This window comes from Gigantopelta aegis, chromosome 8, assembly GCF_016097555.1.
Source record: "Gigantopelta aegis isolate Gae_Host chromosome 8, Gae_host_genome, whole genome shotgun sequence".
Lineage (NCBI taxonomy): Eukaryota > Metazoa > Mollusca > Gastropoda > Neomphalida > Peltospiridae > Gigantopelta > Gigantopelta aegis.
In genome coordinates this window covers 70,634,733-70,923,090 of record NC_054706.1, presented here as the reverse complement: position 1 = coordinate 70,923,090, position 288,358 = coordinate 70,634,733, and the positions used below count along the sequence as shown (strand labels likewise).

The window sequence follows — 288,358 nt, the reverse complement described above, 5'->3', positions numbered from 1 at the left end:
AATGCAAATAATCCTATACATACATTTTTGTATACTATACACAATTTTTGTTATTTTTAATGTAAATAATCCTATACATATACTTACCTTTGTTTGACACCCAATAGCTGATGTGTAGTTTTGTGCTGGGGTGTCATTAAACATTCATTCATTTATTCATTCATTCATTCATTCATTCATTCTTTTTTTTCTTTCTTTTTTTTTCTTTTTTTTCATTCATTCATTCTTAACCAGATGTTATACACCAAATCATTTTTGTTTATAATGAAATATGTTGAGGTGTCATTAAAAAGCCATCATCCATTTCACACACCATGAGTGATACCGTTTATCAAAGGCCGTGGTATGTGCTATCCTGTCTGTGGAATGGTACATATAAAAGATTCCTTGCTACTAATAGAAAATGTAGCTGGTTTTCTCTGATGACTAGTAGTCAGAATTACCAAATGTTTGACATCCAATTGCTAATGATTAAAAAAATATCAATGTGCTCTAATGGTGTTGTTAAAAAAAAAACCACTTTAACTTTCATCCCATTTCACATTCAGTTTATCTATCTTGTGTAAAAGTACTATTATATCTTTATCATACATATCTAATTCAACAGTATGGAGATTTACTAGGCCTGTCCAGAATTGAACAAGTGTCCCATGACTGATATATCAAAAACCATGACGTGCTGTCCTGTTTGTGAGGAAGTGCATATAAAAGATCCCATTGAGCGAGTAGTTATATAAAATGTAAATTAAAACTTGTTTTAATGCCTTTTATACAGGTACGATTTTGTTACAATTTAATAATTTGGCCAGAATGGAACTATTTCCACAAAAGAATGTTCCTAGTTATTGTACAAAAGGACATGGGGTTGTGAGGTGAAAAGGCCCTGAGGCGCATTAATCCCACTGGTACCATTCTGTGGAAAAGCCAAGCTACACGAGATACATGGTTGTTCTGAACCCCACCTAAGACCATTCTTTACTCATCACAAAGATTGGAGTATAAACATACGTTTTGTATACTCTGTGTTACATACTGACATGTTATGTAACTAACTCTGTCATTTTGAATCAAAGGCCTTTTCATTTACAATCCGCCTGTCTCCTCTTTTGTTTATCATTGGTGGTCATACAAGCTTGCTCTCTTTAGGATCCTGTATAAATATTCTCATTAGTTTTCTTTTTCTATGGGTTGTCATGCCACGACCAGAGGCGGTCAGACCCTTTTTAAGGGCTCTAGGGCCAACCTAGGGAGACACCACAGCATCATAGAGGTCTAATTAACGAGCTACTCTCGATTCACTTATGTCAAAACCTATATTAGCTCCAGAACTTTCTTTTTGACCAACTGTTCAAAATTGCACCCAAATTCCTCAATCAAACTTGTGCACCTTTTCTCTTTTGGCATAATTCTTGCTCCATTAAAAATTCCATAGCACCATACCCCACCCCCCACCCCCCACCCCCCCCACCCCCCGTGCCTGCTACCGGCCACGGTCAGGCTGCTGGTGCTCACTTGCACCTGCCTGTGCAGGCGGTCCCTCCCCCCCCACCTTTCCTGTCCTGGACAGAGGAGCCGGAGCTCTTGTGCCCAAGACAGGCGTGCACTATAACAGCTTGCTCTGAATGTGCACATAAAGCCCTATGAAATGACATGACATGACATTCTTTTTCTCAAAGACAAATTAAGTGTTTTGTGTTTTTCAGATTTTTTGATTGGACCTACCTTTGTTACTCATATCGTTATGAAAACTGTTTAACGTTTTCTATGGAGAAAGCTTCTCGCATCTCAGAATATTCACGATCAATCGGGTGTTTGGCTAATGAAACTGGTAAGACAAGACAACACAACAATTTGTTATTGACAGCTTGAGAAACAAACTTTGCTTTAAATGTTATACTAAAATTATTAACTGTAACTAAAGTTTTGGTTACAATGGCCAAATGTTGTTAAAAAAAAAATGGATTTAAATAAAATTGAATGCATTTTGTACGTTAAATATTATTTCAAAGCGATGTTAGTGTTTTACGAAATCATTAAATCATCGTAAGCTATAACATCACTATGGCATGTACTATAGTGACGTCATATCTTAAGATGGTTTTACGATTTCATAGTGCTAATATGGCTTCAAAAATATGGACCCTGTTTATATTCATTATATTCAATTCACTTTAAAATCTCTAGGCTTGATCATTCCAATGTCATTTACTGTATGGACGTCACATCTTATATGTTTTAATATATTTGTTTTCACTTCCAGATGTATGTCTGTCAAAATCCTGTCCACATCAGTGTCAATTGGTTCTTGACTCAGAATACCTCTGCACTTGTCCTCCTGGCTACTATGGTGATGGCACAAACTGCACTGACATTGATGAATGTATGAACCCGTTCGAATACTACTGTGACATAGAGACATGTCAGAACTTTGTCGGTGGATACAACTGTACCCAGTGCATGTCAGGGTTTGAATTGGACATCCAGGAAGCCAGATGTAAAGACAAAGACGAATGTGCCCTTCAGGACAACATCTGTCCGCAGAACTGCTCCAATGAGATAGGGACATTCTCCTGTTTGTGTTTTGCTGGTTACCGTGGCACCGGGGATGTCTGTACTGACATCGATGAATGTGCTCTACCTAGCAATCTCTCTCCCTGTCCGCTGCAGAACTGTGTCAACACTCCAGGCAGCTATACCTGCAGCAGCTGCTGGCCAGGCTATCAACACAATGCTAGTTCCATGCTGTGTGAAGTGGCCAATGAATGCCAGACACAACAGCAACACAAGTGCCCCCATGTCTGTGAAAGCACGGATGGTGGATACGTCTGTCGGTGTCCTAAAGGCTTTATCGGTGATGGTTTTGAGTGTGTAGATGTTGATGAATGCCGCAATGAGACGCAGTACCACTGTCCACTGGAGGACTGCATTAACACCAATGGATCCTACATCTGCAGTAGGTGCAGCAGTGGTTACAAATGGACAGGTATTTGTGAAGATATCAATGAATGCTTACAGAATATCTGCCCATATCATTGTGAGAATTTTGATGCTGGCTTTCACTGCATATGCCCAGTGGGGTTTGATGGGGATGGATTCAATTGCACAGATACCAATGAATGCTTGCACGAAGATGAGTTTCATTGTCCATTTGACAACTGTAAAAACATGCAGGCTACATTTTCTTGTATTGATTGCGAAACTGGATACCATTTTGCTAATAAATGGCATGGCTTTGGTTCCTGTTTTGACAATGATGAATGTAGTAACAGTAGCACTAATAAATGTGCACAAGAATGTGTGAATGTTCCAGGTGCATACAATTGCAGTTGTTCCCATGGTTACACAGGAGATGGGTTTTCATGTCTTGACATTGATGAATGTTTGGATGCTAAACTTAACAATTGCTCTCAAGAATGTACTAATTTTCCAGGTAATTTTTCTTGTAATTGTTACCTTGGTTACACAGGAGATGGGTATTCATGCATTGACATTGATGAATGTTCAGATTCTGAACTTAATCACTGTGATCAGGAATGTATTAATTTTCCCGGGAATTTTTCTTGTAAATGTTACAATGGTTACACAGGAAATGGGTTTGAATGCCTTGATATTGATGAATGTTTGGATACCAAACTTAATAATTGCTCTCAGAAATGTAGTAATTTTCCAGGAAACTTTTCTTGTAGTTGTAGCCATGGTTACACAGGAGATGGGATTACATGTGTTGACATTGATGAATGCTTAGATCCTGAATTTAATCAGTGTGCTCAGGAATGCAGAAATTTTCCAGGGCAATATTCCTGTAACTGTTACCATGGTTACACAGGAGAGGGATCTTCATGCTCTGACATTGATGAATGTTTAGATGACAAATTGAATAATTGTTCACAGGAATGTGTCAACTTTCCAGGCAACTTTTCTTGTAGTTGTTACCATGGTTACACAGGAGATGGGTTTACATGTGTTGACATTGATGAGTGCTTTGATTCTGAACTTAATAATTGCTCTCAGAAATGTAGTAATTTTCCAGGAAACTTTTCTTGTAGTTGTCACAGTGGTTATGCAGGAGATGGGATTACATGTGTTGACATTGATGAATGCTTAGATCCTGAATTTAATCACTGTGCTCAGGAATGCAGAAATTTTCCAGGGCAATATTCTTGTAACTGTTACCCTGGTTACACAGGAGAAGGATCTTCATGTTCTGACATTGATGAATGTCTGGATACTAAACTTAATAATTGCTCTCAGGAATGTAATAACTTCCCAGGAAACTTTTCTTGTAATTGTTACCATGGTTACACAGGAGATGGGATTACATGTGTTGACATTGATGAATGCTTAGATCCTGAATTTAATCACTGTGTTCAGGAATGCAGAAATTTTCCAGGGCAATATTCCTGTAACTGTTACCATGGTTACACAGGAGAGGGATCTTCATGTTCTGACATTGATGAATGTTTAGATGACAAATTGAATAATTGTTCACAGGAATGTGTCAACTTTCCAGGCAACTTTTCTTGTAGTTGTTACCATGGTTACACAGGAGATGGGTTTACATGTGTTGACATTGATGAGTGTTTTGATTCTGAACTTAATAATTGTGGCCAGCAATGTAGTAATTTTCCAGGAAACTTTTCTTGTAGTTGTCACAGTGGTTATGCAGGAGATGGGATTACATGTGTTGATATTGATGAATGCTTAGATCCTGAATTTAATCACTGTGCTCAGGAATGCAGAAATTTTCCAGGGCAATATTCTTGTAACTGTTACCATGGTTACACAGGAGAGGGATCTTCATGTTCTGACATTGATGAATGTCTGGATACTAAACTTAATAATTGCTCTCAAGAATGTAATAACTTCCCAGGCAACTTTTCTTGTAATTGTTACCATGGTTACACAGGAGATGGGATTACATGTGTTGACATTGATGAATGCTTAGATCCTGAATTTAATCACTGTGCTCAGGAATGCAGAAATTTTCCAGGGCAATATTCTTGTAACTGTTACCCTGGTTACACAGGAGAAGGATCTTCATGTTCTGACATTGATGAATGTCTGGATACTAAACTTAATAATTGCTCTCAGGAATGTAATAACTTCCCAGGCAACTTTTCTTGTAATTGTTACCATGGTTACACAGGAGATGGGATTACATGTGTTGACATTGATGAATGCTTAGATCCTGAATTTAATCACTGTGCTCAGGAATGCAGAAATTTTCCAGGGCAATATTCTTGTAACTGTTACCCTGGTTACACAGGAGAAGGATCTTCATGTTCTGACATCGATGAATGTTTGGATACTAAACTTAATAATTGCTCTCAGAAATGTAGTAATTTTCCAGGAAACTTTTCTTGTAGTTGTCGCCATGGTTACACAGGAGATGGGATTACATGTGTTGACATTGATGAATGCTTAGATCCTGAATTTAATCACTGTGCTCAGGAATGCAGAAATTTTCCAGGGCAATATTCTTGTAACTGTTACCATGGTTACACAGGAGAGGGATCTTCATGTTCTGACATTGATGAATGTTTAGATGACAAATTGAATAATTGTTCACAGGAATGTGTCAACTTTCCAGGCAACTTTTCTTGTAGTTGTTACCATGGTTACACAGGAGATGGGTTTACATGTGTTGACATTGATGAGTGTTTTGATTCTGAACTTAATAATTGTGTCCAGCAATGTAGTAATTTTCCAGGAAACTTTTCTTGTAGTTGTCACAGTGGTTATGCAGGAGATGGGATTACATGTGTTGACATTGATGAATGCTTAGATCCTGAATTTAATCACTGTGCTCAGGAATGCAGAAATTTTCCAGGGCAATATTCTTGTAACTGTTACCATGGTTACACAGGAGAGGGATCTTCATGTTCTGACATTGATGAATGTCTGGATACTAAACTTAATAATTGCTCTCAGGAATGTATAACTTCCCAGGCAACTTTTCTTGTAATTGTTACCATGGTTACACAGGAGATGGGATTACATGTGTTGACATTGATGAATGCTTAGATCCTGAATTTAATCACTGTGCTCAGGAATGCAGAAATTTTCCAGGGCAATATTCTTGTCTGTTACCCTGTAGGATCTTCATGTTCTGACATTGATGAATGTCTGGATACTAAACTTAATAACAGGAATGTAATAACTTCCCAGGCAACTTTTCTTGTAATTGTTACCATGGTTACACAGGAGATGGGATTACATGTGTTGACATTGATGAATGCTTAGATCCTGAATTTAATCACTGTGCTCAGGAATGCAGAAATTTTCCAGGGCAATATTCTTGTAACTGTTACCCTGGTTACACAGGAGAAGGATCTTCATGTTCTGACATCGATGAATGTTTGGATACTAAACTTAATAATTGCTCTCAGAAATGTAGTAATTTTCCAGGAAACTTTTCGTGTACATTGATGGGATTAATGTGTTGTTTATGATGATCCTGAATTTAATCACTGTGCTCAGGAATGCAGAAATTTTGCAATATTCTTGTAACTGTTACCATGGTTACACAGGAGAGGGATCTTCATGTTCTGACATTGATGAATGTTTAGATGACAAATTGAATAATTGTTCACAGGAATGTGTCAACTTTCCAGGCAACGTTTCTTGTAGTTGTTACCATGGTTACACAGGAGATGGGTTTACATGTGTTGACATTGATGAGTGTTTTGATTCTGAACTTAATAATTGTGGCCAGCAATGTAGTAATTTTCCAGGAAACTTTTCTTGTAGTTGTCACAGTGGTTATGCAGGAGATGGGATTACATGTGTTGACATTGATGAATGCTTAGATCCTGAATTTAATCACTGTGCTCAGGAATGCAGAAATTTTCCAGGGCAATATTCTTGTAACTGTTACCATGGTTACACAGGAGAGGGATCTTCATGTTCTGACATTGATGAATGTCTGGATACTAAACTTAATAATTGCTCTCAGGAATGTAATAACTTCCCAGGCAACTTTTCTTGTAATTGTTACCATGGTTACACAGGAGATGGGATTACATGTGTTGACATTGATGAATGCTTAGATCCTGAATTTAATCACTGTGCTCAGGAATGCAGAAATTTTCCAGGGCAATATTCTTGTAACTGTTACCCTGGTTACACAGGAGAAGGATCTTCATGTTCTGACATTGATGAATGTCTGGATACTAAACTTAATAATTGCTCTCAGGAATGTAATAACTTCCCAGGCAACTTTTCTTGTAATTGTTACCATGGTTACACAGGAGATGGGATTACATGTGTTGACATTGATGAATGCTTAGATCCTGAATTTAATCACTGTGCTCAGGAATGCAGAAATTTTCCAGGGCAATATTCTTGTAACTGTTACCATGGTTACACAGGAGAGGGATCTTCATGTTCTGACATTGATGAATGTTTAGATGACAAATTGAATAATTGTTCACAGGAATGTGTCAACTTTCCAGGCAACGTTTCTTGTAGTTGTTACCATGGTTACACAGGAGATGGGTTTACATGTGTTGACATTGATGAGTGTTTTGATTCTGAACTTAATAATTGTGTCCAGCAATGTAGTAATTTTCCAGGAAACTTTTCTTGTAGTTGTCACAGTGGTTATGCAGGAGATGGGATTACATGTGTTGACATTGATGAATGCTTAGATCCTGAATTTAATCACTGTGCTCAGGAATGCAGAAATTTTCCAGGGCAATATTCTTGTAACTGTTACCATGGTTACACAGGAGAGGGATCTTCATGTTCTGACATTGATGAATGTCTGGATACTAAACTTAATAATTGCTCTCAGGAATGTAATAACTTCCCAGGCAACTTTTCTTGTAATTGTTACCATGGTTACACAGGAGATGGGATTACATGTGTTGACATTGATGAATGCTTAGATCCTGAATTTAATCACTGTGCTCAGGAATGCAGAAATTTTCCAGGGCAATATTCTTGTAACTGTTACCCTGGTTACACAGGAGAAGGATCTTCATGTTCTGACATTGATGAATGTCTGGATACTAAACTTAATAATTGCTCTCAGGAATGTAATAACTTCCCAGGCAACTTTTCTTGTAATTGTTACCATGGTTACACAGGAGATGGGATTACATGTGTTGACATTGATGAATGCTTAGATCCTGAATTTAATCACTGTGCTCAGGAATGCAGAAATTTTCCAGGGCAATATTCTTGTAACTGTTACCATGGTTACACAGGAGAGGGATCTTCATGTTCTGACATTGATGAATGTTTAGATGACAAATTGAATAATTGTTCACAGGAATGTGTCAACTTTCCAGGCAACTTTTCTTGTAGTTGTTACCATGGTTACACAGGAGATGGGTTTACATGTGTTGACATTGATGAGTGTTTTGATTCTGAACTTAATAATTGTGGCCAGCAATGTAGTAATTTTCCAGGAAACTTTTCTTGTAGTTGTCACAGTGGTTATGCAGGAGATGGGATTACATGTGTTGACATTGATGAATGCTTAGATCCTGAATTTAATCACTGTGCTCAGGAATGCAGAAATTTTCCAGGGCAATATTCTTGTAACTGTTACCCTGGTTACACAGGAGAGGGATCTTCATGTTCTGATATTGATGAATGTTTGGATACTAAACTTAATAATTGCTCTCAGGAATGTAATAACTTCCCAGAAAACTTTTCTTGTAATTGTTACCATGGTTACACAGGAGATGGGATTACATGTGTTGACATTGATGAATGCTTAGATCCTGAATTTAATCACTGTCCTCAGGAATGCAGAAATTTTCCAGGGCAATATTCTTGTAACTGTTACCATGGTTACACAGGAGAGGGATCTTCATGTTCTGACATTGATGAATGTTTAGATGACAAACTGAATAATTGTTCACAGGAATGTGTCAACTTTCCAGGCAACGTTTCTTGTAGTTGTTACCATGGTTACACAGGAGATGGGTTTACATGTGTTGACATTGATGAGTGTTTTGATTCTGAACTTAATAATTGTGGCCAGCAATGTAGTAATTTTCCAGGAAACTTTTCTTGTAGTTGTCACAGTGGTTATGCAGGAGATGGGATTACATGTGTTGACATTGATGAATGCTTAGATCCTGAATTTAATCACTGTGCTCAGGAATGCAGAAATTTTCCAGGGCAATATTCTTGTAACTGTTACCCTGGTTACATAGGAGAAGGATCTTCATGTTCTGATATTGATGAATGTTTGGATACTAAACTTAATAATTGCTCTCAGAAATGTAGTAATTTTCCAGGAAACTTTTCTTGTAGTTGTAGCCATGGTTACACAGGAGATGGGATTACATGTGTTGACATTGATGAATGCTTAGATCCTGAATTTAATCAGTGTGCTCAGGAATGCAGAAATTTTCCAGGGCAATATTCCTGTAACTGTTACCATGGTTACACAGGAGAGGGATCTTCATGCTCTGACATTGATGAATGTTTAGATGACAAATTGAATAATTGTTCACAGGAATGTGTCAACTTTCCAGGCAACTTTTCTTGTAGTTGTTACCATGGTTACACAGGAGATGGGTTTACATGTGTTGACATTGATGAGTGCTTTGATTCTGAACTTAATAATTGCTCTCAGAAATGTAGTAATTTTCCAGGAAACTTTTCTTGTAGTTGTCACAGTGGTTATGCAGGAGATGGGATTACATGTGTTGACATTGATGAATGCTTAGATCCTGAATTTAATCACTGTGCTCAGGAATGCAGAAATTTTCCAGGGCAATATTCTTGTAACTGTTACCCTGGTTACACAGGAGAAGGATCTTCATGTTCTGACATTGATGAATGTTTGGATACCAGACTTAATAATTGCTCTCAGAAATGTAGTAATTTTCCAGGAAACTTTTCTTGTAGTTGTCGCCATGGTTACACAGGAGATGGGATTACATGTGTTGACATTGATGAATGCTTAGATCCTGAATTTAATCACTGTGTTCAGGAATGCAGAAATTTTCCAGGGCAATATTCTTGTAACTGTTACCCTGGTTACACTGGAGAAGGATCTTCATGTTCTGACATTGATGAATGTATGGATACTAAACTTAATAATTGTTCACAGGAATGTACCAACTTTCCAGGCAACTTTTCTTGCAGTTGTTTTCATGGTTACACAGGAGATGGATTTTCATGTGCTGATATTGATGAGTGTTCTGCCCAAGAACTTAATAATTGTTCACGCGACTGCGAAATATGTCCTGATACATGCGTTAACACTGTAGGTGCGTTTATTTGCGAATGCTCAAAAGGTTTTGCTTTGGACAATGGGACTTGTGCTGACGTTGATGAATGCCGTGATAAGTTTTCAAATGTCTGCCCCCATCTTTGTGACAATCAGTATGGCTCCTACGACTGCCAGTGCCACACTGGTTTTACTGGTGACGGAATTAGCTGTGTGGACATAGATGAGTGTGAGGACTTGAGCACCTGTCATCAGTCCTGTCTCAACACCGAAGGCAGCTATTTTTGCGAATGTTATCATGGTTTCGTGATGGCTGACTCGCACTGTATCGATATCGATGAATGCAGCATTCCTGAAACCAGAGTCTGTGAACAGACTTGCATCAACTCGGTGGGCAGCTATTCCTGTGAGTGTGGACCTGGCTACAGACTGGAGGGACAAGGAGCGTGTGTTGATGTTCCCGAGTGCGAGTCGCCCCATCTTAACAACTGCAGCCAGAGCTGTGTGGACGTGCCATCTGGCTTCATGTGTTCATGCTGGAACGGCTACACTGGCGATGGGGTCAACTGTATGGACATTGATGAGTGCCAGGAGAACACTAATTCTGGATGCATGCACAATTGTACTAACACTCCTGGAAGCTTTCGCTGCACCTGTCTTGATGGGTTCATCATCCAGGGCTTCCAGTGCTTGGATGTTGATGAATGCAATGATTCTGCCATCCACCAGTGCAGCCAAGAGTGTGTAAATACACCAGGTAATCATTTCTTTTATATATATATTTTTTTTTCATTTCAACTTATTATCATGCTTATATTCAATTAAGGTTCAAGCACGCTGTTCTGGGCCGACACCTCAGCTAACTGGACTGTCTGTCCAGGACAGTGAGTTAATTGTTAATGGTTTGTGGTTATTGAGAGAGAAGGTGTAGTCTTCTCTGGGTGGGAGCCAGTACCGAGCTGTGAACCCTGTACCTACCAGCCTTATGTCCGATGGCTTAACCACACCACCACCGAGGCCGGTACAAGAGTGGGATATAGCTCAGTGGTAGAGTGCTTGTTTAGGTTGTCATCATAATTCACTTTCTTATGTCTTTCAGTACATTTCCTATGTCCGAATATATTCTGTGAAAAAATTGTACAATATCCAAAGGCTCACATTGTTGCTTTCATTAGGTAGTACAATCTCTTGGTAACTGGTGTGTACAACATCAATGTACCGGTAGGCTGACCTTGAATGTTTTGAGTTATTCACCTTTATGTCAGAGCACAACCTCATTTTCCTGTTAATTCAGTAAGTGGCAGCATACAAAATGTACAGTTGTTATCATTTAGTAATCAAAATAACAATAAGTAACCATAAACCAATGGATTATTTAAGTACTACAGAGGTCGCTGTACATGTAATCGTCAACAAAAAATTTGAAAAGACATTTCAGTATTTCACATAATTAAAAAAAATATTTAAAATGTAGCCGTTTCCTAAACCAGACTAAGCTGCTACACAACATAACAACACGAGGATTTGCTCAACTTTATCCCTCCCAAATCAATCAAACTATTTCTTAATTGGTACAACAAAGACCTAAACAATTTAAAAGACATACTTTCCCCAAACAGGGAAATTCTAAATTTTATGTCGCTACAAAGAAAATTTAATTTAAATGGTAATTATTTGCTTTATTTCAGATTAATTAACTACATTCCAAACACCTGTTACATAGAATAAGAGGACAGAAAATAAAATTTGATACCCAAGTAATAAGACTGCAAAAACAAAAAAGAGTATAAAGTGATATATAATTTATATGTGAATAAAATTCAGTGATCCATGTCTAACATGAGCTGCAAATGGTCACAACAACTTAATAATAACATTACTGAAACTTTTCTGTCTCAATGTTTTGAAATGGCACGAACAACCACAATAGATATTAAAACTCGGAATTTCCAGTTCAAACTTATGCATCGCATTCTGACAACGAATACTTACCTACAGAAATGTGTTATACAGAGTGACAATTTATGTACTTTTTGTAGAACATTTATTTTTTCATTGCTCTCTTTCTCAAACGTTTTGGCAAGATTTCAAAATGTGGTTTAAAGATAAAACAGATTTGATTGTAAATCTTAATATAATCGACATATTACTTGGGAATCCTTTACAGAGTATCTTAGTAAACCACATCGTTGTCTTATGTAAAAAAAAAAAAAATATATATAGTTGTAAATATGCCAATCGAAATCCTAAATTTTCTGAAGCTATAAGTATAATAAAACATAATAGAAATATTGAAAAGTATATTTATGCAAATAATGACCATTTCACAAACAAGTGGGATATATTGGCCATATAGATAGTTATTACTTTCAATGTTTCAAAAATATGGTGCTATATTATGATAAAACCAACCAAATACATAGGTGAATGTAAAGTACACTGTTGAGAAACTGTTGAGAAACCTATCAGCTGACAACAACGCTAGGGATTATTTATTTATTTATTATTTATTTGCATTATCATATTTTGTTTTTTCATTTATTCGGGATTTTTTATTATTAATTTTATATTAATATTTCCTAGTGGTATATATATTTTAATTAACAACAAACAAGTTTGGTTTTGGGGACAAGTATACCATAGAATTTTATTTATTAATACATGTTAGTTACATGTAGAGGTGACGAGGATGCCTATTACATAATACCTCGATATACTACTATGGTACTCCATAACTAAACTAAACTATTATACTAACTACTTAAGTAAACATGGTGTGTGGTGGGTGGGTATAAAAATTTCTCAGCAGAGAGATACGTTTAACAGTGAGCTAGCCAATTCAAAAAGTGATTGGAATTGCGCGCAACTAGGACGTGTGTGCACCACACTGCAACATGGTTGGTGCGTTCAAAAAACGAGTGAGGAATTAACCAATGGCGAAAGAGGGTGCCAAACAAGTGCTGTGGAAAATTTCGTACATTGTGCGATTGGTTAGTTTCGAAAGGTTCTTCGGAGACTGCCCCAATCAGCAGTGGGTATCATCCGGAAATGTTTCCCCAGATTGGAATGGTTAGCACAAACTAGACGAAAATAGAAAATATTGTATGCCGTCGTGCAGGACCAACTAAGCGATAACCAATTAAAATTATTTTTTCCTATGCGTAAGCTGCTTCACCCACTACACATTAATAACATATTAACACATTAATAATAACATTATTATTTTTGTTTTATTATTATTACTTTTTTTTTCTATTTGTTTATCTTACTTCCTTCTATTATTTCTCCTTTCCTTTTTGTGGTAACATTTATTAATACATGTATCATAACAGATTATTTGTATTATCATATAATGTGTATCCTATAACATTAATGTACGGTAATGATACCAGGGCCCCAACCTTGGCATTACCGTATTTCTTTTCTGGGGACAATAAAGTTATTATAAAAAAAAAAGGAGGATTTGCCGTGTCGTGTTTTAAGGTGCATTGTGGCAAATGATCATTTTCCTTTTGAGAATCCATTGTTTTTTGTCCTTTCAACTGGTTTTCAAAGGATCTCTAGCTACTGTTCAGTAGGAATAGCAGCATTTGTGTCAGAAGTAGGTTTCCTCAACAGATCAAATGTCAAAATACCACATATATATTAGACAAAACAGACAGCTGTGATTTATAGTTCTGAGAAGCCATAATTTTATACTGTTTTGAGGAAGGAAGGAAATGTTTTATACTGTTCTGATGAACCATAATTTATACTGTTCTCAGGAGCCATAATTTATACTGTTCTCAGGACTTGTAATTTATTCTGTTCTGAGAAGTCATAATTTATACTGCTCTGAGGAGCCATAATTCATACTGTTCTCAGTAGTCATAATTGATACTGTTCTCAGGAGTCATAATTGATACTGTTCTCAGGAGCCATAATTTATACTGTTCTCAGTAGTCATAATTCATACTGTTCTCAGTAGTCATAATTCATACTGTTCTCAGGAGCCATAATTTATACTGTTCTCAGTAGTCATAATTCATACTGTTCTCAGTAGTCATAATTCATACTGTTCTCAGTAGTCATAATTCATACTGTTCTCAGGAGTCATAATTTATACTGTTCTCAGGAGCCATAATTCATACTGTTCTCAGTAGTCATAATTCATACTGTTCTCAGTAGTCATAATTCATACTGTTCTCAATAGTCATAATTTATACTGTTCTCTAGAGCCATAATTTTTCTTTATAATATGCTGCTATTTTGCAGGCAGTTTCACCTGTCAGTGTCGAGAAGGTTATATGCTATCTAATGCCAGTGTGACAAGTGGACAGTGCGTTGACATTGATGAGTGCTCCAACCCCAGCTGGAACAACTGTAGTCAAGTCTGTAATAATACTGATGGCAGTTTTCTTTGTCACTGCTTTCCTCACTTTATTCAGATGCCCACTGGAGAATGTCAGAGTGAGTTCTGTACACATTTTGTAGTTCATCAAATTCAGGTATGATCTGTAATATCATATACTCATCCTTACATGGCTTCTGTTGAGAGAGAGAGAGAGAGAGAGAGAGAGAGAGAGGGAGAGAGGGAGAGAGGGAGGGAGGGAGGGAGGGAGGGAGGGAGGGAGAGAGAGAGAGAGAGAGAGAGAGAGAGAGAGAGAGAGAGAGAGAGAGAGAGAGAGAGAGAGAGAGAGAGAGAGAGAGAGAGAGAGAGAGAGAGAGAGAGTGTTTGTGTTTGTGTTTGTGTTTGTGTTTGTGTTTGTGTTTGTGTGTGTGGGTGACATAGTTGAGGAGGGTATTTTTTAGAGAAATGGAAAAGCTCAAGAGCTAATCCAAGGGGAACCTGTCACTGTGGTCTAGTGGTGGTGTTAAATGGAACAAACATTTAACTTTTCCTCTGAAGATTACCGTACATGTCATAATTTTAAAATGTTTCAGGTCCAATTAACAGCCAATAATTAATCAGTGTGCTGCTCCAGTTATGTTGTTAAACAAATAAACCTTTTTGTTGTTTGTTTAGCTGAAGTGATGAGTCATGTGATTGCAACCTTCTTCCTGATGGGTCTTCAGTGGAATGATGCTCTTTCAAATCTGAATTCTTCACAATATCGTGAGACTACAACTTATATCGCCAAACAGGTAAGACTCCTCAATACCTTGGACTGGTTCATCAGTATTAAAGGGACATACCTGAATTTTTAAACACTAATGCATACATTTTTACTATTATAACCATTTTTGCTTTACTTAGATTTTATTGTTTAGATTATCAATTTCTGTACATTTGAAGTGCATTTCTCATATTTTTAAAAACAATTATGGAGTCGAGTTTGTCTATTTTTAGAGGGTATTTAACCATTTCAAAATCACAGACTCATGTTTCACTCAATTGTAACTTTATCCAAATTGTAGATTAACTAAACTGAGTGTTAATTTTCACGGGTTGAAACAAGGGTATGTCCTATAAATCTGAAATACTTCTGTACAGGCCTGTGGAGAAAATATTTTGAAGTTAGATCAATAATTACGAGTCACTGGGAACATGATGTCCTTGTAGATTTTGGAATCCTGGATGATTCTAGGTTCCTTTTAGGAAATTGGAGGCCAACATTATGAAGTCTGCTTTCCTTGAACATGGGTGTCTGTAAATGTTTGTAAGATAAAAGCAGATGTTGTAAATTCAGCCTTATAAGTTAACATTAGTCTCATTTTCAACAGTTGTAAACATTCTTGTATTAGCATTAAAAACATTTCTCATGCGTTTGAGAAAGAGAGAGAGAGACAGACAGAGAGAGAGTGACAGAGACTGAGAGAGACTGAGAGAGAATTTACAGAAGTGTTAATGTTTTCTTTTTACTTGTTACAGCTATTTTCAGCAATGTCATCAATAAAATGGAAATAAAAAATATATATCATTTGATTACAATCTGTTTGCATCAATAGGGACTGTAGTTAATAATATAAATCAGAAAAGTGTAATTTACATTAATTTACAAGACTATAAAGCACTTAGTTGCATCTGTGATTTAAAAGCTCACTAATTTTTCAAGTGACACACCCCTTGTATTCAACTTTTAAAATTTATATGTATGTTCCCTTGGCCCCACTCAAGTCATCAGTTCTCTCCATTGGACCTATATTTGATTCACATATACACCATATATTGCTTTCTAATGACTTTTCATAGCAGATCTTGCTTTTCAAAAGTGTTTGTGATCATCATTTTAGTAATGTTTGTCTGAAGTGCTCCTACTGCAGTAAGCTGTACCAGTAATCCCCCTATTCTAACTCAGTACAGCTCAATTTGTGACAGTAAAACCAGCATTAACTTCCACAAATGGTCAAATACAAGATAGTTGTCCCCTAATTATAATATAGTTGATTTAGCAGAACTGGACTCAGAGCGCCGGTAGTAGGGGTGTATAGTAGGTGGTTACAAGTGCATCTTAACAATGCCAGAAATAACTACTGGACACTCCGCAAAGTGATCAGACTAAGCCCACATCTAAAAGCTGATGGGGAATGGCAGGTGTGTGGCATGGATAGCCACAAGAGACAAGCACCTGTCGCAGTTGGAGAGACCAGGACTGAGATGTGGAGGTGGACAGCGAAAGAAGTTGAAAGAGTGGAGGAGTTGCCAGATCGGGAAGATATGAGACGGAATTCAAAGGAGAGAAAGAAAAGGAAGCAGTGAGATAAACAAAAATAGTAATAATAAAAAACCCAAAAAAACAACTGGACTCATAGTGTATGTGGTTTGAATTCAATAAGATGAGGAAGATTTATTTGTTACTTACAGTTAACAATACTACTTGAAATCTGTATTTACATATTTTCAAAATGTACTTGCAGGTAAAATCGGAATTAATTATGTGGCCAGGTGTGAAGTCAGTTGATATTTTTTATCTTCAGTTACGGTTAGTATGATTTGTATAAGGTAGCCTAGGGTTACACAGATTCTGTATTGGCATAGTCAGGATTTTATATTGGGGCTTTGTAGAAGGAGGGGGCACCTACACTGTCCATGAATCATGTTTGTGTGTGATACATGTATTATGACTTTCTACTTTGGGGAGTCTGAAAAGAGAAACATCTCTCATTAAACGTTAGTATATAGTCTGTTCTAGATGCAAAAATCAACCCAGTTTTTATACCGTAATTATGAGAGTTGCACACACAGGAAGGAAGAAAATGTTTTATTTAACAACGCATTCAACACATTTTATTTATGGTTATATGGCGTCTGACATATGGTTAAAGACCACAGATATTGAGTGAAGAAACACACTGTCACCACTTCATGGGCTACTCTTTTTGATTAGCAACAAGGGATCTTTTATATGCACCATAGACAGGATGGTACATAACAACGGCCTTTGATGTGCCAGTCATGGTGTACTGGCTGGAGCGAGAAATAGCCCAATGGGCCCACTGATGGGGATCGATCCCAAACCGGCCACACATCAAGCGAGTGCTGTACGTCAAATGATTTCTAATTCCAGCAATATAATAAGGAAAGGGGCATTATTTTCAGTTAAATTAAATTCTGATTGGCTGTATACAGTAATTGGTTAAGTACTTGTTATTAATTTTTTACTTACTGGGGTCATCTTTGCAAACATTTAAAAAAACTATGGCTTACCATCTTAACCATCGGTTGGTAGTTGAAAAAAATATTAAATATTTTGTAAACAAAGGTGTGTGGCTGGGAAAAAAAGGTGTCAATAATTTTCAGAAATCAACTTTTTATTTTCAACTTCATGGGTTCAATAAAGGAGTGAATAAATATACATATATGTATATTTTTAAATCATGTTTTTCAATATTGAACAAGCAATAATATAATATCACCTGACATGATTGGTTTTTATATAATTGTTTTCAGAAATTAACTTTTTTATTTTCAACTTAATGGGTTCAGTTTATAAAGGAGTAAATAAATATACATATAATATAATATGTACACTTTTAATCATGTTTTTTTATATTTGACTGTGATAACTTAATATCAGCTAACATGGTTGGTTTCTTCATATTTCTATAGTGACAGCACTGTGGTAGCCGACATGACGATTATGATGAACCAGCTTACAAACGAAGAAACTGTTTATTCCAGTCTGTTGAGTAAGATCAGTGAAGGCAAGATTGGAGACCTCAGTATCAACTCTAAAAGATCTGTAATCACGCAGAATGGTAAGTCTGTTTAAAAGAAGAAACTGTTTATTTAAATTTTTTGAGTAAGGTCAATGAAGAAAATACCACTGGATGCCCTGGACTGTGATGATAATCAACTGGTTAAGATGTTTTTTGTGGACTAGTAGTGCCTATGACATTAAATTAACAAACATACAGAAATATGTTAACATACAGAAATTTATTGTTAAACAATATATAATATATTATGTAATATAAACTATACAATATATACAAATATACAAAGCAAATGTGTTTATATGCTAAAAGATTTCTCTCATTTGTGGAGTGCATGCCATAGTTAGATTGTATTTTACTAAAAAATATTTGGTAGATATGGAGGAGTAATGCCATTAAGAGATTTGTAAACAAGAATAGCTTTTTGGTATTCAACCTTTTTGTCCATTGTTAGCCATTTTAACTCATTGTAATGATTTTTTCCTGGCTTCAATTTGCAAGTTAAAAAAACTACCTTTTCATTAACATGTTAGCAATGAACTAATTTGTAGACCAGGTTACAAAAACAAATATTTGTTATAATATTTTCTTTTTTCTCTCATTTTTGCAGATCACAAAATTGATCATCTGTCTCTATCACCTGAAGTTGTGTCTGTTTTGGAAAGAGACCCAGTTGAGTTTACCTGCACTTTGAATGGTATGTTTCCCATCCCTGATGCCAATCTCAGAGTGACATGGAGCCTTAATAATTACAAGATCAAATCTCTGGAACACTCCAGGCTTCAGACGTCCGTCTCAAAACATTTACACCAGTGGCAGAGTACACTACACTTCAGGCTAACTCGACTGAAGGATACTGGTTAGTTGTATTAGTCCCCTGCCATAGGTGTCATCCCCATCTTTCATTCTTTCTTTCTGTCTCTCTGTTTGTCTGTCTGTCTCACATATTGTTTTCTGAATGATTTTTATATGCCCGTCTATGATGTGTCATATTATGGTATGGCGTTGTCTGTCTGTCCATTTGTCTGTACATACGTACGTATACATACATACGTACGTACGTCTGTTAACCTTTTCTTATCTGGACCATATCTTACATACAGATGCATACAGGATCATTAAACCTCACATGTAGGAACATGGAATGGCGGTGTGTCACATACTATTACTAGGTCACTGTGACCTATTTTTTATGGTCTACTGCACATAACAGTAAATCCTTGCATGGACCATATCTTGCATATTGATGCATACAGGGCCATTAAACCTCACATGTAGGAACAACTTAGGATGGTGGTGTGTTGCATTCTATTACTAGGTAAGTGTGACCTACGTTTCATGGTCTACTGCACATAATGGTAAATCCGTGTCAAGACCATATCTTGCATACAGATTCATACAGGACCAACAAACCTCACATGTAAGAACAATTTGAGATGGCGGTATATTGTACTATTACTAGGTCACTGTGGCCTACTTTTCACAGTCTACTGCACATAACATTAAATATTTGTCCAGATCATACCTTGCATACAGATGCATACAGGACCATCAAACCATATGTAGGAACAACTTGGGATGATGGTTGGTCCAAAACAAACTGTTATCCATCTAATTGCAAAACATTTCATATAATTAGAATTGAATCATACCCATAACATATTCGTTAATATAAATATGGTTTTTCATCAAACTCCTGAAGGGCATATGATGTACCTCACTGATACTCTTATTGAGATAGTTATGGCCCATGAACTTAGGAGATAGAGAAAACTTGTTTTCTGGACGTTGTAATTCAATGTCTCAAGATCTAACTGAGGTCTGTTGAAGCCAACTTAGAATATTTTAAATATTTTTGACAGTCGCATGGATTGAGGGTAGTTTCTCCTTGCATTGGCTGTATTTTTCATGCTGGGGTGTTGTTAAACATTCATTCATTCATTCATTCATTCATTCATTCATTCATTCATTCATTCATTCATTCATTCATTCAATCATCATTCATTCATTCATTCAATCATTCATTCATTCATTCATTCCTTGCATCAGTAAGTAAAGTATTAAAGTTTGAAAATTGGTTAAAAATGTAATACTAGTCTCAACAGAATTTCTCCATTTTATTGGTGGATCACTGGGGTCCAGTGACCCTCCCCCTACCTCTAGCCCATTTGAAGTGCCCTTTTTAATGATTTAAAAAAAAATCATCATGCATCCACAATATACCGGCCTTGGTGGCGTCATGGTTAGGCCATCGGTCTACAGGCTGGTAGGTATTGGGTTCAGATCCCAGTTGAGGCATGGGATTTTTAACCCAGATACCAATTCCAAACCCTGAGTGAGTGCTCCGCAAGGCTCAATGGGTAGGTGTAAACCACTTGCACCGACCAGTGATCCATAAGTGGTTCAACAAAGGCCATGGTTTGTGCTATCCTGCCTGTGGGAAGCACAAATAAAAGATCCCTTGTTGCCTGTCATAAAAGAGTAGCCTATGTGGTGACAGCGGATTTCCTCTAAAAATGATTTCAAGTTAAAAATGTTTGATGATACAATTAAAAATCAATGTGCTCTAGTGGCATCCTAAAATAAAACAAACTTTACTTTTGCATCCACAATACACACCACTAAGCTGCTCTGAGAAACTGTCTCTGACAATCTTTATTTCAAAATGTCCTGGGGAGCATGCCTCCAAACCACCCTACAGAAACTCACTCTCTTTAGGAGCTTTTGTCATTTGCATTGGACAAACTCAAATTACACTTTTTAGAATTTTGTGACTTCACTTTACATCTGGATCTGTCACTGCCATTTAATAAGAATACTGTTGTGGGGTTGGGGTTTTTTCAGGAATGGTTAAGTGTGCTGTTGAGTCTGGTGGCGAGGTGTTCAGTGCCACTGGTCACCTGCGTGTGTTGGTTAAACCAACAGTCTTACTAGTTCCTGCGATGCTGGTGGTGAAGAAATACGAAGATGGCGTCCTCTCCTGTCACATCTACAACATTCCAGAACACATTCGGGTCGAGGTCACATGGTGCAAGGATGGCATAATTTTCTCACCATTTTCAGGTTCACTCCTTTTATAAAGAATGTTGTTAGTATACTATAAATAGACTGTCCTTTGTTTGCTGTAATAGTCCTGGACGGAGGAGCCGGCCGAGGCCAGCACCGGCCAGCACCTGTGCCCAGGACAGGCGTGTGCTATTACAGCTTGCGCTGAATGTGCACGTTAAACACTCTGGTCTTGGTCTTGCTGTAATATAACCAGCCTCAGTGATGTTGTGGTTAAGCCTTCAGACATAAGGCTGGTAGGTACTGGGTTCTCAGCCCAGTACTGGCTCCCACCCAAAGCGAGTTTTGACGACTCAGTGGGTAGGTGTGAGACTACTACACTGACTTCTCTCTCACTAACTGCTAACCACTAACCACTGTCCTGGACAGACAGTCCAGATAGCTGAGGTGTGTGCCCAGGACAGCATTCTTGAACCTTAATAAGCACAATGATTTCCTGCTATTGTTAAGAAATTTCCAAATAACCACTGTATGGGAGCGACACCGGATATTGGTACTAAGCGAAGCGATAGAAATGTGTGAGAAGGCTACACGTGAGGTAAGATTTCTGAGTAAGTATTTATTTATTTATTTATTGATATTTATAAGTAACACACATGAACCAGATTTTACACATTCATTTATAACAATTTCTGCCATCAACCAAACCTAAAAGTATACTGATTCAGTTGGATATTTTTGATAAAGCTCATTAAACATGTCATCTAATACCGACAAAATTTTGCGTCTGTCAACTTCATGTGCAGTAAAAACAGTTTCTAATGACTTAGATTCATACTTATTATTTCATTTCTGTTTGATTAGTTTCTACTATTAACGTAAATGTGCATTTATTTTAGTTTAATTTTCAATGAACGTCAAAATCGCAAAGAAGAATATTTCAAAGGTGTACGGCGGCTTGAATGTAGAGTGTGCGGCTGATTGGTTTTACTCCGTATGGAAGGTGTACGGCTTCTTGAAAACAACATTTTTCTTAAATGCCATATTTTAAAAATATTAAGCATTATATCGTGTATATAACAAATACATTTTATCAAAACCAATATGTACATAAACGTTTGAGGCAATGGAAGTGATAAAAATGAAAAGTTCCTATAAAAATGGATTAAGGTAATTAAGTGATGTGATACGATGTAATTGAACAATTATATTATGCAAACAATTATTTTTCTATTTCCAGGATGTTAAGGTATAACTGTCCATATTGCCGAAGCATGTGTTCCACTTTCACAGACATTATATCTCATTTAACAACTGAACATAGAGACAAGTACCTGAAATTTACACGTCACAATGGAACGTCATCAAAACTGTGCAGTTTTAAAATCATTTCAGAGTTGTGTAAAGAGCAAGGGAGAACAATTATCATTAAAACAGGCGATGAAAAGATACATCTATCTCGACCTAATATCGCTCTAAAAGACAGTCCATGTTCAAAACTTTTCAAACTCTCTGAGAATAGCAACATAGATTTCAACACTACTACAGAACTTGAAGACAGTCGGTGTCAAGACATTGTAGATGAAAGCTACATTGTTTATAAAGAGATTATTTCACTTCTTCCATCAGTGATAGAAGAACTGAAACGCATAGGAAAAATCGAAGAATTCTTTAATAAAAATCTTTTGTATGTTTATTTTTGACATGTAAATTATAGCCAAAGCGACTTTTGTAGATCTTCCCACACATGTCACAAGTGTACGTATGAGGGTCTGATGACGATTTTATTGGAGTACTTGTCATTGGTTGTGGATGCATCCTCTTTACATGTTTATTCAAGTTGCTTTTGTTCTTTGTTGTGTATCCACACACTTGATGAGGACATCTTCTAACACTTTCGGGCTCAATGTCTATCTCAGCTGAAATACCCAGTGATGCATTGGATACATCCATGTTCTGAAATATTACAGCATTATTTTTATTTATGAAAATGTTGTCAAAAAGCACTACCACTTGATGAATAAATAGGTACAAAGTTAAAATCTGTTAATAGACGTAGGATGCTAAATAGAGATTAACTACATCATACTGCTGTTTTGTTCATCTAGGACTCTTCAGAGGTAAAAATCCCGAAATATTCAGAAAGCACGCTACTACTGTTTACAACTATGTAGATTTCACTTGTATGTACTGGTGACATGTATTGGTTCCGAGAAGTGTGTTTTATCTTTACATGTAGGTAGTTTGAGGCCGTGAAAATAATTCATGTCCTAAATGGCTGGATCCAACCAGAATTGAATTTGTATTATGTAAATACAAATTAATCACATACACTTTGGGATAAAAACAATTTTATATTTGGTACACCCACTGCCTATGACTAGTGGGTGGGGGTGGGGTTACACTACTTTGTATCAATAACTGAGAACCTATACATTGTCTATGTGGTATTGTAATCATGTTTTAGCGGTCTGTCTTTGTCAGTATGCCGTACACTACCATACCAATATGCCGTACACATATTTTTTAATAATATACACCTTTGAAATATTTTTCTTTGCGATTTTGACATTCATTTAAAATAAAACTAAAATAAATGCACATTTACCTTAATAGTAGAAACTGATGGCGGAAATTGTTATAAATGAATGTGTAAAATCTGGTTCATGTGTGTTACTTATAAATGTAGTAATTTTCAGAAATCTTACCTCACGTGTAGCCTTCTCACACATTTCTATCGCTTCGCTTAGTACCAATATCCGGTGTCGCTCCCATACGGTGATAACAGAGCCTTTTTAATTATTAATATTGCATATTAAATTTTGTTTTCTTGTTTAGAATATCAGTGTCTGTATATTCATCAGGTTTCTGGTCATACTAATGATTGTAGTGGCTCACACTTCTTTTATGGAAAAAAAAAGAAGTAAAAACAAATCCCATGGTATTGCATTATGTAACAGTATTCTTTTTTATAAGGGTGAGACGTAGCCCAGTGGTACAACGCTCGCTCGACACGTGGTCAGTGTGGGATCAATATCCGTTGGTGGGCCCATTGGGTTATTTCTCGTTCCAGCCATTGCACCATGACTGGTATATCAAAAGCCGTGGTATGTACTACCCTCTCTGTGGGATGGTGCATATAAAAGATCCCTTGCTGCTCGTCGAAAAGAGTAGCCCATGAAGTGGGTTTCCTCTCTCAATATCTGTGTGGTCTGACACCATATGTCCGACACCATATAACCGACACCATATAACCGTAAATATAATGTGTTGAGTGCGTCGTTAAATAAAACATTTCTTTCTTCTTCTTTTTCCTTTTTAATAATTGCAGATGCAGAACAAGTAAGACGTTTTCCTGACCATGAAGAACTTCATCTGACTTCTTTAACCAGCAATCACGTTTATTCGTGTGGCCTTCACAGGTTCACAGACCCATGTGCAACCACTTCCATGGTGAGGGTAACTGAAAGAGGTAATGACCATCATATCATCATCTTTATGTCCTAGGTGAAAGAGATAATGACTACCATATTATCATCATCATGGTGACAGAAGTAATGGCAATCAATATGTTGTCCTGGGTAAAAGATGTAAAGACCATCATATCTTCAATATGTCCTGGGTTAAAGAGGTAAAGACCATCATTCCATCGTCATCATCATTATATCATCATCATCATGTCCTAGATGAAAGAGATTAAAGACCATCATACCATCATTATGTCCTAGATGAAAGAGATTAAAGACCATCATATCATCATTATGTCCTAGATGAAAGTGATTAAAGATCATCATACCATCATTATGTCCTAGATGAAAGTGATTAAAGATCATCATACCATCATACCATCATTATGTCCTAGATAAGAGATTAAAGATCATCATACCATCATTATGTCATAGATAAGATTAAAGATCGTCATACCATTATTATGTCCTAGATAAGAGATTAAAGATCATCATACCATCATTATGTCATAGATAAGATTAAAGATCGTCATACCATCATTATGTCATAGATGAGATTAAAGATCGTCATACCATCATTATGTCATAGATAAGAGATTAAAGACCATCATACCATCATTATGTCCTAGATAAGAGATTAAAGATCATCATACCATCATTATGTCATAGATAAGATTAAAGATCGTCATACCATCATTATGTCATAGATAAGAGATTCAAGACCATCATACCATCATTATGTCCTAGATAGAGATTAAAGATCATCATACCATCATTATGTCATAGATAAGAGATTAAAGACCATCATACCATTTATGTTAAGTCATAGATTGATGACCATCATTGTGTTCTAGATGAAAGAGATTAAAGACCATCATACCATCATTATGTCCAAGATGAAAGTGATTAAAGACCATCATATCATCATTATGTCCTACATGAAAGATATTAAAGACCATCATACCATCATTATGTCTTAGATGAAAGTGATTAAAGACCATCATATCATCATTATGTCTTAGATGAAAGTGATTAAAGACCATCATACCATCATTATGTCCAAGATGAAAGTGATTAAAGACCATCATACCATCATTGTGTCTTAGATGAAAGTGATTAAAGACCATCATACCATCATTGTGTTCTAGATGAAAGTGATTAAAGACCATCATACCATCATTGTGTCCAAGATGAAAGTGATTAAAGACCATCATACCATCATTGTGTCCAAGATGAAAGTGATTAAAGACCATCATACCATCATTGTGTTCTAGATGAAAGTGATTAAAGACCATCATACCATCATTATGTCCAAGATGAAAGTGATTAAAGACCATCATACCATCATTGTGTCCTAGATGAAAGATATTAAAGACCATGATGCCATCATTATGTCCTAGATAAAAGAGAATAAAGACCATCATACCATCATTATGTCCTAGATGAAAGTGATTAAAGACCATCATACCATCATTATGTTCTAGATGAAAGAGATTAAAGACCATCATATCATCATTATGTCTAGATTAAAGTGATTAAAGACCATCATACCATCATTATGTCCTAGACAAGTGATTAAAGACCATCATATCATCATTATGTCCTAGATGAAAGTGATTAAAGACCATCGTATCATCATACCATCATTATGTCCTAGATGAAAGTGATTAAAGACCATCATACCATCATTATGTCCTAGATGAAAGTGATTAAAGACCATCATGCCATCATTATGTCCTAGATGAAAGTGATTAAAGACCATGATGCCATCATTATGTCCTAGATGAAAGTGATTAAAGACCATCATGCCATCATTATGTCCTAGATGAAAGTGATTAAAGACCATCATACCATCATTATGTCCTAGATGAAAGTGATTAAAGACCATCATACCATCATTATGTCTTAGATGAAAGTGATTAAAGACCATCATACCATCATTATGTCCAAGATGAAAGTGATTAAAGACCATCATACCATCATTATGTCTTAGATGAAAGTGATTAAAGACCATCATACCATCATTGTGTCTTAGATGAAAGTGATTAAAGACCATCATACCATCATTGTGTTCTAGATGAAAGAGATTAAAGACCATCATACCATCATTATGTCCAAGATGAAAGTGATTAAAGACCATCATACCATCATTATGTCTTAGATGAAAGTGATTAAAGACCATCATACCATCATTGTGTCTTAGATGAAAGTGATTAAAGACCATCATACCATCATTATGTCTTAGATGAAAGTGATTAAAGACCATCATACCATCATTATGTCTTAGATGAAAGTGATTAAAGACCATCATACCATCATTATGTCCTAGATGAAAGTGATTAAAGACCATCATACCATCATTATGTCTTAGATGAAAGTGATTAAAGACCATCATACCATCATTATGTCTTAGATGAAAGTGATTAAAGACCATCATACCATCATTATGTCCTAGATGAAAGTGATTAAAGACCATCATACCATCATTATGTCCTAGATGAAAGTGATTAAAGACCATCATACCATCATTATGTCCTAGATGAAAGTGATTAAAGACCATCATACCATCATTATGTCTTAGATGAAAGTGATTAAAGACCATCATACCATCATTATGTCCTAGATGAAAGTGATTAAAGACCATCATACCATCATTATGTCTTAGATGAAAGTGATTAAAGACCATCATACCATCATTGTGTCTTAGATGAAAGTGATTAAAGACCATCATACCATCATTGTGTCCTAGATGAAAGTGATTAAAGACCATCATACCATCATTATGTCTTAGATGAAAGTGATTAAAGACCATCATACCATCATTATGTCTTAGATGAAAGTGATTAAAGACCATCATACCATCATTGTGTCTTAGATGAAAGTGATTAAAGACCATCATACCATCATTGTGTCTTAGATGAAAGTGATTAAAGACCATCATACCATCATTGTGTTCTAGATGAAAGAGATTAAAGACCATCATACCATCATTATGTCCAAGATGAAAGTGATTAAAGACCATCATACCATCATTATGTCTTAGATGAAAGTGATTAAAGACCATCATACCATTATTATGTCTTAGATGAAAGTGATTAAAGACCATCATACCATCATTATGTCCAAGATGAAAGTGATTAAAGACCATCATACCATCATTATGTCTTAGATGAAAGTGATTAAAGACCATCATACCATCATTATGTCTTAGATGAAAGTGATTAAAGACCATCATACCATCATTGTGTCTTAGATGAAAGTGATTAAAGACCATCATACCATCATTATGTCCTAGATGAAAGTGATTAAAGACCATCATACCATCATTATGTCCTAGATGAAAGTGATTAAAGACCATCATACCATCATTATGTCTTAGATGAAAGTGATTAAAGACCATCATACCATCATTATGTCCAAGATGAAAGTGATTAAAGACCATCATACCATCATTATGTCTTAGATGAAAGTGATTAAAGACCATCATACCATCATTGTGTCTAGATGAAAGTGATTAAAGACCATCATACCATCATTATGTCCTAGATGAAAGAGATTAAAGACCATCATACCATCATTATGTCCAAGATGAAAGTGATTAAAGACCATCATACCATCATTATGTCCTAGATGAAAGAGATTAAAGACCATCATACCATCATTATGTCTTAGATGAAAGTGATTAAAGACCATCATACCATCATTGTGTCTTAGATGAAAGTGATTAAAGACCATCATACCATCATTGTGTTCTAGATGAAAGAGATTAAAGACCATCATACCATCATTATGTCCAAGATGAAAGTGATTAAAGACCATCATACCATCATTATGTCCTAGATGAAAGTGATTAAAGACCATCATACCATCATTATGTCTTAGATGAAAGTGATTAAAGACCATCATACCATCATTATGTCCTAGATGAAAGTGATTAAAGACCATCATACCATCATTATGTCCTAGATGAAAGAGATTAAAGACCATCATACCATCATTATGTCCAAGATGAAAGTGATTAAAGACCATCATACCATCATTGTGTCCTAGATGAAAGATATTAAAGACCATCATACCATCATTATGTCCTAGATGAAAGTGATTAAAGACCATCATACCATCATTATGTCCTAGATGAAAGTGATTAAAGACCATCATACCATCATTATGTCCTAGATGAAAGTGATTAAAGACCATCATACCATCATTGTGTCCTAGATGAAAGTGATTAAAGACCATCATGCCATCATTATGTCCTAGATGAAAGAGATTAAAGACCATCATACCATCATTATGTCCTAGATGAAAGTGATTAAAGACCATCATACCATCATTATGTCCTAGATGAAAGAGATTAAAGACCATCATACCATCATTATGTCCTAGATGAAAGTGATTAAAGACCATCATACCATCATTATGTCCTAGATGAAAGATTGATTAAAGACCATCATACCATCATTATGTCCTAGATGAAAGTGATTAAAGACCATCATACCATCATTATGTCCTAGATGAAAGTGATTAAAGACCATCATACCATCATTATGTCCTAGATGAAAGTGATTAAAGACCATCATACCATCATTATGTCCTAGATGAAAGTGATTAAAGACCATCATACCATCATTATGTCCTAGATGAAAGTGATTAAAGACCATCATACCATCATTATGTCCTAGATGAAAGTGATTAAAGACCATCATACCATCATTATGTCCTAGATGAAAGTGATTAAAGACCATCATGCCATCATTATGTCCTAGATGAAAGTGATTAAAGACCATCATACCATCATTATGTCCTAGATGAAAGTGATTAAAGACCATCATACCATCATTATGTCCTAGATGAAAGATAAAGACCATCATACCATCATTATGTCCTAGATGATTAAAGACCATCATACCATCATTATGTCCTAGATGAAAGTGATTAAAGACCATCATACCATCATTATGTCCTAGATGAAAGTGATTAAAGACCATCATACCATCATTATGTCCTAGATGAAAGTGATTAAAGACCATCATACCATCATTATGTCCTAGATGAAAGAGATTAAAGACCATCATACCATCATTATGTCCTAGATGAAAGTGATTAAAGACCATCATACCATCATTATGTCCTAGATGAAAGAGATTAAAGACCATCATACCATCATTATGTCCTAGATGAAAGTGATTAAAGACCATCATACCATCATTATGTCTTAGATGAAAGTGATTAAAGACCATCATACCATCATTATGTCCAAGATGAAAGTGATTAAAGACCATCATACCATCATTATGTCCAAGATAAAGACCATCATGCCATCAAAGTGATTAAAGACCATCATACCATCATTAAAGACCATCATACATCATTATCTATATGTCCTAGATGAAAGAGATTAAAGACCATCATACCATCATTATGTCCAAGATGAAAGTGATTAAAGACCATCATACCATCATTGTGTCCTAGATGAAAGATATTAAAGACCATCATACCATCATTATGTCCTAGATGAAAGTGATTAAAGACCATCATACCATCATTATGTCCTAGATGAAAGAGATTAAAGACCATCATACCATCATTATGTCCTAGATGAAAGTGATTAAAGACCATCATGCCATCATTATGTCCTAGATGAAAGTGATTAAAGACCATCATGCCATCATTATGTCCTAGATGAAAGTGATTAAAGACCATCATACCATCATTATGTCCTAGATGAAAGTGATTAAAGACCATCATACCATCATTATGTCTTAGATGAAAGTGATTAAAGACCATCATACCATCATTATGTCCTAGATGAAAGTGATTAAAGACCATCATACCATCATTATGTCCAAGATGAAAGTGATTAAAGACCATCATGCCATCATTATGTCCTAGATGAAAGTGATTAAAGACCATCATGCCATCATTATGTCCTAGATGAAAGTGATTAAAGACCATAATGCCATCATTATGTCCTAGATGAAAGTGATTAAAGACCATCATACCATCATTATGTCCTAGATGATAGAGATTAAAGACCATCATACCATCATTATGTCCAAGATGAAAGTGATTAAAGACCATCATACCATCATTATGTCCTAGATGAAAGTGATTAAAGACTATCATACCATCATTATGTCCTAGATGAAAGGGAAAATGTAGCTGTTTTCCTCTAATGACTACGAGTCCGAATTACCAAATGTTTGACATTCAGTAGTTGATGAATAATTAATCAATGTGCTCTTGTGGTGTCATTAAAGAAAAACAAACTTTTAACCTTTAGGTCTTCATTCCAAGTTCTTTCTATTTTACACATTGTTATATAAATAGTCTGATTCTCTCTTCTTTTTCTTATTTGCCATCGGTCTACAGGCTGGTAGGTACTGGGTTTGGATCCCAGTCGAGGCATGGGATTGTTAATCCAGATACCAACTCCAAACCCAGAGTGAGTGCTCCGCAAGGCTCAGTGGGTAGGTGTAAACCACTTGCACCGACCAGTGATCAATAACTGGTTCAACAAAGGCCATGGTTTGTGCTATCCTGCCTGTTTGTGCTGTGCCTTGCTGCTAATCGGAAAGAGTAGCCCATGTAGTGGCGACAGCGGGTTTCCTCTCAAAATCTGTGTGGTCCTTAACCATATGTTTGATGCCATATAACCGTAAATAAAATGTGTTGATTGCGTCATTAAATAAAACATTTCTTTCTTTCTTTTTTTTTCTTATTTATTTTTGGATTGTTCTTCATAAATGCTCCAAATGATATAAAATGTTGGCTGAGCGGTCTCCCCACCCCCCAGTCAGTTAACATTTTATTCAGGCTTTCTGTTCATGAAGTGTCATTCCAAATTTACCACAGCATGCAAGAAACAGCTCTTCTCCCTCCCCTTTTCATTGTGTCCACAATGAGCATGTTTGGATCTTAATTAGGTATAAACTTATTAAACCATTTGATTGGTTAGTGGATGGATGGATGGATAGATGTGGATGGATGGATGTGGATGGATGGATGGATGGATGGATGGTTCATTGCATGGTTCTCTTGTATTTGTTTTCAGAACCCGTCCCGTGTAAGCCAGACACTGATGAGAAGGGGATGTTCTGGAACACCACTGCTGTAGGAGACATGGCAGTAGTTCCATGTCCACCAGGAACCATTGGTAATATCAGAAACATTAGATGCCCGGCTTAATTACATCGCAGTATTAAAATATATATCTAGTGACACAGTTTTACTACATCATTATATGGTTTACTATAGCTACATTATTATGACAGATTAGAATAGACTTAATTAAATAATGCCTTGATGCATTATATCTTATGAATTAACATAGTGAATTACTATTGGATTGTTTTGATATAGATTAGTGTAATTAGATGATGCCATGATTTTTTTAATGTTATTTTATGAAATTGTCTCCTATCAGTCTAACCAGAGGGGACTACAGGTTTCGTCACCACCCTTCTGTCTGTCTGTCTGTGTTTTTCCATCTGTCTGTCCAACAAATTTTTCACAATGCCTCAAGACTTTCAAATCAGTTTACCCATTTTTCATAGTAATAGCCTAATAACTTAAGAGATATGAAAAAACTATTATGGGCTTTTTTTTTGGCAATGCAGTCTGGACCGGAGCTTTTAAATGGGGAATTCCCTTTTTCTTTTTACTGCAGTTAGTGCCTTTTATTTACTTACGTCATATATGAAATCATATCATATTTGAAACATTACAAAAGGCTACAGCAGAGTATGATTCTTAATGTTAAATGAATCCATGAAAGGAGTTTTGATCATAGATTTAACAAAGTGTTTTTATGACATTAAATTAAAAACCGTTTTTGTAAAACATAAAAGAAGGTATGTAATAAATACAGCACTTCACATATGTTGTTTTCACTTCCTATTTATTGCACTTGTTTATTTTGCGAAAGAACATACCACTTGACCACTACGCAGTCTTGTGGTATATATTCTTGTGCAAAATAAAGTTGTGCAATAAATAGTAAGCGAAAACAATGTATGTGAAGTTCTGTATATATATGGCACCGGTAAATTACTCCCTTCATTTTGTTGATGGCGAGGTGTGTGTGTTATTTTAGGTATGGTGACAAGGAAATGTCAGGACGGTCCTAGAGGTATTGGGATATGGAAGCCAGCCAGCTACAGACACTGCATGAAGGAAACCTTCTTGAAACTCGCCAGAAAGGTTTGACTAAGTTCACAAACAAAAGTACATTCTGTTTAAATGGCATCTATTTGAATTGGTCACTCACTGGCATTCTTTATTTAGTCAGTATAATGTGGTGATTTTGGGACAGTAGACCAAAAGTTGTAGATCAGGAATAGACCTACAGGCCTTCCACCAAATCAGTTCCCATAGACAATAGCAGTATGTGTATGTGCTTCAAGCTGGTACATGCAACTTTTTAATCAATATATATATATACACCTTAAATATAAATACTACAACCCTTTACCCTTAAAGTAAATCTCAGAAAATTAATTATGTATCTAGTTTTCGATTTAATGGGAAGCATCTTTGACTACTCTAGTTCCAAATTTCAGTGGTTCCCGATATAGTTTAAGCACAACTGTACCTGGGGCACTGATGCTAGTTCAAATCAAATTTCAGAAATTTACTGGTCATATGAAATTCAGAATCTAAAATATAGTTTAGATGTTATTAAACATGATGTTGGATGACAATTCTCCTATAGGTAGTACTAATTACCAAATAACATCTGGCTGGGTCAAAGTTTGAGATGCACCCAACTTTTGACAGAGCAGTTAATACCCCAAATCCTGTCATTGGTGATAAATATGAGTGTTTGTTGTAAAAAAAAAAAATAGTGTTATCTGGGCAAAATATTTTATGAATTTTCATTTCATCTAGTACCACTGTGTCAAGTAGCCTTGTGCTTGAAATGTATTGGGTACTTGCAAAAAAAATTACTAAAGTTTTGTGCAGAACTAGGGTAGTTATAGATGCTATGCGTTACTGTGAAATGAGAAGCTTAACCCCCAATTGTTTCTCATTTACTTAATGTTGATGTGTGGTAGTATTTATATCTGTGGTGTATATGTCGATTGATACACATCAGGTAGGAGTTTTAGCCACATTTGTTACTCATTTACTTAATGTTGATGTGTGGTAGTATTTATATCTGTGGTGTATATGTCGATTGATACACATCAGGTAGGAGTTTTAGCCACATTTGTTACTCATTTACTTAATGTTGATGTGTGGTAGTATTTATATCTGTGGTGTATATGTCGATTGATACACATCAGGTAGGAGTTTTAGCCACATTTGTTACTCATTTACTTAATGTTGATGTGTGGTAGTATTTATATCTGTGGTGTATATGTCGATTGATACACATCAGGTAGGAGTTTTAGCCACATTTGTTTCATTTACTTAATGTTGATGTGTGGTAGTATTTATATCTGTGGTGTATATGTCGATTGATACACATGGTAGGAGTATTTGTTACTCATTTACTTAATGTTGATGTGTGGTAGTATTTATATCTGTGGTGTATATGTCGATTGATACACATCAGGTAGGAGTTTTAGCCACATTTGTTTCTCATTTACTTAATGTTGATGTGTGGTAGTATTTATATCTGTGGTGTATTGATTGATACACATCAGGTAGGAGTTTTAGCCACATTTGTTTCTCATTTACTTAATGTTGATGTGTGGTAGTATTTATATCTGTGGTGTATATGTCGATTGATACACATCAGGTAGGAGTTTTAGCCACATTTGTTACTCATTTACTTAATGTTGATGTGTGGTAGTATTTATATCTGTGGTGTATATGTCGATTGATACACATCAGGTAGGAGTTTTAGCCACATTTGTTACTATTGTCGTCTATGGGATTTGATTAGGTGCTTATACACCCTATAGTATAGACAATGCATCTGATAGTGATTCATGGAAGAAATCACAACTTTACCTAAATGTACCGTTTTGACCCTTAAATGCAGTTATTTTTGTGTTGTCAATTGTTATACAATTCACATGACTCCTTCAAATGTGGACTTCACAATTCATAATGGACTCTGTACATGTGTAGTGGACCCTCAATATTTTTTGTTATGAGTACATGGAGTCTCAGTACTTTTGAATGAGTGAGAACCCTGGTTTAGATGTTGTAAACACTCCATTGTTCTGGGTTCAGATCTATAATTCAAAAAGACAGTTTAGATGTTATAAACATTCCATTGTTCTGGTTTCAGCTCTATAATTCTAAAAGACAATTTAGATGTTATAAACATTCAGGTTGTTTTGTTTTCAGATTCAGGATCTAAAAGATGGTTTGGATGTTGAGAGTGTTACAATGATCCTGGAAGAATTTTCCAATGTAACCGAATCATTGCCAGAGGACTCAAACATGGGAGATATAATGGCGAGCACTCACATGTTGGTTGATATCAGTGATATCACAGCCGAGAGAGCCGATGAGGTCACTGAACGTCAGTCTGAGGTATATATCAACTTGGTGTAATACGGCCTGTAATGTACATCATATAAATGACAAAACTTGATACTCACATGTTGGTTGATATCAGTGATATCACAGATGAGAGAGATGATGAGGTCACTGAACATCAGTCTGAGGTATATATCAACTTGGTGTAATACGGCCTGTAATGTACATCATATAAATGACAAAACTTGATACTCACATGTTGGTTGATATCAGTGATATCACAGCTGAGAGAGATGATGAGGTCAATGAATGTCAGTCTGAGGTATATATCAACTTGGAGTAATACGGCCTGTAATGTACATTATATAAATGACAAAACTTGGTATAGATACTAGTATCAGAAAAATAAATGGAAGTTTTACAACAGGTACTTGAGAGCATCTTGGATTTTGGCTTGGCCAAAGATCATAACTTGTATATTTGAGGTTCAAATAATGAACCATAGTATGTTGTGCCAAAGCATTATTTGTAATGGGTGTTAAGAAATTAAAATACCTAGAAATTATATTTCATTGCACAACTTTCTTCAGAAGTCCAATTCCACCTCTATGTTTTTCACCTTAGCCTGAGAGAACTTGTAGTTTGCCTGGATCTCCTGTCTGCTTATGATACTCTAATAACTCACTGTTAACTGTTTAATCAGGAGGCGAGATGTAGCCCAGTGATAAAGCACTCACCTGATGAGCAACCAGTCTGGGATTGATCCCTGTTGGTGTGCCCATTGAGCTATTTCTTATCCAGCCACGACTGGTAAATCAAAGGCTGTAGTATATGTTATCCTGTGACTGACTGTTGGAAAAATGTAGAGGGTTTCCTCTCTAAGACTGTCAAAATTACCAATGTTTGACATCTAATAGCCAATTATTAATTAATCAATGTGCTCTAGTGGTGTCGTTAAACAAAACAAACTTTAACTTTAACTGTTTTATCAGTTGCTTTGATTCTTCTCATGAACAGTCCTAAAATCACAGAGTGATTTTTGTCATCTACAAATAATGGGTTTTTTTTTTATTTGAGCAATAAAAAACCCCATGATTATTTGTGCAGGTTTTGATGAGTTATGTTCAGTGTGTATTCAGTATAATTTAAACCACTATGAATATATGTAATTCTGTGAACACTAAAAGTGATCATTAATAGCTTAGGTTTGGAAATGGTGATACTTTTTAAATCTGTTTATTTTTGTTTGTTTTCTATCATAGCTGTTTGTTGATGTTGTTAGCAAGATCTTGGATGATGACACCTCTGAAAATTGGAAGCAAATGTATGAGGAGGTTGGTAATTTCTGCACAAGTGTACATGTAAATTACTAGACACCATCAGTGCACTATGTCAGTAAATATGGGAAACAAAACAAATATATTATAAGTGGAATCCTTCAACTATTGTATAAATAAATATTGTGATTAACTGGGATTAGTAAACAGTTGATGATAAATTTAATAAATTAGAACAGTGAAGAGAACTTATTTTATTTTATCTGTTCTCTTCTCTTCTCTTCTGTTCTGTTCTGTTCTGTTCTGTTCTGTTCTATTAAATTGCATTGCAACACATCGCATTGCATCGCATCACACTGCACTGCACCATTACATTAAGGGTGGGATTCAACTCGGTCAGTAGGGTGATCACTAGAGGGGCATGGATCACAGGATCGAACCTCATTGGCAGACCCATTCGATTTGTGGTATGTGCTGTCCTGTCTATTGGAATGTGCATATATTATAAAAGATCCCTTAATTACTAGTAATGGAGGAAATGTAGTGGGCTTCCTATGAAGACATTGGGTCGAATTTACAAAGAATTGTCAATGTATGTAATTACACACATGTAAGACATAAATTAATCATTTTGTTGTTGTGGTGTCATTAAACAAAATTAACTATAAGTTTAAAACCATTGCGTTATACATTAATTTTATTTCAGACAGGAGAGAGTGCCTCAATGGTGATGAGTTCACTTACTACATTCAGCAAAACTATCTCTAGGACTTTACCAGAAAACCAGTCTCTTGTTATAGAGAAAGAAAATCTTGGTAAATTAGTCAGTGTTTGAGAAACAATCGCTAAACATAATTTTAAAGTGATAGACCCTAGTTTTTAAACACTATAGCATATTTTTCACTTTTAGAGCTGTTTTTATATTCCCATCTATGATGGGTCATATTATGGTATGGCATTGTCCGTCCATCCGTACATCTGTCTGTTAACGTTTTCTTGTCCGGACTAGATCTTGCATACAGATGTATACAGGACCATCAAACCTATCATGTAGGAACAACTTGGGATGGTGGTGTGTTGCAGTCTATTACTAGGTCACTGTGACCTACTTTATGGTTATCCTGGTGTGTGTAATGCCACGAAATGTATTTTTTCATAATTCTAAAAACATGTGCATCTAAGAAGTAATGGTTGGGGATATGAGCTCTTTGTGTATTTTTAAGAGCAAATTTCTATGTTTTAATGTTACAGACTTTTTTTTCACTCTATTGCATCTTTATTCTGATGTTTCCACATGTTCAAATAGAGTCTGCGACTTTAAATTCCCTGTAGTTATAAGTTGAAGTAAATTAAGGGATTCATTTGATTATTTCAGGAATATTATTCTTTCAACTCTAATGTAGTAAATGAGTTGTAATAAGCAATACAATACAATACAATACAATACAATACAATAATTATTGCAACCTTTTTATGTATATATTGGTTAAGGGGAAATTTTCCCATTAAAACAAACATAAGAACTAGTTATAATAACACAAAGATTTAACAGACGTATTTGCATTCATATGCCACAATGACACACACAGGTTATAATAACACAAAGATTGAACAGACGTATTTGCATTCATATGCCACAATGACACACACAGGTTATAATAACACAAAGATTTAACAGACGTATTTGCATTCATATGCCACAATGACACACACAGGTGGTTTCAGTGGAAACATATATTTTTATATGTACTTTTTTAATAATGACACACACACACACAGTTACAAATGTGCATGCATGTATAGCAAATCAAACGTCAACACTGTCACTGAGTGTTAGAGAGATGATTTGCTGCCATAGCAAGATATTTCCGACTAATTATATTTTGTAATATATATGAAGGGTCCACGGGAATAACATTGTAATTTAATCACGTGCATAGATAATTTTCAAAAACAAAGTTATCTTTATTCTGGTACAAAATCTATAATGAATTGCATTAAAATGACATTTTGTTATAAATTTAACACCACAAACAGACAGCTGTAAATTAGGCAAACTCTTTAAACTACATGATGTCATTGTGTGTGTTTGGCAAATGATGATGATGTCATATTTAGTACCGACATGGTCATTGGTTTGTAAGTGTCAAATCATCCAATAGTAGTGTTTGTTAGACCAATGTGTGATAATTTTTCAGTGAGAAATTATGATTTTTATTTTCCCTGTTATGAGTGCCTGCTGGGGTACCAGTAATAACGCTAAATTTAAAACATTTATTAAAAGACAAAAGCGGTTGTAAACATATGTATGATATGTTAAATTCACAAACTGTCATTCCAAAAGCACAATTGAAATATGCAAATGAAGGATACATGTATGATACAAAGAAATGGGAAAAGTATTATGTTATTCCTTTTCGATGTGTAAAAGACATGACATTATCATGGTTTCAGTATAGAATAGCACAGAATCTTAACTACTAATACATTTTTATATATGATACATTACGTGGATTCTAATGCTTGCGACTTCTGCAAAGCTTCATGTGAAATGTTACAACATCTTTTCTTTGACTGTAACAAGGTTAACCACATTTGGGAATTAATACGAGAATGGATATTGACTGAAACAGGAATTGACATTATTTTTAGTCAAGATATTGTTATGTTTGGTATGATCAATAACAAAAATAGTAACTTTGTAAATTGGTTGATTATCAACATTAAATATTATATCTACTGTATGAAAGTACAGAAAAAACTATTAAATATCAGTGGAGTTAAAAAAAATTTGCGAAACAAGTTTGAAATAGAAAGATTTATTTTATATAAGAATTGCAATTACGAAATTTTTAATCAACAATGGACTTAATCTCTTTGATTGAAACGTATTTCCTAACAATTCTTTTTCGTTTCATGCTAATATATATTTACACACCCCCCCCCCCATGTATTTTTTTTTTTTTTTTTTTTATTTCTTTATCTATTTATTTGTTTTGTTTTGTTTGTTTGTTTGCTTATTTATTTATTTATCAATTTATTATTATGTGTTTTAACCATTATATCTTCTTTCTTCTTCTCCTATATTGCCCAGTCCTTTCCATTATATGCGTCATAGCAATTTGTTTTGTTTTTTACCAATCTTTAATTTATACAGAAACATTACAAATGCATTTATGTATCAAATTGTTATATATGACTATATAACATTATTATACAACAAATTAGATATGTGTACTTGTATATAAATTATATTACTTTGATGTAAGGCCATGAATTCAAGGCTCCCCATCCTTGACATGGCCAGAATGGACTGGGGAAAATAAATATTAAAAAAACAAAACACAAAAAACAAAACAAAAAACAACAACACTATATATATTTCAGTGATGTTACGTGAAAATAGGTCACACAGGCAAACTTTTAACTTTCGGTCAGGATAATTATTTTACCTCTATATTATGGCAAATGTAATCAATACATAGAAAGCAGTAAATAATGAAATGAAAACAATAAGGACTCATTGTGAACCAGATGTCATATTAACAAAAACATAAAATATACAATAGAATAACTTGTGATGTCCAAACAGATAGTCAGTGTTATAAAGGTTGTGTATGTGAAGGCCACAGTAAAATAATGAAATGAAAATCGCTAACTATGGTAAGCCATTAAGGCTTGTCGGTAAAACATACTTGTTTAGGTATAAATATTTCACAATTGCATTACTACAGAGTTTAAAATTCAGAGTTTAAAATTCAATTATCTTAAAATATCAACAGTGTGATATTGTATATTATCCCCGTGGACCATTCATATGTTTTCATATGTACAAAATTATTGGAAAATCCAATTTTGGCTACTACAAACAGGCTGGCCAGAAACACCTTGAATATACAAACACTAATAATCGACACAAAAAAATATATTTAATATGTAATTGTTGTCTTTAAAACCAACACAATATAATTTTAAAATAATAATGTGTTACAATAGCAGTCAACTCGGTACAGCCAGTTAAAATATTTAATGTCATGTATGTTCATGTACTTGTAACAAATCACTTCATATTAAAAGTAGGTAAAGAATGTTTTGTCAGTACTTGAGTAAAACACTTTGAATTTTCAGTGTTAAAAGTGAGCAAACAACCCGTGGACAATGTTGTGTTCCCAAAACAAGTGACCAAGAACAAGACTAGGAATGTGTCAACCTTTCTATTCATCTCCAAGTTGGCACTGCAGAAAGAATTTGGAGGTTTGGAGTTGTAGATCATAATTAATATATTGTATTTAATGCAGGTATTGACATTCAATAGAAAATGTGCTTATTAGAGCAACCAGAGATTAACAATATTACCTTTAATTGATATAACAAAGGCTAAAGTGCTTATAAAAGATCCCTTGCTATGTTTTAGTACACGGGGTCTAAATGACAGCAGTTGCTCTCTCTCCCTCTTTCCTCTCTCTGTCTTTATCTTTCTCTCTGTGTGTGTGTGTGTGCGTGTGTGTGTGTTTATCTCTTTCACTCTATCTTACTCTTTGTCTCTTTCTCCTCTCTCTCTCTCTCTCTCTCTCTGTCTCTCTGTCTCTCTCTCTCTCTCTCTCTCTCTCTCTCTCTCTCTCTCTCTCTCTCTCTCTCTCTCTCTCTCTCTCTCTCTCTCTCTCTCTCTCTCTTTCCTACATCATTATAACTTTATAAATTTATAATTGCCTCAGTGAATGTTCATTTTAATGCAGTTAATTGATGGTACCATCAGTTTCATTATACCTTTGCTGGTGTAAATAGACTCATAAAATTAACTATGATTAATAAAGGCTTGAATTTAAATATAGAGTTTAATTTTGTGGGTTTTTTATGTTTCCAGATGAGATTGTGGAGATATCAACAGTGTTGTACAAATCACTGGCTAAAATCCTACCAGATGTAGAACTCGATAAAACGTATGTTCAAACAGCAAACATTTATACATTTGTTCCAGCATTAATAAAATTCTTGATAAAAATTCTTGAAACTTATTTATAAAATTGTAGAGATCGTATCTTGTTGCATTAGAATAATGTCTTTTTAAAAAGCAGAAAAGGTTATTTTATGTGATAAATATTGAAAGTGGTATTTAGCTTCTGAAAAGCTCAAAACGAAATTCTATAATTTATTATTTTATTTCTGCCCAATAACTGTTATTGCTCTTGTTCTTAATTTAAATAACCCTGCACAATTTTCAGAAATTAGTGCCCAATGTCATGAATCACAGATATTTATGTATTCATAAGTCTGTTTGTGTGTCTTTGTAGCCAGAATTTTGTTTATGGTGTAAATTATTCCATACACATAGATAATTCATTATAAGCGTTTAATGATTTTTCAGAAATTTTCCATACATATGGATAATTAATTAGATTATAATTTTGTTTACAGAAATGTTGCCACAGAAATCAACACTCAAGTTTTGTCGATAGATTTTCCATCCAAACCAAAGCTATCCCTTGACCCTCCAATAGAGTTTACATTTGAACATATTGCGGTAAGTATCATCTCTTAACAATTTGATTAGTACACCTGGATGTTCCGATCCATACAGAAATATGCATTTATCTCACACAGTGGTATGTATGTTACCTGTTTGATGTATGTTTTTAAAGAAATCTTGTGAAGGGGCCACAATGTTTATCAGAGATAGAGTGCTTGTCTGTGGAACAGTGGGTCAAAGGAATCTTGTGAAGGGGCCACAATGTTTATCAGAGGTAGAGTGCTTGTCTGTGGAGCAGTGGGTCAAAGGAATCTTGTCAAGGGGCCACAATGTTTATCAGAGGTAGAGTGCTTGTCTGTGGAGCAGTGGGTCAAATGAATCTTGTCAAGGGGCCACAATGTTTATCAGAGGTAGAGTGCTTGTCTGTGGAGCAGTGGGTCAAAGGAATCTTGTCAAGGGGCCACAATGTTTATCAGAGGTAGAGTGCTTGTCTGTGGAGCAGTGGGTCAAATGAATCTTGTGAAGGGGCCACAATGTTTATCAGAGGTAGAGTGCTTGTCTGTGGAGCAGTGGGTCAAATGAATCTTGTCAAGGGGCCACAATGTTTATCAGAGGTAGAGTGCTTGTCTGTGGAGCAGTGGGTCAAAGGAATCTTGTCAAGGGGCCACAATGTTTATCAGAGGTAGAGTGCTTGTCTGTGGAGCAGTGGGTCAAAGGATCAATTGCCGATTATAGACTTAGTTTTTGAACTATTGGTTTTCCCAGTACCCTCCAGTGACTCACGACTGGGAAATCAAATCTGATTGACAAAACCGTATTCTGATATGAAAATCGTATCTCTGCACAGGAAAGAGTTGAAAGAATGTTAGGCAAAGTTGTGATTGATTCCATGATCCACCATCAGGTGTTCATCCCTCGGAGGACTGCCACTTCCCTAACATAACACAACAGTATATTTCATCCCTATTGCACTGCCTGTAGGAGGACTACCATTCTCAAAGGCAGTTGCAGTGGTAGGTTTTCTTTTTCTTGACACCAAATTTTAAAATTATTCGAGATTTTGTTAAATATTCCATTCCTTTCATTTTGATATGTAAGTAAGTATAGCCACATTAACCTGTTATCCTGACTGTTTTTGTAATATACAGAGTTTATACTAAATTTCATTTGGTTTTCTTCACAGACCAACTTAACTGATCCAGTATGCAGTTATTGGGTGTTTCAAAGCAAGTAAGTTCAAAAGTGAAACTTTTAGCAGGGGCGTAGCCAGAAAAATTCAGCATTAAGCTCGAGCAGGGTGATTCGGGTCCTCTCACCCCCCATGAAATGTTTTGAAACTCAGGACGCCTGTAGATACATTCTTAGCCTTTTGTGAGACATTTTTTTCTATATTTTTTTCAAGTCAATTTTAAGAGGATATTTTATAGAACAATTACAGACCTCGACCTATTCCCGGATTTTTTTGCATTACGTACATGCGTAATGAGTGCTACGCCTTTGTTTTACTATGATATATTGTAAGGATTTTGTAATGTGTGACATTACCAGTAGTGTATCTTATAAATAATATCTGCATCATTGTTGACGTTCGTATTGGAAGATAATGCACCTTTAATAGAATCAAGCGAGAACGTTTGTTTACATTCTTGTTTACACTTATTTTAATGGGAAGTTGAATTATTCACAATTCATACGACTTATCATTAGATTTGTTTAGCATTAATGGAGGTATTTATTACCGTATGACAGATGGTATCAGTTTCCAAGTGGCAATAAGATCGAAGATTAGCAATAGTAGCTCGTAACATGTATGTTATTTGAAAATGGCACCAGAGCCTCGTTCTGAAATACTTCTCGTCATAAACAGCTGTTTTGCAGACGACATTCACCTTGCAAAGGTAAAGTGCTATTTTTAGCTGATTATGTATTTATGTGTTTTTAAAAGAACAAGAAATGTCTTATAAAAGTTATAAAATATGTAAAATTAAGTATAGTTAGCTAAAATAATATATTTATTATTTTAAAGAGTTAATTTTAGCGTTATTGGCAATTTATCCAATAAAGGGCAGAATAATTCTGCCGTTCCAACCATTGACGGGATCGGCGGAATTGTACGGTGTAAATTCCGCAAGCGGCTGGAAATCCAGCAATAGCAGAATTACGCCAAACATAGAATGTGGCGGGGGTATAAATAGCAATCCAGCCAATGTTTGTTAGTCTGGTCAGTCGCGTCATATAGTGTGGTCATAATCACGTCATAGTATAATCAGTTGGGTTGTTGTCAGTATTTTATCCCATTTCGTGGGTTGGTGTATTAATTGGCAGTACAGATTTAGCAGATGTTTTATTGTAATAAATAAGGACCAGACTCATTTTTAGGCCATGAAAAAAAACTTGTTAAGATATAGAAATAGGTTTTGACTATGCATTAATTAAGTTAGGGAATAGAGTAAGCAATACCCAGCACATAAAGGTGTAGGTCCCGGGTATTGTGGATATTTATGTGACAAGTTCAATTACAAGAATAGAGTGTGCACACGTGAGGTTTGTGCATGTACACTGATTAGGAAAACAATTGGATACTAGTACACTAGCATTTTGACATAAACAATTTGAGATATTGTTTGTAAACTATAGTGTTTTTCTAGTGAAGCGTTGGAGGATTTTTTAGCACAAAATCCATTATCTGTATTTTTTGGACTCAATCTGTTGAGTTCGTAATTAATTGGTTAAAGTATTAGTAGACGATTGAACTCAGTCTTTTAAGATTGTCACCTGACTTGTTAAATAAGTTGAGTAGAATATATTGTTAGTTATTTAGCCCTGGAATAATTTAGTGTTAGTATATAGCTATTATTGATTATTTAATTACTAAAGGAGACATATACATATACATTCAACGAGATGTTAACCTGTTAAAATCTGTTACTTATTAATAAACATTGATGAAGTTCAATATTTGTTGGTGATCTTTTGCGTTCATTAGTAGATTGACCATTTACCAGACACTCAGTTTTCCTGGGTCATCGCAATATTAGACACCAGCTCTCGTGATATAGCATTGCATGATGCCATTATTAGGGGTAGATCCAGGATTTTGTGAATTGTGGGTTGGAAAATGTTTACTGTCAAAGATGGGTGGACATACCTAAATCCAGCAAATATTATTTAAATATACTTGAATGCTTAGCATACAGGCTAAAAGATTTGAGGGTTTGGTTGATAAAACATTGCTATTTCACGTTTGTTTGAATTTTCTTATTATAATTCTATTTTTTATTTATGGTTCATGTTTTTGTACATGGGGGTTTTTTTTTCTTTTTTTTTCTTTTTTCATTTCCAGTTCTTCAAGAGGAGGCTGGTCATCTGAAGGATGTTGGATTACGTTCTACAATGAGACCTACACAGACTGTGCCTGCAACCATCTCACCAATTTTGCTGTTCTTATGAGTCCTGGAATCATGGTACTTAAATACAGATAGCCATACTTTTATACATCCAGATACCAATTATAATATGACATGATAAAAAAAAAAACTGATGTTTATGCAAATGAATTATGACTTGAAAGCATCTAGGAGATAGGGAGGGATGGGAGGGAGGCAGGGGAGGGGAGGGAGGGAGGTAAAGAGAGAGACAGGAAGAGAGATAGAGACTGAGATAGATGGACAGAGACGGAATTGACAAACCAGTGTCACATGGTTAGAGGTATTCTGTGTATATGACAGTGTTGCTATTTGATAGTAGTTTATGTGTTGTCTCATCTCATACACGATCGGTCTAGGATTGATTCCTTTCAGTAGGCCCAATCAGTGTTGTATAACTGGTGTAACAAAGGCTGTAGTGGGTACTATTGTGTCTGTGGGATGGTGAATATAAAAGGTGCCTTGTTGCTAATGCTAATATTCACTAATAACAAAACCTATATTAGCTCGGCCATTTACCTTTCGACCAACCGTTCAAAATTGCACCAAATTCCCTCAATCAAAATTGCGCACCCTTTTCTCTTTGGCATTTAACTGCTCCATTCAAATTCCATAGCACCACCACCAACCCCACCCGCCTGCTACCGATTTGATCGGGCTGCTAGTGCTCCCTTGCACCTGCCAGTGCAGGTGGTCCCTCCTCTCCCCTCCCCCCCACCTTTCCTGTCATGGACAGAGGAGCCGGCCAAGGCCGGCTCTTGTGCCCATGACAGGCGTGCACTACAACAGCTTGTTCTGAATGTGCACATAAAACCCTATGACATGACACATGACATAATGCTAATCACCTTCTTTCATTCTTTCTTTCTCTTTCCTCAAGTGATATGTACAGACTCCCATCCTGCTCCTTCTTGTTTATATTGGCCTATGGTGTTAGCAATTGCCTTGAAATATAATAACATATGACATTGTTTGTTGATTATAGTCTGAACTTGACACCAAAGTGCTTGGAATCATCTCCATCATTGGAATGGCCATCTCACTGCTGTGTACTTTGGCTACCATTGTCTGTTTCTTCCTCTTGTGGAGGTAAGATCAATAAACGTGTTCAATTTATATTGGACTAGGCATAATGATGGAGAATTTCTGCTTCTACAAACCTTGACAGATCTATTGTATAACTGCTCCTCAAAATCTGCTTTTATTTCAAATCTGTTTATTTTTTATTATTTGTTAAAGCAATTTAAGTTATTAATTCAACATAATTCAGTCAGTTGTGTTTGAATCCTATTAGTGTACTGTAGTCGGTATATTCTTGTAATTTTGCATGGGAAACATCTATTTTGAATTCATATCAAAACTTCTCTTGTGAATTCTAGCCAATTGTTTTGTACAGCAACTCAAACAAGATTGAAAAGTTTATTTTGTACTTCTTGTTATTTATGAATTTGGTAGATATATCAAAACCCTCATTTGTAGACAGTTTATTATTCCTTGTCAGTCTAAACGTGCATATATTCCCATTATTAACTATGGTTATTGTTTGTCTATTACAGGCACATAAAGTCAGACAAGAACTGTATTTTGCTGCATCTGTGTATCGCACTCACAATCTCCTATGTCATCTTTCTCATTGGAATTGACCAGACACAGAACAAGGTGACCCAATTTTCATTCCTAACAAAATGGAGTCTAGTGACATTCAGGAATGCAATTAACACTCATGAATAATTTGATGAATTTCCATTGTAATCTATATCCTGTAACCCTCAATAAATAAAGAATTTAATTTCCTACCGGTCTGTCCATCTGTCCCACATATAATTTTCTCAATATTCTTTTCATAATGCCATGAGATAATGAGTTGACATTTTGTGTATAAAGTTTTCATGGCAATTTACCCATTTCTGACAGTTATGGCCCTTGAACTTAGGAGATACAGAAATTTGTTTTCCGGATGTTTTTTTCACAATGCCTTATAGATACTGAGTTGACATTTTATGTATAGCTTTATCATGTTCTGTTACAGATCAAGTTTGACTTTCATATCATTTTATGTATAGCTTTATCATGTTCTGTTACAGATCAAGTTTGACTTTCATATCATTTTATGTATAGCTTTATCATGTTCTGTTACAGATCAAGTTTGACTTTCATATCATTTTATGTATAGCTTTATCATGTTCTGTTACAGATCAAGTTTGACTTTCATATCATTTTAGGGGCGGGACGTAGCCCAGTGGTAAAGTGCTCGCTTGATGCATGTTTGGTTTGGGATCACTCCCCATCGGTTGGCTTATTGGGCTATTTCTCATTCCAGCCAGTGCACCATGACTGGTATATAAAAGTCTGTGGTATGCACTAACCTGTCTGGAATTTTACCTATTTTTCACAGAGTTATGGCCCTTGAATTTAGGAGATATAGAAATATTTGGGGCCTTATAGGTGATATGTATTGCTTTAGTAGTACTTTCAGAATGCTGGTTATTAATATTATTGTCTTGACCTTTACAAATTAAAAAGGCGAGATATAAGTGTTACTTTTTCGATTGTGGTGACGTCATCAACGTTGCATTAAAGTTTTGCATTTAATTTGGTTTCTCACAAACTATAAGTCCTGGGTCCGTGAAACTTGGTTTATAGTTGCACCTATGGATGTTCATCATAGTGCACCAAAAACATTTATGGTAGGTGAGACAATTTATTCTGTGGAATTCTTGTTACATTCTCATTCTCTGGTATATGGGACAGGGCTATCCTATGAAAGAAAGCTATGTAAGAAATTTCTATCTCTCATCCTCGGTTATATAGGACAGAGTGATTCTATGAAAGAAAGCTATGTAAGAAATTTCTATGTCTCATCCTCGGTTATATGGGACAGAACTATTCTATAAAAGAAAGCTATATAATGAAATTTGTATTTCTTATCCTCGGGTATATGGGACAGAGCTATCCTATGGAAGAAAGCTATGTAAGAAATTTTTATCTCACATGGGGTATCATGTGCTTGTAATTAACATGACGTTGATAATATGAGGAAAAAGTTTGTTTTGTTTAAAGACACCACTAGAGCACATTGATTTATTAATCATCGGCTATTGGATGTCAAACATTTGGTAAGTTAGACGTAGTCTTAGAGAGGAAACCCATTTTTCCATTAGTTTATATATATTCACCATCCCACAGACAGGATAGCACATACCACAGCATTTGATACACCATTTGTAGTCCTCTGGCTGGAACGAGAAATAGCCCAATGGGATTGATCCCAAACTGACTGCTCATCAAGTGAGCGCTTTACCACTGGGCTACATCCTGCCCCTTGGTAACATATGATGTCATATTAATCTGAGATGTGAAGTCATTAGACACAGTTTTAAATTAATATTTGAAGAGTTTAGGCGCAAAACGTGATATATCCTTTTTTCATTTTCAGTAAAAGTGACTTTTAATTGGCGTATATCGCGTTTTGATAAAAAAATACGGGATTTACCCAATACAATTTCATAAGGATCAAACGCGTTTTGTAGCAAGCGCACACCAGCGAGTGGCCAGGAGCACCTGTCCTTCAAAAATTACTTCACAACCAAGTCAAGGAAGGAAGGAAATTTTTATTTAACGATGCACTCAACACATTTTATTTATGGTTATTCCTGTGAGATTGCTAGTTCCTAGAATATATATCTGTCACTTGGTGTGGGGGGGGGAGGGGAATCTAGATCAGCTGGTAGAGAGTTGGTCACAAGATTGAAACCCCTCAGAAAACCCACTCTTGGTTCCGGTGTTTCCTGTCCCATCCAGTACTTCACGACTGGTTTATCAAAGGCCATGGTGGGAAAGTGCATATAAAGCATCTGTTGTTGCTAATGGAAAACTGTAGCAAGTTTCCTCTGAAGACTATAAGTCAAAATTACCAAATGTCTGACATCCAATAGTCTATGGTTAATAAATCAATGTCTTTTAGTGGTGTCATTAAACAAAACAAACTTAAACTTTAAATTCATGCGAAAATTGAAATTTAAAAATTTCAGAAACGTATCTAACTTCAGTGTAATTTATTAGGATACACAAATACATTTAGGTTCTTGAATCTAGGTAAAACTCAAGAGAACTAAGGTTTTGAAATATTGCCTCCTGAATCTTATATATTTGAGGTACATATTAATTTTGTTTGCTTCTTTCTTTCTTTTTCAGATTGCTTGCATTTCAGTTGCAGTGATGTTGCATTACTTTTTCTTGGTGGTGTTTTTCCTGATGCTTTCTGAGGCTGTTAGCCTTCTGATTTCTATTGTGTATGTGTTTGCAACCTCATCAAAACTGAAGTATCTCCTGCCTCTTGGATGGGGTATGTATTTTATCAATTCAATGAGTAGTTCTTAGATTTTCATTTTAGAAAGTACAGTGAAACCCCTTTAAACCAGACACCTGCAGGACTATAAGTAAAATGTTCAGTTCTATGGGGATCTGGTTTAGAGAGGTTTGGTTTTGTACTGATCTTTAAAAAGGGACCATGAAAGACATCTGATTTTGAGATAATTCTGATTGAGAGAAGATCCAGTTTTGAGAGGTTTAGCTGTAAAAGGCTGCACCATTCATTTTGGTGCAGGAGTCAACATTTAATTAATACTAGAACATTCATTGAATTAGGTCATATTTTAAATATTTTTTTCAGTATACCGGTATACATTTTAAGTCTGATCTATAAGTGCAAGATAAAGAGATTTTAATATTAATACATTTGATGGAATCTTGGTGTTTAATCTCTTATCATCCACCTTTTACAACAATTTAATTTAAACAGGTTAAAAAGAATGAAAGAAAACGGAACTTAACATTATGTAGATTCAGTATATCTATAACATATGGGGGCAGGACGTAGCCCAGTGGTAAAGCGCTCACTTGATGAGCCGTCGGTTTGGGATTGGTGGGCCCATTGGGCTATTTCTCGCTTCAACTAGTGCACCACGACTGGTACATCAAAGGCTGTGGTATGTGCTATCCTGTCTATGGGATGGTGCATATAAAAGATCCTTTGCTGCTAATCGAAAAGAATAGCCCATGAAGTGGCGACAGCAGGTTTCCTCTCTCAATATCAGTGTGGTCCTTAACCATATGTCCGACGCCATATAACAGTAAATAAAATGTGTTGAGTGCATCGTTAAATAAAACATTTCCTTATTTCTACCTTTTACAACAATTTTGTTTAATTTAAAAAGAAGGAAAGAAAATGGAACTTAACCTTATGTAGATTCAGTGTATCTATAACACATTGTACAAAAGAAAGTCACTATGAATGTTTCTTTGTAACTCATACATCTGTATTTATTTTTATATTATTTCATTATTATTATATTTCCGTGTAATTATTAATCTGCTGTATAGCCAAACCACATGGATTAATAGACTCCATCATATGTAGTCATGTGAGATTAAAAAAAAAGTACACCCGAGATGGTGGAAATTTCTAGTCGGGAGAAGGCTTGCAGAGTCCCAGGGTTGAAATTTCCACCACCGAGAGTGTACTTTTTCTATCTCAGATGACTGCATATGAGTCTTTTTCTCCCATCCATTTGATAAAAAAAACATTATTTTACACAAACAAACAAAGATGGCTGAAAAAGTAACTTCTTTATTTGACCATTTTATTATAAATAAACTACACTATCCTATTTGTCACATCTGTTTCATGTGTTCAATATAATTTTATAATGAAGATTTTAATAACAAAATACTGATGTAAAACTAACCAACTCACATTAAAAGCTCAGTCTCTAGTTTTAACACGTAAAAAAAATAACATTAAGTTTAGTTAATTTACAAACCTGTAACTCATTTGGATAAAGTTACAATAGAGTGAAAGAAGAGTCTGTGACGTTAAAACAGGAAATATCCTTTAAAACAGACAAGAACTTGAATCAATAAACTCCTACTTCTCAGAAGCATGTGCATTTTTTTAAATGTGAAAAATTCTATTTTTGGTACTACAAACACCAGGATGACCAGAAACACTTCGGTTGTACGGAAATGGATAATCTAAAGAATAGAATACAAGTAATGTTTGATTTCAGTGATCATAAACGGCTCTAATAGTGAAACATGCTGTAGTGTTTAAAAACTAGGGTCTGTTCCTTTAATATGACATCATATATTACCAAGGACGTAATACTCCCCATGTTAAATGCAATGACATCATAGACTATACAAGACAGATTTATTCCGTATAGGCTGATGTCATGGAATGGGTCTGTCTTGCATAGCTAAAGATGGGAGAAATATCGTGTAATTTGTAAATGTGGCTATTCATGACATAAATGTTGTTTTTTTTAAATTTAAATGTGTATTTGTTTTTGAATTTTTCAGGTTTACCCCTTGTTATCGTCAGTGTTTCAGGTGGTGTCACAAAACTACATGGATATGGTACTAAGAACCAGTAAGTGCCATAAAACGTTCTAGTCTTCATCATAAACGTTTAATCAGCTTCCAAAATCTAATAAGAGCTAAACAATCTATCTGAGCACTGAAAGTTTTATACAAGTATTAACATTTTAAAATGACTTAACCATATATTGATACATAAAACCAAAATAAATGGTCTGAAAATTATGTTGGTGCTACATTAAACACCCAAAGTGCATTGGTGCACTTGAATACGGTTACTTCCAATTGTTGCTACACAAAATTCGGTTACGAAGTGCTTCGAACCCATTCCAGTTCAGTTCAGTTCTATTTATGACGTCATGTCGTACGAAACTGATACAGGCCATTCACATTTTCCATTTTACAGCTTACTGTTGTACTTTAAAGGTAAAGGAAAACTGGATGACGTCATATGAAAACAAAAACACAGGTAAATTACCTGACGTCATTTGACATGATGTCATATGAAAGCAGCAGAACCCTCCTGTTACATGAGAACCATATTTTGTGTAGCACAGTCCAAAGTGCTTTGATGTGCTTTTGTGACCAGTGTATCAATGGAGTCATTATCAACAACCAGTTCTATTCACTTCCAGTTCTTATCAAATCGATGGGCATTGGCGAAACCGTATTTGGTGTAGCACCAACATTAGTTTGTTGTGAGTGTTGGTAATATATGTCTGATGAAAATAACTGAACCTTGACAAACTTTATACATTTTTTTTAAAATGTATGTTTAGTAGATCTTAAATCATGTTATGGCCACACTCTTGTTGAGTAGATCTTAAATCATGTTACGGCCACACTCTTGTTGAGTAGATCTTAAATCATGTTATGGCCACACGCTTGTTGAGTAGATCTTAAATCATGTTACGGCCACACTCTTGTTGAGTAGATCTTAAATCATGTTATGGCCACACTCTTGTTGAGTAGATCTTAAATCATGTTATGGCCACACTCTTGTTGAGTAGATCTTAAATCATGTTACGGCCACACTCTTGTTGAGTAGATCTTAAATCATGTTACGGCCACACTTTTGTTTAGTAGATCTTAAATCTGTTACGGCCACACTCTTGTTGAGTAGATCTTAAATCTGTTACGGCCACATTCTTGTTGAGTAGATCTTGGTTTACTGCACATAAGAGCTATCAGCCGAGCAAAATGTTACTTGAGACTTTATGCTTGGGTATATAAGCCCATAGTAATTGCACCGCATGTGTCCTGGATGGAGGAGCCGGCCGAGGCCAGCACCTGTGCCCAGGACAGCCGTGCACTACAACAGCTTGCTCTGAATGTGCCCAGGACAGCCGTGCACTACAACAGCTTGCTCTGAATGTGCACGTTAAACACTCTGACCTGCACCGCACATGAGCTAAGTGTTGAGTTTTCTTACGACCATCACTGTGAAGCAGTTTTCATGTTTCCATTGATCAGTTGGTGAATTCAGCTCGGCTGATGGCTCACGTAATCCTCACATGGTGAGATGTTAGCCACGTGTGTCCAAAAATATCAAACACAATAGATATGTTTCTCAAGAACATGCAAGGCGAAAAACTCAGCAAAATTGCCCACACAAGTCTGTAAAGTAACTGTTAGGATCACAGTTTTTGGTTTCCATTATTTCAGCTGCTGGCTGAGTACAGAGGATGGTTTGCTTTATGCGTTTGTTGGACCAGCAATGGGAGTTATTATTGTAAATATTCACACAAACTGCTTTAGTGTAGAACACATTCAACACTTGTTAATCTAATCCACAATTAATTTTATGTTTCTTGGCACAATAACAAGCACATTTATATCGTTTTAATGCTAAGTTGCTGATGTTCAGTTCTGAGGGTGGGTGTGGTGAGCTGCTAGTTTTCAAAATTGTAGTAAGCCTCCTTGATAATTTCAGTCCAGCACAAAAATGGGCAAGCTCATGTTTTATGGTGTCCTACATATCTTCCCATTAAATCATATCCTGTTTGATAAATTTTATAAATGATCACACAAGATGTTCTAAACAGAACACTTAAACAGAACACTTACAGAACATCACTAAAATGCCTTGAAAAGGTTTCTCTAATTGTCTAGGGGTGGAACGTAGGTCAGTGGTACCGCACTCGCCTGATGCGCATTTGACCTAGGATCGATTCCCATTGGTGGGCCCACTGGTGTAACAAAGGCCATGGTATGTACTATCCTGCCTGTGGGATGGTGCATATAAAAGATCTGTTGCTACTAATCGAAAAGAGTAGCATGAAGCAGCAGGTTTCCTCTCTCAATATCTGTGTGATCCTTAACCATATGTCCGATACCATATAACCATAATTAAAATGTGTTAAGAGCATCATTAAATAAAACATTTCCTTCCTTCCTGATCATCTGTGTTTCAAAATTTTCAGCCCTGCCTTTGGGGGTCGATTTGCTTTTCACATACACAAAGTTGTATATTTAAAAAAAATTTAACCCCACATTAAACAAATCCTGGACCTGCCCTTGTTAGTGGACTGCTATCTGAACTTGGTATGGTATTTGAATGTGAAAAAACAATAATAAAGAAATGGTACATTTACCAATGGCCTCGACACATTTTAATTACTGTTACATGGTTGACAATCACAGAACTAACTGGAAAGGAAACCTTCTGCCACCTCTCCCTGTGCACTATTCCACAGACAAGATTGTACACACATCTTTTGCTACACCAGTTGTGAGCACTGGCTGGAAAGAGAAAAAGCTAGTAGTATAAGGGCTCACTGATCAACTTTAGACTCACTGTACATCAGGCGAGTGCTTCCCTAGGATGTAAACCCAACACCTATTAGTCTTAAAACTGATGCTTTAATCACAGAAGCCAATATCTATATATTAGTTTTAAGATCTACATTTGGCATTTACATAACCCTAAAACATGTTATAGCACAAACAAAATGCACATCACTTTTACTTATCATTAGAATGTTCAACTGCACTACTTACCAGCTGTTTGTTTGAATTTATTTTCAAGCTTATATCCATGAAACATCTGAGTTGATGGGGTGAATGTTTTATAATTAGTGAGAAAGAAGTCAATGTAGTGATCATATATCTGTTCAGTCACTGAAACTTACTTTTGGGTGGGAGTTGGTATTGGGATGTTAACCCAAACAGACAGACAGACAGAGAGAGAGAGAGAGAGTGAGAGAGTGAGAGAGTGAGAGAGAGAGAGAGAGAGTGTGAGTGAGAGAGACAGAGTGAGACAGAGTGAGTGAGTGAGAGAGAGAGAGTGAGACAGACTGAGTGAGTGAGACAGAGTGAGTGAGAGAGTGAGAGAGAGAGAGAGACAGACACAGAGAGAGACAGACAGACACAGAGAGAGACAGACAGACACAGAGAGAGACAGACAGACACAGAGAGAGAGAGAGAGAGAGAGAGAGAGAGAGAGAGAAGAGAGAAAATGAACTTTTTAACATACCACTAGGGTTTCAGGCATGTCCATCCCGCGTTTGGTCTCTAGATAGCCAGTGATCTGATCCGGAACAGAAGTTAACCCAGAACCTACAACTTCAAGGCCAATGGTTTATTCACCATGCCACTGATGCCAGTTTGTCAGATAGTTCCTTAGAATTACATACAAATTCGGTTTACAACTCAATAATGGTATTAATATTTTCATTTCAAATAAAGATATATTTAAATAATGCAATGATTAAACCCTCCTGTACATGGCTATTTTTGTCTTGTTTGGCTTTTTTTTAAATAGCAAAATTGTGTAGTTTATTTTTATATGTGGTGGAGTTTTTTTTAGATGTTTTTTTTTTTCAATGGGTATTTTGTTACTTCAAAGAGTAAAATGTTGAAACAAATAATTGTATAGGCTAGTCTTGTTGATACATACAGTTAATGTTTAACTAGTTAATGGCACAGGATATCTGCTTTATGCTGTGAAGGTAAGAAAGGGAAATTTGCTTCATTAACTAGTTGTTATTTTTATCCTGCAGACCATAAAACAATTAATGGGAAAAGCTATTATTTCTATTATTTCAGCTACATTGTACGATTATGACCTAGTGGTCAAATGAGCAATTTTGTCATGTATCTATGCATATGATGTCACATGTGTAACGTCAAAAGTCATAATCTGCTAGTATACGGATATGACTGCTTTAATCGGTCATCATAATTGGCCAATAGAAACGGTGGTTGCAGGATACATTTAATTAAACATATTTTGTTAAATTCCCCAGGCAAACTATGTGGTGGTGGTTCTGGCTCTGAAGGCTTTGTTTTCTACCCATGCTGTCATGTCCAAGAGCAGGCGAGAGAAACTCAGGTGAGTCTGACCTTCATTGTGCATTTAACAAAGAAAAATAATATTTCTAAACTAGGATTGTGACATGATGTTATTTTGACTTTTGTTCTGAATAAACCGTAACGAAATACATCTATAACATAGCCTACTCCTTACAGAAAGTAGCAAGAGACAGGCAGAGGTCCTACAGGCAGAGGTCCTACAGGCAGAGGTCCTACAGAGTGTTTTCTTTTCAACTTAGCTGGTCCACTCAAATAGGGAGAAACACTTAGTGCCGTTTGTTTGAGATCAGGCTAAGTATTCATAAAAGATAAATCGATCCAAGTTTTTTCTACAGTTTGAAAGTAGGATAGCAGCCACTGTCAGTTTGATTGTCTTGAGGATGAAAATACATGTATCTGAGGACCAGAACCTGTTGGAGGGTGGTGTATGTTTATGAATTTCAGGTTATAAAATATAGCATTTTGAGCCTTCTGAATACAGTAACAGAGAAAAGTGGCAGGGATGCCCCTATAGCCACCCCTGAGAGAGTTTTGTATGGGCACTTTTTCATGAGTTACACATCTGACCTACCACCCAACCCCCATGACTTATTCTATGTTCCAACAAGAACTTCATGACTGGTGTATCAAATGCAGAGGTATACATGTATGCTAGGCTCTGTGAAAAACTGCAAATGCGAAACCTCATCCTGCCTACTGGAAGGAGTAACCTCTGAGGCAACAAAGGGTGTTTTCTTTAATTCTCTAGTGTAAACTTTAATAACATGACTGCTTTGCTAATTAAGTGTAAGCTTATATATTTTCATTAAGTGACTGTTGCTAAACATTTGATGTAGACTTCATTATCAGTGTCTGCAGTTACTACAATAATTACTCAGTCTTCTCTTGAGCATATGGCATGTGTCAAAATTACCAAGTATTTAATGTCCAATAGCCAATGATAAATAAATCAATGTGCTCTAGTGGTGTTGTTAAATGAATCAAACTTACTTTGGGGTATCTTTTAGCTTTCATCTTTGTAACATGGTCATGCAGTTGTTGAGAATATTGTCATTAAGGCGACACACCAACATTTGTCGTGTCGTTACTTGTTGTAGCAGCTTAATATAGTCCGGTTTAGGAAATAGTTCCTCATAAAAAACTAAATACTACAATATGATATGTATATGTATACCTAAATGATAATGTTTAATTTTGTATTGTAACTCTTGTCACTTCATCCCTGTGGTTTGGACAGAAAATAAATGTAAACAGGGGTTCTGTGAATAAATATTAAAAAAAAAAAAAAAAAAAAAAAAATACAAAATTCTGTTATGCTTTTTAAAATCTTTCTTTGATGATTACACATTGGTTGACCTCTGTAGTATTTAAATAACCCATTGGTTTAAAGTTACTTGTTATATGTAGTACTAACTCAACAATTGTACAAGTGGTATGGTGCCACTTGTATAAAACCAACACAAGGCTGTTGTCAGGCATAGGGGCCGTTAATTGAAATATTTTGTGGTCGACCTGTGTTGATGTTTTACACAGTACTTGTAAGTTGAGAGCACTCCCTAAAATTAGTAGGTCACATGACCCACTAGATAGTGTTGTATTTTTCACAGAATATATTCTGACATAGAAATTGTCTTGAACTGCATGGAGTAATTAATGGTGGTGTGTAACCTTATACAACTTGTACTGTATGTTGTGTTTAACTCGTGCAGATCGGGGGTTCGGAGTATCAGCACACTGGCTCCCATACTGGGTCTCACGTGGGTGTTTGGAGTGTTTTCTGTCAACCAGGATCTGGTCGTCTTCCAGTACCTGTTCGCCATTTTCAATTCACTTCAGGTAATTTACAGTATTAGCAGTATACTGAGGTTCTCTATTTAAATAGGGGCGGGACGTAGCACAGTGGTAAAATGCTCGCTTGACATGCTGTCAGTATAGTATCTATCCCCATCGGTGGGCCCATTGGGCTATTTCTTGTTCCAGCCAGTGCATCATGACTGGTATATCAAGTCTGTGGTATGTGCTATCCTGTCTGGGATGGTGTATATAAAAGAGCCCTTGCTACTAATGGAAAAATGTAGCGGGTTTCCTCTCTAAGACTGTCAAAATTACCAAATATTTGACATCCAATAGCCGATGATTAATAAATTAATGTCCTCTAGTGGTGTCATTAAACAAAACAAACTTTAAACTCTATTTAAATATTGCACTCCTTTCCAAAACCAAATCCTGCATCCATTCCTACCCTTGTCTTTGTCTTCACTTAACTTGTATCTAACCGGCTAACCAGTCCAGTGGTTCTTAATGGACTAAAGAATATCAAACAGTTTAGTATCTATAGATACTTTAAACAAATATTGAAATGTCAGTGCAGTAATTAAGTATTTTATCATATTTCAACATCTGTTGCTATTATTTGTATGTCTGGAACAGATTTTGAAATGCAGGGCCATAGCTAAAAAGATATAGAAAAAAATATAGAAATTAAAGAAAATTCTCCTTTTAACTGTTTAAGGAGTTTTAGACTATTAACTACTCAGTTGCTCCCCCCACCCCCACCCCCCACCCACCCCAAACAAAAAAATGCTAGCTATGACCCTGAACTGTGTAATAAGAGCAAATGTTTTTGTTTTGTCAATAACCATTAGAGCTAGTAATTATTTCAGTGAGATTGTTATTTTCAGGGTTTCTTCATCTTCCTTTTTCACTGTCTTCTGAATAAATCGGTAAGTATTTCAATTAATTTACAGATTTATTTAAATGCAAATAATGACCGCAAAACATAATGGACTAAATATGATACAGTGTTTGTTGAATGCCAGGTTACAAGGACTATTCCAGTGTTTATGTAAGACTCAAGATTTTAATAAGTGTCTCCACTACAAATATTACGTACGTCAGGAAACTTTTCTGAAGTCTTGCATGTTTTGTAAACATAGGCCCTGATCCAAAATGCGTACTGGTTAGTATCTGAGAAGCTAAGCTTGCGTAGGTTCAAATCTTTACTGACTTGATGAATATCAAAGGCTGGAAAGTTCAGCAACGTGGTCGCCATCGTAGACTGATACTTGACTTTTAACGTTTGTATGGTGGAGTCATTTGAATTATCGGCACAGAAATATGAAAATTGGTGTACAAATTTTTACAGTTTTGAATCGGCATTTTTTATTGTACAATACTGTGTAAAACTTACCATTTCCTTTGCAAGCTTCTAGATCCTCTTCGCCATAATATAATGTTCATCTGTATTTATGTTATGAGCACATTGGAAACAAGATGCTGTCAGTTGTAGATATTTATTAGCCCCATGACTTTCTGTTAACATGGCTTCCTTGCCTCATGTCTGTGCGTCCCTGATGATGTGTTTTACTCCGACGTCATGTATTTTTGCATTACCGTATTTAATGCATAACAAGTACCATACACACTGTAAAGACTACAACCATGAAAGTCAAAGTTTTGTTTAAAAACACCACCAGAGCTCATGGATTAATTTATCATCAACTATTATTTAATCAATGTATTCTAATGGTGTCTTAAATAAAACAATCTTTAAACTTTCTCCTTAAATAATTAATTATTTGTTTTTGTCTGTAAATGCTTATACATGTAGTATGAGTTCTCATCTGTTGAAATATACTTAGTTTTATGGGGCGGGACGTAGCCCACTGGTAAAGCGTTTGCTTGATGCACGGTGGGTCTAGGATCGATCCCCATCAGTTGGCCCATTGGGCTATTTCTCATTCCAGCCAGTGCACACTGACTGGTATATCAAAGGCTATGGTATGTGCTATCCTGTCTGTGGAATGGTGCATATAAAAAATCCCTTACTATTAATGGAAAATTGTAGCAGGTTTCCTCTCTAAATGTCAAAATTACCATGATGATTAATAAATCAATGTGCTCTAGTGGTGTTGTTAAACAAAACAAACATCTACACTTAGTTTTATTCATTCTGATTAGTGTTCCATGTTAATGTTGCAGGTTACTCATGGATTCAGACATAAGTGGCGGGGCTACAAAGCACAGACAGTGTCTACCACTGGAGGAAGCCGGAAACCTGGTGTAAGTCATTCATCTCACTGCTAGTTTATTTGCCACATAACAGGACGCGACATAGCCCGGTGCTAAAATGCTTGCTTGATGCGCAGTTGGGCTAAGATCGATCACCATCTGTGGGCCTATTGGGCTATTTCTTGTTCTAGCCAGTGCATCACGACTGGTATATCAAAGGCTGTGGTATGTGCTATCCTGTCTGTGGGAATTTATTCATGTTTGACAGAGTTATGATCTTTGAACTCAGGAGATTCAAACATTTGTGGGGTTCAGTAGAGGTTTAGCAGTATTCTCAGAATGCTTGTTTAGTTTTTATTTATGATGGATAAATAGGTATTTAGGATGAGATATTTTCAAATTTAGTGTCTGTCCTTCAATACGGAAAATATTTACATGGGATATATCTAACAGGTAGTGCTAACCTTTTGCACAATGACTAATCAAATTTATCCATTTTTGGAACTTATGGGGTTATTGCTTATACTACAACATTCTACAATTGTTACATTTGTCATAATTATGTTATGGCCACCAATTAATTAACAGTGCATACACAGTGCTTTAATGTGGTAAAAATAAACTTTAATCATATCATATTAATATTTGTAAAATCAAAACTGAATATAAAACTATTTGTAAATTCATTCTAAAGTTAAATTGTTTTTTGTTCTTTTTTTTTCAGAAATCAGTTACAGACACTGCAGAATATACAAGAAGTAGGTGATTTGTACATTCCTGTTATTATAAAAAAAAAAGTTCTGTAAAGCTTTTAAGATGAAATAACTATATTCTCAGGCCTGTAGGAATCATGGGGTGGGGTGTGTGTGTGTCGTGTAGAGCCCCACCTGTGACTCGGGGAACACAGAAGTTACTTTTTGTCCTTCAGTAATATACATGTATATAAATAAAAATAACAATATGCTAGGAAATTGTCTGAAGCCATCCAGAGGTAAAAGTCCCTAAAATAACTTTTAACCCCACCCCCCCACCTTCAAATATTTCTGGGCATGTAAAAACAAAGCCTAATATTAAATTGAAATGTTAAAAAATTAAAAATTTAAAAGACCTTTTTTAAATGAACATTACTACAGTAGGTTAGCAATTCATCAAAATAATTTCAACATTTTATTTCACTTCTTGAATAAGGCTATTTTCTGTTTTATTTTAAATACATTAAAACTCCTTCAAACCTGTGACCAAATAAAAACTCTGGTTTTAAGGGGTGTCTATCTGCTTTAGAGAGGTTTTATTCTGTACTGATATTTAAAAAGAGACTTTGAAAAACATGTGGTTTTGAGGAAATTCTGGTTTAAGGTGGGTCCAGTTTTGAGGAAATTCTCTTTTAAAGTTGGTCTAGTTATGAGGAAATTCCAGTTTAAGGTTGGTCTGATTTTGAGGAAATTCCATTTTAAGGTTGGTCTGATTTTGAGGAAATTCCATTTTAAGGTTGGTCTGGTTATGAGGAAATTCCAGTTGAAGGTGGGTTTCACTGTATATCTTTATTTCAGAGGGTTCCAACGCCACTGTTCTCACAGGCTATTCAGGGGCAGATCCAGCAGAGGTGCAGGTTGAGCTATGTCCAGAATCAGACGTCAACATCAGACTATAGATATTGTTTCAGCATATCACTGTCATTTCAAACTGTCAAATTATGCTATCATTTTGAACTGTTTTGTCAGATTATGCTATCATTAGGAACTGTTTTGTTAAATTATGCTATCATTAGGAACTGTTTTGTCGTATTATGCTATCATTAGGAACTGTTTTGTCAAATTATGCTATCATTTGGAGCCGTTTTGTCAAATTATGGTATCTTTTGAACCATTTTCAAAAATTATTCTATCATTTGAAACTGTTTTCAAAAATGTATTAATTAAAGTGTATACATATATTTTCATACACATTGCCCTACATTTCTGAAATTGTAAGCTTGTTACAGACAATTTTACATGTAACATCTCATAACTTCGTTTTAATGTACTAAAAATAGTTACAATCTCCATTTAACATATACAGATGTTTTGTATAAAGCAAAGATGACAAATATAATAAATTAATATTTATACCTAGTAGTTTCTGCTAAATATTATTGTTATTTGATGATACTTGTACTGATGATTGCATTGCTAAATGTGTAATTGCAATCTAATCGGCTCAGTTTTGAAGCATAAATACAAATGTTGATCATCATGAAAATTAGTTTTAAAAGTTATGCTGGAAAACTTGATATGCAAATGTATCTCCACTTTATCGATCACACATAATGCTATGTTCATATACCTGTGATATTAAGTAAATATTTTGAATGAAATGTCTGTGATATATATGTGTAAAGAAATGCAATATAAGGTTGTATATATTTTGTATTTATTATGTAATAGGTACGATGTTGATTCTTGCAACATACAAGAAATCCATTTGTTTTCCTATCCCAATTTGTAGCAAAACTTGTTGTTTCTGTTGAAAATAAATTTTGTTCTGTGATTTGCTTGCTTACAATCAACTCTTTCTAGTTATATAAAAGCTACTGCCAATACATATTTCTATTTATACATAATATGTTTTTTTTTATTTACATATATACACTTCCTAAATAAACTTATTTTCTTTTCACTGTGCAATTTTTGTCTTTTGTATATATGCGTATATGGTTTATTTTATTAGTCCCCTACCATTCCATCTGGAGGAGACGGTTTCTTCTCCATCCTTCTGTTCCACATATAGTATTCAAGGGATTGAGCCAAACATTTTGTGTAGGTTTATCATGTGGAGCCCAGTAGGGGACATGCATGTTTTAGCAGTATACCCAGAATGCTTGTTGCAACTGGAAGGCCTTTCAAAAAACGGACTACTGTGTTTTTACACTATTCTGTTTCTTCCTTTACTTATACAATTTTATGATCATTGCTAGTACGTTTGAGAATTCTTTGGAAAAGAATAGTGTATTTACTTTAGGAGTGACTGCTCGTGAGGATTGTGGTACATGTGATGAACATTGTTTCAATGACCGATCAGTGGCATAGGAAGGTGCCAAAAATGTGGGGGCGGGGCTCACACACACACACACACAGATATATATACATGTGTGTGTGTGTGTATATATATATATATATATATATATATACCATTGCTTCTGTTACTGAATCAAGAAAAGGGTGGGGGGGGGGCACATATCACCTTGATTCCTTCGCCAGTGCTGATTGCTAGTACATGTATAATGCACTTAATTAGTCACAAAATGGACTTCATATTTAGTTTTTATTACAATGGATATGACCTGATATTCATAAATTAATGTACAGATGATTAATTGAAAATGTAATATATATTCTTATAGCTAATACCATAACGGTATACCAGTAGATAAAAATAATTGATTAGATGTCTGATGGTGATGGTGGGTTTTTTTTCACTTGACTCAGATTTGATTTAGCCATACATTAGAGCATCAATTAGCTATATAGTGTCATGAAATACATATTCCTTTCATTTTCTTTGACTGGAAGTCAACACATGTCATATCACATCAAGTAAAATCCACTGAGATTAAAATATGACCTTTGACTTGATCAGTATCAAAGGTTAAGCATCACATACAGTATGCCAGATTGTACTGCTTTTATACCCATGTGCAAGACATTGATTTCATACTTCAAGATTTTGGTATCTGAATATGTTCATTTCAAATCTAGAGCATGGAAAGTACATAACGCAGAACTATTCCATTCAACGATGCATTAATTTTGCAGGAAATTAGTTACGGTGCAAATATATTTTTCTACTCGCCTTTAGAGCATGGAGTAGTTGAAGCTAGAATTTCTACAAAATTTTAAAGGTAACCTAAAAATGTTTCAGGTGTCTTAAAATGTGTCAAAAATAAAACTGAACATACAGTAACTAAAATATAAGGAAGGATGTACATTTGAAATAATAAAGCATACTATAATGAAGGGCCTCCACGAGTACAAAATATTGGACCGGTGTACTCGAGTGCCAAACTTGACCCAGACCTGAGTACCTGACACTTATACTAGATGAGAATAAGACTAAGGAATAAAGTCAAATAGCATAATGTATCTTAATTCCAGTGCTGAACATGGATGCCAAATAATGCCATTGTATTGCATTTTACACATTCGACTTTTGATTTCCCTCTTTGTCTCATAGCCCTATAATATAACCAGCAGCAAGCATATATGGCAAAGTGAAGTGAGAATTATACAATTAAATGATGGTGCTCTTCCTTGCATGGGTACTAGTGTCCTGTAAATGAACTTGAATCTTGCTAGACTCGGACCAAGTACTCACGGAGACCCTACTATAATATATGTATCAGTTTTAGGTATGTATTGAATACTGATAAAGTTGACCCTTACCCCAAGAGCTTTGTTATAACATTCTTTTGACTCTGTCTTAAGAACAGATACGATTTTGAAAATGTTAATAATTTTTGGCATTCAAATTTAGGATGAATAATTTGCATGACTTCATAAATCAACCGCTCATTAAATGAGCTATAGGCAAAGTAGTATTAGTGTATGTCCTGATGCAATAATTCATGTCAGCAGACTCAACATTGTCAAGACATTCTTTTGACTCTGTCTTAAGCAGAGATCTGATTTTCAAAACGTTAATCGTTTTGGCACTCAAATTTCAGTTTCTAACAAAAAGTTTGTTTTATTTAATGACTAGAGCACATTGATTTATTAATCATATTGACTATTGAAAAAAAAGAAAGAAATGTTTTATTTAATGACACATTCAACACATTTTATTTATGGTTATATAGTTATGGATCACACAGATATTGAGAGAGGAAATCTGCTGTCACCACTTCATGGGTTACTCTTTTCGATTAGCAGTAAGGGATCTTTTATATGCACCATCCCACAGACAGTGTAGTACATACCACAGCCTTAATTTGATATATACCAGTTGTGTGTGTGTATATATATATATATATATATATATATATATATATATATATATATATATATATATATGGTGCATATATATTTTGTATATACTATCATGTCTGTAAGATGGTGTTAGAATTACCTCCCGCTGTAGATGACATCATGTATATGGAAATGATGAACCTGTTATGGGTGAAAGGCACTTATTCCATTAAAACGTAAAATTCTATCTTTTTATATATACATCCGATACACTTCATTCTAATAACTTTTATATACACATATATATAAGACTTCTGAACATTCCAGCTATATATATATATATATATATATATATATATATATATATATATATATATATATATATATATATATATATGCACAATCTTACAGACATGATGGTATATACAAAATATATAAGTTCCCTTGATACTAATGGAAAAATGTACAGGGTTTTATCTCTAAGACTATGTCAAAATTACCAAACATTTGATATCCAATAGTCAAGGGGCGGGACATAGCCCAGTGGCAAGTCATGGTGCACTGGCTGAAACAAGAAATAAACCCAATGAGGATCGATCCTTGAGCGACCGCGCATTAGACGAGCGCTTTAACAATGGGCTACGTCACCCCCTCGGTTTCTAACAAGTGCGCATTATGAGGAGGAATATATAACGGAAAAGACGGTATGGCCGAAGAAGATGATCCAGTTGAGCACGAGGTAAACAAAATGTCTATATTAGAAGTGTGCGCTTTTCTTTCACTTGGGTTTATTTGGCATTCTTCATTGCTGAAGGAAATAAACATTATGTAACTTTATGTCATTGACATTACTTTGAAAATAATTATGTTTTTCGCGTTTCAAGTCGTTGCATCACGCCTTAAAAATTTAACTCGTAAAATAGTGTCATACTGATAGTGCATCAAGTTAAAACGAGAGAGATTTTTATATTGGGCAAGACTTCCGAACGTTCCAGCATTCAGGCAAAGGTTTAGGGTTAGTAATAGTACATGTATTAGCATACATGCTGGAAGTTCAGAAGTCTTTCCTTATAAGTTATAGTTATATTGACTACGCAAACGGCCTTTAGTTTAGTAACCTAATCGAATCAGGGGACCGATTATAGAATGTGTCTGCCACAAAAAGGGTGATTTTTTAAATGGGAATTCTTAAATTTTTTAAAAAAAAAATGGAGTATGTTTTGGGTGGGAGTAGGTGAAAAAAGAGAAGAAAAGATTTAATTTGTATTTTTAAAAATCACTTTGGCATTTGAACCCATATAACCAGGCATATGCTTCCGTTCTCTCAATATTCCACTTTTTCTTTCACCCATTATTTTTATTCTCCTGTACCTGTTACTCATCATCGTCATCTGAAATTCATATTACATCAGTACATATGATATAACAATAACATACATGCAATACATGAAATAAAGCATCATTAGTACCATAATTTAACCACTACGCCACAGAGGCACTGAAAGAAGTTATTCAAAACTTTAAGTTAATCAAACTGTAATCTTGTATAACGACCGGTATGTCAAAGGCCGTGGTATGTACTACCCTGTCTGTGGGATGATGCATATAAAAGATCCCTTGCTGCATTTGAAAAGAGTATCCCATAAAGTGACGACAGCGGGTTTCCTCTCATTATCTGTGTGTTGAGTGCATCGTTAAATAAAACATTTCTTTCTTTTTCTTTCACAAGGCTATATTTTTTTTTTTCATTGAATACAAAATTTAAGTGTCATACTGGAATACAAATTTGTCTTTGGTTAAATAAAACTGATGATTCTCTGGATGATTTTGGTTTGAGGAGTATAAAAAGGAAGGCTTTTACCCCCAAGGTTCCTATGTTCGATGAGATTTCCAACAAACTGGTGTTTAAGTTTAAGGTGGTCAGCTATAGAAAGGCGACGAAGAGGAGAAAGATGTTTTATGTACTGTTGGGTGATTGCAACTCCACTCGTGTGAACTGGGTGTCGTTTTGCCTTGAAGTCTGATTAATCAGTTTGACTTGAAAAAGCAAAAAGATGGGTGGGCCTTGAATTGTAGTGGAACTCGGTGCAACTGAAGAAAACATATGCACGCACACACAAAACAAAACATGATTCGGAAACCTTATAATCACTGAAAATATTTACAGATTTTTGAATATGGCAATGGTGATATTTTAATAATCGGCAGGGTAGTTGTAATTATCAAAAATTACAGATTCATCATTTAGTGAATTGTAAATTGTTGTACTAAGGTTGCGGATATATTCTATAACCAATCCAAAGTATCTAAATACAAAACTTTGCACACCCCTAAAACCATTGATTTTATTAAGTTGTTTTGGTTTATTCCTTGAAATTACTGATGTCAAGTCCGCTTGACTCATAGAAATCAAGTTAAAATGGAGGAAGATGTGATGTCACATGACCTCACGCATGCCAAAATCAGCAAGGCCAAATCATTTAATATTTATGATTTACTGCTAGAATTTGTGCCCCTACTGTAGTGAATAGACGGTCCATTCAGAACAATTGTAAATAATTCTGAGTGCATAAATTGTTTTAATTAAGAATCAGTTAATTAGAAAATTGATATTTAACAAACTATTGACATCAAGTGTTGTGTGCGATCATGGGGGTGGGGGTGGTGGTGGGGGGGGAGTGAACTAACTGCTCTTTACAAATTGTCATATGTTTTCAACTTCTGCCATCCACAGTGTAATCAACTTTGTATTGGTATATATGTACATGAATTAAGTTTTATGAAATATAACCAATATCCATTTGAATGTCAATTGGAATAGTGTTATTTGTCGCATTTTCAGTTTTAATTTACAACATTATTCTGTTTCAGATCAATGTCTTTCTGTCCAAGAGTTTGGCAGAGAATCTTTACCTATTGCAGGTGCGTATTGGTCTCAGGCCACATATAGTTCTAACTGGTTGTAAAAAATAACTTTCATTTGTTAATATTTCACACTTTATTAATGTTGACAAAAGACAACCTATTAAGTTGTATCATATATTATAGCTGTAATATAAAAATAAAACAATAACTTTTTTTGTTAAATTTCATATGATAACAGGGTTCGCACGCATTCTGGAAAACCCTGGAAAGTGCTTAATTTTTTTTTTACCCTGGAAAATCCTTAAATGTCCTGGAAAAGTCAGTTTACCAATCGCGTTTGACTTGGGTACCCCTCCCCCAAAAGAAAGAAAGAAAACCCCCCACAAAAACAACACCTAAACGCATCGATGATTATAATGAGGTCGACTGCCATTGGTCAGTTGTTGAGCAGGAAATACTGTGTTGGTTTATTTGGTCTATACATAGACGTAGTGGTGCTCGTTAGAGCACGAGTAGATAATCTTTATTGAGATGGCGACACAATTCTTCAAGCATGGAATCCGGATAAAAAATATATACCAGTATGACATTAAAAAACAGAAAAAGAAAAACGGGTAGATGTGTAAATCACTTCTGCAAAAATGCTTAACGGAAAGTGTACGTTTAATGACAGGTGGCTAAAAAAAATTATTTTTAGGAAAACAAGCACGCATCTGACGTCATATAAGTTGACTACTTGCATGTAAATAATTTTATGGACCTGTTAAATCCTGACAAATTCGAGTAACTGAATAAATCCATTTAGCTCGTAAACGTTAATTAAACAGTGTATAATTAAGTAGGAATTAACACCACACAAAGTGAGCTATCGCTTTAACAATGGCGCACCACTTGGGTCTGAATCCTGTGCGGCGAGTCGTGACCATGATTAATCATTTGACCGGAAAGAAGCCCATATCTTTAAATAAACCCCATCGATGTAACGTGAGATTAAGAATGAATTTAACACCATAGAGATTTGCAACGGTCTCCTTTCAACAATCGTAAAAGTGTATAACATTGTTACACTTGTTTCTTTTGGTGTTTATTATGTTTATTCGATCTACTTGAGCCAAGCCAAAACAAAGGAGATGTATATTTCAGAAGGCGCACATGCAACACGCTTTGATTTAGCAGCTGAGCTTTAGCTGCAAGGATTTAATTGACAACTAATTTACACAAGGAGGCGTGGACAAGACCGGTTTAGATCACACCAATACTTATAAACGTTCTAAGCTGTTTCATATTTGTTTGTGTATATATACTCTTCAAAAAAAGAAACGCAAAAGGGTACAAATGGGATTTTATGTTTCCTACCGGTTCATGCTTTGTGAATATAAGGTCATTGCATGTCCCAAACACATTCCCACGGTTACATTCGATAAAACGCAGCTACTGTAAAATAAAGTTTCAAAATGTGAATATTCGCAAAAACACAGCCACGTGCAAACCATGTCACCACTGCACGTGCGTTGTCTGCACATGCAACATGAACACCGACATTATAAAAGTGCAGGGTGTTCGCTTGCCTGGCCTCTGTATCTGGCCGACAGTTGACAATCCAGGACATGCCACGTCTCAGTGAACCGCAGAGAAACAATGCCATCGGCCGACTAGACGCAGGCGAATCCAGAACGGCCGTTGCCAGGGCATTCCATGTGTCCCCAAGCACCATCTCCAGACTGTGGGACCGTTACCAGCAACATGGATCAACACGTGACCTCCCTAGATCCGGTCGACCACGGGTCACTACCCCCGGGCAGGACCGCTACATCCGGGTACGCCACCTTCGGGAACGATTGACTACTGCCACCTCCACAGCCACAGCAATACCAGGTTTGCGCAGGATATCCGACCAGACCGTACGGAACCACCTACGTGAGGTAGGAATTCGTGCCAGACGTCCAGTTCGAGGTGTCGTCTTAACACCACAACACCGTCGACTCCGACTGCAGTGGTGCCAGATTCATCGACAATGGCCTCAACTGCGATGGAGACAGGTGTGGTTCAGTGACGAGTCCCGATTTCTGCTCCGACGTCATGATGGAAGATGTCGCGTGTATAGGCGTCGTGGTGAACGTTATGCGGCAAACTGCGTGCAGGAAGTGGACAGATTCGGCGGGGGTAGTGTCATGGTGTGGTCAGCCATCTCACACACTGGCAGAACTGACCTGGTCCACGTGCAGGGCAACCTGAATGCACAGGGCTACATTGACCAGATCCTCCGGCCACACATCGTTCCAGTTATGGCCAACGCCAACGCAGTGTTCCAACATGACAACGCCAGGCCTCACACAGCACGTCTCACAACGGCTTTCCTACAGAACAACAACATTAATGTCCTTCCTTGGCCATCGATATCACCGGATTTGAACCCAATTGAGCATCTATGGGACGAGTTGGACCGACAGCGACAACCACAGCCCCAGACCCTGCCCGAGCTGGCAGCAGCCTTGCAGGCCGAGTGGGCCACCATCCCCCGGGACGTCATCCGTACTCTGGTTGCTTCAATGGGCAGGCGGTGCCAGGCAGTTGTCAACACACGCGGAGGCCACACCCGGTATTGACTCCAGATGACCTTGACCTTGGTGGTGTGTCCTATCACTTACTCACAATGGACTAGAGTGAATTGTGAACAATCCTGCAACATTTGGTAATTATCGGACTCACCATTCAATAATTAAATCAATTCTCCAAATGTTACGACAATGTGGTTTTGCGTTTCTTCTTTTGAAGAGTATATATATGTCTGTGTGGGTGGGTGGGTGTGGGTGGGTGCGTGTGTGTGTGTGTGTGTGTGTGTATATATGTATATAGTATATATGTATATATGTATTCTATTTGAGTATTAGATACATGTTTATATCACTATTTTGTACAATGTACAACAAATGTAGTTAATAAAATATTTTATTTCATCAGTTTTAGTTTACAACTTTACAATCCAAAAGTTATATCCAGAGTAGGGTGTGACTACTGTAGACCGTGTGTAACAAGTATTGTATGTTGGAGACATAGCAGCCACTGACTAAACAATCTGCTAGGGTGTTGTTAAACAAAAACTTCTTTCCAAGTCATATATTCAGACCCCTGGAAAAAGGTAAAATAGTCCTGGAAAATTAACGAAAATAGCCCTTAAAAGTCCTGGAAAATGAAACCATTTGAAGTGTATGAACCCTGGATAATAATGGTGTATGTATACTTTTTGACAGTCTGTACAGTTATTAGTTTTTATAAATTTGTGAACAAGCTGTGGTACAAACAATGCGACTGGAAAAGAAGTTGGAAATGTTTTATTTAACAACACACTTGACACATTTTATTTATGGTTATATGGCATTGGACATATGGTTACGGACCACACAGATATTGAGAGAGGAAACCCGCTGTCGCCTCTTGATTAGCAGCAAGGGATCTTTTATATGCACCATCCCACAGACAGGATAACACATACCATGGCCTTTGATATACCAGTCGTGGTGCACTGGCTGGAGTATGACTAATTAGTATTTAAATTACTCAGTATATTCATTTTAAATTATTAGCTGTCCTGTGTGCACACACACCTCAACTATTTGGGTTGTCTGTTCAAGGCAGGGGTTAATGGTTAGCGGTTAATGAGAGAATTTGGTGTACTTGCTGAGCTGTTAGAATCAGGCTCAAATTGGAGCAAATTTTGTTTTAGCCAATTTGTGGATGTAGATTATATTCTTGAAAATTAAAAAGAGATATCTTTATTAAGATAAAATGTTGTAGTCGCTTTGTGTAAATATTAGCACATGGCTAAGTTAGCAATGGACAGGGAAACACCTATAGAACTCACATTGAGTTGGAGTTTGTATTGAGATTCTAACCCAGTACCTACCAGCTTTAAGGCTAATAGCATAACCACAATACCATTGAAGCTGATAGTGTCTCAAAGTCCTGTTAACATATTTTTCTTTTTTAGTATCCTGTTCGTCCTGCCCACATGACTTATGACCATGTCAAGCACCTGTCAGCTCGAGTCAAACCGTCGCAGAGAAAGGTAATTTTCATTTTACAAATTCACTGAACATCTGCATGATCAGCTGATGTACTTGACTGGTTAAGTATATATATCATTGGTTGGGTAGTTATAAACATCAAAAGACTGGCATCCGCCTTGCCTACATTTAAAAAAAAAAGGACCAGCTGACAGTAATATATATGTATGGTCTGTCTGCGAGACCAAAACATTTTAAACTAAAAAGGATACCTTTTGATATTTTTAGAGGAGGCAGCTGTCTTCACCCTCCCCCTCACTAGGTTTGCATTTGAGCATAATTGATACTGTAGAAATATGTGATGCGTTTTCCACTAAGCCTTGCTTGCACGTCTTTTCATTGTGGCATTGGTAGTTTGTTGTTTCAAACTTTGCGTCTTGTAATGCACAAGTGTAGAAACATTCAGTTATTCGTTATTTGTTTAATTTCAGTTTGGATACATTAAGCATTGATTCATAACAATACTTGTAGTTTTGTTTGTTTTAAATTGTTGTTTAAATCATTAATTTGAAGAACATGCCACATTTAAAGTGTTTTAAAGTGATTTTCTTACTATATTTAAAGATAGATATCTACTGGCCTTTAATTAATCCTGTTGAGTATACTTGAGATGTGGTGATGAGCAGAACATGGGTTTAGTTTTAAAATACATAAAACTATTCAATTATGCTATATAACTTATTCTAACCTGGAATCAACTATCACTAAAGTGTCTCTGTGTGTGACAGGTGGAGTTGGAGCTGCACGTGAACACCAGCAGTGCTAACTATGCGCACAGTAAAGGAGAACAGATCGCACTCAACGTGGACGGACCGGCTGCTTCTCGTGGGGCCGATGTCACGTATACCAGGTAATATGGATTCATTACTTCTAGAACATGGATTGTTGGGAGCCAGTTAAGATATTACCATATTGAGCATTGGTTTTTAACTGGTTTGTAGTACTGTTTTAAAAACATTCACATGCTAAGTGCAGCTAAAACTTAATTTCATTTCACATGAGGGGGCGAGACGTAGTCCAGTGATAAAGCGCTCGTATGATGCACGGTCGGTATGGGATTGATCCCTGTCAGTGGGCCCATTGGGCTATTTCTCGTTCCTGCCAGTGCACCACGATATCAAAGGCCGTGGTATGTGCTATCCTGTCTATGGGATGGTGCATATAAAAGATCCCTTGCTGCTAATCGAAAAGAGTAGTGGTGACAGCGGGTTTACTCCCGCAATATTTGTGTGGTCTTTAACCATATGTCTGACGCCAGATAACAGTAAAAAAATTAAAAATTGTTGAGTGTGTCGTTAAATAAAGCATTTCCTTCCTTCCTTTCACATGAGTGATGGGGAATCAGAGTGGTTGCTTCTCTTAATCGACGAGATCTTCACAGTATCTAATAATTAACAAAAATGAAAATCCTTTGGAAGTTTGTGATACCCAAAAGCTGTTTGTGTCCTTGTTACTTAAAAGTTTTTTTATTCAGTTTCATATTCATCTTACATTTTAGATAACACTTTTGTCTTTCTCCTTCTGTAACTTGTTTGTTTCACAGTCGAATATTTGCCTGATAATGCAGCTAATCAATTTTTAACCAAACCAGTCCTTTTTTTCAAATACACTGGTCCCAACAGCCAGTGAGATGGCTAAAATCTTCCAATGCATCATCTGAATGGAACAGGATATACAGGATTCACTGGAAATGTTTTAGACATTTCATGGCTGTTGCAATGTTTGGACCAACAGGGCTAGCTCTGGCTGGGCAAAATATTTTGCCAAATTGTCTATTAAACTTCAAAAATCAGAAATCAACAGTTATTTTCTTAAATATGTTAATTATTACATGAAATTATTTCGCCAAATTAAAATAAAATTTGCAACCAGTCTACTGGAATATGGTGAAATGCCATCAGTTAGAGGTCAAGTTAAGTATTCTTGAAAATGGAAAAAATTAAATATTGTTCCTTGTTTGACACTTGTTATGTTGTTACTTGCAGTGGTCTGATGGACAGACAGGTTCTAACCTCAGTTCCCAGTACTTCCAGAACAGGAAGGTATGCAGTGGGATTACTCAAAGAAGGTATTTTCAGAAATGGGTACTGAGACATTACCTTCCTTTAAATTCACCTGAAGGGCCTTTCTCTGCACCTCCACTTTGTCGATAATATCACAAAATGCCAGAGAATCCTAGAAATTATTACTTGGAATGGGTGAGAAGCTTTTTTTTCCCCCTCCAATACATTCAGGCCATAAACTTAAATTATTTTAGGCCCAATACACACTGGATCTGGTGAATATGGTACCAGTCTAAAATTAAATGCACTGAGTCGAATGTGACAAAACATACCACATTTGTCCTGGCGTAAAATACAGATCACCAGTCTTAACAGACTTGCTCCAATGTTTTTTATGGACGTGTCTTTTTGGACAATAACTTGTGACAATATGTGTTGTTTATTGGCGGTATAGAACAGCTCTCCTTATTTCAAATATGTTGAGAGATCTGGTTTTTGTGAATGGACACAAATATTACTAATTTTAACATTTATTGTGATAAGTTTAAACTCAACCTGTTTGTGGTGAGATAATTTTATTTATTTTGATTCAGGTGAACTGCATTTGACTCCACTGAATGCCGCTGTTCAGATGCGACCGAGCTTCTCGTACCTAGACACGGTAGACACGCGGGTGAAGACAGAGCAAGCAGCAGCTGATGCAGGTTAGTTTTAGTTAACCAGTTTGTTTGTGTTCCGGCCTGAATAACTGAAGCTCATCTTGTGCAGTCATGGCTGTTCAGATACAAAGGGAGATAACTATTGTAATCGTACCTAGATACGGTAGATACACAGGTATTGACAAAACAATCAGCAGCAGATGCAGGTTTGTTTTAGTTAACCAGTTTGTTTCTGTTCTGACCTGAATAACTGAGGCTCATCTTGTGCTTTCGTGGCTGTCGTGTCACAAGGGGAGATAACTGTTGTAATCATAACTAGACACGGGTAGACGGAACAAGCAGCAGCAGATACAGGTGTGTTTTAGTTATCTAGTTTACTTGTGTTGTAGTCTGAATAACTGGGGCTCATCTTATACTTTTGTGTCCGTCATGTCACAAGGGGAGATAACTATTGTAACCATACTTAAGCACGGGTAAAGATGGCAGGAAATACAGGTTTGTTTTAGTTGACCAGTTTGTGATCTGGCCTGAATAACTGAGGCTTATCTGTTGATTTCATGGCTCTCATATCATACGGGGAGATTTATATTGTAATCTGAAGAAAAATGTTTGATGATGCTTCTTATTTTATATTTTAATAATAACCCTAAAAAAACCTTCATTGCTTAATTAGAATGTCCAATTACTGAGCAGCTTATTTCAGAATTAAGCTATAAAATAGATGTGCAAATTGATGTTTAATTGTTTAGATTTCCCCTGATAAATATAAAAATTGCAATATGTACAAAAATGTAATGTTAATATAATTATATAGTAATGCAGTGTGTTATAAACTTGTGGAAAGGAAATCCAGTCAATCTACACTCTTCATTATATGATAATTGTTAGTTTACTAAATACATAGCAGGGCAATCTCTGGGTCAGCCAAATTATCTGTTAAAACTTCTAAAATGGCAAAACAATTTTCTAACAAAATATCAATTATTACATGAAATTATTTTGCCAAATTAAAATAAAATTCGCTAATTGTTTTTGAAATTCGCAGTTGGCAAGTGCCAGAGCTAGCCCTGTGTAGTTTTTAGTGTCAAGATATAGGCGAGTTGTACAGCATATGCTTGATGTGCAGTGGGTCGTAATATCGGTCATCCTCAATGGATTCATTGTTTTTAACCATTACAACCAGTGTCCCATCACTGACCACAAAGGCCATTGTATGTACTGTCACATGCTTCTAGGAAAGTAAAAGTTTGTTTTGTTTAACAACACCACTAGTGCACATTGATTAATTTATCATAGGCTTTTGGATATCAAACATTTGGTAATTGTAACGTAGTCCTTGGAAGAAACCCACCACATTTTTCCATTAGTAGTAAGGGATTTGTTATATGCACTTCCCACAGATAGGACAGCACATACCATGATATTTGATGTACCAGTCATGGGGCATGCTACTGTGGGGCAGCAGTTGGTTTCCTTTCTCTCTGTAGAACACATATCATGTGTTAGAACCCGAACATTTGTACTTTAAAATGTGCTGAAGTGTCATTAAACAAATACTACTTTACTTTTATAAATCTGGGGACAGGATGTATTTCAGTGGTAAAGCACTCGCTTGATGCGTGGTCAGTTTAGGGTCGATCCCCATCGGTGGCCCAATGGTCTATTTCGTGTTCTAGCCAGTGCACCACAACTGGTATATCAATGGCTGTGGTATTTGCTCTCCTATCTGCAGGGTTCGCACATATCCTAGAAAACCCTGGAAAGTGCTTAAATTTTATTTTCATCCTGGAAAGTGCTTAAAACTCCTGGAAAAATTAATTACCCCATTTAATAATAATTATTTGGAAAATATATTTATAAATAATCGCGTTTGACGTTTGATTCCAAACTATATCCTTCACGCAACTGTTAAAATATATACACAGTAAGAAGGACATAAATGAACACAACTTGTGATTGGTTGAACTGTCAGTAGTCGTGTTTCTGACATTTGTGAGTTTCAAACTACTGACCGGCCTCGGTGGCATCGTGGCAGGCCATCGGTCTACAGGCTGGTAGGTACTGGTTTCAGATCCCAGTCGAGGCATGGGATTTTTAATCCAGATACCGACTCCAAACCCTGAGTGAGTGCTCCGCAAGGCTCAATGGGTAGGTGTAAAACACTTGCACCGACCAGTGATCCATAACTGGTTCAACAAAGGCCATGGTTTGTGCTATCCTGCCTGTGGGAAGCGCAAATAAAAGATCCCTTGCTGCTAATCGGAAGAGTAGCCCATGTAGTGGCGACAGCGGGTTTCCTCTCAAAATCTGTGTGGTCCTTAACCATATGTCTGACGCCATATAACCGTAAATAAAATGTGTTGAGTGCGTCGTTAAATAAAACATTTCTTTCTTTCTTTCGAAACTACTGTCAAAGATAAATAATTTAGTAGATAGCTGTAACCAGCGCCCTCCAACAAAACAAATTTTCCTAAGGTTTATGTCTGCCATGCTTCTGTGCAGCGAGACTCGTGCAAAAGTTGAAAACTTGTAGTTGACACATATTCTTTTGATCTCCACTGAAGTCTTAGACGACTCAATACACAGCAAAACGGTATCGACTTGACAAGGCATGTCAACAAAGCGACCAATTAACTAAATAAACAAACATTTTATGGGTTAGTTTTGATTGTATGTAATATAAATTGGTGGTAACAAAGAGTCCACTTCAAGAGATTATTTTTGTGCTATCAATGAATAATGTGGTTGACATTTAGTTACTCACGGAAACGGGTATAATTCCGGTAAATTTCGTATTTGAAACTCGATGTCAGTAATGAGTAAAACATGTTTATATGATTTATGTAATTTTGTCATTAAGTACTTTTTAAAAAACACAAATAATGATTTAAAGTACCTGTACATGTACTCAAAACGTAATATCGTAAATGTATTAATTAATGTTTAGATGTTTTGTGTCTTAAATTTTTTTTTTTAAATTAGCATCTTTTTTCTTTTTTTTTCTTCATAGTTTTGGGTAGAAGAGTGATTTTTTTTTTTTTTATTATTTTTTTTTTTTTTAATCTGGATAATATAAATTAAACAATTTTTTTTTAATAAAAAAAACAAACTTTAATGGATTATTATTCTATCAGGGTTTTAGATCTCATTACTTTGAGCACAACTGGTTTTTTGTCTGTTCTGAGCACTCTTAGACATAACAACCACAGTTTATTGGGGTGTCGTTAAAAAAATCCTTTACAGGTAACATATTCAGACTGCCAGAAAAATGTAAAAAAAAGTCCTGGAAAATGAACCAAAATGGTGCTTAAAAGTCCTGGAAAATGAAAATGTTTTAAGTGTATGAACCCTGTGTCTGTGGGATGGTGCATATAAAAGATCCCTTGCTACTAATGAAAAATATAGTGGATTTCCTCTCTAAGACTATATGTCAAAATTACCAAATGTTTGACATGCAATAGCTGATGATTAATAAATCAATGTGCTCTAGTGGTGTCATTAAACAAAACAAACTTTTAACTTTTGTACATCTGTAATTATGTTCTGTTTCCCCTAACAACAGGAGACTCCTCCCAGGAAGAAGCGGAGGAGGATGCCAAGCCAATCACCGTCAAGTTCTCCCGTCCCGAGAGTGACGAGGCCAAGGCACGGAGGATGGCGTCATACGAGTTCCATCGCCACAAGTATGACGGAGAATCGTGGGTTCCTGTCGAGTATCATGGACTGCAGGTTAGTCTCCCCTGAGACTAGCAATCCCATTAGCATGCAAATTAAACAAAAAAAATTACTACAAAAGGATTAAATATCAATGCTCATTATGGAAATATCTTAAATAGCAATTAATCACTCCACTAAGGATTTTCACGTCAATGTTTGAGTATCATTTGAGTATCGGTTCAACTAGAGGGGACTATACATTTCATCTCCATCCGTCTGGCCAACATAAAAATTTTGAGACATTTTTTTCACAATGCCTCAAGATATTGAGCTGAAATTTTATGTATATCTTTATCATGTTTGAATTTTATGGTGATACCCCCAATTTTGGCAGAGTTATGACATTTGAACTTAGGCAAATAATTTGGGTCTGATAGGAGACATGTATTGCTGTAGCAATACACTCAAAATGTTTGTTATTTTACATTTATGAAAATGTTAACATGTTGATTGCCATTTAAAGAAAATTTTGCCAAATTAAATAAACTTATAAAATAGCAGAAAAGCCGTTATTTTGTAATAAAATATCAATGATTACATGATATTACCTTGCCATGTTAAAATAAAATTTGTCATTTGTTTTAAAAATGTGTAATTGGTAAGTACTAGAGCTAGCCCTGGCAATGCATGAATTAGAGATTTTGTTGATGTGAAGTATGTATATGTTTGTACTGCAGGATGACATGGCTGTGTCTGAACGAATGCTGCTTCAGGCCACACAGGGAGATGACCTGTCGGAGTTTCAGCTGTTTCCCCGTGACTATCTCGCACGACTCGTTCCTCCACACGTCGAGGAAAGAGAGTGAGTACTAGCAACTACATCTAGATTATAGGAGCAGATTTGTTTTCATGGTTGTGGTGCCATGTGGTGTATATAGCATTAGGCTTGTTTATTCCTTGTGTGTAATGGGCCCACTGGGCTATTTCTTGCTCCAACCAAATCACCATGACTGGTATATCAAAGGCCGTGGGATGGTGCATATAAAAGATCCCTTGCTGCTAATTGAAAAGAGTAGCCCATGAACTGGCAACAGCAGGTTTCTTCCCTCAATATCTGTGTTGTCCTTAACCATATGTCCGACGCTATATAACCATAAATAAAAATGTGATAAGTGCATCGTTAAATAAAACATTTCCTTCTTTCTTCCTTGTGGGTAAATTGCAGAGATGTCAAAGTTCAATGAACACATTTCTAGTGTTTTAACAAAATTTCAAGTTTTGGGGTGGGTTTTTTGGAGCTCTTGAAAATTGTAGTGGATTTGCTAGTTCAGTAACACATATGTTATAAATTACAAGATACATTTTGTTACATTTTTATGCATATTCATGAAATCTTTTCTGAAATAATTAATTGAAATATAATTTTTAGTTTAACTGAAAGCATTTAACATGATTATTGGTAGCTGGGTTTTTTTCATATATTATTTGAAAATATGTTTTGAAATGTGGTGTTTGTGTGTGTGTATACCCTTTAACATGATGTTTAACAGTTGGATGTTAGGATAGAGCCATCTTTTCTATTGTAAGAGCAAGGTGTATGCGTACGGTTTAGCCATTTTATTATGTTTCATGATACTTATTCATTTGTTTTGTCTTTATCAGAGAGAAGCCTGCAATGCCAAGTAACATTCTTTCTCTGAGTCAGCTGAGAACCTTACCACTGGCCGACCAGATTAAAGCTCTGCTGACAAATGGTAAGTGAACATCATAAACTGTAGTATTTGTGTCTTGGTTTATACCAAAAAGAGTAGCTCATGAAGTGGGGACATAGGGTTTCCTCTCTATATCTGTGTGGTCCTTAACCATATGTCTGATGCCATATAACTGTAAATAAAATGTGTTGAGTGCGTTGTTAAATAAAACATTTCCTTCATTCTTTCCATTTCCACAGTGCAAAGTAGTATTAGTGTTATAATAGAGTCAGGCCTGATATAGCCAGTATTTGTTGTGTAATTTAGTTGCTGTTGATTGCAGTGATAACATGAATTGCAGATTGCTCACACATCATTTCAGAGAATAGGCCGAGTGCTTAAAAATTCTGACTAAATTCAAGGCTTTGGTATAGTACCACCTGTACAAATGACTATAGTCGGGGAAAATTAGCCAAGCTAAAGACTTGCCCTTATAGCCATCCTCTACATACCAGTCATCACTTGAAAATGGAGAGACCACGCAGTGGATGTATACTAATTTCGGCCATCATAAGGCCCTTAAGATGTGTAATGATTTCGGAATTCCAGTATTTCATCTTAATATAATAGTGTGTTAGGGAGTCTATTGCAAAATCACTAAGTTGAGGACAGCCACTAAAATCTTCTCTTTTTTTAACAAAGAATGTGTTGTTTCAGTGAAAGTGATTCGATTCAGTCAGTTGATGGCACTGTTGCCGCAAGGTACAGACACTGTGTCTGCGCTGAGATCTGTCCAACAGGTGGCTGTGCTCGTCCAGGGATGCTGGGTGGTGAAAAGGTAACAGTCTCTTAGTCTGTCAGAATATTTTATTATGTGACAATTTTGTTTATTGTCATTGACATATTTTTACAAAGTGATATGTCTTAAGATTGGGGATTACAATTATCAAAATATTTTAGTCAGTTATTCAGGGGCTATACTCATTTATAAATCTCCAGTTTCTAATCTTTTTAAAAAATTATGAAAACAAAAGTATTTGTTCATGAATGTCTGCAGTATATGTGAACAAAGTAAAGTTTCTTTTGTTTAACAACACCACTAGAGCACATTGATTTATTAATCATTGGCTATTGGATGTCAAACATGGTAATTTTTGACAGTCATAGAGAGGAAACCCGCTACATTTTTCCATTAGTAGCAAGGGATCTTTTATATGCACTATCCCACAGACAGGATAGCACATACCACAGCCTTTGATATACCAGTCGTGGTGCACTGGCTGTGACAGGAAATAGCCTAATGGGCCTCAAGCAGCATCAAGCAGCGCTTTACCACTGGGCTACGCCCCACCCCTATATGTGAACAAAGGACCGCTGCATTATTCAAATGATTGGTAAATGTTGGCTGTATTCAGCAGTTGCAGCAGGTATGTCATAAATTCTCCAGTGAATAAATTGTTTATGTTGGAGAAAAAGTCTTGAAAAACCTGGTTATTGGATTAAAAAGAAATACTAAGTATGTTGTCAAAGAAGGGCAAAATGGAACTTTTAAAGGGATTTTTCCATAATACCCTCAAGATTTCCTGACTACACAAAATTGTTTCTGTTCTTGTTTTATGATAAAAAATTGATAGGAACCATTTTTTTCTCAAGACCCTTAAGAGGTTTCATGTTTTTGTTGTTAGAATTTTATGGTGGGGTGGGGTTTTTGGTCAAGTGTAATTATTATTTTTGCATATCAAAGTTGTTGTTTTTTCTTGCAGTGATATTCTGTACCCTAAAGAAGTGTGCAGTCCACACAGTGGTGTGTCATCAGAGTACCTGTGTAGAGGAAGAGACTACATGGTAATTCACATACCAGTTCACTGTGCACAGTTTATTTCAGCTGTGTGTAGTATACAGCAAAAATTCAAATGTGACCATTAATTAGAAATATAATAATTCAGTGTTAGCAGAAGCTGCAGAACTGTGTCACAGTGTGTGTAGTGCCAGTGCTTTAGATTGCACCAATGCTAAGGCAATAAATGATGTGCTCAAAATAAGTATACCCAAAATAAGCCAGCCCAAATAAAGTACAAACATGCTGGCTATAAAACATTTCACCGCAAAACCACAGAAAGGTTATATTTGAATTAGAATAAAATAACTTGCAGTATATTTCTGAATATTTACAACTCTTCAGCAATTGTTACAGGGCTTGTAGAATTTTTTATTAGAATCCAGTTGCCATGGGATCAGTCTTTTAAAAAAATTACTAGCCATGATTAAAAATTCACTAGCCCTACTTTAAGTAATACAATTTTATTAATAAGACTAATCAGATATGTCACCTATAGAGGGAGATAGTTTGAAAACTCTTAGAATGGGGGGGGGGGGGGGGGGGGGGGGGCATTACTTAAAGAGGGAGATAGATATTTAAAACCTTTAGTTGTAGGGTGGGCAGGATATTCATATTTAGAAAATAGACTTAAATACAGCATTTTACAACATATTTTTTTCTTTTTTCTTTTTTTAAAAATTTCACTAGCCATTAGGCATGGCAATAGTAGTTACTTATTGACTATCACTAGCCATAATCTAGAAGCCCTGTGTTAGTAACATTGTGTGAAAAAGCGACCTCACTCTACTCGGAACTGATAAAAATAAAAAATCAGATTAGTGATATGTAAAGCCCTTACATACATATTGACTCAGGGATCGAAATACTGCCATCCCGAATGTTTTTTGCCAGTAGCTATCATTACAGGCCAAACGTTTTTTCACCTGTCAGTTGAGCAATTATTTTATGTTTTTATTCAACAATTAGTTTCATTCAGGGTTTTTTTGGGCAGGTTTTGTAGTTTACTGAACCAAATAATCAACCAATTACCACCACTGACTGATGAAAGCATGCCATATCTTATTACTGTGTTGTTTCTGTGGTACAGCATTGAAAAGCATGACAATAGTTTTATAAAATTCAGTAATGATAACATTGTTTTATTTGTATAATTATCATTGGTATCGGTGTATTCTTATATTCATCACTATGTTTCAGATGTGGAAGTTTACACAGTCCAGACATGTCATTAGAAAAGATATTTCTTCCATTGTTAAGGTATGTCAGCACTAAGGTCGACGACAGTCATTCTTCGCACCCTTGTTTTGGCTTCGTATACAATAAATGTATCATATCTAATGGTAATCTTTTGGTATGATATATTTTCCAAAAGGTACTTGCTATTTCTTTGATATTTTTAAACTTAAACTTATTATTTTGTACAAAATTAAGAAAAATAAAAACATGGTCAGAATGGACTGGGGGAAACGAATATTTTTTAAAAAGCTAAAAAAAAAGCAAAACATACTGACCTGTAAACAGCGTTGTCTGCTCGTTGTAGAATTTTGATAGGGTCATGGTTAGTAGACCCATTTTTATTTTAATGTGGCATTGTAACAATACCGATAATTTTGAATTTGAATGACATCAGTATTCCAATGACGTCACTTTACATCTTCTTACAATAACAATAAACTGAGTAAATGATGTTTCCGTTTTCAGAACACTGGAAAAATTCCAATGCAAAATTGCTATTGAAATATTTTTGTTTGAACATTACTAATGTCCCTAAATGTGTTTGAAAAAAATCTTTTAATTTTTTTTTTTTTTACAATTTACGAAATATGGATTTCTAGTAAAACTATGGTGAGGTATGCTATATTTATTGTGTACAAAGCTAAAACAAGTGTGCAAAAAAATTACTGTCTACCTTAGGTCCATAAGAATTTTTATAACTGAGATCTAAAACAATATAATTTTATTGAATGGTATAGCCTCAACATTTTTGTTGCTTATTAAATTTCATGTAATAAATGCTTTCTGACTCTATGTTGATTTGTTTGTAATCTGATTTCCAAATTTGATAAATCCCATCATATGCATCTCAAAACTTGTTCCTGATTGAATAATAATTGTTGATCATATCATGTTATGTTTTCTAGATTGGTTTTTGTGCTACACATTAAACCGAATAACCACTACAGGAACCAATCAAAATATGTTTCAAACATTTAACGATTAAAGGTTGGCTAACATAGGCTAGGCAACAGTAGCCTGTAATTTCAGTGTCGCCTGTTGTTTTTATTCTTAATAACAGTACTGTATCCTGTCTGTATCAGAGTCAAGAGTCCTGCGACAGTCATCATGACTAAATAATGTTTATTTTAATTTTACACAGCTTCCTGCTGAAGATGTCAAGGACATTCTGGAACAGATGTCAAAGGTCAAAGCCAGTAAAGGATGGGAGTTTCTGTTTGATTATGACAAAGAATTCACTGATAAGTAAGCTGAATCTCTGTGCAACATTTTTTTTTTGTATCCATCTGATATAACCATTTTGTTTCTAGTGATATATCTTGTGCACACACCCACACACAATCACGAACAAAATACACACATAGATGGTTGATATATATAGATGGTTGATATATATAGGCTGAGTTCAGCCAGACCAAGCAGAAAAATGTCCTCTAGACTGGTTTATACACTTGATGGTAAACCAAATGGTAACTTCGGGAACAAATCAAATAGTTTGTGACGTTAGCGAAACATTTGATGGCTGAGCTTGGGGCTAGACTGTTAATTTTGTTTTATTTTAATTTTATTTTTTAATCTTCTTCTTTTTGTTCGCTTGTTGACTACACATTGAGGCCAGCAGTGACATTGAACAATACTGTTCTCTGTAGATCACTTCTTGTGCCATACAGCTTCTTCTGGAGGAGATTTTGTTTTTTTTAATTATTATTATTTTTTTAAATTTAATTATCAAGTGTTTTTTATTTTATTTTTCTTCAGATACTGTGAAATTGTTCAGCGGCAAAAGATGTTGTGGGATGCAAAGTATCAGTCGCTGAGCAAACAGTTCAAGATCCCCAAAGAAGCTGAGAAGAAATCCAAAGGTGAGAGGTTCAGCCAATATGTGCTATTATTAAGCGTTTACCAAAGAAATTGGGGGCAAGACGTAGCCCAGTGGTAAAACACTCGCTTCATGCGCGGTCAGTTTGGGATCGATCCCTATCAGTGGATCCATTGGGCTATTTCTCGCTTCAGCCAGTGCACCACGACTGGTACATCAAAGGCCGTGGTATGTGTTATCCTGTCTATGGGATGGTGCATATAAAAGATCCCTTGCTGCTAATCGAAAAGAGTAGCCCATGAAGGTTTCCTCTCTCAGTAAATGTGTGGTCTTTAACCGCATATGTCCGACGCCATATAACCGTAAATAAAATGTGTTGAATGTGTCATTAAATAAAACCATTCCTTCACCAAAGAAATTCTTTTGTTTTGCATAAAAATCTTTAAAATACATCTTATTCTGTTCTATGTCAGTACATACTTTGTTGCAATGTGCGGGGTTCTGATTATGCTGGGCCCAACTGGCACTTTGTAGTCTCTGAACAGCAGTGTTGCTGCCGATCATGCATATTTAATATTGAGTAATACTCTGACAGAAAAGATGAGAAACCTTTTGTTGCTGGGGAAACCGGTGGTGGTTTTATGGTGACAGGAACTACTGTATTTTAGATCGACAAAATGCTCTTGTTGTATTTCAGAAACCATAAGTGGTGCTTCAACCAAATTTCATACATACATGTGCCAGGTTTTCTCTCTCTTTGCAATTGGGATGGTGCATATAAAAGATCCCTTGCTGCTAATCGAAAAGAGTAGCCCATGAAGTGGCGACAGCGGGTTTCCTCTTTCAGTATATGTGGTCCTTAACCATATGTCTGACGCCATCTAACCGTAAATAAAATGTGTTGGGCGCATCCTTAAATAAAACATTTCCTTCCTCTCTTTGCAATTATCAAATGTTTGACAATCAATAGCCAATAATTAATAAATCAATGTGCTCTAGTAGTATCATTAGACAAAATTTATTTTAACTCTTTATCTCTCTCCCTCTGCAGCAGGTGAACAGTCAGTTGGCCATACTGACAAACCAAGACGTCGCCGCACGTCTTCTAAATCATCGCCCAGTAAACGTGAACGCACGCTAAGCGGCCGATCTCTGTCCGACCACAGTGACGTCGAGATGGAGGCGGCCAAGAATGTCGCTGCAGGTCCAGTGAACATCACCGTGGAGCCAATGGAAGTGTGCGATTCCAATCATGTGATAGCTAACGGACCAATCGCTGAATTGACTAACAGTGTGGTAGTAGAAAATGGTGGCAAATGTTCCTCAGACCTGAAGCAGGCTCTTATCGCCTTCAGTAGAGATATTTTGAGGGATAGACTGATATTCCCTCTGCACGAACTCAAGAGGTTGTTTGCCCTCAAGCTGCAGATGTGTTCTCCGGGTCATGTTCTAGGTTGTGGTGTGTCTGACAAACAGCTGGAAGAGTCCTTGATAGAGGCTGGAGGGATACGTCTTAACAATCAGGTGAGGAATGATCACCCTCAGTAAACCCTTTGTCGTGGTACAGTCCGAACTAGGTTATGAACCTGGCTTTGTGTTTTTAAGAGGAGGTGGGGTATAGCCCAGTGGTACAGCGCTCGCTTGATGTACGATCGGTGTTGGATCGATCCCCATCGGTGGGCCCATTGAGCTATTTCTCGTTCAGCCACAACTGGTATATCAAAGGCTGTGGTATGTACCACCCTGTCTGTGGGATGGTGCATATAAAAGATCCCTTGCTGCTAATCAAAAGAGTAGCCCATGAAGTGGCAACAGCTGGTTTCCTCTCACAATATCTGTGTGGTCCTTAACCATATGTCTGACGCCATATAACCGTAAATGAAATGTGTTGAGTGTGTCGTTAAATAAAACATTTCTTTCTTTCATGTTTTTAAAAGTCTAAACACAATACTCAATAGTCTCTGCAGGGGTGTGATTAAACATTCATTCATTCATTCATTCATTCATTTTAATAGAGTGATATGTTAACACCATAGGGGTGGGATCTAGCTGAGTCAGATCATCTGCCTAAGGTTCTCGGGTCGATTGATCGAACCCCCTCGGTTTGACTCATTCTCTAATTGGATTTTCCCATCCCAACCAGTGCCCTACAACTGGTATATCAAAGACTGGTTAGTGCTGTCCTGTCAGTAGAAAAATGTCATAAAAAATTCCTTGTTGCTAAAGGAAAAATGTAGCAGGTTTTCTGTTAATCCTAGATCAGTGAATCTTTGGTCATAATTGCATCTGTGAATGTTCATTTCAACACATGATTGAAAATTAAATGAAAATTAAATATAAAAGTTTTAATCAATAAAAAATTTATTCATTACTTTTACAAAATATTTATAGATTAATCATGGATTTTATATAAGAAAGTTTAAAAAACCCTTCAAATGTTTTATTCACTTTCAGTGGCCACCAAACTCAACAAATGAACCACTGTTTGCTCTACTGAGGAAAGGAGACCAATATGATACAGTACGTATTTGAGAATCCATTAAAAAGAATATGTTATGGGGCATTGTCAATGTGGGAATTCTCCTCGCATCAAGTACCGGCCTCGGTGGCATAGTGGTTAGGCCATCGGTCTACAGGCTGGTAGGTACTGGGTTCGGATCCCAGTCGAGGCATGGGATTTTTAATCCAGATACCGACTCCAAACCCTGAGTGAGTGCTCCGCAAGGCTCATTGGGTAGGTGTAAACCACTTGCACCGACCAGTGATCCATAACTGGTTCAACAAAGGCCATGGTTTGTGCTATCCTGCCTGTGTGAAGCGCAAATAAAAGATCCCTTGCTGCTAATCGGAAAGAGTAGGCCATGTAGTGGCAACAGCGGGTTTCCTCTTAAAAATGTGTGTGGTCCTTAACCATATGTCTGACGCCATATAACTGTAAATAAAATGTGTTGAGTGTGTCGTTAAATAAAACATTTCTTTCTTTCTTTCTCCTCGGATCAACTGTTTTCCTCTCATGGAACATTGCGTTTCCTCGCATTTCAATCGTCCTTTCTTCCAAAATGCATACACAGATTTTAACCTAGGATTTCAAGAATTTCTGGGACACCTCTAGATTTCCTCTCTTTTACAGTTCACCAATTCCCACCCCTGATATCAGCATTTTCAAACTCGTACAAAAGGTACACATGGGGGTGGAGGAGTAAAGGGATAAATTCTAATATACCACTCAAAAGAATTTAAGGGTCAGACGATATTTTCGACATTATTTTCTGAATGTCAATTATATTAGCTAGACCATAATGTCACGCATGGCATTGTTCCATTTTGACGAAAGTGGGTCTAAGCAACCCATAAATGAATTAAAATCCACTGTCATTGACACTGTCGACTAGTTCTAATGGCGAAAACATGCTTACATGTCTGCTAAGTGCCCATAACTTGCTTTTTCACAAAGCGCTTCATTTGCACGCTTTGCATGTGTATTTCATGTTCCCAATGCTGAATTTCCGTATAATTGGAGCTTGCGTTCGTGTACAGTGCACACTCCAAATTCGACAATGGTACGACGTCAACTGACTATCGAAGATCAAGGAAGGGCTATTGCTTGGCTTCAAGATGGCAATACGCAAAGAAATGTTGCTCTGAGACTTGGTGTCAGTCAGAGTGTCGTTAGCCGACTGTGGCAACCGTACCAAGCAACGAATTCTGTTCGAAATCGTCCACGTTCGGGAAGACCCCGAACCACTACAAATAGAGAGGACCGCTACATCACCAATATGGCTCTACGTCAACGCACAACCACTGCACGCCGATTACGTGACAATCTGCGGACTGCGACTGGAACTCGAGTGTCTGATCAAACCATACGCAATCGTCTGAGAGCCAATAATCTACGCTGCCGTCGCCAGGCTGTTCGACCACCACTCCTACCACGTCACAGAACGGCCAGATGTCACTGGTGCACACGTCATCTGCGGTGGCAACGTGTTCAGTGGGGTCGAGTGATGTTCACTGATGAGTCCAGGTTTAGTCTCCAGTTCAACGACGGTCGGGTTCGTGTCTACAGACGTCCTGGGGAGTGCTTCACTGACGTTAACGTTAGACAACGTCACCGGTTCGGTGGTGGCAGCGTCATGGTGTGGTGCGGCATCTCTATCCACCACAGGACCCCCCTCTATGTGGTGGATGGCAATCTGAATGGAATCCGCTATCTGAATGAGATTATCCGGCCGTTGGTTCTCCCAGGCCTTCAGCAGATTGGCGGCGGGGAAGTTCTGCAGGATGACAATGCCAGACCCCACCGCGCCAGGGTGGTAACGGACTTTCTCAGACAACAAGGTATCGCCAGGATGGATTGGCCAGCATATTCGCCTGACTTGGCCCCAATAGAGAACGCCTGGGACGAATTAGGCAGGAGAGTTCGGGATAACCATGCCCCTCCGGCCAACCTTCATGATCTGGGTCAACTTCTTATGGCACAGTGGCAGGCCATTCCCCAAGAGTTCTTCAGACGTCTGATCAACAGCATGAGGCAACTATGTGTCGAGTGTATTCGCGCCAGAGGTGGATTCACACACTATTAAACGAATGTTCTAATGTGTAAAATCCATGTTTGCCAACCTTCAACTTTGACAGCATGTCATGTGACTTTCTTGTATACAGTGACGTTTATTTGTGGGTTTTTTGTAAATATGGAACAATAAATTAAATTTTTGGTGTAGTTTACATCATCAATGTAATACACTCTGAAACTTATTTGGTTATAAATTTTTGACCCTTAAATTCTTTTGAGTAGTATACTTTAAAAAGTTAGAAGAAAGATCCCTTATAAAATCACATCAGTGTTTTGTTTTAGTGAGTAAGGAGGGGATTAGCAACATTGTGAAAAACCCATAATGGTATGGAATATTCCAATATAAAAGCCAGGGAATTTGATAATCTTTTGGTAATATCATCCACCATCCATCCCTCTTTTGTTTAAAAAACCCCAATCCAGCCCTATATAGGCTGTTGTATTATTACACACATTTGTCTTGATTGTCCAGTATTCCTTTTTACTTGTTTCTTTGTTTAGTTTTCACTTCCTATACCTGATATATATTCCAATCTTTCAGATCCGTGGAGTCCTGTTTGACTTGTTTAGATCTTCATATCAAATTAGGAAAGAAGCATTCCGAAAACGAATTGAAGAGAAAACAGGGCAGGAACTGTCAGATGCTGACTGTAAAAAATTAATGAGGGTAAGTGTTTGCTAGTAGTGTATTTTTTAAACAATATATATATATATATATATATATTTTCAATGCCTCAAGATACTGATCTGAAATTTTGAACATAGCTTTATCCTGTAATGTTAAAGGTCAAGTTTGACTTCCATAGAGATTTACCCATTATTGACAGAGTTATGACCCTTGAACTTAAAATATACTACAAAAATAATTCCAGACTTTTTTTTGGCAATGCCATAAAATATTGAGCTAAAATTTTAACTATAGCTTTATCATGTACACTGTTGGAGTTTGACTTTCATGGTGATTTACATATTTTTCACAGAGTTATGGCCCTTGAACAGTATAGGCCTAGTATGGGACATGAATTGCTTTAGCAGTACTCTCATAATGCATGTTAAAAATGAAAATATACGTGACATCATCTCGTGATATTTGACACCAACTTGGCAGCACATTTTTGGTCTGGTTTTAACTTTTCTTCTGTGGGGCAGGACATAGCCCAGTGGTAAAGCATTTGCTTGATGTGTGGTCAGTCTGGGATCGATCCCCATCGGTGGACCCATTGGGCTATTTCTCGTTCCAGCCAGTGCTCCACAACTGGTTAACAAAGGCTGTGGTATGTACTATCCTGTCTGTGGGATGGTGCATGTAAAAGATCCCTTGTTGCTAATCGAAAAGAGAAGTGATGACAGCAGGTTTCTTCTCTCTATATCTGTGTGGTTCTTAACCATATGTCCGACGCATCCTTAACCATATGTCCAACACCATATAACCATAAATAAAATGTGTTGAGTACGTCGTTAAATAAATAATAAAAAACCCACCTTTTGTTTTATTGTATTTCAGGAGTACTGCGTGGTGAAGGCTGGCGGCTGGTGGTATTTAAAAGGGACTGTGTCGGAATCCTGACATAGGGCAGGTCGTAGGAAGCAAAGTCTGTGATTATTTCATCTCCGTGCATTGTCAAGGTCATTTGGGTGGAATGGTGCCATCAGCAGTCTATTTCTGAGTTATTCTACCTCTCAAGAAATTCTTTATCACTTTATCATCTTATCCTAGTCAGCCTTGCTAATAATCGTATCGAGATAGGTAAAACAAACTACAGAGACGTATGATGGATGAAGTTGTTAAATCATCTGTGAATCAATGGATCTCTATATGTCTCCATGCATGATTGAGATGTAAAATACAGTGTCTGTTTTGTTGCAGGACTCATTCCATCAGTAGCAAAATTAACCAAATTAACCAGGGGCCTAATTCACTAAGCTCTCACAACTTTGCGATGTCGCAGTGCAGTGCTAAAAGACTTGCAAAGAGGATGCTTTGTTGTCTAGCAGAGCCTGAGAGAGCTTTGTGAATTAGGCCCCCGATTAGTTTAACTGTATTTGGAGAGTAATCTTCCAGCATACATTTTTTTTAAGATACTGAAATCCTCCAAATTTCTCAAATTGGATCCCCTGACATGGTCGCACCTCATTTTCTTTTTTTCCTCCCCACCACCTTTTATGTTTTCCTGTTGCCTCAAATTGTGTAACAGTGGGAATTAACAGACCATGTGTTCCCTACCCCCAATACAAAATACTGGCTACGCCAATAAATTATGTGAAGGAAAATCATGTTGTTCGAGTCTCGAGTTTAGAGTTCTTTTCAAGACATTAAAATCTGTTTTGTTTATAGTTTTCAACACTTGTTTTGGATTAAGTAAGCAGACTGTAATTTCATTTTTTTCAAGTCATTAGTAGTGAAATATTTGTTTTCATTGTTAGTGAACTGTTTTTTTCTTTTTTCTTTTTCTTTGGGTTTTTTTGGGGGGGAGGGGAATAATCAATGTATAACAGTCACAAATGATATAAACTTACATAGCATGGAGAAGAAATGTTATTCTAAATTTGTAGCTTGTACATCAGTGAAAAGGAAAACTTTTTTTATAAATAGAAACAGTATAAATAATACAGTCCAAAATAAACACAAATTATCTTTTATCCTTACTGTGATTCTTCTTTCATAGTAATAATTTGTTCTGTCAAAAAACATAACATTCTGTTGTCAGCGGTGTAATCCATTCAGAATGCAGATATCAGGTTAATCAAACCGTCGAGTTTCAAAGTTATCTGATCATATGGTGGTTTCGTTTCCACAAAAGGTCATGATTCATTGCATGGCAGGGTATCATAATTTCACCTTTCATCCAAGGTGATTTAGGAGACATGGATATTGTAAAAATACAACGAGCAGTTTGTCAGTTTGCTGGCAGAAAAAAAAAGAAATCAATGCAAGTGCTTTTGTCTTCATCATGTATGGTTGTAATAATAAATATTTATCAATATTTTCATCTCTTTTTGTCTTTTGTAATCAATACTTTTGTAGCTCATGCATCTGGTGTCTTATAGTTAATGGATGTTTTGAGATTATTTTTCTATTCAGAACCATTCTGTTTTAGTATCTATATAGGTAATGGATACTAAGAGATTTGTTTAATGTTTTCAAATAATATTTCTATTCAAAAACCATATTATGTTGTAGATGGAAACTGAAATTGCTATGCTTTTTTTTAAAAACTAATTAATAAAATAATTTTACATATCCTGTTTTTAGTATGTACTGTTAAGCATTCGGTGCAAAGAGTAGTTTGATATGCTAATACCACACGTAATGAAAACAACTTTATGTTCATATCCCACCCATGAAAATACATAACCGATTGATAGAAGTAGTCATATTTTTAAACATAAGGTACAGTCTTTGTGTATGTTACTAAATGGTATGTCAAATGCAATATATAAAGGTGTATTATCAAAATGGAGTCTTCAGTATCACTATGTAGCATAGTGTGACCTAAACTCTGACAGTATCCGTTGCTGACCTGGGACAGGTTGTAGCCCAGTGGTAAAGAGTTCGCTTGATGTGCAGTCAGTCTGGGATCAATCCCCATTGATGGGCCCATTGGGCTATTTTTCGCTCCAGCCAGTACATCACAACTGATATATCAAAAGCTGTGGTATGTGTTATCCTGCCTGTGTGATGGTGCATATAAAAGATGTAGGGGATGGTAGGTTTCCTGTCCTTCTTTCTGTCAGTCTGTCAGGGGCCGGGATGTTGCCCAGCGGTAAAGTGCGCGCTTGATCCACGATAGGTTTGGGATCAATCCCTTTCCATTAGGCTATTTCTCATTCCAGCTTGTGCACCAAGACTGATATACCAAAAGCAGTGGTATGTGCTATCCTGTCCGTGGGATGGTGCACATAAAAGATCCCTTGCTACTAATGAAAATTGTAGCAGGTTTCCTCTAAGACTGTCAAAATTACCAATGTTTTGATATGCAATATCCGTCTGAGCAGTCTGATCTATGAATCTGATTCCGATGATTAATAAACCAATGTGCTCTACTGGTGGTGTTAAACGAAACAAACTTTTTAACTGTCTGTCTTTCCCACATACAGTTTGTATATTTTTTTCACAATACCTTGAGATATTGAGTTGAAATTTTGTGTATTGCTTTATTATGTTTTGTTACATGTCTCTAACGTGTCTCAAATGCAGTCAGGAGAGTGCTCACCTTTTCTGTTTTCTTTTTTTTCTTCTTTTTTGGGAGTTGTAGGATCAAACTTCCTCAATGTATCCATTCTCTGAATTTTTTTTTTTGGGGGGGGGGTCCGCTACGGGTATATGAAAGGGTGTGGTATGTCCTGTTCTGCATGTGGGAGAGTGCATGTAAAAGATGCCTTGCAGCTAATGGAAAGACTATATCACAATTAACAACGAATAGCCGATGTATTTTTCGTGCTGGGGTGTCGTTAAACATTCAGTCATTCATATCACAATTAACAAATGTTTGACAATCCATTAGCCAGTGATTACTAAATGTGCTCTAGTGTTCTCTAATAAAGTTATTTTGCAATTTGTTTAGATAGTGAGAGAGGAAACCTGCTGTGGGCACATGCTATACCTACCAAAATAACAGCAATGGATATTCTATATATACCTTCTCATACCATGGCCTTTGATATACCATTCTTGAGTCACTGTGACAACAAATAAAAAAACCCATTAGAAATGGAATTAATTTACCTTGAAAAGTTGGGTTTTTTATTTTTTTAAACCTTGATAGTGCACTTAATAACTACATGTATATACTAAAGTTATTGATCCTAATTCCCAAGTTAAATATCTTAAATTTTGCATAAAATAAATGTTTAGCTTCTACAAACAACAGGATCATGTTGGGCTTGCCAAAGCAAAAAGTTGTAACTAACTTAATGGTAAAATAACAGGTCAGTGCCTTTAAAGACGAGCACCAAGAACATCGGTCAATATTTCAACATCTGTAAATTAATGTATCTAAAATACTTTTTATTTTGGTTCTGTTTAACTTTGGGTCCATCTTTAAAGTCTGTAATTCTGACAGCTGTGTATGTCATTGATTTTTGTGCTCTGTGTACACAGCACTGTTGATGGTTGGTGGTCGCCCACAGACGTCGTCGTGTTGACAGTCCAACGTGGAATGTTCCTCTAGCATGGGTAAATGCTGCGTCGGGTTTGCTCTGCTCTCGGCCAATGGGATGGCAGATTCCAAGGGCTGAAGGGGAGCTTCACGGCTTGTTGTAAACTACAAAGCTGTTGGTAAATATTTGGTCATGTCCACAGGTCAATGAAAGCCACATCGGAGAATGGAAACACTGGATTCTCGTTTCTGGACGTGGTCATGTAAATTAATACGGTGTAGAGTCACAGAGTGTCCTGCATTGTAAATTTTATTGTCTACATAGGTGGCCATGTCTTTAAATAATTGTCGAATCTCTGTAGATTGATACTAGTTTAACACTTTTTATTATTATTTTATTTTTATTTTTTTATTTATCTATATATACCGGTATATATTTGATTGATTTTTTTATTTTTAACGGGAAATAGAATTAGAATATTAAAGACACATAAACGGTGAATCTGGACAATTTGGGCTTTTTACCTGATTATATTACATGTTAGCTTCATGTTACATGATCTGCTGCTCCTTCCAAACTCGCCATCTTGCTACTTAAAATCACTTTCTCTTTCCCAACTCATCAAGGGGCGAGACATAGCCCAGTGGTAAAGCGCTCGCTTGATGCACGGTCGGTTTGGCCGATTTCTCATTCCTGCCAGTGCACCATGACCGTGCTATGTGCTATCCTGTCTGTGGGATGGTGCATATAAAAGATCCCTTGCTACTAATGGACAAATGTAGCGGGTAGACTCTATGGCTGTCAAAATTACCACATATTTGACATCCAGTAGACGATGATTAATAAATCAGTGTGCTCTAGTGATGTTGTTAAACAAAAACTAACTTTAGAAAGCAGCAAACAGTATGTAAAGCCGGCTGGCTCACACTGAATATGGCATGAGATCTGGCTATTGCATCTATTACGGCTGAGGGCCGGCATTTAGCTCAGTCGGTTGAGTGTTCACTTGAGGTGCTTGCATCGCAGGATTTTTACTTGTTCCAACTAGTGCACCACAACTGGACAAAAGCCATGGTATGTGCTTTTCTGTCTGTGGGAAAGTGCATATAAAAGATCCCTTCCTGCATTAGGAAAAAATGTAGTGAGTTTCCTCTGATGACTACAAGTCAGAATTACCAAATGTTTGACATCCAATAGCTGATGATTAATTAATCAATGTGCTCTAGTGGTGTCATTAAAGAAAACAAACTTTGCTTATTATGGCTGTGTTAGAGAAAAAAGAATGTTTTATTAATGATGCACTCAAAATATTTAATTACAATTATACTGCATCAGACATATCATTAATGACCACACAGATAATGAGAGGGGAAACAGCCAAGATTAGCCACAAGGAATGTTTTATATGCATCAACCCACAGACATGACAGTACATAACATGGCCTTTGATACATTAGCTGTGGAGCACTGGCTAGAACGACCAGTCCCAAACCAGGCAACTGGCCATACCAGAGACCAGGCTTGGGATGGATGTGCCTGAACCTTAAAGAGGATAGGGACACAATAATAAAGTATAGGACCAGACTAGAACAAGAAGGTCCAATGTGGCCCACAGATGGGGATCGATCCTAGACCGAGTGTGCATCAAGCAAGCACTGTACCATTGGTGTAATGTCCTGCCTCACATGTTTGGAGTATTTAAACAGCTGTGTTCCAGTCCAAATTGATACATTCACTGCAGTGCATTTTTAAATTAAACTTATTTAATAGTCGGGGTTCCTGCCAGAAAGAAATTGACTATTTACCATGTGTGTGCTGAATGCAACCAGTGTCAACGGGGTATGGGGGGTGGGGGCTCCCCCAGAAAAAAAATTGATTAGCTTTAGGGTTAGGGTTAAGAAAATCGTACAGTAATGATAAAAGAGTCCTTAATTTTGTCAATGTCCATGTTTTACTCTCTGGCAGAAACCCTGATAGTAGAGCTGTGTTTTGTCAATGTCAGTGTTTTACTCTCTGGCAGAAACCCTGATAGTAGAGCTGTGTTTTGTCAATGTCCATGTTTTACTCTCTGGCAGAAACCCTGATAGTAGAGCTGTGTTTTGTCAATGTCAGTGTTTTACTCTCTGGCAGAAACCCTGATAGTAGAGCTGTGTTTTGTCAATGTCAGTGTTTTACTCTCTGGCAGAAACCCTGATAGTAGAGCTGTGTTTTGTCAATGTCCATGTTTTACTCTCTGGCAGAAACCCTGATAGTAGAGCTGTGTTTTGTCAATGTCAGTGTTTTACTCTCTGGCAGAAACCCTGATAGTAGAGCTGTGTTTTGTCAATGTCAGTGTTTTACTCTCTGGCAGAAACCCTGATAGTAGAGCTGTGTTTTGTCAATGTCAGTGTTTTACTCTCTGGCAGAAACCCTGATAGTAGAGCTGTGTTTTGTCAATGTCAGTGTTTTACTCTCTGTCAGAAACCCTGATAGTAGAGCTGTGTTTTGTCAATGTCAGTGTTTTACTCTCTGGCAGAAACCCTGATAGTAGAGCTGTGTTTTGTCAATGTCAGTGTTTTACTCTCTGGCAGAAACCCTGATAGTAGAGCTGTGTTTTGTCAATGTCAGTGTTTTACTCTCTGTCAGAAACCCTGATAGTAGAGCTGTGTTTTGTCAATGTCAGTGTTTTACTCTCTGGCAGAAACCCTGATAGTAGAGCTGTGTTTTGTCAATGTCAGTGTTTTACTCTCTGGCAGAAACCCTGATAGTAGAGCTGTGTTTTGTCAATGTCAGTGTTTTACTCTCTGGCAGAAACCCTGATAGTAGAGCTGTGTTTTGAACATATTTATGAGTTATGTATTTGTCATGTATATAAAGATATTATTGGTATGAAAAATGTAAAGAGCATGCAGATCATTATTTTGATAAATTGAATATATGATTTGTTATCATGCAGTGAATGAATATCTTACTACACCTTTCAAATAACATATTTTTTTTAAATAAAAAATTATATTTGTTTGTTAAACATGAAATAAATGGTTGCTTGTAACTATTTTTTGTTGAAATAATTAAAAACATTTGTTTAATATTTCACAGAGGCAAGCGGTTGGTTATTTTATGCAGCTGTTTGGAAATATTAAAAACACACATCCAGTGTAAATGCTGCCATTGAAATCAGTGTATTGTAATTTTTGTAGCCACACCATACAAGTCAAATGCATTGTGAATGAACCCTGACGATATTGCCACCAGAATTACAGCCTAACCAGGGCCGTAGCTAGGATTTTTTGTTTGGGGGAGGAGGGAGGGGCAATTGAGTAGTTAATAGTTTAAAACTCCTTAAACGGTTAAGAAGAGAATTTTCTTTTAAGTTTCTATAATGCTTTCTGGATTTTTTTTGTTGTTTTTTTAATTTGGGGGGGGGGGGGGAACTGCATTTTTATAGAGGGGTCTTGATTTTTATAGAGATATTTTTGGTTTATTGAAGAAAAAAATCTACAATAGAGACATATATAGGCTGAATACAGAATAATGAAATGCGATAATGAATATTTGTACTGCTAGGAAATCAATTCCATGTATATATTCTCTATCTATAACTTTGTGTATCTAGTCATTCTGTCAATATGTCTAGTGATTCATTCAGGATAAATGTGCTTTTAGAGCAATAGAATTAATTTATGAGTCTTCAGTTCAAAAAGCCATTGTGTTTATAGCATAGATAATATAACATTTCAGTATGCTTCTATAGCACGATCTGACGTCCAGTAGCCGATGATAAGATAAAAATCAATGTGCTCTAGAGGTGTCGTTAAATAAAACAAACTTTACTATGGCACCACAACTGGTATAACCAATACCATGGTATGTGCTGTCCTGTATAAAGTGCAAATAAAATAGCCCTTGTTAATGTACAAATTTAGCAGATTTTGTCTCCAAGACTATTTGTCACAATTACCAAATGTTTGACATCCAATAGCTGATGCTTAATAAATCATTGTGCTCTATTGATGTCATTAAACAAAACAAACAAACTTTTACTTTTAACTTAAAATACTTTAAAATTATTTAAATGTTTTTTTGTCCTCAAGTCAAAATAAAATGTTGTAATTTTCACATTCAAATTAGGAACCATTCACTTCAGGGGGCGGGATGTAGTCCAGTGGTAAAGTGTTCGCTTGATGCACAGTTGGTCTGGGATCGATACCCGTTGGTGTACCCATTGGGCTATTTCTCGTTCCAGCCAGTGCTCCACAACAGGTGTAACAAAGGCCATGGTATGTAATATCCTGTCTGTGGGATGGTACATATAAAAGATCCTTTGCTGCTAATCGAAAAGAGTAGCCTATGAAGTGGTGACAGCGGGTTTTCTCTCTATATATCTGTGTTGTCCCTAACCATATGTCTGATGCCATATAACCGTAAATAAAATGTGTTGAGTGTGTTGTTAAAATAAAACATTTCCTTCCTTCCATTCACTTCAGAACTGAGACAAAAATTGTCTGTCTCTGGTTTGGGGAATAGTGCCAAATATTGTTGTGTTACAAGATGTATGATAAAAACCATGGGCGTTGACAGCTTTTGTGTAAAATTGTAAACTGTGACTTGAAGACTCAAGTTGATGGCCCAGATTAATTTAGACTGGTGATAACTTGAGCATGCAATCAGATATCCATGTTGATCAAAGTGTATGAACTTTTCAGCAGGTGCTCCATGCAAATGATCTACATGGATTGAGTATAGATTGTGTTTGATCATTTTGATAACTAAATGAAAAGTTAAGTTTAATGTTTTGTTTTGTTTAATAATACCACTATTAATCATAAGCTGTTGGATGTCAAACATTTGGTAATTTTGACGTATATTCTTAGAGAGGAAACTCACGTTTTTTCCCATTAATAGCACATACTAGGGCCTTCAATATATCACTGTGGTGCATTGACTGGATTGAGAAATAGCCTAATGGGCCCATCGATGGGAATCGATCCTAGACCGACTGCACATCAGGTGCATATTTTACCACTGTGCCACCCTCTCTAAATGAAGGTTTGTATTATAATGTTTTGTAGTGGTAGATTAATATTACCTGGTAATATTAGATATATATTTTTGATGTTTTTTAAATTTTTAATTCTTATTCCCACTCTTTTCATAAATGTATTTTGATCATGTTTCATTGTTGAATAATTTATTTTCAATAACTTTAATTGGTGCAATAATTTATTTTAAATAACGTTTGCATTAATTTTTTTTTTTTAATATTAGCATTAATTTATCTTGAAAATGTGTGCATAAATTTATCTAGAAAATGTTTTTTTTTAAATCTGTTTAATGACACTACTTTAGCAAATAGATTTATTAATCATTGGCTATTGGATGTCGGATGATGAAAAACTACTACAGTTTTCCATTAGTAGCCAGGGATCTTTTATATGTATCATCCCACAGACAGGATAGCACATACCATGGCCTTTGATATATATACCAGTCGTGGTGCACTGCCAAGAATGAGAAATGTGTACATTAATTTGCTTATAACATGCAACTTAAAGAGTAATGTATATACAGTGTATTCTGTGATAGACACTGCATGCTTCTGGCTGTGACATCAAAAGTCCATATTTTCCTTTGGTTTCGACAGATGCCGCAGATATCCTTCAGTATAATGAAGCTGTAGATCACACGTGGCTGGTGATTAACTGTCTTATCTCTCATATTCACCAAACTGCCCTCCGGCTCCGCTATTTTCAGATACAACTCAACCTGGTTACAATGGATGGCTTGTCTGTAACTGTGCTTTAAATAGGTCTCATCTGCATGAAATATGCATTTATTTTAATTTTAGGTAATAGAATAGGGTGCATTGGAAGAGATTTCACGTAAAATGATTAAAGATGTTAGGATCCATCCCCAGTGCACCACAACTGGTATATCAAAGGCTGTGGTATGTACTATCCTGTCTGTGGGATGGTGCATATAAAAGATCCCTTGCTGCTAATCAAAAAGAGTAGCCCATGACTTGGCAACAGCGGGTTTCCTCTCTCAATATCTGTGGTCCTTAACCATATGTCTGATGCCATATAACCGTAAATAAAATGTGTTGAGTGCATCGTTAAATAAAACATTTCTTTCTTTCTTTCTTTCCATCCCCATCAGTAGACCTTTATAAAAAAAACATTAATAAAATAAACATTTAAAACTTTCTACAATGCTATGGCATGTGCTGTCCTGTCTGTCTGTGGGGAAGTACATATATAATTACTGTTGCTGCTAGGAGTATAGTCAATGTCAAAATATGGAATGTCTTGGTATGTGCTATCCTGTTGCTTCTAATAATTAATAAGACCATGCAGGATGTAGCTTAGTGGTAGCGTGCTCGCCTGAGGTATGAAGAGACATACTACTAGTATCGATTGCCTATAGTGAATTTACCTTTTGTTCTCCTCCCCCCCCTCCCCCAACAAGTGATAATGACTTGTACACCAAATGCTGTAGTGTGTGCTGCACTGTCTATGGGAAAGAGTATATAAGAGATTGGATCACTTGCTAATGTTGGACACTAAATATCTGTAATTAAAATAAGCTGAGGTGTAATTTAACAAAATTTCCTTTCCGGTCTTGATAATGTAGTCATAGTAACTATTGATGTATGGTATTGTGGTCTATTAGAGTGTGCCATGCGGCCCAATACCTCTGACTTCAGCACTCGAGGTTTCTGTCAGTCTAGCCTCTACCCATTGACCAGTCCAGCTTGGGTGTCCCTAACAGAAGCCAAAGCTCCTGCTGACATAGCTCTCTGGGTCACTGAGACATACAAAGCCCCCTCACCACGTCAAGGAATGGACTATGAAGGGGCTGTCCTGTCTTGATAATGAGAGAAAATATATGACAGCCACATCTGTTGGGTGGGTTTTTTTAGTCCATGTGTCATAATTGTTATAATTGTTGTGTTAGACTCCTAAGTTGTGAACCCCTGCTTTGTGTGGGCGGGATCTAGCTAAGTCAGTAGAGTGCCTGCCTGAGGTGCTGGCATCATAGGATCGAACCAGCTCAGTGGATTTAATTCTCTAATTGTTTGTTTTCCCCATTCACTGCTTCATGACTGTCAAAGGTCATGGTATGTGCTGTTCTGTCTGTGGGAAAAGCACATATAAAACATCCCTTACTGCTAAAAATGGGGGAAAATGTAATGTGTCAAAAATTTACTAATTTATTTACATCCAGCAGCCGATGATTAATAAATCAATGTGCTCTAGTGGTGTTATTAAACAAACTTTAATTTTTTGGATAAAGAGATTTAGGCCAAACAAAAAAAAGTTGGTCTCTGGTCAGACCAAAATTCCAAAATTGATGCAGCTTTTTTTTTGCTTTTATTTTTATTTTTAAAGCATGAATTGCACAGAAAAGATGGTTATATTTTATACCGAAATACGGGGAATATTTAAATTGAACTCAGAAGGCACATCCTAGTTCATGTGTGATGGCATTTTGGTTTCAAATGTTGTTTTATGTCTGTAAGAAAAGCCCGGTAAAAACCGCCGTCATATACTGTTCGAAATTAAAAGAACAAAATGTTAACGCGCGAGGGTCAGAATCGACGTGTGGGCTGACCAGAGACCAAAATTTTATTTTGTTTGGCCTAACTATGTGACAGACACATCTGTTGGGTTGCTGTTAGGAGTTCAACAACAATTATAACCACGGCCTAACAACCACTTATATACATATGTTCCTGAACACCTGCTTTGTGTGAGTGGGTGGGGGGAGGTAGTCCAGTGGTAAAGCGCATGCCTGATGCACGGTCGGTTTTGGATCAGTCTTTGTTGGTGGCCCATTGGGTTATTTCTCGTTCCAGCCAGTGCACCATGACTGGTATATCAAAGGCTGTGGTATGTGCTATCCTGTCTGTGGGATGGTGCATATAAAAGATCCCTTGCTACTAATGGAAAAATGTAGTGGGTTTCCTCTATGACTGCGTCAAAATGGCCATATGTTTGACATCCAATAGCCCATGATTAATAATTCTGCTACATGTATGTTTGGTTGTTTAGCCACTGTTCCCAATGAATTCGATAAATCCTGTGAGAAGTTATGAATTTTACAAAAATAACCATGAAAAAAAAAATTCCCATTCATTTGGAAGACATCATTTATTTTGCAAAAGGACTATGTCCAAACTAATATTTCACTTATATTTCACGTATAAAAACAACAAGAAAAATATCCAACTCCAGTTCACTTATACTACTGATAAGTCACTTATAAGTGTAATATATGTGGAGTATCAGTGAAGTATTAGTTAACCATTCTTTTCACTTATACTTGTACAAACTGATACTTCACTTATAGCAATATATAGGTAACTTATACGTCACTTATAAGTGATGTATAAGTCAAGTATACTTCACTTATAAGTTTGTATAAGTTATTTCTGTAAAAGATATGGTATGGTCTGTCGTGTCTGGGAAATTGCATATAAAATATCCCTTGCTGCTAATTGGAACAAATGTACCGGGTTTCCTCTAAGGCTACAGTTAAAAAATTACCAAAGCTTTCTAGTAGTAGCAAGGGATCATTTATATGCACTATCCCATAGACAGTAGGGCTAGCTTTGGGTGAGCATGCCAAATTTTCTATGAAACTTCAAAAATTGCACAAAAAACCCCAGTTAATTTATAACAAAATATCAGTTGTTACATGAAATTATTTCACCAAGTTAAAATAAAATTCGCCAACTGCTTTCAGAATTCGTATTTGGCGAATTAGGGGAGTGCCAAAGCTAGCCCTGGACATGATAGCACATACCACAACCTTTGATATACCAGTCGTGGTGCACTGGCTAGAACAAGAAATAACCCAATGGGCCACCAACGAAGACTGATCCAAAACCGACCGCGCATCAGGCATGCGCTTTACCACGTGACTACCTCCTGCTCCCTGGTGATAACCGAACCCAAATTCCTATTTGTTATCCTAGTTAAATAACAGTCTGTCATTCAGCTGTGGGCTATACAAATAATACTGAATCATAAGGAAGTTTAGTGATAACCGAACCCAAATTCCTATTTGTTATCCTAGTTAAATAACAGTCTGTCATTCAGCTGTGGGCTATACAAATAATACTGAATCATAAGGAAGTTTAGTGATAACCGAACCCTAATTCCTATTTGTTATCCTAGTTAAATAACAGTCTGTCATTCAGCTGTGGGCTATACAAATAATACTGAATCATAAGGAAGTTTAGTGATAACCGAACCCAAATTCCTATTTGTTATCCTAGTTAAATAACAGTCTGTCATTCAGCTGTGGGCTATACAAATAATACTGAATCATAAGGAAGTTTAGTGATAACCGAACCCAAATTCCTATTTGTTATCCTAGTTAAATAACAGTCTGTCATTCAGCTGTGGGCTATACAAATAATACTGAATCATAAGGAAGTTTAGTGATAACCGAACCCAAATTCCTATTTGTTATCCTAGTTAAATAACAGTCTGTCATTCAGCTGTGGGCTATACAAATAATACTGAATCATAAGGAAGTTTAGTGATAACCGAACCCAAATTCCTATTTGTTATCCTAGTTAAATAACAGTCTGTCATTCAGCTGTGGGCTATACAAATAATACTGAATCATAAGGAAGTTTAGTGATAACCGAACCCAAATTCCTATTTGTTATCCTAGTTAAATAACAGTCTGTCATTCAGCTGTGGGCTATACAAATAATACTGAATCATAAGGAAGTTTAGTGATAACCGAACCCAAATTCCTATTTGTTATCCTAGTTAAATAACAGTCTGTCATTCAGCTGTGGGCTATACAAATAATACTGAATCATAAGGAAGTTTAGTGATAACCGAACCCTAATTCCTATTTGTTATCCTAGTTAAATAACAGTCTGTCATTCAGCTGTGGGCTATACAAATAATACTGAATCATAAGGAAGTTTAGTGATAACCGAACCCAAATTCCTATTTGTTATCCTAGTTAAATAACAGTCTGTCATTCAGCTGTGGGCTATACAAATAATACTGAATCATAAGGAAGTTTAGTGATAACCGAACCCTAATTCCTATTTGTTATCCTAGTTAAATAACAGTCTGTCATTCAGCTGTGGGCTATACAAATAATACTGAATCATAAGGAAGTTTAGTGATAACCGAACCCTAATTCCTATTTGTTATCCTAGTTAAATAACAGTCTGTCATTCAGCTGTGGGCTATACAAATAATACTGAATCATAAGGAAGTTTAGTGATAACCGAACCCAAATTCCTATTTGGTATCCTAGTTAAATAACAGTCTGTCATTCAGCTGTGGGCTATACAAATAATACTGAATCATAAGGAAGTTTAGTGATAACCGAACCCAAATTCCTATTTGTTATCCTAGTTAAATAACAGTCTGTCATTCAGCTGTGGGCTATACAAATAATACTGAATCATAAGGAAGTTTAGTGATAACCGAACCCAAATTCCTATTTGTTATCCTAGTTAAATAACAGTCTGTCATTCAGCTGTGGGCTATAAAAATAATACTGAATCATAAGGAAGTTTAGTGATATCGGAACCCAAATTCCTATTTGTTATCCTAGTTAAATAACAGTCTGTCATTCAGCTGTGGGCTATAAAAATAATACTGAATCATAAGGAAGTTTAGTGATATCGGAACCCAAATTCCTATTTGTTATCCTAGTTAAATAACAGTCTGTCATTCAGCTGTGGGCTATACAAATAATACTGAATCATAAGGAAGTTTAGTGATATCGGAACCCAAATTCCTATTTGTTATCCTAGTTAAATAACAGTCTGTCATTCAGCTGTGGGCTATACAAATAATACTGAATCATAAGGAAGTTTAGTGATATCGGAACCCAAATTCCTATTTGTTATCCTAGTTAAATAACAGTCTGTCATTCAGCTGTGGGCTATACAAATAATACTGAATCATAAGGAAGTTTAGTGATATCGGAACCCAAATTCCTATTTGTTATCCTAGTTAAATAACAGTCTGTCATTCAGCTGTGGGCTATACAAATAATACTGAATCATAAGGAAGTTTAGTGATATCGGAACCCAAATTCCTATTTGTTATCCTAGTTAAATAACAGTCTGTCATTCAGCTGTGGGCTATACAAATAATACTGAATCATAAGGAAGCTTAGTGATAACAAAACTCAAATACATATGTGTTACCCTAGTCTAATAATAGTCTGTAAACCGACAATGGGCTATTAAAATAAAAAATATTGAATCATAAGAAAGCTTAGTGATGACCGAACCCGAATTCATATTTGCTATCCTTATCAAAGAATAGTCTGTAATCAGTCATGTACTATCTTTACCCTGTCACAAAACCTTTGTCTTCACTGATAGATAAGTTGAAGTATGATTTAAACACATTTTTATTTTGTTTCGTTAACTGATGGAATAAAAAAGGAAAGGGATTGGTAAACCTAGTCGTCAGGTGTGTTTTATTATTATTTGATGTAAACACCAAATACAGCATGCTATAATTAAATAAATAATGCTCATTGTGTAAAGAACACGTTATTTACTTTTGTGGCTTTCATTGATTAGAGGAACTCATCGTCATACTGTGGTTTCACCTGCCTTACCTGAAACCCCCAGGTGAGAAAATAGACTGGTCCAGGTTATCAGCTGGTTGGTCATAGAGCATCAGTTATCAAAGGAAACTGTTGTGACAGCGTGTGTGTTTTGATTTGGATTATTCGGATGCGTTGTTACAGCTTCAAGACGTATTAGCTGATCAGTTTTCTTATAACTGATTACGTAACTAGTAACTGGATTAAACTGTGTGATACAGACGCACTGATGGTAAAAACACTTTCTGACAGATACAGGTATAAGGTTGGTCATGTTTTTACTCATTTACACCAAAACATTTCATCTCTCTTTAGATTAACAGAAATATTACTAATATTATTGACAGTGTTTGTTAAAGGTACTGTACTGACCTTAATTATAAGATAGTGTAAGATGTAAGTTTGGCTGTTAAACTTTTTTAACTGTTAAATGACAGTTTGTTATCATGTTAGGATGTTGCTGACAAACAGAGATGTATTAATGACTAAAATTGCATATTAAATTTAAAAAAATTCTGCACAAAACATCAGTGGCTGTATCTTAAATGTGTTTCTGATTGTCCTAGTGCTTGTACTAGATCAAACTTTATTTTATTTGCTAATTTTCTTAAATACGAAATCATTGGGAGACCAAATACAATTTGAGCTACTTATAAACATTAGGATGACCAAAATCACATTAAATATACAGACACTGATATTCTAAACAAGAAACAATATTTAGTATGTATTTTGTTTTAGTTATTAAAAGACTTTATTAGTTGGAAGCATCTTACAATGACCGCAAACTCAGGACAGTATCTTTAAATTACTCATAACATACAAAGAGATTATTATACGAGCTTGTGTGTCGTACTGAGTTTACGAAACTAGTGTCAGGATTATTGTACATTGTGACACGAGTTTTGTAAAATCAGTATGATTCACACACGAGTGTAATAATTTCTTTATTATCCACATTATCCAGAATATTATTTTTACGAATAACAAGCTAGGACCATGTCAAAACATTTCAAACATAACTAAAAAGAGACTACAAAACGACATCATTTTCAGAAATGACGTCATTTTGATAAGCGTTAATACTGAGGAAGCTGCATTACGTTATGATGTCGTTTCTCAAAATTACATCATTTTTTGTGCACGTGAAATCATTATGACACACGTGGGTCATACTGATTATATTTCCCTGGATATCTATGTGGATAATAAAACTTGAAACTGTGACACTGACGTTGAAGACACTTTCTGACAGATAAAAGGTTTGTCAAGTATCCTCTACTCAATTCAACTAAAACATTTGTCACTAGATTAACAAAAATATTACTCTGATTATTGCTAGTCTATAAATAAGTCTATTTGGCATGTTTTTTAAAAAGGAAATGTAAAATATTTCAAGCTGTATTACGGATAGCCCATTGTACTTTTTAATTAGATTACTTACACATTACTTACAACTTCTGTTTAAATTGTAAATCCAATCAATGTGTTTGATTTATTCTGATGCGTACATAAAACAGAAGAGGTGTGTACATTAAAAACTAGGGTTAGTTACTTTAATGTGCCTGTTGTAAAAAAGAGTTTGTTTTGTTTAATGACACCACTAGAGCACATTGATTTATTATTAATCATCAGCTATTGGATGTAAAACCTTTTGGTAATTCTGACATATAGTTATCAGAGGAAATCTGTTACATCTTTTCATTAGCAGCAAGGGATCTTTTATATGCATTTTCCCAAATACAGGAAAACACATATCACTGCCTTTGACCACTTGTAGTGCACTGGTTGGAATATGAGAAAAAAATGTGACTGTTGTAAGCACAAAGAAAAAGTGTTCTATATTTTTAATGGTTTATGCAGTTTTTCAAAGTTCCCACTGTTTGTCAAAAATTTCCATAATCTCTGTCCAAATCTCCAAATCATATGGTTTTAGCTGATGCTCTGCATTCATTCTGAATGGGGGTCACCTTTTTAGACCTTTGTACAACCCTAATCCTTGGGCCAATCTCAGTACCCAGTCACCAATATTGAAATTTCTGGATTTTAATTTTTTGTAACTCATTGTTCATACCTGTAAGCATACATTTTATTTATGACATTTATTCATATGAATGTATCCATAATTTGAATCTAAGTTCAAAATAATTATGTTGATCATTTTCACTTTAATAGGGGGCAAGACGTAGCCCATCGGTGGGCCCTTGGGCTATTTATGTTTTAGAAAATAATAATTTTATATTTTATTCAAGGCAGAAAGGGTTTTATGTAATCTCAAGAAATTAAAATAATTATATTATGCACAGTCATGCAAGCCTGCTATTTATTACATACCCATTTAATCTTGCTATAGAAATAAAGACCATTCTGACTGTGCAATAAAAAATATTTTATTGAACATGTGTAATATAAAATCTTACATTTGTACCTCATGTGTTCACTCAGATGACGTCATGTCCCTAACCAGGTGTAGTATGCTTGTGCACTGTAAACTCGTACAATAAACAACGTACCCCTTCAGTGGACCCATTATTCATTTGTCTTCTCTTTTTCCCCTCCCATCTCAACCAGTGCCCTACAACAGGTATATATAGACCATGGTATGTTCTGTCCTGCTTGTCAGAAAGTGTATATAAAAGATCCATTGCTGCTAATGGAAAAATGTAGTGGGTTTCCTCTAAGACTACATGTCGTAATTATCAAATGTTTGACATCCAATAATAATTCAGTTAATAAATCGGTGTGCTGTAACGGTGTTTTAATTTTACAAAACTTTCTTTGTTTTTTCTTGTACTGTAATACATATATTTGTGATAAATTAACATTAGCTGTTTAGATTTAATGTTTAGAGCTGTACATTCTGTTGTTATTTTAGTAAGTTTATGCAGTTTACTTATTCGGTGTGCTTAAGTGGTTTGTGGTTTTTCAGATTCCATATACAGGCAATGCATTTTTATATTTTTCAAACTACCGGTATCCCCAAACAACAACCCTTGGGGTAATGCTATTGTTTTTAATATAAAATAAAGAGTAAAAGTATATTGTAGGACACTTTGAGACTAAATTTTACAAAGTTGATTTTTAAATATTTCCCCAATATTCACATATTAAATGTATCAACAAAACCTCTACTGTTTTAGATGTATAACTGGTTGTATATTAATGAATTTATTCCCACTAAATATTTATAGATTTTAATAATCAAAGATGGATCATTCCTTTGTGGACACTCGGAAGCAAAGTGTGCATAACTTTGTATTGTAGTATTATTCCATATGATATGATAATCAATGCATCTGTTAATTTTAAGACACATGTACCATAAACAACCATCACAGGGTTTGGGTTTTTTTTTGCATCTATACTCTTGCTGGCAATCTAATTGGTCCAGAGTCCTACAGATTGCACATAATTGTTTTGGTTCATACTTGCATGATTAAAAAAATAATTGCCGTCAATTCTTAAATAAATCACTTCAAAAATATTAGTAACTTAATTTTTTTCAAAGTTACAGAGGTGCTCTTGTAGTTTGTATATATATTTTTTAATTCTTTATGTATTATATAAGAATTTTTCGTAATTTTTTGTGAATTTATTGATGTATAACAGTCACAAATTGTATAAAATTGTGTACACATAATATTCATAAATCAGTTTGTAACATTCTTCCCATTATCTGCTTTACGTAATGACGTCCCATTTGACATAATGACATCATTTTCTGAGTAATTTAGTTTAAAATTCTTCATTACGCTACGCAGTTTTATGCAGTTTGTGACAGTTGTACATTGTTAAATTAATTTTAAAAAATGACACACAGATTTTATTTAATTACAAAGACAGGAGCTTGTGCAGAGGGTGGGTTATGGCAGTCGAACCCTCCCCTTGATCAAGCAAATGTTCTCTTTGTTTCAATACTTTTCCGGGGAAGCATGTGTTAACCCCTCATAAATGTCGCTAGCCACGGTTTAGCTCCTCACCCTCTTCTAAAATGTATGCACAAGCACCTGGACACCATATTTAATTAAAATACACAGCTTCTAGCGTCCTTTCGATGACCTGTTTTACTTAATGATGTCCCGGCTGGCATAATGACGTCATTTTCTGAGGTTTATTGAAGGATAATTTTCAGTTTTTCTTTGACGTTGTCCAATCAGAATTGAGGAAATCATATAAATGCAAACATTTTGTAATTGTATACATATAATATGTTAATTACTTGAGTTTGTGTATTGCATTCACTCGGCATTGCCTCAGGCATACAGCCAGACTTGGACCAATACAACTATCCTCGGACCTATAACACCCATGAAAACACCCATTTAATAGCATAGTAATATATATCATATAAAGCCCCTGTCTGTTTTATTGCAGTAATAATTTCAATAGATAGGAACATTACTATAACCCTGTGCATGGTAACATTACACTGTAGTCATAAAAATAAATATTGATTTTACCGTTTCCATTTCCGTGAACAAAATAATAATAATAATAATAATGTGTGCTATTTGTTGTGGTGATATTACAACCTGGAGACATAACTACTTGTGTACAGTGAAACCTCTCAAAACTGGACACCCATGGGTCCAAATAACAAGTCCTGTTTTAAGGGGTATCTAGTTTTAGATGGGTTATGTTCTGTAATATTTCAAAAAGGACCATGAAAGTGTCTGGTTTTGAGGTAATTTCAGTTTATATAGAAGGTCCAATTTAGAGTGGTTTCACTGTAGTAATTAATAGTGAAATAATATTAGGCATTGTGCAAAAATGACTTTTTGGTGGAGTGGGTTGAATGTACATGATATAGAATTGTATAGTGTGGAGGGATTTTCAAAAATATTAATCACATTAAATTATATCATTTAATTTTTTCAGTGGTGGGTATGGGGGAAAAAAGGTGTTCATCCTCACCCCATGTGCTAATTTCTAGAACAGCCGATATTTCATTATGTCAGTAAAAGATATTTATTTATTACATACCTATTCAATCTTACTATAGTGATAGAGACATTTTCAAATCATGTGATAAATTTATCTTGTATCACATATATGTATGATTTGGACCGGAACTTGTACATGGGGAATTTCCTTTTTATTTTTACTGGTTTTAGCGCCTTTTTGTTACTGACATCATGTATGATTTACACATTACGTCACATCATATTTAAACATTGCACACTATTGCTGCAGAGTATAATTCTTAATGTTAAGAAAATCCATGAAAGGAGGATTTATTAATAGATTTAAGAAAGTGTTGTTACGACATTAAATTTAAAAAACTTTTTTGTAAAAAATAAAAGAATGTATGTAATAAATACAGAACTTCACATATGTTGTTTTTGCTTCCTATTTATTTTGTGCAAGAACATACCACTCGACCTCTCATGATATATATATTTTATATTCTTGCGCAAAATAAACTTGTACAATAAATAGGAAACAAAAACAATGTATGTGAAGTTCTGTCTGTGTATGACTTCTGTGTAGGGCCTCCACGAGTCCAAAATATTGGACTCGAGTACTCAAAGGTCAAACTCGATCTGGATCCAAGTACCCGACACTTAAACTAGATGATGATGAGACTAAGGAATAAAGTAAAATATTGGACTGGAGTACTCAAAGGTCAAACTCGACCCGGACCCGAGTACCCGACACTTACACTAGATGATGATGAGACCAAGGAATAAAGTAAAATATTGGACTAGAGTACTCGAGAGTCAAACTCGACCTGGACCCGAGTACCCGACACTTACACTAGATGATGATGAGACTAAGGAATAAAGTAAAATATTGGACTGGAGTACTCAAAGGTCAAACTCGACCCGGACCCGAGTACCCGACACTTACACTAGATGATGATGAGACCAAGGAATAAAGTAAAATATTGGACTAGAGTACTCGAGAGTCAAACTCGACCTGGACCCGAGTACCCGACACTTACACTAGATGATGATGAGACTAAGGAATAAAGTAAAATATTGGACTTGAGTACTCGAGAGTCAAACTCGACCTGGACCCGAGTACTCGACACTTACACTAGATGATGATGAGACTAAGGAATAAAGTAAAATATTGGACTTGAGTACTCGAGAGTCAAACTCGACCTGGACCCGAGTACCCGACACTTACACTAGATGATGATGAGACTAAGGAATAAAGTAAAATATTGGACTGGAGTACTCGAGAGTCAAACTCGACCTGGATCCGAGTACCCGACACTTACACTAGATGATGATGAGACTAAGGAATAAAGTAAAATATTGGACTTGAGTACTCGAGAGTCAAACTCGACCCGGACCCGAGTACCCGACACTTACACTAGATGATGATGAGACTAGGAATAAAGTAAAATATTGGACTTGAGTACTCGAGGGTCAAACTCGACCTGGACCCGAGTACCCGACACTTACACTAGATGATGATGAGACTAAGGAATAAAGTAAAATATTGGACTGGAGTACTCGAGAGTCAAACTCGACCTGGATCCGAGTACCCGACACTTACACTAGATGATGATGAGACTAAGGAATAAAGTAAAATATTGGACTTGAGTACTCGAGAGTCAAACTCGACCCGGACCCGAGTACCCGACACTTACACTAGATGATGATGAGACTAGGAATAAAGTAAAATATTGGACTTGAGTACTCGAGGGTCAAACTCGACCTGGACCCGAGTACCCGACACTTACACTAGATGATGATGAGACTAAGGAATAAAGTAAAATATCATTATGTATCTTAATTCGAACAATAAACATGGATGCCAAATCATGCCATTGTATTGCATTTAGAAGTGTTATGACAGACAGATGGTCAGTTTAAAAACAGAAACAAGCACATGATCATATACATTGTAATTATTGTGTAACTTATATTGTTGATTATCTACTGCTGAAATTATTGTCCATTGCATTGTAGTTGCTCGTTGTATTCCACCTTGTACAGGTACTCGAGTCCTGTGAACGGACTCCAGTCTTGCTTGACTTGACCTGTGCCCGGGTACTCGAGTATTCATGGAGACCCTACTTCTATGACCAGTTTAGTTTATTTTGTGTACCAATGCTTGAGGGTGCAGGATGTAGCTCAGTCAGTAGAGCATTCGCCTGAAATGCTTTTGTTTTAGGATTGAACTCATCACTGGACCATTTCTCTGATTGGGGTTTCTTGTCCCAACCAGTGCTAGTCAACTGGTATATCAAAGGCCTTGGTATATGCTGTCTTATCTGTGGGTAAATATATGAAAGCTTGATTGATGCTTATTAAAATAGTAGCATGTTTGCTCTGAAGTCTACCTATTATGAGAATTACCAATTGTTTTTACATCCGATGATTAATTGATCAATGTGCTTTAATGGTGTCATTAAACAAAACAAAGAAACAAACAATGCATGAGATATTGTTTTTAAACCAAATCATTTAAAGAAAATTTGAGGATGTAAGTAGACCAGTAGGTAAGATGAGAAGATCTTCAAGTGTCAGATTGGTAAGGTTTTTCTCGGTAATGCCAGTAAACCTTTGTTAGCAATGTGACAGTGGTAAAGGAAGGAAATGTTTTATTGTGAGAACATAAAATAAATTGGTGGGAGCTTCAAGTGTCAGATTAAGAGATCATTAAGGCAGGTAATGCCAGCAGTGGTAGGGGTGAATGGCAATTGGACGTCAAGTGTCAGATTTCATTCTCGAACAGCCAAAACCTTTGAAGCATTAATTTTCAAGGTTATTTTACTTTTATTGTGAGAACACTGGCAATGTGACATCAGTAGACCAGTAGGTAAGATGAGAAGAGCTTCAAGTGTCAGATTAAGAGATCATTAAGGCAGGTAATGCCAGCAGTGGTAAAGGAAGGAAATGTTTTATTGTGAGAACACTGGCAATGTGACATCAGTAGACCAGTAGGTAAGATGAGAAGATCTTCAAGTGTCAGATTAAGAGATCATTAAGGCAGGCAGGTAATGCCAGCAGTGGTAAAGGAAGGAAATGTTTTATTGTGAGAACACTGGCAATGTGACATCAGTAGACCAGTAGGTAAGATGAGAAGATCTTCAAGTGTCAGATTAAGAGATCATTAAGGCAGGTAATGCCAGCAGTGGTAAAGGAAGGAAATGTTTTATTGTGAGAACACTGGCAATGTGACATCAGTAGACCAGTAGGTAAGATGAGAAGATCTTCAAGTGTCAGATTAAGAGATCATTAAGGCAGGTAATGCCAGCAGTGGTAAAGGAAGGAAATGTTTTATTGTGAGAACACTGGCAATGTGTGACATCAGTAGACCAGTAGGTAAGATGAGAAGATCTTCAAGTGTCAGATTAAGAGATCATTAAGGCAGGTAATGCCAGCAGTGGTAAAGGAAGGAAATGTTTTATTGTGAGAACACTGGCAATGTGACATCAGTAGACCAGTAGGTAAGATGAGAAGAGATCTTCAAGTGTCAGATTAAGAGATCATTAAGGCAGGTAATGCCAGCAGTGGTAAAGGAAGGAAATGTTTTATTGTGAGAACACTGGCAATGTGACATCAGTAGACCAGTAGGTAAGATGAGAAGAGCTTCAAGTGTCAGATTAAGAGATCATTAAGGCAGGTAATGCCAGCAGTGGTAAAGGAAGGAAATGTTTTATTGTGAGAACACTGGCAATGTGACATCAGTAGACCAGTAGGTAAGATGAGAAGATCTTCAAGTGTCAGATTAAGAGATCATTAAGGCAGGTAATGCCAGCAGTGGTAAAGGAAGGAAATGTTTTATTGTGAGAACACTGGCAATGTGACATCAGTAGACCAGTAGGTAAGATGAGAAGAGCTTCAAGTGTCAGATTAAGAGATCATTAAGGCAGGTAATGCCAGCAGTGGTAAAGGAAGGAAATGTTTTATTGTGAGAACACTGGCAATGTGACATCAGTAGACCAGTAGGTAAGATGAGAAGATCTTCAAGTGTCAGATTAAGAGATCATTAAGGCAGGTAATGCCAGCAGTGGTAAAGGAAGGAAATGTTTTATTGTGAGAACACTGGCAATGTGACATCAGTAGACCAGTAGGTAAGATGAGAAGAGCTTCAAGTGTCAGATTAAGAGATTATTAAGGCAGGTAATGCCAGCAGTGGTAAAGGAAGGAAATGTTTTATTGTGAGAACACTGGCAATGTGACATCAGTAGACCAGTAGGTAAGATGAGAAGATCTTCAAGTGTCAGATTAAGAGATCATTAAGGCAGGTAATGCCAGCAGTGGTAAAGGAAGGAAATGTTTTATTTAATGACACACTCAACACATTTTATTTACGGTTATATGGCATCAGAGATATTGTTATGGACCACACAGATACTGAGAGAGAAAACCCACTGTCTCCACTTCATGGGCTACTCTTTTTGATTAGCAGCAAGGGATCTTTTGTAACCACAGACAGGAATGTGCATACCACAGCCTTCCTTTCACCCAGCAGTGGTAATGACAGATACCTGTTGGTGGTACAGTCCAGGTGAAAATGGTGGAATTGGAAATAGCTCAATAGGTTTACTGAGGCAAACTGGTTCTGTGGACTAGTGTCTCCATGAGTACTCCAGCACTCGGGCACGATCTAGCAAGACTTAAGTCTATTCACAGGACTTTGCTACCCATGCAAAGAAGAGCACTCTCATTTAATTGTATTTTGTAACGTCATTTTGCCATATGCTTGCAGCCGATTACATTATCGGGCTATGAGACATGGAGGGAAAACAAAAACTGAATGTTTGGTATGCAATACAATGATATGATTTGGCATCCATGTTCAGCGCTGGAATTAAGATGCATAATACTATTTTACTTTATTCCTTAATTATCATCTAGGTTGTAAGTGGCGGGTAGTCTGGTCTGGGGCGAGTTTAACTTTTGAGTATTCGAGTCCAATATGGCCAGAACAATTTTAATTTTAATAATGATGTAAACATTCATCTTTCGTTTTTCAGTTTTTGTTTGCCACATGCTGAATGACTGCTGGAGGTATCGATGGACATATCCCCTGTGATCCAGTAGCATCCCCTGTGATCCAGTAACATCCCCTGTGATCCAGTAGCACCACCTTATACCTACCTGTACGTGTTTGGATGTGTGCAGTTGTGAGAAATGCTGCCCTAGATGGCTGATGACACTCTGAGTAGTGTGAGCGACACATCATCGGATTCCTCGATCCCATCGCGGCGGGAGGCCCAAACCAACACAGACATTTTCGGAGTACAACTCGAGGTAAATACATTTTAGCTGCTTTTAAAACTGAACTTGAATAAAAGTTACAGTTTTTTGTTTGTTTAATGACACCACTAGAGCACATTGATTTAGTAATCTACAGCCATTGGATGTCAAATATTTGGTAATTTTGACATAGTCTTGGAGAGGAAACCTGTTACATTATTCCATTAGTAGCAAGGGTTCTTTTATATGCACCATCCCACAGCCTTTGATATACGAGTTGTGGTGCACCGGCTGGATTGAGAAATAGCCCTTTGGGCCCATTGATGGGGATTGATCCCAAACTGACCATGCATCAAGTGAGCACTTTACCACTGGTCTACGTTCTGGCCCTTCATAAATAAAAATTTCATGTGTTGAGAGCATTGTTAAATAAACCATTGCATTCTTTCTTTCATTCAGTTGTGGTTTTTCCTTTCATGTCAGGGTGCTATTAAACATTCATTCATATTCTCTTTTTTTCACTTCAATACAGACAAACTGCTAAGTAGCTAATTTGGATAATATATGTTCTTTATGCCCATACCCGTCTTGTCACTTGATACTGCTGAACGCTATCACATTAACCATTAGTTGTGTGCTGTATGTATTGACATCAAGATCTGCGATACGGCTTAAATTAGCATTTCCACTGCCAGATAACATGTGCTGTCCACTGGTGTGTGCTGCTAATGACTCGGAACACAACAAACACAGACATCAAAGGCCTGGCTCAGTGTTCATGTGTTTACCTGGAGCCTTTGTGTGCGATCATTTAGGTGATGGATGTGTGACGTGTCATCGCAAAATAACACTATTTCAAATAACATTGTACATGTATTGTGTTACTGTTAACATAATATCTTCTAATAATGAAAAACTGGGTAAATGAACCTTTAGTGTGTCATTTTGGAAGGAGTATGAATTTGTCTGTGACATTACCTTGGAGTTTTTATTTAGAACATACATGTGGGTATAACACATACATGGTACATTTAATGGGGTTTTTTTCTTATTTTATTTATACATCAGGGTTTTATCAGCTATGTTTCTAGACTCCAATAATCGACAATATTCCCCACCATTCCTCGAAAGCTATGTTGTTTTTTATTCCCAATTTTGGAGTACAAAATTCCCAATCAATGTAAATAATTTTCATTTTTTATTATTATATAAAGACATATTTTGAAAACAATACATAAGACTAGATATTAATTTGAATAAATACAAGTATTTGTATAGTATTAGTCTTTTCAATTCTAACTAGGCTTACTAAGATGTTTTTTAAATGAAACTGAAAGTTCCCAAAATATTGTAAAACAACATTAAAATTCCCAAAGTCAAAGCCATGGGTGTCAAGTCAAATTTTAGAAATAAAACCCTGTAGAAAAGAAATCGTAAATTGTATAAATTGATAAAAATATCTTGAAATAAACTATAGTATGAGAAAATTTGGTACTTTTAGGTAAAATTGAGTTAAGAGTCTCTAGAGACTCTCTAATGATATTGTTATAACCAATAAGTTCAGTAATTCAGTCAAATTATGAAAGTTTTTTTTAATACTGACATACATTACTTATTGGTAGTCTAATTCAAGCGAAATAAGGTCATGTAATTCCTGTAAGCAATGTGTAGTTAATTCTATATGGATTGGCTTTAATTTGCATGGACACTTCTCATATTGTTTCACAGACATCTATCACGTAAGAGCATTACTTTGGAGATCAGATACAGAATAAAACATGGATTTCTATTAATTTACGCTTACAAATACTAATACATGTAGCTAATGGAATTTTTTATAAAATATATTAAGATTGTGGTAACATGAAAAGCTCCTTGAAATGTTCCATTTCATCTTTTTTTTTTATCCAGTATTCTTAATTTGTCTTTTTCTTTTTCTATTCCTATCTCTTTATATGTATAGTATTAAAATGATGAAATATGTTGGAGAAAATCAATGTTTAGCAAGGTACAGGTATAATAGATGACATCTCGCAGCATAAAATAGTATAAAACAGTATAAAACTATCCAGGCATCAAAAAAAGCAATACAGGTAGTACTAAGCCAAATAACTTCCGGCTGGGTCAAAGTTCGAGGTGCACCCAACGTTTGATAGAGAAGTGAACACCACAAGTCCTGTGATTGGTGATAAATGTGAGTGTGTTGGTTGTAAAAAAAATTAGGTTCATCTGGACAAAAAATGTATTCAATTTTATTTCATCTAGTACCTGTAAAAAAAAGTACTTGAATTTTCTGCGGAATTAGGGTAGTCATAGACACTACCTGTTATCTCAGAAATTAGCAGCTTGACCCCCATTTTTAAGGGTGAGGTGTGGTAGTATTTATATCCGTGGTGTTTATATAGATTGATACGCTGTAGGTAGGAGTTTTAGCCACATGTGTTACTATTGTTGTCTATGGGATTTGATTTGGTAGTATACACCCTAGAGGGTTGCATTTTAGAATTAAAAAAACTCAGGACTATGAAACTTGGCCAGTTTTGACAGGATTCTGGTTTATGCAGGGTCTAGTTTAGACAGGTTTCACTGTACATGGTAAAGCTTTTCAATGCTTGTAACTGTAAGTTGTATAATTCACCATTTATTACTATAATTATAAAAGTAAGAAACAGTTATTTTCTGAAAATGTTTGCATGTAGTTTGTCAATGAGTGAGATGTATTATTCATCATATGTAACTACATGTTGTACTAAAGAAATAACTGGAAAAGTGACAGATATTTTGTCAAAACAATTGTATACGTGTAGTTTTTCAGCAACTCCTAATTTTCTAATTCAGCATCTGTCAATACTGAAGGAGGAAACCAGAAAAGCGACAATTATTTCGTGAAAACAATTGCATGTAGTTTGTGAGCGAGTCATAGACCAACTGTAAAAAGCCCTGAGCAAATCTAAAATGTTCAAATAATATTCGTCCCAAGGTCGTCATCGTGCACACTGTTGAATGAGAGCACTCGTATTTGTTCAGACCCAGTGCAATGTTTTGATCTCCATTTCACAAAATATGTCTGAATTGTTGAAAACAATCTTCAGTCTTTTGTGTGATGAGAAAAATGCTTTTGTTTTGTATCATATTGTAATGGAGCCTGTCCGGTTTTGTATCGTATTGTAATGGAGCCTTTTACTTCTTGTGTTATTTTTGGTGTGTTTAATCAATGTTTTACTAGAGTTTTGTTTTCATGATTTAAGATAATGTTCTAGTATTAATAAAAACTATTTAATGAGGAGGGTTGGGACGTAGCACTGTGGTAAAGCACTCATTATGCCATCAATGTAGGAGTAATCTGTCAGTAGGCCCATGTATTGGGCTATTTCTCGTTCCATCCAGTACTCAACAACTGCTATTTAACAAAAGCTGTGGTATGTACTATCCTGTCTGTGGTATGCTGCATATAAAAGATCCCTTGCTGCTAATGGGAAAGAAGAGCCCATTGCATGATGGCAGTGGGTTTTCTGTCTCACTGTGTGGTTCTTAATCATATATCCAATACCATATAACCGTAAATAAAAATGAGTTGAAAGAAAAAAAGAAAGAAAAAAATGTTTTATTTACGGTTATATGGCATCAGACATACGGTTAAGGACCACACAGAAATTGAGAGAGGAAACCTGCAGTCGCCACTTCATGGACTACTCTTTTGATTAGCAGAAAGGGATCTTTTATATGCACCATCCCACAGACAGGGTAGTACATACCACAGCCTTTGATATACCAGTCGTGGTACACTGGCTGGAGCGAGAAATAGCCCAATGGGCCCACTGACAGGGATCGATCCCACACAGACCGCGCATTGAGCAAGCGCTGTACCACTGGGCTACGTCCTGTCCCCAAAAATGAGTTGAGTGCATCATTAAATAAAACATTCCTTCCTTCCTATTTCATGAGGATGAGGCAATCAGCATTCGCTAATATTCACTGAGATCTGCAGGTATAAAAATTAAATATATTTAAGATAGAACAAAATTACAATACTAGTAAATAAATTACAATATCATTCCAACTAGTGTTCCCCTGGTACATCAATAACTATGGTATACGCTGTCCTGTTTTTAAGAAAGTGCATATAAAAATCACCTTGATACTTTTCTACAAGTCTTGTTTGGTGACAGTGTGTTTTCAGTGTCATTATCTATATGTAGATCCTTTATTAAAATAACCATATGTTAAACATCAAATACCTGTAGATTCTAGCTGAGGTATCATAACAACATACATGTGTATATTCCTTTCTTTTCCTTTTTTCAAATGTTTCCATGAAATAAAGAAACTCGTACAACCCCAGTCACTGGCATAGGAAGTTGGGGGAGGGGAGGGGGGGCAGTGCCCCCCCCCCCCCACTTTGTAGCAGCAGTAATGGTTTTTATATATTTATACATGTATTGAAATATATATATATACCGGTACACATGTATGTATGTGTGTGCCCGTCCCCCACCACACTTTTTGGCACCTTCCTACACCCGTGCCAATAACATTTCCATGATCTCTTTTTTTTTTACCTCATTGATTTATCAGTAACATAAATTAAGGCTGTGTGGCAGGAATAGATTGGTCTACAGCCTAAGAGGAATTCAAAATAAGGAATTTTGACAACTGATCCTACAGTTGCCTGAAGACATGCTAAATTAAGCTATCAGTGTGGACAGTGAAGAGAATACATGGATAAAGATGACACTTGATACATTCATTTGATACAGTGTCATTTGATACTGTGTCATTTGATTCTTACCAATAGCGTTTAAGCCATGGAGGGGGAAGGATTTAGCTCAGTTGTTTGAGTGCTCACCAGAGATGCTTGTATTGCAGGATCAAACCACCTCAGTGGATCCATTCAACTGACTGGGTTTTTCCTTATTCCAAACAGTGCACTACAATTGGTCAACGGCCGTGGTATGTGCTTTCCTGTCTGTGGAAAATGCATATAAATGATCCCTTGCTGCATTAGGAAAAATGTAGCAGGTTTCCTCTGATGACTACATGTCAGAATGACAAAATATTTGAAACCAACAGCTGATCATTAATTAATCAATGTGCACCAGTGTTGTCGTTAAACAAAAGAAACAAACCAAATTAAGCCATTGGGTTTAAGCTGATAGTTACTGGATTCACATCTTAGTACCAGCTCCAACTCAGTGGCCATACACAGCTTGGTATACAGTTAACTCAAGGACTTTTCTGTTATTAACCATAAACCATAAACCATTGATCCTACAGATCTAATTAATTTTCTCCTTGAGATCTAGTTTATTTTGTTCACTCTCCTCAGGTGCTTGAGTTGTAGGATCGAAGTACCTCAGTGGACCCATTCTCCGATTGAATTGTTTTCCCATTCCCAACCAAAGCACCACAACCCGTATATCAAAAACCATGGTATGTGATGTCCTATCTATGAAAAATTACATATAAAAGATCCTTTTCTGCTAATAAAAAAATATAGCAGGTTTCCTCTAAGACTACCTTATATATCAGAATTATCTAATGTCCAATAGCCAATGATTAATATATCAATATGCTCTAGTGGTGGGATTAAACAAAACTAACATTAAATTCTGTCCCGGAGAGACCTACAAAAACAGGACAGCATGGGTTTTTTTTTTTAATTTACATACTTGTATTACTTAGTTTTTGTATACTTTACAACAAAAAAAATCAATTACAGCACATGGTACATTGTACATAATATTCTGTATGAATGTGCTTGCATTGTACATCTAATAAGGTGTTTTGTGTGTGTGTGTGCAATATGTTGCATTTCTGATAATATGCTTGTACTAATTTTGATGAAATTCTTCTACCATAACAATGGCGCGACTTTGCTGAAAATACTAAACTAACAAAGCAGACATGTCTATCTGGTGCTAGATTGTTTTCACCATTGTCCTGCACTGGAAGCAATTAAAAAACATCATACAGTGAAACCTGTCTAAACCGGATCAGGATGGGGACCTGATACTTTGTCCACTTTAGACAGGATCTGGTTTTTAGAGGGTTGCATTTTAGAATTTAGAAAATTTGAGTCCTAAAAACATGGCTGGTTTTGACAGGATTCTGGTTTGTTCAGGGTCCAGTTTAGACAGGTTTGACTGTATATTGATGAACAATTCTAAACTTGGAACATTCATTGTACTGAACATTCCTGTGATTAGTCATAAGATTTGTTAACATTATATCTCAATGCATCCATGTTTGGCAGTATTATTGTCCTTGGGTTTTATACTGATAGGAAGAAATAAGCCTACACTTTGTGTTATAGACCAAATTGAATTTTCTATTAAATTAATACAATATTTTCTGTATAAAATACAAAGATGTCAGTAATGTGGGATTCAGTGTCAGTAATACAGTTACCTTCCTCACACTATTGATGCGGGTTTTGCAGGGCTAGCTTTGGGTGATCAGAACGTTTTGACAAATTATTGGACAAATGGAAAACCTATAGCTATTTTTCAACAAAATATCAGTTATTACCGGTACACTTTTTTTCTCTTCACCAAATTAAAAAAAACATTTGCTAATAGTTTTTAAAATTCGCAATTGGTGAAGTTGGCAAGTGTCAGAGCCAGCCCTGGTTTTGGTTGCAGTCACTCTTTCCTGTTAGTGTTAGTGATCCCTTCTTTCTTTCCATCAGTATATATATATATATATATATATATATATATATATATATATATATATACATGTGTATATATATATATAACTATCATCTTTCTACAGCAATTACAGTCTTATATCTTTGATTGGATTAAATTTACATGTGGCATGTTGATCATATTTGGTTTCTACAATGCTAATGTACTACCCTGTCTGTGGGATGGTGCATATAAAAGATCCCTTGCTGGGTTTCCTCTCTCAATATCTGTGTAGTCCTTAACCATTGTTCTGATGCCATATAACCGTAAATAAAATGTGTTGATTGCCTTGTTAAATAAAACATTTCTTTCTATGATGCTATGTCCCATTTTCTTCACAAGATGTTTAATTAATAAGTAAGCGCATGTCTACTTGTTCACATTCTGGGTGTGGAGGGTGAGACGACTATTTCTGGATCCAAAACAAACCTTTTTACTTGGAGGAAACTTTGTGGTAAACCTCAACAGGAACTGCAGTTTGACAAGCCGGCTAGTGTTTGTTGATCTCATCGCTGTAGGTGTCCGTGCATCAAAGTGACACAAACGCGACATGTAGAGTGGTTCAGACTCAAACAAACACTGGCTATACCACATTTGGAAGTAAAGCAAACAGGATTTCACCCTCGCATCAACTTGGCAAGACAGCATTGATCTCCACAACATTCCAAAATCCTCAAGATCGCAGTCAAATCAGGATGTCATTGTTGGGTTTCCCAACATTCTGATATCCACCACATGGTAAACATTGACTTCTGCTTTGATGATAATTAGTGAATCTTCAAGGTGACTTTCACATCAGGATGTCATTGCTGGGTTTCTTAGTCCAGTGAACAATAAACATTTGACTTCTACATTGATGATAAGTAGGGAGTCATCAAGGTGACATTGAAATCAGGATGTTATTGTGTGGTCTCCCAAAAGTACATGTATGATATCCACTAACAATGCTGTTTTCTTTTATCTTGATACTGGTTGTTGGATTTTTACTGCTATGGTGTATTCATTATCTTTGAATAAAATACACCTGCACTGCTAAACCATTGAAAATCTGTTCATTACCACTCAGTAAGATCCAGATGCACGTCAGCTGTAGACTGTATGAAAAGTCTGTGCACATGTTACCATAAAACATACTTGTAGTCGTCCCACAGAAAACTCCCTTTTTATACTATGGAATTTACTACGGGTTATTTATTTCTGAGGCGATTGTTTTCACAACTGCAAACAAAAAAAAGAGTGGGTTTTTTTTGTTATTTCCAAAACCCTTTTAATTTTCTTCATACTTCAAACCAAACTGAAATTATTTACAAAAAACATTTTGTAAAGAGGAGGGGGCAGACTAAAAATACATGATTATTTATTGGTGTATTTTAAGTTGGGGAATATCCTTTTAACTCACCATACCTGAAAATAATAGGACTCATCACTGGTGGGCCTCATCTCCATAACTGCTCATGAATGGAAGAAGATTTAGCATCAGTATCTTTTTACATCCTATTCTGTTCAATACATAGTTTTTGATAATAATGATTCTTATCAACTGTTATATGTGACCATTGACAGTTACACTTCATTCCAAACCCTTATTATTATTATGCTAAAAATGTCCCGTCCAACCAGCGCCCAATGACTGATATGTGCTGTCCTGTCTGTGAAAAAGTACATATAGAAGATTCCTTATTGCTAATGGAAACATTTAGTGGGTTTTCCCTAAAACTACAAGTACAAAAATTACCACGTTTGTGAAATCCAAAAGCCGATGATTAATAAATCAAGGTGTTCTAGTGGTATCATTTAACAAAGGCGTTCTAGCGGTAACATTTAACAAAGGCGTTCTAGCGGTATCATTTAACAAAGGCGTTCTAGCGGTATCATTTAACAAAGGCGTTCTAGCGGTAACATTTAACAAAGGCGTTCTAGCGGTAACATTTAACAAAGGCGTTGTAGCGGTATCATGTAACAAAGGCGTTGTAGCGGTATCATTTAACAAAAGCGTTCTAGCGGTATCATTTAACAAAGGCGTTCTAGCGGTATCATGTAACAAAGGCGTTCTAGCGGTATCATGTAACAAAGGCGTTCTAGCGGTAACATTTAACAAAGGCGTTCTAGCGGTATCATGTAACAAAGGCGTTCTAGGGGTATCATTTAACAAAGGTGTTCTAGCGGTATCATGTAACAAAGGCGTTCTAGCGGTATCATTTAACAAAGGTGTTGTAGCGTTATCATGTAACAAAGGCGTTCTAGCGGTATCATTTAACAAAGGCGTTGTAGCGGTATCATTTAACAAAGGCGTTCTAGCGGTATCATTTAACAAAGGCGTTCTAGCGGTAACATTTAACAAAGGCGTTCTAGCGGTAACATTTAACAAAGGCGTTGTAGCGGTATCATTTAACAAAGGCGTTCTAGCGGTATCATTTAACAAAGGCGTTCTAGCGGTATCATTTAACAAAGGCGTTCTAGCGGTATCATGTAACAAAGGCGTTCTAGCGGTATCATGTAACAAAGGCGTTCTAGCGGTATCATATAACAAAGGCGTTCTAGTGTTATCATTTAACAAAGGCGTTCTAGTGGTATCATTGAACAAAGGTGTTGTAGCGGTATCATGTAACAAAGGCGTTCTAGCGGTATCATGTAACAAAGGCATTCTAGCGGTATCATTTAACAAAGGCGTTCTAGCGGTATCATTTAACAAAGGCATTCTAGCGGTATCATTTAACAAAGGCGTTCTAGTGGTATCATTTAACAAAGGCGTTCTAGCGGTATCATTTAACAAAGGCGTTGTAGCGGTATCATGTAACAAAGGCGTTGTAGCGGTATCATTTAACAAAAGCGTTCTAGCGGTATCATTTAACAAAGGCATTCTAGCGGTATCATTTAACAAAGGCGTTCTAGTGGTATCATTTAACAAAGGCGTTCTAGCGGTATCATTTAACAAAGGCGTTGTAGCGGTATCATGTAACAAAGGCGTTGTAGCGGTATCATTTAACAAAAGCGTTCTAGCGGTATCATTTAACAAAGGCGTTCTAGCGGTATCATGTAACAAAGGCGTTCTAGCGGTATCATGTAACAAAGGCGTTCTAGCGGTAACATTTAACAAAGGCGTTCTAGCGGTATCATGTAACAAAGGCGTTCTAGGGGTATCATTTAACAAAGGTGTTCTAGCGGTATCATGTAACAAAGGCGTTCTAGCGGTATCATTTAACAAAGGTGTTGTAGCGTTATCATGTAACAAAGGCGTTCTAGCGGTATCATTTAACAAAGGCGTTGTAGCGGTATCATTTAACAAAGGCGTTCTAGCGGTATCATTTAACAAAGGCGTTCTAGCGGTAACATTTAACAAAGGCGTTCTAGCGGTAACATTTAACAAAGGCGTTGTAGCGGTATCATTTAACAAAGGCGTTCTAGCGGTATCATTTAACAAAGGCGTTCTAGCGGTATCATTTAACAAAGGCGTTCTAGCGGTATCATGTAACAAAGGCGTTCTAGCGGTATCATATAACAAAGGCGTTCTAGTGTTATCATTTAACAAAGGCGTTCTAGTGGTATCATTGAACAAAGGTGTTGTAGCGGTATCATGTAACAAAGGCGTTCTAGCGGTATCATGTAACAAAGGCATTCTAGCGGTATCATTTAACAAAGGCGTTCTAGCGGTATCATTTAACAAAGGCATTCTAGCGGTATCATTTAACAAAGGCGTTCTAGTGGTATCATTTAACAAAGGCGTTCTAGCGGTATCATTTAACAAAGGCGTTGTAGCGGTATCATGTAACAAAGGCGTTGTAGCGGTATCATTTAACAAAAGCGTTCTAGCGGTATCATTTAACAAAGGCATTCTAGCGGTATCATTTAACAAAGGCGTTCTAGTGGTATCATTTAACAAAGGCGTTCTAGCGGTATCATTTAACAAAGGCGTTGTAGCGGTATCATGTAACAAAGGCGTTGTAGCGGTATCATTTAACAAAAGCGTTCTAGCGGTATCATTTAACAAAGGCGTTCTAGCGGTATCATGTAACAAAGGCGTTCTAGCGGTATCATGTAACAAAGGCGTTCTAGCGGTATCATTTAACAAAGGCGTTCTAGCGGTATCATGTAACAAAGGCGTTCTAGGGGTATCATTTAACAAAGGTGTTCTAGCGGTATCATGTAACAAAGGCGTTCTAGCGGTATCATTTAACAAAGGTGTTGTAGCGTTATCATGTAACAAAGGCGTTCTAGCGGTATCATTTAACAAAGGCGTTGTAGCGGTATCATTTAACAAAGGCGTTCTAGTGGTATCATTTAACAAAGGCGTTCTAGTGGTATCATTTAACAAAGGCATTCTAGTGGTATCATTTAACAAAGGCGTTCTAGCGGTATCATTTAACAAAGGCGTTCTAGCGGTATCATTTAACAAAGGCGTTCTAGCGGTATCATTTAACAAAGGCATTCTAGCGGTATCATTTAACAAAGGCGTTCTAGTGGTATCATTTAACAAAGGCGTTCTAGCGGTATCATGTAACAAAGGCGTTCTAGGTAGTACTAAACCAAATAACTTCCGGCTGGGTCAAAGTGTGAGGTGCACCGAACTTTTGATAGAGAAGTGAACACCACAAGTCCTGTGATTGGTTATAAATGTGAGTGTGTTGGTTGTAAAAAATAATAGTTTCATCTGAGTAAAAAAAAGTGCAATTTTATTTCATCTAGTACCAATGTGTCAAGTAGCCTTGTGCTTGAAACATGTATGGGGTACCTGTAAAAAAAAGTACTCGAATTTTGTGCGAAACTAGGGTAGTCATAGACGCTACCCGTTATCTCAAAAACGAGCAGCTTGACCCCCATTTTTTTCTGATTCATTTTAAGTGTAAGGGGTGGTAGTATTTATATCCGTGGCGTTTATGTCGGTTGATACGTTGCAGGTAGGAGTTTTAGCCACATATGTTACTATTGTCGTCTATGGGATTTGATTTGGTAGTATACACTCTATAGCACATATTCAGTGCATAATAAAAAATATTATGATTTTGTCATTTTATTTAATTAAACTATACTGGTTGATTAATTAGCCATCACTCGACCATGCAAGTTCACAATGACCTTGACCTTGACAATAATCTCTGTACATGGCTCTGAATGGAGTTTGAATCAAAGTTAGCACTGAAGAAAAGTTGGTTTTGACCTATAATTCATACTGTAAAGATTTCAATAATTTGTTTTTACATGGAATTTGACTTGCCATATACAACTGCTCTTAAATATGGTATTATATATAAGCAACCTGAACTAAGATTTTAATAGCAATTTATTTTTATATTAAAAATAGCATGTCCCAATAGTGGGTTAATGTCTTTAGTTTCCATTAACATTGTTAATTTTTTATGTATGAAATTCTGAAAACTCAAATTTGTAAAGAAGTTGATTTTTATTGTCATTTTGACATATTTATAGGGTGCTAAGTTATTTTTTAGACAAATTTGTAGTTTTATGCAAAATTTAAAGTAAATTTTAAGAAAAACTTTACCAAAAACATAATTAAATTTGTTGTCACTATTGTGCCTTCTGTTCTTATTTGTACATAACAATAAGGTTGTTAAACATATACTTAGATCTCCAGATAATTTTTTTTTTTTTAATAATCACTTAGTTAGCTCTCATGAAAAGCATTTTGAGTTTATACTAGATTCAGAACCAATTTTTTCAGATCTGATTATCTGCCTTGGATTAAGTTGATAATTTATTTTATTGTTAAAGCTGTATTACCTAATGTTACTAGCTAAATAAAATGCTGGATTACAGATTGTAGGAATACATCTAATGTACATATTGTATTCATCCGGATTAGAAAATAATGCAAGAAAATAGATGTTCGGGTAATTTTGTCATTTAAAAATAGTTTTTTTTTCAGTAATTAATCAAAAATAAATGTGTTAAAGCTGCATGATTATTCCAGATATCACAACTATTAAAACCTCCAACTACAGTAGGCTATAAATAAAATATAGTCAGGAATATTGGTGGCTGCCAATAGTTTTGATGGTTCATTATGAAAATCAGCATGGCCGATGGATTTGAAATTCGCACACCTGGTAACTTGAAGACACCCACACCCAGCATACAGGATTTCCTCCCAACACTAATGTTCAGGACATTAAGTCATTACTTCATACAGGTACAGTCATGTTTGTGTTTCCTTCCTCAGACAGTGTATTTTTTTAATACTGATATTTCTTTGATGTGCCTGTTAAGGTCTTCATAATCTAGGGGTCAATCAAGTGCATGTGTTTTAATGGAATTCTTTAAAGGGGTAGAGGTACTCTGACTATCTTTGTTGTCTCTACATATATACCTGAGTACACACACCTGACTGAAAGTAAATATCTTCAGGAGTTTTATTTTAAAACATTTTGTTGTTTAATATGACATATTGCATTTGTACAAAACTATATGCAATATATATGCTTTTTGAGGTGTACATTATATTAGGTTGCACTGTAGAAACAACAGTTTCAGTGAGGTTGTCAATTTATGTCAGAATACACCAGATCCTGGTTGTCATAAAGACACATAGCTGGACACTTTTTGAAAAATGTATGTTATCAGTATAGGTAGTACTAAACCAAATAACTTCCGGCTGGGTCAAAGTGCGAGGTGCACCGAACTTTTGATAGAGAAGTGAACACCACAAGTCCTGTGATTGGTTATAAATGTGAGTGTGTTGGTTGTAAAAAATAATAGTTTCATCTGGGTAAAAAAAAATTGCAATTTTATTTCATCTAGTACCAATGTGTCAAGTAGCCTTGTGCTTGAAACATGTATGGGGTACCTGTAAAAAAAAAGTACTCGAATTTTGTGCGAAACTAGGGTAGTCATAGACGCTACCCGTTATCTTAGAAACGAGCAGCTTGACCCCCATTTTTTTCTGATTCATTTTAAGTGTAAGGGGTGATAGTATTTATATCCGTGGCGTTTATGTCGGTTGATACGTTGCAGGTAGGAGTTTTAGCCACATATGTTACTATTGTCGTCTATGGGATTTGATTTGGTAGTATACACCCTCTAGCGGTATCATTTAACAAAGGCGTTCTAGCGGTATCATTTAACAAAGGCGTTCTAGCGGTATCATTTAACAAAGGCGTTCTAGCGGTATCATTTAACAAAGGCGTTCTAGCGGTATCATTTAACAAAGGCGTTCTAGCGGTATCATTTAACAAAGGCGTTCTAGCGGTATCATTTAACAAAGGCGTTCTAGCGGTATCATTTAACAAAGGCGTTCTAGCGGTAACATTAACAAAGGCGTTCTAGCGGTATCATTTAACAAAGGCGTTCTAGCGGTATCATTTAACAAAGGCGTTCTAGCGGTATCATTTAACAAAGGCGTTCTAGCGGTATCATTTAACAAAGGCGTTCTAGCGGTATCATTTAACAAAGGCGTTCTAGCGGTATCATTTAACAAAGGCGTTCTAGTGGTATCATGTAACAAAATAAACTTTTATTCTGCAAAATGAAGCTTTGATGGTTGCATAGTACCAAAGAAGAGAGTTTTGTGTCAAAGTTAGATGTGCCCAGTCAGATATTTACGGAGTAAAAGCAGCTGTGGGTGTGATTGGTAGTAATATGTGATATTGATTATTTGTGCAAATACTATTATCCACTGACAATAAATAAATACACTTTTATTTGTTATACAGTTGTTATTCCATATATACCACAGGTTGAAACTAATGCGGAGTACCCCAAAAATGGAACTGCAATTTTCAGCAAAAATGACGGTTGCTATTAAAAACATTAATTATATCTCTTAAATGGTATGTGACCCCCCATTTTCTTGCAGGTAGATTAGATGTGAGGTGCCACACTTTTTATTGCTGTACTTCTGGGTGTGTTGATATGCTGCTTATATCAGTTTTATTAGTAAACGTTAACATTACTGGCAATAGGAATTGATTTGGTCTATTAGAACCTGATCCACCCTGGATCCAGTGGTTGGTGATGCTTAGCACAGGTCACCAGCAAGAGTATTGTTTAAAAATAACAATCATATTTAGTTGTTTACATTTATTTATCCTATAACATACCCATACTATCCATGTCATAAACCCATGTGATACTTTAGTGTATTAAACCCAGTTAATAATGGTATGCAAATTTGCAAGATCTCTAGGTAAAGTGTTGCTGTTGATGGGTCATTTGCTTACAAGCCAACAAGACCTGTGTACATGAGATTTATTTTCAAAGATTTAGTTAAAATGTGTCACATCAAAATAATTTGTGCTAATTGTGATGACGTCATATTACTGATGGTGGCAACTTTAATACTGTGATTTACTAAAAATTGAATTAAAATATTTTAGAAATGTTATATAGGATAAATAGAATTTGCTACTCATATTTTTTAATATGTAAAATATCAACCTTGTCTAGTTAATCGGTATTTGTCTCGTCAGAGCCTCGACAAATACAAAATAACATAGACTGTTGATATTTTCCATATTAAAAAATACTTGTGACGAATCCTCTATATATCTTATATTTCTAGATATCTATAACATAACTTTTTAATATATAATATAAATCATTCACACATACATTATATAATAAATGATGTTAATGGATTCTTTAATACTCTTTCAAATATTGAATAATGTTCATTCATATGTCTATATTTCAATATATCTTGCTGTATAATAAATAATAATAATTAATTAATGTAATGTTTAATATTCTTTAAAGCGGTCAATCATTTATATATGTAATATTTCCCAATATAATAATTCATACTGCAGGACGGTTTAATACTCTATAAATCCCGCTGACCATGACCATGTTTTTTGTTAATTCAGAACAGCAGGACTCAGTATGTTTATGACCACTGCATCACATGGTGTAACCCCTGCGTGTGCTGTAACCTCACCGTGGTGCAGGGGTGTAACATTCTCTTTGAGAATGGCCAATACAGCACAAAATTGAAGTTTTGAGTAATATTCAGTATCCGTAAAATTCTGTGATATTTGTGTTTTTGCACAGTTCTTTACACTGTTTTTGAATTTTTATATTGATGTTGATCATCACTTTATTTATTTGCATTACCATAGTTTGACACCCAATAGCCGATGTATTTTTCGTGCTGGGGTGTCGTTAAACATTCATTCATTCATTCATTCATTCACATGGTGTAACTGCTAAACTAGTGACCACAATGTCACTGAACATTTCAGGCTTAAGCATCTAAAATAATGTGAATTATAAGCAACCCCCCAACCACACACACACACACACACAGTCACTGAACGTTGCAGCCGTAAGCATCTAAAATAATGTGAATTGTAAGCAACCCCCCACCCACACACACAAAGTAACTCATCATTGCAGGCTTAAACATCTAAAATAATGTAAATTGTTAGCAAAAAAAACAACAACAAAAAAACACAGCAAAAACCACATACCCCCAAGAAACTCAAAATCCCCCAACATTATATCAGTATAATCAACAATGTTACAGGATTGTTTAACACTCTTTAAAGCAGCTAACCCTATTAGACAGTGCAAAATATCTTTGTCTATTTTCACGTTTTTTTCATCCATTAACTTGTACATTTCTTACAATTTTGTACTTACAGTGGTGTAGGAAGGTGCCAAAAGAGGTGTGTGTGTGTGTGTGTGTGTGCATACTTTTATATTTACACACTTTTACACTATTATAAAGCAAAATATCTGAAAAGTGAGGGGGCATATGTCCCTCCCTCCCCCCCCACAATTCCTATGTCAGTGACTTAAATTATAAATATTGACAAATTTAATATCTTTCTGATCTAACTGTACACAAAAAAATTAGGGAGTGATTAATTGCTTCTAATTTAGGTTGCGATATTACCATATTGATATCTTAGAAAGTCACATGCTAAGGGGAACTAAAAATTACTCTTCTTAAACTAGTCTCAGGGCAATAATGACTCTCGTTAAGTGGTCAGGGTTGTTTAATGAAGTTTGGCAAATTTTATGTTTTTCTGATCCATCCTGGTGTTTGTAGTAATTAAATGATGAAAATGTTTGTTAAAGTTTGTTTTGTTTGACAACTCCACAAGAGCACATTGATTGATTAATTAATAATCTACTGTTGGATGTCAAACATTTAGTAATTCTGACACATAGTCACCAGAGGAAACCTGCTACAGTTTTTCTAATGCAGCAAGGGATTTTTCATATGCACTTTTCCACATACAGGAAAACACATACCACAGCCTTTGACCAGTTGTGGTGCACTGGTTGGAACAAGAAAAACCCCAGTCAGTTGAATGGATCCACTGAGGTGGTTTGATCCTGCGACGCAAGCACCTCAAACGAGCACTCGACTAACTGAGCTAAATCCCGCCCCCTTTAAATTGTTAGAGCTGTTTTATACATTTTTGTATTGTTTTTTTTTTTTTCATCATCCTGGTGTTTGTAGTACTCTATTGCCATACTATTAGTAGCTCTAAATTATTAATTTTATGTGAAACAAAAGATACATACCTCAGAAACTAAGCTCAACAACTTTAAAACATTCAGTCATATACACTTGTGGTATATATTTAATATTTCATATTATTTCTTGCTGTGTAATAAACAGTGTTCATGGACAGTTTATTTTTCTTTAAAATGTTCAATTATTTACATTTATATATCCGATATTTCATGATATATTGAGTGCCCCCCCCTCCCCCAAAAGCCCAATAAACAACCCAATAAACCCCCAAACAAACCAACAACACTCAACAAAACAACAATAACATAGTTAAAAAGTATAGAGTCTTTAATTTTGATATCTCACACCCACTACGATATGGATATTTGCCACCTTCAGTAAAAATTTGAAGCCCATGGGTAAAATATTGTTAAAATAGCAACAGATTCAACATTGTAAGTAAAAAAGTGTAACACCAGATAGGAGGGCAATAAATGTAAATGAGCTTCTCATCCTTTTACTTACAATGTTCAGTGTGTTGCTATTTAACAATATTTGGCCTACAGCCATTGAGCTTAAAATGTTCACTGAAGATGCCAAATATCCATATATTAATGGGTGTGAAATATCAAAGATACAGTCCCTGTATTCTGTTTTATACTATTCCATATTTTTGTACGGTTATAATTTTATTTTTGTTGGGAGGGGGAGCATCCAATATCTTGCTGTTGATGTTAACAGACTGTTTAATAATCTTCATATTCAGTCACTTATGTTATATATCTAATATTTATATATGCTGTATAATATATGATATCATTTACATGTATATGTTTTCGTATATACTCTGTATCTTGATGGATAATATATGATGTCAATGGACTATCATTTACATTTATATATTTTTCTATATACTCTGTATCTTGATGGATAATATATGATGTCAATGGACTATCATTTACATTTATATATTTTTCTATATACTCTGTATCTTGATGGATAATATATGATGTCAATGGACTGTTTAATACTCTGTAAAGCTTGCTGACCATGACCGTGTGTTTTAGTTGTTAAAAACAGCAGGTGTTAATATATGTGTCTGACCACCATGTGACCACTATGACCGCTAAATCAGTGACCAATGGGTCATTTCTATTTAGAGCTCAAGCATCTAATATAATATGTATTGTACCGGGTAAGCCTAAAAGTAACTTATTATCCATATTGTTTAAATACACGTAAAGATTTTTTTAATTTCAACAAAAAGGTAAATGGTTTTGAAGATGGTCCAAAGGTTCAATGTTTGTAAAAAAAATTGGTAACAATAATAAATATTTTACGGGGAAACTTTTTCATAACATTTTGTGACATTTTAATTTGTTTTCAGTTGCAATTTTGTTGCTATGACAGCCTTGTAATTAAGAAAAACTATAAAATTAAAATTATAGTATATTTCTTTTATAATGTGTGTAATTGTTTTAAGTTTGTTTATAATATTATTGACAATAAATTTCAAGTTATGACCTTATGAAACAATTTTCTATTTATTTGTTAAAGCTCATAACAAATATAATTTATTTTACTTAGTTGATAGTAAATGGAAGCTTGCTTAATATCGTGTTAGTACACTCCATGTCTATACAATGTATATAATATATACCTTTGTTACAAATGAATTTATTGCTCGCTCATATTGCAGAAGACTAATGGATGGGTAGATAATGATCAAAGCACTAATTGAATGTCTTTCTTGTTGTTCAGTGAGTCGTGGCATTGTTCATGGTCAAACATAAGTAAATAAAAGTAAGGTAATGAATATTGGATTTAGCAGAATTAAGATTTTTGTCAACAATATCTAATACATCTATATCAAAGTGGAAGCACGCTGGGATTTAACCACTTTGTCATCAAGGCCAAGCCTGTGGAGTATCATTTCTTGTTGTTGTCAGTTGGTTATATAGAGAATTAATACTGCATGTGTGGCCATTAATTAAAACCCCAGTACCTATCAGCTTAAACCCAATGGCTTAACCACTATTGGCAAAAGCAGAAAGTTAAAATGTTTTTTGTTTAATGACACCACTAGAGTATGTTTATTTATTAATCTTTGGCTATTGGATGTCAAACATTTGATTATTCCTATCAGTAAAACTGTATTTACTTAAAGTAGGGCCAGTGGATTTTTAATCATGGCTAGTACATTTTTTAAATCCCATGGCTAGTAGATTTTTATAACAATTCTACACGGCCTGGTACATGTAACATCCCTTTTACATAATGCATTATAAAAAATGTTCATGGTAAAAAATACATATAGTACCTGGTAAACAGTATTTGGTATTAAACAATAGATTCTGTCAATGAACATCTTTCAAATAACATCCCTTTTCTTTGTTTATTTAGTTATGAAATTGTTATGGTCAAAATTAAATTAAACAATAATTTAACAGAGAGAAAGAAAACATTTTTATTTGACTCACTCAACACACTTTAGTTAATTATATATGGCGTAAGACATTTGGTTATGGACCACAGAGATAAATGGAGAGGAAACCTGGTGCTGCAGTAGTGGAATAAAGAGTTTGTTTTGTTTAACGACACCACTAGAGCACATGGATTTCTTAATCATCGGCTATTGATGTCAAACATATGATCATTTTGACACAGTCATAGAGAGTAAACCCGCTACATTTTTGTGTTAGTAGCAAGGGATCTTTTATATGCACCATCCCACAAACAGGATTGCACATACATCAGCTTTTGATACTCCTGTCACGGGGATCCTATAATACCCGTAACTGGATGAAACACGATTATCCAAATAGCTCTCCTAACTGTATATCTATTAGATCTCTCCGTATCGAGCAGTATTTACCCGAGTGGCTCGTCTAGGTATGATCAGAGATAAGATCTTATATAAAGTATATGTAATATAGCACGTTTAGGTCACTAGAAAACACAATAAAAACACAATACACTTTGGAATCTGTATTAACCTACGCTGACAAATGTACTGCCGCAGTAGTTAATTAACAACAACAAATAATAACAACCCAGAACTGATCACTTAATTAGTTAATCTCTAGGTGTCTAGTTTACACAATATGCTAATCACTTCACCGTGACACAACACCCACACATGTGATAATTGAGAAACGCTTCCAGGAGAACTTAATTAATAAAGGAATTACAACTCTATTCCTAACTGGTTAATTTTTAATTAACCCTTACTATTCATTCAATAACATGTGATAATTGAGAAACGCTGCCAGGGGAACTTAATTAATAAAGGAATTACAACTCTATTCCTAACTGGTTAATTTTTAATTAACCCTAACTACTCATTCAATAACCTTGTAATACAGAATTAATACTGGTACCTATCACAATAAAGACAATAACCTACAGTTTACCTAGGTCTTCTAGGATGACTGGATAAGCTTTATATATATATATATATCAGAACGGTGAGCCTACAGTATACTGCGTCAGATGACCGGCAGCACCGTCTAAATAATATTGGTATAATACAGTATTAAAATATTTAAAGTCACATCAATCACATCAAGGTTATACAACAGAGCAGAAATAAAATTATTTACCATTCCGGATGGACAGCGATCCCCTGGAGCCTTCCTTATGTTTCTCCCCGATATCTCTAAAACCCTAGCTATTTATTTTTAAAATCCGAATATCACCTGGGGGTACAAGGCGGTACCTCACATATCAAGTGAATTTCCACAGCGACCAAGACGGCATATCTTTCTCTGATCGTCAGACTGGCTGTCGCCATTCCGCGAGCAATCCCCTGGTCATAAACAGCACTAGCGGAGTTATTACGTAACTACTGGCCACATGGCCTCCACACCTGCGCTAGGTGTGTATTAGAAAAGCTCGACGACCGTCGCGCAAAGGTATCACGTAACAAGTTGCCCACCTGGTCTAAGTGCATTTGGAACTGCACACGGCCCTCTAACACAATTAATATCGCCACAGGCGAAAACAAAATTAAGAGCATGTTCCGTCACAATACCAGTTATGGTGCACTGGCTGGAATGAGAAATAACCCAATGGGCCCACCGATGGAGATCAACCCTAGACCAACTGTGCATCAAGTAAGCACTTTATTACTGAGCTACATCCCAACCCCCAGTAGTGGAATAAATTAACATAGAATAAATTAACATAGAATAAATTAACATAGGCTTTAGTTGGTAACATCATTTGCTTGTGATTATAAAAATGCTTATGGTCAGAATTAATTTCATAGTACCTGATCGACAAAGGAATACATGAACCCAGGTGTTTGCTAATAACATCCCTTTCTTGTGGTTGTGAAAATTTGTGTAAATCAATGGTAAGTAAACAAAAATGGTATGGCTGTTGTAGATTAAGTATAAAACCGAGGTTTTAGCTCGTAACAGCTGTATAAGTATGTGTGTGAATCAGCCATGATTGACAAACACACTACACGTGCTGCCATTACTTGTATACATGTTGTACATAAATCAGCTAATCTGCAACACACGTTCTAAGACTTGTATTGATGCATGCGTCGTATGTACGTGGAATCTACCATCGCTCGTGAATAATTCAGTTTTACATTCTTCAGACTGGCCTATTTGTTGTCGTGATATTGAGTGACTTCTTTTCTGTGGTATATTCTTGGTGATTGAACAGTGATTAATAGTGGGGGGATGGGTGGGAAGGGGAGCGGTGGAATGGGGTTAGGTTCTAGGCCTCGCCTTCTGATAATTTAAATAAACTCAACATAGGAAAGAATGGGTTTTTTTTATTCTACAGACTTGGTTATTTGTTTTGTTTATTAAAATTAATATTTGTTTTTGTTTAATGACACCACTAGAGCATATTGATTAATTAATCATCAGCTACTGGATGTCAAACATTTGGTAATTATGACATATGGTCTTAGAGAGGAAACCTGCTACATTTTTACATCAGCAGCAAAGGATCATTGACTTTCCCACATATAGGACAGCACATATCATGGCTTTTGAAATACCAGTTGTGGAACGTTTGGGATGGGAAACCCCCAATAATGGGTTCACCGAGGTGGTTCGATCATACGACACGAACACTCTACCAACCAAGCCAGATCCAGCCTTAATTCAGTCATTACACAAGCTACATGTACTTGTGAATAGCAGCAAAAGATATTTTCTATGTGCATTCCTCACAGTCTTTGATATATCGGTTGTTTGAAATTGGTTCGAATGGGAATAAAATATTTGGTAGACATGAGTGGAAACTGTCAATTGTAGCATGGGATTATGTGTGAATGACTGGATGTATGTTTGTCTGGTTACATGTATGTCTGAAAAAAACACCCAAAAAACCTAATTAATTCAATTGCCAAATGTTCTAGTGTTGGTGAGACTGCTAAAGGAAGAATACTGTAAGGTGATGATTCAGGGCTCCCTAACCCTGACATGACCTATTTTCTGGGGATAATAAAGAATTTGAAAAAAAAAAATAATAATAATAATAATATTTGGTAGTTGACCAGGCTTGATCCTAGTATAATCTAGGACACTTGAGGTAACTGCTTTACTACTGAACTACAATTTGCCTCTAAACACAGAAATAAACAGTTAGTCATATCCCTACATAGGATGGTGACTCTAACATTTCTGTGACATAGACTACAAAATCAATGAAAACGTGTGCATTCCATTTAGTGTCAGATGTTGGCTTGCATAACAATAATCACAGTGCTCGGGTTCTTCCTTCAAAACGTGATGCTTCACCAATCGGAAATTACGTTAAAGATTTTTATTTATACATGTCCATTTATTGATGAACATTTGTGACGATAATAGCTATGAGATTATTAAGCGAAGGCATGTTGTTAACTCATCAAATTGATTTTGTCATGAAATTTTGCTGTTATACCTTTGTAGTTTGGATGAAAAAAGAAGAAGAAATTGGTTTTGTTTAACAACACCACTAGAGCACATTGATTTATAAATCATCTGCTATTGGATGTCAAACATTTGGTAAGTTTTATATATAGCCCTAGAGAGGAAACCCGCTACCTTATTCCATTAGTAGCAAGGTATCTTTTATATGCACAATCCCAGAAACCATCCGTTTGATATACTAGTCGTGGTGCACTGGCTGGAGCGAGAAATAGCGCAATGGTCCCAATGATGGGCATCAAGGGAACTCTTTACCACTGGGCTATGTCCGGCCCCTTGTAGTTCGGATGATGATGATGATGATGATGATGATGATGATGATGATGATGATGATGATGATGATGATGATGATGATGATGATGATGATGATGATGATGATGATGATGATAGTAGGGCAGAAATATTTAACGCGGACTGTTGTTCTGTTTACCTGTTGGTTGCACAATTTTATAATGATGTGAACTACCAGTGGATAATATAATGATCTGCTGTATTCAAAAATAAATATTAATAACTTAGGATCACTGGAATCTCATGGCAAAATTGGTTTGTTTAAAGTACATTTTGAATGACTTTGTAGTACAGGTGTGTTTAGCCTAGACAACATTAGACGATGTGACTCAACTAGACGGTCGCATCGACTCATGAGCTACAATCTGTTCACACTGTATGAATGCTGTCACGTTGACTAAATATAAGTCGCAGACAACTGGTTTTTCAAAAGACACTACACGACACGACTCTACTCGACATTTGAGTTGTGTTGTGTCATGTCATGTAATCTAGTCTTTATAATAAGGTAACTCACCAGTTACACAAATACAGTCAAACCTATCTTAAGCAGCCACACAAGGGGGTAGTCGAAAGTGACTGCTTAAGGCAGGTGGCTGCTGAATACAGGTCACTAATTTTACAGTCTTTAAAATGTTTTTTTTTTTTTTTTTCTTTTTTCATGATCTATACTGCTAATTAATAGATGTTCTATAATTTACTATAAATCAACTTTCGACAAGTCGTCTTCTTCAGAAATAATGAATAGTACCAGAAAGTTGTAGAATGTTCACTTAAGGCTCATAATAGTTATATAGACAGGATGTGTCGCATGTAAACTTTCTGACAATTTGTTTTTATCTAAATACATTAGTTTCAATGAGAGCTCTAGACTGGATGTGTGTGTCTGCAAAAAATATGTGGCCATCCACAATAAAATTCTTGTATATGGTGTACATGGCCAAAACACAAGCCGCATCAGACAACAGTCGGACTACACACACGTGCAGCACATCCAGGCTATACGAGTCTTAAGAATTATAGACAAGACTTTTCTTCATTCATTTCATTTCATTTCAACTTATTTTCATGCTTATATCCAATTAAAGGTTTAAGCACGCTGTCCTGGGCACACACCTCAGATATCCGTGCTGTCTATCCAGGACAGTGGGTTATTGTTAATGGTTAGTTGTTAGTGAAAGAGAAGAGGGTGTAGTTGCCTTACACCTACCCATTGAATTGTTAAAACTCGCTCTGGGTGAGAGCCGGTACCGGGCTGCGAACCCAGTACCTACCAGCCTTATGTCCGAGGGTTTAACCACGACACCATTGAGGCCGGTACCGGGCTGCGAACCCAGTACCTACCAGCCTTATGTCCGATGGCTTAACCACGACACCATCGAGGCCGGTACCGGGCTGCGAACCCAGTACCTACCAGCCTTATGTCCGATGGCTTAACCACGACACCATCGAGGCCGGTACCGGGCTGCGAACCCAGTACCTACCAGCCTTATGTCCGATGGCTTAACCACGACACCATCGAGGCCGGTACCGGGCTGCGAACCCAGTACCTACCAGCCTTATGTCCGATGGCTTAACCACGACACCATCGAGGCCGGTAAAATTTGTTTTTTTTTCATTTTCTTCAGCCCAGTACTAAAACAAATGCTGACTATTTGAGTACAGGTATGATTCAAACGGTGCAGTAAGACCACCGTGCTTCCTGCTGCTAGGTGACATGTACACATCTCAAGTACTGTTAACTTTTACACCTGTATTCTCAAGTTTCCTCAACATAATCACGTCTTGTTGAGAGAAAAACCTTTCATGTTATTGTCAGGTGTATTTATTTGAAGTCTAAATCTACCTGTGCCCATTACTACAGTGTTTGATGCATTGTTTTGTAAATACATGTATGTATTCTGTGTACGAGTCGTCACATGCGAAAACCCTTCAACTTGGCATAACATCAGAAATAGAGTAAATGTGGCTCAAAGTGTTACATAATCTAAACATAGAAGTAAAAAATTGACATGTGCTTTTTATGTTTGGTTTGTTTTGATCAAGCAAAGAATTGTTTTAAAGATCAGATTCAAAACTATATACATGTATATCTTAAAATATTGATCAAATACAAAAAAATAATAATACTGGTGTTAAATGAAATAACTTGTGTTAGTCAAGTGCTAACCTATGGTGAAATAAATTTGGAATTTTATTTCACCATGATGTTGAGAATTTTACATCATTTATTCAGTATTTTTACCAAATATACGTGGTACTTAAAACAGAGACATGTTTTGACATATTACCCGGTACCTATTATTTAAACTAAAAAAATTATTTTTTAATTAATTTTAAGGTCAAGTCCCATTTTATGGTCCATAGTATGTTTGTTGTGATTTCAATGGTTCAGATATCAGTTGCATTTGGCAGTGTTAAGAGGCCCATTCAGCAACCAGTTTTAAAGCTCCCCATCTACTATCTCTTGTTGGATAGTGCCATGGGATAGGCCAACTCCATTAGTGACACATAATGGGAAGTCACATGGTTACAAGAAGTACATACATAGTGACTGTACCCATATTTGTTGACTCATGTGCTACCGAACAAGACAAAACAACTTAATTCTTGGGCCTACTTGCTCTTAGTCCTGTTCACAGGGCTTTCTACAAACTGCTGTCGGAGGAACCCCAGACTATATATTACTTCAATGTGAAGAGTTCTTCACTCCGATATTTAAGTTGTTTGAAATCGTAACCCTTTTAGAAGCTGTAGGGCCAATACCTTGTTTGCCTGACACTTTTGCTATTTGTTCAAATTGTCAAACTTAAATGTGCCCTGCTCACGTCTAATTACCAAGGTTACGTGATGTTGACCTTGACACCGAACGAACATCATCAGTGGTCCGAATAAAGGCGGCTAAATCGGCACAATGTACACACTGATTTCACTCGGTTTTGTCTGTGTTTAATGTCGGGGAGTTGTAGCTACACATAGTAAACCTGATGGAACTACATCTCGTAAATGATTTGTTCTTTCAGTTCTCTGGCATTCATACACGGCCAATTGCTGTTTGAAATACATTGCGGGCAAATGTCAGTTGTCGTTAATTTAATATAAATAGTACAGGTTTCTTCTTTTGACTTGGGTTTTAGTTAACTTTTAGTTTCAACTCTTTCTTTATAAAATACTGCCTGATTAACAGTAATGGTTATAGTGATGGTGGTGATAAAAATAGTAACGTGTCTTATGTGTGCATATATTGAACGGGATGTAGCGCAATGGTAAAGTGCTTGCCTGATGTGTCGTTGATCTAGGATCGATCCCCTTCGGTGGCCCATTAGGCTATTTCTTGTTACAGCCAGTGCACCAAACTTTTAACTTTTATGTGTGTATAAAGTTTAAAGTTGCAGTGTCAAAGTTACAAATTTAACTTTTCACTATTTTTACACTTATTTGTGATAAACAGTGTTTAAACAGCTGTTCACCAAGTCACCAACTGATAATTAAAATTGAATTTGGTGAATTTATTCTATAGCTAATTCACCAAAAAGCGTATTAAAAAATCATGTGTTGTTTTAGATGTACCTCCATTTTTATCTCACTTTTACAAAGTAAAAAGTCAAGATATATGTATTACTTTTTCTGACGATGATGTTTAAAGTTCCATATTAAATTTTCACATTTAGATCAGAATCTCACAAACTGTAAGTTCTAGGTCAATAAAACAGTGCTTGTGAAAAAAATATTAAAATTAAAATTACTTAATTAAATTATTTTTATATTATTGTTTAGCAAAACAAAACTTTAATTTGTCTACAGATCTTTTGATCAAATTTGCCAATGAACTTTAAAATTGTGTAGGTTACAGCATTCCATATCTGTATTTATCTAGGTTGTGATCAGCTCTAAATAGTTTGTGGTTACACCACAGTACAGAAACATAGATTTTGTAAAAGAGGAAGTAGGAGGAGCATGACCTAATAAAACACATGACAGTTTTCAGAATGTCGATGTTTGTTCAAATGTTTTCAAAATCTATTGCTCAAAGATAACCCGAGTGTGACAGTCTGGTGTATGTTTGACTTTACACAGGAGTGATATGTTACCCTGTCATTCAGCATCCACTGAGCAGCATCTGGGATTCAGTCAGTCAGAGGAAACTATAGGTTTATAATAATAATAATAATAATAATAATAACTTTATTTAATGAGGATGACAGGTTTAGTACAAGCTAATCTTCCACTTGGCCCTCAACAATACATTGAAACACTGGAAAAGAAAATACATATATACTATTATAATAAATACATACATACATATTGACTAGAGAAATCTTATATTCAACTCTGTCCTGTCCTTCTCTCTTTCTGTTTGTCTGTCCATGTGTGCCACATGTTTGACTTTACACAGGAGTGAGGTGTTACCCTGTCACTCTGAATCCACTGAGCATTATCTGGGCATCATCTTACAGAGGGCAGTACATGTATTTCGTAATCTTAGGTAACCAGTCATCTGTTCATGAGGGCAAGCGATCGCAGTCACTTGCTAGACTGGTTTTTTTTTTATCTAACAAGATAGTCTGTTATGTATAGGCTATTTAATCAGTAAAAAAAAAAAGTCCTATTTATTTATTCAGTGAAACTTAAAATTTGTACACAGTATGTATATCTGTCCATCCTTTTATATATATATTACTTACCTATCCTCTTAGTGCCTTGTGGCACATAAGGCCCGCACATGTATCTACATTAATGAAATTATCTTTCAATACTTTGTCATCTGTCTAGTCCACTTACACAGAAGCAAGGATGCCATTTTTTTTTTTTTTTTTTTTTTTTAAATTAACCGTCACTGCAAGTACGGTAGTTTCTATTATTATGTGCACAGGCATATGTGCAGTGGGATTTTGAGGTGTTCAAACAGCCTGCTCCAGCAAAATTGGTTTTCAGTAAAAAAAAATTTTTTTGAGGGGGAGGATGACATCATTTTACTAGCAGTTTAAACACACTTATTTTATTTAATAGGATAGTTATTTTTACAACAATGTGGTCAGTGATCATTCTTAGAGTCAAGGATCCATACTGATATGTTATCCTTGATTGTAAACTGATGGCAAGTGTGTTCTGTATTGTGATTGGTTAATTACAGTCTTTTTCCGGGATCAAATAAAAATAACACCCAGAAAGCTAATGACGTCATTAGAAAATGATGTCACTAGCAACTGGTACAGGCCAAGTTGACGGTTCAAGGGTCTACAGTTAGATTATAACCAGGCATTTTTTTCAAGGTCTATAGAAAAATTATTTAATTTACAATGGACATAACCATATGGAGTTTTTAGATTTGCAGATGTTATTGTCTATTTGATGCCCACAAATGTTTAATTTTTAACCTCAGGCTAATGCCTTCGGCCAATTCAGGCATTAAATGACATTTGTGGGATCAAATAGACAATAACACCTGCAAATCTAAAAACTCCATATTGTTATCTCCTAATTATTTCATATTTATTTGCTGGCAAAAAAACGTATTATTCAATGCATGTATATACAAAATTCTGAGGTTGCACAATTTACTCAGTTTATAATACTCCAGTTTTCAAGTTCAGACAGCTGTATATTTTCCAATCATATTAAAACTGCAGAAAACAGTGAAAAAACACCTATAGTTTATTATTTTTGTACTCATCTAGATGGAATTGATTTACCACAGTCTCATACACCTGTTCCATCTTCCCTTGTTTGTGTTTCCGTAGTATTTTGTACTTGGAAGAAAAAAAAAAAGACATCTTTTCTCATTTACATGCTAAGATTTAAGTGTTGATCAAAGAGAGTCATCACTGAAGTAGGAAATTATTCTAGCTTATTGAAAATCATTTTTCGTGTGTTTACTGTTACCATGGTGAACATGGCAGATGGTTGTTTTGAGATGCTCCATGATTTGAACATACAGGAAGCTTTAGGTGAAAGGAATGTTTGTATAACAACACCAGCACAGTTTTAATCAGCAACATTTGGGTGTCTTAACATGTCTATGGAGAGATCTTGATTTAGGCATTGATTGTTAATTTGTTTTGTTTAATGACACCACAAGAGCACATTGATTTATTAATCATCGGCTATTGGGTGTCAAACATTTGGTAATTTTGATATATAGTCTTAAAGAGAAAACCCACTAAATTTTTTCATTAGTAGCAAGGGATTTTTTATATGCACCATCCCACAGACAGGATAGCACATACTACAGCCTTTGACATACCAGTCATGGTGTACTGGCAGGAACAAAAAAGAAAGAAAGAAATGTTTTATTTAACTACGCACTCAACACATTTTATTTACAGTTATATGGCGTCAGACATATGGTTAAGGACCACACAGATATTGAGAGAGGAAACCCGCTGTTGCCACTTCATGGGCTACTCTTTTCGATTAGCAACAAGGGATCTTTTATATGCACCATCCCACAGACAGGATAGTACATACCATGGCCTTTGTTACACCAGTTGTGGAGCACTGGTTGGAACGAGAAATAGCCCAATGGTTCCACCAACAGGGATCGATCCTAGACCGACCGCGCATCGAGCGAATGCTTTACCACTGGGATACGTCCCGCCCCTGGCAGAAACAAACAAATAGATGAACAAACAAATAGCCCAATGAGCCCACAGACAAATAGCCCAATGAGCAGTAACAAACCACAGACAATGGATCAATCCTAGACTGACTGTGCATTTTCGAGTGCTTTACCACTGGGATCAACTAGTCCCGCCCCTGGCAGAAACAAACAAATAGCCCCAATGGGATCAATCCTAGACTGACTGTGCATTTTCGACCCACACTGGGACTGGGATCAATCCTAGACTGACTGTGCATTTTCGAGTGCTTTACCACTGGGATACGTCCCGCCCCTGGCAGAAACAAACAAATAGCCCAATGAGCCCACAGACTGGGATCAATCCTAGACTGACTGTGCATTTTCGAGTGCTTTACCACTGGGCTAAGTCCACCCTGCATTGCTTGTTGTTCAGTCTTTAAGGTATTATTTTACACTTAATACATATTGCTTGTTGTTCAGTCTTTAAGGTATTATTTTACATTAATACATATTGTTTGAAAATAATAATAATAAAAATGTGGTAATTGTGACACCTTTGGCATGTTTAGGACAAGGCAGAGTGCTCACAAACAATATGACTAGTATCATTGTCTTCTATCAAATTACATCCGTCTAACATTAGGTGCAAAAACCTGTCTATCAAGTGACCTCAATCATTCACCGTCCTAAACAGGCCACTGATCTAGAGGTTGGGAGAAGAAACCTGCTGCTGCCACATGTCAATTAGCAAATGTGAAATTTTATATCAATTTGTCCACAGACAAGACAGCACATACTACAGCCTTTGATTGACAGTTCACACTACTTGGAATGAGAAATAACTCAATTCCAGAGATACAAAGGAAATTTAATTTTTTAACCACTCATACAAAGCTAGTAAATCACAGACTAGGGTATGTGCTGTCATGACTGGTATATATCAAAACCATGATAGGTTGAAAGGTAATTTAACATAATGGGCCCCTATAGTTGATGGCTTCTTCCAATGCCTATATATGTATGTCCTGTCCATGAGTATAAGCAAATAAAAGATTGCTTGCTGTTTATCACTAAGCATAGCGTATTTGGAAGCATTGAGGTTCTCCTTTCTTGATCAAGTATAAAAATAACCATATACATGTATGTCAGACACAAAATAGCCATAGTTTTAAATGTGCTTAGGTATGTTTAATCATATTTATAGGATATTAAATGAGCTTCCATTGCGTATCATGTTTATCGCCTGAGTGAAATAATTTTCAGTTGTCACGAGCTTTAATATCCTATTTATTACTGATAATCGATCTTAATTTATATCGCTCAACTCGTTTAGTTGACGTTCCTGCAAGATTGTAGTGTACCGATCGATGTCGAAGTGTTACGTCCCACTTGGCGTTCTAGTGGGACATACCAAACCAAAATATTTTTAACCATATGGGTAATAAATTCCTTTTCATTTTTTTTTCATACTGTAAAGCATGTGTTGCATCTAATCACTATTGATATACTATTGATATAATAATTTGTTGATTGCTAAGCATAGTACAGATAGATGCTTGCCTGACGATACTTAAACTTTAAAAAAGTGGTTTTCAAAAGTTAAGCACGTGTTCAGCATTGTAAAATCATTTAGTAATCTTATGTGACATCAGCTTTGAAAACTGTTTGCAGGAAATATTTATCTTCCCAGTAATGGCTGACCATTCTGTGAATTGAGGAATCTGTGTCAACATGGCTGGTCTTATAATGCCAAAAGGAGAGTTTAAGTTGTTTGTGAAATGTTGGTATAAAACACGAACTGTCATTGATCTATTATTGTTCCATCTGTTCACATGTATTATTTAAACAGTGTGTTTGTCAACCGCTGACCTAGACTTTGTCCTGTACTTCTGGAATGGTTGTCTCAAGGGACATCACTCTTTTATGTTGTCTCAAACAACATCATTGGATGTTAAGTCTCAAGAGATATCATTGGATATTGTTGCAAAAGGCTATCATCCAGTCAGTGCACCAAGACTGGTATATCAAAGGATGTGGTATGTACTATTCTGTCTGTGGGGGACGGTGCATATAAAAGATCCCTTGCTACTAATAGAACAATGTAGCGGGTTTCCTCTCTAAGACTATATGTCAAAATTACCAAATGTTTGACATCCAGTAGACAATGGTTAATAAATCAATGTGCTCTAGTGATGTCGTTAAACAAACCAAACAAACAAGGGCTATCACTGCATGTAATCTGTAGAATATACGTTACCATATAGAATCTCATAGCTGACAGTGTTAACATTTGGCTAAGTTTAACCTAGATTTTTATATCTATTCCTAATTAAGGTTCAAGTACGCTGTCCTGGACACACATCTCAGATAATTTGACTGTGTAGTATCAGAGGGTTAGTGGTTAGTGAGAGAGAAGTCTTTGTGATTGTCTCACACCATTCCATTGAGCTGTTAAATTGACTCTGCGTGTCAGTACCACCTAGTTCCATACACATTTTAAGCAGAAAGATACTTGTCATAGTACTGTGTGGAATAAAATTGCATTCATTTACTGTTCAAGTAAAACAATATTTTATGACAACAAACACTGTCACATCCGTCAACATTGGCAGCACTGGCAGTGAACATGATGAACATCATTGGGTATTGTCTCAAGGGACATCAATGGATGTTATCTCATGGGACATCATTGGGTATTGTCTCAAGGGACATCACTGGGTATTGTCTCAAGGGACATCACTGGGTATTGTCCCAAGGGACATCATTGGGTATTGTCTCAAGGGACATCAATGGATGTTATCTCAAGGGACATCATTGGGTATTGTCTCAAGGGACATCAATGGATGTTATCTCAAGGGACATCATTGGGTTTTGTCTCAAGGGACATCACTGGGTATTGTCTCAAGGGACATCACTGGGTATTGTCTCAAGGGACATCACTGGGTATTGTCTCAAGGGACATCAATGGATGTTATCTCAAGGGACACCATTGGGTATTGTCTCAAGGGACATCACTGGGTCTTGTCTCAAGGGACATCAATGGATGTTATCTCAAGGGACACCATTGGGTATTGTCTCAAGGGACACCATTGGGTATTGTCTCAAGGGACATCACTGGATGTTATCTCAAGGGACATCATTGGGTATTGTCTCAAGGGACACCATTGGGTATTGTCTCAAGGGACATCACTGGGTATTGTCTCAAGGGACATCACTGGATGTTATTTCAAGGGACATCATTGGGTATTGTCTCAAGGGACATCATTGGGTATTGTCTCAAGGGACATCACTGGGTATTGTCTCAAGGGACATCACTGGATGTTATCTCAAGGGACATCACTGGGTATTGTCTGAAGGGACATCAATGGATTAGAAATCTCATTGTGTCACGGGACATCACTGGGTATAGTCTCATGAGACATCATTAGATATTGTATCAAGGGACATCATTGGGTACTGTCTCAAGGGACATCACTGGGTATTGTCTCAAGGGACATGACTGGGTATTGTCTCAAGGGACATCACTGGATGTTAAGTGCAAAGTTCATGGCTGGATGTTATCTGAAGGACATCAATAGATATTGGCTCAGGGGATATCACTAGGTATTGTCTCAAGGAACATCACTGAATGTGACTTCAAAATTTAGAAAAAAATCAAAAATCAAAGAACATTACTGGGTTTTGTCTCAAGGGATTTAACAGGAGGTTGTCTAAAATTCTTCACTACAACATTATGGGATATTGCTTCAAGGGACATCACAGGGTATTGACTTAAGGGATGTAACTGGATGTTGTCTCAAAATTCATCAGTGTATGTTGTCTTAGGGGTGATAATGTTTGTCACAGTGGACATCACTTAGTGTTTTCTCATAGTTCATAATTAGATAACACTTGGATAAGAACTGGTTGTAAATTATTATCATTTTAACTAAGAATTTAAATAAAATAATATCTCTATACAATCAAATTTTTCTGCATGAAAGTACATGGGACTTCAAGGGTAGTTAGCTGAAATGAATGTTAAAAGGTATGTTTTTGTATGCAGTACGTCCTTCATTGTCAGTGAATGTAACTTTATAGTATATTTGCATGATTACCTTTTGTACTCTTCCAGTTAATGAGAAAATGTTGAGTCTTTTTATAGATAATCATAAAGCAAATATAATTTATTTAGTAGTTTCAACTTACCACCTTAGTGGATCCATTGTCTAATTAGGTTTTTCCCATCCCAACCAGTGCACCACAACTGGTATATTAAAAGCCATGGTATGTGCTGTCATGTTTGTGGGAAAGTGCATATAAAAAAGAAATCCCTTGCTCCCTAGTGAAAAAATGTAGCGGGTTTCCTCTAAGAGTCCAAAATTACAAACTATTTAACATCCAATAGTTCAATGATTAATAAATCAAAACAGACTTTAACCTGGGGGTTTTCTAACTTAAAACATGTTAAATTTGTTTAATAGTTTTCTTACCAGTTGACTTAAAAACTGAAAATATGTTAATGCAATTTGCAGTGACCTAAATATAACACCTAGCTAAGAAGCTAAAAAGTGAAACTATGACTCATTTTTAAACTTACTTTAGTAACACTATATGCACCTTAGTGCACGTTTTAACCTTTATCAGAACAATTATGGAACATGGCCTCTTAATCATGAAATCCACAACTACTGTTCACACTCAGTGTCCCTAAAGTAGTTCTGTGTTATTCTGAAAATGTCATCTACATTAACACTTTCGCTAATGACTATGATTCAGGCAGTTTTCAATGTTATTAATTTTGTGTGCGGTTTTTTTTCAGGTGACCTTTCTTTTGCTTGAAGCTGAGAAAAGAAAATTATCTGTGCTTCAGAGAGAGCTGGGATTGCAGCAGAACACAGGACATGGCATACAGAAGGTAAAAAATACAAGCCAGAAATATTTATAAAAAAAACTAGTTATGTATAATAACCTTACAGACTAATCTTTGGTTGGAACAATCTTAGTTATCTTCTTTTTTCTAAATTCATATTAAAAAAAGGAGGAACAGTACAGTGTCTAGTTGACATTTCTGTTTTCTTTGGTTTGAAAATAAATGTTCAAGTTGTCTAAATTAGATAACCGGCCTCGGTGGCATCGTGGTTAGGCTATCAGTATACAGGCTGGTAGGTACTGTGTTCGGATCCCAGTCAAGGCAATGGATTTTTAATCCAGATACCAACTCCAAACCCTGAGTGAGTGCTCCGCAAGGCTCATTGGGTAGGTGTAAACTGACCAGTGATCCATAACTGGTTCAACAAAGGCCATGGTTTGTGCTATCCTGCCTGTGGGAAGCGCAAATAAAAGATCCCTTGCTGCTAATCGGACAGAGTAGCCCATGAAGTGGCGACAGCGGGTTTCCTCTCAAAATCTGTGTGGTCCTTAACCATATGTCTGACGCCATATAACCGTAAATAAAATGTGTTTAGTGCATCGTTAAATAAAACATTTCTTTCTTTCTTTCTAAATTAGATCTTTAAGTCTAATAAATTTTACTGTAAAATGTATTAAGGGGAGATAAATGGTACATCAGTAAGTGGAGATAAATGGTAAATTTTCACTATGTAGAGATATAACAGAGACTTTGCAATATAATTTGACAAATAAAAAGCAAGAACTACCCCAGAAAGCCTCTCTTTTCACATAAGAACAGCTATTTATTTATTTATCAGTTAATTGTGACTAAAATGTTTATCCCCTATGTATTCCCATTTGTCACCTTCTAATTGTACTTTGTTTTTCGCAAATTTATTTTGTGTATTTATTAGATCACAAATATAAAAACATTGACTGTAAACAATTAATCATGCCCCAAGGAAAAAGTAAAACTTCCAAAACTTCCTGCCCCCCCCCCCCCCATAAAACCCCCAACCCAAATACATGTATATAGACAAATCAGCATTTATTCATCAATGGCCTCACCAATATTATTTTAAGTAGCAGTCATGGTCTGATTATAGTACTGAAGTCCCTAAAATCGCTATTAAGAAGTGACCTATAGAGAGAAATTGTTGATATCATGGTAACTAATTTTTTTTTTTTTTTTCAGAGACGAGAAATTGAACAGCTGAAGAGAAATATCAGGTGAGAACAAATAATTGGTGATAATTATAACTTGTTTTTATCTTCATATCCAATCTGTCTTTATATCAATCAGTGTTTAAGCATGCTTTCCTGGGCATTCAATTTGGATACCCGGGATGCTTTGACTGCTTCCCATAACAGAAATTAATGATTACAGTCTGAAAAAAACTAAATGATTATATTGTAGTTGTTAGTCACTAGTGCTTAGTTTACTATTGTTAGCTTTATGTATAAGAATATAATCAACTGATAGGTAATTAATACCTAAGAAATTCAAAACAAAATATGTATTCTGGCAAATGTCTTTAAAACCCCTGCGTGTGCTGTAACCTCACCGTGGTGCAGGGGTGTAACATTATCTTTGATAATGGCCAATACAGCACAAAACTGAAGTTTTGAGTAAAATTCAGTATCTGTAAAATTCTGTGATATTTGTGTTTTTGCACAGTTCTTTATACTGTTTTTGTTTGTCTTGAATTTTTATAGTGATGAGGATCATCACTTTATTATTGCCTTACCATAGTTTGACAATAGCCGAGCCTTTTTTTCGTGCTGTCCGTTAAACATTCATTCATTCTGAGAAAATGTCTTAAAACTGAATTGATGTACTGGTAGCAAACTTGACTCAGTCTGATAAGGATTTTTAATATGTGCTGAATCAAAATAACTGTTGTATAAGGGAAAACTTTTTTGAAGTATCAGTGAGTTATGTGTGAGGTTTCCCCCACTATTTTAACTTCCTTCTTTAAAGAAGCCTTTAATCTTCTGTCCTCTAGCAGGACGTAACCTCTGAGAAAAAGAATAAAATGAATGATCACTACATGAACTTGTGCGCGGGTCAGCATTTAAAAAAAACAAATTGTGAAATTTTTTGAATTCATCAAGTTTTGTTTTTACTATTTAACTTTCAATTTTTATTGGATGTAATTTTCTTTTCATGGGGCAGGACGTAGCCCATTGGTAAAATGTTCACTTGATGCGCGGTCAGTCTGGGATCGATCCCCGTCGGTGGACCCATTGGGCTATTTCTCGCTTCAGCCAGTGCACCACGACTGGTATATTAAAGGCTGCGGTATATGTTATCCTGTCTGTGGGATGGTGCATATAAAAGATCCCTTGCTGCTAATAAAAAAAAGTAGCCCATGAAGTGACGACAGCGGGTTTCCTCTCTAAATATCTGTGTGGTCCTTAACCATATGTCCAATGCCATTTAACCATAAATAAAATGTGTTGAGTGCATCATTAAATAAAACATTTCCTTCCTTCCTCTTTTCATTCTACATAAATAATATTTGTTGACATTTGTTAAAATTATATATACATATGGAATATTGTTCATAACACTTTTTTATGTTATTATTTGTTTCTCAGCCGGATTCAGCATCAATATGACCATTTGGAGGAAGAGTACAAGGTCGCTGCCATGGGAGCCATCAGGAGAACAAATCAGATTAAGAGGGTGAGTATTTTTAATTGGTGCTGTGTGTTTGTATTCTCTGTTACTTTGTATTATACCTTTAATTTGAATTCTGTAAATCCATTTTTTTCTCAAAAACAACTGTATGTTTTTTATCATGTTCTCCATGTTACAGTGAAGAAGGACCTTTTCTTTTCCACAGTGTAGTTCTCAAGATTTAAAACTTTGTGCAGAAACACTTGTTTTGTTCCATTTTCTTTTACCATCGTAATCCATTAAAAATAGTTTTTCAGTAATAATGATAATGTAACAATATTAAGTAACATATTTTTAGTTATGCTACTAGCTGCATGAACACAATACTGATTGAGATAACTTTAACAGTGCTGGTAGATACTGGGTTGACATCACAGTACCGATTCCAATCCAGAGTGACATGACTGAATCATAGTTGGATATAAGCATAAAAATAAATGAAAGCAAAATATAAGTGCAACTTGGAATACAATAATAATTGTTATTGTCTCTCAATATGTAGGGTACATTTAAAAGCACTAGTCAGTCATAATGTAAATCCGCTGTATGCAAAACATCTTGACCAAAAGTGACATTGTGCAAACATGGCTTATATTGGTGCACATAAATAGTCTTCCAGGGCTAGCTCTGGCACTCACCAAATTCGCCAATTGCGAATTTTGAGAACAATTGGCAAATTTTATTTTAATTTGGAGAAATAATTTCAAGTATTAATTGGTATTTTGTTACAAAATAACTGAGAATCTATAAAATTTGGAAGTTTAATATATAATTTGGCGAATGTTTCTGCTGATCCAGAGCTAGCCATGTCTTTGTATCAAAGTTGTTACCTGCAACTTCAAATATAAAACAAAAAGTATCTACACCAACATAGAAAAACATTTCAGATTTAAACAGAATCAATTATGTCAACTTTAACCCATGTATCATGTATTTATAACACCATCGAGACATAAATCCTCAGTGAATTGACCTGCTTATGTGAACATAATGAACACCCAGTAAAAACCACCCACAAATCCACTATGAATTGACCTGCTTATGTGAACATAATGAACACCTAGTAAAACCCAGCCTGGACGTTGATCCATTGTCCTTGGATCTGAGGGGGCAGAATGAACTGTCTAATGGTCTAGAATCACTGAGACTTGAGCTGGACTGATGGCCCTGTGTAACATGTAATTAGAGGGACCGGTCAGTCTCTGGCCATTGTGTGGCCTGAAAGATGATCCCTCTTGTGACCCTCTGCGTGCTACTTCTCGTCTAAGGTTTCCACGATCTAATGATACCTTTAGAAGTCACCCTCCATGTCATTACCTTGATGCCATTACCTCCAGTGTCAGAGGTTTGGGAATCCCATATTGCACATCGGTTAATGCAGTTTATATGAGAACACACTGGTTGACCACACAAGATTTCATTTTCTGCTTTCTGTTGTTAGAGATGGTTCTTAATCTTAGTGTTATCTTGATTCACAGAGACATGGAACTTTTACAGTCTCTTGACTACAGTAGTGATATTATTCTCTTAATGTTAAATAAATATAGTGCTCAAATTGTTACATCTTCATCTCTCTTTTTTGGTCTCTCTCTTTTCTTTTGTCTTTCTCTCCCTCTCTTTCTCTTGTCTTTTTTGTCTGTCCATCTCTCTCTGTCTCTGCCTCTGTATCTCTCATTCTCTGTCTCTGTCTCTGTCTCTGTCTCTCTCTCTCTCTCTCTCTCTCTCTCTCTCTCCTCTCTCTCTCTCTCTCTCTCTCTCTCTCTCTCTCTCTCTCTCTCTCTCTCTCTCTCTCTCTCTCTCTCTCTGTCTCTCTCTCTCTGTCTCTGTCTCTGTCTCTCTTTTTTGAGGGTTTTTGGTGGGTTATTGTCAACTTTTAAAAAAGTGGTCACTGATAAGCTTTTGTCGACTGGATTACTGTCTGGTTGAGTTATAGTTTGTATACCAGGTACCAGAAAATTCAAGGAAGCACGATGAAGCATAAATTTTATTTTTATTTCAAACCCAAAGAAAAGATTCATGTGTTTTTGACATTGCATATCTGTACAAGAGTGAGGTCAAGGTACATTTAAACAAAGCTATGGCATAAAAAGATAACAACCAAAATACATCATACCATGTTGTAAGATAATACCCATGACATTATCGAGAATACAATATTGAAATAAAGGATTATACAGATTTTTTTCATGATAACAATTATTAAACATAAACCATTAAATGTCTAAAAATATGGTCATCATCTATGTTAATTTAATGCAAAAGGACTCGTATTTGTTAAGCAATGGACTTATTTTTAATAATAAATTTACTTGACTTTTTTTAAATGATTATTTATTCTTGTTAAAATAAAATATTCATACAATTAATTACTGAATTGTATAATATCCAGCAAAAAAACCCCAACCAAACAGTTTTCCAGGTTGGTTTGTTCCTTTAGTATTAGTATATTTTCAAATATCTACATAATGAAACTCAGTCCTGAAAAAAAAAAAAAAAAGTACAATCATTGTCACAAGATTATGTCACATCCTCTATTTAATAATTAGAATTTTTTTTCGCCAATTACATCAACTTGTTTAAATGAGGGTCAGCTAACAAGTGCCATGAGTGGGTGTAATACGACTATTTTAAACACCAGGGACCAAGATTCTCTTCCACATGTACATACAATGTAGCACTTGATGATGTATGAGGCAAAGTGTCCAATTGTTCATATTCAGGATGCATGATTCATAATCAATGTGTGCTGCTTGCAACATTGTCATCTTTGTATTTATAACTTAGGGGACGGAACGTAGCCCAGTTGTGAAGTGTTCGCCTGATGCACAGTCAGTCTAGGATCGATGCCTGTTTCTTGTTCTAGCCAGTGAGTGAACCCTGACTGGTATATCAAAGGCAGTGGTATGTGCTAACCTGTCTGTGGCATGGTGCATATAAAAGATCCCTTTCGGGTTTCCTCTCTAAGACTATAAGTTAAAATTACCAGATGTTTGATATCCAATAGCCGATGATTAATAAATCAATGTGCTCTAGTGGTGTTGTTAAACAAACCAAACAAACAAGGACTATCACTGCATGTAATCTGTAGAATATACCTTGTGGTGTTGTTAAACTTTAACTTTTATTAAAATACTTCATGTACCTTTCAATATACAACACTTTTACCTGAGAATATATATATATATTATATATATATATATATATATAATATATATATATATCCCCCCTCCTTATAAAAAAAGAGAGAGGGAAAGGGTACAAATGGGTAGAGAGAACTCCGCGAGAGAGAGTGGAGAGAGAGATGCTTTGTGAGGAGAGAGAGAGATTGCATGTCCCAAACAGAGAGAGACGGAGAGTTTAGAGGAGAGAGACTGAGACAAGAGAGAGAGAGAGAGAGAGGAGAGAGAGAGAGAGAGAGACCATGTCAGAGAGACGAGAGAGTCTGCACGTGAGAGAACACCGAGGAGATAAAAGTGAGAGTGAGAGCCTGGAGATCTGGAGACGAGAGACATCCAGACATGCCACAGACAGACAGACCGCAGAGAAACAGACAGACGGCCGACTAGACGCACAGAATCCAGACAGACAGACAGCAGACAGACAGACAGACAGACACAGACCAGACAGACAGACAGACCGACCAGACAGACAGACAGACAGACAGACAGACAGACAGACAGACAGACGACAGACAGACAGACAGGACAGACAGACAGACAGGACAGACAGACAGACAGACAGACAGACAGACAGACAGACAGACAGACAGACAGACAGACAGACAGACAGGACAGACAGACAGACAGACAGACAGACAGACAGACAGACAGACAGACAGACAGACAGACAGACAGACAGACGACAGACAGACAGACAGACAGACAGACAGATCGACAGACCTCACAGACAGACAGACAGACAGTGACGAGTCCCGACAGACAGACTCAGACAGTCAGACAGACAGACAGACAGACAGACAGACGACAGACAGACAGGACAGACAGACAGACAGACAGACAGACAGACAGACGGACAGTACAGACAGACAGACCGACAGACAGACAGACAGACAGACAGACAGACAGACAGACAGACAGACACAGACAGACAGACAGACAGACAGACAGACAGACAGACAGACAGACACAGACAGACAGACAGACAACGACAGACAGACAGACAGACAGACAGACAGACAGACAGACAGACAGACAGACAGACAGACAGACAGACAGACAGACAGACAGACAGACATGGACCAGACAGACAGACAGACAGACAGACAGACAGACGACGCCACAGACAGACAGACAGACAGACAGACAGACAGCCAGTGGGCCACCACAGACAGGGACAGACTGACAGACAGACAGACGGTGCCACAGACAGACACGCGGACAGACAGACAGACAGACAGACTTGACAGACAGACAGACATCACTTAGACAGACAGACAGAACAGACAGACAGACAGACAGACTCACCAGACAGACAGACAGACAGACAGACAGACAGACAGACAGACAGACAGACAGACAGACAGACAGACAGATAAAGAAAGACAGACAGAACAGGGGACAGGACAGAGAGAGAGAGACAGACAGACAGACAGACAGACAGAGAGAGAGAGACAGACAGACAGACAGACAGACAGACAGACAGACAGACAGACAGACAGACAGACAGACAGACAGACAGACAGACAGACAGACAGACAGACAGACAGACAGACAGACAGACAGACAGACAGACAGACAGAGACAGACAGAGAGAGAGAGACAGACAGACAGACAGACAGACAGACAGACAGACAGACAGACAGACAGACAGACAGACAGACAGACAGAGACACAGACAGAGACAGAGACACAGAGAGAGACAGAGACAGACACACACAGAGAGAGAGAGAGAGAGAGAGAGACAGACAGACAGACAGACAGACAGACAGACAGACAGACAGACAGACAGACAGAGACACAGACAGAGACACAGACAGACAGAGACACAGAGAGAGACAGAGACAGACACACAGAGAGAGAGAGAGAGAGAGAGAGAGAGAGAGACAGAGACAGACAGACAGACAGACAGACAGACAGACAGACAGACAGACAGACAGACAGACAGACAGACAGACAGACAGACAGACAGACAGACAGACAGACAGACACACACACACACACACAGACACAGACACAGACACAGACACACACACAGAGAGACAGAGACAGACAGAAAGAGAGAGAGAGAGAGAGAGAGAGAGAGAGAGAGAGAGAGAGAGACTGACTGAAAATGGACATACAGACCTTTTCTGTGAATTAGCAATGTGTGCATTAATACTGATTGAAAGTCCTAACACACATTAATAATAAACATCACATGGTTATGTACTTAATAAAAAACAACAACATTCTCTTGATGTTCATTTTACAATGTACTTTATACCACTAAGTATACATTTTACTGTATTAACACGCTGAGATGAAATATTCTAGCAATACTGTGAGACTGTCATTTGAATACTGCGTTAAGAAAGGAAGATTTACTGATGATCTTAGTGTCCACACGTTAATGAGAATCTGACAGATTTCTTGTCCGGGTGACACTGCAGCACCGCGCTCTGAACCGGCCGCTGACAGTAGACTGGCGCTTGGCCAAAACCACCACCACCATCTCCATGTAGGTGTTAAGGCATGCAAGTAAATAAAGAAAAGTCTGTGTGTTTGTTATACTAGCTGAGTATAAGGGCACCGTGACTCAACTGTGGTTTTAGTTACAACATTAGTTACAAGACTCGATAATCTGCATGTAATATGTGTTACATAAAAGTTGATGGAGTTAAAAAGTGATAAAATATGTTTATGGCAATAAAAATCTTCTAAGAGTTGTTATATCACTCATCCATCCATCCTTACAAGATTACATTCACACATTCTCCTGTCCATCCATCCATGCATACATCCATACATCCATTTGATGTTCATTCATCCATTTATCCATCCAACTAATCGTCCATCCATGTTTTCATCTCACCATCCATCCATCCGTCCGTCCATTCATTCATTCATCCATCCATCCATACATCCGTCCATCCATCCATCTGTCCTTCCATCTTTCCATCCATCAATCCATCCATCCATGTGTATGTCCATCCAACTAATAATTTATCCATCTGTCCATCCATCCATTTGTTGTCCATCCATCCACCCATCCATCATTTGTCCATTTGTCCATTTGTCCATTCATCCATCCATCCATCCATCCATCCATCCATTACAATTGATGGTTTTAATCTTTGACATCAGAGTTGGAACAATTAAGATTTGGGGAAATGTTGTTATGAGATAACTTTGTTTCTTTCTTCTGTACCATTCTGTCTTCATGTTCCCCAGACTTTAACCTTCTTAAACTTTCATTTTTTTAGATGGGGGTTTTCTTTGTGATTTTTAAACTATTGAGCATTGGTGTACAATGTAATTAATACCTCTTGTGTGGGGAAGTTTATTATCATGTACCTGCTTAACCCAGGTGGTGTTATCGTGACAAACTTTACAACAAACTGGCATTGACACAAGAGATACGTTCTGTCAGTAAGAAATACCACAGTTACTTAACTTGCTGAAGGAAACGTTTCCAAGAATTTTACATCTGGAACAGGCAGTCTGTTCAAGCAGTGAGAACTCTGAGGTCTGTAGCCAGTCTGATATTACAACAGCTTGATGTTGGTGCCAGGATTAAGTCACCTAGTAGATAAACACTGGTGTAGGAAGTGTGTGTGTGTGTGTGTGTGTGCCCCCCCCCCCCCCACACCCACACTTTTAAGATATTTTGCTTTATATTTACTTTTTAATAGTGTAAAAATGTGTAAATATAAAAGTGTGCCCCCCCCCACACACACACACTTTTTGGCACCTTCCTATGCCACTGATAAAGATTATTTCATCTTCATGTACAGTGTGTTCATTAGCAGACGCCAGGTGATGATTTTTGGCGGTTATACATGTGTAGCTTCCGCTACTTCTGCCTATTTTTTATGACCTCTTCATTATCCTACTTTTTTTTTCAAACAGCCTCCTGTTTTTAAAAGATAAATAACACCCTGCATTTAATTAAAAGCACTGACCCTGGTTATTAAGATAGTGTAAAATATACTCAACAGCATTCAGTCGCATACGAAGGTGCCAAAATGGTGGGGGGGGGGGGGGGGGCACACACACACACACACACACACATATATATAAATAATATATATATATAAATATAAATATATATGAAGAGTTCAGGTGCAAAACGCGATATAAACCATTTTCTTTCTTTTTTTAGTTAAAGCCATTATTGTATGTCAGTAAGGGCTAATCGTAGGCCCACTGATTTGCCGCAAAACGCGATTGATCCTTATAAAATTGTATTGGGAAAAATGGATATATCGCGTTTTGCGCCTAAACTCTTCATATATACCATCACTGCTGCTACTGGATCAAGAAAAGTGTGGGGGGGGGCACATGCCCCCTTGCCCAAGCCCCTCCCCCTTCCCCCGCTTCCTACACCACCAGTGGCATTATTTAAGGCCTGGTACACTTTTTGGTAAGTTTTTGGGAGTGTTTTATTATGCTAGAAAGTTTTAAACACAAATGTTTTCTATATGTTTTTTGAGTAAATTTTGACCAGTGATACCTGCAAACATTGTACACAGATTGTTTTTTTTGTGTTTTATACTATATACATGCATTCAAAAAATGCCAAAAATATTTACTAGTCCTTAATTATTTTGTTGAGTATATTATTGTCTATTACAATTTTTTTAAATGTTAAATTACACATTACTTACAACTTGCTGTTTATATTATTAATTTTAGCAAATCTAATGTGTCTGGTCATTCTAGAGTTTGTACCAACTCAAATGCACTATATGTTAACTACAAAAGTCAACCTCAGGGACTACATGTATTGTCAGTGACTTTAATACAGTAAATCAAGTTTCTTCTTCTTTTCGTTCCTTCTTGTAATGATATCACAGAGAGATGTTTGCTGCCAGGATGAATCTCACAGTGACACGGAGGGATTCCTGGTCTCCATAAAGGTTTTCTTCTGTGTTTTTTGGTGTTGGCCAGTGAGCATCTCTGAGTTAGCTGTGTACGTCAAGTAACAAAAACTGTTTTAGAGTGGGTTCTCCCATGAAACATTTGTAACATTTGTAATATTGTTTATTTTATCTATTCAACTTTGAACAAAAATCAAACTTTCTAAGTGGCCTTTTTTTGGTAATTTTTTTTTTTTTTTTGCTTTGTAAATTTAGTTACAAACTGATACACAACATCATCAAAGGAAACTGGTTACATAAAGACAACATTCCATTATTTTAAATGTATTTTCTCCCTTTTCTAGTTTGTCAGACACCAATTTACTGGCCGTTTGTGTTACAATACTATGAGGTTTTAATGTTGATGGAAGTGAGGATCAATTTGCCTGCTGCTGACAGATCAAACAAACATGTAATTGCCAGCATGCAATGTTGTGTTATTGCCAGCCAGGCTTGGTCTTATTACATCATGGAACAGTTGTGTTACTTTCAGCCAGGCATGGTCTTATTATATCATGGAACATGGCTTACAGAGTCCAATGGCAACTGGTCCCAAGTCTTCATTAACCAGCTTGTGGGGAATTCTTAAATCTATAAACATTTCAGCAAGGAAGTCTTTGTAATTGCTGAAATCTCTGCTCTATTCAACTGCAGGCTCTTTCAGCCTATAGTTGCTCATCAGTACCTTTGTGTTGATGTGGCTACATGCAAAATGCCATTCGGAATTCATCAGCTGATTCCTGATATCAAACTTTGGATGCACAATAGCCCGTGATTTGTTGGAGTCTTGATAAATCCATGCTCTTGTTGAAACAAGAGACTAAATGACTTACGCTGACTTCTAAAATGTCCATTTCAGTAACACTACAAGGATAATTTTTAAGCAAGTTTTATTATTTTTTAAAATAGCTGTATAAAGTTTGCTTTGTTTAACGACTCCACTAGAGCACATTGATTTATTAATCATCGGCTGCTGGATGTCAAACTTTTGGTAATTTTGACAGGTACATGTAGTCATAGAGAAATTTACTCTTTTTTTTTATTAGGGATCTTTTATAAGCACTTTCTGACAGGCAGGACAACACATACCATGGCCGTTGATATATACTAGTTATGAGGCACTGGTAGGGATTGGGGAAAATCCAATCAGCTGTATGCAAAATGGAAATGAAACTTTTTGAATGACATCTCAACCCAGTTTAAACTGTGTCTATTTGTTATTTAATAAATGGTTATTGCAAGAATGAGAAAGAGATTTCCCACAGCCACCACATAGGTTCCTGTTACTAAAAAGCAGAAGGAGCCTTGTATATGAACATTCCCCTAGATAGAGCAAGACATACCACAGTCTTTGGGATGAGATTAAAACTTGATGGTTCCATGGACGGTGATCAATCCTACAACACATCACTTCTTAGATGATCATTCTACCACTCACACCCAGTAGCCAATGTGCTTCTTGTGCTGGGGTGTCATTAAAGTCATTCATTTATCTGCATCTTGCCCAGGTTGGGATTGATTCTGCAACCTTGCATAATTTACCTCACAGCTTTTATGGACGCAAATCCCACAGATATATAAAAAGCTGTATGTACCAAAAGAAAAGGAGTATTTGTTTAACAACATTTCACCTCAGCACATTTTTAAATGATAGCTATTTGGTGTGTAACATATGACTATTTGGACACTTGGTCAAGTGAGTGAAAGAGAGAATAATCCCTCAGATAGAACACCATGTAATTATCAGTAGGGCACTACTATGGTAGTTGGGACTCAATCACAGAGGATGACTCATCAAATGACCTGGGCCTATATTTTTAAAGCAATCTTAGCCTACGATATCGTAAAACCATCATAGGCTATGATGTTACTATGGTGTGTGCTGTAGTGATGTCACAACGTTCGATGGTTTTACGATTTCATAATGCTAAGATGGCTTAGAAAATATGGGCCCAGTGTGGGATCGATCTAGCTTAGTTGGTAGAGCTCTCCCCTGAGGTGCTTCAGTCACAGGAACAAATCCACTTAGTCAACCCATTCTTTGATTGGATTTTCTCTCATCTCAACCAATAACAATACCTCACAACTGGTATATCAAAGCTGTGGTAGGTGCTGTCCTGTCTGTTTTTTCATTAAGGTTATCCTGTCTGAAAATTAAAAAAATCCTGTTGCTGCTATAGGCTTCCTTTAAAACTACATGTTAAAAATGATCACATTTTTGACATCCAGTAACCAATGATTAATAAATCATTGTGCTCTAGTACTGTCAATAAACAAAACAAAACCATTAACTTTTTCATCAACATTTGAGTTTCATCCCAGTGGGGATATCAGATCAATCCCATAACCTTGCACCTTGTACCTGACAGCTTGCACTTCTACCTGACAGCTTTCACCCAAGTGAATGCCACAGATATGTGATAATCAGTATGTGCAGAAGTCGACAGTTTACACAACCTCACTGGAGCCGGGCTGCAAGCCTGCAGTGTTTGACTGCATCTCCTGCCTGTCAATACAACACATACACACACACCGACTTGTGATGTCTCGATGGTCAAACAACGCTCTGTTTGATGAACCTGGCAGGGGTGGGTCCGTTCTCTTTGATGAACTCGACAGGGGTGGGTCCGCTCTCTTTGATGAACTCGCCAGGGGTGGGTCCGGTTGTAGACTTCACCAACACAATGTCTCTGATGTGCCAGAGGTGAAATAACAAAAACATTTCTCTTAAAGAGAGTGGAAAGGAAAGATATTTTGAAAATGTACGTAATATGTTGCAACTGCTTGCAATGGGCCTTAAAAAGTTGGTACATGCAGGGTTTGCATGCACTGGTTTCCATGTTAACTGAGTTATTTTAACAACTCATGGGTAAAACCACTGCTCTGACCTCTTTCCATTTCTGGTTTCGGCCAGTACACCACTGCTGGTATATCAAAGGCCGTGGCGTGTACTACCCTCTCTGTGGGATGGTGCATATAAAAGATCCCTTGCTGCTAATCAAAAAAGAATAGCCCATGAAGTGGGTGACAGCGGAATTTCCTCTCAATATCTGTGTGGTCCTTAACCATATGTCTGACACCATATAACCGTAAATAAAATGTGTTGATTGTGTCATTAAATAAAACATTGCCTTCCTTTCTTCCTGACCTCTTTCTCTCACTAACCAATAACAACTAACCATTAATTCCTGACCTGGCAGGATCTAGCTCAGTTGGCAGAGCGCTCACCTGAAGTCTGGTGTCATAGGATCAAACCATGTCAGTGGACCCATTCTCTGATTGGGCTTCTTTCCATCTCAACCTGTGCACCACACCTGGTATAACAAAGGCCATGGTATGTGCTGTCCTGTTTTGGGAAATGTGCTCTAGTTGTGTTGTTAAACAAGAAGGAAATGTTTTAATTAACGACACACTCAACACATTTTATTTAGTTATATGTCGTCAGTGGCAGTGGGTTTTCTGTCTCACTGTGTGGTTCTTAATCATATATCCAATACCATATAACCGTAAATAAAAATGAGTTGAAAGAAAAAAAAGAAAGATTTTTTTTAAATTTTTTACGGTTATATGGCGTCAGACATGGTTAAGGACCACATAGATATTAGAGAGGAAACCCGCTGTTGCCACTTCATGGGCTATTCTTTTCGATTACCAGCAAGTGTTCTTTTATATGCACCATCCCACAGACAGGGTAGTACATACCACATCCTTTGATGTATCAGTCGTGGAGCACTGGCTGGATCATTAAACAAAGCAAATAAACAAACAAATCATGCAAAATGAGTTTTATCAGCTTATGTCGAAGGTGTAAGACCATTACACCTACCTCATTATTACTAATAACCACTAACAATTAACCTATTGTCCGGGGCCCCGTTCCACAAAGCGATTTTAGCCCTAAGATCAACTTAAGTGCATAGGGTAGCTATGCGCTTAAGGTAATCTAAGGGCTAAGATCGCTTCGTGAAATGGGGCCCTGGACAGACAGTCTAGATAGCTAAGACAATGTGCTTCAACCTTTATTGAATGTAAGTAAGCACGGCAATAAATTAGTCCATGAATACTGATCATGCAAATAAAAACCTTGGTGATATCACATTTAAAACCACCTTATATATATATTATTGTGAACACTCCAGACTACATGTGGTCAGTGAATTACAGAATGAGTCCAGTCTAGATGTGAATCATAATTAACTGTGGCTGTCATAAAGTTTGACAGTTATTGTAAACACTGTTTGACTCTTGATCATTTAATGTATGTCGGAGCAGGATCGTGAGTCTTTTATTAGCCAGTCAAACCGTAACATGGTGTTTAATCACATTGTGGTGGTCAGTCATGATGTTAGTGACTGACAGTTATGGATATGTTACAACAAGAAGGTTTTACCCATTTTATATATTCACCATTCCCTATTATATATAGAGGCCAACCTTTTTTCCATTAAAGCAAGAGGTCAGTTACTAACAGTTCTAGATTTATTACATTCAGAGGTTAGATATTAACAGTTCCACATCTGTTAAGGTGATAGGTTAGTTACTAACAATTCTAGATCTGTTAAAGCAAGAGGTCAGTTACTTACAGTTCTAGATTTATTAAGGAGATAGGTTAGTTACTAATAGTTCTAGATTTTACTAATAGTTCTAGATTTATTAAGTTCATAGGTTAGTTACTAAAAGTTCCACATCTGTTAAGATGAGAGGTTAGTTAATAACAATTCTAGATCTGTTAAAGCAAGAGGTCGTTAAAAACAGTTCTAGATTTATTAAGGTGAGAGGTTAGTTACTATCAGTTCCAGATATGTTACGGTCAGAGGTTAGTTACTAACAGTTCTACATCTGTTAAGATGAGAGGTTAGTTACTAACAGTTCTAGATCTGTTATGGTGAGAGGTTAGTTACTAACAGTTCTAGATCTGTTATGGTGAGAGGTTAGTTACTAAAAGTTCTAGATTTGTTATGGTGAGAGGTTAGTTACTAACAGTTTTAGATCTGTTATGGTGAGAGGTTAGTTACTAACAGTTCTAGATCTGTTATGGTGAGAGGTTAGTTACTAACAGTTCTACATCTGTTAAGGTGAGAGGTAATTACTAACACTTCCAAATTTGTTATGATAACAGGTTGGTTACTAACAGTTCCACTTCCGTTAAGGTGATAGGTTAGTTACTAACAGTTCCACTTCCGTTAAGGTGATAGGTTAGTTACTAACAGTTCCACTTCCGTTAAGGTGATAGGTTAGTTCTAGATCTGTTAAGGTAACTGTAAACTAGACATTGTTTTTCATGGAGGAACAGACTGTAACCCAGTGTTGAAGCACTTGCTGAGGTGTTGAGGTTATTAGAACTGAACCCCACTTGGTGAACCCATTGGGTTACTCACAATCAAGCTTGACTTTGACTGGGGTTTCTTCTACACTGTTGACTTTATCAAAAAATGGGGCGGCACGTTGGTGGGCCCAGTGGGCTATTTCTCATTCCAGCCAGGGTTTCCTCTCTAAAGGTTATATATCAGAATTACCAAATGTTTGACATCCAATAGCCGATGATTAATAAATCAATGTGCTCTAGTGATGTTGTTAAACAAAACAAACTTTTTTCTTCTTCTACACTGATGGCTTTATTCAAAATACTCAAAATAAATATTGTCATCATTTGAGATTTTGTCTGCACTGATGGCTGAACTCTAGTCTGATACAAGGTCTGTCAAATTGAATTGAACAAATTCAGTTTGATTACAGATGTATCGGACTAACTAAATTCAAGTTTGACATAGTGAGGTTTGACTCTATACCACATAGAGATAGGGTCTCAGCAGGGTTTGAATAATGCACAGGAAGTAAGATAATCTGACTGAAATGCTGAACATAATTCAAATGCAGATCTCTCCAGGCCTGCATGCATACATACATGTGGCATGCAGTTCACTTACTTCCCATGTTAATCAGTGAAGACAAGAGTCTTTTACTTGGGTCTTGTTTGAGGTTTTTCATTAATGTTATCCACTCAACTACGATGTCTAATGGCCATCTTGTTTCCTTTGATCATCTCAGTGAGTATTCAAGAAGCACTTGAGGACATTGTAAGAGTCGAGGTTGATTTAAGTACCGTTTAAATTTCTCACAGAAATTTTTATTTTGTTTTAAGTTCCTGCTATTTCTAAAACCATTTTGCTGATACGGTGTTAAAAGGTCATAGTTATGTGCTATTAAAGTTCATGGTAATTTTTTGTATTAATAATTCTAGTACCACTTGCCAAGATATGCTTTGATAATATTGCCTTTCTTTCATGGTCTCACTTGCTGTTTGATTTTTAAAGCATTTCTTTTGTGTTTTTTTACTGAATTACAGATTATTTTTTAAATAACTTTTTGTTACTACATCTTCATGAATTTGATAACATAACCGGAGCTCAATGTGAAATTGTTTTTGAGAGGAATGATTCATTGCTCTCCTAACTTAGACTATGGGGAGCTATTTAAGATATTACGACATGTTATAAGAAGAAGTCTGTTTTGTTTAACGACACCATTAGAGCACATTGATCGGCTATTGGATGTCAGACATTTGGTGATTCTGACGCGTAGTCAACAGAAGAAACCAGCTACATTTTCCTAATGTTATGTTATGTGATGTTGTAGGGATTAATGTGCACATTCAGAGCAAGCTGTCTTAGCGCACGTTTGTCATGGGCACAGATGCCGGCCTTGGTCAGCTCCTCCGTCCAGGACAGGAAAAGGTTGGGGTGGGTGGGAGAAGGGACTGCCTGTGCTGGTATATGCAAGAGAGCACCAGCAGCTCTCACTGGTGTCAGTAGCAGGCGGAGGGTTGGTTTTCCTAATGCAGCAAGGGATCTTTTATATGCACTTTTCTGCAGACAGGAAAGCACATACCACAGCCTTTGACCAGTTGTGGTGCACTGGTTGATACGAGAAAAAACCCAATCAATTTAATGGATCCACCGAGGTGGTTCGATCCTGTGACCCAAGAACTTCAGGCAAGCACTCAACCGACTGAGCTAGATCCCGCCCCCGACATGTTATAAATTTGCATGTTAATTAGGGAAGCTAACAATCACTCCCCTTGAACTAGTCTCAGGTGAGTGATGGAGAGTGTGAGTGATAGCTCACCTTGAATGACCAGGTCTAATGCTGGTAGAGTTTACTAGTAATTAAAACTTAAATTGTCACCAAATCTGACTTGCGTTCGAATACCCTGGCTGTGATTAGGTGATGCTTCTGTCATAACACTGCACTCATCCTTGTTCGGGGGGGGGGGGGGGGGGGAGGGGGGAGACATAGCCCAGTGGTAAAGCGCTTGCTTTATGCGTGGTCAGTTTGCATTAACATCGAATAGCCATAGTTTAAAATTTGCTGAGCTGTCATTTAACAAACATTCCTTTCCTTTCTTCTCAACCAAGTGTCAAAATAATCCTATGTATTAACATCGAATATCCATAGTTTAAAATGTGCTGAGGTATCATTTAACAATCATTCCTTTCCTTTCTTCTCAGCCAAGTGTGAAAATAACCATGTTTTAGACATCAAATTGAGCATTCTAAGAAAAAGACACCAAATAGCCATAGTTTAAAATGTGCTGAGGTATCATTTAACAAACATTCCTTTCCTTTCTTCTCAGCCAAGTGTGAAAATAACCATGTTTTAGACATCAAATTGAGCATTCTAAGAAAAAGACACCAAATAGCCATAGTTTAAAATGTGCTGAGGTATCATTTAACAAACATTCCTTTCCTTTCTTCTCAACCAAGTGTGAAAATAACCATGTTTTAGACATCAAATTGAGCATTCTAAGAAGAAGACACCGAATAGCCATAGTTTAAAATGTGCTGAGGTATCATTTAACAAACGTTCCTTTCCTTTCTTTATTTGTGAATGGGAATGAATATGATCAACATGCTGGGCTATAACTGCAGTATTTCACGTGTAGATGTGAATAAGTAACTACCAGATCTAGCCATTAAGATTAAACATTTATGTCTTTAATGTGTTTCTTTGTACCGGATACAACTGGCTAGATAGCGCTGGTACAAGCTTAGATATTCTTGATGTATTAATTCTTGATAAAAGGTAGCAGCAGCATATCCCATTTTATTACAGTCATAAATGCTTGGTTTAGTGGCCGATACATCACATTATATACACTCGTGTAGAATACAGTGCAAACTAGACCACAGTAAATAATGTCAATGTAGTCATTTCTACTCCCATCTGTATTGCAAGTCTTGATAAATGGAAAGGAATATTTATTTTATGATGTGTCAGCACATTTTAAACTATGTTTATTTATTAGGTGTCTAACATGATCCATTGTGCAATATAAGCACTTTATGAAAGTACCAATGTCAAGGCTATAAATGCAGTGCCCAAAATCTGTATGCCCGAATAAAAGTGCACAAATACATGTATAGTACAAACATGCTTACCTCAAAATATTTTACCTCAAAAACCAAGAAGTTTGTTTTGTTTAATGACACCACTAGAGCACATTGATTAATTAATCATCGGCTATTGGATGTCAAACATTTGGTAATTCTTACTTGTAATCATCAGAGGAAACTCGCAACATTTTTCCATTAGCAACAAGGGATCTTTTATATACACTTTCCCACAGATAGGAAAGCACATACCATAGCTTTTGACCAGTTGTGTTGCACTGGTTGGAATGAGAAAATAAAACAATCAGTGGATCCACTGAGGTGGTTTGATCCTGTGATGCAAGCACCTCAAGCAACTGAGCTAAATCCTGCCTTGAACTGAAATGAAATAAAAAAGGAAATTCTGCATTTTTTATCTAAACATTTCGCTAGATTGAAATGAAACTTGTACCGTGAGACCCTAGTTTATAGAAAGGCTGTCACCAGTATATGTAAAAGTGCTATCGTAATCATGTTTCATACAGTTTTGGGTAATCTGTATGTATATTTTTTGAATCGGTGAACGTTAAAAACATGATAATTTCTTTTGAAAGAAACAACGTTTTTTTCAAAGATTGGCCAGATTAATTATAGAAAATATTGAAATCACTTCAGTGATCATAACATGAACATTCTTAAAGTCATTTTCTTTTTATACAGTCAAAGATAATCTCTTGTTACAACATCTTCTACACTAGTAAACTATAGAAAAAACCCACTGAGACAATTTATTTCAAAAAAGAAATCTTCTTTAAAAGTTGTTCAAGGATCAAATAAGTTAATTTTAGAAAATGTTGATTCACTTGACTGATCATCAAATGAAGTGTACGGTTGAGAAGGCACCAAGTGTGAATTGTGAAGATAATTCTCAAGTCTTTTCTAGAATCACTTGAAGCATGTGACATTGGTGAAGTGAAGCTTGCCGGATGATGGCCTGTTGGTGAATTCACCGACTGTCATTACTAATTTGGCATGCTTTCATGTACTGCAGATATCCAGTGCAGGCAATCAATTACTCATGGGAAAGAGGAGGAAAGGAATGCTACCTTTGAACTCCGATTGGTTAACCAGTATTTGGGGCGGGATCTAGCTCAGTTGGTAGAGTGCTCGCCTGAAGTCATTTGATCACAGGGTTGAACCTCCTTGGGAGGTGGGGTAGGTGGTAGGGGGATGTAGCCCATTTGTAAAACACTCTCCTGTCTGTGGGATGGTGCATATAAAAGATTTCTTGCTACTCTCAGACTATATGTTAGAATGACTAAATATTTGACATCCAATAGCTAATGATTAATAAATCAATGTGCTCTAGTGGTGTCGTTAAACCCAAAAAGTACCTCCTCCATTCTCCAATGTTTCTCCCTGAATTCTTCCTCTGAAGACTATAAGTCAGAATTACCAAATGTTTGACATCCAATAGCCAGTGATTAATAAATAAATAAATGTGCAGCCACAATTGTGCCCCTAGACTGGTATATCAAACTCTGTGGTATGTGTTGTCCTGTATGTGGGAAAATGCATATAAAAGATCCCTGCCTGCTAATGGAAAAATGTTTTATCTGAAGACTATGAGTCAGAATTACCAGATATTTGACAAAGTAGCTGATGATTAATAAATAAATAAATGTACTTATACTCATCTCTGGTTGGAATAGGAAATAAAATGTTAGAGATCAGTTTTTAGATGTCCCACCTTATGAGGATACACCATTATTAAGCTATATTCTGATTCTAGTGATGTCAAAGTACTTAGCCTCAGTTCATGTTATGTGAGTGTAGAATACTCCTATTTTTTATGTTTTCCATAATAACTGATAGCCTGGTGAGTTAGAATGCTTAAATCTTTTTATGGTCGGAATACATCATCAAAATGTTGATCTTTACCACATCCCTGTTATAAAAATGTCAGCTATATCGTGTGATTTGTATCCTAGATTATGCAAATTTTGATATTTACTTTTATGTTCTCTGTGTATTTGTTTTTTAATAGTCCCAATTTCATAAAGTAGTGACTTCCCTGTATAACCTTTTATCTGGTCAATAAATTGTGAATTGACCTACAAACAGATGTAAACTGGAGGTGCTCAGAAAATGTCTTATTACACTTTCCCACTATAATACTGACCCATATTTTATTGATGTGCATGCAACAGCTAGTGTTATTGTTTATGTCATTTTGAATGTTCCACAACTTAGTCTAGAACAAAAATGTATCATGCACACAATCATATATTCAGTAGTGTTTGATTCAGGATATTATGTTTGACCACTGTGCTATGTAATATTATCAGTGAAATTCAGGATATTTCAATTCAGGATATTAGGTTTGATCAGTGTGCTATGAAATATTGGTGAAATTCAACATATTAGGTTCAACAACTGTCATATTATAGATTATTATCGAGTTACAGGATGTAATGTTTGACCACTGTACTATGAAATACTGATAAATCAAATTCAGGATAATATGTTTGACCACTGTGCTATGACATATTATCAGTAAAATTCAGGATATTAGGTTTATGAAATACTACAAAAGATGATAATTAAGATACAGAACATTATGTTTGACCACTGTGCTATGAAAGATAACTGAGATTATATGTGACCAATATCAGTGAAATTCAGGATATTAGGTTTAAAAGCTACTACAAAAGATTATTATTAAGATTCAGGATATTAGGTTTGACCACTGCCATATGGGACGTTATTCCTACTGTTCAGGATATTAGGTTTGATCACAGCCATATGGGAGGTTACTCCTGCTGTTCAGGATATTAGGTTTGACCACTGCCATATGGGAAGTTACTCCTGCTGTTCAGGATATTAGGTTTGACGACTGCCATATGGGTGGTTACTTCTGCTGTTCAGGATATTATATTTGACCACTGCCGTATGGGAGGTTACTCCTGCTGTTCAGGATATTAGGTTTGACCACTGCCGTATGGGAGGTTACTCCTGCTGTTCAGGATATTATGTATTATACCAATATACACTGAGGTTACTAATACTTTACAATGTACAATGAGGTTATACAAAGCATCTATAACATCACCTATATGCACATAGCATGATCATACGTACTTCCATAGAGTTTCACCTGTTTTGTTTGGAATATATCAGCTGTTGCCAAAGCATAATATTTTGTTACCAGTGCATTAGTCACTACCCAGTTACTTGACTTTTAACTAACTGCAAGCAGCCTGTTTGTTGACTTGTTAAGTTTGACGTGTGTTTGGGCTAATGACAAAAACCTCAGTCCCTCTTTCAAGGTATTGGGTTGTTCACGAAGCATGACATTTCCTCTTCACACATTTGTGTTAGCAGGGTCTTCCTTTTAACAGGGCCAGCTTGTTTTACAGCAGTGTCACTTTATGAAGGTCACTAACGGAGGAACAAGGTGTTGGAGGAAATACAAGTTAACTGACAATTTGGATGACAAGCCATTTTAACTAATGCCAACAGAGATCTGTAGTAGCTTTGTCAGAGATGATATATTGTTTTCAAGTTTATTCATGTTGACTTGTGATTTTGTTATAGCATCCATGTTTAGAAATGGGATTTTGGATGACAAACCATTTTAATTAATGCCAACAGAAATTTGTTTGGTGTTTTTGTGTGATATTGATATTTTTTTAAGTTTATGCATGTTGACTTGAATTTTATGTAGCATTCAAGTTTTTAAAGTATTCTAAACACATGCATGGCTCGTGAAGAATTTTTAAAACTTGTAACTAAGAATTCTATTTTATTTTATTTGTGGATTTAAGTGATTTGTATAAAAATTACTCTTTTAAAGATATAATTATCATGGTGCTAAGTCAGCAAAGAATTTGTAGATAAAATGCAAGTTTTATTTTGTGGTGTCTGTAACATTTTCCATTTGAAGTTTATGTTGAGGATCTTCCAGAACTGTGCTTTGGAGAATTCTTCAAGGGGAACCTGATCATATCCGCACTAGATTGTCTTATCTTCATGATGCCTCCAGACATTTCTGCTGCTCCTAAAATATAAAAATACAGTGACCATCCACAACCATAACACCAGGAAATATTTGTCTCAATCTCAACTCAATTTTGTGGCCCAGTTTTTAATACGTCAACATATTTACCAGGAAAAACCCCACCTGTTTGTTGATTACTTTGTGACGCAGGTCATTTTGATGATAACAGATTTGACTATTGGTGGATAATAACTACGAGTATTCAGATTTGGAGAGCTATATAGTTATAGTGTTTCATAGTGTGTGCCCTGCAGCAAGGTAATTGTACCGTGCTGCAGTAAATAATTTGTGATTCATCCATCATTGTGCAAGGTACGTTGTGCTACATGGTGCATACATACATACATACATGTGCAGACATTGTCATTGACTGGTCTTCTGTCATCTGTCACTCGGATACCCAGTAGACCGTTTTTCATTCAAAGTTTTAACCGGTAGACAGGTTTCAAACCTATAACGTCCTTAGAGTAGCAGAGACACACAGAGAGAGAAGTTGTGGATTATTGTAGGAAATTTCAGCATTTTGTCGAAAATCTGTGCAGATTTGTGAAGGATTGTTTTGTTTATCTGGTTCAGCTTGATTGATTTTTTGAACAACGTAATTAGGCTTTTTGAATTTGACCTGTTTGGAGCTGAATAGAGATAACGTGTGGATATATACCTACCTGTAGATAGGATTCTGGATTGTTTATCTCACTGTGCTTGTTTGTTTTGTTTGTACGACTTAAATTTAACAGCTGTATTACAATTTCTTGAAACTTGACCTGCTTTAAACAGTAAAGAACAAAAACAAAACAACGAAGAAAAGGATGTGAATATTGTTATGTGATCATTATACCTAACTTGCAAAATCTGTTTCTTTTTCTTTCTTATTGGACTTGTTTTGCAGAAGCATGTTTCTGTGCGCTCTAATTCTGACAACATAATTAGTGATTTCAAATTTTTGAATTTGACCTTTGAGCAGCAAAGAGAGATAAGCAGTATAGATTTGTGATAACGGAGGAAGGATTTCAGAAGTGGGGAAGAAGTCTGTTCAAATTTATGCAGATTATTTTTGTTTTTCTCTCTGTGGATACATTTGTTTTGCAGAGTCATATTTCTGTGTGACTTAAATATGACAACATAATTAGTGGCTTCAAATTTTCAAATCTGACCTGCTTGGGGCAGGAATAAGATAAGCTGTGAAAATATGTGATTATTGCTGCAGAATTTCACTACTTAGACAAAATTTGGTTCCAGTTTATTCAAGAGGTTTTTTGTCTTTTCATCTGGATTTTGTTTGTTTTGGAATGACAAGTTCATGTGAGTGTGACTTGTGGTTACAATGTTTTTTTAAATGATAAAATTGATCTGCACAACATGGAGAGATAAGCTGTGCACATACATACCAGTACATTGTAGTTACAGCACAGCAGAAAATCTGCAAAGTGCTTTTTGGTTTTTTTAATATTTGATTTGTTTGTTTTATAGTGAAATGTTTATGCGCAATTGACATTTCAACCATATGACTGATTTCAAATTTAACAAACTGGTACTTAAAATCAATGAGATAATTTGTGGGAAAACATAATTACAACACTTAACCACAAATCTGTTCCAATTTATACATGGTTTTTTTCTCTCTTTGCTGGATCTGTATATTTAATAGTGACCTGTTCCTGTGTTAGTGTCACTCTTTCGCACTCTCCATTTCTGTGCATATAGGGTTAGAAAATAGTGGATGTAATGTGGGGGTTTTGTCGTACAGTTTTAAAACCCCAAAAGGTCATGGTGTTTTTAACGCATTAAGCCTGATGGAGAGAGCGACTGACTGTCAGTAATTTGTGAGACGTATTGTCACTCACGTGAGATGTGCTGCAACCCGACATGCAAGCAAAGCTTTCTGATTCTTTAACCTGTTTACGGGCTTTTGTCTTTGCATAACAGCAACTGCTTATCGTAATTGATGATGAATCTGCCATTCCCCGCTCCGTTTTCCACATCTCCTCTCCAATCAGTGGAGGAACAAGTGGAGGCAGGCTGACAGTGATGTGGATTTATATCTTAGAACCATCTTCAGTTATGCCCATTAATATCTTGTCATCATTCTATCTTGCACTGTAGCGAGATATATATAAAAATAACATAAAACAAAATATAAATCAAGGATGCTGGAAAATCTTGATGGATATGGATATAAAAACAGTTGAACATGCAGTCATTCGCACGGCTGATTAAAACATTCTGTAAGAGAATTGGATTAAAAAATACACAGCTTATATGTTTACCAGATGGTGTTTTTCCTGTGTGGTGTTTTTTTTTATAAACGTAACTCAGGTTGTGTGATTAATGGAGAATGAATAACTGTGCTGCAGAAGACGAAGATTTCAGAATATTTTGTTACAGTTCTGGTAAAGGATACAAAATTCTCCAGTGAGCTATTGGATGAAAACAACCAATGTATGCAGATGTTTTGAAAAACAGCTGATGCAAGAGGATGTTTACCAGTGTAATTTTTGTAGACTTAAAAGATCAGCTTATTATTATTATGATTCACAAGGATGAATTGCGTCTGACATAAACAGTTTGTAAACATTTTTATAGGTAATTGAAAAAACCCACAACATTAACTGGAAGCTGCAATCTACTTTTAATGTTCATCAAGATGAAATGGTTATAAAGTGCTATGTAGTATTGCCAGTTCATGAGGAATTCTACACACAATAAACTGTTTTAGGAAAGCATTTCTTTAAACAAAACTGTGATAACAATATTTAAACAATTATTTTTTTAAAGTTTAAAATTTGGAAATAGTGTTAATAAAAAAACTTAACTGCGTAAAAATTCTCAATACTGAAATGCTGATCCTGGTGGAGTTAGTGTTTTGAAGGGACTTGTGGAGCATGTATTATTGTGGCATTCATTTGATGGGCATTGTTGTTCACGCGGCTTGAGCACTGTCACAACAAGTGATAATTTACGTGGACTTCGCGGCAGGAGCGTGTGGTACTAAAACATTGTGTGTTTTCTCATAAACTCACGCTGTTTCACAGCTCATGAAGCAAGCCTGCATCATCTGCTCCTATCAGACATTACCGAGAGCAGTAGCGTTGTTTTTTTAGAAACCTGCATAATGTGACATGGTATATAGTGTGTGTACTACAGGAATTTTCACCTACATTCATCGTCTGTGTGGATATTTCATTTGAGCATCATCCAAAGATGTCGTCCGTATCTAGAAGTGCCAGTTGTGTAACATTACCAAAATTCCGCAAGCTGCAGAAATTGCTGAGAAAGGTAAAATTTTAATGATAGTGACCTTTGATCTTTGTCTTGATGTTAAAACAGGAGAATGTGATATGCTGTCATATTAGGTAACATTGCTGAACAAGGTAATTTTATAATAATGACCTCTGATCTTAATACTTTTGTGTTGCTGAGTATATTAGGCATCTCAATAAGGTAAAATATGTCTGGTAACCCATGTACAGGTTAATTTACCACAAAATACAGACCTAGGCCCTGTTCCAAGAAGCGATCTTAGCACTAAGATCACCTTAAGTACATATGGTAGTCGTGTACTTAAGATGGTCTTAGAGCTACGATTGCTTCTTGGAACAGGGCTCTGGTAACCTAGAGATTGCAACACATTTATATTTCCATTATTACTATAAAATACCTTCACAAACACACTACGGTAATACTTTTATTTGTTATTCTTTCAAAATGAAGTACCATTCTTAACTTTCTTGGCATGTGGTAAAGTTCAGGTCCCATATTTTCGAAGCTATCTTAGCGCTAAAAAAATTGTAGCTATGACGTCACAATGGTAGCCATAGTGATGTCATAGCCTGCTATGGTTTTATAATATCATAGTGCTAAGATAGCTTCAAAAATCCTTAGCCTGGTACCTTGAATGAACCTTCTCGACTTATTTCAGTGCCGCAGCCTGTATAGTAAATATTTTATGTGTAGTGTATTCTATATTGTGTGTAATACGAATATGTGTGTGCTCTATACTGTACCTCATGGTACTCTTTTATCTACAGCAGTTGTTTACCTTACATTTGGCCTGCAGCAAAGCACATATCACTTGGATAACAGATTGAGACAGACTGTTTGTTTTGCATGCTAAGTTATTCATTATCCCTTCCAGCGAAAACGGCAATACCACCGGCGTTCATAACCTATTAAACTGATATTTGTTTGCTGTTGGTGGGTTTGCGTGCATGACAATAATTTACCAAGTCCGGTTCAACGTTTTTGAGAAAAACATGGAGACCTAATGATATTGATTTCATATTGAGATGATAATCAGGGTCTAATGTTTCTCAGAAATATGTAGTTAATCTCGCTAATTGTGTAGATGAGGGTTTCTACCTTTTGTTCTTTATCTATTGATTAACTATTTAATTAAGTTAACATGACCATGAGAGTGGGGAAATGACTTGAGCATCTGTTGGTGAATAAAGACGAAATAATTGAAGGAATAATATCTCATTCGGAATTGTCGGCTGAAGTAATTATTTTAAAATGTTCACTTTAAATGAACCATATGGCCTGAACTTGTAAAATGTTGAATAAAAATCTGTCAACTCTAATCAAATTGCAGAGGCAGGATCTGGCTCATTTGGTAGAGTGCTCGCCTGAAATGCAGTGAATCACCTTCTATAAAGTCATATTTTACTTTCCTGTCATAATCTTTCCCCATGACTGGTATATCAATAATCATGGTATGTACTGTCCTGTCTATAGTAAAATGCTTTATTGATATGGTGACGGCAGGTTTCCTCTCTTCATCTCAACAAAAGTTCAAACTAACCGTTTGTCAGACACTAAATGACCATAACAGTAGTTTCAAATGTGCTGAGGTGTTAAATATTCCTTTCCCCTCATGTCATAATATAAAAGATGTAGCCCATTGGTAAAGCACTGGCTTGATGTGCAGTCGGTTTGAGATCGGTCCCTGTTGGTGGGCCCAATGGGCTATTTCTCATTCCAGCCAGTGCACCACGACTGGTATATCAAAGTATGCGCTATCCTTTCTATGGGATGATACAATTAAAAGATCTCTTGCTCTTAATGGAAAAATATAGCAGGTTTCTTTCTAAGACAATATGTCAAAATTACCAAGTGTTTGATATCCTTCTTCTTCTTTTGTGTTCAAGCTTTAGATTTGGAGTCCGGTGACAATGTGGTGATAAAAAATGCTGTCTCTGTCAAGTCTGTTTGACATCCAGTAGCCAATGGTTTATAAATCAATGTGCTCTTGTGGTGTCATTAAAAGATTATTATTTTTTTTCTTTTTCTTTTTCTCTCAACAAAAGTTGAAATTAACCGTTTGTTCGACACCAAGTAACTATAACAGTACCGGTAGTTTAAAGTATGCTGAGGTGTTGTTAAATAAATGTTATTTTCCTTTTAAGTCATAATACAAAAGTTAAATCTCATATCATTATCTGTTGACCTGAAAAAAACAAAACCCCAAAAAACAAACAAAAAACCCCAACTAAAACAAAAGACATATTTGAAATGTATTTATTCAATAAAACTTTTTTTGTGGGAATAGGAGTATAATGTGGATAGTATGAGTCATTTTGCTGTATCACAAAAGAAATTTTTTTTTTTTAATTTTTTTAAGTAACTGATATAGATTAATGTATGCTTTCCTGGTCACAGATCTTAGCCATGTGGGTTAGTGAGAGAGAAATTGGTGCAGGTGCTTGATAAACATACCCATTGTGCAATTCAAACTCACAGGATAGGAACCCAATACCTTACAGCTTTAGAAATTGAGATCATTGTAGGTATTTTGCAATAACTATGAGTATAGTGTTTTGTTATTTGGACATGTCTCACCATGGAGCACATTACATACACAGACTGAGTGTGGTATGCACACCAGTACAGTACTGTGATATCCCACTGTGTAACGTGGACTACAACTCCATGATTCACTGCTTGCAGTGCAGTAACCCAGGTATGTGACAGGTATGTAAAATAAACCAGACAATGTTAAGCAATCCAGGAAATAAACCAAACATCCAGCTGTGTGTCTGTCTGTCCTGTCTGTCCTCATTTAAATACTCGGTATCAACATTTGCATACTAGTATTATAGCAATAGGTGCCGGCTATCTGACTCCAACATTTGATTTCCCATTTTGGTCCAAATACTTATTTTTATGTATGTATCCAATTATGGTTATATGATGCTGTTCAGGGCAGACAATTTTGCTGCATGGATGATCTGCTGTTGTTATTAGCAGTCGGAAATGGGTCCACTGTGGGAGGGGTGGGGTGTAGATCCTAACATCTACCACTCCTCAAGCTTGTGTCACTGACCACTTATGGATACCCTTCTGTATTGCTTTCCATCTTTATTCATTTATTTTCTTTCACTCTTCCTTTCTTCCTATCTTTTTTTCTATCTTTCTTTCTTTTTTCTTTGTTAATTTTCATGCTTATATCTAAGAATGAAGAAAGGAAAAGTTTTATTTAGCAATGCACTCAACACATTTTATTTACAGTTATATGGCGTCAGACATATGGTTAAGGACCACACAAATAATGAAAGAGAAAATCCACTGTCGCCACGTCATGGGCTACTCTTTTTGATTAGCAGCAAGGGATATTTTATATGCACCATCCCATAGGCAGGATAGTACATACCATGGCCTTTGTTATACTAGTTGTGGAGCACTGGCTGGAACGAGAAATAGCCCAATGGGTCCACCGACGGGGATCGATCCCAGACCGACCGTGCATCAAGCGAACGCTTTACCACTGGGCTACGTTCCGCCCATCTAGGAATGAAGCACACATACATGTATATTGGACTGAGCACTGCATACTTTACCTACTTGTATATGGGCTGTCTGTTCAAGGCATACTTGTAGTTTAATTAGGTGTCTTAAAATTACCCTTTATGATGAATCCATTCAGCTGATTTGGGTGTTTTCTCTCGTTCCAACCAGTATAACCACAACTGGACAAAGGCTGTGGCATGCTGTCCTGTCTGTGGAAGAGTGCATATAAAAGATCCCTTGCTGCATTAGGGAAAATGTAGCAGGTTTCCTCTCTTGACTATGAGTCAGAATTACCTAATGTTTGACATCCAATAGCAGATGATTAAATAATCAATGTGCTCCAGTTAAACAAAACAAACTAACTCTTTTTTTATGCCTTCATACTAGTAAAGACTAATGGGACTGTCTGCCCTGGGAGAGGTGGGGACAGGGATTAATGTGCCCATCTTCACTAAATGTTTAAACATGTCCACCCTGGGCTCAGGTTATGAAGGAAGGAAATATTTTATTTAATGACACACTCAACACATTTTATTTACAGTTATATGACATCAGACATATGGTTAAGGACCACACATATATTGAGAGAGAAAACGCGCTGTCGCCACTTCATGGGCTACTCTCGATTAGCAGTATCCCACAGACAGGGTAGTACATACCACAGCCTTTGATATACCAGTCGTGGAGCACTGGCTGGAACAAGAAATAGCCCAAAGATCCCACTGATGAGGATCAATCCCAGACTGACTGTGCATCAAGCGAACACTTTACCACTGGGTTACGTTCCCCCCCCCCCCCCCCCAGGTTATGAGGTCATCAGGACCGTACCCAGTACAGGACATAACACATTACAGCTTGTTAACAGCCAGAGAATGGATCCAGTGAGCTGATCAATTGTAACATTTATTTATTACTTGAAGCTGGTGCTCCAAGCATTGAGCTTATTAACCTGTGAAATGTCAGTCTGACCTGACTGAAATAGTCCTTCATTTAATCCTAATCCAGTGGTTGACAGTGGAAGTAGCTCAGTAAATTAGTGACCGTTTATTTAACCCACCGGTGTGTTGGTGTTATGGATTATGACTCTACAGGATTATTGGGCGATGATTAACTTGTGGATTATGACACCATTAAAGACTGGCAGACTTCTCTCACTGACCAGACTTTCATCCATGATCTGGCTAAGTTGGAGCTTGTCTCAAGGAAAGACATACTGAGTACTTGAAACTTATCCTTAAAAAAAAAAAAAAACACAAATGTGTGTCGCATCCATGTTGGGCACAGGCAGTAGCCTAGTGGTAAAGCGCTCGCTTTATGCACGGTCGGTTTGGGATCAATCCCCGTCGGTGGGCCCATTGGGCTATTTCTCGTTCCAAACAGTGTACCCCGACTGGTACATCAAAGGTCATGGTATGTGCTATCCTGTTTATGGGATGGTGCATATAAAAGATCCCTTGCTGCTAATCAAAAAGAGTAGTCCATGAAGTGGCGACAGCGGGTTTCCTCCCTCAATATCTGTGTGGTCCTTAACCATATGTCCGACGCCATATAACCGTAAATAAAATGTGTTGAGTGCATCATTAAATAAGCCTGTGTCAAATGGTTGATTGGTGTGCCGAATTAACTACTTTTTGTGAAGATGGTAGCTGATAGACAGTCAATATTATAGTCTTTCCATCACTCCTGTAACAGAAACAAAACATCTGGATATATGCAAACAAATTCAGTGTTTGGCTATTAATTATACAAAATATCTATCCATTAATCAATCTTTTTTTTCCCAATTTCAGTTGTCTTCTTTTACTTCTACCCCTTTTTTCCATTTGGGACACATTTTTTGGCGGAAGTCAGAGTCTGTGCCCCCACTGAGCGTGTTTGAACATTAATTTGATATAAGCACGATAAATTCCCACATTCTGGACTATAGCCAAGATAACTGAGGTGTGGGCCCAGGATAGCGTGTTTGAACTGTAATTGAATACATAAAGTTAGAGGGACATACCCTAGTTTTTAAACACTAAGGTATATTTGTTTTTACTATTATAGCCATTTTTGATAACTGAAATCATACTTTACATAGATTTTATGGTTTAGATTATCAATTTCCATACATTCAAAGTGTCTTTGGTCATCCTGGTGTTTTTAATATCACAAAATGCATTTTCATATTTTTAAAAACGCACGTGCATCTGAAAAGTAACTGTTATGGAGTTGAGTTTTAGTCTATTTTTAGAGGGTAATTCACCATTTCAAAGTCATAGACTCATGTTTCAATCAATTGTAACTTTATCCAAATGTGTTACAGGTTTGTAGATTAACTACACTTACATGTAGTGTTAATTTTCACGGGTTGAAACTGGAGTCTGTCCCTTTAAAATAACAATGTATTTTAATCTTCATCATGTGAAAAGTCAAGGTGAACTGAAGATCACACTCCTTAAATGAGTCACAGGAAGTTTTAAATTCAATGAATAAAAATTCGTAACAAGGTGATCAATTTACAACTCTCCTAAACTTTCCAGATGAGTGTGGAGGGATTGGGACTGTATATAAAAAGCACATACAATTACAATATACAAGTTACAAGGAATGAACATGTTAACGACATTTGTTTCTATAGGCGTTACCATGGCAGCTATAGCACATTGTGGAGTGGGATTTAGCTCAGTCGGTTGAATGCTCGCTTGAGTTACTTGCATCGCAAGATTGAACCACCTTGGTGGATCCATTCAATTGATTTGGTTTTTTCTCATTCCAACCAGTGCACCACAACTGGTCAAAGTGCATATAAAAGATCCCTTGTTGTATTAGGAAAAATGTAGCGAGTTTCCTCTGATGACTACGTGTTTGACATCCAATAGCCGATGATTAATTATAGTGTTGTCGGAAATAGAATAAAAATGATTTTCGTCGATTATTTCTTACATATTGAACAGACAAGTAAATCTTTTGTAAATATCTATTTAATTATAGTCTACCTAATTTAGCATTTACTTGTTTTGGCTCTCATTGATGTACAAGGTGGTGTTTACTCTTGAAATTAAAATAAATATCTCAGTAAACAGGTGATTTGTGCACTTTATTGGAACAGACTATAACAGCATTTGGTCAACATAAAAAAGATTATGTCAATTTCAATGCTGTTACAACATGTGAGTGATCCTTTCTGATGATGGTTTACCCCTATTCCTCTCCAAAACAAAATATTTCTAGACATTTATAAGTAACTTTTGAGCAAAACTGCCAAGAACCATTTTGAGTTTGTGATCTATTTTCCGGTATTAAAGGTGCTATCTCATAAGTTGCATAATGACAGCTATTGCAAATCATGTTTTTATTAAATTTTGCTTTAACATTTAAAGACTACACCTTTAACTATATGCCCATAAATGATTATAGGAAATGATTTTATCTACTAATAGGAAATACATTTTTATTGGAGAATCTTTATCACAAACAGATGCTTACATATAATGTCTGATGTAGCACCTTTAAGTGATTGCAAGATTGTGTAAATTTCTACGGTATTTATATTGAATTTATATTCACTAAATATGCTAGTCATAATTAATAATTTATGCTGCAGTTCAAAATAATCAGTTATCTTGCACTTTTAAATTAAAAGTTTGTTTAAGGGTAAATGAATTGACACATCTATCAAGCTGTGTTATAGTCTGTTCCAATAAAGGTCACAAATCTCCTGTTTACTGACATTTTAATTTTAATTTCAAGAGTAAACACCACCTTGTACATCAATGAGAGCCCAAACAAGTAAATGCTAAATTAGGTAGAGTATCATTAAATAGGTATTTACAAAATATTTACTTTTCAGTTTAATATAAAAGAAATGATCGACGAAAATCATTTTTATTCTATTTCTGACACTACTTTAATCAATGTGCTCTAGTGGTGTCATTAAACAAAACAAACTTCTTTTATAGAACATTGTAGGACTTCAAATTTTAGTGTTCTCAAGTGAAATGCAGTATTTCTATGTATTTTGATGGACTGGAAACCTGTTTATTTGGCGTATTGGCTGAGATTCCGGTTCCCAACTGTCTGAGATTACACACAAGTGATATTTGTTTGGAAACGTGTAAACTCTTGCACAATCTTACCACTATCAGCATGGAAAGGTGAGTTCTGTGGTGATATCAGGGACTGGTTGTGGCTGATGACGATGTTTGGCGTCTGGTCTGTGTTAGTGGTTCATTTCATTCCAACCACTGGTCACTGGTTTCTGGCGTCAAATTTCTAGACACTGTTTCGCATCTAGATTAGAAAGAATGTCAGTGACTGGGAAGCTTTGTTTAGTGAAAATATGTGTAAAACATTGGTAAAAAAAACATCACATGTAATCAGTTTATTATGAATCACAATTATGGTTTGTTTGATTTTTTTAAAATTATTTGTTGATACTCATATATACAATTCAGTAAATTTGAATATTATAAACATTTGCTGGTCATTTGTTAAAAACCAACAACATTAAATAACAAGAAAGTTACAAAACTGTAGAGCAAATAGTGAAACTCAGGGTAGCTCTGGCACTCAACAATTTTACCAGTTGGGAATATTAAAAACAATTAGAACATTTTGTGGCAAATTTTATTTTAATTTTGCTAAATAATTTCATGTAATAATTGATATTTTGTATAAAAAATAAATGGATTTTTGCAATGTTTAAAAGATTTAATAAATAAATTGGCAAAATGTTCTGCTCACCCAGACTTACTTACTTATGTCCGTCGTCCCTTCTGGGGCATAGGCCATTGACTACAGTTTTCCAGTTGTATGCTCACCCAGAGCTAGCCCGAAAACTTTATTATTATTATTTTAATTTTTTTTTGTGAATGACTGTTAAAGGCACAGACCCTGGTTTTAACCTGTAAAAACTGGACACTAAGTTTAGTTAATTTACAAACCTGTAACTCATTTGGATAAAGTTACAAGAGTGAAACAAGAGTCTGTGACATTAAAATGGGAAATATCCTTAAAAATAGACTAAAACTCGAATCAATAAACCGTTACTTCTCAGATGTACATACATTTTTAAAAATATGAAAAATGCAATTTTTAGTACTACAAACACCAGGATGGTCAGAAACACTTTGCTTTTACGGAAATGGATAAACTAAAGAATAAAATATAAGTAATGTTTGATTTCAGTGATCATAAATGGCTCTAATAGTGAAAAATATGCCTTAGTGTTTAAAAACTAGGGTCTGTCCCTTTAACACCAAGGTCAATGCTGTGTTTCTAACTATGTTATCATACCTGCATGCACAGTCTTTGATCATACCTGAATTTTGTTTGATTTGTAGTCCCATCTGTTTAAAAGCCAGTGGGAAGAAACAGATGTGCCATTTTGTGGGTACACACACATGCTGAAGGGCACAATTCTAGCATACATACTGTGGTGGTTTTACTCATTTAATGGGGTACCGTGGGATTTATCAATGTGGAAGAATGTTTGTCTAAGATGTAAGAGGTTGCTAGATCAATCCCTCTTCACTTCTCACCATTTTAATTCATGTTCCCACTGGTTATTACAAATCACTGTATGTACCATCCTTATTACAGCCAGTGACTGTTTATCACCAAAAAAAAAAAAAAAAATGTAGGTGCTGTTATGAAAAAGATATGCAAATTACAATTGTAGATTATATGTGCATTTCATTTAATATTTTCTCACTCCAGCCAGTGCACCACGACTGGTACATCAAAGGCTGTGGTATGTGCTATTCTGTCTATGTGGTATATGTTCATATAAAAGATCCCTTGCTACTAATGAAAAAATGTCGTGGGTTTCCTCTCTAAGACTATATGTCAGATTACCAAATGTTTGACATCAATTAGCTGATGATTAATAAATCAGTGTGCTCCAGTGGTGTCGTTAAACAAAACAAACTTTTTAAACTTGCTTTTAGTGTCCTAAGCCATTATTGACACATGAGATTGTAAAATACCCTGCATTACTTTTACATTATATGCATTTACATTAAAAACCTGCCACAACCTTGAAATTGTAGACTATTAATTTTTATTAATGTTCAGCATAAACTCTTGTATCTTTTAAGCCAATATTGATACATGAAGTTTTAGGTTGCATAGTACCAAAGAAGAGAGTACCGTGTCAAGGTTCGACGTGCACCGTCAAATATTTACGGAGTAAAAGCAGCTGTGGGTGTGATTGGTAGTAATATGTGACATTGATTATTTGTGCAAATACTATTATCCATTGATAATAAATAAATACACTTTTATTTGTTATACAGTTGTTATGCAGTATATACCAGAGGTTGAAACTAATGCGGGGTACCCCCAAAAATGGAACTGCAATTTTCAGCGAAAATTACGGTTGCTATTAAAAACATAAATTAAATCTCTTAAATGATACGTGACCACCCATTTTCTTGCAGCTAGATTAGATGTGAGGTGCCACACTTTCTATTGCTGTACTTCCTGGGTGTGTTGAAATGCTGCTTATATCAGTTTTATTAGTAAATGTTAACATTATCGGCAATAGGAATTGATTTGGTCTAATGGAACCTATAAAAGGCTCTATTGGTTCTTCTTAATTAAGATTAAAATTAAAAACCCTCCAAAAGTACCAAAACCATGAAAGACCCACAAATGTGATGTATTTCTTTTTGTGTTCAGTATACAAACACTTATATTTCCTAAACCAATATTGACAAATGAGGTTGTAACATACACTATGGGTGCTGCATTAATTATACATATATATACATTAACATTATAAACCTACGAAAGACCTGCAAATTGCAATTGCGGACTATATTTGCATTTGTTTTGGTGTCCAGTATATAAACACTGATATCTCTTAATCCAGAATTGACACATGGGGTCGTAACATACACTATGCGTGCTGCATTAATTAAACATATATACATTAACATTCAAAACCAAGAAAGACCTACAAATTGCAATTGCAGACTATATCTGCATTTGTTTTGGTATCTCCTAATCTGGAATTGAAACATGGAGCTGTAACATAACCTATTATATGGAAGCTGCATTGTAAACTGATGGTGAGTGTGTTCTGTATTGTAATTGGTTAATTACATTCTTTTTCCGGGATCAAATAGACAATAACACCCAGAAAGCTAATGACGTCATTAGAAAGTGACGTCTTTAGCTATTGGAACAGGTGAAGTTGACGATTCAAGGGTCTACAGTTAGATTGTAGCCAGGTATTTTTTTCAAGAAATACCAAATATACAGTTAATTGCATTGAAAAATTATCCAGTTTACAATGGACATAACCATATTGAGTTTTTAGATTTGTGGGTGTTATTGTCTATTTGATGCCCGCAAATGTTTCATTTTTTACCTCAGGCTAACACCTTCGGTCAAAAATGACATTTGCGGGATCAAATAGACAATAACACCCGCAAATCTAAAAACTCCATATGGTTATCTCCTAATTGTACATAATATGTTAGCATTGGAAACTACAAAAGACCCACAAATTGCAATCATAGACTTTATCTGCATGTTTTGTGTCCAGTATATAAACACTTGTATTGACACATGGGGCTGTAACATACCCCATGGATGCTGCATTAATTGTACATATACATTAACATTCAAAACCACAAAAGACTCACAAATTGCAATTGTAGACGTTTTCTGCATTACTTTTGGTGTTCAGTATACAAACACTGAATCTCCTAATCCGGTATTGACATATGGTGTTCTAGCATACCCCGAGGGTGTTGCATTAACCAAGTGAGAGTAATCTGATGTGATAAACCCATTTATCATGTTGCCACAGACATAGGCTATCTGACGTGAGATCTGCATTATAAGTCTATGACTGTATGTATTTTGCATTATTAAGTCAGAAAATGTCATGTTTTAGAAACAAACATGTTGAATGTTTTACAAGCCTGAGGACATATCAGTAATGTTAATAGTGGTTGATAGGTGACAGAAGTTACCTGCTATTTATTTAACATGGCAACAAAGTCTTTGCTGTAACCTACATATAAATGACTCAAAGGAAATGAATGTTATTTTAAAGGAGAAATTTCATAAAATATGAGCTTTATGTGTTGGAAAGATGCATACCTGGTGCACCAACACATACCAACAGTTTAACAAATTAAAAATCCCACCTAATTTTATAATTAAAAAAAATATTTTTAAAAAGTCACTATTACGATTCCTGTTAACTAGAGACAGCCATCTTGTGTCATTTTCCACCCACTGCAGCCTGCTCAGAAGTTAAATCGAGATGTATGTATTGCTTTCAACTTTTACTTAGCATTTTTCACAAACTATTTCATCAATGAATCTTCATTATATATATATATATATATATATATACAGTGAAACCTCTCAAGACCGGTCCCTCTGTAAACCGGAATTCCATCAAAACCGGACGTTTTACAGTCCCTTTTTAAAAACCAGTACAGAACTTAACCTCTCTAAAGCGAATTTCTCTTAAACTGGACATTTATATTGGCCCCAAGGGTGTCCAGTTTAGAGGGGTTTCACTGTATGTATATATATATATGATTTCATAATTTACCAAGTCAGTTTATGGTAAGTGAGATGTTTAATTCTGCGGAATTCTTGTTTTAGTAGCTGATTGCGTGTTACTTCACAGTTAAACCACAAACTTAAAATTCTTTCATAGGTTTTGTTCTGTTGAATTGTTAACACTTCAACTGACTGATTGTGTATTTAAATTCTAAAATGACTCCTCAACCCCAAAATATTGTTCATTTATGTTTAAAATCATTTCACATAGTTGACAGAGATTAACCTGAGCTTGTGTTACCTGGGGTTTCTGATGGATTGCAAAGAACAGTAACGGTTGTTCATTTTGACAAATGGTTGTTTAATAGGGGAGGCTGCTAGGGTAGGTTTTATTGTATGTTTATGATGGTTTCACATAGTTCACAACAATGGACGTGAGGGTTTGGTTTCAAAAATACATCAAGCTCCACGATTGGCTGCACAATAGAATATACTTAGTACATTCCTCCACAACTTGTGGCTGTCCCCTCTTGATATCATTCCTGGTTTGAAATGAAGCAGAACTAATTCACTGAGAGTCCACCTGCATTGAACTGCATTTGTGGTCGAGGCGTGGGAAACAGTTATATTTACACAGATATTTTACAATGACAATTTGTACAATGAAATATTTTCCATTGACAACGTTTGAACTGCAAGCAATTCCCCCAATCTATTTATGTATTTAACTGTGTCTTGTATGATTAAAAGATTAGTAAAGAGTTTAAAAGAAGATTTTTGTAGAAAAGTAGAATAATTAAGTTTTTTGTTAGCACCTGGGTGAGTGTTAACCTTTGACCTCTGAGCATATTAAACAAATATTGGTCTGTATGGTAATTTGTTTAAAGGTAATTTCATGGGACTTGTTAAACTGTAAGAGCATAAAATTGTTGATTGCTGGCACCTGGGTGTTTGTGTACTCCCAAACACTTTGTGTATAATTCCTGTCTTTATTCTGAACAGTAACACTGCCAGCAGCATATAATTAACAGCATGTTTGTGTGTCATTAAACACACATTAATCTTTTAGTTTAGGAAGTTGGTGGGGATGGGGATTCTACCGTCCAGTAGTAATTATATAAAAGTTGACCGGCCTCGGTGGCGTCGTGGCAGGCCATCGGTCTACAGGCTGGTAGGTACTGAGTTCGGATCCCAGTCGAGGCATGGTATTTTTAATCCAGATACCGACTCCAAACCCTGAGTGAGTGCTCCGCAAGGCTCAATGGGTAGGTGTAAACCACTTGCACTGACCAGTGATCCATAACTGGTTCAACAAAGGCCATGGTTTGTGCTATCCTGCCTGTGGGAAGCGCAAATAAGAGATCCCTTGCTGCTAATCGGAAAGAGTAGCCCATGTAGTGGCGACAGCGGGTTTTCTCTCCAAATCTGTGTGGTCCTTAACCATATGTCTGATGCCATATAACCGTAAATAAAATGTGTTGAGTGCGTCGTTAAATAAAACATTTCTTTCTTTCTTTTCTTTATATAAAAGTTAGTTGAAAATATGTAGCACCTGATTAAGCCACCAGCCGTAAGGCTGGTTGGTACTGGGTTTGCATCCAAGTAATGGCTCCCATATAGACTTCTCACTAAAGTGACTTCTCTCTCACTTACTACTATTAACTAACCACTAACAACCAACCTCTGTGTGCCCAGGACAGTGTGCTTGAACCTTAAGTAAAAATAAGCACAAAAATGAAATGTTTTTGCAAATATGAGTAATTTGTTGATGTAAGTAATTATTGTGAGTGTGTTGGCAATTAACGTGTGTTTGACTTCAATATTTGTAAAATGTATTAAAGAAAAAAGAAAGAAAGAAATGTTTTATTTAACAACACACTCAACACATTATATTTACGGTTATATGGCGTCAGATATATGGTTAAGGACCAAATAGATGTGAGAGGTAACCCGCTGTTGCCACTTCATGGGCTCCCGGTACTCTTTTTGATTAGCAGCGAGGGATCTTTTATATGCACCATCCTACAGACAGGGTAGTACATACCACAGCTTTTAATATACATGTACCAGTCACTGGCTGGAATGAGAAATAGCCCGACAGGAAAATGTATTAAATGCATCTGAAATCTATTAACCATTATGTCTTATGCTGTAGTATATTTTAGTTACCTTTATTTGTTAAAAAGTACTAATTAACAACACTGATGCTCCGGAGTTGGTCACTGGCGAAGTCAGAGGCTAAATCCGTAGTGGGCGTGCCTGAACCTTCGTGGATAGGGGCACGTTAATAGAATTCCCAGCCAAGCTTAAAACTCTTGATTTTTGTCAATATTTACAGCATAAACAATGGCATAAGCTGATAAAATTTCTTCCCAGTTCCAGATTGCCCCTTGTAGGTCTTTACATATATATTTGAAGGTCACTTCAAGGTAACCTTGAGTGTGTTGCTTTTACAAGTTATCTGGTTTTAATTATTAAATGCTTTGATCTCATTATCAAACAGCCTTTTCTGGGGAGTTTACTTTCTTTTTTGTTTTGTTTTTAATCTCTATATGTTTTTATATTTAATTAACTTCAAGCACACTGTCATGGGCACACATTTCATCTATCTGAGCTGTTTGTTCAGGACTCTGGGTTAATGGTTAGATGTTACTGGTTAGTAACAGAGAAGTCAGTGTATGCCCCTAAACCTCCCTAATGAGTCATTAAAAACTCACTGTGGATGGGAGCCGGTTCTGGGATGTGAACCCAGCACCTACCAGCCTTAATTGAGGCTGCCATGTCCCCATGGCTGGTGGTTCGATCTTTGTAGCAGGGTTTACACCTATTTCAAAGTTAAACATGACCGCATGTGGGGTTTTTGGGGGGGTTTTGGAGGGTTTTTTTATAAGTTATCATGCTTTAATTAATGTTAGCTTTGATCTTTTCTGTTTGTTTATATCTATCCCTTTTATGTTTTTTATAAGTTAAATGGATAATAAAACACACATTTGCTGGCTTGTAGAAATGTAAAACATGTAAAACGGTTGTAGATACAATTTCTTTATTTCCCAATTACGAACATATTGCATGATAAATACAATTAAGGTGGGATTTTTTCACATGTTGAAGGTTGTCACAAGACATCAATTACTGTAGTTACAAAAATCAACTTGTTTCTCTCCTGTCACCTGATTAGTTGTTGTAACAGTAAACAGACTAATTTAGCCAATTATTAGACCCCCTTGTTACAGTTGTAAAGGGACTGATTTAGCCAATTAGTGACAGTATATGTTGGTGGGGGTCATTTCAGCTTTTGATGTCTGGTATTTGAATATGCTATGGAGGGTATTTGTGAGATAAACTACAACAGCTGTTGGTTGATTCTTTTGTTGGGTTTAATTTTTTTGGATGAACATCAATAAACACAATAAATAACAATAATTAAAGAATTTGGTTCATACAAAGTGTGCATTGATTGAACAAACAAAAAAGCATTTTGGTGTTGCTAGTTGGATTGATCCAGTGCAACTAAAGCTCAGTGATTGGTATATCAAAGACTGTGGTATGTGCTGTCCTGCTTATTCAAAACTAGATATGAACGATCATTGATGCTAATTAGTATATAGCCTGTGTAGGGACTGATATTTATTTATTAACACTGTATATCAAATATTGCAGTACTAATATTAAATAACAAATATGTCTGCTGATTTTTAGTTAACTTTTATTACTTTTTAATGATTTTTGATGTTCTAAGTTTATTATTTTCTCTTTCAGTCATCTCGCAGTCAGCCAGCTATAGGGCTCAAACAGACTCCCAAATCCCGGGTGAGTACCAGCATTTACATTGCTTCTTAAGCTGTCATATTTAGTTTCCTCTTGGAATACACATATTTACCAAACAACAAATTATCATTTTAATCAAAAGAATGTAAATAAAAACAAATGTACCTGCAACAAGTTAATACTGCACATACTATATATTACTACTAATATAATCTAACTAGAAGAAAATTTAATTCCCCAGTGATTGATAGTGAAAAAATCTGGTATATATGCCTAGGGCGTATATACCAGTCTTATTTGTGTATATTTTACGTCTTTGTATAATTAGTCAGGTAAAAAATCCCACTGAATGTTAATACTTCAAGGGATTGTTTGCTGCCATTGTAAAATGTTTCTAACTAATAAAATAAGGCTTTTTCATTCACTGAATTACATTTAAAATAAATTTTCTTGTTTAGAACATTAGTTTTTTTTTATATATTCAGATTGTTTCTGGTTGTCTTAATGTTTGTAGTAGCTTAAACTTCATTTTATTTTCTATTATAGATATTTTTTTTAAATACAAAATGATTGGGAGAAACATTGTAGTTTGGGATTACTACAAACTTTAGAACGACAAGAAGCATATTGAAAATACAGACACCGATATTCTAAACAAGAAAATACATAGTTGAAATTAAAAAGGCTTTACTAGTCGGAAATATCTTACAATATCTCCAGCCAGTGCTCCCCAACTGGTGTAACAAAGGCTGTGGTATGTACTATCCTGACTGTGGGATGGTGCATATAAAAGATCCTTTGCTGCTAATTGAAAAGAGTAGCTCATGAAGTGGCAACGGAAGGTTTCCTTTTTCAATATTTGTGTGATCCTTAACCATATGTCTGACGCCATATAACCGTAAATGAAATGTGTTGTTCAATAAAACATTTCCTTCCTTTAAAAAGCATGTACAGAATGCATGTATATACTTTGAGTACACACAGCATTGGCAGTGAAAATGGAAACAATATTTTGTTTTAGATTTTTATTTTTAAAATGACATAGCTCTGGCTATGCCGTATTCATCATTTCCTCTATCACAGATGTGCAGATGTAGTCTGCTCAGTAAAGCATTTTTTTTTTTTGACAAAGTAGAATGAAAATAGGAGCAATTGCAAAAACAGAATGTGAGATTTCCGCTATTTGCATGTCGCAGATCGCAGCTGTGCAAGGCAGTGCTGTGATTGTTCACATACTGTACCTACATCAGAGGAAGAATATTTTTAATTCTCCTCACAGACTGGCATATTATTGTTAGCAGCTGTCAAATTAATACAAAAAATATAGATACAAAGGTGCACAGCTTGAATAAAGAGTGAAGTCAGTCATAATTCTGTACTAGTATGTGAACTATAGATGGTGCAGCTACATATTTTAAACTTTTATACATGTATGTCATTTGTTATGAGTAATATGCTCGAGGTTGAAACCAGTATTTAGGGTACAATTTAAAAAAAATGTAACTACCATATATGCAATAGCGTATACCAACAGTCATGTTAAAAGAAAAAAGGAAATTTTTATTTAATGGTCCTCTTAACACATTTTAGTTATCAGTGGCGTAGGAAGGTGCCAAAGAGTGGGGGGGGGGGGGGGGGGGCACACTTATATTTACACTTTTACACTATTTTAAAGCAAATATAAAGCAAAATATCTGAAAAGTGGGGGGCACATGCCCCTTGCCCCCCCCACCCCACTTCCTACGCCAGTGGTTATGGTTGGACATATAGTTAGGAACACAGAGATAACTAGAAAGGAAACCTGTGGCCGCCACATCATAGGCTACTCTTTTCGATTAACAGAAAGAAATGTGTTAGGTATATGCATCATCTCACTGACAGGATAGTACATACCACAGCCTTTGCTACACCAGTTGTGGAGCACTGGCTGGAATGAGAAAAAGCCCAATGGGCCCACCAATGGGGATTATTCCTAGACCGAGCATGCTGCCCGTGCATCAAGTGAGTGCTTTACCACAAGATCTGACAGTAACAGTTAAAACATTTGGTACTCGTACCGGTTATAAAAACATCATATATCAGCTGAACACTTCCAGTCCCCATTACTTTGTATTTAGTCTGAATGAGAATAACACACAACCAATAGACCGGCATAAAGACTCAGCTTTTTTATATATTCACCTGGCAGGTTTATTTTTTATAACACATACAGTGCAAGTTCAGCATAGTACTTACCAGCTAGGTCATGAGTGGATAGAGAGGTTCATAATCATCATGTATCACCATCTGGCCTCGGTGGTGTTGTGCTTAAGCCATTGGACATAAGACTGGTAGGTACAGGGTACACAGCCCGGTACCAGCTCCCACCCAGAGCCAGTTTTAACTACTCAGTGGGTAGCTGTAAGTTCACTACACCAACTTCTCAGTTAATTACCTTTAAAAAATAATTACTATCTCACTGTCCTGGACAGACAAGTCCAGATAGTTGAGGTGTGTGCCCAGGACAGTTTGCTTGGACCTTAATTGGATATATAAGCATGGAAATAAGTATAACCAAATGAACTCTAAAAGGGAAAACATACTCTTGTTTCTTACACCAGCCTCATTGTACATGTAGTGGTTAAGTCATCCGACTTAAGTTTGGTGGGTACTGGGTTCACCTCCCGGTACTGACTCCCACCCAGAACAAGTTTAACAACTCAGTGAATAGGTGTAAGACCACTACACTGACTTCTCCCTCTCTCTCATTAACCATTAACCCACTGTCATGATAGCTGAGGTGTGTTTCCAGGACATTCTGCTTGGACCATAATAGGATATAATCACAAAATAGGTATAACTGTGTGAACTCTAAAAGGGGAAACACACACCTGTTTTTTTTACTATAACTGTGTGTGATGGAGACATCTGCTTGCACTCGAGTGACCAGAAAGCACCTGTTGCGGCAGGGAAAGGTCAGAATTGTCTGTGTGTGCTGTGATTGAGAACATCTCTAACACTGGCAGCTATGTACAGGTGATTCACGTGTGGTGGCATGGTAAAAACAGGAACACAGGTTGTTTCAGTCTTCAAAATAATGCTGTCCATCGACTCATGTTATTGACAAAAGGATTGGTGGAAGGGTTTGTTGTGGCTGGGCATGTATTTGCGTGTGTGGGTGGATGGGAGAAAGGATGGATGGATGGATGGAAGGATGGGAGAAAGGATGGATGGATAGATGGATGGGAGAAAGGATTGATGGATGGATGGATGGATGGAGGGATGGATGGATGGATGGATGGACGGACAGACGGACGGACGGACGGACCAATGGGTGAGTGGGTGGGTTTATGGATGGATGGATGGATGGATGGATGGATGGATGGATGGATGGATGGATGGATGGATGGATGGATGGATGGATGGATCGATCGATCGATGATCGATCGATCGATGGATCGATCGATGGATGGATCGATCGATGGATGGATGGATGGATGATGGATGGATGGATGGATGGATGGATGGATCGATGATCGATCGATCGATGGATCGATCGATGGATGGATCGATCGATGGATGGATGGATGGATGGATGGATGGATGGATGGATGGATGGATGGATGGATGGATGGATGGATGGATGGATGGATGGATGGATGGATGGATGGATGGATGGATGGATGGATGGATGGATGGATGGATGGATGGATGGATGGATGGATGGATGGATGGATGGATGGATGGATCGATCGATCGATCGATCGATCGATGAATGGGCTAATTGATGAGTGGCTGGATGGGTGGTGATGGGTTTTGGGAGAGTGGATGGATGGATGGATGGATGGTTGAATGAATGGGATTTGGTGGATGGGTGGGTGAATGGATGGATGAATGAATCAATCAATGGGTTTAGTGGATGGGTGAGTTGGTTGATTGATAGATTGGATGGATAGATAAGGAAACAGAAGGAAGAGAGAGGAAGTGAGAAACAATTGGGGAAAAAGAAGAAAAGGCATGTTGGAAAGGAAGGCCACAGTGGATATATACCAAAAAAAAGAAGGTGTTTTGTTTAACAACACCACTGGAGCACATTGATTTATTAATCATCGGCTATTGGATGTCAAACATATGGTCATTTTGACACAGTCACAGAGATGAAACCCACTACATTTTTTCCATTAGTAGCAAGGGATCTTTTATATGCACCATCCCACAGATAGCACATACCACGGCCTTTAATATACCAGTCATGTCTAGAGCGAGAAATAGCCCAATAGGCCCACCGACGGGGATCGATCCTAGACCGACCGGGCATCAAGCAAGCATTTACCCTTGGATATATACATGCAAAAATGACAGACCTCATTGAGAACAATCACATGATCTGTTTCAGTTTCAAGTAATTAATAACAGTATTATCTCAACTTTCATTGTATACTGGTCCTTAATAAAAAAATAAAAAATAAAAATGTACTGCTAGAACTTTTATCTGAGCAGGCTTCACTTCCTGCAAACACATGCCAAAATGTTTTATGGTTAATTTTTACCACACATCAAAGCACTGAATGAATTTTTTTTGTTTTGTTATCAGTTATTAGAAATAAACTGAAATAATATTTTCTTGGCGGGAGGTGCCTGTAACTTTACTTTGTTCAAACAAATAAGTGAGAAACTAACTGACACCTCAGGTGCTACTCGTAACACAATCACACAGTGGGAAATGTAAAATTGATATCAGTCTGTATATGCTACCGGGAATTGGTAATAATTACTAAAGAACAACACAAAAAAAGACTGCCAGATTAAGTGTAAGAATTGCCAGTACATGTTTGGAGCATGTCGTGATTACCTTCCCCTGGGTGGAGATAAACCAGGATTCCTGCACAGCAGATACAAGTTTATCTATAAACTCAGCCATAATCGGCAAAACACTGCCAAAAAGATTGCTTTCATTTTTATTTTAGGTAATTATATCTTTATTGGATACATCACAGAATTTCTTTACGTAGATGACTTTTTTTGTTGTATTGTAAGATACAATATAAAGTATTTTAATTATATGTAATTGTGATGTTTTCTGTACTGTACAATGAAACCCTCTAAACCGGACACCCAAAGGAGCAAAACAAAATTCTGGTTTTAAGGGGTATCTGGTTTAGAGAGATTATGTTCTGTACTGAGGTTTAAAAAAAAATTCTGGGTTTGATGTAATTCTGGTTTTCTAATGATCTGGTTTGGAAGTGGTTCACTGTAGTAGTTAGGTGACCAATCATCTTTACTGTATTGTCCTACTTGTGAATCAAACAACCAATCGTCTTTGCTGTATTGTCCTGTCCTGGTCATTGATAAAATGTCCAATCATATTTGCTGTATTATTATACTTATAAATCAAACGACCAATCATATATGCTGTATTATTATACTTGTGGATCAAACATCCAATCTCTTTATTGTATTGTCTTTCTTATGGATCCAGTGACCAATTATATATTTTCTGTTTTATCATACTCAAAAGACCAGTCATTTTTGTTTTACTCGTGGATCAAGTGACCAGTATTTGCAGGACTAGCAGATTTGGTGATCAACAGTAATTTTTACTATAAATTATGTCAAAGAAGAAACCTGTTACTGTTACATGAGCTTATTATTTAGATTAGCAACAAAAAGATGGAATGGCACTTTCCAGGACCTTTAATACAGTCCTACAGCATTTTACAGAATCCTAGAAAATCTTGCACCTTTGAGATAAATTACAATCCTCTAACAGGAGGTTTTATTAATAGGATGCACTTAAAATGTACTTGACATCTAGTGGTGACCAAATGGTTAATAAAAATTGCTAGCTAGACCATTAAATTTTGTTTAGAGCACATTGATTTATTAATCATCAGCTATTGGATTGGTAATTCTTAGAAAGGAAACCCACTACATTATCTATTAGTAGCAATGGTTCTTTTATATGCACAGGATAGCACATACCATGACATTTGATATGCCAGTTGTGATGCACTGGCTGCTAGACCATTAAATTTTCTTATACAGTGTATGTCATACATACACTAGAAACAGAATGACTTTAGTTACTATTTGAGAAAGAAAAAAAAAAACAGGAAAAAAAAGCTTAAACAGTTAAATAATTTGACATTTAGTGTAATTCATGCTATGGATAACTGTCCTAAATGCTGACAAGTCTGTTGTATCTATTCCTGTGTTTATCTGGTGATTGAATCAGTCATTGTGACAGCAGTATAAAACTGAATATTGATGAGCCGAACACTGGTAAACTGACACCCATATCTAACAGCCTGGTAATCTAGCATGGCCGGCTTCTGAAGGTGTGCCAAGTCTACATATGCTTGGCAATGATCAGGTCTGCCTTGATTGAGGAGATCCTCCATCTGTTATGATGCTTCTTAAAATAAAATAAAAAACCCAAACATTCATCATTCTAAAGACATAAAAAAAAAAGAAGAAAAAAGGAAGTATTGGTTTCAGATTTGTCTCAGGAAGTTAGTACATGTTGTAGGAAGTGCTGAGTATAGATTGAATGCCAAATTTTATCACTGGAATGCAGATATAATTGTATTCTGTTGTAAAAACAGAAATGATTTTTATAGACAGGAAATGGGCCAGGTAGTGAAAAAGGGTAATCTCTTTGGATGAGAAGTGGTCTCACAACCCAGTTTCATCACACACCTTTGAGCAGGGATGGTATGTTCAAATTAGTTCATTAGCATGTACATCTGTTTTCAACAGCTAAACCGGCATTACTAGTCTGAGCACACTAAGCCATCAGCAATATGCTGGTAGATATTGGGTTTGCACCCTCAGTGGATCCATACTCCAATTTAAAAAACAAATTCTCATCCTAGCCATTGCCCAGTGACTGGTATATCAAAAGCTGTGGTATGTGCTGTCCTGTCAGTAAGAAAGTATATATAAAAGAAAATGTAGTGAGTTTCCTCTGAAGGCTGTGTGTCAGAATTACCAAATGTTTGACATCCAATAGTAGAAGAATGCTTATCAAGTTTAACTGTAAAGTGTGAAACCTATTACAGTGGTGAAACTTGGTCTGTAGGTTTAGAAATAAAAAACTACTGCTGCCACAGCCTTATTTTTAAATCTACAGCACTGACTCTTTCATGTACAATTCCTTTAGATAGGCCCACATTGTTTTTAGCATACCAGTTTGGTTATGTTATGTTATGTTATGTGTTATGTTGTGTTGTGTTGTGTTGTGTTGTGTTGTGTTGTGTTGTGTTGTGTTATAGAAATTAACATGCACATTCAGAGCAAGCTGTGTTAGTGCACACCTGTCATGGACACAGGACAGTTTGGTTAATATACCACTTGTTTTATATATAGCTTATTAATATTACAATATTCTGTTTCCTATAGTATAATGTATAAGTAAAACTCTTCTAAACTGGACACTCATGGGACCAAGTAAAATGTGCGGAGGATAATAAATGTTCTTGTTTTTTTTTAAGTTAAAAAAAATAAAAAGAGTGAAATGTCTGGCTTTAAGGGTAACTAATTTAGAAAGATTTTGTTCCGTACTAATGTTAACAAAATCTACTGCAGGTCTGGTTGTGAGGTGTTTCACTATACATGGTAACATTTCCATTAAAATTTGGATTTACTGAATGTTATTTAACCTTTTATGATGTAACCTACAATCCTGATGACTTGAGATAGCTGAATGTGAATTTCATGTAATTATTTTCCAGTTGGCTTAATACTTTGTAACCGCTAAGCAGAAAGGTTTTCCCAATAATCATATATTATTGAAATAGTTCACCAATGTGAAGCGAAAGTTAAAAAAACCCAAATTGCTGGCTGCAGCATGATTCATGAAAATCACTGACTCATATTTGTTATGGGTCATGTTTTTGTTGTTTTCTTCTGTCTTACTGGTAGATCAATATAATGTTCTTTTCAATCCTGCTTACTCCAAGAATGATTGGTGAGATTTAGTAAATTAAATTTAGTTTTAGCAGTGGCAGATACAATACATATTTTGTGGGGAGATTAGTGGTAGAAGGATACATGAGTCAAATTGTCAAAAGGGTATTCCAATGAAAAAAAATAATAAAGAGGAAAAAAATAATAAAAAGAAAAGAAGGGACACGAACATTTTTAGGAGAGGATGGGTCCCCAGTACGCACGCACACACACACACACACACACACACACACACACACACACACACACACACACACGCGCGCACACACATCCCAGGATCTGCCTATATTTAGTGCTGGCCTGTGACTTAATGGGGCATTTAATCTTTGTTGTGTATGATTGTCAAACCACCACATATCATTTTTAATAGAACTGTATAGCCAGAATCATTCACTTTGTATAATTAAGGGGCTGGGATTTAGCTCAGTGGGTTGAGTGCTCACCTGAGGTGCTTGCATCGCAGGATCGATCCACCTCAGTGGATCCATTCAACTGATTGTTTTTTTTCTTGTTCCAACCAATGTACCACAACTGGTCAAAGGCTGTGGTATGTACTTTCCTGTCTGCAGGAAAGTGCATATAAAAGATCCCTTGCTGCATTAGGAAAACAAAATGTTCTGGCTTTTCTCTGTGTCAGAATTACCAAATGTTTGACATCCAATAGCCGACGATTAATTAATCAATGTGTTCTAGTGGTGTCATTAAACAAAACAACTTCTTCTTCTGTATAATTAATAATGGATTGGTCTGAAGAAATGAGTTATGTCACTTTTGCATGACCTTTTGTTAAATAATTCCTAGGTGCGTGTGGGACATGTGTATTGGCCAAAGAGGTGAGAACTTTACATGAGGGCCTAGATCATGTAATTGTTTACTGATTGATTTAGCGGAGAATGTGAAGAAAAGTGTTGTCTGTGGGATGGGACCGGCTGAATCTGACACAATCAGACGCATATCGGGTCGGATAAATACCACGAGACCAATAAACATTCCCTCCAATCTCTGGGGGTAGATAAATTACTCTTTATATTTGCCACAAGGAAAATTCATCAATATGCTGGTTCTATCTTGTTGTCTTCTTCTCTCTCTTTTCTTCTCAGTATTTGTGAAGAATTTATCTCAGGCTTTTTTTTTTATATAAAAGAATTGATTTCTCTGATAAATGCTAGGGGTGATTGCATACATGTATTTATTCTTGCTTGGTGGCATTTTAAAGATCAGCATTTCTTGGCATCATTTTTATAGGCTATATTACTCATCAAAGATTCACTGTGTTTGTAGAATTTTGTTTTACATCTCTGATCAAATGATTTCGGATTGTTCAAAGATTTGATCAGTAGGAGGATAACCATGTTTCATGCAACAACAACAACAACAACATAAAAAACACCACCCAACATTTTGTCACTTTTGATCACTAAATATATAATACAGGGGACAATATTTCAAAATCTTAGGTAACCGGAAGTCAGTTAATGTGAGTTTTACTTCGGTTACATGAATATAATTCTCATAACTGATGAGTTAGTCCTAATCCTAAAACATTTGAACTATGGTTCTGTGCTACATTGGTGGTTCAAATGTATTTAAAATTTTAATTTTAGAATGTAATTGTTTACCCATAACCGATTGGCGGTTCTCATGATTTTAAAGTTGTGTAACCAGCATGCGAACTGAACAATGGTTCTCGTGAAATATTGTGCCCTGTAATAGATGTATTTTAGTGATTTGACATCCAGTTTAGGTATCTTTTAGCTACATTAGACAGCTAGGTGATCACTATATGTGGAATGTGCCTGCTTAATTAAGACAGGTGATACCTAACTATAAACACAAACATACATTCCAAACGTTACTTTTATTAACAACATACAATAAATTGCCATTGTGTGTTACTCAAATAATAGTCCTATTCAGTTTGAGCAGACATCGGACTACTGAGATACGCTACTGAGTGTGTTATACTTAAACTGTTAATTATATTTACATGCAATAAAAACATATTGTTTATATATCACAATAAAAAAAGAAAGAAAGAAATGTTTTATTTAACGATGCACTCAACACATTTTATTTTCGGTTATATGGCATCAGACATATGGTTAAGGACCATATAGATATTAAGAGAGGAAACCCTCTGTTGCCACTTCATGGGCTACTCCTTTTGATTAGCAGCAAGGGATATTTTATATGCACCATCCCACAGACAAGGTAGTACATACCAGTCGTGGTGCACTGGCTATATCACAATAAAGTGTATACTATCTAGTAAACACATCATCTGGATTACAAACAAACAAGCATAAATAAATAAATAAATCAGTAAATAAATAAATAAATAAATAAATAAATAAACACAAAAATTGCCTGGTTTTAAAAGAAAGGAAGAAGAAATGTATTATCTAGTAAATGCAAATTGTCTGAACCTCAGTAAAATGTGTATTACCTAATAAATTTACACAAATTGCCTGGAATACAATGAAATGTGTATTAACTTATTTCCATAGACTGGACATGATCATTTGTTATCTACGTGAGGTCTTTGTGCACTGGTTCTCTAATAGTTGTCTTATCAGTAACGAGAGGCCGTCCCTCAAGTTGTCCTCTAATTAAATGTCTTAATGACAGGTCTGTGTTTGGGGAACTGGCTTACACAAGCTGTGAACTGATTATCAGTTGGTTTAGCCTGTCTGGAAGGGCACCAGTCTGACACCTGTTATTTAGTGTGACCTCACTTGGCCACACACAGCAAGGAAAAGGCATGAACTTGCAATCAAATTTTTTTTATTATTGTACATGTAGAGAAAAAAAGGTCCTCATTGTTCATAAATTAATAAATTTATGTTAAAATACGTTAAAGTTTGTTTTGTTTGACGACACCATAAAAGCAGTGATTTATATTTGTTGGATGCCAAACATTTGTAATTTTGAAATATAGTCTTAGAGAGGAAACCCGCTACATTTTTCCATTTGTAGCAAAATATCTTTGATTTTCGTGATTTTATTTACCACGGAAGTACTGACTTGCTTACAATCAAACTGAATGTAGTTTATTAGTGTATTGTGTAAAAATCATATTAAGACCAAATATATATAATGTACAAGGTGTAGTTTTAAGTGATAGTACTGTTAATATTTTTAACAATGATATTTTATGACTACTCATGACAAAGTTTTACATGATTAAAAAAAATTAATCATAAGCAAAAAATTATAATTAAACATTCACAAAATAAACAAATTAATTAAACCAGTAGTTTCACAGTAGATATACACTTAAATCTAAAGATGAAAATTGTCAAAATTAAAATTAACCAAATATTTTTTATAATTTACGTTCTACAACTCTTGTTAGGAAATATCTTGCTATTGTCTTGGTGTCCTTGAAAATGGCAGTGAAAAACAATGCTGTTCTTGTTGTGGGGGCGAAATTCCTAGTTGTGGCAGAATTTTTGCATCCTCCCCCACCTCATTCCTGGAGATCCACAAATCTCTCACACAATACAATACAGAGAAATATTGATTGGTGATTCTCCTCTGACTCAGTTCTGAGCAACAGGCCCTAGACTTGCAGCAGTCTTTTTTCCCTCCCACTTCACTACACACACAACTATTGATTCTTAATGTGTATGATTAACCTTTCTTCAAGATCTGAATTGTCATTTAAATATATTTAAAAAAACATAAATTCCAGGTCTTTAAACCTAAATACTGTAACGTCTGAGTCTTCTGTAGAAGAGCCTGCTGTAGAGTCTAGGTGTGATTCAGCGGTGCCAGCATCTTTATGTTGTAGTGTTGTTTACTATCTGGCTCCTGTATATAAGCTGATGGGGAGAACTTGATTAACACACATGTACAGTTTGCTCACCATATCTTACACCACTCTGGCCCTGCTCTTACAGCACCGTAGCAATGTTCGAGTGTTTTCCTCTTCCATGGAATAAAACCATTTCTCTGGGATCATGTTTCTACTTGGATAAGGTAAATAAGTGTATTGTATTGTTATGTAACTTGTGTTTACATTTTGTTTCTTATTAATGAATTATAGTAGTTTGTGTTATACATTGGTTTGTTTTTTTAAGTATATATTGTTATGCAACTTTTGTTGCTTATTAATTAATCTAGACATATAGCAGGTTGTATTATGTGATGGTTAGTTTTCTTAAATATATATTGTTACATAATTTGTTTTTACATTTTGTCGCTTATTAATTAATGTGAACATATAGCAGGTTGTATTTTATGTGGGTTAGTTTTCTTAAGTACATGCATATATATTTTAAATAATTTGTTTTTACATTTTATTTTTTAGTAGTTAATCTGAAGATATAGCAGTTTATATTGTATGTTCTGAACACTCAATTTTTATTATACATTCGTTAGTTTTCTTAATTAAGTATGTTTAGTTAAATGTAATTTGTATTTATAGTGGGTTTTTTTTTAGTAATTAATCTGAACATATAGCTGGTTATATTAGCCTATGTGTTGGTTAGTTTTCTTATGTATATATTGTTGTGTAATTTGTGTTTATTTTATTTTTTATTAATTAATAGGATCACAAAGCAAGTTAATAGTATATTTTGGTTCGTTTTCTTAATTAAGTATATATTGTTATGTAACTTTTATTTCTATTTTGTTGCTTAATTAATTAATCTCAACATACAGCAGTTTATATTATAAAGATAAGATAAAAAGATAAAAACTTTATTGCATGGAACTGGATGTAATTTTTTTTACATATATATCTATATACAAACAAACACATACAAAGATCATACTATTCTAATGACTAAATAAAGACTAATTATCGGCAATACATATATATTAGTAATTTATATGTTGGTTAGTTTTCTTAATTATTTATTTGTTAGAAAATCATTATATCTATTCTTAGTCGTATATCTGGCGTCAAAGTGAATTTGACAGTAGATATATGGAACTACTCTGTTCCTAAATCAGTTTGTTAACATAATTACAGCTGACTTTAAGTTATGTGTTTTGAGGTTTTATTTCATTATGCAAGTGTATGTGGAGGAAAGGAGGAGGGAAATGTTTTACTTGACGACGCACTCAACACATTTTATTTATGGTTATATGGTGTCAGACATATGGTTAAGGACCACACAGATATTGAGAGAGGAAATCTGCTGTCGCCACTTCATGGGCTACCCTTTTTTTCAATTAGCAGCATATATCCCCATCTTTTATATGCACCATCCCACAGACAGGATAGTACATACCACGGCCTTTGTTACACCAGTTGTGTAGCACTGGCTGGAACAAGAAATAGCCCAATGGGTCCAGGAAAGTCTATTGTATCTATTGTATCATGTATCTATACTCCACAGTAAAAGCAGTAGATAATTACAGAATTGTGCATATACATAAATTACGTGGGTATAAATGGGCGAAGCAAATAATAGCCAGCATGTGGCAAAATTCATGAACTGTTTAGAGAGAGTGGCAGGCATTTTTTTGTTGTTGTTGTTGTACATTTAGAATACAAATGTGTATGATTTTGACTAACCTAATTCAGATAGTTAAATCTTTCTTCATACAAGTTATACAAGTTATATCCGACCCACTTACATAGCCTGGGATTGGCATGTGTTAACATTTAATTGAAATATATAGCAAGTAAATATAGAGTGAAGTGAAATTAATGAATGAATTACATGGCTGCCCCAGAATCAGAACTCTTGAAGAGAAAGCCTTTACTAACCTTTAATGAGTTAAACCTGTGTTTGCACAAGTAATACCAGACACACTTACAAGTCTTAAATGTCAAGTATTGGAACACCTGGATGAGTTAATTTAACTCATTTATTCCTTAATGTTTATTTTAAACCTCTTGACCATGCACAGCTGCCTAACACTGAGAGACCAGTCAGAGTGACTGGTACTTAAGTTACAGGTAACCAGTCTCAACAGTATCTCCCATTTGTACCAGTGAACCAGCCTCGGTGGTGTCGTGGTTAAGCCATTGAACTACAGGCTGGTAGGTACAGTGTTCGCAGCCCGGTACCACCCAGAGGAAGTTTTAAAGACTTAAGACCACTACACCCTCTTCTCTCTCACTAACAACTAACAACTAACCCACTGTCCTGACAGACAGCCCAGATAGCTGAGGTGTGTGCCCAGGACAGCATGCTTGAACCTTAATTGGATATAAGCACAAAAGTAAGTTGAAATGAAAAAATGTACAGGTGCTTGACAATCTGGTTAAACCATTGTTCTTAAAGCTGGTAGGTGCTGGATACACATCCGAGTACTGGCTTCACCACATAGTGAGTTTTAAAAGTTACCTTTATAATTTAAAATGATTAATTATGAGCTATATGGTTTTACTCTGTTTTAGTGTACATTCTTTGTTCCCAATAATGAGTAAAAAGTGTTATTCTGATTTTTTCTTTCACGAAGTGTTACAAAGTACTTTACTCTAAGTTCACAACTTTATTTGAAAACAAGGATAACATCGTTGTTCATATATGATGTCATTCAACAGCTTTAGGCAACACTTTTTTTTTTTAGGATTACAGATTTTTTTTTGAAGGAGGCAATGTCGGAGGATGGAATAAAAATTAAAATAAAATTCACCCAATTCCTATTGTTATTTTAAAAAAAATATTTTATTACAGATGTTTTCAGTAAGACAACCGATTTCAGTCAAAACAATGACATCAACACGTTGTTTTGTGTTGTATATTGGCCATACTGAATGCGTTTGGTCTAAATTCCGAACTTGTCGACAGATGAAATGAAATTTCAGCAAAGTCGGAGTTGGGTATAAATTAAAGTATTAACACCATTCAAAGCATACTTTGTACTACTTTTAATAAAAATCCATCAAGATAAAATTTAAATAAACATATTAATTAATGAAATGTCAAGGGAGAGAACGATTCTTCGGCACTCCATTTCAGATGGGATTGAATTCCACTTTTCTATATACCACTCCACTCCAGGTTGCACCGCACCAAATAAAATATTTCCGAATCGAAGCTGAAAGTGCACCGACAAAATCTTACGGAGTTGGAATTGGATGGTTTTGTAAATACTGATTTAGCTTTATATTTCAAGGCTTGTATTTTTATTTATTTCGTATTTCCCGACACCGCCACTGTAAAAATCATAAGTAGGCGGGAAAATAAACTAAAAAATTGTTTGAAAACAGAATTTTATGTTTTTTTCTTTTTGGCAAAATTAACGTCGGCAGATCCATAATCCGAAAAAAAAAAAAAGTGTGGCTTTACACCGTGACACCTAACAATGGATGATTAAACAATGTGCTGAGGTGTTTACGTCAGGACTGGGCCCACCTGGCTCCAGCATGGGCAGGATCTACCTGTAGCTCAGTCAGTAGAGTTATGGTCATAGGATTGAATCCCCTTGGTGAACCCTTTCTCTGACTGGAGTTTTCCCTTTCCCAACCAGTGCCCCATAACTGGTATCTCAAAGGCCATGGTATGTACTGTCCTGTTTGTTGGAAGGTGCATATACAAGATCCCTTGCTACTAATGAAAAATATGTAGCTGGTTTCTTCTAAGACTGTACATCAAATGTTTGATATCAAATAGCCGATGATTAATAAATCAATGTGCTCTAGTGGTGTCGATAAATAAAAACTTTTAAACTTTTAAAATTTACCCCATGCTTGAACACCTAACAGCCTGTTGATTAAACAATATGCTGAGGTGTTTAAGTAAAACGTGTTCTTTTCTTAAATCTCGTTATATTGGTGGATTGGGCCGAACCATTGTTGTGGTGCAGGCCATTGTTGACTGACGGCTGCTGATCACCTCTCCGCTTTATCTGTAATCGGGAAGCTGATACTCCCTGGCTCAGCTCGGCTATTTCTACTGCGCCTGACTCTCTTTCCATCTCTCTGTGCAGGAGAAAGGTGCAAGCCACACATGCCGCAAAGCGGTGATTTTCAAATTCTTTGATTGTGTTCGAGTGATTATATCCTTGGCACTGCCACATCGTGCAGTGTTTGTACTGGAACCATGTGACGTTCCGTGCTGGATTACAGTTAAGATCTGTTGAGTTTGTAATCACATTGTTAAAGTGGATCATTTCTAAACGGTGCTGATTTTCAGTTGTTCATTACAAGCAAAAGTGTGTAAGTATATTTGGTGTTCTGTATTTAATAATGTTAAATTATTTTAGATTGACTTCAACACAAAACAAAATAATTCAAAAATGTGTTCTTTTCACTGGGTTACTATTTATTTATTTTTAAAAAAAATTCACTGATTACTGTAAATAAAAATAACTTGATAATTTTTGTAAAAATGAAATACCGGTACTTAATGTTTGAATTTGAATATTTAAAAAACAATCAAATCATCAAGTATTATTATTATTTATTATTTATTAAATAATTAATTTTTGATAAATAAAAGAAACAATCTGTTTATATTTATAAATATTTATTTGAAAATTCCAATATTAAAAACTGGTGAATATATTTCAATTAATGAATATTTAACAACATCCCAGCACAAAAAAAAATAAAACAAAAAACATTAGCTATTGAGTGTAAAACAAAACTAAGTGTGGATATATTTATGTGTTCAAATTCTTTTCTTTACACAAAAAAAGAAAAAAAGAAAAAAAGATGTGAAATATTTCAAAAGGTAATTAATAGAATCTATAAATTTAAAACATTTTATATGTGGTTAATCTCTTTTATTTTTATTTTCTTTACATTATAAAATGTTTATGTCTAATAAATCTTTTATTTTATCATGTGACATATTCAAATCCCATGGATTTTGACCAAAAAAAGCATTAATTTCATATACATGTCATTTTTCATTGACTTGTCTGGCAGATATGAATACATGGTATTTAAAACTGGCATTTAAGTATGTTTGTGATGTCTGTGTATTGTTAATGGCTACTGAAAACAAAACCAGAAATATAGAAATAATGTGTATTAAAGACTATAGGCTTAGATGTCTGACTTTCATTGCATCGCTACAAGAGATATTTTACTAATGATTTCTCAGCATATTCAGTCATCTGTTGCTAGTGTTACTACCAGATACGTAGGTTGTGGTAATTGTGAGATTTGGTCTAGAGTACTGACTACTAGAAAAAAACCTCTTTGATATTCCAGTTGATGGGTGTCGGTTTATTAGTATACTAGTACGCTAGCTGTCTTTATTAGAATTTCACAACTAGTAAGTAATGTAGACTTCTGGATAGCAGTATGTCTTGTTTCTTAGGATGTTATGACTTGTTTATGTAATGTATTTTGTAATTTAGTCCTGTTAAAAACAATAATACAAATAACTTGGTGGGTTTTTCTTGTATGCTTGTATCCAGTTATGGTTCAAGCATACTGTCATGGGCACACACCTCACCTATTTGGGTTGTCTGTCCAGGACAGGTGTTTATGAATAGTTGTTAGCAAGAAAGAAGTTAGTGTAGCAACCTAACGCTTTCCTTCTGAGCTGTTAAAACTTATGTTAGACTGGGGAATCTGTACCAGTTTGCAAATCCAGTATCTTCAAGGCCAACAGTATAATCACTATTTACCACTAAGGCTGGGGCCAGCTTACTCAAAAAGCAATCTTATTATAGTAGTCAGTGGTATGTGCTGTCCTGTCTGTAGGAAAAGTGCATATAAATTAAAGATCCCTTGCTCTAATGAAAAAAAAGTAGTAGGACTATATACGTGTCAGAATGACCAAATGTTTGACATCCAATAGCCGATGATTAATTAATCAATATGCTGTAAAGATGTCGTTAAAAAAAAAAAAAGCTTAACTTTATTATACCAGCCATGAAGATAATTGAAAAATGTCCTCTTAATGACACTTGTCAGGACCCAACAGGCACAGCGGAAGCAGGTAGACATTAGGGTGCTGACTGAGATCGAGGGTGCAAAGCAAAGTGGCTACTAGGGTTTGGGAGTATGCTCCCCTGTAACATTTTAAAAACTAGATGTCCTGAAATGCAATTTTCTGCATTCTACAAATAAAATTCATTTCTGCCTTAAGATTTACTATTACTAATAATTTTTATTCAGAATTATTGGGGGGTTAGAGCCCCCCCCCCCCCCAACTCCCACATTCTGCCATGCCTGCTTAATAAAGATAAAAGATAAAAAAATTATTGTATATAGACATTTCACATACGGAACTGGATGCAAAACATATCCACAAACAAGACACAAACAAACATCGTACTATTCTAATGACTAAATAAGGACTAATTATGGGCAATACATGTTCTAACATCGGCATAGGTTTGACTGTATTGACTGTATGTGAATAAAGAAGTTGAAGTTGAAGACAGAGAAATATCTTATCTTTATTTTAACATTAGACTGATATCACTTAGGTGTTTGTCTAATGAATGATGGATGCTCTACTCACATGCTTGTAATCTAATGTTAGAGAGCTTGCTGGTTAAGTAAATGTAGCAGATAACAATCGTTCTATAAAAGGGATACAAGGCAATACTGCTGCCAGCTAGAACTCTCTGATGTGGGCCTTATTTAGATCTTCAAATCATCAGTTAACACATTTTTGGCAGTGGAAAATGTTTTCCTCTTCCTTTGGCAAATACAGCTCAATTCCAAGACCAGTATTTTGTGTTCTTGAACTTGTGCTAGTTTGTTTTGGAACGTGGTTTGTTTAGAAATGATGTCATAAGTTACTCTTGTCATTTCAGGATGAGATGCCTCTGGTTTAAATATATTTTGAAAGTAGAATTGTGTATTGGGAAGCTTAGAGCTATATATTTAAAATCCAGGATGTTTTAGGGTTGTTGGGGAGGGGGAGCATCTATAGATAATTTCCAGTGATTTGGAACATGTTGGAGGGGGAAAGCATCTATATATAATTTCCGTGGATTTTGTAAGTGGTGGGATCTATAAATAATTTATCATGATTTTGTACTGGGGGAAGAGGGGGCAACTATATCCATTTTCGCAGGACTTTGTATATAATTTCCTTGGATTTTGTATTGAGGGAGGTAAACCATGCTATAATTAGTGGAACAGTCACTTTAGTCTCTCTAGTTATGCTGTTAGGAATTGCTATATGCCATTTGTGACATTGGTTCTTAAAAAAATGAGAAATCTGATGTTAATCAATTAAAGTTAAGTTTGATTTGTTTAATGACATCACTAGACCACATCATCACTATCAAATATCAAACATTTGATAATCTGACATAATAGTCTTAGAGGAAATTGTTACCAGTACTTGTTTTTCATTTTGTAAAGACAATACGGGTTCCGCACTCAGGATAGCACACATGCCTCTGATATACCAGTTTTGGGATGAGGAAAAACTCAGTCAGAGTTGGGTCCGCCATGGGTGTTTGATTCTATGACCCCCAGCACCCCAGGTGATCACTCTACCAACTGAGGTAGATACCATCCCATTAATCAATTAACCAAATGCTATTTACATGCTTATGTTCAATGGAGGTTCAAACACATCCATCGTATTCACCATCTTCGATTATATAAGTTGCACTGTTAGACAGTTAGAGAGAGAGAGAGAGAGAGAGAGAGAGAGAGAGAGAGAGAGAGAGAGAGAGAGAGAGAGAGAGAGAGAGAGAGAGAGAGAGAGAGAGAGAGAGAGAGAGAGAGAAAGCGAGAGAGAGAGACAGAGAGAGAGACAGAGAGAGAGAAGGTTTTATATTAACATTGCCATAAATAGAACATGCACCATATCTTTTGAGAAACCAGATGATATATACACAAATGTCCTGTCAATTCATTATTAATAATTGTAGATATCTTACAGAACATACTTACAAAAAGTGTAGTGTTAGTTTTGTTTTTCAGTTTTTGCTCTAGTATTCACAATTGCAAGGTTAATATTTTGAGTTGGTTTGAGGCTTTGTCTAACTGACACACGAGCAAATGGTGAATTAATTAATATATTTCTCACACATTGAAACAATATTTACTAGGTCTATACTCCCAGCATGTAGTTCTCAGTAAAGTTTGGTTACAGATTTATATGTACCCCTACATGTAGATTTAACACAGTTAGCCTATTTCTTTAACTTTCACATTGCTGTACGACGTTCAATATTCATTTGCCTTATTGGATAAGCTAGCCGTGTTTATTTACGTGTGTGGTCACGTCTTATTTATAGGACTTGTTGTCTTTGGCCAGGTACGGCTGTCGGTGTGGAACTAACCTCAGAAGTCTGTTTGGACATTCCACAGTTGTCTTTGCACATCTTTTACAGTGTCTTGTTCAATGTTGACCTGCATTTAGCAAATCACTTCGAACCAAAGTGATATCAAACCAAAGTGTCCAGGGAAAGTGTTATCGGCTCATGTTATAACTATCCAGGGAAAATATTATCATTTTTCGTTTTATTCTTTTTAGCCGACGATTTTTGGCACGATTACTCAGGAGAAGTCTCCGTGTGAAAACAAACGACTGGTGAGTAGTGGATTAATTCATTCTTATATCAGACAGACAGACAGACAAACACACACACATGGCTTATTTTAAACATTTGATAAAGCCGATATCTTAAGACAGTAACCAGTTATTTTATTTATCCTGCAATCAACGTAAAACAAACAATTTAATTAAATGAACCATTTTATTTCACAACTTTACCACTTACCCAAGTAGTATTATGTCCACATGTGTTGAATGTCTTGTCGCCTATAGTATCTATATACACCCAAACAAAATAGTTCTTAAATAACAGCAAATTATTTCTTATTTTAAAAATAAAAATTGTATCCAAAATGGCAATTATAATAATTTAGAACCCTCAACTGGAAATAAAAGAATACAGCATTTCTTTGCTGATCGTAACTATTGTAAAAGTAGTTTAGTCCTAAAAATCTGTGTTTTTGGTCGGTGGCCGAAAATATATAAATTTATCTAGTCGTAATATCTTGACAGTATGTATAGTGATTGCAGGATAACAAAAATACAAAGCTGTAAAGTTATGTACTGATATATGTTCCCATTTCAATATGGCACATTATAATACAGGGCTTCGTACAACAAAGTGATCTTAGCACTAAGATCACCATAAATGCATAAGGTAGCTATGTACTTAAGATGATGTTAGGGCTAAGATCACTTCGTGGAATGGGGCCTAGATGTACATGCATATGAATGAATGAAGATCCATAGCTAAGTTCTAAGGTTGTTTTTTTGTGTTCCATATTTTCTTTATTTTCCTCCCAAAACCTTGACTCTCGACAAGAATTTGTACTTATGTAAAATATTTGGCTGAGGTCCAGTGAGAAAAGTGTGAGAGACACACCGAGTGTAGCTTGTTGGTGGCAGTGATATTTCATCAAATACCTTTCCACCAGCACCGTTGTTTATAATAAATCTCTACACGGTGTTGTAAGCATAGTCTCTGTGGTCTTTATGTGGTGTGATACCTGAGCTTTTGCTGTATTTGAAGAAGGCTTTTGTTATGTAAAATAGTGGCCCATAATTTAAGGTGTGGAGAGTCCCTGCTGTATGAATTACATGAACAGGTAATCATGTCAATAATACACGTAACTTAAGTGTTAAAATGCCTGTGCTCTATTCTTTTTCTCTCTTTTTTTTTTTTTTTCTTTTTTTTGCCAAGGAAAGGAATATTTGTTTAAGGACATGTTAGTATAGTTTAAACTACAGTTATTTAGTGTGTAGCATATGGTTATTCTGACACAGAAAGCAAATTATGTTATTAAATTTTATCAAATATAGTGTATAAATCTGTAAATTTAGTGATTTTGAACAGTACTTGGTCAACTCAACAGTTGCGTTGTAATCCCCCCACTCGCGGTCAATGATGTGTCACACAGATTAACAACTAATCAGTTGTAGGAGGTGTATACGATGAGAATAGAGTTGTAAGAGTGCTCAGACTAGCAACTGGACAGTCGTAGAAGTCGTGAGATTGGCAAGTTGGCCAACACCATCATGACAGTTGGTAGCCTGAAACTAGCATTACACACTGACTCGAGTTCAAAAAGGTTTTAGACGTGACTCCCCTTTTGGGACTTATTAAGGACTTCCCAATATCCAATGTATTTTTCGTGTTGGGGTGTCGTTAAATATTAATTTATTAATTTTCTGTTTCCTCTTTTTGAAAATAACAGATATCTGGCATAAGACATGTTAAGACATGCTTGTTTAAAAGTTTTATTACTAAATAAAAAAGTATAGATTTTAAATGTCTTTGTAATAAATCTGCACATGCAGTGAAAGTGAACCTGATCTGGGCATACAGAATGTTCTTGGCACTAAGTATTGAGTTAATTACCAATAATCATGCTGATTGGTTTCCTTGATGGGGTTAGTGATTAAAAATAGCTTTTCTTAAGGCTTGAGTATGTTTTAGCAATTAGCTGGAGTTGGCCGTACACCAAGTAATACACATAGTTTACCATGCCGTCTGCGAGCAACATTGAGTGCAGACACGCATTCTCTTCACCAAGATGATATATAGATTCTGTGATCATTTTGAATTACACTGGAATTTTAAGTTCACTTTCTGGAGTATAACTTTCATAGCTCGATCATCAAAAAAAGATTACATGCTGCTGTGAGAGGTAGGTTTTTTCCAAGTACTGGATAATTGTAAAATAATTTAATAATTGGACTTATTTATATACCCACTAGACATAAACAAACAATTCCAGAAGATATTCCATGGATGCTTTTCCTGATATAGTGATGGATATTTTGAGCATATAAAAGGAATTGGATTTATTTGTTTACTGGTACCTCAACACATTTTAAACTATTGCAATTATGTGTTATCTTGGTATTTGGTAGAGAGAGAGAGAGAGAGAGAGTGAATGAGTGAGTGAGTGAGTGAGTGAGTGAGTGAGTGAGTGAGTGAGTGAGTGAGTGAGTGAGTGAGTGAGTGAGTGAGTGAGTGAGTGAGTGAGTGAGTGTACTTTCAAATAAACAGGACATTACATACCTATGACCAGTGTATACATTTTCATTATTTCACAATATATCTACATGTACTAATAAATTAACTGCTAATTCTCATGTTTTATATGTATATATATATATATAACACATAACACATGCATTTTTCTAGGTTCAGTTGTTGTTATGGTGTACATGTGAATTTAGAAGGATACCATGCTTCCAGGAATCTTAGATTTGGGGTTTATGTTTCATCATTGTTATTATTCCAGTGGAATACTAAAAAAATATAAAACTTCAATGACTGTTTTATCAAATATTAGATGCAGGCTCATGATAATGAAATTTTTGGTTGATGATAATATTGTACATTTTTGTTTATGATAATAAACATTTCTGTTCATGATAATATTGAACATTTCTGTTCATGATAATATTGAACATTTTTGTACACGATAATATTTCTACATTTGTATATACATGAATGATTATATTTCTGTTCTGCCAAAGTACACATAATAATGCCAAGAAACAAAGTTACCTAACTATTGTTCTAAAAAGTGTGTTGTTTAATTAATGAGTCCAGTGCAAAGATTACTGTTGGCCCACAATAAACACTGGACATTTGGACTGAAGAACAAAGAATGGAAATCAAACTCAATGTCAAGGTTGATAGGATCAAACATAAAAAATAAACAAATATAAAAAGTGTTTGAAAGTGCACCTATGGGCACAGATGTAAAGCAATTAAGTTGACAAAAGTACATGGTTATATGTAAATGTTTGTTCAGTGAAAGTAAAGAAAGCCATGTTTGTTTAATGGCACATTTAACATATTGTTAAAAGTATGGTGTCAGACAATGATAATGAAAGAGGAAACCTGTTGTCTTCTCTCCATGGGCTACTCTTTCAATTAGCAGCAAGGGATCGTTTATGTGCACCATCTTACAGACAGTATAGTACATACGAAGGCTGTTAGTACACCAATTGTGGAGTATTGGGTGCAATCAGAAATAGTCCAGTATTCCCACCAGTATGGGGGTTGGTCCTAGATTGATTGTGAATCTGGTGAGTACTTTATTACTGTGCTATGTCCAACACTGGCTTAACTTATAGTACTGTACAAGGTACAGTCAAACCTGTCTTAAGTGGTCACAAAAGGGATTAGATAAAAGTGGCCACTTAAGACAGGTGACCACTGATTACAGGTTGCCACATATATAGTCTTTAAAACATTTGTTGTTTCTTGTTTTACCATCTGTACTGCTAATCAACGGAAATGTGCTTCACAGTTGATTATAAATAAATCAACTTATGACATGTCTCCTTCAGAAAATATGCAAATGAAATGTATTAAATTAACCGTTCTCAACAAGTTTGTTTTCTTTTTCTATTTAATCATTTAATTCCTACTTCATGCGGTGTATTGTCATAGTAAATGAATCTACAAATGTCAAGTGTAATCTGCCCAGAGGCAATTAGATGCATTGCAGAGTCACACTTTCTTAATTGACACACAGTAGAGATGTCGGGACTGAATGGGTACTAGTATTCCTGAAGGTGTGAAGATCAGTTATTTGATGCACCTTATCGCGGTTGTTAAAATATCCATTTTGTATAATAGTAAACATTTAATGTGGCCACTTAATACAGGTATTTTAGCAATTTGGGATCCGATTTAGGTGGCTGCTGACCATGTTAGACAGGTGACTGCTTATTACAGGTGCATTTGCATTATAAATCATTTGGGAGGGAAAAAGTGGCCACTTAAGGCAGGTGACCGCTGATCACAAGTGGCCGCTAGGACAGGTTTGACTGTATTTGTGTATTGGTCATGCTGGCTATATAGAAGAGCTAGTCAAGCCCAAGCTACCTTATTCAATGACATTAAACAGCTGGAATTTAAATATGCCCTGTTAGAGTTAACATTTTCCAGTGCAGAATGCTTCCATTATGATAATGATTATTTCAACCTCCTCCTCCCCCACTCTTCCAAAAGATTAAAAGCTCTGGTATTTTGATGTCCTCTATGTGTAGGAAGATATGCATGCTAATACAAAAGTGTAAACTATATAAGGCCATAATAAAATAAATGCTAGATTTTTTATCCATGATGGATGGTTGATGTGTGGTATTTCTAATGTTTTGAAAATATTAAATAAAAATAAAATTCCATCACCACCTCCATTTTGGAAAACATATTGAATGAAAATCTAGTATAAATTTATATTATTATGCCTAAATGGCAGCATTTGATTGCTCTCTAACTCTGGACACGTGCAGTCACCATATGTTTGATGCCTAATAGGTTATGATTTGTTAACAATAAACAATGTAGTATTGTTGTTACTGAACAAACATTCCTTTTTTCTGTTATAATCTTGCTAGGACTTGCCAAATTGAAAATGTCTGCCAGTTATTAATACTATCACTTGTAATGCATCAAACAACAAACAGTTAATTATTGAGCACATGACAGACCCATATTGTTCATTCCAACAGAAACACAATTTATTAAAAACCCTTGAAAACAGAGGTTTATTGTAGGTTCTGGTGTTTGTTGTTGAGATCACAGTGAGATATGCCTGCTTTGTACAACTGATATGTTTGTGCTTTCATTTGGAGAATGTGTTAATGTGTGTTTTGAATTGCACTGTCTGTTTATGTAAAAACGGACTTATTTGTGTTGTAAACCATGCTATCTATTAACATACCACTGATATATAACTCTGTTTTGGTTGTAGGCTGATTACAGCGCCTGTTGTAATAATTTAAGATACTGTCAAAATAAGATATACTGTTATAAAGATATATGTTATGTCTACCAGTTTAACATGGCAGCCATTTTTAATGAGTTGTCCAAGACCAAACAGATCTCTACTGGCATTCTGCTGTGGGTTTTTTTAAATGTTCTTATCTTATGTGGCGGCCATTTAATGAGTTGTCCAAGTCCAAACCAATCTACTGGGTACTGCTGTTTGTGTTTGTAATGTTCTTATCTTTTGTGGCGGCCATTTAATGAGTTGTCCAAGTCCCAACAGATAACCCATTATTGTCTTTTTGATGTTATTATTCTGTGGCTGCCTCACTGTCTTTAGAAGTAGATATTTAGAATAAAAGTTTCAGGTTTTTATGTGTTTAATTCATTAGTATATGAATTTTAAAAAGTTTTCATTTTTAAATTTATACTTGTTTCACACCCTGTAGCTTATGTATTTTTTTGCACTGTGATGTTGTTAACTTCCATTCATTCATTCATTCATTCATTCATTCATTCATTCATTCATTCATTCATTCATTCATTCATTCATTCATTCATTCATTTATTTATTTTTTGTTCATTCATTAATTCATTTATTGATTGATTGATTGATTCATTCATCAATTCATTGGTTGATTGATTTATTCATTAAGTTAACAGTATTATTCACATTTGACAAGAATAGGAATTTTCAATGGTTTCACATCGCATTATGTTCCAGCAAAGGATTAACCATAATTAGCTGTCATATGTTATTAATTGATTTAAGGCATGTATAGACAAAGATACCAAAGAAAAACCTTCAACACCAAATAGCCTAATAACAGTAAGATACAAGACTGAACTTTTGACCACAGCAGCCTTTACTGGCTTCTTTTCTGCTTTCTGCTTGCAGCTTGCATTTTAAACATACATATATTTCAGGGTTTCCAGTACAAAATTTAAAAAAAAGTTTTTTGGTTGAAAATAAATATACTGATTACAGTTTAAGTTAAAGTAGGCATATTCCATAACAGAGTTTACAGAATGAAAACATCACAATATTTGTTTTTCTCAAAATAAATTTCTTTTATCATTTTGTATGCTGCTGCTTGATAATTTAGTTGGCTCATATTTTTGTCGGCTGTTTTGGGAATTTTTTTTAAAGCATGTGTAACCAAGATAACCCCTGTGGCACCTCCACACGGGATACACTCTGGTAACATAAACTAACAATAATTGATTCTCTCATAGCAAAACAGACTTTATCAGAGAAATGGCGGCAGTTGACAGTTGTTGGTCGAGGTGTTTGGGGAATGGCGCCACAAACTGCCTACATTTTTCTTGTATGTTCTCTGTAATTATAGATATCATGATTTGTGGAGATGTCATCCTCTGTGGTTGCTTTGTGTGGTGTGGCTACCAGATATTGTCGGCTACTAGGTGTACACGAAGATTTCATCTCCATAATGTGATATATTATTTACGTCATTATGAGAAAAATATGGTTTTGCTGTAACATTATGTAGCATATATTACATGAAGCACAGTTTTAAGATCCTCTTCAATGGGTATAGATTGTGTTTTAAATGAAACTCTGTTGTCGTAATTTTTAGTATACTGTCACTGCTAACTGCAAAATGTTAATGTATGATCACATTTTGAAAATGAATTTTTCAAATAATTTTTTACATGCAGTTTAATTGTAGCAAGCACAAATATACTTTATTTTAAAATAAGATAAACTTTATTCCATGTAAACATTCCACATTTGAAACAGCATAAACATTTTTATGACATAAAAGATTTCAAACAGTCAGTAATGTCAAGTGTTTTTATTGCAAGTTGCAGAAGTCAAAATAAAAATGCTTTGTTTAGTTAGTAACAAGTTAAATGTTGAACTAACCTTTTTTTTTTTTTTTTTTTTTTTTTTATAAAAACTATTAATTTTATGTGAACTTTATACACATGCATATCTTGCATCCAGTTCCTTATGTGGAATGCTTACACATTCAATAAAGTTTAATTAATGTTTGGCCCATATACTTCATAAGTAAAGCTGTTACATGCCATATTTTAATCAGTATACACCAGTCCATAAATATAAACAAACACTAAACATTTAAATATATAATGATCAATCTGAAAGTAAAAAATAATTAAATTAAACCATGTAGGAGGCCTATAATGTAGCAAACATGAAATAAATGTGTTATGTTCACTACGTTTGTTATTTATTTTGAAATAGAATACTCCTAAAATCAGCTTAATGACATTAAAAAGAAATGTTCAACACTTATACTTAACCAGCATGAAAGGGATGGTGTTAGATTGTGTCTGTTGTGAATGATCCATTGATTCACTAAACTCAGTGCACCATATATGCTGCGATGGTATTGACTAAGCCCCGACTGATGTTATTGACTAAACCCCGGTGGCCGGTGCACTGTGGTGGAGCTCCTGAAGGTGACTTGTAGACTTCCTGTGACAAGTGTGTCACTGTGTGGTCAATGTAGCAGTGATGAGAGAAAATTACATCCACAGGAAACCATCAAGTGTCCTGGCTAAGAGCGGTCATTAATACCGTAAAGCATTCACTAGAAGCACTCTCGACTCAGACTTGTGTGGATACTGACTGTAAAGCATAGTCATTAAAAACCAGGGCCTAGATTTGTTCTTGTGCAACTTCTCAGTGAGTGTTGGCCTTTTTTTTTTAGATATGGGTCACCTTTGAGTGTTGCACATTTTCAGTACACATGAGTGCTCATTTGAATGTTGGTCATTTTCAATACACATGAGTGACCATTTGAGTGTTGCACATTTTCAGTACACATGGGTCACCATTTGAGTGTTGGCCATTTTTAATACACATGGTCACCATATAAAAATTGGGACAACATTTGGCCAATATTAGAGACCTTTTCATTCAGTCTCGGTGGTATTGTGGTTAAGACATGGGCTTAATTTCCTGTGTGATTTATCACACAAAGACTGACTTGTAGTCTGTCTGTGTAGACATATACTATCTACAAAACAACTATTGTTTGTAAACATGGCGGTATGATAACGCCTTTTCAAAGTCCATAACTTATTACTGAAGCAACAATATTTCAAATAAAATGAACAGCAGAAAACAAAAATAACTTTAGTGCTTGTGGCAGCAAACTACTAGGAATCTATGATAATACTTCAGTAGTGGATTTGGAATTTGATGCCTTAGTGCACTGAGGTTAGTTTTCACAGCACTGAGGTTAGTTTTCACAGCACTGAGGTTAGTTTTCACAGCACTGAGGTTAGTTTTCACAGCACTGAGGTTAGTATAGATTGGTATAGATGTCTGCGGTTTGTATTGGTTTGATGTTGGTTTAGAAATTGAAATGACTAGCTGAGGTATGTATAACTTGCAGGTTAGTCTGGAGTTTTATTTGATTTTTTCCCAGTCAATAATTTTTTTATTTAGGCTTTTGGCCCATATTCAACCTGCAGTCATTTTTAATTTTCTCTCATATGTTCTTCAGTACACACCTCCATGTAGCAAATTTATACAATGTTGTAAATGCTTCAATATAAACTGGATGTATGAAAAAGAAATAAATTAATAAACATTCTTAAAAACTTAACAAAAAATTAAAATATCAAAGGATATAAATAACTTTTTAATTCTTAAAAAAATGTGTTTATTTTGAGAATTTATATTTGCATAGTATCTTACATTAGTATAGAATAGAAAAACAAACAAACAAAAACCAATATTGACTTTGTGTTCTTGTCACAAATGGCTGAATAACAGTCTTGTGTGAAGGTTCAAGTGCTAAAAGGGGTTAACTGCCTTGCCATGCTTGGGGGGTTAACTGCCTTGCCATGCTTGAGGGGTCCCAAATGAACTGTTTAGTCACAATATGTTATTGTTAAGCAGCCTATTATGAATTACACAATGTGTACACAGTGTTGTAATTAACCCCATCAAGACTGTTTAGTCCTGTTGAGTAAAGATGTGTTTATCTCCTTCAAACTCCCTTCTCAAATTAACACAGTATTCCCAAACAATCAGGATTACTGCAGATTCTGTAACACCTGGGGTGCTCATCTTTAAACCATTACTGCTGACAGCGTGAAATTGCATTCCTTCTGGATAATTACTCAACTTTGGCTTTACTCCAGAAAGTAATTAAAACCAGAGAAGAAAATAGCTGCCATTCCTTTGAGTTGTACATTTTTGTTTCATAATAATCCTGTTGTGAAAATGATATTCCTAGTTTGAAGATAATATATGTTTTATGTCAGAATCTCAAGTTAATAGGTATTTTAACTGACATCATTAATGCAGATTGTTTTGCAGATGAAATGGAATATATGCCATTATTTTAATCAAACATGGAGACCAAGGCAAAAGCAATTTTTGGCATTATAAATTATCTTATCCTGTCATAGGCAGAACGCTCTGGCAAAGCCAGATGTTGTGCCCATGACAGCCATGCATTAAAAAGTTTTTTGATGGAAGCATGTGAGTATTTTCTGCAGGTTGAATAAAGGGTGTTAACATTGTTCCTCAATACCTTATGAACAAAATTTAATAATTTGTTTTATGTACCCAGTTTTAAATTTAAAAAAAAAGTTTTTTGAAATTGCCTCTTCTTTCTACCCTGAATGTGTGTTAAAGAGCTTCAGCAAAGAAAAACCTATATATCACATTTACCATGTATATTAATCCTACCAAATTTAAAAAACTGACAAGCCGTTTTAAAAAATATATATATTCCTAATAATCGTTCACATTTTTAGCCCTCTTAGGAAAACCACACTGGCAGCTTACTTTAGTGAAATTGTAGTTGCTAATGATTTTTTTAAATGTACATATTTTCCAGTCTGTGAAAAAAATTTGGAAGAGTGTCAAGGGGTTCTTTTTAAATCTGCTGCTAGTAATTGCTTTAAAAGTCTTGTCTTGTACTGTATTAAAAACAATCAGTTGTCAGATTCACATGGTTTAAGTGGTACACACTGAGTTTTCATAATTACTTGTTGATCAAACTGAACTGGTTTTGACAAATTCTACACACTCGTAGAATACTGACAGCGGAAAGGTGAAAATCCTTGGTGGAATTCACAATCGATGCCAACTGTTATAGTTTCCAAAAATATACATTAAACAAATATAACTGAGCCAAACTTAAAAAAAAAGAAAAGTTTCCTGTAACCTGACCAACTTGTAGAAAACTAATGCCTACACTTTATAATTATTATTTTTTTCTTTTCAAAAGTCATATAGTTTTCTCTCGCTGTTTGTCTCTCTCTTTCTTATCTTTTTTTTCTTTCTGTGTGTGTGTCTCTCTCTCCCTCTTTCTGTCTCTCTGTGTGTCTCTGTGTGTGTCTGTCTCTCTCTCTCTCTCTCTCTCTCTCTCTCTCTCTCTCTCTCTCTCTCTCTCTCTCTCTCTCTCTCTCTCTCTCTCTCTCTCTCTCCTCTCTCTCTCTCTCTCTCTCTCTCTCTCTCTCTCTCTCTCTCTCTCTCTCCCTATCTATCTTGCTTCTTCTTTTTGTTAGTTTTTAATATTTAAAAAAACCCCAACCAAATACCTATAGCAAAGATTATTTTCTTAAAGAAAAGAAAGGAATATTTATTTAGCACATATATTCAATGTTCTTGTTAAAAGGTGCACATAAAAGACAACTTTCTGTTAACTAAAAAATAGTAACTTGTGTGGCAGAAATATAATTTCTGGCACATTCTTAGACCTTCTTACAGTAAATATTATATTAGCAGACATTTATTATGACATAAAACATTTTTTATTAGTACTAAGCAACTAAAAAATAAATAGCAGCTAAAATGCATTCATGCTGTTGCATGGTGCACCAAGTAATACAAAAATAACTTTAAAGATGTTTAAACGTGATGATGAAAATGACTATATTAACCAAGATGATAGATCAGTGACCTCATATGTGGTCAACAGATACAATCATATTCCACCAGCCATATAGCATATATCAGGAACGTACCAATCACCAGCCAGCTATTGATTTTGCTCCTAGGGGTCTGATTTAACGTCCATACTGTCATGTTGTAGATAGTCGAACACAGCCTCTGAGATCTATAACTTTCGTCTCTACAAGATTAATCAGTTTAGGGGGAAGTTCTATCACTTGATGGCTCTGCAGTGATATAGGAATGTAGTAATACTTGCCCATTTAATCTTATTATAATTCCATCATCACAGGGAAAAAGAAGAAAACACCCAAGGGCCGACTAATTGTCTAGCAGCACTTCTACTACTTTCATGTTTAATCTTATTCTAATTTTTGTCCTCTCTCAAATATATAACAGTATACTGTCAAATATATACAGGTACATATATATGTGTTCCCCTCCCATCCCAGAATTGCCCCCTGGTGATTTTAGAGGTCAGATCCAGGATGGGCGTGCCTGAACCTATTTTTGGATATGGGCACATTAAAAGAATTCCCATTCCATGTATGTGTGTTCAGCAACCACTTAAGAAAACATCAGACTTTACTTTTAAGACAGGTGACTGCTTAATATAGGTCAGTTTATATTTTAAAATTATAATTACAATGTATTTAAATGTCATTATACACGAGCGTACTATTATTACATTATTATAAAGCAAATATAAAGCAAAATATCTGAAAAGTGGGGGGTACATGCCAGTGACTTATATGTATTAGATGGACAGTTTTTCGAAAGTTAAAAACCCACCTTTAAGCATGTGTATAAGCACTTTAGCAGTGTGTGGGATTAAAACTCAGTTGGTAGAATGCTCACCAAAGGTGCTTGGGTCCTAGGATCAAACCTCAGCAGACCCCTTGTTTTTTTCCAGTCCCAAATATATCAAAGACCATGGTATGTACTATCCTATCTGTAGGAAAATGCGTATAAAAGATCCCTGGTTATTAATGGGAAAATGTAACAGGTGTCCTCTAAAAACGTAAACTGTCAGAATGATTTTACCAAATGTTTGACATCCAACAGCCAATGATAATAAATCAGTGTGCTTTAGTGCAGTTGTTAAATAAAACAAACTTTAAGTTAACCACTCAACCTCTTATCAGACAGTGGTCCTTTAAAACTAGTGGCTACATGATACAGGTCAGTTTGTGAATAAGAAATTCTATTTACAATGCTTTCATATAAATATCATATAAATTATGTATTAGAAAAAAAAATCATGGATCTTAGCTTTTCATAATTTGCTGTCCTTGGCTGTGTGGTATGCTGTGTTAATTCTGAGTGGTTTGTCTGTCTTTGCACTGGTTTCTTGAGATAGATTCCCCCGGTTTCAACTGACAGCTGTTACCCTTGTGTTATGTTGTACCTGTAAACAAGATGAGGTGGTCGGAAGGTAGTGGGATGGGTCACCCGCCAGGTATTTGATGGCAGGCCAATGTTTGTTGTTGACAACAGCACAGACAATAGGCATCTGACCTGGTAAGGAGCCTGGTGGCACTTGTAACTATTTCAGACTATTTCTTATCTCAACTGGATGAATGTTTATGTGCTGTGAGTTCTGTTGAAAAGTTTATCGGTGTTTGTGAATACATTGGGATCACTTGCAGATCTTAAAGGATATTCAGTTCAGTTGGGACACGGTACGTGAGGTTTTTTTTTAATATGCTTTCAGAGAATATTTTGTTTTTTAAATTTTGATCAGTTGGTGATCAGTTAAAAATTGAGGAGCAAACATTTTAGAATTGTGTAGTGATTTCTGAAATTTGTGTAGTGAATTGTGGCATGATATTGAACAAAATGTTCCCTAGCTTAAAAAGGGCTGGGTTTTTATTTTTTTTATTTTTTTTATATATACATGCTTTAAGAATGCTTTTAGTTTTCACATTTAAAATTTTAATTTTATATAATAGTGCTGAATAACTATATGCATATTACCAGCAATTTTGAAAGGAAAAATACTTTATAATATCTCATCACTTTTAAATAAAGTGAAAACTCCACTGTTTTGTAACAGAACTAAATTCTTTTGTGTGTGTGATTTTATCCTATTCATATTCTCACCTTTGTTTGACACCCAATAGCCAATATGTATTTTTGTACTGGGAAGTTGATAAACATTCATTCATTCATTCTTTTGTGTGTATTTTCCCCACACACAATATAGGTTTTGATATATATAAGTAAAAGACTGATCAAAGACAGCAGTTGACATGTAAATAATCCTCTGTGCTATTTAAAAGCATTTTTTTCATCAATTGTCATGTGTGTGTCGCCTAAAATAGCAATATGTATTCAGTAATTACAAATGTAATTATAAAAGTAATTAACATCTTAAGAAATTTTTCATAATTAAAAAAACCCAAATGTTAATCTGAAATAAACAAGGATTGTACAAATTTGCTTTAAAAAAAAAAAATTCAACTTATACTTTGCATTTTTACAGTAAATCATAAATTAACTCACACTGTTAATAGCTTACAGTAATGATCTGGAACTGTTACTGTTTACCAGTAATGTAATTTTTAAATGAGCTAAAACTTTGAAATGTTTACAGTAAAACCTGAAACATTAAACTGGCAATGGTTTCCAGGCTGTAATTCTGTACCTTGTCAAAGCCTGTGCATTGCATCATGGTTAAAAACGCATTTAGCATCTGTGTTTGTTGAGATATGTGCACAATTTGTTCCTGTTAGCCGAGACAGCTGAAGAAAGCTGCTGCTGTCTAATTATGATGGGTGGTTTTTTTCACAGAAGTCCGATTGCCTGTCATACACATCTGCTGTTTAGACTTATCATCCCTATCTTTAGAGAGTTAAATATTGTCAAAACAGTAACGTAACGGTCTATCACAAATCTCTACATCTCATCTTCAAACTTGTAATCATGCACCTCTTTGGCTTTTATTTAACATTTTAAAAATGTTGCTTATATAACTTTCCCAATGTTACAGTAAAATGGTATAATGTTTAGGGTCATACCTGCCCTGACTTATTTTAAGCTATGTACATCCCAGATAATCAGTAATATCATATATCTTTATAGAGGTTTTTTGTGCTAAAACCTATTGTTTCAGTTATCAGAAACACAATATATAAGAAATGTAATTATCAGTAATATCATATATCTTTATGGAGGTTTTTTGTGCAAAAACCTATTGTTTCAGTAATTAGAAATACAATATATTTTGCTAAGAAAGGCAATTATTTGAGTGTTGAAATTAATACATTTAGTTTGCACTCTCTAATGAACCATTAGTACTTAAACAACATAGGTGTGTATATATATATATATATTAAAGCAAGCTTAAAACATACCTGACAACTGAAAAAGAAAATTTGCTAACTATTGTTTAGCTTATTGTATAAACTACACAGGAAATTCTTTTCTTTCCTTTTTGTAATTGAACAAGACGTTCAATTCATTAATATGCGGGTTATATGACACAGAAATTAAACTGCGAGTCTTTGATAAAACACACATTACTATGCCGGTTACAAGACCTATAAATCTAAGCGAGGAACACTTTCCAAAGACTACCCGCAATGAGCCACCCACGTTAGGCTGACTTGTTTTTCAAGTCTCATCATGCGCTGGGGATCACCGAACCAAGGAGGAAATACATTAGCTTGTTTGTTTAGAGTTAGTTCCTCTAGTACTTACGTACAAGTTGTGGTTTCCAATCACACCAAGTGTTTTCTGCTTGTTTGTTAATTCCTTCAAGTGGATTCGAAGTGTTCCGTCATAATAAACTAGTTACATGAAATGCTAGAGCCTAGTTCTTGTAACACGGTATTTATTCATTGTGGTGTGTGGCCTTGATGGAAAGAGCTGTTCTTTCATATCCTGGTATGTATGTTTTCGTGTTCTTCTATACGGGGATAGAGTTTGAGTGTGTGTTCGTGCATGCGTACATGTGTGTGTGTGTGTGTGTGTGTGTGTGTATGTGTGTAAAACCCTCAAAAATTAAGTAAAATGATTTATCTTTATTTGTATTTTAAAAGTTTCTGCACACCTTCCTCCGTTTCATTATTTCTCTCAAAATATTGCATGTATATTTTGTATTGCTGGATGTAAAAAAAAAAATCATGTTTCAATTTTCTTTTTTCTCTTCTTTATTGTAAATATATTTCCACAAACCTTTGCACAGCAGTTATCATCTTGCTGTGGTAATTAACGGAGCTAGAGGACCAACTGATTGGTGTACCAAAACACATGGCATGTGCTCTGTCTTGTATTTTAAAAGTTCCTAAACTTGAAGAATGTGGGTGTGGGTAATTTTTGGCATGCTTCCATCAGAGAACTGTTGAAGCATGCCTGTCGTGGGCACATCATCTGACTTTGCCAGAGAGTGCTGTCCATGACAGGGTTCAAAGAATCATTGCTGTTACTTTAAATAATTAGGCAGTGTGACATGTAAGTAGCTGTGAGTTTTAGTTTTGTGTTTATATCTCATTAAGGTCCAAACGTGTTATCTGGGCTGTCTGTGGAGGACACAGCTTAGAGATTAGTGACAAAGAAGATGGTTTTATATTAACAGCCTTACCTTGCCACTGAGCTGCACTCATATAGGCTCGAGCTGGTAATGGGATTTGAACCCACAATCTACTATCATTTCACCAAATGGCTCAACCATGGTAATGTGGTGGATAAGCCATTGCACTTAAGGCTAGTATATACTGGATTTGCATCTTGGTATATAGAGCCCATATAGCTGAGGTGTGTACCCAGGACAGCATGCTCGAAATTAATGGATATAAGAATGAAAATAAAGAGAAATAAAATGTTAAAACTGCCATCTACCAGCATTTATCACTGGTATTCTCATGCCGTCAGTTTTTAAAATTCTAAACCATGCACCAATGTAGAACTTTACCTTATGCTTTACAGACAATGACCAATAATTAACAATGTAATTTTTAAAATTTCTTTAGTGTTTATAACTTGTTAATTAAAATTATGACATACATGTATATTCATTATTAATGACTAACTTTTAAGCACACAAATAAATGTTAATTAGAATAATTTCATAGGTTATTGATTTTATTATATAATTATTTATTTTATCAAATTACATGTATAAATATTTAAACAGTTGATGAGAAAAAGAACCACAATATTGCTTTGAAAGAAATAATTCACAATTGTTTTGTTTTCAAATTTTTATTACTGAAATATGCAGGAAAAAATCAAATGTTATCTTACAGAATGCTTCCTCAATTAACCATATTATATACTACTCAAGCTTATGTTTTGATTGGTTGATAATCACTTCAGTTTTTGACACTGCAGCTTGTCATCAGTTAATAACACTAAGAATTAGTACATTAGTTACGGTATGTAACGTGTGGGAGTTTAAACCAATTATCGCTTTAACAAAATAACTATTTTAATTTCCTGTATCATTGTGTCAAGTGCTAAATAATTCAGCACTTTTTAAAATCACTTGGTACTCCAAAACAAACAAGTCTTCCTCTTTTACTTCCATGTTTGATTGAGAGAGAGAGAGAGAGAGAGAGACAGACAGAGACAGAGAGACAGACACAGAGAGACAGACACAGACAGACGCACACACACACACACAGAAGCACAACTACATTTGTAAAACAAAATGGGAGGAAAAAATTGGGAGAATTAATTTTATTATATAAATTATTTTGTGCATTCTATAAGACATCAATGGGGGCTTTGAAGTGAACAACTCAAATTCATTGAGAGTTAGATTGGAAGTTAGAATTTCTTCATAATTCTGAAAAGGAAATCTTGAGTAGATCATGAAAACTATATTTTAACATTTTCATTTGAAAATATATTTGAACTCAATCAATGTTTGCCCATTAGAAACTCATATTAATCCAAAATCCTTTCTAAAAGTTTGTATTGTTCTGTTTATGGAAATGTGAAATACTTTTGCTGTCTATGTGACAGTTACTGTAAATGACAAAATTACTGTATGCTATATACTTAACAGTATAATAAAACAAACTAAACATTCCTTTCATTTGTTTAAAACTTAATTTGAACTTCTGTCCATTTTCACCCTCTAGCAATTAAAACCTATTCCCCATCCTTTCCAAAAGTTTTGGAAATACCCCTGATGTGTCACTTGTATCTAGAAGTGAAAACAAAATGGTATCCTCTGTTTGACAAACAATTTAAATTATATTCCTTCCCTTTTCCCCAAATTCTGGATTTACCCAGAATTGAATATGAAAGTGAAATCAAACTCTTCCCGGTGATATAACAACTTCAGATGAAGATGATGAATCGGAATTTTGTAACTGTTGCTCACACTTCCTAGCACCGGATAGACATGTGACAGATAAGTGCTGCAGTTTTGTCAATGATCCCAGCCCAAGCTGTAAGTGGAGGCCCAGGAAGACCACGGGCTGAGGTCATACTGTATATAGACAGCAGCCCACAGCTTGTGTGGCAGTTACAGGTTTGAATTTGTCCCTGTGTGTACTGCATGCAGTGAGCTGCACTCTCTCTCTCTCTCTTGCTGGCTGGCTGGCTTGTCTGTACACGACTGGATTCAAAATGTGGCTACCATCCAAATACAGATACCACCATGTGGAGGTAGGAAGAGTTTTTATGTTAAGATTTGGAAAATGTACATTTAAATAAGTTTAATTAAAATTTTAAATTAATAAGCCAAAAAATAAAGGAAAGAGTTTGACACACTGCTGAGCCAATTGATGATGTTGGGTAAATGATCTTACTGCTGAGCCAATTGATGATGTTGGGTAAATGATCTTACTGGTGAGCCAATTGATGATTATAGGTAAATGATCTTACTGGTGAGCCAATTGATGATTATAGGTAAATGATCTTACTGGTGAGCCAATTGATGATTATAGGTAAATGATCTTACTGCTGAGCCAATTGATGATGTTGGGTAAATGATCTTACTGGTGAGCCAATTGATGATGTTGGGTAAATGATCTTACTGGTGAGCCAATTGATGATTATAGGTAAATGATCTTACTGCTGAGCCAATTGATGATGTTGGGTAAATGATCTTACTGGTGAGCCAATTGATGATTATAGGTAAATGATCTTACTGGTGAGCCAATTGATGATTATAGGTAAATGATCTTACTGGTGAGCCAATTGATGATTATAGGTAAATGATCTTACTGGTGAGTCAATTGATGATTATAGGTAAATGATCTTACTGGTGAGCCAATTGATGATTATAGGTAAATGATCTTACTGGTGAGCCAATTGATGATTATAGGTAAATGATCTTACTGGTGAGTCAATTGATGATTATAGGTAAATGATCTTACTGCTGAGCCAATTGATGATGTTGGGTAAATGATCTTACTGGTGAGCCAATTGATGATTATAGGTAAATGATCTTACTGGTGAGTCAATTGATGATTATAGGTAAATGATCTTACTGGTGAGTCAATTGATGATTATAGGTAAATGATCTTACTGGTGAGCCAATTGATGATTATAGGTAAATGATCTTACTGGTGAGCCAATTGATGATTATAGGTAAATGATCTTACTGGTGAGCCAATTGATGATGTTGGGTAAATGATCTTACTGGTGAGCCAATTGATGATTATAGGTAAATGATCTTACTGGTGAGTCAATTGATGATTATAGGTAAATGATCTTACTGGTGAGCCAATTGATGATTATAGGTAAATGATCTTACTGGTGAGCCAATTGATGATTATAGGTAAATGATCTTACTGGTGAGCCAATTGATGATGTTGGGTAAATGATCTTACTGGTGAGCCAATTGATGATGTTGGGTAAATGATCTTACTGGTGAGCCAATTGATGATTATAGGTAAATGATCTTACTGGTGAGCCAATTGATGATTATAGGTAAATGATCTTACTGGTGAGCCAATTGATGATGTTGGGTAAATGATCTTACTGGTGAGCCAATTGATGATTATAGGTAAATGATCTTACTGGTGAGCCAATTGATGATGTTGGGTAAATGATCTTACTGGTGAGCCAATTGATGATGTTGGGTAAATGATCTTACTGGTGAGCCAATTGATGATGTTGGGTTAATTATCTTACTGCTGAGCCAATTGATGATGTTGGGTAAATGATCTTACTGGTGAGCCAATTGATGATGTTGGGTTAATTATCTTACTGGTGAGTCAATTGATGATGTTGGGTAAATGATCTTACTGGTGAGCCAATTGATGATGTTGGGTAAATGATCTTACTGGTGAGCCAATTGATGATGTTGGGTTAATTATCTTACTGCTGAGCCAATTGATGATGTTGGGTAAATGATCTTACTGGTGAGCCAATTGATGATGTTGGGTTAATTATCTTACTGGTGAGTCAATTGATGATGTTGGGTTAATGACCTACATGTAACTGCGGAACTAACTGATGTTGTTGGTAAATGCCCTAATTTCTAAGCTAATAGATAATGCCATGTAACTGAAATTGTCCACCTGAGCTACAAAGAGCTAGAATGGTCCACAGAACAAACAGAACCACGTTTACAGGTAGGGCTGGTGTTTACAACCTGGGTCTGGAAACCATTATCTTCAGACTGTTTCTTCCTGAATGGATTTATTAGATTACAGCCGAGATAAGAGATTTCCAATTTAATGGCTCTCTGTGATATTTATATTCATGAGCAGGTTCTACCTGTTTACATCATTCTGCGACTGGTCTCAGTTTAGTGTGCAAGAATCATAAACATATTGTTTTTGTGCCACCTTTCATCTGGTTCGTATTATTCTCAAATAGCTGATATCAGCATCTGAATGTTTCTTTCTGTGAATTTGACATATGATTTTGTTTATAAACTGAAATCAATAATTACATCAATAACTTTTATTGATTTCCTGCTTGCAAAGCTTAGATTGTTGTCTAGGCCTGGAAGGTTGTTTATAATATACCTGTATCTACACACAATGAGGGCTTTTCCAGAACCAATAACATGAGGAGAGACATTTTAATTTGTTTTAATATACCCAAAAGTTTAATTTTATTTATACAACGTTGCCATGAAAAACTTAGAGGGAAGTGATTAATTGCTCCCTTAACTTGGATTATGGGAAGCCATTTATAATATTAGAATATGGATACCACATAAATTCACTTGCTAAGGAGAGCTAAAAATCACTTTCCTTGAACTAGTCTCATGAGAGTGATGGGGAGTGAGTGTGATAATATTAGAATATGGATACCACATAAATTCACTTGCTAAGGAGAGCTAAAAATCACTTTCCTTGAACTAGTCTCATGAGAGTGATGGGGAGTGAGTGTGATAATATTAGAATATGGATACCACATAAATTCACTTGCTAAGGAGAGCTAAAAATCACTTTCCTTGAACTAGTCTCATGAGAGTGATGGGGAGTGAGTGATAATATTAGAATATGGATACCACATAAATTCACTTGCTAAGGAGAGCTAAAAATCACTTTCCTTGAACTAGTCTCATGAGAGTGATGGGGAGTGAGTGTGATAATATTAGAATATGGATACCACATAAATTCACTTGCTAAGGAGAGCTAAAAATCACTTTCCTTGAACTAGTCTCATGAGAGTGATGGGGAGTGAGTGTGATAATATTAGAATATGGATACCACATAAATTCACTTGCTAAGGAGATAAAAATCACTTTCCTTGAATTGATGGGGAGTGAGTGATAATATTAGAATATGGATACCACATAAATTCACTTGCTAAGGAGAGCTAAAAATCACTTTCCTTGAACTAGTCTCATGAGAGTGATGGGGAGTGAGTGTGATAATATTAGAATATGGATACCACATAAATTCACTTGCTAAGGAGAGCTAAAAATCACTTTCCTTGAACTAGTCTCATGAGAGTGATGGGGAGTGAGTGTGATAATATTAGAATATGATACCACATAAATTCACTTGCTAAGAGAGCTAAAAATCACTTTCCTTGAACTAGTCTCATGAGAGTGATGGGGAGTGAGTGATAATATTAGAATATGGATACCACATAAATTCACTTGCTAAGGAGAGCTAAAAATCACTTTCCTTGAACTAGTCTCATGAGAGTGATGGGGAGTGAGTGTGATAATATTAGAATATGGATACCACATAAATTCACTTGCTAAGGAGAGCTAAAAATCACTTTCCTTGAACTAGTCTCATGAGAGTGATGGGGAGTGAGTGTGATAATATTAGAATATGGATACCACATAAATTCACTTGCTAAGGAGAGCTAAAAATCACTTTCCTTGAACTAGTCTCATGAGAGTGATGGGGAGTGAGTGTGATAACTCCCCTTAAATGATGACATCTGTTTGTACTGAGTATGCATAGGGAGAAAGATGTGATTGACTTCGAATACATGGAATTGTCATTACAGTGTCTCCCTCCCCTTGTGATCAAATTTGGAACTTCCCTTATTAATTTTGTTCATCAGAACCATCACTATATCTTCTTGAGACAAATGGTATGGGTCATAACATTGCATAATTTAATAATTGGGCATAGAACTCAATTAAGCAAGCCTGGGATTGATGTTTTTTTTACAGTCGGCTACATGTATAGTCAACTCTCCCAATAAACAATGAAACCTTGGGTCTGCAGACACAAGAGAAGTTGTAAGCCGGCAGCAAATAGTCCAGCAAATAGTCGGCTTAACAGAATGTCAGATGCAACATGTGTTCTGTTACATGTTTATGATTGTTGTGATTTACTTCTTTATTATAATTATTATCATGCTTTGCTTGATTTATGGTTGTTCCAAAATGCACAAGTGAAAAAACAATCGTTTGAGGTGTTGACAAAGTGTTAATTGCTCACACATAGACACAAAACAAAAATAGCTAAGAAAACTGTCACTGTATCAATTCTAAAGAAAATCATTAAGCTTGAGTTGTTTCAGAAATTATTGGATGAGGTGGGCTGTTTTAAATACTGTACCACAAACAGATTATTATTAATTTAGCAAGCATAAACAAATTGTTTTGGTGTCTCCAATAACCCACTCCCCCACATTAACATTTCCTAAAGTTGGATATTGTTAACAGTATTGAAATACTGTAGGGTAAGGATATGGATTGATGGGATCACCTCCCAAATCTTGTGAAATTCAGGACATTTCAGCTCTCCAAATTGTGTAAATTTGTTGGGATTTTGGTAGACAAGGTACCATCTCTCCAGTGATGATAAACCCAGTGACTGGAGGATTTAAATGGGACCAAAATCAATGATGTAAACAATTTTGGAAGCTTTGTCTTTGAAGAAGAGTTTTCAGAATACAAACTATGTTTATTCAATCTTAAACATAGAAACAAAAACAAAAACATTAAAACATGTGGATTAACTACATGTACGGTATGTAAAGCTTGGTTAAAAATAGAAGAAGAAGAAGAAGAAGAAGAAAGATGAAGGAGAAGAAGAAGGAGAAGAAGAAGAAGATCGAAGAAGAAGAAACAAAAAGAAAAAAGAAGAAAAACATTAATAATTAAGAGCCCTTGTTACATTTTCTTTCAAAGTCCAGTCTTAATACTATTTCATTGTGTGTTGTCACCGTATGCTATTTTCTCACAAGGTTCTCTGTTGAATACTTAATATACTTAATCACTGTTTCATCTTGCACCAAGAAACTCTGGTTCTGCATTCTGGTCAGTGCAGGACACTATCTGATGTATGAATCTTACCTTCAGATTAACATCTAGTTCTGCATGGGTCACAGATTTTTATGCACTTACACTTAGTGCATTTTACTGGAATTGACAGCATTTGGTTTAGAATGGTATTTTAATGTTTAAATGAATTACTGTAATAAAAAATTTCCAAAAGGATATGCGAGTATGGGTAATTTGTGGCATGCTTCCATCAGAGAACTGTTCAAGCACACCTGCCATGGACACAGCTTCTGAGTTTGCCAGAGAGTTTGTTCCTGGATATATATGAAAGGATATACATGTATATGACATGCCCAATATGACAAATCGTACTAGAATTCTTAAAAGGGACAAACGTGCTATTGACACTGCAATACAAGTGCACATTGCAAGTGCTTGCATCTAAGGAATGCTTAGATCTGTAAAGGCTACATTACTGCACTATACTCAACAGAATTAATTAAAGGACAGTGAACATTTTGGTAATTCTTTTATAGTCTTGTTTTTTTTTAGCAAGTTTTGATTACTGATGACTTCTAAGTATTGTTTCAGTAAAATGTGACCCATAATACATGCAAAAATCTTGCACACAGTTGCTTTTTTGTGCATTAATAAAAACTACCATTTTGGATATTTGGACAGAATTTGTTACATGTTGGTCCCTAACGTTACTTGTCATTTTGTTCACACAAAATTATTGTTTAAATCATTAAGTTTCAATACATGCCACAACATCAAAATCTTACAACATAAAATCTATATTTTCTTTAAAGAAAAATGCTGAAAATATCTCTTGGTTGTTAATTTCTTTTGATGAGTATATAATGCTTACTGACCAGAAAGTTGATGCTGCCAAAAGCTGTGTAAACAAACTAATTCCTACAACACTAAAATGTAATTTTCTCTTAATTGACAGGTCAAGCTCAACTCCTAATTGCACTCTTCATTAATTAGCCTCCGCTAATCACAAAACCAACCAGACAAATTTGTAATTTGCTGATTGGCACTTACCCACTGTAGAATTAACAAAGTAACTAAAGAAAACAATTTAGTTTTTTTATTTAGTGCTTAACATTTGTCTTGGAAACATCTTGGCCTGAAATCGGAGATTTCAAGTCATTTTAAGTTTTGAAAGCTAAATTTATTTGTTTACGAAATCTTTGGACTTTGATGATGTTTTGGGTATGTAAACCATTTATTTTACATTCCTTTATGTAATTAACATTTAAGCTATTTAAAGCCATTTACTGAATTGTGATTCTGGAAACAAAATAATGATTTGAGCTTTTGTATATCTATTTAATTTACCTTGTGGTCATGTCATGCATTTATTGATATATCTTCTGGATTCTCTGTTACACAGCTTTATAAGCTGACTGTAACATGTATTAAACTTTGAATCGAAAAGACTTATTTGTTTTAAATAAGTAAATATATTTTTCATTCACACATATTTGTGATGAGTAACCTTGTACCCACTTGTCCGAGTACCAGTCAATATTAATGAGTTAGCCACTTACGATTTCGGTCTACAATTGATTAGTCAGTGAATGGACACAGTTTCCTTTACAAACACCAGCAGTGACCAAATCAATGTTGTGTGTTTGATATGTGATAACAATGGTTATACACGCATGTCAGTGTACAACTTGTCCTGTTGTCTGAGGTTGTTGTAACAGTTTGCCTCAAGAGTCATGCCGTCATCAAGTTGACATACACTATTTGCATGGTCAGAAAGAAAGTCAATGTATGGATACAGAACCATACACACTGGTCTGAAGCCAGGTGTTTTATTTCTCTCATTATCTTCAGTACAACAAGTTAATGTTAATACTTCTATTATCAGGTATAGTCAGGTGTTATTTTCACAAGTAGGAGACTATACACAAATATTTAGGTTTTTTTTGTTTAACTGACAGTTTTTGCTCTTTTTTTTCCACATTTTAATTTTATTTCACATAACATTGTTTAGATTGTCCATCCCTTCTGTTGGGTCATCTATCTTTCTAAAAATTAATGTCGAAAAAAAAATTAATGTCAAAAGAAACATGTAATAAATGAATTTTGTAAAGTGATAGTCTGTTATAATTGTATATATAGTGAAAAGTCTGTATTGAAACAGAGGCATGTTCAGGATAACTGAATGCTCATGGTTGCTCTCTAGACGGCATTTTGTGCATTTGTAGCATTAAATGAATATAATTGGATGGAATATAATGAAAACCAGTACAAATGTTCGTGAACACTTAACCTCTAGAGCAAGACACAGATTAAAAATGTTTGAATATTTTTATAAATCTGGATTTCAGAGCTACTTCAAAATTGTTCCCCTTAAAATTGTTTTGTTTTTATTCTTTGATGAAGAGTTCATAATTAATAACCTCTTACATTTCAAGACCTTGCAAAGATCTCCTGTTTTTAATTATTATTATTTTATTTTGTCTATCATTTTCATCTTTGTGTATTTGTTTATAAATAAGTTTTTTTTGTTTTTTTCAGCAAAGTGTTGGTCCTCAGCTGACGAGTCTTGCTCAGATGTTTGTCATGGCAGAAACTGGCTACAATGGCCACATCCGCTATATTGATGAGACCGATGTAAGTACATTTTGGATATACTGTAGATCTCCTACTATGGCTATTTCTCGCTCCAGCCAGTGCACCACAACTGGTATAACAAAGGCCGTGGTATGTGCTATCCTGTCTATGGGATGGTGCATATAAAAGATCAGTTGCTGCTAATTGAAAAGAGTAGCCCATGAAGTGGCGACAGCAGGTTTCCTCTCTCTATATATCTGTGTGGTCCTTAACCATATGTCCGATGCCATATAACCGTAAATAAAATGTGTTGAGTGCATTGTTAAATAAAACATTTCCTTCCTTCCTACTATGGCTGTCTGGTGGAATCCTGAAAAAAAAGACAGAAAACAAATTCAATGCATGTACTATAGCAACCCTAACTCGATTTTGGCTGAAAGTAAATTTGTCTTCATTTGCATGATTTCAATGAAAACTTAAGTCTGATTTAAATAACAAAATCTGTTCCCTTCAACTGAACTATACTCAACAGGTCTAGACTTGGCATATGTCTTTAGTAATTGATGAAGAATCCACTTGGTAGTTTTGAGTAAATCTACTACAGACTCTAAACTTACAGGTAGTTTGTAAATAATTGAGATGAGATGTTTACGTGGGCGGGTTTGGTCTTTATTCAACACAAGTAACCAACTGTTCTGATGTGTTTTCCATTCACAATGTTTGTTTATGTCACTCAGTCAGTCCAGTCTTTAATGGGTTTGCTACTTCTGAGAAATGTAACAGGTGAAAAACTGTGGTGGAGGGGGAATAAAATTAGAAATACATTAACGTGATTTTATCTTTTACACTAAAGTTACTCTGTTTTTAATGGCTTCTGCTAAAGAGTGATGCAGTTGCCACAAAGTGTCTCACTATATTCAGCAAACTGTAGCTAAATTGATAGACCTACAAGACACCTGTTTGTGTTTTAAACATCAAGGTTACTGAGGAAGTGGTTCTAATATACTCAACAAAATTAGTTAAGGAAGGAAATGTTTTATTTAACGACGCACTCAACACATTTTATTTACAATTATATGGTGTCAGACATGGTTAAGGACCACACATATATAGAGAGAGGAAACTCGCTGTCGCCACTTCATGGGCTACTCTTTTCAGTTAGCAACAAGGGATCTTTTATATGCACCATCTCACAGACAGGGTAGTACATACCACAGCCTTTGATATACCAGCCGTGGTGCACTGGCTGGAACGAGAAATAACCCAATGGGGCCACCCACGTGGATCAATCCTAAACCGACCGCACATCAAGCGAGTGCGTTACCACTGGGCTACGTCCAGCCCCAGATTAGTTAATTTTAAGGGTCTGTAAACTTTTGGTAATTCTTAGCTTGTGTTATATTAGTTTAGCAAGTTTTGATCTGAAATGACATCTAAACACTGTTTCAGTAAAATTTCACCCATGAAACTCTTACACACAGGGTTTTTGTGCATTATGAGACTACCAAAATATGCATTCAGTTAGAATTAGTTACGCATTGGTTTGTAGTCATGGTCATAATTTTGTTGTTTGAATTGTTAAGTTTAAGATCAAGCCATTACATTGACATCTACAAAAGAAAAATCTGGTGTTTTTTTCACCATATTTAAAGAAAAATGCCAAAAATATCTATTGGTCTTTATTAGTTTAATTAATTTTGTCGATTATATTAATTTGGTTTTGATGTGGGATGGAATAAGTGGAATATAGGTCAGTGGTAGATCTTTTTCTGTCTGTTTGAAACAGGATTGATTTCTCTTGGCTGATAGACACATACATGTATCTCTGTGGTATATGTGTTATTGCCAATGGCAAAGTGGTTATGAAGGTTCCCTAGCTGCCATTTTGGAGGGAGAAACGTATATGGTGGCAACTGTTGTTTTTTCTCCTTAAGTAGATCACATATTGAAATAAGTGTATTGTAGACACCAAACAGCCATATAGTTAAAAATGTGCTGAGGTGTCGTTAAACTGGCATTCCTTACCTTTCCTTTGTCATGTAGACATACTAAAAAAGAAACACTGTGGCTCCTCCATTCATCTTCTTGTCATCATCATCAGTGTAAAAAGGAATCATCTTTGACTTTATTGTAATGTGTTAGTGATGTTTAAAACAAAATAAAACAAAAATAACATTCCAATCTTGTGTAGTCAAAACTGCTTTTGTTTGTTTTGTTTTTTGTTTTCTGTTTATTTGTTTGTTTGTAGTAGACACTTAGCTGGCTCCAGGTTTTATTTGACTAGATAAAAGTCTTAACAGCCAAGTTGGCAACTCTACAAGGTCTTCATCATTAACCTCTTTTTCAGTGTTCATGAATGGTGCAGGATGAAAACAAAAAACTTTATAAATAGAGACCAGCATTAATGAAAATAGCACTTGTTGAATGTATTTACATCGTTCACCCAGGATGCCAGGAATATAGTTTTTGTGATCTATTTTCGAATCACTGGCAGTGCTGTGCACTAGTCGGCCTGGTATTAAAACCTGTTGTAAACTATGACCTAACTTTCTTGTCAATGTTTTTATGCTTTGCTTTATAACTTTGTTCATTGTCTGCCCGCAGCTGCTGCTGAATATTAAAATATTGCCTGCATTAAACGAGAAAAGATTATAGCACATTGTTGTGTTTATGAATTACAAAGACGATGAATTTATTATTTGGTATCATAAAAGAAATAGTTGATATACAAATATTAACTTGGTGCACTAGCGTACACCAAATGCAGCTGGACCGTTTATAAATATATTAACTTGGTGCACTAACGTACACCAAATGCAGCTGGACCGTTTATAAAAATATTAACTTGGTGCACTAACGTACACCAAATGCAGCTGGACCGTTTATAAAAATATTAACTTGGTGCACTAACGTACACCAAATGCAGCTGGACCGTTTATAAAAATATTAACTTGCTGCACTAACGTACACCAAATGCAGCTGGACCGTTTATAAAAATATTAACTTGGTGCACTAACGTACACCAAATGCAGCTGGACAGTTTATAAATATATTAACTTGGTGCACTAACGTATACCAAATGCAGCTGGACAGTTTATAAATATATTAACTTGCTGCACTAACGTACACCAAATGCAGCTGGACCGTTTATAAATATATTAACTTGGTGCACTAACGTACACCAAATGCAGCTGGACCGTTTATTAATAAAGGTTTGTTTAAGATTTGTGCTGGGTGTCTTTTATTTATTCTTGTTTAAGACATCATGAATAAAGGATACTTGAAGTATGTTAAATACCTTTTTTTTTCTTTTTTTTTCGAGGGTTTTAACATGGATCTGGTGTAGAGAGGTTAAGTTCTGTCCTGGCTTTTAAAAAGGGACTCTGTAAAACATCCGGTTTTGATGGAATTCCAGTTTACAGAGGGTCCGGTCTTGAGAGGTTTCACTGTATATATATATTAATTATATATATATATATATATATATATATATATATATATGTTTTTGTACTTTTGTGATTGATCAACATTCAAAGCAACATGTAGTTTTAAGATCAATGTTTGGAAAGCCCTGCATGCAGTGTATGCGAGTGTGACACCGTATTCCTTAAATTAGCTACATGTTTATAATATAATTATTCTTTTAGGCTCTGATTTTTCAAGATGGCAACCTTCTGGCAGGCTCGCTTGAAGCCCTGATACAACATCTTGTCCCCACGGGTGATTACTACCCTGATGTAAGTATATGCCTTCCTTTTCGATTCGATTGGATAACATATTAATGTGCCTATATCTAATTAGGCTCAAGCACGTCTCTCCTGGGCACAATCTCTGACTTAGCCAGTGACTGGGTCTGGGACAGAAGTGGTGTGTGTGTGTGTGTGTGTGTGTGTGTGTGTGTGTGTGTTTGAATTGGAAATGGATAGAATTTTGGAATAGCAATTAGTGAAAAAGATATATATATTTTTTTTTTAATTAAAAAGTTAACTAGCTAAAAAAGAACTGACTGCTCAGCTGAATATTTATATAATTTGGAGCATTTTAGAAGGACAGTCCAAAAATAAATGAGAAAAAGAAGAGAGGATCGGACTATTTAATAACAGAAAAAAAGGCAATTTTAACATAAAATTTAACGAAGGTCTAAAATTTAAAGTCTGATCTATATGTCCACGTGTGTAGCCTCGTTAAGGTTTACAGCTTGTAGGGACAAGATGGGCTGCATCCCATCAAGGAAGTCCCTAGAGTGACGCCATAAGATGCGGAAGGTGTAGTACTGTGCGGAAATACAGTTGTTAAGCAGCCGGATCCGTCCTTTTAATTGGTGTTTGTCTCCCCTTTAATTGCAACATTACAGTGATTGCTAACTTTGTGTAGTGCCATTAGCATCTGCATCAATCATCTTCCATTTGGTTATGGTCAAGGTTAAAGTGCTTTTTTAATAATAACAGTGAACATGCAGTTTGTATTAGGCGAGACTGTTTGATTTTATCAGCATTTTAAACATTTCTCTACATATTTATGGATTGTCAAACTCTAACCATTCTTATTTGAAATCTTTTAAAAGGATTTGCATTGCCTAGCACTGCAGAATAATAATCATGTTTAAACCTATTTTTGACACTAATGTTTCAACCATGGCAATTAATCATGGCGATCCGCGATGCCTTGGAGATTGCTGCAGTGTTGTCTGTTTTCCTTGGCATTTCATTTTACTGTGGAACTTTCACTTTTCTTAGTTAACTATTTATTTTTGTAATACTGACAAATTAAACTCCTCACTCACACATTATCTGCAAAATGCCATGGAAAATGCGGTAAAATCTATTTTCCACCACATATCTTTTGCTATGGCCAATGTCTTAATTTCCAGGGCTGATGTTTGCAGTAATAAGATACTGGTTGTTTCCTACAAGTGAGTTCCCTCAGTTAATTGAAGTTGGGGTGTAAATTATGTATGTTTATGGTGTTCTAGGTATACTGTGGGATATGTTTATGGTGTTCTAGGTATACTGTGGTGTATATTGATGTGTATTTTTTGTTTCAGAGGACCTACATCTTTGCATTCCTGTTGAGTTCTCGACTCTTTATCCGACCCCACGAACTGCTTGGGGAAGTGTGTCAGGTGAGTTTGATCTGATTTAAAAAAATAAAAATAGTTCTTTAATGTTTTTGTGTTAGTGGAGTTTGTTATTTTGGCGTGCTTGGTGTTTAGCTATTTGTCCATGGTATTGTGGTCTTATAGGCTAATACTTCTGACTTCGTCACTTGAGATTTCTGTTAGGGTTACATCACTCTTAAGGCCAGTGCCCATGGAATGGTGCATCAGGCAGACACACACACACCCCAACATGGATCTGTGAGGGCCATTTTTAAAAAAGAAACATCTTGCCTCTACCCATCAACCAATCCAGCTCGGGTGGTGTCCCTAACAGAAGCCACTGAAGCTCCTGCTAACAACTAACAATTAACCCACTGTCCTGGACACACAGCCCCGATAGCTGACGTGTGCCCAGGACACTGTGCTTGAACCATAATAAGAATGAAAATAAGTTAAAATGAAATGAAACTGTCTGAGTCACTGAGACATGCAGCCCCCTTCACTATATCAGTGGGAGTATCTTGGTGGAAACTTTGGGGTTTGATTTTATTTAATTTTCAAATGTTACTTTAAAGGTAAGCTTATGATGTAGAATATATTTAGATTAAATAAAGAGATGTAAAGTCAAAATCTAATGAAGGTTCCTAATCACTGGGTTTTTTTTTTTATCAGGTGTGCATTTTCCAGCAAAACCTGGCACGAGATCGGATTGACAAGGTAACGGTTCTGACAATCTTCATTTACGCCTGCAGTAACTTACATAATATACTTACTTCACTGAGGCAATATTTTATAGCCTTGACCCTCATGTGTTGTGATTTATTTCTGACTGTAACAGCTGGATGACCTACGATTTCTCTGTAGAATACAGTGGGAATCAAAACTACTATAAATACAAGTTAATTTACGAACAATACTGGCTAAATTAATCCCATCACAAATGGTGAACTCTGTAATTTGTCTTTGAATCTTATTTCCATTTGCAGATAAATAATAAGTAAGTATTCTTCAAAAAGAAAACAGTAACAAATTGTTTATTCATGAACAATTCTTCATAAATTAATATATTTATGAACAATGATCACAATAATTTTTAATTTTTATTATTTCAGCTGATATTGTTTCCCAGTAGCCGATGTATTTCTTATGCTAGGATATCATTAAACATTCATTCATTCATTCATTTCATTCATTCATTCATTCATTCATTCATTCATTCATTCATTCATTTTTAATATTTCAGAATTTGCTTGGGAAGTTTGGTCCAAACATTGTCAGTCTGTTGAGGTAAGCTATTCAATAATCTTGAAATGGGTGATACATAGTGAAATGTCTCTAAACTGAAAACCACATTGTATATTATGGTAAGTTTAGTGGAATATTCACTTTGTAACTTTTAATCAAGATGAGACAAAAGTAGTAAAACTTCTAAAATTAACTTTTATTTATAACTCTTATTGTGTTTAATTTTAAAATCTTTCTGTGTTCCAGCAAGTTTAGGTTTACTTTATTAGTGAATATAATAAATGTTTTATGATTGCTGACATTTTGAATGTTCTGTTTCCTTGCAGTGAGTGGACAGAATTGTTCCCGTATGATTTCCGAGATGAACTGATGATGAAACATTTAAAAGACATCACTCAGCGAATTCTCGCCATCTACCCGGAACTTCGTAAAGACATCAGTACGGTCATGCATAATCTCCTCACAAGGGTAGGTAACTCTGTATTATAGTCGTGTATAAATTTACTAAAGAGCTAATCACAAATAAATTCACTAACATATTTAAAAGACCCTCCTCTCCAGTGGGCAAAAAGATGTAGCTGGGTTTTTTCTTTGTACATGTTACTTTATCACACTAATATTTTTTTGTATGTAATGATGTTTGAATTACTGTAAATTTTTATTTCAACTTAATTTTTTTGTGCTTCCAATTACGGTTCAAGCACACTTTTCTGGACACACAACTAAGCTATCGGTACATGTATGTAGGCTTGAAACTTCCCATTTGACCTTTAAACCACTGAGTGAGTGAAGCCAACAGTGGCATGCTTTAAAGGGACATTCCTGAGTTTGCTGCATTGTAAGATGTTTCCGACTAATAAAATATTTCTACGATTAAACTTACATATTAAATATATTTTCTTCTTTAGAATATCAGTGTCTGTATATTCAATGTGTTTCTGGTTTTCTTAATATTTCTAAGAAGCCCAAACTGGATTTTGTCTTCAAATAATTTTGTACATACGAAAACATTTTTTTTAGGAAATAAAATGAAATTTAACCTAGTACAAATATTAGAACGATGAGAAACACGTTTAAAATACGGCCACTAATATTTTATGCAGAAAAATATATTTGATATGTAATTACAATCGTTAAAAAGTCTGTTAGTCGATAACATCTTAAAAATTGCAGCAGACTCAGGAATGTCCCTTTAAGGCTTTCCAGTTATAAAGATGATGGCTTAACTAGGACACCTCCTAGGCTAGTACTACTCATACTAGACCCCTTGTTACATGTATTTAAATAATGCACCAGAATCTCCTTTGCATCTACCGTGGTCTCTGTTTGCTTGGGATTGTGTGAATACCTCTTCAAACACTTGAGACCATTGTTCTCTTACGTGTGAAATGTTTTGACACACGATGGTTGACAGGTTCGGTTAATTCAAATACTGTAGTTGAGGAACAGAGAACCCAGTACATGCCAGCTTTCAGGCCAATAGGTTAAGCATTACACCACCAAGAGAAGTTTTATACACCCACAATAATTCTCAATTAATACAAATACTTTATTTGGAGAAGAGGACAGAAAAAAGAGTTAGAATTGTAAAGTTTTCCTGTTAACATTTTTAACTTGGCAACAAATATTTATTGCCCTTTAATCAAATTCCACCCATTCCAAGTTTTAGAATGTTTTGACCCAGTGACATTTGCTCACGAAATTCAGTTAGTTTTATAACTAGATTTTCTCCAAGTATTTCAAGTTTGTTTTTTTGTATCCAGGTGAATGCCTTTTCACTAGCTAGTTGGGCAGTGTATGCTAAGGATTAGTTATAACTGGGTCGCAGTCAGGAATTTCCAACAAACCCAAATATCTGTGGTATTTCTAAAAGAGTGGGTGGTGTTTTTTATATATATACAATTCAACTTCTGGTCAAAGAAAAGGAGCAAAGATTGCTATACATGATTGCACTTACGGGTCATGAAATATGATCTCTTTTATTACTGCCAAAGATTTCTTTGTTGCTGTTTGTAAATTTCATGGTTTAATAGTGCATACGAATAAACAGCTAGATAAATAGCATCAAACCTTGTCCACAAGCCAACTTTTAGAGAGATCATGACCATAACTTGAGGTTCATTGAAAGCAATTGCCTACCGGTATCCAATATGGTCTTTTTAGTTTAAAAGTGCACTTTGTTTTGCTAGTTGAAGCAGATTCTATAATATTGTATCCCAATTCATCTTTTTTTTCATTGTAACCCCTAACCCCTCGCACCCCACACCCCTCACCCCCGATTACCGTATGCTAGGTACAATGATATGATAAAGTATTGAATAAAATAATAATTTTTATCATCTAGATTACAAGCAATTTGGATTGTGTTTTGTAAATCTGTTGTTTCACTTTGGCTGTTACAAGTATTATAAGTATGGCTGGGGTAACTGAAGAGTGTTTTTATCAAAACTCATGGATTAAAACCAATCAAAATGGTCTGGAACATAAAACGTTTTTTTTTCTTCTCAAATTGACCTTCCATTTACTTCAACCAGTTTTGTAAAAACACCTCATAAATTTTTAAAATAAATTGGTGTATTTTCTTTACCTTTTTGTTTTGTTTCTGCTTTTGATTTGGTTTAACGAAGACTGTACTTACTTTTCAGTTATCTACATTACACAAGTACGAAGATGTATTGTACAAGCTGAACACAGAGGCACAGCAGAAATCACAGGCACAAGTTGTACCGACAGTGAGTATTGGTGTTTTAGCTACCATGTGCAGGTTTATACTGACAGAATATGATTATCACTGCTCAGTCTTTGATTACCAGTAATGTGTGATCTTCTTTTGGTCTTCAGAACCATGGGGAATTGAGGCAAGGGTTACCCCCTCCACTGACAGACTGCTCATACTAATACAATACTATAGCAATAATTTGAAGTAATTATAATATGTGTAACTGAACATAGTCATACCCTATGTTGTGACGATTGAGACCGTATTGAGTTCTCTATTTTTGATTGGTTGTTATGATATCTTTATTGAATTTGGCTAAAATATTTCTGTTTATGATTTCAGACGGACATTATTGAGGTGTGTCCCAACCCTCTGGTTCTAGCCCAGCAACTGACACACATAGAACTGGTCAGTATGATGGAGATTTTTAATTGAATTAAATTATGTATGCATGTAAGATGATGTTATAAAATTATAACAACAAAACTATAATTAAATCTTTCCCAAGGCATGCCAAAATTTAAAATAATAAAACTTGAGGGTTTAAGCTCAACCAAAAATGTTTTGAGCAGTTTTATTTAAAATTGTATACCATTACCACATTCAATTTGTCTTACCGAAATAAAATTAAAAGGTTTTTGGTGAATTAATTATGAAATAAATGTAATAACGTGAACTTTGTTTTCTACATCTAATTGGTAGTTTTGTAAGCAACAAATGAAACTCTTAAGTTCATCTTTATCAATAAAAATCAATTTAAGCTAATAAACTTTTCACGTAGAAATATTTTGATTTATATTATTGATTTTCAAACACTAATCTAGCAGCTGTAAATTATTAATGTATTACATTAACTGTAAATAATGGAAGTCCGTTTTAGACCGTTCCTAATATAGAGATATTTAACAATTGTAATATGAAGACTGCAAGAAGAGTTTAGCATGTTGATCGTGTATGACTTTGTTTTGTATTACATGTTTTTCTTACTGCAAGAACAGCTAGTATAGTACATGTATAGGCATTGCTTATTTAATCTAATAAACATATTTCTGTAGTGTTGTGTAACTCAATGTTGTTTTTCTTTCTTATTACAGGAAAGACTTAGCATGATAGGTCCTGAAGAATTTGTACAGGCCTTCTCTAAAGAGTCTTACAGTAGTGAGGTAAGCTGCTTTGTTTTTAAAAATATTGTATTTGTGAATAATGAAAAATATCAGCTTGCGAAAAAATTTGCTTTCAGAAGGTTTTTGACAGCATTCACAAAATAATAGAAGGGAAAGAAAAAATCCTTGTTACAAAATAAGAAAGAAATAGTTGTTGCTAGGTACTGCACACATGGTACAGCCATGGCTGAACCAATTTGTGTGTGTGTTTACACTGTGCCAACCCTGGTTGTTGCTGACCGGTATATTTGTAATTATGCATAATAGAAACTTTTTGAATAAATGTGTTGGTTTTATAACTTATAACTTCTTAAAATATATATATATATTTTTGTTTTGTTTATTTAAAAAAATAAAAGTACCACATTGGCACTGTTTTGTTTATTTTAAAACATAAAAATTCCACATTTGCACTGTTTTGGTTTTTAGACGACGTTCAGGGACATGAAGAAGACTGGTAACCTGGAGGCATACGTTCAGTGGTTCAACCGACTCAGTTACATGGTGGCCTCGGAAATCAGCTCAGTAAGTTTATCATGCTTCTTGGGCATGTCTTCAGCTAAAGGATATTTCACATTAAATAATACATTTTAAAAATAGTTTTGAGAAATATTAAGCAATATTTTATTTACCTTAACCAATAAAAGTATCTGATTATTATTTTTAATCAAAAGTACCTAGATAAAAACCCTTTGGATTTTTCCAGAATTCTAGATTTTAGTACTGTCCGAAATCAGTTATTGTCCTTATCCTTTAACAAAAGGCTCATTGTAATATCCTACTTTTATTTTTGTTCTATGCCAGTTTATACTGAAGAATAATAAGAAAATTACAGTGTTTATTGCAACATTAGGTTTGAAGGGAGTAAAAAACGATTGTTTAATAATTATTATTGTTGATATTATTTGCAGCATCTGAAGAAGAAGAACCGAGTGAAGATGATAGAATATTTTATTGATGTTGCCAAGGAGTGCATCAACATTGGAAACTTCAACTCACTGATGGCGATCATTGCCGGTATGAACATGAGTCCAGTGACACGCTTGAAAAAGACGGTTAGTACAGTTTTGTGTTTTGTTAGCTACCTTGTACACCAGTATCACAGGAAAATTAACACTAAGACATTTTATAAAAATTTGGCTGTCTCTTATACTATTATAACAAGGAAAGGAATGTTTGATTAACAATACATTGGCACATCTTTTATGCTACAGCTATTTTTGAATTAATTAATTTTATTTTAAAAAATTTGATCTATTTTTTATTTGTTTTTAATTATGTCAAGCTATTACTTAAAAGTAAAATAACAAAAAATGCCTGTTTCGATATGAGTACATTTGTACAAGCCTATAATACTATGGTATACCCATCTATCCACCCCTCCATAAAAAAAAAAAAAATTATTTGTACATTTTAACACCTACATGTAGATGCTATTTTGTCCCACTGTTTTGTGCTAAAGTGAGCTAAAGTGAATATTGACTATGATTAATGTATTTATCACAATTTACTGTTGCATGCCTTTGCCTAAGGTTAAGTATTCAGTCCTTTTTTGTGTTGCTGTGGGTTACGGTAAATATGGTTCTTCATTTGTCACCACATTTAGATACAGGACTCATGATATTTAACTTGTTGTTGCAGTGGTCTAAAGTGAACACGGCTAAGTTTGACATCTTGGAGCATCAGATGGATCCGTCTAACAACTTCGGCAGCTACCGCTCGTCTCTCAAGGCAGCCATGTGGAGGTCTCAGGGGGCCGTCGACGACCGGGAGAAGGTGAGACAGGCAGTGTTGGATCAGTGTTTGAAGGACAAACATCATAACATAAAAAACTTTTAAAAGTCTGAATTTAAGACTTTTTTAGTATTAGCTCTAGACTATTTGTATTTAAGCAAAACTTGATCAGAGAATTGTGTCTTAAACTTAAATGTTTTATAAGCAAAGGGCCTGTAATCCTTTTCAACATATTTATTTCTACATTCTTCTTTGATAATATACAAAACTTTAAAAAATTGTTTCCATTGCAACCACATTAACATTAAATTTACATAATAATATTTAAATATATTTTTTTAAATTATACTTTAAACCCAAAACAAATTAGTAATATATTCATGCTATTTCATAAAATGTATACAAGCACCAGAATTGTAGATTTCTTTTAGTTGAATTTGTTGTAACAGCTATCACATCAATAATTTGGCATTGCAAGGGAAGTAACTCTGTACTTAATATAGTGTTGGCTAAATTATTATTTGCCACTTGAACGTGTCTGATTTGTGTCTCAGCCTCAAATAACATTCATTGCTTTATTTATCTCTTTATTTGTTTAAGATTTTATAATTTGCTTTGTCTATAATTTTTTTAAACTTCTTTTTGTTGCAGATAGTCATTCCATTCTTCAGCTTGTTTGTGAAGGACTTGTACTTCCTGAACGAAGGCTGCTGTAACAAACGAGAGAGCGGCAACATCAACTTTGAGGTAAAACTTCAAGTGAATAAATAACAGCAGGCTAGGGTCAATTTGTGTCTTATACTTAGTGTCATTTTATATATTTATACCAAATCCATTATAAAATATTTCGAGTGGAACTCAAAGTTCATGTTATTTGTATGACCTTCACTTAATTTTGAGCTCATGTTGACTAAAATGTTATACACATGCTTTCACAGTAGAAAGCTATTTAATGTGAATGTCAAAACCATTAAGATATTAAAAAATCATCAGTTAATAAAATAGTACAAGTACTTAATAGCATAATTAATGGTTTGCATAAATGAGGCTTACTGGTGCAAAACATTATTTTTTTTTTTTACCATAATGATAATTCTACCAGCTTTTATTTGTATCTTTGTCTAATAAAAAACAGTATTTACATAACATGTTAATTAATTATTTTTTAAAATCATTTTCAGAAATTCTGGCAAATGGCCAAACAGATATCTGAACTGATAGCATGGCAGCAAGTAGAGGTGAGATAATTTAAATTTGGTTTAACCAAGAGAAAATATTTGTATGCAGTCATAATTACATGATTAGTCGACAAAAAAAAGCAAATAAAGGATTTTGTATTTTTATTATCAGAACACAACCTAGAACGTGTTTTTGAACGTCTGTCTTTTGTTTGGAGTTAATTATTGAATGACCTGATTTGCAAAACGTAGGATCCGAAGTTACACTTAACTAATCATGCATTTATTTTTTATTTGGCTCGCCTGAGCTGCGATGTGTGAAAAGATTGATCACTCTCTATGGACTCTCAGTTTTTTCATTCCAAAGTACATATAAAAGATCCCTTGCTGTTTTATCGGTACAAGTTACCTCATGTGGTGACTCATGTGATAGGAGGCCAAAAACCTAATTTTATTGTAAACTATTAAACATACATTGTTTTGAGAATTTAAATATGGCTAAGAGATAAATATCTTTTGTAAATTTGGCCCTGGATGTTTTATTAATCCATATCCAGTCTTAGTTTAAGTGTGTACTAAACGTTACATGTTTTTGTATTTCAGTGTCCATTTGACAAAGACAGCAAAACACTACACTACGTCCTCACATCACCTGTATTCTCAGAAACAAGTAAGTTGGGTTGTAATATTACATTTCAAAAGCGAGTATATAATTTTGGTGGGAAGCCACCATTATGCAACTTTGAGATAGCAACTCCAATAAAAGGCATCGTAAATGACATCATTTGTTTGTACTTGAATTTTTAAAATATTTTAATGAAATACTTTTTGCAATGGGTTAACTGGGAACAGTTTGTTTAGTATCATGTCATGATTCGCTACACAAGTTTCAGAGAATACTACACAATGTTACAACATTAAATAGTAGTTTTAATAATTTTTTAGTTGACTACAAATATCGCTAATCAAGATATTGAAAACAAAATGTTCCCTGGTTAATATGAAGTATAAAGATGTTTTGTAGCACTGTTTAATCTAACAATGTGTTTATGTCTTACAGCACTGTCACTAGCATCGTTTGAGTGTGAACCACCGGAAACGAGCTACGACAAAGATCGACACAAACAGTTGAAGTGAGTAGTTTCTAAAAGTCTTCCTTGTTACAATGACTAAAACTTTGTAAACCAAGTGTGCTATTCCATAACATTACTCCATACATAGCCTCGGCATATACATAATCTCCTTTTCCAATGTCAGAACTGCTTCAGATTCATTGGTTAAACTTAGGTTGTTTTGTTTAATGACACCACTAGAGCACATTGATTTGTTAATCATCGGCTCAAACATTGTGTAATTTTCTTAGAGAGGAAACCCGCTATATTTTTCCATTAGTAGCAAGGGATTTTTTTTGTATGCACCATCCCACAAGCAGGATAGTACATACCAGGATATACAAAGAATAGCCTTTGATATACCAGTCGTGGTGCACTGGCTGGAACAAGAAATAAGACCAGTGGATGCATCGATGGGGATCGATCCTAGTCCGATCACTCGTCAAGCTAGCGTTTGACAAGTGGGTTACATCCTGCCACCCAATGGTTCATTGGATGCAGTAAAACTTGGTTGGATGGATCAAATCAATATGGTTGCCAGTACAACAAAGCTCACATAACTATTTTTTAGTCTGAATAACATCACTATAACCCTGCAAAACTGTAAAAAAAAATTATTAGAATATTTTGTTTGATGATTATGAATGCATCCAACTGTTTCAACAAAATGATATATAAGATGACAGTCTGACCCACTAAAAATTCATTAAATTTATATTGAATTAAACTTACTTGTAACTAAAAATAATATGGAATGTATATTTTGTACTTGAAAATTTAATGCAAAAAATAATGTTTATTTCTAAGTATAATTGACTTCATTTCAGAGCACTAGCTGGCTTATGACAACCAAAGAGACTGGTACCATTATCTGTACCAGCAAGACACTGATGATGTCATATGGTCACTTTATTAAGAGGTGGTGTGTTGTCCGTGGTTGTCGTTGTGTCACGATGACGACAGATGAAGAGCTGGTTGATGATGTACCAGGTTGACATTGATGTGACACGGTCTCTTTAAGAAACAGGGTGTCCAGTTGTGACACGATCACTTTGAGAAGTGTCCAATTGTGTCACACTGGCACCAATTCCAGAGTTGGTTCACTCAAAGTGAGGACTCGACTGATGCACAGAGGCACGTTCACAGAATTCTACACATATCCAAAGACATATCTCTGTATAAAACGGAGTCCAAGGAATGAGTATACAAAGCCATGACATCTGGTTTTGATCAGACATCTTATCAACATGGATGTTGATAAAAACTAAACTGAAGAAAAACAAATATCATCTATTGGATAGGGTGATCAATACTTTGCTGAGAAGAGTGGTATGGTGTTTACTGTACTGGACATGGTAGCATCATTGTGCTGATGGAATGTTTTACCGTGGATGGATCTTACAGAGTTGTCAAGCTACACTGAGAGAAGAAATGTATAAAACAACAAACTGACTACTTAGCACAAAATTTAGTGTTGATAATTGTACTAATAGAAGAATAATTGCTGGACAAAGCAGAATATCATTGATAAACTGTTGTATATTGAAGGAAGAAGTCATTAACTGGGCAGGGTGTTGTTGTATGTATTAATTATATTAATGGAAGAATGTCTTGCTGGGCAAGGCTCAAAAGTATATATTGCTTGCAGAAGTCATTGTCTTGTTATACAAACTGTGGAATTGCATGCTAAACGTGGCAGTATCCTGTTGTAAGGAAGGTTTTGTTTATGCAATGGTTGTAAGAATGATACAAAACAGGGAGCTGTGTTATGGGATTGTGTTGGGGGTGAAGTGTTTTCTTTTGGAATAAGCCATGAGTATCTCACCATCAGATCTATAGAAATAAGTTCTATAAATGATGACTTATGAGAGCGGCATAGACTTCGTAGATATCAAAGCGAAGTTTATGTGGAAACAAAGCTATCTAGAAAAATGTCGGTTTTCTTATGCAATATGCCAATGGGAACAACTAGCTGTTTTATGTTACTGTTAGTTGGTGGATGTAACTCTTCATTCCTCTTTAAGGTCATCATGGAAACTTAAGACAAATCCAGTCCAAGATGACTTACTCTTGTTTCTACGGTGACCATCTGTTTCTATGGTGACCAGTCCTCAGGGACTCTAAGTATATGTACCACGGTGCTCTGAACATATTTGACTACTGGTCTGTATATTAGATGTATGTATTGGCGCCAAGCTTTATACTTTGGGAACAAAATAGGACAGAATGGTTAATATTGTTTACACAGTACTGTTATATTTTGAAGGAATATCTATACGAGTAGAAGTCACGACAAATCTTGTACCACAAAGATGCAGTTTAGTTTTTCATTATCGTCATGTACATTAAGTTATCAGTTTTCTGTTTGGGCCAACCTTAACAAAAACTCTTTCTGTAAGCTGACCGATTCTTGATTTTGAGTCAGGTTATAGCAAACCAATGGTTTTTTATCGTGGCCTCACAGAATCTCAATGCATTTTCTGTGAAAAAATTAGAATGTCACAACCAGTATTTTATTTTTAGTCCAAAGAAACCATTGACAAGTAAATCTGTTGTCTGGTTTCCAGACTTCAACTCTATATATCTTCTGTGGATTATGTCCCCTTTCCCCTGCAATTGGCAGCAGAAGCTTAGACCGTTTTGTGTTGTAAGTGTGATTACCATCTGCTATAAACCTGTGTAGGCCTTGTGCATTTGTCTTAAAATAAAACTTCAAAGTTGTGCACATTTACCACAAACTGCAAGCACTTGAGTATAGTTTTAAAAAAAAGAGAAAAAAAAGAGTAAAGAACAATTTAATTAAACAAATGTGAATTTTTTTTTTTGGTGAACATTTGTAAAATCCAAAACACCCATAACAAAAACCCAAACCTTCATGAATTTTTTTTTGGTATAAATTAATATACTACGAAGATAATTTTTCGCCAATGTAATTAATCAGTTTCTTACAATTTGTTGCAATTTTGTACACAATAATTAAATTTTGGTCACAAAACTGAATAGTGCTTTATACATAGCTGTTATGTTTTAAATTATTGTACATAGCAATGTGATCGCTTTGTCTGTGACAGGTTTTTGTTAATCAGCAGCTCTGATCATGTTACCCCCTACAGCGGTTACTCGTTACCAGCCTCGTATGGCATGATACCGACGGTAGACTGCAGTTACACTTGTTACCAGCCTCGTACGGCATGATACCGACGTTAGACTGCAGTTATACTCGTTACCAGCCTCGTATGGCATGATACCGACAGTAGACTGCAGTTACACTACTGTTACACACTATCAGGCTTTCTGTCAGAAAATAATTCGAGGGTACATAATAACAACAAAACAGACCACAAGTATCCCCATTTGGTGGTTATGGGTTTGAAATGTTTTGAAATTGGACATTGCATTTCATGCGCTTTGATAAATTTCAAACAGCAATTCTCTATGTTCTATCTAAAAAGAAACCAATAAAAAAAAAATATATATCCATTAATTTCGAAGATTTTAGAGTACCTAATTTTACCCTCTGGCAGAAAACCCGACTCTTAGCAACAGAAGTTACTTGTAAATTGTTGTCTGTTGCTGGTTATCACACGACTAACCCCAGGTGGTTATTAACGTGCCATAGTAACTGTGAATGAGTAGCAAAGTAGAACTTGTTATATAGTGGTTAATAATTTAACCACTCATGCTTATCGTTATTGTTGTACATTGTAGTACTGAAAGAAACAAAAGTAAAAAAATCTGAACAATGTTATTTTGTTGTTTTCATTTTATAAATTTAATTTCAATGTTATAGTCTTTTGAAGGTGAAAAAAAAATGTAAGTCATCAAAACCTGGAGCAGAAGGAATACTGTTGGGTTACATTGTTGGTCCATTATTAAAGTATACATCAAAAGAAATGAAGTTTTATTTAACAACACCAATGGAGCACATTGATTAATTAATCGGCCATTGGATGTCAAACATTTGGTAATTCTGATACGTAGTCATCAGAGGAAACCAGCTACATTTTTCCTAATGCAGAAGGGATCTTTTATATGCACCATCCCACAGACAGGTTAGCACATACCATGGACTTTGATATATCAGTTGTGGTGCAGTGGCTGGAATGAAAAATAGCCCAATACACAGACGGGGCAAAACAAATGATGCATGTTAAATAATAAGTACAGAGTATGATGGTGTGGGGGCGATCTAGTTCAGTCAGTAGTGCTCACCTAAGATTCTTTGGTTGTAGGATCAAAACCCTCAGGTCGATCCCTCTTTTGACTGGGTTTTTTCCCTTCCAACCCACAAGTGATATTTCAAAGATCATGGTATGTGCTGTCCCATCTGTGGGAAAGTGCATATAAAAGACACACTGTTGCTAATGGAAAAATGTAGGTTTTCTCCAAGACTGAATTACCAAAGGTTTTACAGATACATGTAATAGCCAAGTATTAATATGATGTTGAACACAAAAATATTCTTCCTTCTTTTTACCAGGTATGCAATTACCACTTTGGTCACTGAGTGCCTGGATGTTGCTAAACATTCCTTGCCTTTCCAAATGAAAACACTGAACACATGAATAAAACTTAAAATTTATTATCCTAATTTACCTCACCGAGGTGTCAACAAGATAAATATATACATTAATCTTTGTAGTATGTGCTGTATATGGGAAAGTTATTAAAAAAACCCCAACCCCAAAATACTGTCCATTCTCTTGGTAAAATATCCACTTATCACCATAGTAAAGCAAGTTTATATTTGTTTTTATTGGAACATTGTTCTGTCACCATGGTAACACTTCAAGAGAATATTATCCCGTTACCTGAAGAATGTCTTGTACAAACCAGTGTTAATGACTTCCAGAACCTACACTCTACACATGCCCTGTTCATTGGTTTAGACTGCTGTCTCCTTATGTCAGCAACACTTCTGTTGCTCAGATGTACTATTTATACCTCTAAATGTTTTCTTGTCACCATTGCAACATATTTCGCCACAGGACTTCTAGAATTATTACAAAATCCACTAGCCACAATTAAAAATTAATTAGCCCTACTTTACTTAATATAATTTTGCTAATAATCAATATGTTACCTAAAGATGGCGATAGCAATTAAAAACACTACGAATGGGTGGTGGGTTTGGGGCAAGATATTCATTATTTACAAAATAGACTTAAATGCAGCATTTGACAACTTTTTTTGACTAGCCATAGGGCATGGCAACAGTAGTTATTTACTAGCCCAGTGTTGAATATCACTAACCATAGGAGTGGGGCTACCATAATCTAGAAGCCCTGCACCAGATATCCTTCTGTGACTTCCGATAGAACACTTCCCTAGGCTGTTTTACCGTAGTAACTTCTGAGAGAACACTGTGATAACATTGTCCTATCACCTTGGCAACACAAGTTTGTAGGTGAATACAGTCCTATCACTGTCGTAACATTTCTGTACGAATTGTCACATCACCTTGGTAACAGTTCTGTAAAAACACTGTCCTATCACCGTGGCAACATATTCAAGTTGATCAGATGTCTCATTGTTGGTCTTCCATGAGGACAGTTCTGAAAAAAGGGTTTACAAATAAAATGGTAACTATATATTCGAGGAAAATTAAACAAAAATGTCTCACCTATTATAAAACAATTCAGTGTACTGTGATTAAAAATACACAGGTGCAACTATAAACCAAGTTTTACTGACCTATGACTTATAGTTTGTGAAAAACTGATCTGATACAAAGTTGATACTAATAATGTCAGACAAGTAATACAAATATCTCGCCTTTTTACTCTACAGAGGTGAGACAGAAAAAATGATGTGAACATCAGAAAAAATCATCTAAATACTGATTCCCATGTTATGGTGTATGTTTTGTATGCAGTCATGAACAAATGAGCATTAACAAGATTTGAATAATAATCATGAAAAGTAAAAAATTATATCTTTAAACACAGTAAAATAAAATAGATCTTGTATAAGCAAAAGGAAATATCTGGAAAAAGACTAGATGCAAACATTTTCTTCTTAATGTTGAGATGGATACATACCAAAGACACGATCCCCAACTAGTCTTTGAAAAACAGGCAACACAAGTTATTAAATATTAAAAAGATACATTTATTAATACACTTACCCAAGGCTGTTCTATTTCTCCCATGTGACACAGCAGCTGAAAAATAAAAAAAGGAAAACATATTACATTGGAAGTAAGAAACTCATCACACTGGTACCACAAGATGTGTTTGAGCAAATATTAAAGTGATAGCAATATAGTCTACCTTTAAGAAGGGAAGATTTAAAAAATATGATGAAATAAAGTGTGTTTTATTTAACGACATCACTGATTTATTATTCATCGGCTATTGGATGTAAAACATTTGGTAATTTTGACATACAGTCTTAGAGAGGAAACCTGCTACATTTTTCCATTAGTAGTAACAGATCTTTTATATGCATCATCCCACAGCCTTTGATATACGATTGTGGTGCACTGGCTGGAACGAGAAATAGCCCAATGAGCCCACTGATGGGGATCGATCCCAAACTGACCATGCATCAAGCGAGTGCTTTACCACTGGGCTACATACCGCCCATGATGAAATAAATGCTATACAGAACAGATCCAAACCTTTTTCATTTGGGAGTTCTTCAAAGCCGTACCAACCATGATGGACTTTCTACAAGCTCTGGAGGCAAACATCTGTCGGACACGAGATGGGCGACACATCACACCCTGCAAACATACGATGTATGACATACAGTCAAACTTCAAACACCGTTTCACATACAATAGTAAAAATGAGACATGAAAATGCGGTGGCTAAAATATTCTACAAACTTTAGACGGTAGAAAGTAGAGGGTTATTATGAGTTTTTAATAATAAAAAACCCAAGAAAGTAGAGTAACAGTTTTTGGAGCGCTAAAATCTGGACTTCCTGAAACCAATATCTGGATGTGTGTCGTCTCTGAATTATGAAATATACAGTCAACAAAAGACCAGTTTAGCATGTCATAATGAAATTGGAGCCAAAATAGATTAAAACAGTTACAAGTAATGTTTTACAATTAAGTAACTGTTTTCATTTTTAATTTAGTTAAAACACAACCAAAAGAAATCTGGATAAAAATATCTTTAGTATATAATTTTGCCAGGAAAACCAGCCAATGTGATTAATTTATTATTTCCGAAAGTATAAATACCATCACTTACTGGAGAATCAGTTAGCATAAACACCAGTTCCTCAATATCTGAAAAACAAGAAAGCCACCATTTGATTAATACAAAAGTATGCAGAGATGAAATTACCTTGAAAAAAACAATGATTCTACAGAAATAAATATGTAGCCTACTATAAACTGATTCTGTCAATAAACAAATAATTAGAAATATAAGTCAAGAATGTATGTAAGATGAACATTCATAGACCCAATTATAAAGGAAGTTTCATTCATCTAAGACGTGTGTGTGTAAGAGTTAAGAGTTTGTGAAAAATGGGCTTCATTGTGAAAACTCAAAGAAATGAAAAAGCTGCCATCATTGGAAAAGTAATAATAATAATAATAATAATAATAATAATAATGATAAATAATAATAATGATAAATAATAATAATGATAAATAATAATAATAATAATTTAAAGAAGGTTACACAAATAGTAGTGCACTAATCTCCCTTGTGGCCGTCTATCCATTAAGCATTAAACATTATTGCTCTACATAAATACCTATATCTTACCTTTTTACTTCTAAGGTGAGACAAAAAACTTAAACCTTGTGAGAAAAGGAGATGGTAGTTGTATTTTGAGATATATTCAACAACCCAATTCCATATAAGGAGTTAATATGAAATAACCAAACTTTGAAAACTAAAATATATTTCTAAATATAAAGAGCATACACATACCTTCTTTCCCAAAGTGCCAGTTCTTACTGATTGGAGTTGACAACAACTTTACACGTTTTGTTGGCTCTGCTGCAAAGCAAAGGTAAGATAGTATTCAAATCAAAGTGAAAACAGAATTAAACAGAGCAGAATACACGTCAACACTAGTCAAATCAACGTAGTCAAATCTTGAAAAATCATGTACATTTGTAAAAATTGTAGTAACATCTCCATGACAATAACCTATCAGCTAAGACCAACCTAGACACAGAACTATCAATAGTGTGTTCAGGAGGTGGAGAACTGATGATTTATTCAATGTGATGTATTATTACCCATATGGTTAAAAATATCTTGGTACATATCAAAGTGATTCATCTCACTAGAACGCCAAGTGGGACATATCATTTCGACATCACACAATGTCATCGAATGGAGCACTACAACCTTACAGGAACGTCAACCAAACGAATTGAGTGATATAAATTAAGATCGATTATGGGTAATAAATAAGATATTAAACTCCCTACCATTTTGTATCGTGTTTATGTTTCTCGTAAAATAATTTTCATTGTCACTTGCTAAAGTGTAAGACAGTTGACTTTTTTCCCCACTCAGGACATAAACATGATATGAAATGGAAGCTTGTTGAATATCCTATAATACTGAATTGACCACGAGCACTCAGCCTCCTAAACATGATTACTGATATAGAATAGTAAATGGAATATTACTGGTGCAAATATATCCATCAATTTTTAAAAATTGTCTATAGAAGTTCATGGTGTACATGCATGGATAAAACAAACTGATACTCTCTACCGCTTTCACAGTGTGCTTAATAATAATAAGTAAAACATTTACCAGTGTCATCAATTAGGAAATCAAATCCATTTTTCTTGAATATTTCTAAATTGTCCACTAAAATGGCTTCATTGCTGGCAGTTAACTCCAAATTTTGTGGACTGAAAGAAATTTGAAAAATAAGACAAATTACATTAGACCATGTAACTATGACTAAAACAAAAAATGACCATGAATTTGTTAGTTAGCAGTAAATAGCCATTTTGGGCACCTACTTTCATCTGAAATACTAATAGAGTCTTCGAGTTGTCAACTACAAAATGTTGAGACACTCCCATCTAACAACCACATACTTTCACAAAGATAATCAAAACTACTGGTAATATGTAACTGACAATGTGCTAATACATCACATAATTGTGTTTAACACAAAACTGGTTAGGCCTGTCACGATTTTATTACCTTAAGTTGTATACCTATTTCTTTTTCACATCATAATGGGTGTTTTTTGTCTTTCTAAACAAGCATTTGGTTTCAGCTTATGCTAATTATCTACTACACTTCCATGATCACATTATTTCGGTTTTAAAAACAAGGAGTAAAAAACTTTCCTCATGTGTTTATCACCTTGGAAGACAAAGGATTAACAAACCAAATGAGTTTCTGGCTGTCGATGACTGTGTGTCGCTGTAACATCTCAAAGTTAAATTTCTCATCCGACGCATGCTGGTCCACGATGAAGAGATCATCTCCAGACTTAGCAATAATAAAACCCAGATTGAACTGAAATAATACAAATATATGTTACAGCTTAGCAATAATAAAACCCAGATTGAACTGAAATAATAAAAATATGGGATGTTACAGCTTAGCAATGATGAACAAACCATGAGTTTCTGGCTGTGAACCTTAATAATCAAAAAAATATATGTTACAGCTTAGCAATAATAAAACCCAGATTGAACCTTAATAATAAAAATATATGTTACAGCTTAGCAATGATGAAACCCAGATTGAACCTTAATAATAAAAATATATGTTACAGCTTAGCAATGATAAAACCCAGATTGAACTGAAATAATAAAAATATATGTAATAATAAAAATATATTTTACAGCTTAGCAAAGATAAAACTCACTCTAACTAAAAAAAATCAAAGTATGTAACAGCTTAGTGTTGATAAAACATAGAATTAAAGGCATATTGTCACAGACCTATTAAATAACCTAACAAAGTATTACCTAAAAATATATAATTTTGATTTGTCCCTGAATCATAGTAAATGTACTTTATTCAACCATCTACATAGCCACCATACTCCACTTATTAATGGTATTTCATAAAAATAATTGAATTATGGCAATGGTCTATAATTCAAAAACTAATATTGTCAACAGGGTTGACATGGATTTCACTCCATCGTGGTTCAGTTAAGGTGATGCGATAACCAGATTTGGTTTCCAAATATTAATGTAATTTTGATTTATTATCCATTTTTAGAGAAATAAAATTCTTAAATCTGTGACAGTATGCCTTGAACTCAGAAAAAAGAAGAAGACAATATTGTAACCAATGACAGAAGGGAGATAACTACAGTGAACACTTTCTAGTCCCACATGGAACTGATTTGATCAAGACTGCACTGTATTAACAGAGAACAGAGAAAGCAAATTTCACAGAATGTTCTAAACCCCACCCCTAAAAAAAGCACACACACATAACCAAAACAACTTTATACATATAAAATTGAAAGTAAACGTTTTCCAGAATGAACTGAACAAATTTAAACATATACAGTAAAATGAGTATTATTCACTTGTTTATAATTTTCACTTTTTTTTCATGTTTTTAAGTTAACCGTGAAAATTACACTTATGCGAATAGGCCCAATTACTAGAAAAAAACAACAACAAGAAGATGACAAACACAACACAGTACATTTACTCACAATACTTGTACTATCAATATAATAAAACAATAAACATAAAACACAGCCAACTGCTATGAAACAAATAACAGTCTGTTTTGTTAATAAGTGTTTGACTACTAATACTCTAGCATGTACCAAAATAGAATTCTATACATGTTTCATTTCGGTTTTTTAATTTTTGCCCATTGCAAAAATTAAAAACTGTGAAATGGCTGTATTTTCAATATCACAAAATTTACTCCCGTGAATAAAACCCAGTTTACAATATACTACGAAATAAAACATGATGTACACATCAAATAAAACTCATTACCTGGCCAACAATGTCCATATCTTGAAACATGTCCTTTCTGAAGAAAAAAAAAGAAAAAAAAAAAGTCAGTAAAAGAGTTGAATCACAATCAGATATTTCAACAGCTTGTCAAAACCACACAGTGAAGTTCAGAAATAAATTTGTGAGAAAAAAAAAATCCATTTATGTTTGTGCTTGTATTCAATTATGGTCCAAGCACACTTCCTGGATACACACCTAAGCTACCTGAGCTCGTTGTTGAGGACAGGAGTTAATGGTTAATTGTTAGATTCCCATTGAGCTATTTCTTGTTCCAGTCAGTGCACCATGACTGGTATATCAAAGGCCTGTTTGTGGGATAGTGCATATAAAAGATCCCTTGCTACTAATGGCAAAATGTAGCAGGTTTCCTTTCTAAGACTATATGTCAGAATTACTGAATGGTTGACACCCAACAGCCAATGATTAAAAAATCAATGTGTTCTAGTGTTGTCATTAAACAAAACAAACTTTAATTTTAAAATTTCTAGCTAATGACACATAACTTTTGTATACACTTACGTGATCTCTTTTTGAAGTTCGTCTTCAGCTGCCTTGTTGTCAGTGGCAACAATCTGGGCTCGAAAACTCCGACAAAATTCTGACTTTCCTTCATTTTGTACTGCAAAAGAATAACACACACATAGTACAATTCAGTACACTGATACCTGACTAAAACATTAATATCACAGAAACTACTGAAATATCACATTCAGTTTAAAAAAAGATTAGAAAAAGTAACCTTTCTGACTTCTTCGTTGTTTCAAATCGTGCAAGGAAAAAGATATGGTCTTCTCTTTCTTAATACAGTCTAGTTTCTCATCCTATGGAAAGAGAAAAAAAGATCTCAGTCAGTTGTAATATAAATTATAAATCTATAAGTTAATATATCCCTTACTCTACAGACTTTATCTTTAATCAATACATGTATACAAGCGACAAATAAATCTTCACAATGCACACTTAATCAATTATTAATCGATTGGTTAGTGAAAACTGCTGCTGGCTAAAACAAAACTGAACTTGATTTCCAACATTAGCAAAACTACAGATTATTGTATTTAATATAAAATATTCATGTGACTTACATATTTTTGACATACTGTGACATCACATTCTGCCACAGAAATGAGACTTTTTACAGAACTACCATCATTTGTTCTGTTTGTCATTTCCTCCCCACCAAGAGCACCGGAGTCAGAAGGTGACACACAAAGAACAGGATGATTTTCCATCTCTGGCCGAGAACACATGGTAAAAGATGAAGCTGATTCTTCATGGAAACCATCTGTATTGTCAGTATGATGAGATGAAACAGAGCAAGAAGCATCCTTTTGAACGTCAGATATGGATGAGGACTGAGAAGGGATGGATTCCTGACTGGACACATTACATGATGGTACCAATTCCTGACTGGACAAATCACATGGTGGTACAGACTCCTGACTGAACACATCAGATAGTGGTACAGATTCCTGACTTGACAGTACGGATTCTTGGTCTGACTTGCATGAGACAATCTCATTAAACCTCGCCTCATCACCAGAATAACCAACTGTTGCCACCTTACTGCTGAACTCTGGACAAACTAAACCAACTGCAGCCACCTTACTGTTGAACTCTGGAGAAACCGAACCAAAACCTGAAGACTCTGAAAGTGTGGGGGATTTTTCTTCTATGCACTTCATATCATTCTGTGAACTGCTGGATGTCCTAGAATCATCATAGTCAGAGATTACATGATTTGAAAGTGAGGAAGTCACTAGATCACTGCCAATACTTGTAGAAGTTGTGATGTCAATAGAAACTGAAGATCCTTCTTTACTACAGGAAATGGAGACAGGATTCTGTTCTTCACTATAAGAGAAATGTTTCTGTGGAGTTGATGACTTGAAGAACATTTTGATGGAAGACTCAGGTTTGGAGGTAGGAAGACTGTGGTGTTTTGATAAAACCCAGCTGTCGATCTTTCTTTCTGAAATGGTTCAAAACAGACAAAATTCTTTAAGTATGTTACACGAAACAAAATATTGCATAATAAGGACCATACAATCTGCATGTGTTAACAAATTGACAATCACTTCTTTTTACATACAAAAATTGCTAAAATACACACAGAATATTCTGATTTTTTTTTTGATGACACCACAACATAGAAACAAAATTGGCAATAGGATTTGTATAAAAACAATATATATAAAAAAATATTATTTTTTTTTTTTAAAATAATTAAATGGTCAAACAAATAAATAGGATATGTATTTTTGTAATCTATAAATGTGGCACAAAGCAACCATGATAACTGATTTTTTTCAAAGAGATTTACAGATCTTCATGGTATCATATTTACTGTTGCTAACACCAAACTTTATTTCATTTTAATTTAAAAAAAAAATTTGTTGTCCCTAGCCCATATGACTCCCCAACCTATTGACTGCCTTACAACATATATAGGTACACCTCACAGCAAAGAGACCTATAACGTATATAATTAATTGTTGTTGGTCATTTTACACAACTATGCATCAAAATATGACATCACTACCACGTAAACATACATGTATATCCATGCTGATGGCATATTTAAAAGGAACACCAACCTTTAGGACTTTCAGTATTGTTTGTGTGTTCTTGTTTGTCAAAAGCGCTCAAGTAAGATCTTTTCAGTCTGGACAGCATGCCGCTTGATGACTGCTACAACAAAACATCATCAAAACACTTGAATGATAACATGTCCAAATATAGTGACGTAATTTTCACATTTTGTATTTATCACGGACGTTTATACTTTAATGTTCTAAATGTCAAAATACTAACAGTAAATCTAACTTATTGTTCAGTCCAAAAATCCTGTTTGCCTGATTAAAAAACCCAGCTACAGACATATAAATCATTCATTTCATTTCAACTTTTTTTTCGTGCTTATATCCAATTAAGGTTCAAAGCACACTGTCCTGGGCACACACCTCAGCCATCTGGGCTGTCTGTCCAGGACAGCGGGTTAGTTGTTAGTGGTTAGTGAGAGAAAAGAGGGTGTAGTGGTCTTACATCTACCCATTGAGTCATTAAAAACTCGCTCTGGGTGGGAGCTGGTACTGGGCTGTGAACCCTGTACCTACCAGCCTTATGTCCAATGGTCTAATTACGACACCACCGAGGCCAGTTCATATAAATCAAAAGGGAACTGAATATTTCAAAAAGTTAACTTTGACCAAAAAGAAGGTAATATTATACGATACAAAGCTTACCTGAGTGTTTGGTTCCGAATTACTTCTATGAATCAATCTAAAGGAGATCAAATATGTTTATAATCAACATATAACTAAAACAATCATACTAACAATGTCATAGATATAACATGAATCAGGTTTGTTTTATATACTTAAGACAAAAACAAATGAAACTGATATGGTATAACACTGACATAATGTTATAGAAAATGGTCCGTTATGAATTATAATGTAAAATGAAAACCAAAAGTGAGAGACATACCAGACAAAAATCTAGAATATATAAAAACGTACAGAAAAGACGTTCATAGACAGTACAAATCCATTGACGACCATCTTTAAGAGTAACTCAGTCTGACTGGACTTTTTCTTATTGTGGGTAACATTGGAAAACTGATAATTTTGTCTAGGATGAGTTTTGTTAATATCATGAATTATAGTCTATCCTAAAAGCAAAATATAATTCTCACTGATAGCTTCCATGTTACAAATATAACATTACGGAAAATATGCATCACAACATATTATTGATGACATACTTGGCAAGATAAACATTTAAAATATTGTTTTGCGTAAAGAAACATGATACAATGCTCACCCTCTAGGTTCCTGGGTACTCAAGTCTTCCCCACGTTTCACTGCTAAAACAAAGAGAAGAACATCACTGAATATCTGCTAAAACTAAAGCTGGGACTGCACGGTTGATTTCAGAAAAAAGAATTGTTACGAGTTTATAAACAATAACAAGTGTCAATTAGAAAAATATCACGTTAAAACAGATTCAGTACACTTCTTTAATAATGTACCGATATGTGATCAGTTATTGTATAAAGATACCTAATGGAAATTTAAAAGCAAAATGAAGTTAGCAAAACGGCAATAATCAGAACATGTCTGAGCAAGTGAACATGTAACATAAAGACTATTTCCTACCTTATTCATCACAGTTTATAGTAACAAGTAAGTTCTTAATACTATTGCATGCACACAATGTTAAATTATTAAAAAAACCTGGTGGCCGAATTTACAAAGCCTGTTTTTCTTAAACGCAGGTGTTTAAGCATTGTAAATGTATGTAGTTACACGCGTGTAAGACATAAACAGGTGTTTAAGCATTGTAAATGTATGTAGTTACACGCGTGTAAGACATAAACAGGTTTTTAAGCATTGTAAATGTATGTAGTTACACACGTGTAAGACAAACAGGTGTTTAAGCATTGTAAATGTATGTAGTTACACACGTGTAAGACAAACAGGTGTTTAAGCATTGTAAATGTATGTAGTTACACACGTGTAAGACATAAACAGGTGTTTAAGCATTGTAAATGTATGTAGTTACACGCATGTAAGACATAAACAGGTTTTGCCCTGAGAGATTTTCTTACTCGATTCCACCTGGTTGATTCTAAGACAGGAAGTTGTTGGCTCATACAACTTCACCAGAGAGGTCTGAAATTAAAAATATAATAAGTAAATAAAATAAACTGCTACGTTCAATGTGGAGTAAGACCACATACACCAAGTTTTAGAGTAAAACAACTATAATAAGATAATTTTAAACTAGTTTCCACCCATGTGAAAGTGGAATTAATGATTAGGTTTTTATTTTGTTTTGACTAACCTACAAGCAGTAACGTGGATTCGAAGTTCAAATGAAAATCAATTTTAACTGATAAAGAAATGAACAAAATCAAATAAATTCTACTGAACCCTTAAGATAGTTATCAAACAGAAGGCTAGAAACAATAAATCATCTGGCAACAATCAAAGGAAAAACTAGATATTTGCATTTTTAAAATTGAAAAATTGTACTTTTCAATCAGTTATCTACCCTAAATTATTATCATTCTCGATCAAGCACAAATTAGTTATGGAAAAGTTGATTGACTAGTCACAATGTTCATGATCATCAATTCTAGATTAAACACAATTCTGGAAAGGTCAAATGGTCAGTCACAATATACATGATCATCACTGAATTTTAAGGTGTAATAGTTTCAACTTCACCTTCAATGTTGCCAGCAACAATTTCTCCTCCTGCATGAAGATCTGTCTTTTGTCTGGGGTCACATTAACATCAACAGATTCTGAAACCAAACCATATTGTATAATGTTAAAACGTTATTTTTAAAACATCACAACTATAAGACAAACACTGTTGAATGATTGTAATGTCAGTGTATGAAAATAGAATATAAACAAGAAAGTCAATTTTTTTTTAAACTGGACCCTCTGTAAACCGGAATTCCCTCAAAACAAAACATTTTACTTGGTCCCTTTTTAAATATCTGTGTAGAAGAGAACCTCTCTAAATTGGATACCTCTGAAAACTGGACTTTTACTTGTTCCCAAGGGTGTCCGGTTTTGAGAAGTTTCACTGTATATATATTTTGGATGGTGTGTAACCTCAAATTTTGATCAGAGCTATTTCTGGAAGAGCAGAACATTTCGACAAATTATACGCAAACTGCAAAAACCCCACAATTATTTTTCAACTAAATACCAATCATTACATCTAATATTTTTGACAAATTAAAATATAATTTGCCATTTTTTTATTTTTTATTTCCAATGGGCGAGTTTGGCAAGTAGCTGAGCTGGCACTGCTTCAGCTAGGTAAGCTATGAAGTTAAGCTGTGATGAAAAACCAGGGACATATACCTTATTAGAGGGACATATACCTCATTACATTGACATATACCTTATTACATTGAAATATACCTAAGTTGTTCCAGAATTAGGAGAGACAGGAGATGCTTATTACTTATATATTTAAAAAATTGACTCCCCTTACATCATTGATTTTGGAACAGCCCTTAGGATATAAAACAAAAAGTACTGGTGAGGTACATGATACGCCCGTCAGGAGTTTGATGGAAAACCATATGATGTTCAGAATATAGACAAATTATTTGATTTATTTGTATCACAGTAATTGTATGTGACACACCACCATCCCAAGTTGTTCCTACATGTGAGGTTTGATGGTCCTGTATGCATTTGTATGCAAGATGTGGTCTGGACAAGGATTTACTGTTATGAGCAGTAGACTGAAAAGTAGGTCATAGTGATCTAGTAACAGTACGCGACACACTGACATCCCATGTTGTTCCTACATGTGAGGTTTGATGATCCTGTATGCATCTGTATGTAAAATATGGTCCAGACAAGAAAAAGTTAACAGACAGATGTACGGACGCACAACGTCATAGATGGGCGTATAATGAAAAAACAGGTAGCAGATTAAGATGAAAGTATGTTACCCTTTGCCATGGTGATGTGAAGAACAACAAATGGATGCTGGTGTCTGTTGTAGCTGTGGTACACCTCGTTTATCAGTCGCAAGATCTACATTACAAACAAAACATTATTAAAAAAAGGTAAAAATCACAAAGAATATAACTCATGACAGTTAAAATGTGTTTGTTTTGTTTAATAACACCACTAGAGCACATTGATTTTATTAATCAACGGCTATTAGATGTCAAACATTTGGTAAGTTAGACATGTAGTCTTAGAGAGGAAACCCATTTTTCCATTAGTTTCATATTCACCATCCCACAGCCTTTGATATAGCATTTGTGGTCCTCTGGCTGGAACGAGAAATAGCCCAATGACATATAGTCTTCGAGGAAAGAATAGCACATACCACGGCCTTTGATATAGCATTTGTGGTCCTCTGGCTGGAACGAGAAATAGCCCAATGACATATAGTCTTCGAGGAAAGAATAGCACATACCACGGCCTTTGATATAGCATTTGTGGTCCTCCGGCTGGAACGAGAAATAGCCCAATGACATATAGTCTTCGAGGAAAGAATAGCACATACCACGGCCTTTGATATAGCATTTGTGGTCCTCTGGCTGGAACGAGAAATAGCCCAATGACATATAGTCTTCGAGGAAAGAATAGCACATACCACGGCCTTTGATATAGCATTTGTGGTCCTCCGGCTGGAACGAGAAATAGCCCAATGACATATAGTCTTCGAGGAAAGAATAGCACATACCACGGCCTTTGATATAGCATTTGTGGTCCTCCGGCTGGAACGAGAAATAGCCCAATGACATATAGTCTTCGAGGAAAGAATAGCACATACCACGGCCTTTGATATAGCATTTGTGGTCCTCCGGCTGGAACGAGAAATAGCCCAATGACATATAGTCTTCGAGGAAAGAATAGCACATACCACGGCCTTTGATATAGCATTTGTGGTCCTCTGGCTGGAACGAGAAATAGCCCAATGACATATAGTCTTCGAGGAAAGAATAGCACATACCACGGCCTTTGATATAGCATTTGTGGTCCTCCGGCTGGAACGAGAAATAGCCCAATGACATATAGTCTTCGAGGAAAGAATAGCACATACCACGGCCTTTGATATAGCATTTGTGGTCCTCTGGCTGGAACGAGAAATAGCCCAATGACATATAGTCTTCGAGGAAAGAATAGCACATACCACGGCCTTTGATATAGCATTTGTGGTCCTCTGGCTGGAACGAGAAATAGCCCAATGACATATAGTCTTCGAGGAAAGAATAGCACATACCACGGCCTTTGATATACTAGTCGTGGTGCACTTAATTGTTCAATTTTAACTTATTTTCGTGCTTATATCCAATTGAAGTTCAAGCGTGCTGTCCTCGGCAGGATAGTGAGTTAGTGGTTAGTTGTTAGTGAGAGAAAAGAGGGTATAGTTGTTACCCAGTGAGTCGTTAAAACTCGCTCTGAGTGGGAGCCAGTACCGGGCTGCGAACCCAGTGCCTACCATCCGTATATCCGATGGCTTAACCACGACACCACCGAGGCCGGTTACAAAACAGAAACAAGTGATCTTTTATATGTACCAGTCATGGGGCACTGGTAGGGACAAGGAAAAACCCAGTCCATCATACGCATACTAAACAAAACGTAAGTCCTGTAATTACCTTAGAAGAGTCACACGGCCTCTTGTTTATAAAGACAAACTGACGATCGGAGCTGCTACGACCTTGACCATGTTCACATTTTGACACAAACCCTTCAATTCTGAAAAACAGAAAGAAAAAACCCGAAACTTGTAAGTAACAGTTGTGGCTCTGCAAACCATGAAGAGATCTGATTAGTAAAAGGTTTGGGAGCCACTTTTGACAATTTATTTATTTACTATATCAACAACCATTTCAGCATTGGGTTAGTTGGTCAACATCTTTTGTAATTTAACTACTGAACTGATTAATATTATCACAGTGTTTTTTTTCATGAATAGGCAAATTTAGCCCATGTTTGCAATATATACATTTTGTGAACGGTAAACATCGCCTTAACCTTCTGACTACTGCAGGCGAGATATCTCGCCCGACGTCACACCAGTTGACATACTGTAAACTGTATACAGTGCATTCCCCACTTCATATTTCCCACCATTTTGTATATGGCACTCACCGGAAATAATTATAGAACACAGGAAATAGATTAAGTGAGAGTATGGCAGCTTTAGTTTTTTGTTTTTCGATGAAAAATACCTGGGAATGTTTAGCTCAAACAGTGGTTTTCTACAAGTATTTTCACTAGACAACAATGGCGGAACATTGCAGTCATTTTCAGGAATTGATAGCCGATTGTGACAGCTAATTTGATAATAAATTTGATCATTTTACGAACAACGAAAATCACCAAATATTGGGATATGAATTGTATTCTTTTTTAAAAACAAATTCTGGTCAGAAAAACAGTTATTGGGAATAATGGACATAAATAATAGACATATGGCTACAAATACCAGTAAGTAAACACATTTTTTGCCAAATTTTAATCAACATTAACCGATATAAAATATAAAAATTTGAAAAAAACACAAAAATAATACTTTCTGATTCAAATATGAACTTTATTTTATGTATTTATAAAAGATTTAAGTGAACATATGTGAGTAACATTTATAAACTTGTACCCACTCAACTTGGTTTTTGTTAAAAATTAATCCAGTAGTCTGAAGGTTAAGCACACTCTAACCTCGAAGATAATGTGACTACAGAATGAATGCAAACAACACAAACGTTTCTCTACAGTAACAAAATATATCTATTAAATTATTCTCTAATTTCGAAGTGCCCATGAATGGATGATATATTTAGTAAATTATTTAAAATCAGAGATGAAATCACCTTCAGCGACCAAAAAATCTTGAAAACTTTACTGATTCTTGAAAAATGTACTGAGCTTTTCAGTAAAAAGAAAAACAAGGATAGGAACCAGTTTTGAATAGCATTAAAATGTGGAATCTATTTTTTTTTTTTTTTAATCATTGTAAAATACAAGATCTCACCTAAAAAGCTGTTCCCCATTGTTTCTAGGCTTCACGCCAAACCAGGAACAAACTTCTTCTGAGGCTTCTGTCTGTTTGAACTCCAATAAACTCTGAACTTGTTTCGGTCCAAAAATATTAGCAATGTTTTCTTTTATAGTCGAATTCCCTTTAGTAGACACAACAACAGACCGATTCCTGCAAAGAGATTGTCATCGTGAATTCTATTAATGTGCCCCTATTCCCGTATGGTTTCGGGCACGTCCCTCACAGGTCCCAGTTCTGTCATAGACATTATTGGGGCCTGGGACGGATACTGCAAGGAGAAGCAAGTGAAAAATCATGTTGATAATCTACTACCATAAATTTAATATGAGCAGTGAAAAATACTACACCCCAATTATGGCATCAGTTTTAACAACCATGGGAAAAGCCATGTGTTACTATTAGTATATTTGTTCTAAAAACAACATTAAATCTAAGAAATTACTTTTCTATGTTATAAATCAATATCACACAAAGACTTTAAGAAGCCTGTTTTTCTTACATACAGGTGTTTAAGCATAGTAAATGTATGTAGTTACACACATGTAAGACATAAACAGGCTTTGTAAATTCAGCCCTTAATGTTCAGGGTTGAGGGTGGGGAGTGGGGAGATTATTTCCAGATTAGTCTAAGGAATGCAAATGTTCTCATCATTAACATTTTCAAGAGGATGTTTTTCTCTTTAGAGTTTAAAAAAGAAGAAGTGTATAACCATTCTGTGTTTTTTAATTTGTCGCAGTAGATTGATGGTTTTACTGTTGCAAACATAGTTTTACTGACTTTGCATTATTACTGAAATACCAATATTTTAACAGTGTACCATCTGCAACTCACCCTTTGCCCACCTGGTTGGTGCAGGTGATTCGAGCACCTGTCGTTATCAGGCAGTAAGCATTTAACACCTGCACCATCTTGGCAAACTCCTTCTTGAGATTGCGGTGAAACTCTTTGTGTCTCACTGGAAGCGTGTAGAACAGGTTCTGTAATACAACGGTTGTTCCCGTCTGAAAAACAAATAAATAGAACTTTCTTATTTTGGTTCCATTCAATGTAACTCGATTTTTGTCTATACATTTAGTTAAAGTCCTGGGTACACACGTCAGCTATCTGGCCTGTCTGTCCGTGAAAATGGACAGGTCAGCTATCTGGTCCATCTTTTCATGGACAGGTCAGCTACCTGGCCCGTCTGTCCGTTAAAATGGACAGGTCAGCTATCTGGTTTGTCTGTCTGTGAAAATAGACAGGTCAGCTCTCTGGCCTGTCTGTCAGTGAAAATGGATACTAAGTTTGATTAATTTACAAACCAGTAGCACATCTAAATAAAGTTACAATAGAATGAAGCCTGTCCCAGAGTAAAAATTTCCTCTATTTCAGGTGTAATTATTTTCTACTGCACATGAAAACGTAAAGATTGATTCTTACACTCTTACCTGTCTGGGACTTGGTGTCTTACAGGTGATGGTTCCATGCTGATTAAACTCCAACTTGGTCCCTACAGATTGGCTCTTATGGCATGTCACCACAGACATATTACTGAAATGTTCAATATTTGGCTAGTAATCTAGCAATAATGAATACACAAACATAAATGACAATGCTGTAACTATGAATTGGTATGCAGCAAAATTAAATTCACAACCTATTTTATAGAATATAAGCATGTATAAAGTCAATACATGGTTGGCTAATAAACATTTTAAAATTACAGAATTGAAATGTTTTATGTACTGTACTTTAGTAAAATGCACTATACTTGCTATACAACAAAAGAACACTCAAAATGTACAATAAAGAACAAGTAAAACCATTGGTTATTTAGACACTAGGTAGAGAGAGAAAACCTGTTGTCACCACAATGCAGGAGAAAACATTTCAATATCTTAGATACAATTCAACTACTGATGCACTGCACATCACTGTCATCAGTGTCCATACATCAGTCTAGAACAGTATAGAACTGATGCCTATTTTGAATACAAAAATAAAATTTTGAAAATCCTTAAGTTTGTGACGTTTTATTTTAAAATGCAACGATTCCCCAAATAACGGATTAGCAGGTGTGAAACTGACAGCGAATAGAACAATAGTTCATTTGAAATTTGTTCCATGCCATGGCATAAAATTTGGCACGAACGATTCTGTCGTTCATCTGTCGGTTATGCAAAACCAATATAAACGACGAATCGTTCGTGCAAAAGCTGTAATCGCTTGTCAGAAAATTAAAAAACCTCGTGTGTTAACTAATATCATCAATGTTTTGAAAAGCTTCATGTGGTGGGAAATCCCTAACCTAGATGTACGTCATATGACAAGTGCTTGATGGTAATGTTCTAACCAGCTTTCCATCTGTCGTTCAACGTGTCCAGCTATTTTCTTCATGACTACCGTCACTTTCGTTATAAAACACTACCTACGTTGGCACGCCACCAACATATTTACAATTCGCTGACATTTGCAGTCGTCATGATATTCGGTGTTTGAAGCACGTCACACTTTTATGAGTAGTTTCTTAGAATATTATATTATATACCGATGCAATTTAATGACACTGATGAAAACAAAATATGTTCTGAAAATAAAAATAGACGTGTGTCATCATAAGTGCATGAGACGGGTAAGTGCTGGAGCAAAACCTCAAATTCGGGTAAAAATGGTAGAGATAATCAGGCAAAATGTGCTAACCTGACACTTTTTTACCATAATATATTTCCATCATTCTACCATCAAAATTAGTTGTAATCATTTGCAACCCTATAATCGTGATTCGTTTGCAACCCTATATAATTGTTTGGTAGTAATACTAATATGAATAAATGTTATCCAGATTCGGGCATTTTCGTTTAATTCGAGCAAAAGCCAGCCTGCCCCCTACACAAAAGGGAGCCCGTACGCCTATGGGTGTCATGAAAAATCTCTCTCACCGCTACTCCAAGCCAATCGGAATAAGTCGGCTGATTACGGATTTTCCTAGGAGTTCAACACTTGTAGCTTCTTCCAGACTGATTCTAGTCTATTAATAACAAACACGATGACATTCTAGCGACTGTACCTAGTGTCGGACAAAATGACCGCTATTAAACGTGCAGCTATCATTAGACTGATTAGTTTAAAATCCATTTTGCCTGTCACAAGAGCATGTAGTATTATTAACATGCACCGCGGTGTGCGAGATCTCGTGACAATCGTGTTCTCGTTACTATGAATAGCATTTTACAGAATTATTCATTTCCAACAAATCGAAACTAGCTTAATTTTAATTTTCGCCTGGCAGCTTTCAAGTTAGTCCTAGCACACAAAAAGTATATTTTCGTAATAGAGAAAAGCTACAAAAATCACTCATCTTAGGTTCTCGTTTGATTATCATTGCCCATTAACCTTTTCATTTTTATCTAACTATTGAAGAAAATCATTCGTGTAATCACTAAAACCACACGAACGACATATTGGTTGTTTGAAAAATTCAAATTTTATGCCCTGCATGCAATGGCGATTCCTACCAAAAAGAGGAAAAATATCTTTTATATACACTTATCCATAAACAGAAAAGTGTATACTCTGGTCTGAGGCAGAGGGTGAGATGGGAAAAACCTCCAAATCCATCAAGTGTTCTATGCAATGATTTGTTGAACCTTAAGCGAGAACTCTACTACTGAACTACATCCTACCTACAAGAGTTAAAAGAACTGATTTAAATAATAATAGCCATAAATAATTAACAGGTTGGTTGTATTTATACAACAACAAAAGATTACCTTAGGGCACAGAGAGATGAAAGGGCTTCTCCACGAAACCCAAACGTCTCGACCGTGGCAACATCGGAGAAATCAGCAATCTTGGATGTGTGGTGCTTCAGTGCTACAAGTCAATAAAAAAGGAGAATGTTAAATACTGTGTAATTGTTATTAAGTTAAATGCACTTAACACCTTTCCAAATGTTCATATCTTTTTAATAAGAAAGACAAACACAAATGAATCATTTACAAAAATAAATGTAATGTCTCTGCTAAACAGTTAAAATCAATGTTACATTCCTCTTTAGCTAATGTATATAACAGCAACATATATACAGAGACAGATTTTTTTTTTTTAAATTAGCTGTACATTTTGTACATAAGTTCCATAACAAACTGTACAATTTTAGAATACATCCTTCAGATTTACAAGATGACATGTAATGTACACAAGCCTTGGTAAAATAAATCACCACTTACTAAGCCCACTGAAATTCTTTTCTTCTACACCACACCCATTGTCACCGACTTCAATCGACTCACTCCCATATTCCTTGAGCTTCACATCTAACAAAATATCACAGTACTGGTACAGTAAGAAGATCAGTAAAGTATGTGAAAAAATCTCAACAAAAATCAACACGTCAAAAACCCTAACCTAAACAGGGGCTGAGGCAGGATTTTTTCAGAGGGAGTGCAACACTTAGCAAAAGTATCTACAATATTCGAAAGTATGCAGACCTCGTCATTTAAGGGGAACTATCATTCTTACCTCCCAGTACTCCCATGAGACTTAGTTCAGGGTACCGGCCTCGGTGGTGTCGTGGTTAAGCCATCAGACACAAGACTGGTAAGTACTGGGTTCTCAGACAGGTACCGGCTCCCACCCAGAGCGAGTTTTAATGACTCAATGGTTAGGTGTAAGACCACTACACAGACTTCTCTCTCACTAACCACTAACAAGCAACTCACTGTCCTGAACAGACAGCCCAGATAACTGAGGTATGTGCCCAGGTCAGTGAGCTTGAACCGTAATTGGATATAAACACGAAATAAATTGAAGAAGTTCAGGGTGAGTAATTTTTATCTCCCTTTGGCATGTGAATTTACATGGTATAAATATAGTAATATCTTAAATGGGTACTCACCACCCTTTTCTTCTCTTTTTTTTGAGGTGGAAGGGGGTGGGGTTTGCACTCTCCAAGCAGCCTCTACTGCTAAATCATATAGTTCATGCTCTACATTAAAGCCACCCAACCAAAAAAAAACCCAATTCATTGATTAAAGCCACCCAACTAAAAATATGAAATATGTTCTGTTAAGTTTAGAAGTGATATTTTTGTGTTGCTGGAGAAGACTTATTATTATTTTGCTCACTCAAGTTCAAAAAAAAAATCTTATCCACCCAGCTTTACAACCAGAAAACATCATCACTGACCCAAGTTTCCAATGTGAAATATGTAATTTTGAAACTCCATTTTTCAACCTCAAATTGTGAAGAAAACCCCCCCGCAACTAATGTAACACTCTCTTGATGTGTATAATATTTTAGAGGATATCTTAGTTAGTCTAATTACCCCAATAAAATGTACAGAAATTAATTAATATATTTTAAAATACTTTCTTTTAAACCCTACAATCACGATCCATGACGTCATTGTTTATGATGCTTTCATAAAATTTATTTTCACTTTCAATCGACGATGAGTAATCCCATCCATCATCTACTACAAAGTCTTTAGTATCAGTTTATTTTTGGTGAATATATCCTTTCCAAATCTTCAATTTTCATTAAATAATAATTCCAACAAATAGCAAGAAATTGAACCCATGTGTGCATTACATCATCAATAATGTTTACATAAATTTAGACATTTCGATATTGCGACAACTTAAATAAGAATACCAGTCAACAAAATATACTCAACGTGCTCGACTGTCATTCCACCATGTTCTAGCATACACAAAATCAAAATAGATAACTCCTGTTAATGTTGACAGCTGTGTTTATGAAGACTGGTCATGTCTCTACTGCAGTCGAGAATGGAAGGGAAAGAGTTAAAGCACCCTAGTTACCTTTGTATAGTTACATATATATGGTTCTGATTTCCAAGGTCTTTATTTCTACAGTAAACTTGTTTTAAATTGTTACAGGCAAATGGTGCAGGGCAGTCTGTACTGTTGGGAGCAACATTTTTATAGGGGAGGTCAATTCATGCTATTCTGAAAACTATTCTGAACAAAAAGGAACATTTGCTTGCAAGTTGGAGAGGGAAGGGGGTGCTGAACCCCAAAACCCTGCATATGTACGTGTTACATTTATCACGGGCATAGGAAGGTGCCAAAAAGGGGGGAGGGGGGAGCACACACAAACACATATATATATATATAAATACATGTATAAATATTTAAAAACCATAGCTGCTGCTTCAGTGGGGGCACGTATCTCCCCCACCCCCCCTTCTATGCCAGTGTGCATGTCTATGTCCTCTATACATATAAAAGGAGACATCTTTATTTTGTACACTGTATTTGGACACAAACCAACAGACGTTGCCCCGGCGTCGATACTGTTCTCAACCAGCTCCTTAACGGCTGTGGCCAATGTCAGCACAACTTGTCCGGAACAGATCCGGTGAACCGACGCTTTGTCTATCGCCTGGATATTAAACGGTTCTGGTGGAGTGTCAGACATCCTGCAATTATAAAAAACATTTAGTTACAACTTCTTAACTCAGTCAGTGCATCTATTCATTAGAAACATCTGTTGAAAGTAATTCTAAATATAGCTGTCAAATGTTGATCATTATTACTTTATGGTGGAATATCATGTGTTTTTACAATTTACAGTTATTGGCATTCGATGGAAAAGTCAGGGGAGGGGGGATAGAGTTGTATGTAGATAAAATAACTATAGTGGTGCAGGCATCGAAATAAGTCGAGAACGGTTGTTCAGGATACCGGGAGGTTACCACATGTGAGAAAAGTCGAGAACGGTGTTTTGTTCTCGACAAAAATTTCAACGGTAGTTTTGTTTCCGAACGTAAAGTTACTAAACCACGTAATGTATTCCGGACTTCCGCATTTCATTTTCTTGTAAGGAATTGCATCGCGCGCACTTGTACAATTGCAAGCAATTATAGTCATTCTGCATTTAAGCAGCTTCCACTAGATAAATTTACTTCCGGATTTCGTTTCTCGTACCGATGTTCGCGCACACAGATACAATTTCAGAACGTTCATAAATGCATGCATACTAAAATAATCATCTGGCACACATGTAATGGCGTTAAAAAGTAGTAGTAACAGGAATTCAATTCTAACTATCATATAGTTGTAGTAACCTATAGGTTACCAGGCTATATTTTGTGGTAACCTGTAAATGGGTTACCAGACACAATGCTTATTTCGATGCCTGTGGTGCCATTAAAAATAGAATCACGGCACATTAATATAGTGTTCTTCAGTTTTAAAAAAATACACCTTCCCTTACAATGTTGAATTTATTTTGTTACATCCATAACCTACATCTTTTTATTCAACCCAGAAGCTTCACTTTAAAACTAATTTTAAAATCTAGAGGTTTCATATGGCATTTAACTCATATAACTTTAATCTCATTAATCCCTTCAATACAGATTTAATATTAAACTACAGATGTCAACACAAAACTCAATAAAATGCATTACTGGTTTACTTCGCTGTTTGCGGCACTTTCAGTTTTCACCATTGCTGACAATGTCCCGCCAAGTTCAACTATAAATATTTATTTTCTCATTTTCTTTACCAAATGGAATGATCACACGCCTGTGTAATTTTGATTTATCATATGCTCGTTTTAAAAATGTGTGATTATTAATAAAACATTAAATAGTGTTTATGAAATTTAAAAACTTAAATAATAAATACAAAATGTGCCACTTTGACTGTCAGTGTCAGTCCATTTCCGTGTTTTCATAAACAAAGCGGTCACAGATTGTTTCGTAGCTTGCTATATTTTCGCACTGCCGGTAAACTCAAAAGCTGCGTTTACTGTTCGCAAATTATTATGGTCAAATACAATGTACCGAACATTTACTAATTGTGGCAATTTTATAAATGAAAATGTCGAAATTGAGAAGAAAAAAAAAGCTACAATTTTACGTAAATTGAATTACTATTCTAAATACTGATCAATAAAAGTTTATAAATATCCCGAGCTATTTAGACTTCGATAGATATACCATCGACGTCCCAAACTGCGTTCACCTAACGACAAAAACACGAATACAATATTTACGGAAATACTATTCTACATTTTTCAGCTACAATACGTGACACAAAATAAATTGCAATCAAGTAACGTAAAAAATCAACAATGTGGACGTAAAACAAATCCATTTTAATAAATAAAAGTGAAACACCCTCCGTTAAACAGGAAAGGGTTTGACGTTTCTAACTGCGTTTAGACGCATGCGTTTGCAAAAAAAATATCGTACTGCGCATGTGCGGTTCGTCATTTTCAATTTTTAAGGCAACTACATGAAATAATATATGTTTCTTAATTATGTACAGTTGCCGAACACTTAATTTTTTTTTTTTTTTTCAAAGGAAAAATTCAATTTATCAAGCGTTCTGGTCCGGTCTGCGTTTTATCAACACACATAGCTCACACTTGATGTCAATATTGATAGGCATTACGTTCATACCTGCGAATAGTTTGTAAAATATAATTTTTGTAATGAATTGATACTAAATTAACACAATTTATATACTCAAAATTATTTACAACTGTTATGAATGGATTAAGAATACTATTCACTACAATAGAGGCACAAAAATGAATTTGAGTCACAGTTGCACTAATTTAATATATTATGACTTTGAAGGTGAGTCATACAGGTGTTGACTTTGAATTTGAGTCGCATATGCCCTAATTTAATATGACTTTGAAGGTGAGTCATACAGATGTTGACTTTGAATTTGAGTCACATTTGCCCTAATCTTATATATTATGACTTTGAACGTGAGTCATACAGGTGTTGACTTTGAATTTGAGTCACATTTGCACTAATCTTATATATTATGACTTTGAATGTGAGTCATACATGTTGACAGATAATTTGTTATATTATATTCCCTGTTATAGAGTTGCACTTGGGAAGAATATATCCATAAATATGACACTTAATTTCCATATATATTGATAACAGATGGCTTAACTATTTTGTCATGTAGGTAATGTTGGTAACTTAGAGGGCTTTGAGGTTATCTTCATGGCTTTAGATATGACTTCGAGTATTTCACTGGAAAGAAATGTTGAATTATAGGCAGACACTTGATTTAGCTAGTTCCTTTTAACTTACTCTAGTATTTGGTTGCAGATGCCTAAGCGAAAAGCTACAACTTCTAGGGTGTCCAGTAAGAGGAAAGTCATACCTCCTCAAAGATTCGAAGAGGAACCGGTTGTAGAGCAACAACGTAGATGTAGCATACCTGCAGCACTAGGTTCACCAGAGCAGGTGCAACCAGACGACAGTTTGAGACAGACGGCAGCAACCACAAGTGAACTTGTAAATACAGTGGTGGCGGTGTTGCAGCAGCGAGGTTTGGTGGGTATGCCACCCAACAGCAGCATGACAACGCCTACTGGCAGAGACACAATAACGGCACCACCAGACTCGCAACAACCACTGGACGGAGCAGTTGCAAGTCTGCTCACAGGCCTGGGAGCAGGCATATCGCCAGGTGAGCCTGCTATAGCTGCTGACATAGAGTTGCCATTTGGCACCAATATTACAGATAAGCTAAAGGCGAAAATTTGGAGCAATGCGTATGTCGAATTTTCGGCATTACTGCAAGACAAGTCGATGTCCGAGAGGTTTAACCTCAGTGTGGTCGATGGGACTTTGTCCCTCGAACCTCAAACAAAAGCTGGTCAACTACAAAATATAAATGATTGCGTATCAGCATTTCACATCTTTGTAGCAATCTATTCACAGCGCTACCCGTCAGAAACAGCTTCCTTGATGGCTTATGCTTCAAACATACGTTTCCTGAGCCGGAATTATGGTGAGTTAGCCTGGAGACACTATGATGAAAATTTCAGGCGATGGCGGCAAACCAAACTACTGTCATGGGGTACTATTCAGAATGATTTATATCTGCAGGCAGTTACCCTGGGGTTGGCCAACCGATCCTCAAGATTGCCAAACGGTAACATGTCTTCCCGACAACTAGCCTTTCGACCAGATGGAAGATCTGTTGCTTCTAACACACAACATATGCCCCCATGCTGGCAATATTACAAGCAGGGTGCCTGCTCAAGAAAGCAATGCCGATTTGTACATCTTTGCCCTTATTGCAAAGAACAGCATGCTGGTATAACTTGTGGGGGAAATCCCAACAAACCTGCCAGTAATGGACAGGCCTTTCTATCAGGCCCCAAACGGGGGAAATAAAGGCAGGAAGTAGATTCCCAAATAAACCAAATTCCTACCCCAATTATCGTGCATAGATTGCAGGCTTTTCTTAGTGGATATAACAAGCTTGAAATAAAGTATTTGTTAGAAGGGTTTAAGTTAGGTTTCCGTTTGGAATATTCTGGAGAAAGAGTCTTTCGGGCTTCGAAAAATTTAAAGTCTGCCATCGAGTTGCCTCTCATCTTAAAACAAAAAGTATCAGAAGAGGTTAAGTTGGACAGAATTGCTGGACCATTTACAGTGCTACCTTTCGCAGGGTTACAGGTATCACCGGTAGGGCTAGTCCCTAAAAAAGAAGCCAGTGAGTATTGCTTCATACAGCATTTGTCTTTCCCAGAAGGGGCATCTATCAATGATGGCATACCGCATGAGCTATGCATGGTTAAATATGCTTCATTGGACGATGCCATTAACCTTATTTTGCAGTTTCGCCAAGGAGCTTTGATGGCAAAAACAGACATAGAATCAGCCTTTCGTCTTATTCCAGTTCATCCTCACGATTACGAGTTGTTGGGTTTTAAAACAGAAGATGGCTTGTTCTATGACAAATGCTTACCAATGGGATGTTCCATTTCTTGCAATATTTTTGAGCGTTTCAGTTCTGCTCTTGAGTGGATAATGAAAGACAAGTTCAGTTGCATGGGCTTAGTTCATGTCCTGGATGACTTCTTCTTTGCTGGTCCACCATTGGATTCTGCATGCTCCAAGGACTTGAACACCTTCCTTGAAGTCTGCAACAGTTTGGGGGTTCCAATAAAAAGTTCAAAAACTGTCTTGCCAACAACATGCATTACCTTTTTAGGAATTGAAATTAATTCCATATCCATGATGGCCAAGTTGCCAGATGACAAGGTAATAAAGCTGAAAAATAAACTGGCAGAATTTTCAAAAAAAAGGAAAACCACGCTAAAAGATCTTCAATCATTGATAGGGTTGTTGAACTTTGCATGTACTACCATTGTTCCTGGCAGAGCCTTTAGTCGGCGAATTGTTAATTTAACCATTGGACTTACTAAACCTCATCATCATGTGCGCCTTGATCAAGAAGCACGTGCTGATATTAATGTTTGGAAACACTTCATAGAGGACTTCAATGGAAAAACCCTGTTTCTTTACGAAACATGGAATAATTCACTGGAACTCTTTACAGATGCTAGCAATGTCGGATACGGGGCTATTCTGGGGGTAAAGTGGTTTTATGGGGCCTGGCCGCTTACATGCTAGGAGTACCACATAACTGTAAAAGAGCTTTACCCTATCATTCTGGCAGTGGAAACTTGGGTTCGCTTCTAGCAAACAAGTGTGTTGTGTTCCGTTCAGATAACGAGGCAGTGGTGCACCATAATAAACCATCAGTCATCTCGGGATAAAACCTTGATGGTATTAATTAGGCGGCTGGTTTTGGTTACTCTACACCACAATATTTTGTTCAAAGCGCAGCACATTCCAGGTTTTGCCAACACTTATGCCGACCTATTGTCTCGTTTACAGGTGCAAACGTTCTGCCAGCGAGCCACACATGTGGATGTGGAACCAACTGTGACTGCGCCTCCACCACACATCGTTTCAGAGATCAAATCCAATCACTATTAAATGGATCACTTTCAGGAGCGTCGAAAGTCTCATATGCACGAGCATTTAACAAATTAATAGCTTTCGTCACTCAATATGCCCCATCGTCCACGGTGCTGCCACTTTCAGTTCCGTTACTTGCTAGTTGTATTGGCTTCTGTTATTCACAACACATGGCAGCCGCCACAATTTTTTCAATGGTATCAGCAATCTCTTACATACATAAACTGGCAGGAGTAGTAGATCCTTCTAACAACTTTGTCATTAAAAAGATTCTACAGGGAGCTAAAAAAAAACTAAATGGTCAGCCCGATACTCGACTTCCGATAACTCCAGTCATATTGCGTGCACTAATTCAGTCACTTCAGTTCACCTGCACATGTGCATACAATCGATCTTTGCTTAAGGCCATGTACCTGACTGCCTTCCACGCATTGTTGAGGGTGGGGGAGATGACAATCCAATCGTCAAGCCCACAACACGGGATACAATACAAAGATTGCATCATGCTCCCAGAGGGTTTTCTTTTGCATATTGGCAGCTTTAAATTCCACCAGGGTAAGCCACCAGTCAAACTGATGGTTAGTTACCATCGAGAAAGTTCATTTTGCCCCGTAGTGGCAATGCAGTCCTACCTCAAACTTAGAGGGACTGATCCAGGAATGCTCTTCGCATTTCCTGGAGGCATTCCAGTCACGAGGTCATATTTTTGTGGTCAGTTGCAAAAATCAGTGCAGTGGGCAGGTTTTGATTCCAAACTCTACAAAAGCCACAGTTTCCGCATCGGGGCAGCAACTTTTGCAGCCATGCAAGGCTTGTCTGATCAGCAAATTCAAGCAATGGGTAGGTGGAAGTCCGACGCTTTTAAAAAGTACACCAGAATCCCTGTCTTGCATGGCGTATACTATTTTAAAACATATTTGAAAATCTCAAAATTATACTAATTAATAATAGTTGGATGGTCTCTGCATTAAGCTTATTGTTTGTTAGCAGACATGGAGCATTGCTTCTGTCTGGTTTTAAGGTAACGTGACGGCATCTGGCGAGAACGCCATATATTGGGTAAATTCTAGGTATGAAACGCGAGTATTGGGCTTTTACGAGGAGGTCCATAGGTGGAAGTGGTGGCCTTGTGACGCTCTTGGGCACATCTAATAGCCGGGAAACATGTTATTAAGCTGGTACAGTTTTCTCTTGGGACATGGGGCTTTGCCTCTGTCTCACATTCATATATATATTTTTATTATTTTTGATATTGACAATTGTACATGATGTGATGAGACTCCGTCCTTTGGTGGGACAATTCTGAACAATGTTGTGTTTTCCGATAACTTCCTCTTATTATTCACATTATCATGGATGGGGAAACATGGGGCCGTGTCTCTGTTTCACCTAGAAGCTTGCTGTTAAAGAATATTGATTGGGCCTTAGTACATGGGGTTTTGCCTCTGTCTCATATACATGTATATATTCTAGTGTTTTGATATTGATATAGGTGATGTTTCGCCTCTGTTTCACATACATGTATATATTCTAGTGTTTTGATATTGATATATGTGATGGTTTGCTTCTGTCTCACATACATATAAATATTTGATTACATCGATACTGAGATATGTGATGTTTGCCTCTGTCGCACATACATGTATGTATTCTATTGTTGTGATATTGATATATGTGATGCGATGAGGTTTAGTCCATGGGTGGGACAATTGTGATAATTGGTTTGACTTTACATACATGTATAGGAACTACAATTCCTCCCGTCCAAATAAATACACAAATCATACTACTTGTGTCCGAATCCATCCAGTTCGGGTGGGCGAATACTTGCAGCTTACGAACTATATAATGGCGAATATTTGCAAACGCAAATGTACGCGTAGTGCGTAATTTGCAAGTATTAGTGGCGGTAGTTTAATGCCCACCTTTGATGGGAATTTTGGTTAATTAGTTAATTAATTATTAAATGTTTTGTATCAGAATGATGCCGTTTAAAATAAACGGCCATTTTTCAATTCGAATGGTCAAAATATGGAACTGCATTAGTAAACATATAGAACCTAACCTTTCTTTCTTTTAAATTATTTTCGTGTTTATATCCAATTAGGGTTCAAGCACACTGTTCTGGGCACACACGCCTCAGCTATCTGGGCTGTCTGTCCAGGACAGTGGGTTAGTTGTTAGTAGTTAGTGAGAGATAAGAAGGTGTAGTGGTCTTACACTTACCTATTGAGTAGTTAAATCTCGCTCTGAGTGGGAGCCGGTACAGGGTTCGCAGCCCTTATGTCCGATGGCCTAACCACGACACCACCGAGGCCTTTCAAGTTATTTTTGTGCTTATATCCCATTTTAAAGTTCAAGCACGCTGTCTTGCACACACAACTCGGGTATCTGAGGTGTCTTTCCAGGACAGTGGGTCAGTTGTTAGTTGGTTAGTGGTTAGTGAGAGAGAAGAGGGTGTAGTGGTCTTACACCTACCCACTGAGTTGTTAAAACTCGCTCTGGGTGGGAGCCGGTACCGGGCTGTGAACCCTGTACACTAATGGCCTTATGGCCCACGACACCACCAAGGCCGGTAGAACCTAACATTTCATTTCATTTCAACTTATTGTTGTGCTTATATCCAATTAAGGCTCAAGCACGCTGTCCTAGGCACACACCTCAGCTGTATGGGCTGTCTGTCCAGGACAGGGGGTTAGTTATTAGTGGTTAGTGAGAGAGAAGAGGGTATAGTGGTCTTACACCTACGAATTGAATTGTTAAAACTCGTTCTGGGTGGGAGCCGGTACCGGGCTGCGAAC

General features: G+C 35.7%; 6 protein-coding genes across 10 annotated transcripts in view; 5 read left to right on the top strand and 1 right to left on the bottom strand.

Moving 5' to 3' along the window:
• Positions 1 to 11,888, top strand: part of LOC121379809 (fibrillin-2-like) — a 25,835-nt gene extending 13,947 nt beyond the window's left edge. The window contains exons 5-9 of the mRNA XM_041508460.1: positions 1,704 to 1,828; positions 2,261 to 5,338; positions 7,011 to 7,346; positions 10,236 to 10,952; positions 11,884 to 11,888. Of these exons, the coding sequence (XP_041364394.1) occupies positions 1,704 to 1,828; positions 2,261 to 5,338; positions 7,011 to 7,346; positions 10,236 to 10,952; positions 11,884 to 11,888 (4,261 nt within the window). The remainder of the gene's footprint in view (positions 1 to 1,703; positions 1,829 to 2,260; positions 5,339 to 7,010; positions 7,347 to 10,235; positions 10,953 to 11,883) is intronic.
• A 6,356-nt stretch (positions 11,889 to 18,244) lies between these two features.
• Positions 18,245 to 42,928, top strand: LOC121379808 (adhesion G protein-coupled receptor B1-like). The gene is made up of 13 exons (XM_041508459.1): positions 18,245 to 18,373; positions 18,942 to 19,190; positions 21,176 to 21,394; positions 24,669 to 24,809; positions 31,859 to 31,960; positions 32,900 to 33,006; positions 35,107 to 35,295; positions 36,504 to 36,575; positions 37,225 to 37,333; positions 40,647 to 40,772; positions 41,383 to 41,458; positions 41,934 to 42,039; positions 42,833 to 42,928. The coding sequence occupies exons 1-13, from the start codon at positions 18,247 to 18,249 to the stop codon at positions 42,926 to 42,928; spliced, it is 1,719 nt and encodes a 572-aa protein (XP_041364393.1). The 5' UTR covers positions 18,245 to 18,246.
• On the top strand, positions 40,644 to 62,766 carry LOC121379298 (adhesion G-protein coupled receptor D1-like). Of its 2 annotated transcripts, XM_041507848.1 has the most exons (16): positions 40,644 to 40,772; positions 41,383 to 41,458; positions 41,934 to 42,039; positions 43,169 to 43,215; positions 45,329 to 45,449; positions 46,396 to 46,499; positions 46,967 to 47,069; positions 49,605 to 49,755; positions 51,771 to 51,840; positions 53,454 to 53,520; positions 56,036 to 56,121; positions 57,812 to 57,938; positions 58,784 to 58,825; positions 60,084 to 60,164; positions 60,838 to 60,871; positions 61,664 to 62,766. In XM_041507848.1, the coding sequence occupies exons 5-16, from the start codon at positions 45,432 to 45,434 to the stop codon at positions 61,762 to 61,764; spliced, it is 984 nt and encodes a 327-aa protein (XP_041363782.1). In that variant the 5' UTR covers positions 40,644 to 40,772; positions 41,383 to 41,458; positions 41,934 to 42,039; positions 43,169 to 43,215; positions 45,329 to 45,431; the 3' UTR covers positions 61,765 to 62,766. The 2 variants fall into 2 exon arrangements, with proteins under 2 accessions (XP_041363782.1, XP_041363781.1); XM_041507847.1 differs by lacking the exons at positions 40,644 to 40,772; positions 41,383 to 41,458; positions 41,934 to 42,039; positions 43,169 to 43,215 and having other exon boundaries at positions 45,082 to 45,449.
• A 2,987-nt stretch (positions 62,767 to 65,753) lies between these two features.
• LOC121379891 (DNA-directed RNA polymerase III subunit RPC5-like) lies at positions 65,754 to 92,444 on the top strand. 2 transcript variants are annotated; one of them, XM_041508560.1, is made up of 18 exons: positions 65,754 to 65,792; positions 67,925 to 67,975; positions 71,907 to 71,984; positions 72,711 to 72,832; positions 73,968 to 74,050; positions 74,579 to 74,689; positions 78,207 to 78,373; positions 79,039 to 79,163; positions 79,964 to 80,055; positions 80,710 to 80,830; positions 81,756 to 81,837; positions 83,030 to 83,089; positions 84,210 to 84,313; positions 84,827 to 84,930; positions 85,939 to 86,411; positions 87,342 to 87,407; positions 90,002 to 90,127; positions 90,965 to 92,444. In XM_041508560.1, exons 1-18 carry the CDS (start codon positions 65,760 to 65,762, stop codon positions 91,025 to 91,027), a joined length of 2,061 nt encoding a protein of 686 aa, XP_041364494.1. In that variant the 5' UTR covers positions 65,754 to 65,759; the 3' UTR covers positions 91,028 to 92,444. The 2 variants fall into 2 exon arrangements, with proteins under 2 accessions (XP_041364494.1, XP_041364495.1); XM_041508561.1 differs by lacking the exons at positions 65,754 to 65,792; positions 67,925 to 67,975; positions 71,907 to 71,984 and having other exon boundaries at positions 72,753 to 72,832; positions 73,968 to 74,024.
• Positions 92,445 to 106,237: 13,793 nt separating this feature from the next.
• Positions 106,238 to 257,031, top strand: LOC121378265 (ras-GEF domain-containing family member 1B-like). Of its 2 annotated transcripts, XM_041506345.1 has the most exons (24): positions 106,238 to 106,411; positions 116,087 to 116,363; positions 151,027 to 151,122; positions 152,293 to 152,327; positions 153,699 to 153,786; positions 193,343 to 193,393; positions 213,667 to 213,723; positions 239,002 to 239,097; positions 242,685 to 242,774; positions 244,082 to 244,159; positions 244,808 to 244,852; positions 245,379 to 245,422; positions 245,707 to 245,848; positions 248,026 to 248,112; positions 248,442 to 248,507; positions 249,194 to 249,262; positions 249,692 to 249,787; positions 250,174 to 250,317; positions 250,904 to 251,038; positions 251,648 to 251,743; positions 252,178 to 252,234; positions 252,778 to 252,844; positions 253,235 to 253,307; positions 254,114 to 257,031. In XM_041506345.1, exons 2-24 carry the CDS (start codon positions 116,256 to 116,258, stop codon positions 254,130 to 254,132), a joined length of 1,839 nt encoding a protein of 612 aa, XP_041362279.1. In that variant the 5' UTR covers positions 106,238 to 106,411; positions 116,087 to 116,255; the 3' UTR covers positions 254,133 to 257,031. The 2 variants fall into 2 exon arrangements, with proteins under 2 accessions (XP_041362279.1, XP_041362280.1); XM_041506346.1 differs by lacking the exons at positions 106,238 to 106,411; positions 116,087 to 116,363; positions 151,027 to 151,122; positions 152,293 to 152,327; positions 153,699 to 153,786 and adding an exon at positions 174,753 to 177,562.
• Positions 257,032 to 257,852: 821 nt separating this feature from the next.
• LOC121379189 (mismatch repair endonuclease PMS2-like) lies at positions 257,853 to 281,695 on the bottom strand. 2 transcript variants are annotated; one of them, XM_041507686.1, is made up of 25 exons: positions 281,211 to 281,695; positions 280,066 to 280,217; positions 278,002 to 278,088; positions 277,543 to 277,645; positions 275,221 to 275,323; positions 274,625 to 274,794; positions 273,766 to 273,942; positions 272,387 to 272,486; positions 270,722 to 270,806; positions 269,466 to 269,545; positions 268,844 to 268,907; positions 268,057 to 268,099; positions 267,477 to 267,513; positions 266,829 to 266,922; positions 265,317 to 266,203; positions 264,971 to 265,052; positions 264,751 to 264,850; positions 264,211 to 264,247; positions 262,620 to 262,750; positions 262,028 to 262,128; positions 261,185 to 261,253; positions 260,492 to 260,529; positions 259,909 to 260,013; positions 259,414 to 259,449; positions 257,853 to 258,841 (listed from the first exon to the last, which is right to left on the bottom strand). In XM_041507686.1, exons 1-25 carry the CDS (start codon positions 281,249 to 281,251, stop codon positions 258,779 to 258,781), a joined length of 2,985 nt encoding a protein of 994 aa, XP_041363620.1. In that variant the 5' UTR covers positions 281,252 to 281,695; the 3' UTR covers positions 257,853 to 258,778. The 2 variants fall into 2 exon arrangements, with proteins under 2 accessions (XP_041363620.1, XP_041363621.1); XM_041507687.1 differs by having other exon boundaries at positions 281,219 to 281,695.
• Positions 281,696 to 288,358: the final 6,663 nt, after the last annotated feature.

Coding starts and splice junctions, on each gene's coding strand:
- LOC121379808 (XM_041508459.1), top strand. CDS start 18,247: ATGACGATTATGATGAACCAGCTTACAAACGAAGAAACTGTTTATTCC. Junction 21,395..24,668: donor AATTTTCTCACCATTTTCAG/GTTCACTCCTTT, acceptor TAATAATTGCAG/ATGCAGAACAAGTAAGACGT. Junction 33,007..35,106: donor TCTTGAAACTCGCCAGAAAG/GTTTGACTAAGT, acceptor TTTTGTTTTCAG/ATTCAGGATCTAAAAGATGG.
- LOC121379298 (XM_041507847.1), top strand. CDS start 45,168: ATGCTTAGCATACAGGCTAAAAGATTTGAGGGTTTGGTTGATAAAACA. Junction 53,521..56,035: donor CAGCAATGGGAGTTATTATT/GTAAATATTCAC, acceptor TAAATTCCCCAG/GCAAACTATGTGGTGGTGGT. Junction 60,872..61,663: donor CACTGCAGAATATACAAGAA/GTAGGTGATTTG, acceptor TCTTTATTTCAG/AGGGTTCCAACGCCACTGTT.
- LOC121379891 (XM_041508560.1), top strand. CDS start 65,760: ATGGCCGAAGAAGATGATCCAGTTGAGCACGAG. Junction 78,374..79,038: donor TCGAGTATCATGGACTGCAG/GTTAGTCTCCCC, acceptor TTTGTACTGCAG/GATGACATGGCTGTGTCTGA. Junction 86,412..87,341: donor GGATACGTCTTAACAATCAG/GTGAGGAATGAT, acceptor ATTCACTTTCAG/TGGCCACCAAACTCAACAAA.
- LOC121378265 (XM_041506345.1), top strand. CDS start 116,256: ATGGCTGATGACACTCTGAGTAGTGTGAGCGACACATCATCGGATTCC. Junction 193,394..213,666: donor AACAGACTCCCAAATCCCGG/GTGAGTACCAGC, acceptor TATTCTTTTTAG/CCGACGATTTTTGGCACGAT. Junction 242,775..244,081: donor CGGGTGATTACTACCCTGAT/GTAAGTATATGC, acceptor TTTTTGTTTCAG/AGGACCTACATCTTTGCATT.
- LOC121379189 (XM_041507686.1), bottom strand. CDS start 281,251: ATGGTGAAAACTGAAAGTGCCGCAAACAGCGAAGTAAACCA. Junction 274,795..275,220: donor AGACACCAAGTCCCAGACAG/GTAAGAGTGTAA, acceptor TTTGTTTTTCAG/ACGGGAACAACCGTTGTATT. Junction 268,100..268,843: donor AATCAACCAGGTGGAATCGA/GTAAGAAAATCT, acceptor TCTTTGTTTTAG/CAGTGAAACGTGGGGAAGAC.